The following is a 288,358-nucleotide window of genomic DNA, read 5'->3' on the forward strand; positions in this document are numbered from 1 at the left end:
GTTACATTGGTTCGATATCAGGCCTTTTTTTAAACAAATTATGAGGTTTGGTCAACCAAAAAAAACCCAATTATAGAAACATTTTAGAGTTGTATCTCCCTCCTCTCCACCACCACGTAAATAGGTAGTACATCATTTTTTTTTTCTAATGGCAGTACTTATTATTGACTAGTTTTATTTTTATCAACCATATTATGTTGCTGAAATCTTAAAAATTACTGAATTTTATATTTTTCGAATACACCGTATTATTTGTTGAAAATTGATATGTCCTATGACTTCATAGTAATGATGTCTAGAATGTTGCGTATATTATTGTTATAAAAAATATATAATATGATATATTCTTAAAACAACTCGTTGAAGTAGTGTCACTGGGCACCCTCTTCACTCACGTCATCAAGCCTTGTATAAAATAAAAACCATCAAAATTACTTATTGTATATTTTCTTTTCTAATAAAAAAAAACAACTGGTTCAGAAATACAGTCATGTTATTCTTCACTATAAATGACTTGTTTTGATTATTAGAATATTTATAATACGTGTTAAATATGTTTCAATTATTGTTCGTAGGTTCCTGAATATTAAACAAGATATAGGTAAATACATAATAATTGTATTTGTATAGTTTTGGGCGTAAGAGATTATAATTTTGTCACTTCCGCACATATTAAAATGTTTTAAAAACCGTACTGTTATTTTTAATCATTAGATCTATACATTTCAACATCTACCGTATTATTAATGTTTAATTACTTCTTGTTTCAAGGTGAAAACATGATGGACAAAGAATTTATGACCACTGATATTAACGAAACAAAATGCTTGTGTGTTCCTCATTGGTTTATGGCCGAAACGGAAAAACTTAAATGCTGGGAATTCGTAAAGTTGGATCTCAATCACATTATTCCATCCAAGGATCAAGTATTTTCAAAACTCTATCGGACGTAATTAAAATAGCATTATATACGAATGAATACAGTGATAAAAAATTATACAGTGCACGAATAATGGCCAATGAGTATAATTTTACTGTAACGCAACAATAAATTATTTTAGTGTCATCTTAAAACAAATCGAATTCATGTTTATAAATAATATACATATAATATAGCAATATTTTAAAAGGTTTTTTTCTGTATTTGTTCATTGAAACGACCTTAAGGTCTTAATAATGTCAATGCATATCACAAGTGTGTAGTAGGGAGATTACCTATGTGATCTATTTATTAATGTATATTTCACTATACCTTTTTTTTTTTTTTTTTTTTTTTTTTATTCAAAAACAATCTGTACAACAAGCACATTTAGTAATTTTTATATAGAATATATACATAGTTTATTTTAAAAAAAAACAACAACTTTTAAGGAAGTCACCCATTGGTAACACCTAAGAACTTATAGTCGGATTTAGATCACTTAAGGAGATCTCGATTCCAATTTTTTCCACTATACCTATACATGATACTACGACCCTTCTCCAAGAGGAGACATGTGACTCCCAGTGGAGTGGAACCTAGTTGGAAATCAGGCATAGCCCATTCGGCTCCCATTTTTTAAACGGCTCCCGTCGAAAAAAGTTTTACGATCAGGCCAATTACCAAACGGCTCCCGTTAAAAAAATTTTTTTTAAAGTAAATTATAAAAATTATATTCTGTGAATTAAATGTTAAAAAATTGACAAAAATCGTAAAAAAAATTTATGTTTAGGAATTAAAAAAAATTATAAAATATGTAAATTTTTTACGCACAATTTTTTTTATATAATCTATGCTTGTTATTTTATTTGGTGATAATTCTTGAATATTGTTTTACTGACCTTCAGCTGTTTGGAATTGACCTGTTCGTAATACCTTTTTCGACGGGAGTCATTTGGGAATAACCTAACAATGGACGGGAGCCGTTTGGGAAGCGACGTGGAAATCGAATAACCCAACCGGAAGACCAAAGTATATATAAGTATAAAAAAACAACTATGTGCGTATTATTTAAAATATATTAGTATAGGTACTAATCAAGAAACACACACACACACACACACACGAATTTTATTTGTTTTAAGATAATCCTAAAATAGGATATATATATATATAGGTACATATATATAGTGATATAGTTATTGATACTCACTGGTTCATTCACCACAAATATTTTTCACAATATTCATTCTTTTGTTGCTATTTTCTTTACAACTTTCTTTACAATAGGTTTTGAAAATATTAATATTGATTACATTTGTATAATTGTATATTATATGTTTTAATATTTTGTATGTATTTTATTTCATTTAAAAATTAAAAATTAAATCTTTTAACAGACAGTTATGGTTTTACTATTTTAAATTTCAGAAGGTATATAAGAAAATAGATGAATTTAATATTGAAATAGGTATAACATAATAGGTATCCAATAAAACTAATATTCACAAGGCTGATCAAGTCAATGATATTTTATAATTCAGATAAGTTAAGTTAATTATGCATATTTTTTCAATAAAATTAAAAATTAATATAAGACTTTGATTAAACGATATTAATATTTCAGGTGGGTATTTATTGTTTTAAAACAAAACGATTGTGAAATACATTTTTATTTGAGTCTATGTTATCATAAAATATTTTTTACTTCTATTCATATGAAGTATGAAATTTTTCCTTTAATATTCTGTTAGTCTTCCTTTTTAGAGCAACCAAAATAATTTGTTCAAAGTATCAGCTAAATGATTGAACTACTGATTTCAAAAGTTGCTACTGCACAAAACTTTTGAAGCAACACTCTAGCGTTAATAATAGTGTATAATGTACAAACAAAACCGAAAAACTTTCTAAAATCAATACATATATTCCCTTCTACATTCAGAATTTTAATTTTCAAAAGTCTTTTTCTAACTTGAACGAATCTAATGAAATCTTCAAGGAGCAAGAAATCAACAATGTTATAATGATTTTTGGATCTGAGCAGAATGACGAATGCATTGGTTTTACAATTACTTGTTTTTTTTTTGTGCCTGAAGACACAAATTATGGTAGGAAAAAAGGTCCGATCATAAATATTGGGAGGATAGTATCTGGTAGACAATTGGATCTGGTTGGTTTTTTGAGGTGCCATAAATAAGATTCCAAATACTTTTGAAAATAATTGGAAAAAAATAGAAATCCACTGACATTTTTAACAGTTATTGACATATTGAAATATTATTTTTATTGTTCTAAAATAAATAACTATAAACTTTAAATATTTGTCAAATATTTATATTAGCACTTTCTAGTTATGATTCCTAGAATAATATTCGATATATTTTTACCCATTTTGTAATATGACAGTTTAATTAGCTTACTTTTAATTAGTATTTTTTTTTTTCAATTTATGCACGATAAAATATATATTTAAGTTGTTCATACTCTAAGTGGAAAATAAAATAAAATCAGAGCAAGTCAATACATACTAACTTTACGTTCAAGCGTGGATTGTGCCCTCCTGCATCTGTAAGCAGTACACTTTTTTTTTTTACCCTGTTCAAAAACCAGGAACGGGTGGGAACTGTTCAACACAATACTGCCACCCGTCCTTGTATCGTTGATTCACCCAAATACACCCTATACCCTCTTCTAATACCTACTATTAAATATTTAGGTTTGACGATCGATAATAGATTAACTTAGAAACAGCACATACGGACAAGAAGATTAATCTTAAATGTTCGTTCTCACACACTTAAAAATATATTATCAAATAATAAATTTGCTCATATAAAACCCGAATTTTTAATTTATAAAACTTTATTAAAATCAATATGGACCTATGGATTACAACTTTGGGGCGTGGGTAAAAAATCAAATTTAAATAAACTCCAGGCCTATCAAAATATTACACTCCGTAAAAATAACGCACGCTCCTCTATACATATCCAACCAAATCCTACACAATGATATATCGACATGCGTATGAAAACAATCGAAAAAGAATCAGTATCTAGTTTGTTATAAACGATTCTTCACGCGCTTAGGCAAACACGAAAACCCACTCATCAGAAATTTACGCACCATATCACTGCTTGAAGTAGTTTATTTTGTAATTAAAAATTTAGAACTTAAACACTTCAGACAATGAATATAATGTGTAATACAAGGTGTAGAATATATTTTGTAACTTCGAGTCCATTTTTAAAGGGAGAGGGAAAATTGTTATGCGGACATTATTTTCCCTAACGTTCGGTGGTAATTGTGTACACTGTACAGTGTACACATTGTGCGTGGAATGGTTTTTTTTTTTAACATACATAACGTTTCAGTCCACTAGATAGCATTATGTATTCAATTTATTGTTTAGGTATAATACACAAATTGTAAAGACAGTGTGGTTCTAACAATGTTACGTTCCACTCTTTAGTCACATTTCTTATTATTACGTAATCGGTTGCTTGCATAAGTGGCATACCATTGCTCAATCAAGAAGAGTTTCATTTCATTCGATTATTAAACTGTGCTTTATATATTTATTTCACCTGTATAAAAAAAAAAAATCACCACAATTAGCGATTTTATATTTTTCGATATATTTTCTATGGATTAGTGTTAGCTCGTCGCAAGGAACCTAAAGATGAATGTGCTGTACTGAGCAAAAATTGGATTTAATTTTAATTTTTCATTCGTACCTATTACTTTACCAAGAAATACAATATTCATTGATGATGTGAAAAATAAATTTAATAAATAAGTTTGTATGATGATTATAAACGTAATCGCAAGTTTTTTCTCAGCTGGCATAGTTCATGTTAGGTGTACCCATTGGATTTGTAACTGCCTACCATGATGTAAAATTGTGTCATTGTTTGTGATACTGTGTCAAAAATAATTTTATTCATAATTCGTTTCTATTAACTATTACTTATCATGTTACGAAAATTTGAGAGTGGTTTTTCGAAAAGAAAATGAAAAACTTATGATTTATTGTATAAAATATCAAACGCATAGAAAAACTTTGTTTCCCCTCTTCACGAGATAAGTTGGTTAGAATGAAGAATTCAATAATTGTTAAATTATCATGTAAGTAAAATAAGTTTCAATATTTTAATATAAATATACATATTATTATGAGTTCAGTCTTCACTCTTCAGTAATATTAATACAAAGCAAATAATAAATTAAGGTAGTATTTTAAAACTCGAAACTCGATATTTGAAGACTGGTATTGGTACTAATATATTTATGAAATACTATATGAAATTATTTCAATTATAATATAATTTTTTTGAATGATGGAAAAATTATTGTTGAACTATGCTGTCTTTTATTATTATTTAACTAAAATTATTTTAGAATATAAACAAAAAAACTCGCTGTTAAACCATTTTAATACAAACTAATGATTATTGAACTAAATAATATGTATTTAATATTAATATGTTAATAGGTTTTTTTATTCGTCTAAAAATAATATAAGGTTTAATTAATTTTTAATAACCTATTTATTACTATTACGTAATTTCCTAACAAACAATGAATGTGGAATTGAAAATTTATTTTCAATCAGGTGATGATTCAAAAGTTCTTGTGCATATTAAATTATATATTATAATATTTAAGTACAGTTTTTTTTTTTTAGTTTTAATTTCAAAACATAGATAATATAAAGATTTGTTTGCATAAAAATAATATATTTAAAATAAATAAATAACAATGACTTTGTTTGTATATGTTTAATTATTTATATTATGAGGCTCTAAGAAATACTTCCCAGCAGGTCAAAAATTGACTATCCGCGTGTATATAGTGCGGGTATACGGTCTTATAAAAAATACATAATATTATTAACTATGCATAAAAAGTATACTGTTCTTTGAGTAATATTTGTTCCCCATTTTCATTTATTTACTTCACATGGATGTTCTTTTTTTTGGATTTTTTCCCTATTATGGATACCTACCAAGATTGGCAAACTAGCTATTGACCTAGTAGGTATAATATTTTAAACTGAAATTGCGCACACAAGACGACCGTCAATCTATATTCTACATAGCCAAATCGTATTTTTTGGCCGAATGTATAAACATGATGCTTTTACGTTTTTGGCTTGTGGACTAATATAACCCTACATAGCTGGCACATAGTTTGTTTAGTTTAACCATGATAGTGTTATGACCTATTGTGACTGTGCGACTTAAAAAAATGTATTATGTATTCCTACGAAATAGCTGTACGATTCATTTCGTTTCATATTTTATGTATAATCTTGGTAGGTAGGTACCTATACCTATAACCGGCCACTATTTATATTATAATATTATTATTATATTATACATGTGTACACATATAAACTGCAATACGGAACAGGATATATGAGTTTTCCAAACGATCGAAATGGTCTATATAATATATAATAAAAGCTCCATTTTGTAATTTATTTTGCTTCTTGTTTTTTGTTCTTTTCTCTTTCTCGCTTCTCTTAATAATCATGTAAAAAAACCATATAATATGTAACCTAATCAATTGTAAGTTAATAACCATGATGTTTATGCTGTACCAATAAAAAAAAAAAAAGCTCCATTCATGGGTTTCGTTATGTTATTATATTATAGTGTGTATTTATAGGTACATGCTCGTACTAACGATAATAATTCGAACATAAGTATAAATTTGTTGAGTTAATAATTGTTTGGGGACCATCGAAACGTCTCCCCCTCCCCTTCACCCAATATCATCTGACCACATTTTATTATGATAATATAATAATATTATATACAATGAGTAGCGGTGGCGTTTTTTGTATACATTTTGGGTTAGACTTATTCCTTTTCAGGAACGGGAAACTATCGATTCCGCCAATGTAGCATCGATTTCACCAGTATCGATTCCACCTGTCCAGGTATTTAAAAAGGAACCGCCAACGATAAAAAAAAAAATAAATAAATAAATAAAACAAATAAGAAAAACAAATAATTTCTTTACAGTCACAGAGCCACTAAAACGATAATTAATTTTCTATATATTTTTTTTTTAAATTTTTAATAAATACACTAAACTTTTTCCAGCATAATATCCATAATATACTTACGGTATAAATTGTTGTGTAGTTTTAAAGAGATTTATCTTATTTTTATTTATTATTAAAATATATATAATATACGAATACCTGAATAAAGACAGAAGTGTATTTTTCTTTTTCGGAATTATACACCGCTTATTCTCATATTTCACAGAGTTTATTGCCGACTCGAGACTCTCAAAACGTTAAAAGTTCAAATGACATGGCCACAGCTGGCGTTTTACGACGAACAGAGACTGAGCAATAACGATTCCTGTTGAATCATGACATATACAAGGATAAAAAAATATGATATGATAAATACCTATATTTTATACCATTCAAATTTTTTTTTTTTTGGTTTTAAATAATTTAATAATAGAAAATTGTAGTGTGTTATAATTTATAAATCATAATAATTAGTATAATATTTTCCATTGTCTGTCAAATAGCTCGTATATAAATAATCAAATCAATGTATGAATTAGTCAAAAAATTAATAATATGTACTATAATAGAGTATCGTATTAATATGAACTCAACCTAGGTATCTATTCGTCTTATAATAAGTTATGAAAATATATGGTATAATATTATTTGCGATATACATATTATACATATATCGAAATATATAGCTTATACAAGTGTATGCGGCTAGAAGAATTGGTAAGTATACTCGACAAAGTATTCAATTTAACCGCTTTATATCAATATATTATACATAATAAAGAATTAAAAAATGAGTATTTTATGAACGAGTAAAATCGCCTATTAAAATATATTATAACCTATGGTTTTTAAAATTGTATTTAATAATTACGAATTTATTAAAATTTATTTGTATTGAAAATGTAATACTTTTTTCGTATAGTATATAATAATGTTTGTCTATAAATAGTAATATCTCTATGCATTGAAATATAGATAAATGTTATTATAGATCATATTATTATTTACACATTTGATTTTAAAATATCAACTATAATATTATATATTATTTTGAAAATGTGTAATTAAAATAAAACTTAAATAACGACAGACAGCAATAGAAACATATTCCATTTCGGTACATCGTCGTTGTTTAGTCTTGGCAATCGATAGCGACCGGTCACGAATTTATCGACAGTTACGATCCACGAGTTGTCGATCGTCAAAATCAAAAGTGTGAGAAATGTGATAAAATTAAAATCACCAAATAATTCATAAAGTAAAATATAAAGCATTTAAGTCATTACCAAATATTAGTTAATTTCGTAAAAATAATAAATTATTCTAATCGCCGTACGTTAAATTTGATTAAAATAACAATAACCGTTCGGGCCGAACAGTCACATTTAGATGGATAATAATTAATAATTAGAGTATTTCTCAATTTTTGAGATGCATACAATAATATTTCACGTTATGTATGCTATTAAAGATTAAACCATAAACGATTCATTTACAGGGTGATTGATTTATCATAAAACACTCATTATTTCAAAAAGTATTGATTTTTTCAAAATATTGTTTTACATGGTGTCAAGTTGTTAAAAACCCAACGTTTTTATTAAAAAATTATATTTTTTAATATATTTTATCCTTATCATTTTTTAAGTTTTTACTTTTTTGAATGACAACATAAAGTTTTAATTTCATCTTCCAAAGCAGAATATTTTTCTAAGTATTTTGATACATAAAAATCGAATTTGGGGCTAGTAGTTTATGAGTTATAAGTATTTAAAGTTTGGAGAAGAAGAGTAGTGGACAAACATTTTGCGGGATAACCCCGTACCACACACTTTGCCAATCAAAACTTTAAATACTTATAACTCATAAACTACTAGCCCTAAATTCGATTTTTATATATCAAAATACTTAGAAAAATATTCTGCTTTGGAATATGAAATTAAAACTCTATGTTGTCATTCAAAAATGTAAAAAACATAAAAAATGATAGGGATAAAAAATATTTAAAAATATAATTTTTTAATAAAAACGTTGGTTTTTTAACAACTTGAACCCATGTAAAAAAATATTTTGAAAAAAATCAATATTTTTTGCAATAATGAGTGTTGTTTGATAAATCAATCATCCTGTATAGTTAACACAAAAATATTAAACGGAAGATGAAATAATTGACACACGGGCACACGGCAATTACTCCACAACTCAACAATAATAATTGTGTGTACTCCAATATTATAGTTTGTATGAATAATACAATTTCTATTTAGAGTACAGTCTTTATCTCATAGACGACGAGATATGTGTTGACGAGTCTGGAGCGACAACTGAGTAGCGATTTCAGTGGGAGTGATCGTAGAAAATCTATCCTGCTGTGTTTGGGGTGTACGACTTTGCCACTAGACCACTAGGGTGTTTGGCGTTGAAGTCATCGGCCACTATCAGACATTCATGTTATTGTGGGTTTTTACTATTCGCTAAGTCTAGGTCAGTAGGCTACTCATTTCTAGTTACGAAATTTAGAAGTGCAACTGTACTTAATATGTGACTGTTCTGGCCCGTACCTACTTTAACTTTTTGGTTGTAACCATGAAATGGGCTAGTACTTGGTTGGATTTGGCATGAGGAGTGACGAACAGCTGGAAAATATGAATGCACAAACAAACAAGTATACTTGACTGAACGACTACCATAAACAAACTATGAGATACTTTTTAAATGCAATGACTTTTTATGTCATATTTTGAGCTTTTCGGGTGGTATTTAACGTAGTGAGTTACCGACTTGCCAATTTTGATTTTGATAGTCTTATTATGTTTTATGTTTTTTCTATATTGTACGACTTTTGTAAATTTACTTTGGATGTAAATATTATCATTTGGTATATTTATTAATTATTATTTATGTTTAGGATTTAAGAAATTATTGTTTAAGTATAAAGTTTAACATATTTTATTAATGCAACGAATGGTTGTTTTGTTGGAAGTTAATAAAGAAATTCATAAAAAAAGTATAAAAACCTTCTATTTAAACAAATAATTAATTTTTGAAAAATTTAAAAAGAGCTAACCTCGGTGACCGGGTCGGTATTTAATATTATAATTAATATGACAATTACCTGCTTATTTTTGTCTATTACGTTTTCACAGCTTAAATGATGTTTAGAATGGAAAGAACTTTAATTTTTAGAAATTACATAGGCTACATTGTTAAAAACATGATATAATATTTTTTTAGTTTAACCCTTTTGGAGGGAGGAACTATATGTAATGCGATTGAAAGTAAAACTCGTGGATATATGTAAATTTTAATTTTGATGTGTTTGATGGTTTTATATTATGTAGATAATTAGCATCGTTTAAGAACAGCTTTTTGAAGATTAAATTCCTAAGGGATTAAATGGAGTACTTACTACATTTTGTTTTGGAAATACTGTTTTTATGGCTGAAACTTAGTATTAACGTGTACCAACGCAATAAATGAAAAAAAAACGCTTGTTTATTTATCGTAATAAAATTACTGATATGTGAATCAAGCCTGGGAAATAACTATTATACTAATAATAGAATCATCTCTTCTGATTTGAGTGGTTTAACCTACATTTTCAAACTTTTGGAACGAAGGGGAAGAACTTTCACATATTTTCTTCACCAAATTATTGCTCACACAGTTCTGTACTGAACATGCTCATTGAATCACCATGATGTACAGTGATGATTAATTACGGTCTACGATTATGTAATAACTGATTTATCGTTAATGATTATTGAGTCTCAGAATCCACTTGTAAATTGTTATTTATTTATTTTTATTTTACCATTTTAATTTCTTCATCATAAATTAATTTGTATGTAAATTATTTATGAGTTCACATTCAGGTCTTTAAAGTAGTATTAATATTTTATTATAAGTTTATAAATAATTCTAAAAGGTAGGTACTCAACACGAAGTTATGAATCAATAAATTAATTTTTTAGAATATTTTTTTAATTAAGATATCATCTGATAACTAAATTATGCAAGACTGGGCAAGTTAACTAATTATTTTAACTCGTTAAGTTAAGTTAATACAGAAAAATGTAAGTTAAGTTTAAAGTTAAAAGTTAGTTTTCTTATTTATTTAACTCACTAAAAGTTAAAAGTTAATTTGAAAAAAAAGTAACTTAACTTAGTAAAAATAAGTTAATTTTCTTTTTTCATGTACAATAAATTATCATACATGTTTATCAAAGCTTAACAAATAACACAATATAATGGAAGTCTAACTATTTTCAATAAACATATGTAATTGTATTAATTACAGTAGGTACTTAGTAAGTACTACTTATATACTTCAATCAATTATAAAATCTAACAAAACAAATAAATTATTTCAATGTATTTTATATAGGTAGATAGTTGTACTAGATATTTGTACACGTTATTCAAATATCTATTGAAATTTCAAATATAGAAATAATGCAAAACACTCACATTCATATCGTAAAGTATTTGGTTATTCCCACAATTATTATTTTTATATATATATATATATAATATCAATAAGTTATAAAAATCAAAATATAATTTTAAATATATGAAATTTATATTAGGACAAATTAATAAATTAACTCGTTAAGTTAGAGTTGTTTAAAAAAAATGAAACTCGTTAAGCTGGAAGTTACTTTTGAAAATAAAAGTAACTCGTTAAATAACTTAGTAAAGTAACTTAACTTTTTAACTTAACTTTAACTTTTTAACTCGTTAATGCCCAGCCTTGAAATTATGTAACAATTTTAAATTCTCCATAAAAATTCCGAACACTATAGTAACCATACAACCGAAATGTTTTTATGTTTTTAAAATCCCATATTTTTTTTTATTATAAAAAGTTCTTGCTATATTTTTTTGCATTTGTTTTGCCTCGTGAGTAGCCAGTAGGTACTGGTTATCAATTCAATTTTATTTACCTAAATTGGGCTAAATGTCATTATAAACAATCACGTAGCCAATAGTCATCGTAAATATTTACGATATTGCGATCCCAACATAAACATAGTTTTTTTTTTTATTGTTATTATCTGACAGAAAGTGCTGTGAAGTGCGCGAGTTTCTCAAATTTTTAACAGTGACTCTTTCTACGATAACTACATGATAACTACCATATTACTTTAACAGCTACACGCATGTGTCGCTTTTAAGGATTTCGGACAAACAACCTCTTCTTTATTTTATCACCTACTAACATCGTAAATATGTATCATACGAATAAATTAATATGTAACATAGGAAAAATATTATCAATAATTGTTGTGCTTTTTATAATTCATTAAACATATATAAATGAACAACAATAAATCCGAATAGGAGCGATTAAAATTAATAGTGTTTTGTGGTTCGTCGGATAAATTAGAGTTATTATAGGGGATGAGGGACATTTTATATTGTAAATAAAATATAATATATGAAATTAAATAATTCTATACTATTTCATGTACTTTCAACTAAAAATTAAAAAACCGAGTTGGGTACATTGAAAAGAACACTTTTTATTTAAGAACAATTAGTAAAAACAATTAAGTATGAATTGACCACACATTAATAGCAAAATATAATTTTCTTTAGGTTTTTGAAAACCTGTCCACGACTTTGGTGAAATTAGCTACGCTGATATTATGGTGAATATCTAAAAGAGAAAGTCCAGATGAACTGGTTATAAATATTCGTATTAGTGTGGTCAGTCGGAAAAAGTCTTCTCAGCACTTTTATTGCTCATTAAAAGAATTATCAAAATGGTAAAAAAAAAATGATAAACGCAAATATTTGTTCATCAGGTTAATTCGTCAAGGTCGTTTTGCAAGTATTTCCGTAACGACCGTAACACACATGAAATTTACCGATTTTTTTTCACGGTTTCATTTTCATTTCTATATAATATAAACTTACAATGTACCTAACAAAGTGAATACCATGAAGTGGTGATTTTTTGGACGTTAATGTAGCATATTGTGTTAGTTTAGAATCGGATGTAACATTTTCTAAAACCGATTTTTTTAGCAGTAAAAATATGAATTTATAGTTCTTTTTTATTAATTCTTCTGCAGTGATTATTGTGCCTATATGAATAGATAATTAAATGATTCACAATTTTAACTATCATAATTTTGTTCGAATATATTTTTGTATAAAATAAATGTTTGTTTGGAGAAATTTCCGTTGCTTATACTACCCAAACGAAAATAATTTATAATAATTTTATTGACAATATAGTTAAAATAACTACTTATCTATACTTGCGTATTATACATTATTACATTCATAGTTTATATTGTTATGAAAATATTTTGAATAATCAAGTTGTAAAATACAAATTTTATATATGCATATAATATATTCACCACTTACAATATATAATTAGAAATTTGTAAAGGAATTTTTTTTTTATAACTATTAAATGTTTGAATAAATATTTTATGAATTATAAATGTTATTAACATATCATAATCTTTCGTTGCATTGATTTATCTATAGGACTATCCTTAAATTGATAAATTATTATTCTAAAATGTGTCGGCGTGCGTGAAAAAATTTTGAGTGGTTCACATGCTCTTGACAATTTTAATAATTAATAATTAATACTAATGATATTTATAGTTTGTAAAAATACTAGATCTATTAGATTTACATAATATTTTATAAATATATTATTAATACAAATCATTTAAAAAGAATATAATTTTTTTATAACTGAGAAACTACTCGTTCTAATTTTGAATTAAACATGATAAAAACAAAGATATTTTGAAACAATAAAAATTTAATAAATTAAAAAAAAAATTTGAATTACTAGTACCAATACATTTGAAAAAAAAAACGTCAATTTTAATTAAAATATTCCTTATATAAACTTAAACTATTGTACGCGTGTATAAAAATATTACTTTTCATTTTGCCGGTAAACAGATATTTTGTATTATCTATAGTATCTAAATGTCTAACCATATTAGATTTTTATGCCAAAAAACTTTTGTTGACAATATTTAAAAGTTAATTTAGACAGTTTAAAAGCTTATAATTTAAATGCTAAATTGTTTAAAAACGGTTAAACGTTTTCGAAACGGTACTCAAAATAAAAACGGTTAAAGGAAAAAAACGTACGATTTCACGATTTCACGATTTTATAATATTAAATAATTACGGACGACGTTTTTTTTTCTGAAATTATGATAATGTAATTAATATAGTATAACATATCCTACACTGATAAACCGTCCCCACTCAAAATCGTTTTTCGTATACAATGATATTACATCATTGAATTCAAATTTAATACCATCCATTACAGTAACCCATTTGTAATACCTACTGTACTGCAGAGCGACATCCACTTACTTACCCTTTTTTTTTTTTTTAACATACAATTTGTTGTGAGATAATTTTCTATAAATAATATTTAATATGTATTTAAATTTACTATTTTATTTTATTAGATGTAGATTATGGAAGCAATGGATGTATTTGTTATACAATTATGTGTGTTTTTTCCAATAAAAAATATCAATACGCATTTTTATATTATATACAGTGTGTTATAGTTATTTACCTAACTATAATGTGAAATTAGTTTAAAAAATACGTAACATTGAAATTTTTTATTCTTATATTATATTATATGTATAGTACCAATTATACAAGTATATGTTATTATTAATCCAGAAAACAAAACATGAAATTATTGAAGTATCGCAAAATACATTTAATAATTATTTATCTAATTTTCAACCAAAAACTATCTCTTAAGTTGAAAATCTGAGAATTTTTCGGGAAAAAACAATAATTGAAATCACATAATATGGATCAGTTAAGAATTAGAAACATTTTTTGTTCTTTTTTAGTTTAATTTGTTTTAATCAATAGAACATTAAAATGTTAAGGTCCTATGTGTGTGTGTGTTATAGTAATGAACAATGGCTAACTATAAAAATAAAATAAAATAATTGCTTGTAATCTATAATGTAAAGTCTTTGAATTATGATATATGAGACAATCTATAATAGGTACCTATACTTATTGGTATTTGACATTTTTTTTTTTTTTTATAATAGTTTTGTAAAAATTTTATTTTAATACCTATCTGAATTGTGTACTGATTGTCCATAGTTTTAATTTTCTCTATATATGCAAATTTATGGAATGTAGAAATGTGAGGAGTGGGGTGAAATCCCATTGCGCCACTAATTTAAAATGTTCTATATACGTTTGTAACACATATTACTCGTAAAGCACAAGCGCTGAATTTATTTCAACTCGAGTGACAATGCAAAAGCGTTTTAAAATATTCAAATAACTAAATTCGAGTATTGCGTGTAAGTTGCATACTGAAAATTCTGTAGGTCTCCAAACACGATACATATTTCCACACTATTTGTTTCATTTGAATATCTCGACGAACGAATTATCCAAAAATACTATTCTAATAAACATAGCATTTTGACTTGTTAAACATGATAAACATTCAAATTAGAACATTTTTTAAAACCATTTTCAGGTAACTTTATTAATTTTAAGTGTATAAAACATAAATAAACTATACGAGATTTTAGTGGAAACTATGAGAAAAAAAATATTATATTGTGAAAATATACTGTTTGGATTTTGCTTAATTGGTTTTTAGATATTTTTCATACGTACCAAATTTCCATAGTTCTATATTATGCAAAAGATTCTAAACCATAACGTATTTTTCAATTTCCAATGGTAATCAAATATTATAAACAATACCTAACAACCATATCGAACTATAAATTATAATATAATAATTGAGACTCTCACTATGCAGTTTAACCCGAGCGAGAATGTTTAAAATAAATGGAGAATACATAAATATGTTAATTATTGTTAAATTAACAGCTACAATGAAAAATGTTGTTTTATTGTTGTTTTCTTTCGTCCTTGGTAACTATTCACCAATTTAGCAAGGTCAGCCATACTTGTCTTACTCCTTCATAACCATTTCTCATCTTTCAATGTTATTTTTCTGATTCTGAACTGTATTTTATTCAGTCTTCCTGTCATTTTCTATAGTCGCTCCATCTAAATAAAATGATCACAGAAAGTTGTTTGTAGAGAGTTTCATCACATCTAAAAAATAAAAAGTGTTCTATTAACTTATTTACGTAGGTATACAATATAATTCTCCACTTATAACTGGTTTATTTGTTTTTATGATTTTTAGAGTAGTGTCAAATACATAAAATTGAACTCATATTATGTTTGAAATCGATCATAGTCATCGTCATGACTATTATATTCATTATTTTAATCTTTTTTTTTCATTTTTTATCTAGATTTAATACAATCTGTACACAAAAAAAGTACAATAAGCATAAATGATGTTATTTTTTAAAATTATGTATATATATTAGCTTGAGTGTCTTGAGGGAAGAACCAACCAGCGAAGGCCTTTCGGATTTTAATCTTTCATTGGAAATCTTGAGCGAAACAAATTTACAGAGTAACGTTAATAAAAGTATTTATATGCCTATTATACCTAATTCGAAAATACAACAAAATGAAATTGAGAAATAACCACAAATCACAATTTACGCTGATACTGACTTGTACAACATTAATTTTGTATTATGTATATTGTTATTGCATATACCTACATCACGTATTGTACAGTTACACTGGATCAATAGTTATAGGAAGTCGACCTTTTTTTTTTTAAGTAAAACTTTGTGTGGTATACATACATATAGATAATTCTAAAGAACTTAATAATAAATAGTATAATTATAGTTTATAACAAAATTATAAAATATACTGTACAGAGATTTACGACCATTCATGCCAGGCTATGCATTGAAAAGTAAATACGATACGGCTTCTAATCTACGAGGACAGAAATAAAAATACCCAAAGTGTTAAGTAACTGTTCACTATCTTTTTTTAACACGCTCGTTCGATTTTACTTGGCATTATTTGGCATTATCCATATCGTTCACGTTATTATATGGTTCAGGCGTGGCCAACTTGAATAGACTTGTAATCGACCTCTGAGTTTTTTATAAGTTGTCACGATCGACAAAAAAAAAAAAGCTTGCCAATAAACAAAAAATATATTATACGTGCATGCGTGGTTCACTACTTTTATTACTTTTTATTTATGATATTAATAAGTATTATTAACGTTTAATTTCATAGTTTCACACAACATGTATTTTAATATTATTTGATTAAAAATTATCACTTTTAAATTATTACTACTATAACTATCGTTCTATCAATTTTATTATTATGTCTATTCAATAATTCAATGAAACAGAAAAAAAAATTAAGAAATTCAAGGAATATGAGAGAAGGTGTCGCGATCGACTTGAATTCATCTCAGAATCGACCTGTTGGCCATCCCTGATATAGTAATGGTTTTTCTCTGTATTTGTGCATCGAAACGACCTTGAGGTCTTTGTCAATGCGTATCACAAGTGGATGGTAGGGAGATCATGTGATCTATTCATCTATGTATATATCACTATATACGTGATACTACCTCTCTTCTCCGAGAGGATCATGTGAGGTCTTCACTCCCGGTGGAGTGGGACGTAGTTGGAAACCGGATGACGCGATCGGACGACCGCACGAGAAATTGGTGATCGCGTTCAAATCACGCGATTTTTTTCTGTTGCACTTCGCTATGAATCGAACCGATTACTGTGTGAGTCGCAATCAAATGCGTGAACACTGCGCCACTCCAGGCCTATATCGTAATGTATAATAACCAGAGTCGGTCTTAGGGAACTATGCGACCGTGGCAAAGAAAATTTATGCACCCTCTAGTTCAGGTTAAGTATTTCTTTAATCAGAAGTTTCAACTCTGGAGGCAGCGCCCGTGATATATCGGGGCCCAGGGTGGTCACCCACCAGCTCACCCACCTCCAAGACCTAACCAACAATATACTGTAATTGTTGGTCAGTTATCGGTTATGCGTTATTTTCCTGCAACGTATAGTGTATACCCAGGCACCGTTTATGTATTGTGCGTTTCTAAGTGTGATGGTAGTTGGTTTTCGTATAATCATTATTATTTAGCTCAGTCAAAATAAATACGCGATGAAAACGTCAAAAATTAAACCGCCGCTGTTCAGTGTCGATTGAGCGGTCGCGTTATAACAATAAATGTTGGTGTTTTTTTTTTTTTTAAATTTATCCCGTTGAATTTTCGGTGGTATTTTCGATCAGTTTTGGATATAGTTTTTAGGGTGTTTGAATCCGGGCCCTTGTCTAATAAAATGTGACATTCAAAGGGTTACAAGGGTGGTGGGAGTGGGGGGGGGGGTAAATAATACGATTTAATAATAATAATAATAATAGTATAAAGTTCGCGGTGTATGGGGTATACACGTTTCTTGGTCACGCACGTGCGTCCGCCGCTATTGTGTTCGGAATTCGTGAGACGTGCTAGCGGGTGGGTCGACGGTGCTTTGTGGAGGTGCTAGTGGAGGTGTGATTGGCGGGTGTTCGGTCGGTCGGTCGGTCGGTCGGTCGGAGCGGCTCGTCGACGGGGCGTGCGTGTTGCGAACGCCCCGGCGAGCAGCAGACGTAGCGCTTTATTCCGGGCGACGCGCGGCGCGCCGTCAAAAGTACGTAACACGCCGCGCGCGACTCATCAGTCAGTGTGTCGGCTGACGGCGGTACGGGTACACACCACGGTCCACGCCGACGCTGAAGTGGGAAAATCGTGTTCGTCCATCCATCGCCGGTCTGCCCGTCCGTCCACACGGCCAGCCCGCTCGCACGGCCGTCCGTCTGCCCACCCGTCCACCGCGCAAACACCCCGAACGGGCGACCCGCGTTCCAGCCGCACCGAGTACCGGCCACCGGCGGCCACGACGGCGGCTGGTGTCGACGGCCGCCGGGCCGGTCGTCGTCGTAAAAGTGGAGGCGGTGGTGCCGGTGCCGGTGTTGAGGCGGGCGAATCGCGCGTGACGCGGCGTCCACCGGCCGGCTGCAGGGCGGCGCACCATGCGACGCGATGCGGTCCGCCAGCTCCGAACTGTTGCTGGACACCAAGCAGCAGCAGCTCCGCAAGAAGAAGCTGCTGGAATTAGCGGCGGCCAAGAAGCAAAGTCGCGGCGCGCCCCGGACCCTCCGCGAGAAGGTGTGGTTCTACTCGACGCTGTCGTTCGCCATGATCGCCGTCGGATCAGGCTCGGCACTGCTGTTCCTGGTGCCGCTGTACGTGGACCCGGCCGTGTCAACGCTGCTGGCCGACTTCGTGCCGGAACCGGTGCAGTGCACCACGGTGCGCCGCGAACAGCTGGCCGGCCTGTACAACTGCACGTGGAGCTCGTGCCGGGAGGGTTGCACCAGCGACGTGTACAACTGCAGTCACATTTACGTGGCGTACAGGACGTCCGCCGGTGGAGTCAGTGGCGTCGGTGGCGGTGGCAGCGGCGGCGTACAAGTGGCGTCCGGTCGCGGCGGCGACGTGATCGTTACCGAGGCCGTGCTGCTGGTCAACATCAAGGGCTGCGGTTACCCGCCGGCCGTGGCCTGTTCCAATTTCACAAAGGCCTACGGCGTGCCGGGCGCCACATTCCCGTGCCACTATTCCCGGCAGAACTACACGCTGGCCGTGGTCGGCTACGACAAGCGGCAGCAGTACGCCGACATCGTCCACTACTTTGCCGTCCCGTTCGCCGTGTGCGTGGTCACGTCCATCGTGCTGTGCGTCATGCACTGCGACTGTCAGCAGTCAGCGGCCGGACAGCAAGCACTTCCGGAACCGTACAGGAGTTCCGCCGGACACTCGCACACAGAGGGCTACAGGTATTATTCTATATTATTCTCGCTTATAAAATTATCTCTACAATCATTTGAAAAGTCTCCCTCGACATAGCCATGTGTTCCTCGCACCTATACCCTCTAATATTATTATATTATGAAGTGACGATTTACCGCTGTTGATGATCGCCGATGTATTTAGAGTTGGGAATTAAGTTGTAAGTGTACAAGTCAGTGTAACGAAATTAATTTTTTAAGTTATACGACAGTAATTATTATTCGTTGCATTTTATAGTAAGTAATTTAAGTTAAATGTTCGCAGTAGGATTACTGAATTACTCGTTTATTTTTCAAATATATTTTAAAATCCAACTATTCTAATAATACTCGTATATGTGAATATTTTATCGGACACGATTTTCTGACAGTGTATACATTTTCGTAATATTAATTTGACAAAAAAAGTATTATTTTTGGGATGGAACATCCCATAAACGATTTTTTTTTATTGCGAAGTAATAATATTATTAATGTATGTTAATATTGATTGATTTTGTCATTAAATGATTAATAATGTATCAACATTATAATTATTATAAGCGCCAGTAAAAGTTTTGAACATGAATATTTAAAATAACCTTAATTATTATGAAGTTACTTTTATAACTAAAAAGTAACGTGACAGTGCCAAATAAAATAAAATTATTGCTTAAAAATAATTTAATATCAATTTTAAAGGTATTTGATCCATACGAATATCAAAAACGTACTTCCATAACACTGGCGATAATACGCTATATATAAATATGGATTTAAATTTGAAATCGATATATAATTTTTATTACATAATATACCTAATATTTATGTTGTTGTAGGCAAATTGTTTTAGACAATCGAAGGGATCTGCACAAAAACGTTACAACTTGTCGAAAATGGGTTTTTGGCCGTTTTCAATCAAAACGTATTTTATGAGTATATATGTGCAAGATCCAATATAGTAAACATAATTTAACTGGAAGCTCTCTGGTTTTTTCTTCGTTGAAAAATAGGATTGCTTCTGGGATATTTTTGTTTCTCAAAAAGTGTTGAAAAATAGGGTTGTCTCGTTTTTGCACGGACCCCTTGAATTTCGATGACCTATTATTGGCCAGTAATTCGTTTTAGCCCAACCATTCGAACAGTCGAGGTCTGACGAAATATTCTCGGCATATTAAAACCTATTTTGATATTCTTAATCGTATCGATTTCGGTTTATCGAATTGACGAACCGTGAAATATTCGAATTAGTCAAAACTAAAAATATTTAAATACTTCAATAATAATAATAGTAATGGTAATTGACGGCAGATACGCAAAACGCTACACCAAAACTAAAACATTCCATTCCGCAAACGTATAGGTACCTATTATATTATATACAGGGCACTCTATTCGAGATTCGAGATTAGTGTGTGACATGCCAACTCCAAAAAGTTGAACATCCGTTGGCGGTGCGGACAAAAGCGAGTTTAATAAACTCAAATGTAGTTTTGAGTTTGACGAGGACGTTGAAGAGACTGCATCAGTAGACCGTGAATAGAGATAGAGATAGTGTCTAGTCCATAGAGAAAGGACCCTAAAATTAACGATCTGTGACGGTACCTCGGTAAAATGCGAGTCAGTGGGTTCGCCTCACAGGACGATCGAGTCTTTAAGACGGTAACCTAGAAAACCTCAGTCCGACAGTCGAGATTTATAGGCTGGGAGTATTATTATGGCACTAGAAAAAACAGTAAAATTATAAGCGGTAATAACAATATATTATTATGCTCCAAAAATGTAATCATAATTCATATTTTGCGCTAAAAAAGTAAAATCGTAGAAATAACTGATATGAAAACTATAATTTTTCAAAAAGAAATGTGCATTTTTTTTTTTGTATTAGTATTTTCTGTTATTTTCTAAACATTTCATAATGATAAATAATAAACATCAGTATTTACCATGCGTCTTATACCTACATAATATTGCATATTATAGTCTATTATGAAAAAAAAATTCTGTCTGATGGATATTAATTAATCAATAGAATAAATAATAAATGTGTACAAATAACTTTTGATATCTACTGTCAAACTTTTAGAATTTTTATCTAATTTAATTCCTGATAAAAATATCATCACAATTTTGATTAGGTATAAGATTAACATGAAAATCGCTTAATTTTTTAAAATGTATGTACACATAGTACGAGTAAACGTAAAAATTAATAATTATTGTTAATGCTATATTATGTTACACGGAAGTGAACTATAATGTATAAATGGAATAGTTTCGAATCTAAAACGTATTCGTATATTATAGTACTAGGCAGCTATTATTATACCCGTCTACGTGGTTTTTTACAACATCCAACAAGGATTTGAAAAGTCCTGATCCTGAATCCAGCAGCGAGACCGCTGTATGTGATACTTGTGATCACTGCAGTTTTTGAAATGTTTATTTTTAATTTATATTTCAGTGTAAACTCACAAAAATTTAAAATATCAGAATTTGAATAAAATAGAATTCTTTAAAAATACAAACAAAATAATTGCATCAATCTTAGGACTCGCATGGTGAATCGTATATTGTATACCACGAAAACAAACATGCGCATTAATTGAAATGAAAAAAATCGTAAGTTTATTTACGACGATTGCGCATTGATGAAAAAAGTCTTTTGAAAATAATTCGTTGAATTTTTGACAAAAAAGGTTAGGACATATAGGTAACCACTCATGGTTATGCAAACACCGTATATTAATAAACGACTGAGGTGCCTATATAGTTTTGACGGTAAAAGTCATAAATTTACATAGGGAAATGTTGACGATCGTGTGCGATTTATCGTGTCTAACGTGAAAAGAATACGCAGTCGTCGTAAGATTTTTGGCTCTTTGCATAATATACTCGCGCTTAGTTACACCTAATTTTATCGACGATACACTCCGACTCTCGAGGTCCTTATCATTTGTCGGACATCTCTTCTTGTAATTTATAAACGTTTAGTATATTGTCTACAAAAAATATATATTCAAACACGCCAATATCGTTTGATATGTTCAAGTGTGATATGCGCATTTCGTTCATACCTACTGAAAAATGAAACTACGAAACGAAACAAACGATTTTTGTTGGTAAAATTAACCAGCTTTTGGCATTATTGATATTATTTTGAAAACGGTCATGATATAATATACGTGTTTTACATAATTTCCATAAAAAAACAACACTCATGTTATCATAACAGCTAGCAGGCTTTGTTATCTTGCTTGAATAATAATAACGATGGTATAAAAGAAGACGTCGCATATTTCTGGGTTTTAATTGGGACATTGTTTAAGAATTTTTAAGTAAGATGAGAAATGAAACCTGTTAATATAATGTTATACGTTAAAAAATAATAGTTTGAAAATTTCCTCGTGAAAATACCGAACTCTAATTGGTTTGTCGTGTATAATGGTTACGAATTTATAAATTAAAAAAGTTTTGCGGGAGCTTCGAACAACGCTATATCAAGGCACATACCTACTCATAATAATAATATTAATATAATGAACGAAATTATTTCATAAATAAACCTTCTCTTGTGCCGATGATGGTGAAGAGTTTTAATTTTTTTTTTTTAAATTCGAATCACAATAATTATATTCAAAAAACTTGAAAACAGACAAATTTATCATTATTGTGCTAACGAACAAAAACCTTATGCATAATACATGGACATTTAAACCCTCTTATAATTATGATGCAAATGTGCACTACCGACCAGTAAATTCATCCGAATAAAAAAGCTAAATATTCCACATATATGCATTTAAAGAGTAACTTACAATTATATAGGTATATATAAATCCCACACATGATATATTTTATTATTATTAGACATTATTCACACATTTTATTTCGAAAAATGCTCTTCAAAATGTTTTTCTGTGAAAATATTCAAAATCCGTAAAATTTATCTATTTTTTCTAAATTAATATTTCATTACAACGTCAAACGTGTACAAGTACTATAATATATATCATATCTGTTTTTTTTGGGTAGTAGAAATATATTGCTGTGTACACACAGAATTCTTCTATTTTCCCCCGATTTTGGTAAATGTACTTGTTATTAAATCGTGTAATCGTAACTTTTGACAGCTTACACCCCTAGAATTTTAGTATCGTCGTAAACAAACAAATATAAAAGTGGTAAACTCTGAATTAATATAAACTAGGTAAGTCACAACCCACTATTATTATTTTCGTTTTTCAAATCTTCCGGACAGTGAACAGAACATAATTATTTTACTCACTATCTCTTTCAGATTGTTTGACTGCAATTCGACGACTAAAACATTGTAACAATATTTGAAATCTGATTTACTACATATTTTATATATAATATGATATAATTTTGTAATCACTAAAATGGTTTTACGTTTCTGATTAATAATAATCGACAAATCATATTAATACGTAATGAACTATTCGTGAACAAAATAATTTGATCGAAATCTACATAAATAATCAGTGTAATCAATTTGTTAAAGTACAGAAAAGTGTAGGTACACATACAATATATAAATTGACTGCCTTTAAAATGTCGCATATAATTTTATTGACCTATATTTATTGTATTATTATTTATTGTAAGGTTTTCATAGGATAATATTGATGTATTTCGGATGTTTAAATTCATAAACATTTTTTTTTTACACTGTTAATACGTATTATATATTACAATAAATAATAATAATTGCACGTACTTTTCACCATTTACGAATCGACCGACCGTTTGAATTCGATTTGATCCGACCAAACTGAGAGACTATTTTTTTGTCTGCACCTTCAATACTAGTGCAAGATGAGTGGATGGAATCAGGAATTAGGAAAATGTTTTTGGATGTTGAATCACCTCCTTTTGACTGTATTTATGTAAATCATAATATACTTTACTTTATTATTCGTATGCTTCAGAACTCAAAAGTCTATAAAATATGTTGTCATATAGAGATCCATCAGATGATTCGTTTTATTCCTTGTTCGATGTTATTGATATTACGAAGATCAATTAATATGAATTATGTAGAGTGGTTAAATCTAAATTGGTGGTATTTTTAATGTTTATACAAATATAAATTGTGGTAGATTAAATATTTATATCTCTCTCCATTATTCACAGTCATCGATTTTCATAATATATTATTAATAAAACGAACCAGTTGACGGACCCCTGAAAAATTCAGGCTGTAGATCTGGACGCAAATAATATTGTCGGGTCTAACAATATGAACAATATTGATGCTCGCACACTCAAAGTATTCTTATATTTCAAGTTGATTTTTGTCCAGGTCAAAATCTCAAAGTTTTTTTCACAGGAAAAAGTTTTTAAATCATTGCAACTGACACATTTCCATAGTCTACATATATGGCGTAGTTTGTCGTTTTACTATTTGCTCTCACACGCCAAATATGATGAAAAAATGAGATGGATATGAGGTTCGACTATCGTTGAATTTTCCACCCGTAAAACAATAAAACACGTGATATAATAAATAGGTGACACATACTTAAGATAGGTGGTATCTTCAGAATCATACGACATTATCGTATTATAGTTTTAAATATAGAACTTAAGTATTTTCGAAAAATGGTTTGATGCTAAATAGAAATGAGAATAATATGAATTTAGAGAATAATAATAATAGCTTATTTCAACAAAAACAATTGTAACACGATTTATACATTTATAAAATTACAAGATTTGCAACTCTTCCTATAAGCGAAAGCTTGAATGCGGATGAGTTGAGATCGATTTAAATTATAACAAAAAATACAGCTAAAACTGTATACAATCATATAGTTATAAATAAAAATAATATTAAAATTAAAATAAATATGGAAAATATATAAAAACAAAAAAATCGAAAAACGGAAAAATTAAAAAACAAATACATTTTATTTTATATTATCATGATGTTATTATACGTTATACGTAGCCCCATATTTCATCAACATTTTAAATAATATTTTAATATATAATTTGGAGTTGATTGAAATAGTTAAACATGTGTATAATAATATCAACGCGATGTATGAGTTTTCTGCATCTGAAAACTGGGTTTTCAAAAATATGAGTTGTCCTTTTTCATGTGCATTATAGCAGCTATCACAGATGAACTTCGTATACCTATGCAGCATTATAAAATATAATATTAATAAAAATAATAATACCTACATATATACATATATGAATAATCGTTCAATTATTTCCAAAACAACGTGCCATTAGAATTCTAACGTTTGTTGAAGTATAAACTCGAAATAAGTTTTGTTATTAAAAGATAAAAACCACCCCACTAGGGTTATGGTAAGGATTTAGACGTATATGTCTGATTATCTAACAATTAAAGTGATGAACGTGCTCCAACTTAATTCCAACTTAGTGCAGTAATTATTTTTCCCAGGCTATTACCTCCGGGGGTGACGTGTTTTATTAATGAATTTCAAAACAAACACAAAAATGCCATATCCATTCATTCTGAGAAAACATGGTTTCTAGTGCGCGTTCACGAAAAACCGAACGGCAAACTTGAACTTGGTCTAAAAATTAATTACATTCTGTTGTTTTGAACTTAAATTTTAAAATCCCGTACACTTAACTACACGAAATTAATCATCTACATAACATATACATATTATAGTTAGAAGTTATATAGGTTTTCATTAAATAAAATGATGTATAGGTAGTGTTTAGTTAACACAAATTTTTAGGTGAAATATATTTTATGCTTAGAGTAGTGGTACTCAAACTGTGGTCCACGAAAGACTACATTGTGGTACGGGGAAGCCCTCATGGTGGTAAAATGAAAAATGAAAAATAAATATTAAATTCTGATCGTAGCGATCTCATTGAAAATGTGTTATTCAGTTCATTTATTAATTTTAGAACACTTTTACTAGAGTATAGTTAAACGTATAGTTACTATAAATATGTATCCATCACACGTCTATAATTTTGCATAATGCAGGTTTATAAAATTGTTTTCCATAAACTATAATATAATATAATATATAACACAAAAAAAGAGGTAACACTATTTATAACCTGCCACAACGTGACAGGGTTAAACGTGAAATTACGTGTTTACGTATTTTTTTTTTCCATTAAACTGTTAACATGGCGATTATTATTATATCATATACCTAAAATAATTTTCTTTTGCACCGACTATAATGTGATAAAATATGTAAAAAGTATGTTTATACGGAGTGAATAAGTGTTATGTTTATTCAACGTCAAGTCGGATATGTTATTATACTATTCTGACTTGATGATATACTTAAAACACATTATAATGTTGAAAAAAAAACACTTCCGGTGAACCATCCGCAGTTGAATGCTTGTTAAGAAAAAAAAAAGTTGATGGTCTATAAAATTGTTTGACCATCTCGTACACGTATGCCTTGAATTTTATTACATATAATATGTTAGATGATCATTATAACGGTGGAAGGGGTTTGTTTGGGAGTATAATGGATTGTATAGGAAAAATTATTTATACGTGAAAAAATCGGGTGGTTCCATTTTCCTCCACATTATTTTCGACTGAAGTTTTGTCTATTTTCCTCAAATATTTTTGTTGTAGTATTACGTTCCGTTTTAAAAAGATGGAGTAAAGCTAGGATCACGTTTTGCGCGCTTATTGGTTGATGATTAAATTTTGGTATCGGCCATCTATATCAGCTATCGATTAAGCCTAATAAAGATACTTACATTATAACGTACAGGCATACACGCATATTATACTTATATAGTATCTTAAATTGTGTATCAATTGTTAACGATTATTATGATTTGATCATTGAATGATACAGACACACGAATGCATAAGATATACTCGTATCAATAAGACTATACACATAAAAATAATGTAGGTGATTTAACTTCAAACTACAATGTTCAACACCCATTGTAGGCGAATCAACTGCATAGTCATTTATATTAACCACAATAATATGTTGGCTCGACGCATATTATAAGAAATTATAATAAGTCATAATAACACCCACAATTAGTTGAATTTAGGAAGTTGTAGGTATTCAATATAATCTAATACCGGTAGTTAAATTGACAAAATAGAGAATGTTGTTTTAAAACATGAGCTCGATTCATTACGAACTAATTTTGATGTTGTTTCTACTCCAAAATAGTGTTAAAATTAACCATTCAGTATGCTATTTTTACAACGCCGAAAAAACCCCAAAATACAACTAGAGTGTGCAGCTCAAATTGATTCTATTGTTGCTGAACAACACAACCGATTGTACATACAATATTCAGAAACTCCATTGAAACCAAAAATTTATATTTTTATTTTAACTCATTATGGTAGATTATTGTTGAAAAATTGACCGATAATTTTAACATCAGTAATTCGATTTGAAGCTAAACACGAAATTCTTAAATCTATTGCTAATTCAATACCATGTCAAATTAACCTTGGGTATACTTTATAGCATTTAAATTACAATTACAAACTATATGAATCGCTTGTTAACACTTTCAGGTTTACAGCTTGACTTAAAAGTTGGTCCAGGTAAAAGTGTAATTTCCAAAATAGAGTTAACTTATAATGTTTACAAAACTATACTTTCAGAGTTGGTTAATGAATCAAAGGTATCATGCTCTATAAAAGTATATAATATTATAATATTGGATTAATTTTGGTAATACAAACAAATCTTGACGGTCGCTTATTTGGAGAAATAGATAAAATACTTGTTGACAAGTCTAGAGTACCATATTTTATAATCAAACCATTAATATCAATAGGGTTTGACAGCCATTTTCATGCACACGAAGTAAATTTTGACCATTCAAATATTGATAAAATAGGGCAATATATCAATAAACTTGACTATCCATATCCTACTGCTGCTAAAACAATAGGTAATAATAAAACATATGTTTTATTAAGATAAATAGGTATATTATGTAGTTCAATACTGTAAGTAAATAAAATGTAAATAATACCTACCTATGTAAAACATTATAATGTGAACATATTGTGATGTTCTATAAATTGTATGTGTATTATTATATACCTAGAGTTCATTATAATTATTATTTTATTTACATCTAATATATGTTTTGATGTTTATAAAAATAAAAATAATTATTTATTAATACAATTGATTTTTCATTTATATAATGTATTATATTATATAATATATAGGTATGGGTATACCTAATAATCAATATAAATAATAATTATTATGTTGCATGCATAGGTACCTACCTACAATAGTGTGAAGTATACTGATTAATCTAGTTAAATAAAACTATACTCCAATTTTTATCCATATTTATTTTCTCCTAAAACAAGTATTCACAAGTATACAAAGAATGATAATTGTGAGCCTGCTTATGATGTGATGTTCTAAACTTATTAGTTTTAGTTTTAAATAGGTAAGAAAAAAAACCCCTCTCCCCAAAGAAAAAAATATTAATAATAAGTATTCCCCTGATCCCTAGCCGTATGCTTATAGTTCTTAAAAATTTTAATTCAAGATGGTTTTACTTTTCTCCACAAACAGTGGGTTAACTACTAAAGGCCTACATTAGCTTTCAACATTTCTTTGCCTAAATGGTATATTTTATCACTATTTGTACATAGTCTCGTTAGGTAGGTAGGTTTAGACGTCAGGTTAGAAAGTTGTATGAATCTAAGGGTGTCGGGTTTGAATCCTTCATGAGAGCCATTTATTTTTGTTTTTATAATTATTTCTAACACCATTTTTCCGTATCGTAGAGTTATTTTAACTACTGCAAAATCTAAGTATAAAACCATTTTAAAATCTTAATTTTTACCATTTCTCGGGGTAATTTCAAGTACAACGTTTTTTCAATTTGAAACGAATTTAAAAACTCAATTCACAACATCACGAAAGTTAATCTCACTACGTTATGATATTATTATAGCATAATAATGTAATTATCCTAACAATATAATATTTTTAGTCATTTTAATTATGTGGAATAGTAGTTAAATCAACACTTATCGAGTCCTAAGTCAAAATCGACGCTCAAATGTATTGGAAATTAACTATACATTTGGAGTTAAAACTACTAACGATTTTTATGTGTGATATATTTTTAGTAGCGAACTATACGTCGACTAGTGTCTATAGTGTTGGATGTGTTTATAGTTCTTATGTTTCTATCAAATTTTAATTTAAACATGTCTGAAAAAACGACATTTATTGATTTATTTGCATTAAACATAATACCTGACAAATACATTTTTTTTTGGCTATGAATAAATTATTTGTATTAACTATTTTGTTATTTTCTTTATTGGAGGAAAATGGTCAAGAATTATTATTTAATTTTTGGGAAGAAAATGGACAGTGGAGAAAAACGGTATCTCGTTTTTGGAGAAAAATGGCTACGGCCAAAAAATTAATGAACAACGTCTTTGGTATATTAACTGCCGGATTGACGGACTACTATTAATAACAAAAGAGAAAAATATCTCTAACGGACACACAATAGAGTGCTGGCCAACTAATGGGTATAATTAAGAATTTATAAAACAATATATGATGTATATGAATAATAGCAATGACAAATAATTTTATAATAACCGCGGTGCGGACGGCTTGTAGTCTTCACGATTAGGTAGACGGTAGATGTTGGTAGTAGACGGTAGGTGTTGACGTTAGATTCTGGTAATAGTTGGTGGGCGACACCAAACAAAATAAGAGACAACACGACAATACGACACCACAGGTTCGTCTTGTGACGCGACGCGAGAAGTACAGCGACGTAAAACGCGCCCAACACATCTGTACACGCAATCACAACAATTATTATTATACGTCATGACGGGAAACCGCGATTTACCGGATACAGGATCAATGGACGGGTTTTGAACGTTTGTTGTTGAAATTCGTTAAATTCGTTAGGTATAGTATGATTGGTATATACGACCTAGATCGCTAGTTTATGAATAATAAATTATGTTTTCGTCGTGGGTTTATCGATCTTTGGGGTGATTTCGTCGACGAAATAATAATGCGACCTAACGATTTCGTATATTAACGTTACCTACATTTTATTATTTAAAATAATTTATAATTTATTTATATACCTATATATAATCTAATATTCTCGCTATGTGTGCTGCAATGTCTGCAGAAGAGGAAAATATATGAAACGTATTGTACGTGCGCGCGTTTATCACAAGGTTGGTGTATATTATATACTATTACTATATGTAATATTATTGGCCCGGTAAACTGTTTAACCGAATCGATATCAATATGTATTATACGCGGAGTTGAAACTTTTTTACGCCCGTAAAAAAGTTATTCCGAACAATGGTTAATTTAATGGAAACCACATTTCACGTTACACTGCAAAACTAGTGTCGAAGTTTGCGCGATATGTACGTACGCATATACGTACCATTTTAAATTGCGTATTTTTGATTACAGTTTTTACCTTTGCTGCAATAATTACATTATTACAATATAATATATGTACACGTTCCACCCACCCACACGCACGCACACGCATATGATCTATATATTATACCCTGCGAGCATTGACGACATTTCATTTTCCTGTTTAAAAAATATAGAGTTAGGCAACGTTTCGTGCAACACATCACGACTGGTTGCTATTTTTATAACGTTTATTCATAATGAATTCGGAGAAACTATAATATAATATGACCATCCCGACCGTAATATAATATATACATCAAAATATAATATCGTGTCAAGTGCTCGAATATATTATGTTATTTGTAAGTACTAATTCTGAATTTTTTTTTTTTTTTTTTTTATCCCTATTACGTTAATTGGGTGAAATAATAATAACAATAATGGTAATGGTTGAGCAATCGATGTTCATATTACGTAAAATATCGGCCGAATACTGCAGAGTGATGTGTCTGCTCAGCTCGTATATGACATTGTTTCCCAATAAAGCAGCCAGCAAGTTATAGGTTTGATTGGCTAAACAATTTTCATTCGAAATAATGTATTAACTATGCAATTTTTTATAATTAATTATGTAAGAATTATTCAATAGTAGTGTAATATTATATTATGCATTTTATCAAATATAATGTATTTAAATTCGAGAAATCTTGTAAATTCTGTGTCAAAAATAATATGTTTATTTTTCATTTTTAAATCATTGGATTTCAGAAATACCAGATATTGTACCTTGGAATATTATCAAAAATTATTTTCTGAAATTTAATAAACGCACTAGAATGACTTTGACTTGGAACAACTACCTCACTTTTACATTTTTTTAAGACCTTAAACAATAATGGTCATATTATTTACTATTATATTACAACATTTGAGTGGTTTGAATAATTATTGCTCTTATGTTTCTTTAAATATACTTTAATTTTTGAAATACATACTTTATTATTTTTTGAAATTAGAATTCTGGAGTAATTTGACTTCATTATTATGTTCTTTTATTTACTTTACTAATTATTATTTGACTTTTTAAATATAAATAAACCACTTGGAAGATAGACTAGTATTAGAATAAATACTTTAATAATTATTTATACAGCTATATTAAATTAATAATGAATGTTAATATAGAATATATTATATTCTATAGAATTTGATTGCAATAAGAAAAAAAAATAAAGTTTCGTACTTTCGTTATTTATTTATTTTATTTTTTTTTTTTTTAAGAAAACATTGTATTATATTCTTTGTGGTTTGAAAACATTTTTGAAGTTTTCCCAAGCTATACTAATATACCACTATAATGGGTGTGTTATATTTACTCCGTTTTAAATATATTTACACACAAGAGAATACCACGAACGCTTAACGTTTTCCTGAACAAATAATACAACAATAATACCAGAGTATAATTATAGCAGCATTTAAAACGAACGAATTTCCCATTCATACATGTGTATAATGTACCATATTGATATGGATACAATAATTGAATCGTGGTTATTTTAATTAAAACATTTTGAATAAGGTATAACCACAAACAATTTTAATGAAAGTTTAAATAACTCAGTTTCATTTTTAACTAAAAGGTACTCAAAGATTTTGTTTTTAACTAAGTACGCAAAGTTTAAATGCACAAATTATTTTTTTTTATTTATAAAGGAGATGCCAATTATTTAGGAAATATAATAAATATTTTAGCTCGTATTCTTTAAAATACAAATTAATGTTACCGGTTGGTACTTCCAACTTGAATTGTTTTATGCCATCAAAAACGAGCGTTGTAAAATGTGAAGTACACAATTATATTATTCATCCCTTACTAATAAGGAATAAGTTTACTCATAAAAATAATGTATATTTTATTTAACGAATATCCAATTATTTTGGTCGTAAGAGTGAAATGCGAGTACTATACATCTATAATATGTGTGTATTATACTATTATATAATGTATTTGAAAAAGAAATTGTTTTAGTGACGAGAAAAATGATCGATGAAAATAGGAAAATTAAACGTACTTTCCATCATTGTAAACGACACTAGATAATTAACATAAATATGTCATTTTAAGAAGTTGCAAGAAACTTAAAAAATATATTTTCGTTTAGCACTGTTCAATATTTATGTATCCATTAAATTAGTAGGTACCTAAACACTTACCTAACTCTATAATGAATAATGATGATGTAAACGTCATCTAATGGAAACGTCAAAAATTTAACAGAACTTGGTTACGACTTACAGATAGAGACATACACCCCGTGGTCAAAAGACATGTACGTGTCGTAAACAAAATATGTCGGTGCTTAGCACACCGGATCACAATAATGTTATCGGTTTGGTTCCGGTAACTGTGACCTATGCAGACGACTGCTGCAGCGCTAGTTGACAGAATAATGTACCGGAGATAAAAAATAAAATAAAATAAGGTTCGATCCCGAATGCGTTTCGTCCTCATCGCGAGTCCGTCGGCGTTCCCGGAAAAACAGCGTTTGGCTTTTCATGTGCGATTCGTGAGGATGAAATAAATTGCACATTCAAAACGAAAACCATATTATCTAAAGTGTATCGCGCGTAATGTCGTATATATATATATATATAATATATATATATATATACGAGTAACGCGCCCACCCGCGTAATCGATATAAAGCACCAGCGGCGTGGCGTGCCGTTTTCTGAACACACACAGATCCATGTATATTGAAACATGTGTTTGGGCGGACGTCGTAGGATTTATGAGAAAATCTAGTGCCAAAAAATTAACACCGGGGGAGGGATAAAAATGTATATATGAAAGAAAAAAAAACAAACCGCGAGGAAATTTAAATAACACGAAATCCACAGGTGGAACAATAAGGGAAAGTAGTTTGGTGCGGAAAAAATGTATAACGTTTCGTAGCGGAATACCTCAAATTGCAGTATTTTACATAGCTATAGGTACAGAGTGCAACATAACTGCAGCTGACATCGGTTTCAATCCACTTATTATATATATATATATATATATATAGTTATATGTAATAACTTTTTTCTTGTTTATGTTATTTTTTTGCAAATACATATTATCACGATTAACAATTTAACATCATATTAATTTAATATCAAAGATTTAAAAACATATAAACGATAATAATAAATGTCATTACAAATTATATGTCAGTTCTTATTATAATATACTCATCTGTAGTTATATTATTATATTGAATTTATAATGTACTCTGACAACTGCTACACCAGTGTCGGCTACGCGATCCAAAATTGTTGTTCATTTTCAGTCATGTGAAACACACACACACACACACACGTGAATATATATTATTATTTGTATACATATTTTATTCGGCGTTGGTCCATAAATTTAAATATCGTGCTGTGTATACGTACTAATGTACTATATACATAATATACATATATACGATCACGAATGGCAAATCGCTTACATTTTATTTCGGCAATAATTTACAGACATTTATTATTTCGATATATATATATATATATATATATATATATATATATATACAAGACTTTATAATAAATAACAAAATGAACCTTCGAACGGATGAAGGGGACACGGGGCGGGAGGAGTAGGAGGAGAAGTATATACCGCGGGACATCTGACACTCCCCAATCGATAAAATGGGCTGTGTTGTTTGCATGCGGACATTTGGTTTAATAATATTTATGTTATAATGATTACATTTAATATTGTACTGCAAATAAATGTGTGATGCGTATACACGTCGCGTTATAAAAAATGCATTATAGACGAAAAACTGAATATCTGGAGGAAAAATTATCTCACTTGCGTCACCCCCACCCCGATAGGCGAGCGAACGTTGAATACCGTTTACGTAGCGCTATTTAAACTTGCAAACAATTATATCGATATCGCGTATGATAACAATGTAACATCGGTTAACCATAGACAGTTCGGTGATACGATAAGAATAATTTCTGGCGATTTATAAAAATCACAAAAATCAGATAGCATGAAAAAAATAACGTTATGGTAACTCATGGTAATTATGTTGTTTTTGTGTTTAAACTGAGTCTGAAGACGTTAACTTGAACTATCCGGTACAATCAGGATTGATTCGACAACTTAAAATTCTAACGAGAACAAATGCACACGACATAGCAAAAAAAGTGGGTCACTGTAGTAATGAATGTGGTCAAATTTTAATTCAATAATAGATAAGCATAATATTCATTGTATGCGAAAAACGATTCTGAGCGGAAACGGTCCGACAGTCAGCCGATAGTATGATTATATATTTAAATTATACAACAAGATACTTAAGATCGTAATTCTTCGTTTAAACATCAAATTTCACCCAAATTTAAATGAAAAATAACGAAAAAAAACTATTTTTATATTATAATATATTTTTAGACTTTTTGTCGATACAATGAACTACTCATTTTATATTTTCAATCCTAATAGCTAATGTATACATCGTACATTTTTTCATACAATAAATCTAAGCCATAAATAATATTAATCTTTACAGTGATGTAGGTAATAATATAATAGTAGGTATATGGACATAATGTAAATTGTAAAGGTTTTAATATGTGTTATATTTTATTTATTCGTTATTGTTTTTATATACAGATTATATTAAGCAGTTCACGTACAGCCATCTAGGCTGAAAATCTTTGTGACTGAAACTTTGTTTAACGAATATAAACAATTGAAAATAATAATAAACGTGATATTACTATAATATCAGAATATTGATATGTTTGGTTGCCGCTCCCGACGACATGCCGTTATATTATTATTATACTATCGTTGTTATTACGTTTTCGTGTTGAATAAATTACATTACATTAAAGTTTGGGTCCAACTCCCCTACTATATAATACACGGTTCATACTTTTGGAATATATATAATATATATATATGATATACATTATACACCTATGGTAAATGTGTTATAGTGATAATTACTTACTGTTAAGTGTATATTGATAATGGACTCCAACAGCATCGGTTAGGTTATATAGTGTTAGTGACGGAGGTGGTGCTGGTAGTGGTTGCATGATGGCGAGGTTGGTAAGTGTGGTAACTTGAAACAATAATATATATATATAATATATAATTTTGACCGTCGCGCGATTTATCGTTCCGGATCATTGCTGCAGGAAAACGTTGGTCTGAACGGTCGGTTTCCGGTGGTCGCGTTGTGATATCATCGGTTCTTCCGCGTCGGCCGGAACAACAAAGCAGTTTTAGTGCGCCGAAACATACCGTACTATATATAATATATACATATATATATTATAGTATACTCGTGCGATGTATGTCGTCATTAACGAAACCCCGGTGCGAGCTTTCGACCCTCAGACACGGGGCGTGTATTAAGCGAAAATACTCACACACACACACACACCTCTATCTCTCGACACACACGTATACTTGTTGTGTATAAAGAGCAGAGTTTTCTCCGTTCGCATACACCTCAAACATATTGTTGCCGTCAGCCGATTTACAACAAACTTCCCTAAAACACGAGATTAATAATAACAATTTCCATCGCCGCCACCCCCCTCCCCCCTCACTTTCGCCGTTCTAATCCCGACCGTTTCCCGGGGCAACCTCCGCCGCAGGACTAAAATCCTCCGCCTTGGCATCCCGCGATTTTAATCTTTCCGATTAAATCAGCGGCCACCACAGCATCTCACACACAACAGCACAATATAACGATTGCTGACGACGCGCATATACACATAATATCGCTGCGGGGTTCACCGAACCAGATGCCGACTGTACAGAAAGTAATTTGAGTTCACTCAAAACTAAATTTTTATCTCATTATATAGGTCCATTTTTTCTAAAATGTGTATAACTTTCGATCAGGTTATGTGGGGGAAGAGATAGTGGAGATATTGTGAGTGTGTCAAATATTTTTTTCCACACGCATTAACAATTGTTGACATATTTTCGTGAACTTGACGCGCGTGTTTCAAAACAATGAAAAGTCTAAAAAAAAAACCATGCATACAACAGTTTAAAATTGAGGTAATAGGAATAAGAAGGTATTTTTTTTTGAAACAATAAAAAACCCTTGCAGAGTTTAAGCCTAATTCAAATAATTAATTATAATATTATATTGCAATTAGTTTTAAGCCTCAACATGTACATAGTTAAATATTATATGGATAATAAAAAATATTTTTAATAAAAGCGGATTTAAAATTGAAAACCTGAACGCTTCTACTCAAATAAAAAATACACTTGTGATGCACACGAGATTGCAGGGATTTAAATTTGTCGTGTGCGCCGATGTGATGTGAAAATCACAGAACACGTGGATTTTCAGATTGTTAAAAAAAAACACACGTAATATCCTCAGGGAACAACGAGGATCGAGGCTTTTGATAATCACACACGTAGAAACCGTATTATCGTTTGAATAAGTCGATCGGCATGGTGCCATGCGCGTGATGCGATTGAAGTCAACGTTTTTAACCCTAGCGTGGTGCAGTATATTTTTTTAATGCTGTGTAATTTCTCGTCCGACAAAATTATCGTAAGAGAGCATTTCTGAAAGTGCGATTAGTCGGTACGAGGGTCGTATGCCAACACCATATCGCAGAGTCGATTTCGAAATCGCGTTGAGAGATGTTCGCAAGTTTGCATTAAGGAGAGAGAAAAATTATAAAAAAATACATCACGACACGGCGCTCTCGCTGGTGGTGTCGTCTGACAGTTTATTATCTATACCTACCTACCCATTAAACCACCTGGAAATGTCCGGAAAATTAATTCTATTAACGACATTTTAGATATTATTATTATTATTATTATTATTATAAAATCGTACTTGCTTTTAGTATAATGCCTTGCGCTGTGCATCGCGTGTTGCAGCGAAGGCGTGATCGCCGTACACGGATACATCATCGTATAATATATAATATATATTATTTTGCGTATAATATTATTATGATATGGTACCAATATCCGCCTTGTCGATGTCACGCGTGTTCGGTTTTAGAACTCTGAGTGCTTTTAAACGTGCACAACATAATGTTATATTGTAAACAAACTTTGACGTGGTCGAGTTTAATAATTGCGAAAACGCGATCAGAAAATGTATAGGTACGCGTTTTTTACATTATCGTAATTCATATTATGTACATAGATATATCGCCTTTACCGGTTGTAATAATATCATATCTAATAAACATTGAATGTCTGTGCACAAAGACAATATAATAATAATAATATGTATTATCTTATTATTATGTAAGAGCTGCCACGCCCGTTGACGTGTAAAACGTTTTATTTTTTTCTCCGTTTCGATATTATTTTTTTCTGTTTATTATGAATCCAAGACCCTAATATGTAACATTATAAGCGTATTCAATAAATAATTACACTTTTCGTTTTTCGTATTACATAAAGTACACGAATTATTATTTTATATGTTTAAAAAAAAAAAAAAAAATTATCTTTCAAAATGTAATGACAATAATAGAAGTATTATAATAAACTTATTAAACGTGATAACAATGAGTAATGAGCCTAAGTACGACATTTCCATAAATGTTAATAGATTTTTTTTTTAAATTTAATTTGAATATATTCTATCTGTTTACATAATAAAAACAATGAATAATATGGGTAACATATAATATGCTAATTAAAACAAAAACATAAATCACATTAAGAGGAGACCATTAATAAATTAACAGATTCTCAGAAAACTTTCCATCAATTACACGAATCATTCTTTTATTTTCTCGTGGTATAACCATATTTGTGATAAACCGTTCGCACAATATTTACAACCCCCCCCCCCCCAAAAAAAAAAAAAATAAGCCACGCCAAATTTTAAATAGAAATGATTACAACATATATCTTGGACATTTTTCGTGCGTTGTAAAAGAAAATAAATGAAGTGTTTGCAATTTCACGAGGTAAGAAGATAACATTATTACTGGTTTAGTTTCGCGAATACACGAGTCTTCCACACCATTGTAACGACGACGAGGACAATGAGTTTCGGCGAGGCCAGCACTGTATATAATAATATTATAATAGTAACAAGCGTATGTAATTCCCTATTAAATTATATATCGGACCGCAAGTGATCGCAGCTATATAGAATAACGTATATTAAATATTTAAACGTCCGGTTACGCACTCCGTCCCTGTTCAAATATGCATTTGTATTATATTACACAAGTTGGTTACGCGCGTTAACAATATTCCGTTGCAAAAACATGATGATAATAATAATAATAATAATAATATATTACCTGGTCTAAAACGCGTATATTATCGTATGATAATACCGCGTGTTTTATTATTGTTGGCAATGTAATACTGTAGTCCATCAGTGCGTTCTGCCACAGATTTATAGCAATGTGCGCTCCGTTATTATATATGTCTTATAAGAACATCGCGTTCGTCCTGGAAAATTGTTTAGTACCGTTTTATAATTCACGCGTAATAACTCCAAACGTCAAGTAACGCCGTAACGGCCTGTGATTTGCGTTACCCTAGTTTTTCAACCAAACTCGGAAAAGACGAACGGTTCGTCCAAGTTTAGTTATGAACTTTCTATTTGAATTTCACCGCTTTGAAATTGAAAATTCGTAATTCTTTGAATACTTGATAGGAGTTACTAATATATAACTCTGAAGTTATTTTTGTTTTAGGACTAGGGCTATAAAATAAATGTGGTCTTCAGGTCATTATCAGGTATACTACATTGCTAACAATATCTATTTTCTGAACTCAAGTTTAAAATTGCGTTCAGTTGTAATAAACAATATATAACAAATATAACAATTTATATCAATTGAGAAACCTGAAAAAATGCAGTTATAATAATATTGTTTAATCTATTATTTGAAAATCACATTTAAGAAAAATTATCATACTTCAGACATATCCATGTCACTCTGACAGCAGTGTACCTATTTTGCCTATCCAAGACGCCGTGTTATAATATTTGCAATTAATGCATAAACGATGTTTCTAAATCTTAAAAAAACCACGAGCTTATCAATTTACAGTAAAAAAAATATGATTGTTTCACTACATGGAATTTAAAAAAAAAATTTTAATTAAAGCAAATAATGGTTTTAAAAGTTCTAAATATTAAAATTTGAATAACTTTATACAAATGGGTGAACAATGAGTATGCTTAGTGAATCACAATATTATGTACTGCGCATGATTACAATAACAGCCGTACAGCCGTATTGTATATTTTCAACATCAGCCCTTCCGTCATCCAAACGCATACTCGTTGTAAAATAATTATCAAACCCATTAAAATTCTTTTTTTGTTGTTATTATTTGAATGATTAATCGCTGATAAAATTGATTAATAATTATATGATTATTGTGAAAACGGTTTACATCACATGACCTAAAACTTCAATAAACCGACAGTAAAACGTAATTTATCATTATTAGTACATAGTACATTCAATCAAAATCAGTTATATAATCACTGAAATTGGTGCATTTATAGAGGCTATTTGTCACTCGCTATACTCACAATATAATATCTACTTGTCATCAATTGAATAAACAAATATTAGAGCAGAAAGATATATATCGTTTTGATATCATTTTTACTATATATTCAAAAGTGTATAAAATAATTTAATCACTAATATATTTGGAATTTTTACAATTTCAACAACAAATTCAAATATTTGAAAAAAAAAAACCTTGGTATAGTTTTGGTGAAGGTTGTTATTAGTATTATATTGGCTCATCAGTAAATAATCGGTAAAGGTAATCTTATAAACTATTAAGAACGGTTTATTTTGCCTTTCAATTTATTTGTATTTTAATTTCAACGGCATAAATAAACGATATTTACGGCATTCTAATTTAATGACCATCATCGTTACCTGCTTTTATACTTAATAAATTGATCGTAAATTATAATATGTACCAAAATAACTTCTTTGATTTTTGTTTCATCATACTAATTATTTATCCAGGCACATAAAACAGGGGTAAGTATTGTGTAAGCGTTTCACCCCGTGTGGCGATACCACAAAGAAAAAAACACATAAAGCAATGTTGATAACTATTAATTTAATAACATATTTTCAATGACTACGGAAACAATATAATACAATGTTCTTGTAAAATAATTTTTTTAGTAAAAAAAATGTTCTTACCGTTTATTAATGGGGAGTCTAGGGAGAGACGGTCTGATATATTTTTTGTAATTGCATCACTACTTAAGTATTTTTAAATCGTAATTGTCTGTTCACTTTAGTAATCATACAATTTCGTATTGTTTAAATTTCGAGCGAGTCTTGTGTTATTTTACATTTTTTTGGATGATAATCGAGTCCATAATAAAATAAGATTGCCCGTTCAACACGAAATGCAGAGAAAAAACAAACATAAAAACATACATAATATTAAATTATCGAAGTTTAAACAACCAAAGAGCTTTATAAAGTCGTCGCTCTGAGAAAACGCGGTAAAAATTTATTGTTTTAAACAAAACACACAAGGAAAAATTATATTTCTATACAATTTAAAAATAATACTTTCCAATGTCGTCTCTTTCTCTCTCATTCGAACGGTTGGTGACCACAAACGAATATATTTTGTATGTACAATATTGTTATGTAAAATACATTAATATAGTCTGAGCATTTGTATTATAATATTATTAAATATTATTGTATTAATTGTATTAAATATTATTAGTATTGTCTTAAATTTTTCTGTTTTTAGTCATTTGAACTAAAGATGATTTTTAATGATTTTTATACAAGTAAATTTACAAAATGACATAGCACATTTCTTCAAATTATAACTCTTCTATCAAATGCCGTTTAGCATAAGTGCTGACTTGAAGAAGAAGTCCTCTTAAAACTTACACTGGAACATATTATAATAACACAATATAATACAATATTTGTTTGTACTTATTCACAAGGTGCATCGTTAAGCAACGTTTCAACCATCATGGATCAATATTATATACTTTATGTGAAATCATACACACTTACCAATAATGCTCATACATAATATAAACTTAAAACTACGTCATTATATTTTTCAAAGCACATAATATTAAATAATAATATATAGTATAATGTACAAAAAATATAACATATTCAATGCCATTACATGCGTAAGTAAATTGATTGTTTCGTTTTCGCTCACAATGAATAATTTATTAAGTGAATTAGTATTGTGTTTTCATACAATATTTACTTTTTTTTAATGTTACTTTTTTATTTCCCTCAATATCATACTGACAACAGTTGTAGGCAGCAGTTACGGTGGGGTCACACACATACCCCATATATTTTATAATTATGCGCGATAGCAGCGGTTCGCGAAAAATGCAATTGGAATTATTATTATTATAATTTTTAAACATTCTACCCACACATTTTAGTCACGCCCATGGTTAAATATTAATAACAGGGTGGGAGGTACCTACAAACACGTCCGAGCGAAACGGTCGCCGAGATGTGGATCTCGAAAGTTTTCAGGGACAAATTTTCGAGAGCCAACTGTATAATATAATATCCCTCATATAGGTTCTCGTATTATGTTTTAATATATTATTATTATTATATTAATTAGAGAAACCCGTTGAAATAGCATACTGCTGCAATACCTGTACACATGCGCAGTAAATTAAAAATAATTCCTTTTTCGATTTGTACATGCGTATATAATATGCATAATTACTTATTATGTAAATTGATACACTACCCACGCTGTATACTGCAATATACATCAATACATGATAGGTACTTATTATAATATTATTATATCGGACCGAAATGCACGCGATCACGCAAACTTATATGGGCACGAAATGGCCCAAAATAACGTGTCGTATATTGATGTAAAATTAAATGTCTATATAACAGTATTATAGGGATAGGTATAAGGTACAAATTTAAATTATCGAAGCAGCGCTCGTAGATTGTTTTATATCGACATGAATTATTTTCGGTGACATATTATATGTATACGTGGCATCATACAATTGTTTGCATAAAAAAAAAAATCAAGCAATCAATTTGAAATTATTTGGTAGCATTGTTTCGCATCCAAATGGTCGCTTATTTTGTACAGTCGAACCACAAATCATAAATCATGTACCTCAGTCGCGCGCAGCTGTCGGAGACGTAGTTTAAGCCGATAGCTGACATTCACTCAATCGAGTATAAAAATGACATTTTTATGATACAATTGAGCAAATCTGTTGGCGTTTCAGAGGATATAGAAATACAAAAGAAAACTTTCACGGTTGGGCACAAAAAATCCTGCGAGATGTTCATTTGCCACAATTTTGAACTACAGTACAAAAAAAGATTAACAAGTGGGTTCCGCTTTGATGTTTAGTCGGTATTGTGTGGGCCACTGCAATAGAAGTATTAAATTTAATTAAAGTCTATATTTCAATAAAAATTTTAAATTACTTAAAAATTCTTACTCACTACATTTTTAATTCAAATGTTTATAATAATCGTTATCCTTCGCGTTAAAATATCGAATTTTGTCCAAATTTATGATTAAGATATCCATTCAAAAAACTGTACTGAAATAATTTTTAATCTTTTTTGACACACATTTAAGAGAGTTGATTTAAATAAATGTATGGAGAAAATAGTAAATTTTACTCGAAATACTCAACAATTTATTTATTATATACAACAGAATATGAAGTACTCTAAACTAACCAAACCTAGTCTATGGTACATAATAGATATAATATATTGTGTCAATTCTTAATGAGGATTTGATTGTGAATAAATATGATTTCACATTAATTCAGAATTTAATCATTTGTTGAAAAATATGTGAATCATAAAAATACTTAAATAAAATATCTATAAATTTTATATGAAAAAAATATTCAATACATAACATTATGATTTACCAAGTATACTCAGTTCTCGCTCATATTTTTTCATTTCGACCTGAATTTATTCGATTTTTTTATAAACGTTTTGGAATTCGTATTAATATTACATAAAAAAGAAACCAATTAAATTGTTCGATAAAAAAATAAATTTGTGTTAGACATTAAAATGTACAGTACCTAATAACTAATTATTAGGCTTTTTTGTTTTTATATATGTCGCATCCATTTCGCGTTCTGACCCGTTTCGTGAAATGGATAGACAATTTGTCCAGTTCACGAAACGGAACTTATTTTTTTACAGATCGCGTAATTACACAATGTGGATAACTTTTCACGAAAAGGACACGGATTTTTAGTTATACGGAACTTGTTCCGTAATCTGTACATACAAATGACGAACCTAATACGTGAATGATTTTTATTAATAGAAACAACTTATCGTAATAACCGGTGGTAATAATTATAATAATTATTTCATTCTAGTAAACTTTGGATAATGTATATTGTAAATTATCAATAAAAAAAAAATATGAAAAATAATAATAATTATAATAATTATGGCATTCTAGTGAACTTTAGATAATATATTATATTGTAAATTATCATTGATAAAAATATATGAAAAATAATAATACATATTATACAATTTTAGGTAAATTTATATTGTAAACAATTCATGTATAAAATAAAAAAATATTATTATAATTTAATTTAAAAAGCATGCAGTATATTATTTGTTTGAACATGGGGTAGTATTATGACAACGGCTATTACATTTTAAGCTTGATTTAAAGCAAGCGCAATTTTTTGTTTCACATTTTCCCCTACAATTACAACTATGAAAACAACTCCTGTTGTTAGAGCCACTATTTATATAAATTACTTTATAACTAAAAATAATACAATTTTTAACACCAGAATCTTAAAAATGTTATAGGTACACGATTTATTTTAAAAAAAAATGACATTATCTTATATGTATTTTTTTATTGATAATTTACAATATACATTATCTAAAGTTTACTAAAATGACATAATTATCACCACAGGTTGTTACGAAAGTTGTTTCTATTAATAAAAATCATTCACGTATTAGTTTCGTAATTTGTATGTACAGATTACGGGATAAGTTCCGTATAACTAAAAATCCGTGTCCTTTTCGTCAAAAGTTATCCACATTGTGTAATTACGTGATCCGTAAAAAAATAAGTTCCGTTTCGCGAACTGGACAAATTTTCTATCCATTTCACGAAACGGGTCAGAACGCGAAATGGATGCGACATATACACTTGCAATCATCCAACCTACAACAATGATTTGACATTTTATTGAGCTTTGTCGATGTAGAAATATTTAAGATAATTGTTCAAAATATCAAAGAAAAATTAAATATAAAATACATTATTTGATTCATACCTATGTACATTGTATATTATACCCACACATGATTAATACTTAAAGTTCAATATTTTAATATTAGAGTATAATATTTTGACGTACATTTTACGTGTATTATTATATTATGACGTATAGCACACATTTTAGATTCTGAACGAAGTGATGAATGTATTGATATTACAATGATGTGTGTTTTTTTTGTGAAATTCTAATGTTGCTGGCCGATAAGAACGATTACCTATCGTACTCGCTGGCTAGTAACAAACGTTTTCGTCTAGGAGATTTTTAAATTTAAAAGTATCTGTGTTGAAACAGACGTTTTTAGTTCATTTGCAATTCTCAATTCGACCAGCGACTACATACACACACGCACATTTAAAAAATGGCTGCTTACCATCGCGAAATACAAGACTTTCAAGTCCAATTACTCCTGATACTGCATGAAATAGTTGCAGGTATCACAGATGGTTATTATGAGAAAACCGACGATATGCACAACTGGATCATAGCTCTTCTGCTTGCTATCGCTCAAGATACCATGTCAAGAAATGTCGATCTGTCTCAAGAATCGGAACCCATGGATGTGGATGATGTCTCCGAAGACAGAATGTTCGACACAGAAGGTGCCAAAGATACCGATGACGACCGGTTGTCATTTTCTGTAGCCAGTAGTGCATGGTCGAGTGGCGACGCGCCGTTCTTCGAGTCGGGGCCCGTCGAAACCACTCCGATTCCGAATGACGGCCCACTCGACGATGCAGAGAAGACGTGTGAAGCTGAAAACGGAATTGAGCCGGCTCAGGGCATTGAAGAGCCAGACAACGGTGAGGTCGTAGGTAGGCTGGACCCGCCAGCAACAACCGGAAAATCCGACCAGCCACGGAGGTACAAGACCTCGTGCTGGAAAGGCGTCAGGCGGATTTTCCGACGTCTGTGTTGCTGGCGAAGAGAAACCGTCCGCGACCCACGTTAGTCTGGCGGTCCCCTAAGGGCCGATGATGTCGTCAGGAAGACGGCGACGTTTAGGAGGGGAGGATACGGGAAAGAGCCCGGAAGGTGCACGGCGGTAAGTCACCCGAACGCGTTTCCCGACCACCCACGTAGCGACGGGTTCACGAGTGTAGCGCGCTCGGTCATCGTTGACGCGCGAGACCCTCTGGTGGCTCGGCGAGCGCCCGGCAGTTACCGTCGCGTGGATCGATGGACGACGATGTCGACGGCACGGTGGTTAGTTGAGGTAACGGCGTGGGCAACGATTCCGCCCCGACCGTACCTACGATGATGACGACGGCGATGGCGACTCGTTACGATGGCAGTGGCGGAAACTTTGGCTCGAGGTAAGTGGTATAGAGATTTATGTGTTAGGAACACGGATGTCAGCGGCAACGGACCCGAGGAAACTATGAACGTTTCAGGGTCCGGTGGCGTGCGACTTCGTGGTGACGGTCATTGCAGGACAAAGACGCGGCTGAAGGGTCAACGCCAGGGCGAAAATTACCGATTGTCAAGAATCGCTGCACGTCGTTCGTGCGGCGGTCCGATGGCTCTCGCCTTTTCGTCCCGCGGTAAACCCACATCGGCCGGGTCGCTTGTCCGTATATAGCGATCACCGTCCATTCTGCGGCATGCACCAAATCTCGATTCTCTCGCTTCGTGTCCAACGGTATCCGCTGCAAGTCTGTCGCTAGAGTCGTCTCACCGTCGACCATCAAAGCGCTAACATCGCGCACTAGCCGCCGTTGCTTGTCACCGTCGACCATCGATCCCGCGGCCGTCTCGGTCTGGCCTCGCCGGCTGGGCAAGGTCGTCACGCGTCCGAGCAAACTCGCCCGTGACACTCGTCTACCCGTGGGACCAGTCGTGGAACGTTGTGGAGGTGACCAGTGGCCAAAACTGTTACAAATCCGCACCCAATCGCCATCTCGTATCCTCCCCTCCTTGTTTTTGTGTCTCCTGACTGACGTATTTTTTTTTTTTTAATTTTATAACTTTTTTTTTTGTGTATAAATTGTTGTTGTTTATCTTCTTGTTTAATATTGTTGTCTCTTCCCCCCTTTTGGCTAAATCTTGTACTGCCAACATTTAAATTATAGTAATTTTGTTCTATTTTTTTTTAATGTTTTCATTTTTTTTTAAATGTTTCCCCTTTTTGTATTTAAACCATGTGTTTCGCCCAACCTCTTTTTTGTTTTTGAAAATCTTTAACTTGTAAAAATGTAATAATTTAGCCATTTTGTGCTAATTCATAAAAAATTATACATATTATACCTTCAAAAATGTTTTCCTTATGATAATTTCAATTTTGTAATTGATTATAAATTTGTTAAATTAATAAAAGATAATTTTTGTATACACAAGCAATTTTAGTTTCTTCTTTTTTTCGTATTGTTAAGTGTGTAAATCAAATGTTAATGACTGAAAAATCATTAAAAGGTATATTTTCAACAGAAACCTTGTTTGTTATTTATACAGAGTTTAGAGTTTATAAATCCGTCGACATTCAGTACAACTAAGGTTACCATTAGTACTCTTTTAAGAGTGCATGTACTCAGTGCCGCAACTTGGTACATATTGTTGGGTGTGCAACCAAATATATAGGGCCCATGTACAGTGGCGCAACAATGTGGGATGGCGGAGGTGGGAGCAAAGCTCCCGCTAATAAGATTCAGACCCCTGCCGTCACAATATGACAAAAATAAAAAATAATTCGAAAATATGATATAATTCATCCCTCTGTCATTCGAAATAATTATTTTCATTATTTTGATATAATTTTGGTTAGGTGTTAGGACTTTGTTTTATATTATTATAATTCTAAGGTATTCATTAGTTTCTATTTTTTGATAAAATAATAAGATAGTAAGATACCACTTTGTGAAAAACCTTAGTACTTAATAAAATATATTAAACACTATCTTAATGAAAACACATATTATATTAACACATAATATATGATGATTTATAAAATAACAAATAATAATAAAATTGATTTCATTAAATATAGGTAGTTTTAGATTCTGAACGAAGTGATGAATGTATTGATTTTACAATGATGTGTGTGTTTTTTTTTGTGTCTGTGTACAGCATAACTAGTTGAAATAATGCTTCGATTTCAAACTTTGTGGGTGGTTTCCGATGGAAAAGTGAATATTCTTGATGCATTAATGAGGTCAAAAGTAAAAATTCTCCAACAGTTTTCATAAAAATTAAGAAAAACAAAAAAAAAAGTGACAGAAAAACGGGAATTTTTACGCAAAACTAGTTTTTGACCAAATAGATTTATTTATATGGTTGTAATTCTAAAACTAATCACTGTAAATACTTGAAATTTTATCCAAATGTTTATGTTATTGTTATCTATTTACGGTTTAATTTTCAAAATGTTTGACTTGTTTTAGTTATTTATAGACAACTGAAATTTTCGATTTTTTTGAAGTGTCGGTAAAAAAATTTTGGATGACCAAAAACACTTGAAAATTTAATACAAGGTTCCTTATGAGTTTTTGTTATTGAAGCTAAAAAAAATTAAAAATCGTTGTTCACAATTTTTTTTTATAAGCGTTTATAATGTTTATTATTTTTACGAAATCTGTCGAAAACGAGAAAATTTGCAAATAATATTGAATTTCAAAAATCATAAAATTGTTTGTGTTTATATTTAAAGAATTAAAAATACAACACTAAGTTTTCCATAAGTTTTTCTTCAAGTAGCTAAGAGAAAACTCGAAGTATCATTATAGGAAAAATTTTAAGTGCGTTTGAATTTTAAATTTTTACGAAATAGCGTAACGATATCGATTTATCCTCAAACGATTTTAAACATTTGTTATTATTCAAAAAGTATAAGTCGTAGATACTTGAAAATTTTAACAGTTATTTGGATTGACATTTTCTTTACATAATTTAATTTTCAAAATATTTTGACTTTTTTGAGATATTTATAGATAAATGAATTTTTAAATTTTTCTGAAATTTATTTTTTTGAAGTGTCTATAAAATTTTTTTGGCCCTATCAAAATACTTGAAATTTTAATACAAAGTTCCTCATAAGTTATTCTTATAGTGATTAAAAAATTATAAGAATATATAAGCACAATTTTTTTTTATTAGCATTTGAAGTTCAAATATTGACTTAATACGTAAAAATTACGGCAATGTTCAAATTATATTAGATAGAAATTCATAAAAGTTTTTCTTTTTAGATCTAAGGTTTGAAAATTAAATACAAGGCTCCTATCATACTTTTACAATAGTAGTTGAAAAATAAAAGAAATATATTGGCACAATTTTTTTTTAAAAGCATTCAAAATTTGAATTTTACATACGTAAAAATCACGAAAATTCGCAAATTATTTTAAACTAGAAATTCATAAAATATTTTCCTTTTATTTTTAAAATTTAAAATTTAATACAAAGCTCCTAAAATATTTTTACAATAGCAGTTGAAAAATAAAAGAAATGCATAGTCACTTTTTTTTACAAGCATTTTAATTTTAATTTTGACAACATACGTAAAAATCACGATCATTCGCAAATTATTTTAAGCTAGAAATTCATAAAAAATTTTCTTTTTAAATCTAAAATTTGAAATTTTTTAATAATCTATAATATATCCTAGACAGATAAACCGTCTCCGTTCAGAATCGTTTTTCGTATACAATGATACCTATCATTGCATTCAAATTTAACCTACCCTAGTCAGAGGTCCACCTCACCCCCTAATGTACAGCAGAGCGACATCCACTTACCCGCTTTTTTATGTATATTTCTGTATGAAAAAATATTTAAATTCATGATATTAATTACCACAACGATATTAAACGTTGAATAAAATAAAGCGTTCACATTCTAACACAGTTTATATCCAAAATAGATATGTAAAATAAATAAGTAAATTAATAACATTTTTCTTGTAAGTACGATTTTTAATAACATAATATTATTGTGATTGAATTAATTAATTTATAAAAAATAATTTGTATACTATTTATATATCTATATGTTTAGGCCGGTTTGGTATGAATTGTATGAATGGCAACGTTAAATATTGTTTAATTTAATTTTTATACATTAGAGTGACCTTATTAACAAATCTAAAGGTTACAGCGTTGTGTGTATAGTTTTTTGGGGGTTATATTTTCTAAGTTTTATTTTTAAACGAATATAATAAGTATGTAAAATATAAACATTTAACAATTAAGCATTAACGTATTTCGAGATGAAACCGATTCTGCATATGTTTGTAAAGTTGCGTAGTGTTTTTATTTCCAATCATTCACCATACCTATTAATATGATATTGCTTTGTACCACTCCCGTCTCCCACGAATACATATAAACAAATATAATACTTCACGAAAAAATAAAAAAAAATAATAATACAAGAAAATAACTTTCGAAAATAATAGCGTATAATATATTTATATATTTACAAGTCCGTATGCTGTAGTGTGTGTTTGACACATAAAATTTAAAAAAAATACCTTACGAGTCGCTTGTGAATGTATGTGTGGGCGTGAGTAATAGTGAGTGTGCCAGCATTTGTGCACGCGTTTCTAACTGTCAGACGCGATGTCAAATATGCTTTTAACTCGCTCCCAAGAAATACATCGTATATACACACACGGCTGATGGCTGTCGCGTAGCCTTTTATTTTCTACATCTGCTGCTGCAGCTCTCTCTCTCTCTCTATCTCTCTCTCTATCTATCTCTCAAGTATGTTCCATTTGGGTCGCACACTTCACTTCAGTTTTTCGAAAAGCGTTACACGAGGTTAGATTTACCCTAAGCCCTGTTGTCGACAAGGGGTCGTATATATTATACCACTTCACCCCTGCAGTGTATATTATAAACTTTCAGTTGGGGGGGGGGGGGCTTGTAGCCGTTTTTGGTGGTCTGACAGGAATTCACGACGAGTGCGGCGTAACTCCAAAGTATATATTAATATCACTCCTGCAGTATACAACGCATAGGTAAGTAGGTAGGTATATTTTATATATAGCGATTATTTGCGGGCGGACGACGTGGAAAATCCTATTGAATCTACGGGAAATCGTGCGGTGTAGAAAAACTTTCGTCGAGGTACACCAGCTATTGCTCACCCACTCACCTACATATTATATATATATATATATATATATATATATATATATATATCGCACGAAAACCGAGAAAAGTAATACCGTTGACGTTTTTCTCTGGGGTAGAAGATGAGTGACCGGCAGCGGTAACTACTGTATTCGTGCCTATGGGGATCGGGCAAACGACCATCACCGTCGTGACCTTTGACGTTTTTTTTATTATTCCGTCGACCGTCACACGTGCTCGCGTATAATAATATTATTGCTATACTACCTACATACAATATTATGTTATATACGCGTAGCAGACACATTGCAGCAGCAGTCGGCCGTTCCATTAAATAAATTGACGTCTCGGCTCTCCAAAGTGCTCCGTATATTATTACGCGTGTACTGCAGATATTTTCATTCGTGGCCCGATAACGTAATCTATATACTATTATTATTACTATAAACGATAAAACGATATCCGGGCGTCGAAAACAAGGAGGGAACAAGAATAAGGCTCCGTCGACACCATCATTATCGTTATACTATCGTCGCTCGTCGTGTATATAAAACGACACCGGACGAGTTCCGGTCGTTACGGAGGAAAAAATAATAATATATAACAAGCGAAACAAAATATAATAATACGATGTACGGATAAATAAGCGTACTGTATAAATATTGTGCATAGGTATTTTTATTTATAGTGGTAATAATATTAAAGTGATGGTTTCGACGAGCGACGATATCAATTTTTCTCTTGACGGCAAACGGTAGTGGAATAGGCAGGGAGGAGAAGTTGTTTTCTTATTTTATTTCCGGCAGGACTGAGTTATTTACACCCGTCTGGGAATGTTACACGATATAATATTATTATGACCTACACAGCTGCACCCGTACCTATCTTTCTCTTATAATTATGATATTATCATATTATATTCCTCTTATAACGATATACCGAGAGGCTGAGGTTGTCGACGCTTTTGAATGAAACGCTAGGGACAAGTTAGATTAAGTTAATCCGTCAACAGTTTTGTGTGCGAGAGAGCCGATGAAAAAAGAGCTGGCAGGAATAAAAAAAAAGGCTTTAATAATAATAATAATGTACAAGGACGTTGTGTTTTTCGTACATATTTGTATATAACAGGCTACAAGCCACGGAGAAAAAGGCGAACGCAAAATATTATTCACCACCACCACCCTTCATCGCTATCGATCAAAACGTTGACGTTTTAAGATACTACTCCGCCGTGAAAACTTAATTCTTTGTTCAGTGAAGGGAAACGGGAGCAATCGTTGTCCAAATCCGCACGTCATCGGTATCGATGTCGTTGATTTTTCGGAGTAATTTTCGTTAAAAAAAAAAAAAATTATAATTACCATTTTGCAGCTGTGTAAAAACACGCAAGTCAATCATTTTACTTGTGTACCGAATTTAGTTTGAATCATCGACGATCAGGGGCGTATTTATGTGGGCAGCTGAGGGGGCTTCAGCCCCCCCCCCCGAAATCCAGGAATTGTTTATGAAGTCTGCTTATTATGTCCTATCAGATGTAAATTTTCTAACTCATATAGGCTGAATTGAGAATTTCAGTTGGAGAAAATACCACAGCCCCCCACCCTCAAAAAAAATATCTAAATACGCCTCTGTCGACGATTAAACAAAATATTAATCAAACGCAAAAACATACCGATAACATTGCTTACGATGCAATTGGAGTAATTGACATATTTTATGTATCTATGTAGTCATAAACTCGTTTTACGCCAAAAGGTTCGGTTAAAAACTAGGCATTTTGAAGTGTTGAACCACAAAGGTACCTCAATATTTTATAAGGCGAGAGAGATACAGTGAAACGAGAATTGAATGGAAACCATTGTGAAAATCTGTTAACAATAGACGCAATTATATGTGAATGATGTGTCGTAAACTCATCGAGTGGAGTCATTTTTTGCCCGTGACATAATGATTTGTTTTTCTGATGTGATTGATATCGTTCTCACAGAAATCAAGATTGTTCGCAACATCGTTAGCTGAATTAATCTAATCTATACCTTTTTGCCCGTTGGCAAAGTGTTTACGTGAAATTTGACCGCCTCTTTCTCATATTTATTTACACTTAATCATATTATCTGTTTAGACGCTGAACTTTGGTATAAATTACTAGCCCAACATACTTAGCCTCTTACTTATATGTATTTTATATTATGTAAATTCAAATAATTTGGAATGGTCGAGTATTAAAAAAAAAAAAAAAAATGACGATATTCTAAATCTAAATATTGTTTATAATCATAACAGAATAAGATTTTCTGACATTATTTTCGCTGCTTGCCTTGAACTGGCTTGTAAGTATTTAAATAAATTCATAGTACCTACACGTTTACAAACATCCAATATGATGATTGCAGGAAAACGTAATTTTGGTTTCAAAACTGCGATTAACATAATGTGAAGTTTATGTAGACTTTGATTTCAGTTAATCTCGCTGATAATAAAACAACAAATTTTTACTTCTTACTATTTTGATAGTCCGTAGATTGACAATAGTTTGAAATTATTTATATGTAATTTTATAAACTCAATCATACGCATGCATAAGTATATTATATTTATATATAAATTATATTGTTGGTAAACTTTAAAATAATTTCTTTCCGTGACTCAGGACTATGCCGAATTTATATATTGTTGGTAAACTTTACAAGCAAATAAAATACGTAAAATTAATATTATACAGTAAGTTTGCACAGAAACTCATTAAATCTACAAAATCACATTTTTGTAATAGCTCGCGCTCGTACAAACCATTATAATATAATATTTTCATTATTATAAAATACGATGACAAAAATGAAAAAAATAACATAAACTAGGTTTCTTATGTATAATAATATAATCACTATTCACTTACAGTAGGTATAGGTATACGATCTGCATATTATTTTACCTAATTGGTTCAGATCAAATATGAGTTTGTTGAGCTATCGAAAAACCAATCATCATAATAGCGTGAAGGAAATTTTTAAGGATACTCTTAATCTAACCTATTAAATATAAATTATGATATGAATCTATTAAACATGCAGTATGCTACTGGCACTACTGCAGTCATTCAGAACGATCGTTATTGTTATTATTATTATTATTATTTTTTTTTTTTGTAATTATCGCGTGGTCCGATGAACAAATGATTTCGTTTCGTATCCTTGTTTGTATACACAGCAGCACACTCTTACCACGGCGCCGGTTTCAATTAAACATATCAATTATGTTATATAAATATTTTACTGGATAAAATATGCGGAAACGGCGCATTGGTACAGCAGCCATCGAATCGTTGCCAAGAGAGAGAGAGAGATAAAGAGACATCCTTGTTTTTGTATAGCTTGAACATCCTCGATAACTCGATTTTTCCTTAACCTTTGAAGTGTTTTAAAGTAGTTGTTTTTAAAAATATATTATACACGAAAAATAAATAAGTCGAATTTATTTTCAATCCGCTTGCGATTTGAGTTAGGTACACCGAGAACTCAACTCTATAACATTATTATGATGTTACTCGGCTCATACGGTTTTGGATTGTTAGCCAAAAGCTCACCACGAGTGACGGCGGCTATTGATTTTTCCAGGCGTCAGTCGCATACATATTTCACGGGCGGTTGACGAACTCTGTACATTTCACGTATGGAATTCAAACTCTGCAGAGCTTTTCAGATGACGTTACGACGTTGAATCGTTTTTAATACGTTTAAACTCGGTCAAGCTGCTCATTATAGTATAATTATTATGTAGACGAGAAACGGTGTCACATTTTATAATTTCTACGCATTATACTTACTATATTGCGTGTTGTCCGACGAAAGAAGCTCTCTCGAACGTTAACAATATCGTGTTTCCCAATCAATTCCCACCCGCAAATCTAAAGAAAATGTTTTTTAAATGCAAAACGGATCGTTGTTTAAACGTGTGTGTGTGTGTGTGTGTGTGTCATGGCTCGGTGTGCTTGAAAACTGAAGAGTAAATCCAGAACCGGAACACGTCATCTCGATCATTGTCACGGGACCATTCCTCCTTGTTTAAGGACCGCGAATAATACTACTGCAATATGATGAGTGTCTGTCGCAGTGAAAAGGATTTATATTTACGTCGTAATTATGATTCGACTAAAATACTCACCACGCTTTATTAAAATGTGCATCATCAAAGGGTGAGTACAAATATTTACTTCCATCCTATTACGACGGGCTTAAGAAAATCCGCTACATAATCATATTATTATGTCGTCTTCATGTTACAAACGTACAACATAGTGAATTGGCGTATCAAAAAAATTAAGAGTTTCTATAAATATTATCCAAGACGCATCGTCAGATTCGATTGATATTTTAATTTTTAATTCTGCTGCAATCATTGTACTTTCCATGTAAAATATTTCTATTTTAAAATGCTCATATCGCGCATTGAAACATCAGCAGAAGCCAACAAGACTTGTAGTTTATATAGTGTTATCGCCTTAAAATATTTTGATAGTATAAGTCAATTAAACTTTGATATTAAAAATAAAACGACAGTGGTATGTTAGATCAAATGATATATGTGGTTGTTCGTTTATTGTGATTGACAACACGTGCTGCAGGTAGGTATAGCGTATGTAGGTACTCATCATCATATATGTACACTAATATAACTCAAATTGTCTACACTTGTTATTATTTCAATATAATATAATAAATACCAGGGGTCATCAAATGGTGACCACAGGCAACATGAGACACTTGAACAAATATTTTGTCCGGCCCGCAGACGAGAAAAAAAAGTAAAAACCGTGAATTTACCATTTTTGTTCATTGGTTTTTACCTAAAACTGCAATTTTGATGGTCCGCAAACAATTTTTAGATTCCTAATGTGATTCTTCAAACATATCAATTGATTACACGTTTTATCTTATATTTTATTACCTACAAGAAGCATTCTCTTTTAAAGATTTACAATATATCACAGATTGGTCAAAATTTCCAAACAATATAATGTAATAATATGTCTGTGAATAGGTAAGTAATAAAATACTGAACGAAATAATATTATGAACATAATTTCGTACACGCGCCGATCGCTTCCAACGTACACTTTGGAACAACAGAATAATTAAAATATAATATTTTATTACAGTTTTGTCCAGTAGTGCCACAGTGACTACATCAAGCGATCACCCCTGAATGACCCACATTTTTCAACTCACATGACTTATACAATATTATCGCTTAACCTAGTTTTTATTTTGTTGCATCTACTAAAACTTAATAATAAATCTTGGTACACATAACTTATATGTTTACTTAACCTATTTAATACTTTAATATGAATCGTGTTTATGTATTATGCATGATAATGGTAAAATATTTAAGAATATCCATTGACTTGAAAACATATAAAAATAAATACGTTTTTAAAATTTACGTAAAATTTTATTCGGAGATTATTTCCCGTGATAATTTTTAATCAGTATTAAAAAAATCTGCTTGTAAAAATAAATTGTGTCTATTTTTCAAAGCCCGTTCCCTAATTATAGACACGTATTATTCGATTGGTGAGGTCAAACTCCCTCCCCACACCTTAAAATGTATTATATATAATGTTTTTATGTATTACAACTTCGAACTTGTAATTTCAATCAATTATGATTGAAAATATCCATCGAATTTATTCCCCTTATAATATATAATATATTATTATTATCATATTTTAACTATTAATTATGATGTTATCCAGTGGCAATTATTTCTGTTTACGTTTTCGTGTGCGATATCAATCAAATTAGCACGGTCTGTGTGATCGGATCCACGAATACCTATAATAATAATTATCATTATTATTCCTGGACGAGACACATGGTATACCCAGCGCCAACCTGTATAATATCATGTGAATAATAATTACGCGCCAATCATCATATTTTAGCTGCTGGATAGGCTGCATTTAATAATATATATTATGCATTTTTACAATAGTAAGTACCTTCTATCTATACTCATAATATTTTTGGCCACATATACATATATATATGGTATCTAATACCTATATTGGCTACTCGTGTAAAAAAAACTCAAAATGTCCTCTTCGAAAATATTAAACGAGCATAGGTATATTATGTTATTATAATACAAATACTCAAATGTATATTATAGTACGTAGATACAATAAAGGTATTATTATTGCAATTCATGCATAAATAGTATGGTGTACATCGGTATGACGCGTTTACTGTATAATTAAAAATATTGTGAATGAATAAAAAAAAAATGCACATCTACAACACCTGATCGACACAAATGAGCTAGATGTTACTTATATATAGCCGATATGGGTAATACATACTATTTTTGAAAATAAAGCGTACTCTTTTAGGTTTCTTACTTGATAAAATTGTGTATCTAATGTTCTGTTACAAAGCAGAATGTCAAACGTCAAGTTCATACAAATTTAAAGTTTAGATGAAATGACGGAGTAATAACCCAACATTTTGCGGGTTGCCCCTACGTTCCTGTGCCACTCCACTCAACTCAACTCATCAAAACTTTTAATAAGTATTTATAACTCATTGACTGGAAACTCGTTTGATATTTGATTACAGTGTATCAAAATGCATAGAAAATGTTTTTGTTTTTGTAGGTATATTAAACTAAAATTATTATAGTACATTGTCAATCAGAAAAAAATTATATTTCGCATAAACGTAGTTTCGTATTGACTTCATATGTTGTAATAAAATATTTTCAAAAATCTAGGTACTTTTCAAAATAATGACAACTCTAGTAAAAAAAAAATCAAATCGTATAATATTCGTAAACGTCAACACCAGTGGTTTCATTATGAAAATATAAAAATAATAATAATAGATGTCTTTTGCAGAAAAATTCTTTATTATATTATAGGTATGTCGTATTATCATTGCTAGTATTGTGTAAATAAGAAAATCGTAAATGTTTAGTAAATGTGTATAAAGATTATATATGATATTTCGATATTTCGATGTTATAATAAGCTATAATATATTTCAACAATTACACTTTTATTAAATCTACCAATACCAATAAATTAGTTTGAAAAAATTGTAAAACATATGTAATATAGAAGTTAAATTAAACAACAAAATTTACTACGAAACAAATTGATGAAGTATTTAAAATGCAATTATTTTCCATACTTAATTATATCGTTCTAACATTAGTTTGTCAAAAGTTTATTTTGTATATATTCATAGCCTAAAATTAAAAAACCATTAATTTAACAAATAAATTTTTAAAAATATTAACAACCTTAGTTTTTTAGATTCTTTAGTACTTCAGAACGTGTTTTTTAACCTTAACCTATGTTACCAGATATGAAAAATCAAACTGATTACTATGCAATATAATATGGTCATTGGTTAGAACGTAACTTTATTTTATTATTTATTAAGGCTACAGCAGTATCGACTTTTGATTTTTTAGACAGTGACCGCGAACCAAACAACGCTATATTAACATACAATACATTTTCCAAATAATTTAATTTGGGTAATCGTGGTATTTTATTTCTACTAAATACTCGGTTTACACTTCTCTGTTATTTATATTTTATTATAATTGCATTAAACGATTAATTTCTAGGTACTTTTAAACGATATTGTGCACAAAATTAATACCTACGTATATACCTAATTTTAAGATAATAATAATAATATATATACAATTTACATGCCCCCTGTGTCGATAGTTAATTTATTATTAATGTTTGATGAAATAAGGAAAAAAACAGATAATTTTTATATACCCGTGGAATATGACAATAAAAAAATTATAGTCATAGTGTTTGTTCGAAATGATCGTCAAAAACTGAGAGGGGAATGAAGCTTAAAAAAACAAAGTAATAGAAAAACACACGACCTCCCGTGAACTCGAGACCTTAACTTATATATATATATTCAAACGTATAAATTATTGTTATTCAACCTGAACCAGTGTATGTATGTACACTAGAGGTAAAATCCAATGATAAATATCGCATAGGCGTGGTAGTTTTCAGTGACCTGTCAACCAACGTCCAAAGTGGCCAAAGTTCAAATACATACGAGTTCTTATTATACGACGTATTGCGCGCGCAATACCCAGTCCGTTACCTACTGTTTAATATTTCAACTATCCTCGGCTAAGAGATTATTTTTTAAATAAAATATTGCCGAGGACAAACCGGAACTTCCAAAGGTTTTGATAGTATATAGTATATGTTATAATAATAATAACAGTAATAATAGGTGTTATATGAATATAATATAGGTACTACATTATTACCTAACATGATATGGACGATTCTTTTTGCAATCATTATTATTGTTTAATTAATTGAGTCAATACAATTCCTAATATTGATACAATTTTTATAAATTTCTATCACTATTATTCCGTGATGATGTGTCTGTTTGAAGTTTTTTTTTCTGTTTGCAACTGTATGTTTGGCATTTTTTTAGTTGGCTTTAGTTTTTTTATAAGATCAACGTGTGTCTACTATAGACACTATGTGCATATGACCTATTCTGTTTGATAGAATTTCATCATTTCGTTTAAGAGACATTAGAACTACACTTTATTTATTCATGTCATCTTGTTAATAATAAAATAAACTGAAATCGATTATTGTATAAACCTTTTAAAGAATATGATCACTGTCAATATCTATTAAAAAAAAAAGATCAAGATTTGAAAAAAATCAGCTAGTTTTATCGTTGGTACAGCAGAACAGGTTTCTTGAAATTTTTAAATTTTAATAAAAACAACAGTGTGCCAAAAAGTTAAGAAAATACTTCTTTTTTTTTCATTTTTTCATAAGTGTATTTAATTGTTCCATAAGATTATTAAAAAAATAAAAACAAATAATGTACTCTGAATAGCATAATTTTATCGATTGATTGAATTTGATCGGCGGTAGAGTAGATCAAAAAATATTATATTGTGTTAATGTTAGGTCTGTATACCTATAGGTAGAAAGACGGAAACGGAAATGATAGCATTATTGTTAGTTATAACATACAACCATTGCGAAGGCAAAATAATTATCATCATATTTTGTCCGAGACGGAGACATCGTCGTTATCCTGTAATCGAAGTAAAAAATAACCCGATATAACTCTGTATAGGACATCCGTACCCATTACTATACAATAAGAGTATATATTTAATATCGCAATGTTTCGTATAAAAAGACACTAAAAACATGAAAATTCCGGTGTGATAAAAATGCACATATAAAAACCAGAAGAAAAACTTGAATACTTGATGACGACAACGATGTGAAAATAAAATCGAGTCGTTTAAGCTAGAGCAAAAAATGCAGAATTATAATATACAGGCAATGTTTTTTAGGCTTTGTTTGATATGATGCGTAACATATTTTAATTACATATCGGCTATAGGTGTTGATTATATTGTATTATTTTCATGTAGGTAATTTTATTTTTATGAACTTATCGATTATGGACGAGTGTTGCACGTAGAGTGATGAACATCGAAAATCACACTTACATAACTGATTATGGGTTTTGTGAGACTCATCAGTGATATTATATTATAGTGATGAATATAATAAATTATCGATTATACTATTGCAGTTATAATGTGCGGATGAATAATAAATTCTCATAGGTAGCACGAAAATAGCGATTGTAGTAGTAGCATAATTATTAATGTGGTGAGATGGATTGTAGGGATAGATCACTCCTTGAGGTTTATTTTTACTTTTACTAAAGATGTTAGAAAATATAAACATGTTCTGTTTAATACCTTTTTTTTTACTTCCATCGTTATTATTTTAATACATTTTATTAATACAAACACGTCAAACACACATATCACGCATACATATTAAGGTAAAACATTATATTTTTAATCGAATAGTTATTAATAATAAAATGTTGGCCCGAAATCGTAATAATTATTTAAAGCAACGTGCTGTGGTAATAACACTTAAAATCGTGATTATGTCTAATAAATAATAATGTTTTCATAGCGCTACATCTACACATTATATATTATAGTTTATATCATATAAACAATAAATTATGATGTAAAAAATGCTAAAATCATTTAAAAGTATTTATAGAGATTTATGTAATACGTATTATATTTTATAGTTATAATTTAATAGCATATACGAGTATTTGAGTATACTGTATATAATAAAATATATCAATTATTATATTTTGTTTTGAGTTAAAAAATAATAAATTTATAATTACTTATATTATTATTAGGTATTAACATATAATCTATAATGTGTATTTTGCATTAATAACATAATTCTAAAGACCTTGCAGGCATTGGGAATTTATTTTCATATTATTTAAAGAAAATTAAAGCATACACTGACTGGTACTATAGTGTGTGGTCACTTTTGGCTACTAGCCAACTAGATAGAAAAGTCATTCTGTGGACGGTTGTCAAACATGACTATAAGTACTTACTGTTAAAACATTGTGATTTAATAAATTATACACGTGACGCACCATGCGAAAAATATGACAACATTTTTTGGTTGACTTTCAGCTTAAAAAAATTATGACTGAATTGTTTATGCATTAAATATAGATAAATATGGCACTTTGTAATGCATTTTACGGTTTGATTTTACCCATAATCGTATATTAATATCAGTTTATCTCACAATACTGTCCAAACTGTGAAAAAAACAATTGTACTTGCAGAGCGTCGTTATTGCGATAAATACAGCGTCAGATATTTGTGACTTTAGTTTTTCGTCGTATTATTTGCGTATACCCGTTTCCAATTGTATATTATTATTTTGTGCAGATATAGTACCCAAGTGGCCAAGTGTACGTTTTATTCTTTTTTTGGACAAACGTTTCAATAATAAATTAAAAAAGTAAACCATTATTAAAAAATCATTTGGATGCTTAATATACCATTTCGAATTATAATTACGCAAAGACGTAAAATTATCATACAATTTTATTTATTGTATTAATTGTATAAAGAATGTAAATATTTTTTAATAAAAAAAAAAATAAATAAATAAAACTGTTTTATAAATATTTTCCTAACGGCATTCCTAATGACATTGCGTATAATAATTTACATTATTATCCAGGTAGAAAAATGTAGTGTTAACGAATCGATGGATATTAAGGGAGCGTATTTTTAGTTTGCGTTACGATCACCATGGTAAATATTTATAAAAGCAATAATAATGCCTACCTTTATCAGATAGTTAACGATTTGAATATAATGCTTATGTTTAGTTTTGAATTAAATTAATATTTTGAAAACAAAACTTAAAAGCAACTAATATTAAACATTATTATAGTTTATGCAATAATTAATTTCTACGGTATGCTGTTTTCAATTTAAAATGCAAGTGTTACGCTATAATATTATGTAATATTGTGTGACATAAAATTTGGTATCTGTAATTTATCTATAGGTATTCATTAATCATACTCCATTTTATAATTTATTTAAATTTGTGTTTCATTTTTTTTTTTTTTTGTATCATTAAATACCATAATTCATAATAATCCAGTGGCATCGAATACTTTGTAGTATACCAATTTACCATACTAAATAATAAAATTACGATTAATATGAAAAACTATGTATCATTTGAAATATTACTACATTTTCTTGATACAAATTTCTAACATAAAATATACGACCAAAGTACGCTCCGTCATACAATGGAATTTTTGTTTTATTTTTTGCCTTAAGTGCGTTGTTGTTTTTCTTTCAACAGAAAAATCCATTATGTTATTATTATAATGTACCTATATTGGACATTGAACATTGATTGATAACAGTCACCTGCAGTGTTGTACTGAATATGGGTTAACTTTAAAAACTCGAGAAAGGCCTTGCGCGAAGAACTCTTCAATTACCCTGTTTTATTCTAATATATATATTTTTTTAAATATAATACTATGACAGTTATAATCCATTAATCATTAATGTTATAATATTACATAATTACGCGAGAATAAAATAAGTAAAATTGATAGTTATTATCGTTTCTGATATTATAAATCGACGAGACCAATCGAGGCATATAATAGGAAATGGAAATCGTCGAGTTTAATAGGAATGTTTTGGATAGTAATATATTATAATAAAGTTTGAAAGTAAAAAAAATCAATAACATTTTTTCATTTCATAGTTTACCGGATTTGCGCGAGGGTATTCGACTTTTAAACATATACAAAGGTCACAATAACGTCAGTGCTTACCTACGTTCTACATATAGTCAACCACCCAGACATGATATAAAATGAAATTATGAATGTATACATGAGAAGGTTATCCTGAATTAATGCGAAAAGAAGTATTTTCAGGAAGCGATTGCGATTTAAATAAATCATGGAAAGGTTGCCATTATACACGCGTTTACAATAGCTGCGTTCAGGACATGCGCAATCGTTATAAATTCTATAGTAATGTCCTCTTACTCGGATACCGGAAATTCCTTTCCGTTTGGACTCTTGCAATATAGATTAATAACTATAAATAAATTTAACATTACATTCATCAATCGTTATTTTGGTGCATAGATATAAAAGTAAAAAACATCAAAATGCGTCAATATAATATTATATACATCTAGAAGTTCATAATTATACATTCTCAATAATACGATTACCTAACCTAACCTACTATAGTATAGTATCAAATAACATGATATTAAAACTTTATAATAAAAAATTGTTATTTTCCTTTTTAAATTCATATAATTTATGGTATTAGTATAATGTAAATCTACCTAAAATTTCCTATAACTTAATTTAAAATATCCACAGGCACATTAACAGTGAGGTTTGCCGATTGAAAATTTCTCGACATTTAACAATAAGATCAATGTTTTTAAATATCATAATTTTCATGAATGCCCACGGTTTGCTCCTGCACTTAAATGTCTATATATTATAATATATATATATACTCGTATACATTATGGTTATTTAATAATGATATCGTTATTATGAAATTATCAGTTTTTTTTTTGGCGCTTGAAGCTGTTTTCGTTGGCCACATTGCTCTTGCGTTTTATATTTATTATATTATTCAATTCGATTTTTATCTTTCGGTTTATTGAAACCGAATAGTTCAACTCGTCCACTAGATGATATTATATTGTCCGTCTTTAAACTTGTCTGGCTCCAGTATCATTCAATGGCAAACCATAATCCTTTAATGCCTACCCGCATTAGTTACAGTAATAATTAGAGATCGGATAATTAATGCGCTTTAAAATACCGAAAAAAATCCCTTTAAAAAAATGTAATATTTATTAAAACATGACTAAAAGCGTTAAAAAGTATCGCAGTATCGCTCGATAAAAAATGTTATTTGTTGTGTGCAATCAAATCGGCTAGTTGGATAGTGGATTTAAGACAAATTTCAGCCTTGAATGATTTAAAAACGGATTACCTAAAGTTGAGTTCGAAATGAAAATAATTCATTTTATTCATAGTACTATGTAGCAGTACTAATATTTCAACGAGATCAAGAAAGTCCTGAAAAATTAAAAAAATGCATTAAAAACTCAATAAATACCCTAAAAAATATTGAATCCGCTAAAATGCAATAAATTCGCAAAAAAAAAATTTGAATCGAATACAGAGTACTTGAAATACATTTGTAGCTTGGAAAACATTGTGTAAGATATTCCAAAACAAAAAATGCAAGTGCATTGAAATCCGAGCTCTAATAATAATGTATTCGTTATACCAAAGAGTTGTCTAGTTTATTTTAAACCTTTTTATTTCAAAGTTCTTGTCCTATTTTAAACCACTGACTTATTATTCATATAATATAGTATTAAATTTTTTTAAAACTCTATTAAAAACTCTTATTTGAATGAAAACTGCAAAGTAAACATAATATTATATCATACTTTTGTAAACAAAAGATGCACATTTTTAAACTCAAATATTACAATTATAGTTTACTTTGTAAATGTGAACAATAATAATAATATAAAATACCGGTACCTATATTAAAACAGTAAATGCTCAAACAACAAATGTCTTTACATTATTTATTTGTCTCACGAAGAATTTAATACATTGGATATTCGTGTAATTTGGTTAAAAAATGTATAGCTGTACTGGATTTTATTGTGTCCAAAACCAGACAATGCCGAGCTTACCTTTTCAGTCGAAATGCGATTTACCTTGATCGATGTAATTATAACCATATCAAAGCAAGCGACGATGACACTTTTGTGAACCCTACGCTCAATAATTTCCATTCGTGGCCCAATTTATTCATCATTTGGCAATGTGTACACATTATAGGCAATAACCTACTGCGCAACGAACACAACACATAATAACACAACAACATATTGTAGACTATTATCGACGCGAATTTCATTGTCACAGAAAGTTCAATTAACTATAAGGTCTTATACTTTTTTTTGAAAAAATAATAACAACGAATGCATAATAGAATATTGGTCCGCACGAAACCACGTTGGCTGTCAAGTGACGACGTCAGCGTCAGTGAAAAAAAGAAAAACGAACAAACGTAACTCGCGACGAGGAAAATATAAAATAAAACCACAGAAATTTATCGTAGAGATATAATAACTGCTCCTGCAATTATCTCTTAATATAGCACACACAAGATGATTATTTGAATAGTAAACAAACACACATAATTTCTCGAAAAGTATATATTGACATTTTTACCTATTTTTTCAATAGAAAAAAAACATTTTTTATCGTTTTAAATTTATCACATTTTTAAACCATCGATCAGTAGACATTTTTTAATTTCATATTCCTAAGCAAGGTCATTGTCCAAAACGTTTAAATCATTAATTCTAACAAATCATTTATTATTTTTAGGTTTTTAAAACTTTTATATTAAGTCGAGAAGAAAGGCACAAGGGGATTAGTAAAACGTAGTGCACTACTCGGCTCATGAATACTTTAATTACTATTATACATTTAGGACACATAATGTAAGTAGGTAGGTATAGCTAAACTTCTATACCATCCAAAATTTGTGTTTTACCAAACCTATTGAAATTCCCGAATCCGAATGCGAAATAATAAAATATGTATGCTGTCGTTCAAAAACGTTGAAAACTAATCATTTTTTTTCTCCAAAAACGTTGTTTCTTTTGATGACGTCACATTTTTTTGCAATACTTTTTGAGGTAATGAAGGTTACTACTTATTCCTGTAGAAAGAATGTATTGCCACTGTGGCATAATATTATAACACATATTATAAGCTATATATCATCGTTCGGCGTTCTTATTTTTTTTCCCCATAGGTAGGTGTACTTATTGTTTAACGTCACCGTAAATACAACGTATTTTTTTTTTCTTCGCCGAAACACCATTACACGTAAGTTTATTTGACTACTGTTATATCATACACTCGATCGATTCCATCGCCGCGCCGTTTCGGATGTAATATAATAATAATATGTAATATTAATATTATTCGTGTCGGGCGATTCGTGTTGGCGGCGGGTAATGATGCAGCGCAAGGTGCCACCGGTGAAGGAAGTACAATATATGTATTATAATTTATTATAAAATACAAATCGAATACATACACGCACACACACACACATAATACAGAATTACACACTCACAATAATAGTATAAGCAGCCGAAAGCCACGCGTATAGTATAACTTGAAGGCAGTCTCGAAAAACCACGCCCACGCGTCATGACCATTTGTATTTGAACCATTTTATTGATGTTTCTTCATAATGTTTTATATTATTTTGTCACGAAACAAAGCAGCCCGTTGTTTCACAACATTATCTCCATCTCTCTCTCACCTCCCAGAACTGAGAACACCTCACGAATGCACACACTGCCATGGGGAATATTATTTCGATCATCTTGTCATTCGAACGGCCACCTCTCATCTGTTTTTCTCTCTCCATTAATTATCCACATCTATCTACCATTCTTTCTCTCTCTTGTCGTATACAATATACATATATTACCTACGAAAAAACGTAAAACAATATAATTTAAAAAACTTAAATTTCAGTACTTATAATATCATACACGATAATATCGTATTATCATATTATGATCTTGTGATGCGGTGGTGCAGGCGGCTACGGTCGTCGCTCATTGCTATTCAGATCACGACGACACGTCGCTAATTAATTCGGTAACTAATTTGCATTTCTCGCGCCCTCTCGGAAAATTAATATTATAATATGATATACATATTTATAAACGTGACCTCATGCAATTGCAGTATTTATACTTTTACACTACAATCAGTTTTTCGAACGACACACGGTGGAGACAACGCCAAAATATCGAAATTTAAAACATATGATAATTATAATATAATATGTATTTATTACTTGGCACGTGTTGAATAATAGTATAATAATCAATTCAACGATGCTAATACGATACGGTATATTATATAAATTATGATATCGATTTTGGCGCAAAACAAAGAGGATTTGATTATTTGGGGTTTTATCGACTCCACCGTTTTAATATTAATTTCGCCACATATCGACTCCGCCGTGTATTAATTTATATTGATTCTGTTGACCGTTCACTAATAACAAATTAAAAATACATTTTTACACGAGATTCGCACAAGACAACAACTGTCACTAAATGTCGATTATTTGACCACAGGATATTGTGAACAATATTTAAAATCAATGATTGTGAATTATGATCGATAAGACTTGTTCATACTTTTATTTTTGATAAACCAATATAGATACGTGAATAGGTAATAAAATATGTCTTTTTCGATAACACTTGTACAGATTATATTAATTAAGATATGAAAACCAATGCGATAATACGTGATCCCCGCTGCAATAAATAGAGCTGCAGTGAGTAGTATTATTTTTATTAAAATAAACGATCGACAAATATTTAGGAGATTCATATAGTCAGCCCCCGACGAAGGCAGAATCAATATGTAAAAAAGTTCGGCGAAGTTTATCGCAGCGAAATCGATAGGTAGATTTTTTACGGGTGAAAAAGTAATTTCGGTATACGTCCGATTATTTTACAAGAGACCTAGCGGTGGTATTTGAAAATAGGGAAGGAAAAAATTTTTCAATATTTTCATTATCAATTCATAATGTATGTATAACTAATATATTTACCAAAAATCTCATTTATAGAATAGAATGAATAGATACAGGAACGACATGGTTATAGGTTAATTCTGATTCCTGTATCGTGTTTACTAAGATTTATGGTCCGGTAGGTATTTGTGATTGATGAATCACTTTTTAATACAAGATGTAAAAGAGTAAAACTTAAAAAACGAAAAATAAATAACGATACTATAATATTTAAACGTATGACAAAAATCAATAAAATTGTAATATAAATAATAAATAGCTTAAATTTTACTTGTGACGTTCATCAGTCGCAAAAAGAATATTTTTAAAAAGTTATTACGTTTCAAATTAGTTTATAAGAAAAAAAAGAATTAAAAATTAAACTACCTACTCATGACTCGTTTTGAATGATAAATTTTACCACCAACGTTTTTCTAAAATTCACATTTACTAAATGTGAATTACTTAACCATGATAAAATTTTCAAAAAAATAAAAATATAGATGTAATTAAAATATATAAATTTGTTAATATTTATAAATTGTGTAAAAAATGTAAAATCAAAATAACAACTTTTTCGATTTTTTCCACCAATTTGTAAAAAAATTATCACTGAACTTGTAACACAAGCGTCTGTAAATTATGTAAGCACCTAGATAAAATATTAAATAATAATAAAAAAGTAAAAATTCAATATTGATTAGAACAAAAGTTATTTCTTTTGTCAGGTCATTCTGTTACACCTTGTACCTGTATTACCAACTTCTGCGCGTATTATCAGCTACCTTTGTTATAATATTATCGTCGTGCGTGATTATGATTACAGTTAGTCGACAATATTTCGCCTCGGGAACACGCAAAACGCCGAACAACAAGCACTGCACGCGCTCGCTTGAAAAAAATTAAAACTCGAAATTCGCCGGCGAAACGGAATAATAATAATAATACGATTTAAACGGAAAATATTAAAATAATACAACAACTGGAGCCGTGATGGCCGCGTCATCCGGAGTCCACACATTTATAAATGTACCCATATAACATGTATATAGTATCTATAAACGCTTCAGCAGTAAAAACATTATACTACGCTCTCGGTTCTCTGAAGAAAAAAAACAACATACACCGAGCTACTACTGTTCGAGAGACGACGAAAACGGTCTTTGCAATGATATAATATACATATACCACGGTTAAAGTAGCTTATAGTTTATAGTATATTATATTTTGTTCAAAACTCGTGCATCACGTTATATTAAAATAATAAACAACTCTCCCTCCACAAAAGCGGAACTTATTAAACTTATTATTTGCGAGGGACCGAGTCTGTTTTCATAACAAACCTTTATTGTTTACATTGATAAAACAAATCCCATGTTAAAATAATAATAATAATAATAATTATTATTATCTGGATTGAAAATATAATACACGACAAGTGCCCATGATAATATATAAGTACCATAATAATTGCTGTGTGAGTTTTGAGGGTTAATTTGTTTTATTATATCCAATCGAAAAATACGACTACGATTAATTAATGAAAAAGCTCAAATCGAAAGCAATAAGTCATAATAAATATTCACATGCTATAATATAGTAAAGGTAAATACGCTGCAAACGATGCTGGATATGGAACTTATCAGCCTAGATTAATACGATATTCTAGCCGTTTCTCATTCTTTTTTTTAATCGTAAATCAGTAAGTCTGCCATCATTGGTGTTCGAGTTACGTTACGAATTAATATAGTCAACCGACTTAAGTATTTCTCTAAAACATTTTTCCTAAAAATGTAATAATTTTCGAACACGTTATAGTACCCAACATATTACATATGTACCCGCTATACATACCTAGACAGCCAGTTTAAATTATTATAGTATTATTATTACTATACAACCGGAAAATGATGACGTTTTAATAACTGCTGCAGGTACGTTAAGTTGTAAACTTTCAGCTGTAAAATTAAGAACGTCGTAAAACTTATATACCGAGTACTCTAACTTATTAATCAAGCAATTTTCAGCACCAAAACTCTAAACTTCTATCATTGTCTCGCCAAATCATATTGTTTAACTACCCGCTATAACGAGGACATAAATAAAAAAATAAAAAAATTACCCACCAGATCCTTTCGTGTAATGAAATCTTTTTGAAAACATCATATCTCTATACTAAAAAATTATAATATACGACCTCAAACAATATTTTAGCGTGCGAACTGTACACAATATATATACGATGTGCGTGGATTAATTTAAAATATTTTAAATGCATCGCTGCTCATAAGTAAAAACAAAAACAAACACAACCACAACAGTATACCTACCCACTGTGCAATGGAAGTTACATTACATTGATGCTATGTTGAATATAGGTTTCAAAAAAACATTACCAATTAACATCATAACGATATTCTATAACTATTTTATAAAAATAATGTTTTTTTTGTTAATAACTAATATTCTATAAACTTTTTTGATTCATCATTGACACGATATTACAATAAAACATGTATACGATATCATATAATTGTTACATAAAAATAATATTTATATGTCAACAACCAACATTCTTTAAATGTTTATGATTTATCAATGACACGATATTACAATTAAACATGTATACGATATTATATAATTGTTCCATAAAAATAATATTTATATGTCAACAACTAATATACTATAAACGTTTTTGATTCATCAATGACACGATATTACAATGAAACATGTATACGATATTATAAAGTTGTTTCATACTAATGTCAAAAAATTATATTATATAGTTGTGATGACTGCAGGTAGTTAGGTGAGGGAGGTCACGTGTGCCTCCCCGATTTTTATTTTTAGTGCAGGCTGTGGCTACACATTATTCAAAAATTGTATGTTTAAAACACTTCTACATTCCACCAAAGAATTCAGTCTAACTGTCTAAGTCTATTAGCTTATTATACTAGTTGTTTTCAATTTTTGATTGGTACCAATAACGTATTATCCACGTAGGTGCAAAAAGCCTAAATGGTTTTTGAATCCGGAAGCCCCACAAAGTTTACCTATTAGTGACAATGGTGTATCATGGCTAATAGGTGACATAGAGCTAAATTAAACTTGTGTATCCAATGTATCGATTGTGAGTTACTATTTATTATGATTCACCGGAGGAGAACCAGGTTTTAACAAAAAAAAAACCTATTAATTCTCTATCAAAAAAAGGGTTCAATAGCAGTCTTGTAAAAGATACTTTTAAAAAGTATTCAAGTACAGATACTGCAGATACTTTTTTCAAAAGTATTTAAAATACGTATTTGAATACTAGAAAAATAAAGTATTTAAGTACAAATACAAATACTTTTAAAAAGTATTTATAGATACTTTCAAATACTTTCAAATACTTTTTTTTTTTAAATATGTTTTACCTTTTTACCTTGGCCTAATGACCTTATAGATAAATTGAATTATTAGTCAGCTAAATTATTGTTTTATTTTAGCACTCTAGTTTTACTTAAATTAATTAGAATAAGAATAATTCAGGATTTTTTGGTCTTTATAGTGTATGTCCATCCAAGTTGACAACAATGTTATGTATTATAAATATAGTGTATTACTTATTAGTAATTTGTATGCAAATAACCCAAATAACTGTATACATTCAATTAAATGAATACACATTACCTAGTACTAGTATAGGCCACTAAAAATATTACAATATACTTACCAAAACACACCATGAACGATCTATAACTAAAAATCATCTACAATTTCAAATTTTTATTATTTTATTTAAATTTGGCAATTAAGTAAAAGGAAAAAAGTATTCAAAAATAGTATTTGATTTTAAATACAGATACTTTCAAAAAAGTATTCAAATACTATACCCAAGTACCTACTTTTTTCAAATGTATTTAGAATACGTATTTGAATACTTTTATACTCAAGTACTTTACAAGACTGTTCAATAGTAATGAACTTGTGTGTAGTTAATTGTAGCATGTAATTTGTTTTATATTATAAGTACTTAATATAATAGTGTGACCCGAAGTTTCGCTAAAATATCGGAAGTTTTGTAAGATTTGTTATGATGAGGAAGTTACTTAGTTATCTATATTTTTTTTTATTTTTTTTCTATCTACGTAGTTAGTTGAATTGCAATCAAATTATGTTTATTTATTTTTTTCGGGTTTTTTGGCACGGACACTTAGATTTTTGGCGCGGATAGCCGTTGAATATTATAGAGGACTTTTCCCCGGATCGATGGGTACCAAAATCGATGTTATCTGACTTTTGGTTCGGGAGTTATGATTTTTCGTATGTTCATTGAACTTAGAAAATTACGTAGTTCCGTGGACTTTTAGTTTTCGTTCCATCACTACAAAACTCGATATCCTGGTATTTTGGTATACGACGATCCAAAAAGGGTATATGTTAGAAATGCGTATGACCATTATTCCGCCCGTAATAGGGGTAGAAAAAAGTTGAAAAACGTATCAAGTGATTTTTTGTATAGGTACCTACCCAAACATTTCCTTATGGTATACGTTCATTTAACGTTTGACTTATTATATTATTTTTTACTTTTTTTTCGTATTTAGTTATTTAAAGTTTTGTCCTTAGGTCAATGCTGTTAGTTTGTTTGATTTTGTAGTACCAAGTCGTTTTTAAAATGTGAACATTTTGAATACGAGCATTTTGTTCGTGTTTTTTTTTATCATTATGTTATAGTTTATTTCGGTTTTTGGACGACCAGTGCTCGGGCACTTTTCGACTTATAAGTCTGGTTTTTTCTACTGTGGATAGCTAATTTAGTTAACTTTCCATAGATACTGGAACAACAGCTAACCTCACTATGGTAGGCGATTTTCTGTGCAAAAAACGCGTAAAAAGTGAAATTTTGAGTTCAAATACCTAGTCATTGTTTTTATTTTTTCGTGTTTATAGTTAGGTTATGGTTATCGAAAAATGTAAGGGTATGTAAGTGTCAAGTGAGCTTTGACACCAATGTATAAATGTGAACATTATTTTAAAAATGAAATTTTAATACATTGTTTAAGATTTTTTGGATTGCACTTATATGTTGAGAACTAGCACGTACCACCATCAACCTGCCACCTATATGTTCGTCATATATAATATACAGATCATATTTTATAAAACAATACAACAAAATAGAATCAAGTTATAAATATCATATAAAATAGGTACGTAATTCTCAAAGATCAGAATATGTCTGGAAAATGTCCCAGGAAATAATATGTCTAGGGGGGGGCTGGGCCCCGAGCCCCCCTTGATTCCGTCCCTGTCATATAATAATGAAACACATTATTATTTAATTTATTTTATTATTTTTATTATTATTAAAGCTATTGAAGAGTTATTATTCAACAAATAATATTGCTTTCGTGTATTTATAAAATGATTTACCCAGTCATATCACAAAGTAACACTAATGCAATGTTATTTCTGCGATGTCATATTTTATCATGGGTTTTTACGCCATCGCGTGACCATTATTGTTATCAGAAGTATGTTTATATTTATAAATTTAATAAATATTTATATTTATAAATATCACCCATCAATGATGAGCGGCGGCCAGCGACAACGATCGCCGACGAACGAGGAGCGACGACACACACAACGACACAACCTTGCTGCAGACTGACGACTGCAGTATTCACTTTTCACTTTTTCACTATTATATCTTTTGTATTAGCTTTTGCCGTTGGTGTTCTTTTACTTTATTGTGATCATTGTTCAGTGTAATAATACTTTGTTTTATTTAACCCTAAGAATTCTTGCCATCAAAAAATAATGGCGTTAATTAAACAGGTAAATATTTAAATTTGTACTAACGTTTTAGAGGACGCTATACGATATATGTGTTTTCTTTGTCTTACAAACGTACAGCGAGATACAGAAAATGTGCGTTAATCAAAATCGTAGTGTGTTGTGATTGTGAAATGTTTGAATATAAGAATACCTAAATTTATCTATCAACAAATTAAAAGGTACTAACATCATCTGCTCTTAAGCGTCGTGTTTCTTTTCGATTTTTAAATTTTTATGTGAGATGAGAATTTTTAATTAGTGATATTTCACACTTCTTTTTTTAAAAAATATTGAATAAAAGCCGACGCACAGATTATGTTCTTACCTTTAAGTTTGATAACATTTCAACCCATTCCAATATTAAAAGTAATATAACACAAAACACAATCGATTCTGATGAATGTAAATTTGCTAAATCGTTGCTACCTAGTACCTACCTACGTTATTGTAAGCAAGACAACACAATAATGTTTGGATAACGTCCTCTCAACTAGCCAATGGGAACTACAATAGATATTTGTTTTCTATTATTTTATTATATATATGTAGTGCTTACTGTAATAATTATAATGTATTTTCCTATATTTTTAGAGACGTGCATGGGTTATTGCTTTATTTGTTGAATCCCAAACATACAGTGTGATACCAACAACTTGGGTTTTCCAATTAACCGATGATTTTGGTAAGATAACAATATTTTGTAAATGGCCACCTGGATTGGATCAGGATGTTACAAGTGAAACCATAAAGAATACAACCGTCCCAACAGATGATTGGTCTTCATATAAAATTCGTATGTTGGATAATGGTAAAGAATACTGTAAGTATTGCAAAATAAAATATTTATCAAATTATTGTATACAAGTATCTAGGTATATAAACTGCTGTGGAGTGACCCTACCATGTAACCGGGGAATTGTCTGGTGGCTTGGTTTATTTAATCAAAGAGTAACCAGTTGTTCAGATCCAGATATTTTGTAAATTTTTATGGTGATAAATTGAGTGTTTTGTTTTGTAGTTGGTTGAAACTAAAAATAAATGTTAGACACATATAATTATATAAGACATAGTATGTTACATGTATAAGGTATTATACAAAATATACCTCCGAGCAGAATCATTTTTCATTTTTATCGTTGGATTCAAATTTAACGTATCCAATGCTCCATTACAGCAACTTACTCAATGACACTAGGTAGTAGGTACTTACTTCTATACAGCAAAATGACTTCTCCAGTTTTTCTTTTTGTCAGTAAGAATTAAAACTTATTAATAATATAATATAATTCATTAATATAATGTATAATATATTAATATATTAATATAATTAAAAATTATTGTTTAAACCAATGCTTAAATTGAACATTAAAATAAACAATAATAATAGGTACCTATAACATTTTAATTACTCATAATCGTATATCAATACCAACTAGTTAGGGTAAAATTGAAAAGTGGATTGTAATACCTATATGTTTGCTTGACATGCAATTTACATCCACTCTGCCACTGTAGCCATGTATATAAAATAAATAAATAAAAATACTTCTTAAAGGTATGTCTAACATAATTTATCTATATTATTTTAAATTATCATTTAGATAACTTCAGTAAAGCATGGCATAAGAAGATTGATTATGTTAAATCTGCAACTGAAAGTGAAGATGGTCCTACAAGTTCAAAAAAATCCAAAGTTAATTTTATACCAGACTCTGAAAGTGAAATTGAAGGCAAGTACTTTTTACTAAAATTAAAATTCTTATATATATTTATAGTATTTAAAATATAATATATGTATAAAAGTAAAATTCATATAGTATATATGAGCATATATGCTCTATAGGCGTGTGCAGAATTTTGTGTCAGGTGCAGCATACATTTTTAACTGGCCTTAAAGTACAATAAGCAGCCCACTTATTTTCTTTATATAGCCCTCCCCCCCCCCTGAATTCCGTTTAGCCCCACTGTATAAAAATGTAATATTTTAAACGTTCATTTAATCACTTGTGTACCCGAATCATTATTATAGGGTATAGCCCCCTCCCCCCATATAAATTCAACTCTCTACGAGTATGCCTATTATATTTTAATAACAAATATTGTAAATTGTAATTAAAAAATAATATTTTTATGTATTATAATATATTATTACTCTATACTTTAATAATTATATTAAACATCACTTAGGTAATAAAATAAAACTTATAAGCAGGGCCGTTTTGAGGTTTGTTGAAGCCCCTGGCGAATCAATGAATTTGCTACACCCACCCCCCCCTCCCCAAATTGGCAATTTGCATTAGTTTAAAATGAACATTTGAGATATATAAAATATGTATAAATTCATAGTAGATACCTATATACTAATATACTAAGTAATAACTAATAACCTTTAATAACTATTTGTATTTATGTTACTTAAATATATATAGAAAAAATTACTACATTATAAAAACAAGTAATTTTGTACTACGACGTAAAAATCAGTCAACACTCGGCATCAGTAGCAGTTTAACAGAAAATAAAATTGTCGTACTTAATATCTTTGCTATAGTAGACAATTATAATTTGTTGTATTTGAAGAAAGATAATAACGCGATAGCCAATAATACGAATGACCCGACATCACAAAATGATAATACTATTTTAAAATTGTATTTGTATTATTATAGGATTGCGCCCTGGCCATTCTGCTCTGAATACGGCCTTACTTATAACTAAGCATATATAGTACCTAATTAATAATACCTAGGCATTTATACATTAGTCGTAATATTGGAACTCCTAAAAGTTAGGTACGTAAAATAAAAATAAATAAATAGACTTACAATATAAGTCTGCGATTATTAGGTAGCAAATGTTTAAACTCATCAATTACATCATTAAAGTCAATACCAATTAAAAGTTCTTGTTCGACAGATCTCGATGGCATCCAATCTTTCTTGTGACATAGTATTTCTTAAATTTTTTTTATAATGCAGGGTTTTGAAAAACTACGTTCACAGCTACAACTAGAGTCACTGGAATTGTCACAAACATTATAAGACAATTAAAACAATTTTTAATGCTGTTTTAACCAATCGAGCATCATTCGCTGCACCCGTGAGCACGCCTATGTATATGAGTACAGAAAACAATGAATGTGTTGCAATTTATATGATGTGATTTTGACCATGATTTTGGTATTACCACTATTACCTATTTGAATACATTATAAATGTACCTGTGGACTGACATTATACTCAATAAAACTGATGGATATTATGGTACATTCACATGCCATAATTAATAAAAAATATTTAATTCAACTAATAGTTTTTTTTTTATCTTTGGAGAAATAAGATAAAATACCTAATAGTTAAAAATTTGCTGCTGTAGTATTTATAATGAAGTAGGTAAAAATTAAGTAGGTATTTACAATTTTACAAAAGTACTTGGTTATGCATGATATTGTAAAGGAAATTGTAATTCTTATATTTTAATATATTTCTTTTTGATTGGTGTACGCATACCTGTTTGACTATTTGTATCTATTTAAATAGGTAAATTTAATAATTATTTTTACAAGACCTGTTGATATATAATATATATTTTTTTTAGATGATGATACTTTCAATGTTATGCCAGCTGCAGCTACTAGTAACTTGGTAATTTATTAATCTATTATATATATAATATAATATATATTATATTAGGTATACATAAATTACTTATTTAATAATTATATAATCCTATTTGATCTAGGTGCCAGGTTTAATGTCCACAAGCAATAACACAAATGTGTACACAGAAATGGAAAATGTGTCAAATTCAAGTTACACTAACAACCAAAATGTATTTCCGCAAATGGTAAATATAAATCTTCAAACATTTTCAAAAAATTTAGCTACCTATAATATATTTACCTACTGAATTTAGCGGATCTGACCTAATATTTAATGTTTTTTTTAATACACCCCAAATAAATTGTTATAAAGATCAAAAATTAATTTATTAGTTAAAAAAAAAAAATAGTGCCAATCTGTCACTATGGTTGATTAAATAATTAATATTTTAGCGTTATGGATCAGCAGTTACTACTAGTAATTCCATTGGTGAGCCACAGTTAAGAACACATAATACTTCCGAACCAGTTTTTAATGGTAAACATAATTTGCTGTTTAATATTTTCTATTGATCAGTTTCAAATTCATATTTTAAAATAATTAACCATTTTCACTCCCTATTATTATTAGGAAATCAATCCAACCAAGAGCCACATTACACTTCCTCGCCAGTCTTTGATGGTAAACATGATTTGCTTTATAATAGTCACCATGTATCAGCTTAAAATTTATATTTCAAAATAATTAACCATTTTTACTTACTATTATTATTAGGAAATCAATCCAACCAAGAGCTACATTACACTTCCTCGCCAGTCTTTAATGGTAAACATGATTTGCTTTATAATAGTCACCATGTACCAGCTTAAAATTTATATTTCAAAATAATTAACCATTTTTACTTACTATTATTATTAGGAGTTACTATGTCTAGTATAATGGAAACATTAAACAATCTGGCTAGAGATCAAAATATAATCAAATTGACACAAGAAAGAATTTTATATAAAATAGAACTGTTGGAAATGAACTCTCAAACAGGAAGACAGAATTTGTCAGAACCTATATATCTGGATTCAAGTTTCTGTGACCATTTCCCTATGCAAAATGCTAATATGTTTTTAAAAGTTGAACAATTAATTACAAATGATAAATCATTTAAAGATAAACTGGTATGGACATTTATATATTATATACTTTAAGTATAGTTCTAAATTTTCCTTACGTGAACCATAACGTTAACTTATTTGTGTAGGAGTATTTTATAAAGAACATTGGAGGATGTAATTTGAAAAATTATGTAAAAAGAACATTAGGAAAACTGTTTACTGATAATTATGCAACTCAATGTACAATGACTGGAAGAGGCAAAGATGTTTTAACTAAAATTGGCGATTCTGAGGTTCTCAAAACCATAAAAAGTAAAAAAATCTATTTAACTAAGAGATGGTATATTGGTATGTAATTATTGCATTTTAAAATTTTATTTTATTAACAGAAGTAATTAAAGAAGTCATCTGCTCTATGATGAAAAGAGATGTAGTATCAGATTCAGAGGTTGAAACAATAGTGGCAGATTGGTTTAGATACTCAAACACAAGACTTTTGAGGTCATCAAAATCTACAAAATAGGGTTAATAACTAAAGCTAAATGTATTTTAAATTGTTTTTCTTTTAATCATATTATTATAAAATGTTCAGTGTTAGTACACAATTTATATACACCTGTGGTATTGGGTAGTAAATAGTATCTTTAATATATACATAAAATAATATTATGTATGATCATTTATATTATGCAGATTTTTGATATTTTTTAATAAAGTCAACAGTATTATAATTAATGTGCTTAACTTATTTTAGACAACTGCTCGAAAGAAGAAAAGTTTGGGAGTTATTACATCAAGGCATTTTAAAAAAATTCTCAATTTGGAAAAGAAGAAAACTCCTAAAATACAATTACAATTCAATTGTACTACAAATCTACCGAATATGCAAAGTAATGAAGAAATTAATCATACTGTAATAGATACTCAATTACCAACATTTCCTAATATTATTTTGCGTGAAGTGCAATGTAGCTCAAATGCATATTTTTCAACCTCAAATAGTAATTTAAATCCAAACATATCTGATGATATTCAATTACCACACTTAAAACAAAAGTCCAGCATTGATATAAAAGATAAACTGCGACACTGGGTTATAAAACATAAAATATCTCATAATGCTACTAACTCTATTCTTGGTATTTTAAAATGTGAAGGCTTAAATGTTCCAGTAGATGTGCGTACTTTAATGAAAACACCTACAATACCACAAGAAATAGTTATAATGGGTCATGGTTCATATATTCATTGTGGTATAAAAAATATGTTAGTTCCAGTACTGAACAAATATTTTAATATGATTGATTGTGAAGGAGATTTAAAGTTAGGTATTAATGTAGATGGTCTTCCAATTTCAAATAGTTCTAAAAGCCAACTTTGGCCTATTTTAATATCAGTTATTAATTGTCAACCAATAAATAAATATGTGCTCCCAGTAGGGATTTTTCATGGGACAACAAAACCAACATCCGTCCATGAATTCTTTCAACCATTTGTAGACGATCTCTGTGAAATATTACAAAATGGTTTGTTTGTGAAAAATAAATTATTTAAATTTAAAGTAGGACACATAATTTGTGATACTCCTGCCAAAAATTTTTTGTTGAATGTACGAGCACATAATGCTTATTTTGGGTGTTCGTCTTGTACTCAAGAAGGTGAATACATTCAACATAGAATGACTTATCCTGAAATTGACGCTCCTCTCAGAACAAATGACTCATTTCGCAATAAAGTTCATGAGGAATACCATAAGGGTGACAGTCCTCTTGAATTCTTACCAATAGATATTGTTAATGATGTATGCCTTGACTATATGCACCTTTTATGTATAGGAATTACAAAACGTCTAATTACTTTATGGGTTAAAGGAAAAAAGAATGTTAGACTTACTGAAGAACATATGTTAAATATTTCAAAAAACATTCTAGCTCTTAGACCCTATGTACCATCAGAGTTTAGCCGCAAACCACGGATATTAGAAGACATAGACTACTGGAAAGCTACTGAGTTAAGGTTTTTTTTACTTTACTCTGGTTCTGTAGTCTTAAAAGGAAAATTAAAAAAATCTTTCTATACTCATTTCATGTTATTAGTGTCTGGTGTTAAACTGTTAATAAGTAATGTTACATGCCAAACTCACAACGAATTAGCTGAAACACATTTTAAAAAATTTGTTACTCAATATTCAATTTTATATGGAGATCACTTAATTTCCTATAATGTACACAGTTTATTGCATCTCCCCATGTTTGTTAAAACTCATGGTCCACTTGACAGCTTCAGTTGTTTTAAGTACGAAAATTATTTACAGGAAATTAAATTCTCAATTAAATCTGCAAAATATTGTCTCCAAGAAGCTTTTAATAGGATTAGTGAAAAACAAAAATTGTTTTTGGTAAATCCACTAGAATTGCAGTATTCTGTATTATTTCAAAAAGAAATAGAAAATCGTACACCTTCAATACATTTCAATCTAACGGATAAGCTTTACAAAACAATTGTTTTAAATGATTTAGCCATGAAAATAAATATTATAAAAGAATGTGATAAATATATAACGTTAAAAAATAACTACATCGTCAAAGTGAAACATATAGTGCAATCAGACCTTAATAAATCCAATATCAAATTAATTGTGCAAAGATTTTTAAATTGTAGTTCATTTTATACGACCCCTCTCATTGATTCATCAGTTTTGGGTTCATTTATAATAGATTTAACAATTTCAGAATGTTTTTCAGTGCATCTTAATGAAATAAAAAATAAATGCTTAATGATTCCTGTTAGTACAGATAAAGCAGTTATTATGGAACTTACACATTCTTTTTTTGAAAATAACCACAATGAATAACTTTAAACAAGTTTATTTTTGTAATGTGAGCGTTTTTATTTCTATTTATTATATATCCAAATTAATATTTAAATTAGAAAGGTACTGCCTTTAATGGAAATAAAATAAGTTTATATGTTTTATTAATGTATTTGTTCATATTTAATTATATAATAATAAATAATGTAGTATTTATTTATTTACATTTCAAACAAATTAAAGATTTAAAAATTTGTATAAAAAGTGTTCATAGTTTTATAAATTGGTTTTAATATCAAAATATTATAATTATGTCTTGTGTGTATTTGTAACTTTATAAATATTATAAATTATATACCTAGGTATAGTATGTAAATGAATAACAAATCTAATTTAATTAAAACACATTATGGAAGTAGTCGTATAGATGAGTTTTAAAATGTTGTATACCTACATTTATTTTTATTATATTGTACTTATTATAAGTTTCCCTTCATATAAATATTATGGAAAATTTGTTTTATATGATGTATACCTAAACATATTTATTATTATATCGATTTTATATGTATTAATATTGTTATTGTTATTTATTAGTCTTACTTATATTATAGTTTATGTATGTAAATAAACAACAAAATATGATAATTCTTTAAGTTTTTAGTATTTTATTCAGTACCTATTTATGTGTTTATCTTTATAGGCGCAATTGGACCGACCTTCAACTTGTGGGGGGGGGGGGGGCGGTGGTCTTTGCGCCTATCCTATTGGATTTGAATACAAGTTACAAGTTGTTTTGAAACATTTATGCAACGTAATATTTCACAGTGGGATAATGTGTTAACATAACATTATATGTATGTGATTTTTGATGTTATATACACATTACATGAAAACAATAAATTTGCATCGCAGTGAAATAATGCATCTATGTAAAGTAAACATTATCTGTGATATTGCATGGTTGTTGAGTATGTAATATTCAATCAACAATTTACCTAAACATCTCCATTACATTCAATAAAATATAAAAGGAATGTATTTTTAAAATGTAACTAGGATATTTCTATCTAACGGATAAGCAATATTTTCTGAATGACAGCAGTAATGAGCATTAGCAATCGCATACATATTACAATTACGTGATTTCAACTTAAAATGCGATGTTCCATGTTATCATGAAACATCGCTTGAATATCTATGGAATATGACTTTGCACACTGGGTAGGTATCTAATATGATATTGTACGAGCATGGTATGAGGAAAAACCACGCAATTGTAACAGATTCTTTCGAAATGAAGTTTTTGAACGAACAGACCTGTGAACTATATTTTGCACGCATACGCCGACGATTTGTATACGTAAACCATTATACAACGACCATTAATACCAACCCCAAAGGATTGTCCTAACGTGCGAACTGCATCATAACCTTTGTGCGTGGATTAAATTTAGACACGTCGCTGCTCAAAAGTCAAAATCACAACTTTAATTTAATATAATATGTGTAACGCGTACAAACCACGTACGTATACACGATTGTATCATTACAAAAAGCAGAAGCGGCCAACAATAATAATTTTTTTTTTTTTTAATCGGGAGTTTGAAAATATTTACAAAAAATAAAAATTACATTTTTCGACCAAATTAAGTGAATGTTTTTTGCCATATGTATTAATGTTTTTTAACTAATATTTAAATTTATTATTTGGTAGGATTATCGATAGGTAACCGATATTTGACATCCCGAACGTTGACCTGACGATTTGACTAAACCTTGTTAATTTGTTTTCAATAACTTGTTGCCCATCTTTTATAATGTGTATCACAACTTGAACACAAATTTCTGTTCACGGCTTTTGATAAACCGATCGCTATATCATCCAAAGTTAGAGACAAGCGGCTAAACTAATAATATTATGCAATAAACTATGATTATACTGTCGTCTCGACGGAAAAATTGGCAAGTAGCTGACCACTCAATAACTATATAGTACATACCATTATGTTATTTTTATTATTAGTTCTATAGATACATTCAAAGTATAATATAAAAATGTTCAATTTATGACCAAGTCACGCTATATAATATAATAATACATATACACTTAAATATCAATACCCTGCAATGACCATAAACATGATAATATTATATTTTAACGATTTTTTTCGCTTTACCGTTTTTCTTCTCCGTGTTTGAGCGGCATTCAACGGCCGAGAATTATTTTCTTTGAACAACAATAAATTGAGGAAAAACAATTATAATTGATGCAATATGAAATCGCACAATGCAAATTAATTTGTCAAGTACTAATAAAACTTCTTAAACTATGAAAATTTGTTCTTTAATCGGTTATATTCGTAGTAGATACGCAATACGTATTATTTTAATGATTTTTTTTAAACTTTACTGCATTATAAATACAAAACTAAATCATAATCATAATGTAATGGCTAGAAACTTAGAATTAAAAACACAATATACACAATGCATATTTTGTATTGTACCCATTTATCGGCTATCCATTCTAGAGACAACTAAATTATATTATAAATATGATATAATATAAAACACATTATACTAGTATATGATAGTGTAACCATAATTATTTTATCCTAAAAGGGGACACTTTAAAAAAAGAGGTACGTAAAATGTAAATACCTACATAATAATAGCAAATACATTACATTTCATTTTATTTAAAATTATTTTTTATTGATAAACGAATCAGACAAACATTAGATACTACATATTTTAAAATTCTAAAGTTTTTACTTAAACAATTTTTAATTTACAATCACAATTACAGTTTTAATATTTATCCTTAGATAAAATTTTTTTATTATCAATTCATGATTGCAAGTCTGATACAACGTCCTATAGAGTGTAGAATCATGATGTACCACTTCAATTTTCATAAATTTGGGACCAAAGTGGGACATTTAGATATGCGGGACGCACCTCTGAAAAACGGGACAATCCCCCCTAACGGGGGACGTCTGGTCACACTAGTATATGAGCTATATGAATATAAATAATACGTACAACGATAAAATATAAAATATTTTTCATTTTTATAAATTTGTGTCTTATTAAAACCAAAGTCATTAAAATAATGTAAAAAAAAGTCTCTATATATTATATGATATAGGTATAATATACCTTATATACCTACCTATTATTATCGGCGTTAGTTTTCATATTATTTTTCAAAGGTAAAGGTTTTATACGTTATATATAAGATGAAAACAAATTCTAACTAACATACTCAGATACACCTATTATGGTCGGTAGGTTTTTTTTTTTTTTTTTTCCAAAAAACAAAATCAAATAATTTTTTTTCCGTGTGGTTATTATAATTAAAAACCACACAATCAAAAGTCGTGGCTCGGTAAATATTTATGCGTGAGCGGTAAATGGTCGGTGTGAAAGGCTGCGTGCGATTACCGTGGCGTGAAATGAAAACCGACTGGTGAGGGGAAAAAATGATTACTGTGATATTATATGTAGGCAAGATTCACGCGTGGTTAACGGCGAGAGACGAAAGAAAAACGGCCGCGAAATCTAACGTACGAATGCGATTTTATACTCTCATGAAGAGATTAGCTAGAACGGCTTCCTGTGATCTGTTTGCACAACGAAATTAAAAATAAAACGGAAAAAAAGTTTTAATACGTCGCTGGGCATAGGCACCTTGTATATTGTAGTCGGTAAAGCGGCAGACACTATCTAATATGCTCGTCCAATCTACATTTCTACATCACGCCGCCCGTACACGACGTCTATAGTGTGTAATCAGATTACACGAATCACTAAACTTTGATATAATTCTACGGAGACCAGATTATATTAAAAAGCAAAAGAAATTGTTGCTGAACGACGGAGGAGATCGTGCATTTTTCTTATAGTTTTTTTTTTTTTTTTACCAAGTCGTTACTTTGATTCAACGTCCCAGAAAACGTTCGCTCGCAAAAAAATTCAAATATGATTATCTAACACGATCGAAACACATTCCAAACAAAATATTAGGTAATATGATATCATCGCGTATAGGTATATGCAGTTATAACAATGCAATTTAATATTATTTTATTCGTTGCTAAAACTCTGTTAAAAACAAAACGTAAAAAATGGCTGGATGCCGTGGCCAAGGTCACATTGTAATCGAAGGTTGGTGCTTGGGGATATGACCTTCAAACAGTCCTGCGTAAATACGTAATATGCGTTAAAGCCAGCATAACAAAAACGGAATACGTGATTTTGTAATAAACTCTAATCTATAATATTATATTATTATAGGTGAATAAGTATAAATACATTTACAAAGTAAAAGCGCCAATTATGATATTTTAAATAAATTCTATTTTGTATTTTACAATTTTGACGAATTTTCTATATTACAATATAACGTATTTATAATGTAACGTAGGTTAGGTTAGGTTATGTCTGTCATCTAAAGTCATTATAATACAATATTATGTCCTACGTTATCTTCACGACGACGTAGAAATAGATAAACTTTCAGGACACAGTGGTTTTTTTTTTTGGTATGCGTATAATAAATAATAATAATAAAGTAGACCATTATGGTGTGTCATATTCGCGTGTCCCGCGTTTATTATAAATTTGTAAGCACACCCGTATATATTATTATTTTTCTTTCCCGTTATTAATTTTTTGCTCTATTATAATATTATGCATAATATAATATTAGTACCTATAGTCATCAGCCATGGTGTCTGATAGTAGAAACAATATTTACATTAAAATTGGCCGATTCTTGTAACTACAAAACCTCATTAGGCACTTCAAAAAGTATTAATGTTTTTGAAAACATTAATTTATTACATAATCAGAATACATTAAAAAATATTTTTTTAAGAAATATTTTACATTTTAGAATGACAATACTTACGATTGCGAGACGGATACAAGTACACAACACATGCGGATGATATCTTAAGATAATAATAAAAAAATTGTGTATATTAACAGAATTGTAAACATAATATACATTTTGCGATATTTAAATATATTGTCATTCAAAAACGTAAAAAATTAAATCGATATAAAGTTATAAATAAATTATTATTTTTTAAAACATTGGTTTTTCTAAATTATGTGAGATGTGAAATAAGATATCAAAATCGTTGCATAATACTTTTTGAACTAGTGTGTGGTTAAATTAAAAATCACTCTGTAAGCGACGTATACACTTCGATGTGTCGTCGCTACCTCCGCCCCCTCAATTATTTAATTTTATAAAATTTTCGAGGCCAATCTAATATTTATTAGAGTGCTGATTTAATGCTTAATGAAATAATGGAGATTATTTAGTATCGTTTCAATCCATCCAGGTCGAGTACACACTACAAAGAATTATTTACGATCAGAAATGTATCGGATTGGTAATGCAAGCTTTTAAAACATATAAAATTCATCAAATGCGCTCGTTCGTTTTCGCTGAAGAATTCGTTATTTAACGCGTGTACCGCGATGTTTTTAAATTGGCCAGCTACTTGGTAAAATTATTCGTTCCAAACCAAGTTCCGAAGTCTGCGAGAGGAAAAGCTATACTCTTGAGGAGAAATCGGCGTATTATTAGGCGCAGGCACGTAGACATAAATGTATAAATGAGCCTAACGAAGCCAACGAAAATTTGATGATTTAGAAACGTGCAATTCGATAAATTTGGACGAATAAACAGGTTAAGTCACAGCCTTGAGGATCGATAGGTATATGATCGATAATGTAAGCTCAGATGAACTCGATGAGAAACTCTAATGAACTGTTTCCAAAACCATTGGAAACCATAAAAAAAGAAGAGTCGTATTTTATAATGATCAGTCGAGGTTGTAAAGGACTCATTCCTGTCTAATCCCTCGTGACCGAGGGAGACGATCTCATGTTTCCAACTTGTAGAACTGCTTATTCATCAGTAAAACCTATCTCATTAAAATACTGTCGACACACCATCAGTGGCGGCTCGAAGGGAGTATATTTGAATCATGTGATTTACAAAAATATTAATGGGTGGGTGGGTGGGTCTTATGGTTGGAAAAGGTAGACTGGACCATTTTTGCAGGTTGGTAATTTAAGTATTAAATTATAAATAATACATGTAATATATAGCCGTAATGTGTACTCAGCAGATAATGTACAGTAATAAGTAATAAGTAATAACTAATAACTATATTTTAGGGTGGGTGGTGTAAAAATATTAAACGTGATTCGAGGGAAAAAAGTTTAATCCACCACTGCACACCATCATACCCCGTTCATTGTAACTTCCGGAAATCCTACAGGAAATACTACCTATAGCATCAACAATTGCAGGTACAATCAGAAAATTAAACTCTATTCATTTGTGAACACAGACAGCTAATTTAATCAAATCAAAGTTGTAAAAACTGAATAATATGTTTATAATTTTGGTATTAAAAAGATGACAAATATGGAATAATATATAACCTTGCAGTTGATGCCTTAAACTAATAACAAAATATATTAAACATAAACGGCACGTGACGCTATATAATCACGAGGGAATGTGATGGCGGGGTATATGCGAACCAAACGTTATTGTTTATTTAAGTTTATTATATTATCACGAGATACGCAATAAACGATATTGAGTTTTAGAAAAAAATATTCTGAGCCGAACACATATTTTAGTTTAAATATTATGGAGTCGACCGAGCGTGATAAAATATGTAAATACTGCGAGATTCATTAAAGCGTGCTCACCTCTTTATTCCCCTTAAATAATTAGTTTGTTCAAATTCAAATTTTTATGATTTTTAAATATTCTAAAGAACGTTTTTTCAACTATTTAGATTTTGATACAATTAAAAAACTGTGGTCGATAACAATTTATTTTATTTTCAAATTAAAACTAGCATTTTTACGGTAAATTTGTATATGACTTTTTTTTTTTTTTTTAATATTGATTTATTTGAATCATCATTCGAACGAGTTGTTTCTGAGTTACCAAAATACAATAAAATCGTCTATACAAATAACTTTGCAAAAACAAATGTTATATTGGATAATACACTATTTACAATAATTCTATATAGTTTGAATTTTAGTATATTTTGTAGGTATAAAACATTGAATATGAACATTTAAAAAAAGATCATATGATTGACAATTTAAATGTTATTTCCTTACTAATATTTACTATTATTTATTCATTTATAACTGAAAACTATATTATATTCGTCCAAAATTAGAATTTTAAGCAGCTAAGAACTATAAAAAGTATCTTTCTAAAAAAAATTTTGTTTTAAACAAAAACATGTAAGAAAACAATGAAAGTTTTTGAAATAATGAGTGTATCAATTTTAATGAATCGCCTGGTGTTTTTTATTTTAAATTTAAGTATCGGTGAAATCAGTAGCCAGCAAAGTCACTACAAAATCGGCAGAATTTATTTACTCTTGCACTTATGAACGTGTTAATGTACATAATAAGATTAGGTAGGTATATATCGTTTGTTTAATATTGTGATCAATATATGTGGTAATTTCTAACGTTTTGCTACAAAAATTGCAATAACTATAATACTTGGAAAATATTACGGTATTACGCGCATTAAATTATCCTGTGTATTGAATGAGTTAAGACAAAATTGTCCTTTCCGTACGATTAGTTTTCGAACTTAATAATCGAACGAAATAAACGATATACAATATTATATTATATCGTATAATAAATTATAATTATATAATATATACCTAACGAGCGTTGATGTTTCTATACTATGGTATGAAGTGGAAATTGCAAAGCTTCGGAAACTAAAAATGAATTATCAATAATAACAATAAAACGTCTTTACAAACAGCGGAGGCCGGAGGTCATCTTTTATGTATTCTCTGAGGATATTCTCTATTGATATTTGAACAATGATGAAAGACCTGAAAATTTGATTGGAATAAATTAATACTTCAACACTTTAATTATACAACGATATAGCTAGGTAGTCGCGAGATTCGATAATTATTGAGAATGGAATTATAAATAAACCGGGTAACTCTTAGAATAACAAAGAAATTTTTAATTTGGAAAATAATAATATTATATTATTTAATAATAAACCATCAGTTAGTGTATAAAATACGTCATGTGTTTTTTACTCTAGCCAAGTGATAGTGTGCACTTATCGCACTTGTATTTTAATTTAAAACAGAAGTTACACTGTACGAATCAAATGAGATTATCCAGTAATATGACTAACATGACTAATATGTTAATACCACAAGCTAAATGTATCAATAAAATAACAATAAGTTATAATCATACTTCAATGTTTGAAACATTTTCCTCTGAAAAACCGTTAAATCTAACAAACAATCTAATCAAAATAATAAAACCAGAACTATACAAGCTTAAAATCTAGCCTCTCTTACAAACAGATATTTCATACCCATCGCTGTTATTAGAACTACCACAATAGACAACGTTAAAGCAAAAAAGTTCACTAAAACTACTGCCAACGTAACATTTCCCAAAATGAACCAATAATCCTTTTAGTCCATACGCACTAATTTATTCCACGGTATTTAACAAATGATTTAATAATAATATGTTATTGCACTAGGAAATATAACCGAAGTCTCTCAAACTTAAAATATCCACAAAACGTCCACCCCACACGTTTCTAATAAAAGATAAAAAGATACCTTCATTCTCTTAAAACAAGTCAAAAAACAGTCAAGAGTCTGATTAATACACACTCGGCTATTTATTTCTACGCCGATAATGAAATAAAAACGTCGACACGCAAATTAACAAACACATAAAAAACGCAAAATCGTATCAAATTTATATCTAACTGTTTATCCAAAGACTACTTGAAAATCTTGAAGTGAAAAGAAACTACCTTCATCTACCACGTTGCAGATAGCTGTATTTCCATTATATATAAGTTGGCACACACAACATGCTTTATCAGATAACTATATTATAATATTATAAACCTCGAAGACTTCTCTAAACTTCCTGGATCGATTACAGTATCTCACGAAAGTACTACAGATATTTAATGTTTATTATGGACGAACCCGTAAATATGGACACATCAAACAACCAATCACCAAATAGTACGGGAGGCAACAACGAAATAATACATTATTAATTAATAAAGACACAGAACCAGAAACAACCACCTCAAAAGTCATAACAAGGGAAATAATTTAGTCCAATCTTCGAGCCCAACCTCTGACATATTAAATCAAAAATTTATGAAGCATACCTGTTCTTTGCTGATCACCGTTACCTCCATTATCACAAACTCCAATATTTAACCACGCTGATACAGGAAATTTGAAAACAAATAATATCATATAAAACTTCAATAATTGTATCTCCTTCTAATAAATTCGTATACCTACTAATCAAAGCATCAAATATCTGGTTCAAATATTAGAACCTTTTAATGATCTATCTATACATAATCTAAATGTACACATAAGTTTTTAGTCAAATAGTTAAAGAAGTCTTTTTATTACATAAATATAATATCAATAGTTAATAAATACATTTTTTCTAGCAAATTTTGATAATTTAAACGACTAGTTGTATAAAAAAATGCATCAATAATAATTTCTCTTGTATTTAATTTTGTTATTAATCTTTTATTTACTTTTTTATCATAAATTACATATTATACTTTGTATTTGTATTTTAATTTTTATGTGAATTAATTCGGGCGTTATTGAATAAGATACCTAGCAATTTGTTTATTGAATACTTTTCTCTGTATTGTATTTCTTGTTTATTAATATACCTTTAAACCATATTATGGTACAAATATATTAAATTTGATTTGTTAACTTATTTATCATTAATGCTTATCTGCTATACAAAATATACGCTACTACCACACGCAATCGGAACACAGGAAAGGTAAGAAGAAATCGTTTACCTGAGTCCAGAAAGCAATCGACAACTCCAGATCATACACGACCTACGGGCTTTCAGTAAGTTGAGATGAAAACGTTTCATGAAAAAAAGGTCGGAAATATTTTTGTGGTTTTAGATTGACGGATTATATTACATCTACCTATATGTTACATGTTAAATTGTTAACCGTTGAAAAGAACTTATATATTATATTAAAACGATCATGCGGCTTATAAGGTATTTATAACCCTCTACCTTACGGCTTTGTTGGGTCATTATTTTGACGATAAACTCTCGTTATCTGGAAAAGTTTCTTGAAAACATTTTCTTACACAGTTTAAATATCTTATAAACCATTATATTTTGATATATTTTATAGTTATAGTTTTTTTGTTTATAAGTTTTTACTATTTTGGACGACAAGATACATTTAACATTTTATATGCCGAAATATTCATAATTTTCTGAGAATGTCAAATATAAAAATTAATTTATGAACGAGTAATTAATTAGTTGTGTATAACTTATAAGTATTTAAAATTAAGATGATCGGATTAGTGAATTAAAATTTTTTGATACTTATCAACCGTGACAAAGTAATAGGTATGTCAGCAACATCGTGATACGCATACCTATACCCCACTTTTTACTGTGAGTTACGTTTTCCGTCTCTCATTGGCCGCATATATTAAAGCATGAAAATCGGAGAACCTAACACATAGGAAACAGTGGGGATGCGCAAAAAAGATTCAAATAGGTACGTATTGTTGATGACATACCTCTATATTTTGTCATGCTATTAACCTACCTGGAGCTTCCGTCTTAGCCTTAGGTATATTACTCAAACAATTTTAACTAGGTATCTGTTTGAAATTAAATTTTTATGTATTATTAAAAAAATATTTTGGTTTGGAGTATGAAATTTAAAATGTATTTTGATACTCAATAAGGTAAAATACTAAAAAAAAAAAAACTATAAATTGAGTTTGTACTTCGAAAATGTTAGGTCGTGAATCTAAATTGTGAAAAAATATATTATTTTCAAAAACGTTAATGCTTTTGATGATCATGAGTTTTCACTGCTAAAAAAAATCATACTGCAGTTTAACGAGAGAGAGATAATAATAATATTCTGTTTCCATTAAGAACATAAATTAGATGAGAAAAAAACCGAAACGAGAATTCGAAACGTTGTTTTAAAAATTCATGGCGTCACGCATCGCCGAATGATGAACGTCTTACAGTCCGTTTTTTTTTTTTTTTTTTTTTGAAATTCACAAACGACGAAAAAGTTTTCTGTCATAATAATTAATATACAATATGCTAATGTTTTATCCATTAAAAATTTTACTCTCTAAAAACTTACATATTTTCATACATTTTTACTTAATCTAGCTAGTAAATGTTTTTAATATTAATAATTTTATAATTATGCACGATAAAACAATAATTTTACGAAAAACAAATAAACGCTAAATAAATTATTTACAAATAGAAGCAGCCTGCCGTCACTCAGACGAAAAAATTGAGAAAATCATTATCCATGAGATGTGTGTGACAAATCGATTAGCCAAAGTAGCTGTTTAACAATACATCGACGCACACACACTGCAGGAAAAAAACCTAGGTTTGACTATACCTTTCTACCTATTTTGGTTTTATATTCTTTTTGGTCTGTCTGTCTAGACATTTTGTTGTAATATCCTAAAATACTCGACTTGCAAGACTATTATTTTTCACCCACTATATATTGTGCTGTCTAACTATTTTTAGTTTCTTAAGTAAACTGATATTTCTCCCTAATGACCTGCCACATTTTTCTTTTACTAAATAGAATCATGATTCATTCAGTTTTTAATTATTGTTCCTTCATGCCTATTGTTGGTAAACTTGCCCTGAATTTAAACTTTTTCACTCTTCTCAAAACACTTAATAATTTTATTTGCACCTCTGTTATAATGAAGAGCCTGATTTCTTTTTGAGTCAACCAGTATCTTATACAGTTTTGTAAAACGGGTTTAAATCATTTTTTCTGTGCACAAGATTAATTTTAGATCTTATTTTTCTTCTTTGTAATAATTTTGTGATAATTGTGCTGGTGTGCACTGCAAGCCTGTAAAAAGTTCATTACTATAATCTGGTAAATGAAGTTTTAAATTCTGTTTTTCACGAGATGATTTTTTAACTAGCATATTTGCTATCACAACTGCCTTTTCAACCAATCCATTACTTTTAAGATAATTTGGATTTGAGGTTATAATAGTAAAACCTCAGGCTGAAGTAATTTTTTTAAATTCAAGACTACCACAACTCACAAGGATTGTTATCAACTGTAATAAATTCAGGTATCCCAAATCTACTATACATTTTAAATTTTTTTTAATATATATATATATATGTATCAGATGATCATTAACTTTTTACTTATTCAGTATTTTTATAAATCTAAAATTTAGATTGAGACCCTTTACAAAAAAACTTTAATACTATTTATATTATAATATATATGTCATAATAATATAATAAACTGCATACTGCAGACTTTAAATTTCATGTTGTGTATGAGGTACAGATTGATTTGACTTTAACTCGTCATTCTGGTGGATTTTAACCTAACCATTTTATATGGGTTTAAATATCATTTAATAAACTACTTTTTTCCCCCAGTTTTTAACCAACGACGCCATGGGAAAATATAATAAACTACTTAACCAATCTATTGTGATAGTTTATGTTTTCGTCATTTAAGTCCCAGACAAATTTTGTCGCACATTTTTTATTTTATACCTCAAGCCAGCATATTCATGCATGAAAAAATAAATATCAATAATTATATTTATAAAGGTTAAATAAAACAAAATCCCTATAAAAGTTTATTTTAATTTTAGAAGTAAATAATATAATAAGTTAAAAATTAAAATATAACTTATTGAAAATGTAGTGGTATAATACTTCTATTAAAAAAATCTACTGCAAATCGAGAGCTTTCATAGCCTCATAGGTATGTGTTTAAACTGTTAAAAGAATTACAACGAAAGTATATATGGATTTTAAATCAAACAACGCACTGTGAATCACTTCAAAGTTTTCAAAACATATTCATAGTTGTACTGAAGTATAGTTTTTTTGGAAAATTGCACTATAAAAACACAAATAAAAATAACGGAAGAGAGCTAGGAGCAGTGGCGTGACGAAGGATTATATTTGAGGCACTTGCCTCAGTTTGAGGGGTAGTGGGTGTCCTCAAAGATCATCTGATGTGTTAAAAAAGCATTATTATATTGTGATCGGTGGATTGGGTGGTTGGTCTGACAATATAACTGTGCCTCATAACTTGATGAATTTCGCCACGCCACTGGCTAGGAGTGAAAATCAATTTTTACTTTTCAACGAGAAATCTTTATCGATTTAGAGTCAACTCTACACGGAAAATTGTTTGGAATTTAATATTATGATCGATTTAAATCTAGAATACCCCTCTAAAAATGCCAATAGTATCGCACCTTTAAATTGATTTTTATTATTATTTAATTTATTGTCTTTAATAAATATCATGTCTTAAATCACTACATATCATACATATAAATATAAGCGTGTAGCAAGTATTATTTAAAGGTGGGTGTTTTAATTCAATACAACTAAAGGCGAGGGATAGGGTGTTTTAATATCTAAAACACTGTCTTCCTCTAAATATGTACCTTCTATGTATTTTTAATTTGTTTATACTTACAGAACAATACTCGTTTTAATATTGTGTGTGATTTATTATTATTATCATTTTTTTTTTTTTGTGAAAACAATTTTTGTATCGTGCAAGGCGTCAGCAGGCAAATAAAATGACATGTAATCATATATTTTCTAAATATATGTTATGTACACATACAAATATGATAATAGTATACAAAATGGAAGAGAGGTCCTTCGTCCGAAGTCGTAGTGAGTTTTATTTTTATTTATAAGCTAATACCGGTAAACATATCACGTACTGCATACTATACCGACGGAAAATTCGATTTGGCATTTAAATTCGTTAGCGAGCGCAGTGCTGACGAAAATAGAGAACTTGTGAGAGAGTGAAAGAGAAAGAGAGAGATAGAGAGAGCGAGATAGTAGGCCACATCCGTGGCTGGTATTTCAGTGCGATAGGTCTACCTATATGCGTTTATATATTTGATATATTATATATTATTTAGGTTTGCATTTCGTAAATAGCCTACGTGGTACACGATGATTCCTTGATACATTTCAACGGAAAAATGGTATTACGGCGAGGTTATCCCGTAACCTAGATACGAAGAATAATAATTTATACTTCAGACGCGGTGTGTATATATACACACAACTCACCTACGATAACACTATATATACATCGTAGTAATATATACATATAATTCCGGTTTGAATATAATGTACGTACACACACATGACGCTGATATAGTGGAATACAACGAGAATGGAAGAAAATATATACCTGTATACCGACTCCCGAGTTCTCAATATAATACTACTACCCCGCAGTGATTGTTGTGAATCGACCCGCATTAAACGCAATCCTTGTACCTACAAAATAAATAAAATATATTTTATGATGTAAATATAAGATACTCGTATAAAAGAGCTGGTGAGTTGAATGTATTATTGTAAAGCGTGTCGATTGCAAAACGCAACTTACCGAGTCAGTTTGTGATTTTGGTCATCTACAATAAGACATTAAAATTTAAATCGATTTCTCGTAGCTATACGCTGTTAACTTAAACACGCAGTGATACTACAATATTTTTGTTTTTCGTTTCCAGTTTATCACACATAATTTTAATCGCAATAAAAAAACTTCTTTAAATAAATTTTTTTTTTTCAATCAACTCAGCCACACAATATAATATAATATACATTATTATAATAATATATATGGTGATCTTATATTATTTCTTAATTAATCTTTAATAATCCAAAAAAAATGTCTACTGCTTATTTTAAAAATGTATGAGATAAATACGCATTGAATAACGTTTTAAGTAAAATTGATTTTATTCTCTATACTAAACTTTTAGAGCTAAATCTATAGTTTTTTTTTTTTCACAAAATTAATTATAACCTAAGACGTGAACTTAATCAAACTTACCTGAAATAATTTTCTTTAACCATCCACTGTTGGGTCTACTGATATTATTGTATAGATAATGTAAAATATATATTATGATAGGTACGATAAGAAGATATAGGTTTATAAACATTTTTTTCAAATACACAATCTGAGTTTATTAAAATTTGAAAATAATTTAATTTGTCGTAAATTGCATCGAAGTTCTAACTAAAAACGAATTTTGAGTCGAAAGAGCCCAGGGTCGCAAAATTTGTTTTTATATTTTACGAAATCTATGTCCTATACAATGAATAAATTATTCTTGATAGTCATTATTTTTATTCATAAAATTATCTAATTTATAATTTTTGGAGTTACAGACCCCTGAACCTCACCACAAGTCTGCTGCAGTAGATATAATATATTAAAACTGTATTACATGCACATGATATCGAGTAGCCATGCTGTTTTTCTTTTGTACTTTTAAGACGGCGCACTAAGTATGCAAATCCGAGGCACGCAAGCGCTGAAACAAGTCGGTTGCCTAACTTTCGCTGTTTAATAATAATATAATTTATTATTTTCGAGATTGTGTTTTCAATTTAGGGTATCTGCTCGGGAATACAAGTTAAATTAGGTTGAAAACTTTAGCTTCTATTCCACACACAATAATAGATATATATTATATATATTGAAATCGAATCTTTGGTTTAACAAACACAACAATGGTACGCAGTACCTTATCGATTGCCGCTGAACGAATAGACGACACGGATACGGCTAAACTTCTGAAAAAAAATATATTATAAATATGACATTTTTATTTAATTGTTGAATTGTACTATTAGACATCCGTATCGTGACGATGCAATCATCAGATCATAATAATATACAATGGAAAGAGTCATTCGAAAAACCTGTAAAGCCAACATAACTATACATTATACTATATAGGACCACGGCTGTAGTATGCACATTCGCGTGACCTCGTGTCATTTATCATTTTATATCAATATCGAAAAGAATCAAAGATGATAAAAAAAAAAAAAACAGTTTTCTCCTGAAAACGGATTGATACAAGCAAGTGGCACGCATGCGCAGATACCATGAGATCCATGTATAATATTATAGTCATGTCGGCTTTGACTCGTTCTATACGAGCTGATCATACACAATTACCATCCGTTTTATATAACATTAGAGATCTACGATGTGATCGTCATAATAATATGATTGCGATAACGTGGCAGTGATCGAACGACTCACAGGCGCATGCGCAAATATTGTGTCTCAAGGATTAGAGCGGATGAGCGGATTACCGTGTGGCCGACGTTCATAAAATGCAAGCAAAACAATATACGGAAACGATGACGACGAAGTTATTGTAACGAAAACAGACGACAAGGATTCCGTGTAGAGTTTAAAAACGGAATAAATGGTTTTTTTTATGCGAACGCCGTTGAACGCATCATATAAATAAAAAGGGTTTCTTATCTCTATCACTCTCGTCTGTGTGTGTTCATACACAATGAATGTGTGTTGGCGTGTACATACATAAAAAGACACTTTGCTCGCAGTGGCTCGCAACACATAAAATATAAAATTCGTATTTTTATTTTTTTTATCTCGAAACTGTTATTATTTTTTCTACGAAGTAATTGTGATTTATAATACTTGTATAGAACACATTTTAATATAAATTTTTGGGTAAAAATTAATTTCGTATATTCTGTATTATGCGCTATTTTAGATATATTATGTGGTAGGTACTTTGATTTATCTAATGTAAATCGTTTTTGGATGACTTCGTGATTGTGTACACTCCAATGATACAAAACGTTGGATTGTTCATTATATTGTGTTTACATATGTGTGTTTTTTTTTTTTTAATTTGTTAGCTAACTTAATTTTAATATTACAAACAGAAAAATAGCTGTTTAAAAATATTGATATATTAATATACGTAGTAATAAATAATAAATATGAATTTTAAGTAGATGCGAATAAGTGGTGGTGAGTAGTAGATCACAACTTTTGCAGACCGCCCAACGTGTCAAGTTACCATTGATATTCATAATGTAATTAAATTAAAAACATTTTAGTGTTATAAAAAAAAAGACTATGCAAATTAGTGTACAGATTTCTACGTGCTAAATATACATATATACATATACATATATGTATAATACAAAAACAATAATTGTGATACTTTGCCAATAAAATAATATAATAATAATATAAAGATGAAGTTATCATAATCCGATCCGCAATAGGCTTCAAGGATCTCACCCACTCTTTCCTCAACTCCAAAGAACCTAACAAATGTGTTTGCGACACATGCGAGGATAGCCTTTCAATCGACCACATCGTTGCTAGAATAATTTCCAAGTAATAATCGAAGAACGGAAAATTTCTGCTAACCCAACACTTTCCGGTTCTCTTAGCCTTTCTTTTTCTGTGTTACAGCTGTAGGCTAATAATCCAAAATGTTGAAGAATTTATTTTAAATAAAAATAAAATAATAATCATAATATAATATTATCTCGTGTACAGACTCGGTTTGCTGGTTTTTAGCACTGCGACTCTATTACTTATATTATTCTACTTACTGGATGAAGCTGTCCGTAAGCGTTGAACGTGTTTCGACAAAAATTTATCGCTTTTAATATTTCATCTCCGAAGGAATTCCGTGCAGCAAAGACGTTTCTATTTTCTCGAGTCAAATATATTAGTTACCCCTCGTAAATTTATATATGTGTGTGTGTGAGTGTGTGTGTACGTATAATAATATATAAATTGTTTAGCGAAACATAAATTTAAAAACATTCCGGAGAAATAAACCGACGGCGCTATAAAGTTTTGTACGAAACTCGCGATTCTCAAATTAGGTTTTGCGGCAGGACAACATGACCAATTATAATATACATATTTTATGTACCTATTATATTTAACTTTAAACTTACAAAATGTTATATCATTCCTGCATAATATAGGTACCTAAAGACATGCGTACCTTGAAGCCAAAATTTTAAATTTTTGCATTTTATGGTGTGAGTGGTGGTGGTGGTGGGGGGGGGGGTAACGAAAAACGAATAAAATTCGGATTTTACAAGGTTTCCATTGGTCACATAAAACAAAATAACAGTTATTTATATGATTGGATATCATTTTGAACTTGTATTTTATACATAGTGAAAACCATCCTAATGAATGTGTCAAAAATATATGAAGTTTAAAACACGTTAAATCTACTGACATCATTTAATTTGTCTCGGACAATGCCGTGCAGGATCAGCTATAATTAATTCATATATCATCCAAATCAAAGGCCTAAACAGACGACCCTTATGTAAATCCAAAGTTTTTGACCGACTTTCATAATATGTTCGTCAACAGACTCATGCGAAATCCGTAGTATCATACCCAACTTTATATTAGTTTAAATTAAATACATACATTTTATCTAGTTAATAGTAGTCGACTTACGAAAAATCATATTAATATATTTTAACAATGTATACTGTTGCCATTAGTCATGGGAAATAAAATAGTTCTAATAATTGGATATAATTTCATACTCGGTATAGCCAATTAAAAATCTGTGCAGCTTATATTTAAAGGGTAAATCCAAAAGCATTCTATATTTCACAGGAATTTTTTCCATGCAAGATTGGATAGTAATTTATGTAAATACGCAAAGTTTATGTATAAACGTTTAAAACGCTTAAATTTTAAAGAATATGTCAATGGCCAATTTGATAGTATAATTAATAATTATGATTATAAATGCAGAGATTTTCGTTTGAATTGAGAATTTAACATGTGAGACAGGTCATTCCCGAAATAAAAAACAATTAATAGCCTCAGGCATATTATATTATATTTGTGTGTTAATTCACCAAACATACTAACTCCATACTAACTATGACACAGTGTTGCATTCTGAATGTTTGGCCAACACTGTTTTCTTACACACGTGACTCAATATCGTTTTTTTTTTTGACCGACGTCATCACTCATCTAGCGAAGCAAAATATAAATCGCGAGTCTGCAAACAATAATTATATAGACCAGCATAGGCGTGCGCAGGGGGTATGCAGTACTGTAAGCTAACCTGCTGTGAGGGGGCGAACATCGACTCTGGAAAATTGAAACATCCAGTTATCAACTACCAAGTATTTGCGAATTACATACGTCTTGTATTATGTAATGGTATTTATTACAATATTATTTTAATTAAACAGTAGGTTTTTCAATATTTGTGAATTGTGTATACATATTATCAGAATTTTATGAGCTTAAAATAACTTTCAGGCTGCGCTATTGTCAGCCTTCTGCGTATCCTGAAAAAGTGTCCTGCGCACGCCTATGTAGTTGGGGGTTGGAAAACGACAGTCATCGGCCACCACGACTGTTTTGTGTATTAACTACTGCACATTTATATTGATTATTACCTAGTATAAAATATAAAATATAATATATATAAAATTATATAATATTGAATTTCTACCAAATGTGGGCATCGATTCGACTATAACTGCAGGTCCAACCCCCCCCCCCCACAGTTCCAAAAACCAAAATCCTGTCCCGATCGTATAGTAATCAATTCGAAAATCACTAATAATCGGCCGTTGTTGTGTTTTATGTTACAGCGATCACTCGATAAGCACCCGGGTAGAACGGCTGGACGAAGCAATAATGGAAGCGTCCAGAGCACTGCAGGGCGAACCGAGCGGATTATGACAATACTCGGAGACGAGCTGCTGAGTACGTGTAATTCGGCGCCAACTGCATAATTTTATACAACGCATAATAATTATTATAATAATAGTATTGTATACTTATTATTATTACATATTACTACTGAAATTATTGTCGTTATATATTATTATACCGCGTGATCGTCATCCAGCGATGTGGTTGTGCCACGAGACGAGCAGACTTCCACGTACATTTACGAGCTCGGCAAATATGTCACGTCACGTACGAACTGCTCGAGTTACTTCGGTTCGAATCGAAACACTTGCAGTCATTACATTATACATCACATATTATTACAATACACGTGTACACACATTATATTTTTAAAATATATTATGTGTTTTGAAGTGTACGTTAGCAAAAAAAAATGTGTACAGTTATATTATTACGAGTTGTTAAGTTTTCATTTTTGAAACGCAGTAAAATTATATAATATTATACAATAAGAATTATTGAGTATTATTGATTTAGATTTATATGCGAATGCAATACTATTATTATTATTATTATTATTATTAATATTATAATAATAACATAAAATTGTACATGTGAACAATACATTTGAGCTTGCATATTTTGTACAATAATATTATTAATAACCTATATATTATATATGTATATATTATAATATATAACGCACACTTTAACGAATAAAAAAAAAAGTATAGAAACGCCGTTGATAATAAAAATAAAATAAACGATTTGTTTTACTTTATTGTTTTTTTATTACAATATAAACATAGTCACCATAAACGCAATATTTTCATTGCATTCATTTTATTATACGTTCTGTAGTAACTAGTAACTATATAGTAATACATATATTTTGATTCCACGTGGCGAGCACTGTATAGAACTATAGAAGACGTATGTTTTATAATATTGTTAACACGAATGCACACAGTCACGTACGTACTACCCAGAGCACTGAAAGGGTGTGCTAACAGACGTGAGTCTTGATCACTGTCCACTGACGACCACCCCGACCTACCCCTTCCAATTACTTCATGCTCATTTAAGTTAATACATAATATATAAGTACATACATGATACATACATATATTATTTAATTAAGGAAATATAAATTTTTTGTTTACTTAAGATCAAAAATAAGGTTATGATAATTATGTACTCAATATTATGTTTTGATAACGAACATTTATTTATAACTTATAATGTGTGGATATATATACCTATAGTATAGGTATATCAAAATAAATATTTAAATAAAAATTCACAATTCACAATTTACAATTCCATTTTTTGTAAGAAATTAATTACTTGGGTGACCGAGAACTTATATGAAATCTGAGGTTGCTACACAGCTTCAAGTAAACCTACCCTATACCCATGCAAATATGATATTTTATTAATATTTTACGACTTTCATGCGAATTAGTGAGTATATCCACCATTTAAGTATTAAGTATAGATCAAGTTAACAGAAACCGTGGTTTTGTCAAATATTGAATTATTTTTCTGTTTTAGTAGATATTTGATAAATTACGCTTTGCCCCATAAAATACGAAATTATGGCATAGTGTGCGATATACGCGGTAAGGTATAATAAAATATTGTCTTAAAAATATCGTAAAAGGATACTTTTTTGTAATTTAGTTTTGATGTCACATTAAAAAATTAAAAAAAAATGTATACAAGATTATTTCATATGCATAATATGGAAAAAAGTATTTAAAAAACAGATACACAGAAGAATATTGTTTAAATATAAAGCCAATAATTTTCCAATAGTTTAGTAACCGAATGGTAGTAGTATAATTAATTACCTGATAAATAATTGTCTATTTATCAATGACAATAAGATTAAGTCTGTTGAAATTAATTCTAACACCAATACATTAGAAGGTACATCACTACTACATTCCTATAAAATAATTGTGTTCAGTATCAACTTTAACGACTGTTAATTATAATTTAATACATTTATACGATCATGGATCATTGACTCACAAAACCTCACAATTGACTTTATTAACCAAGTAATGAGAATTTTTCGTTTGTAATTATTATTCAAGTACAATCATATTTAAAATGCTAAAAATATATTTATAATAATAATAATCACTCAAGTGCTTAACAAGACCGTATAACAATATAGTATGCAATAATAACGGTTTACTTTAAATTTTTATTAATAATTGTTAAAAATATGTTTGTCGGAGTGGGACTAAACATTTTAACACGCCAACGCATAATACTGTAGGTACAATCGTACTACAATCGTATTACTTCTAATTGTCCAATTGTTCAACAAAAATAATAATATATTACATCAGTATATACGTCATAGGTACCTACTACCTACAAATTCGTCAAATATCGCTCGAAATAATATTTTTAAAAACCCACTTACTGCGGGATCAATAATAATAATAATAATAATAATATACATATTTTATTGAGTTAAGGCTTCAACATCTGAGGTCATTAGCCTGAGTTAATTAATAGGGTTATTTATTACTGTGGGAGAGAGTACGGTTGATTTAGTACTCGTGTATATATTATGTGGTGACGATTTGTCACTAATAAAATCTGGATGGTCACCCATACGAGAACAAGTAACACCGACTGATGCTTGACTTCAAAAAATATTAGTGACTGAAACCTACGACCACGACACGTAAGGCCACATCTTAGTATTGTAAGGAATTATTTGATTTTTCTCGACATTTTGTTCGGGATATAAAATACAATAATTATAAATTATACGTTTATCACGTAGGTACTCGTATTTATCATAAATATTGCCATATTGAAGGAACCTATCGGTGTATGAGTATACGAATAAAAAGATTACGACATTATAACATAGAAACTATAGTCTATATTCCTATTCATTATTGATTTGTTTACAATCCCACCACATCTAACCTATATGAATGATACCAAGTGTAAAGTACGAAAAATAAAAATCGTCCCGACCGAAATCAAACCTATATTTAAACACTCTAATAATAACTACACGGAGTAGCGTTAAAATGGTCCGGCCAGACTGCAAATATCAATATAATAATGACTCGGACTTGGCAACGTTCCGTGACATTGCAGAGGAGGTAATTTTTTTATATAATGTATTATATTTTCAAACATGTAGCAATTTAGGAAACATTTTATATAATGACCGGATATATAATGGACCAAGCGATGGATATAAATATATAATACATTATTAGGGGTTGAATTTTGAAGTACTTGGCATTGTTTCCAAAGCTACACGACGCTCGTTTTATAAAATAAAAATACCGTTTCATGTTCTTTTCTATCAGAATAAGAAAGTTTTATTTTGCATTTTATTCATTTTTTAGATTCTTTTAGGGCCTTTGAGGCATTTAACACTAAAATCCGACTTTTTTTAAATACCTAATTTTGTTTCAATGTTTTCTACTCGTAACTTCGTAACGTGCCAACAAAGTTTTAACATAACTGATTATTATTATTTTCAATCGTAATTTTTCGAACAGATGCACTGATGTAAATATTGAGATCACGATAAACGACTGCAAATTAAATGGAAATAATTCTTTTTTGATATAAAGTTCGTATAGACAACTTCAAAATGTGCAGTAGTGATTATAGTTATCTAATAATTAAATATTTATAACTATGCAAACCATATTATACGCATTCCCTACATTAATTTTGATTTTAGGTTTTTGACGCGGCTCCCTTTGCCATCTCTCGTCGCGATACTGCTGGGAAACGTGACGTAAAGTTTGAATACCTCTGGTATACGACGGTATATACCATATTATATATTAAACTACCATAATATTACTGTTCGTGGGATTTTTCCAGTGGCGATGGATCGACGGTGGTTGTTAAACAATTGACCTTTATACACGCGACCGGACGACGTGTTTATTGCGAGGTGAAGAGAGGTAGTTAGTGATTGAGTGAAAAAAAACCCCGTTAACCTTTACACACCAACAGCATAATATAGCACGAAACATAATATAAATGTATATATATATTAAAATATACGAGTTCTGAACTATACAGTAAATAGCCCCACAGCAACCTTTACAGCGAATTTTAGTCGACCATTTTGCGTTCCCTACACGACGCGATTCGTCATTTATCATAGACACCGGTGCACAGCCATATAGCCGACGACAATAATGAAAATACGCAAAAAGTAATAATGCGAACAGGTCGTGAGCTAAATATATAAAACGTATATATACACGAACATATAACGCTGACTACAAATATATGTATTGACCCTTACCTTGGTATACCTAGCTACCTACAAGTATACAAGGTGATCTGTTCAAGTGTATTCAGACTCATTGTTTCGAAATTTTTCTAATTTTTGAAACTGCTATTTTCATAAGATTTCGTTTCATTTCAAAATGACATATCTGAAAATAAGTAAATATTTTTTAAGTTTTGAATTACACCATATATTTTTTATTTCATATTCCGAAGCAAAACAGAATTCGGAGTATTTCAATCTATCAAAATCAAATTTCAGAGAAAAATAATTCATTAGTTATGACTTATAAAGTTATAACTTTATAAGTACATATAATGTACAATTTTTATTAGCGAAGCATCATATTAGACAACATTTTGAGAGGTTAATAATAACGAAATGTTAACCTGTGGTAGTCCCTAAAAAGTTAAAATAACATAATTGAGTTTACTTGGAAAATTAAAAGGTTATAGTGACAATACATAACCAATAAGTGTCAAATTATAAAATTAAATTTAACTTTAAAATAATGGAGTTTAATTAACAAGCTATATATATATATAGACCATACGGCAAATTATAAGGGCTGCTCTGTCGCCAAAAAACTGAAACGACCCATTTCCAAAACAATCAACAACGGCGATTCAAAAATAAAATTATGTCCGGGTGCCCCGTCAGTCAAGGTCCCAATCACTCAACCTCCGCCCAAAAACAAATCATATGCTGAATCGACGAAAAACGAAGAAAAATTTCCTTTCACCAATATTTCCAATATCCTATCTAATTTCATTTCCAATCTTAATTCCATTATCAGCCCTCTAATCTCTCTTGCTAATTCTTTCCTTGCTAAGTCAACATAACACAGTATTTATGGTATATATATATATATGATTTAACGTAGATAATTACTAAACAGCTATCAATCTATTTTCATTTTGTAATAATATTCTTGTATAAATGTCTCACTATTTCATATTTAATTCACTATCTAATATTTTAATTTAATTGACTTTTGTTATCATGTATCAACTATTGTATCTTATCTTAAATTGTAACCTTTGCATCCTATATTATTAATTAATTGTTGAACTGTAATAGCTATTGCTGAAGGTTCTAAAATAAAATAAAATATATATATATATAATATATATGTATATGTATTTAATACTTAAGATAGAAAGGCAAAACCTACTGTAATTATAGAAGGAAATAAAGCTGAAAGTACCTAATAGTATGTGTATGGCAATAACAATATTATTGAAACATTAAAAAAAACAATAAAAATAAATGTTTTTGTAATTCAAAAGTTTTTGATTGAAAAATGTGTGTCTAATAATATAATAATATATTGTATGTAATTAAAAACGTTTTATCAGAAATTATTGATATTTTCATGTTTTATTAATTTTTTACTGAAATTCCATAATTTATTATGGAGGTTTTTTAAATAATCATTATCATTGAAAGGATGTACAATATTATAATTATTACTAAACTTTATTAATTATAGTATTATTATTTTTCACATTGAACATTGAAACGTTCATATTTAATATTTTAAAATATTAATACTCGAGTAGTCGAGTTTCGTAATGATCGTCGGGATGAATCATTTTAAATAAATATCACTTGCTTTTAATAGAGTTTCGTGGCCACTAAATGTAAGGATAGCATCTGCTGAATGTCTCTGATCTACCCTTATAAATTTCTAAACATATCACTAGTCGTCTCGTAAAATGTTCGTGCGGTCGATGGCATTGTATTACTGGTTGAAAATTTGAAATATCTCCCTCCCAGTAGAAGCACTGTTGAAGCAGTCACAATATATATACAATATGATATCCGCTTGGCTTATAATTTAATAAAAATATGATATCGCCACGTTTCTTAAAAATTGCATTACGCGGCTTATATCTCTCAGTCTGCAGTTGTTGTTATTATTTATTATTATCGCGCAGGGTTAGAAATAATACAAAACTTTTGCGATTAATCATATGATTCCGTTGAAAGGAAAAAAAAGTCGGTATGGCGATGATGTGTAATCATCGTTTTTCTATAAAATTATTCAAAAATAATCAGAAGAAAATCCAAAAATGTATTCCTTGTACACAGTTTTCGGATTGCCAATCGATAAAGTGGTCTAGCAAGGCGACTAGACGAGAAAATAGAAATCGGACTGGCGCTTTCTGAAAATGTACGTGCGATTTTATTTAAAACTTTATTGGATATTCGAGATTCAAGAACGCATATTTTTGAAATTCATACAGCTAGTAACTGTCAAAAAAAAACCCCGACTAGGTTTTACTATATTATACTCGTAAAAATATAATAAATATTATTAAAAATAAAGAACAGTACTCGCAGTGATTTCAATAAGATATATATGTTTCGGGTTAGGATAAATTTTGTGACACGACGTCATGTAATGCGATTTGCAGTCTCTCTATATTTATTGGTCACAGACGAGTCCGTGACGATCTGTCGACCACGGAGATAGCTGTGGAAATCGCTTCGCGCACGATAAATCTTTTCCACATTTTAGTATATTCCGCACGTCCATTGGTCGACTTATTTCGAAACGTTTTAGGCGATGACGTGACGGGCTCTGCCTGTTTCGTCACGTCATGCTCTATCCGACGCAGTAACACAAGACAACTACAGCTGCCGAGGACGAGCACTTTGACAGAAAAAAAACTCGCAACGTCAACGAAGATAATAGGATAGGATCCACGACCTATAGAGGACCTATACGAATATCCGGCAAGCTATCAAACTCGAGTACTGCGCACGACCGGATAAACGGTATTTAATCCAAAAATAATACGACGCGTACAGTATACCAACGTGACATGGTTGTACAAACGTCGGAGCAATATTAGAATGTTGTATTTCAGAATGTAATATATATATATATATATATAAATGTATGGATAATGTAACGTATATTATATGTATAGCAACGATGACAACGATAGTTATCAAATACCAAATAAACATAGTATATGTACATATGTAGATAGGTTCTTAAGACGATGTCAGGCATTTTAGCGCACTTTTTGTATTCTCACCCAAACACTCTAACCGAACAAAGCGTTAATCAGAATCAATCTTGTAAATATGTATACAATTATAATAAATTGCTAACAGCAAAATAATAAATTAAATTGACTTGCACTTATCAAACTGCTGTAGGTTGACAATTTAACAGTTTATGTGTGTTTTTACGCAAATAAAATTATTATTATGCAAGTAATATTAAAATTTAAAAGTGCTCATAAATCGTAAACAAATTATTGGTGAATCCTAAGTGTATGCCAAAAAAATAAACATAAATTGGTCAGAATTGTATGCTGTGTGTCCAAAAGTTTATTTATCATGCACTCATGTGTGCAACTTAAACTTTATTATTAAATTTTCTAATTTTTTTTTTTTTTTTTAAACGGATGAATAGAAACTGATTAATTTCTAGATTGAAATATTTTTATATCTGAGTAAATATTTTGCCAAAAAGGAGAAAGTGACATTGTGAATATTAAATATCAAATAAAACGATTGTAGTTTAGAGTAATCAAGTAAATGTATTTTACATTTTTACATGACATTTCAAATAAATAATAATATTATACAATTTGGTGGAGTTTTTTTGACAATATGCAATAATAAAAATAATAATACTGTGGTGTTATAAGTGATTACTTATTTACTGATAACACATTAGCACTGCCTGCTCGTGCCGCCGAGGCGATTATGATTATTCAGTTAGTTAGTCTTGTGCCGTGTGTGCGCGTGTGCCAGCGGAGTGTCCGGACTGCACACGCTCATGGGCACTAATAAGTTTGTTATTATTATGTTATTACATTGCGTTATATTGCTATATTCATGTTAATGTTAATATTATTAAAATATATAATATATATATATATAATCGTATTATAAGTTTATCGTGGCCCTACAATATAATGGTTCAATAGTTTATAATAATAATATTAAAATAATATTGTAATATTGTAATGCAATGTAGACCAATGGCCAGAGCCGCCGCGGTCTTTTGAGATTAATAAAAAAAAAAAAAAAAAAAAAATAATATTAAATATGGAAAATATTTAATAACAATAGTAAAATAATACACATCATCCATTTTCTTTTAATAATAAAATAGTAATAGCATTTTGTAAACCTATAGTTGATACAGTTAATAATTACGTTACAATGTAATAAATTAAGAAAATTGGTAAGGCAATATAGGCCAACTTTTCTACATATTTATTATTTAATTCTAATTAAATTCCATCATCACTGAACTTATATTTTATTTTTTCTAATATTTCCCGATGTCTGTAACTTAAACATTTGAACTACGCATTTTTACATGTATGTGTATATAAAATTGTATCTGTTCTAACAACCATTGTCATAAAGAACTTCTATATTCATACGTTTTCTTAAAAAATTAGAAAATTCAAAACTAAAGTTTAAGTCGTGCAAATAATTACATGATAAATAACCCTGTGGGTACACGGCATACCTCTCTAAGCGTGACGTACAATTAGAACAGACTCCTTTAAGACGTGGCATGCAATTCGGACAGACCCTTTTAAGATATGACATGCAATTCGGATGCAGACAAAATTATTTTGATATACAGCTCGTATATTTTATTTCATATTCCTAGAATTCTGCAGAATAATTTTTCGGAACATTTTAGTAGAATATATATAATATGAGAATCAAATTTCAATGTACAAAGGTACCTATCCCGTGTAATGTTGGTTCACATTTTCGACATATTACTACATAGAGTGTCTAAACTTAATTTTCGAGTGCAAGATGCATTTTATAAATCTGAAAAAGTACCATCTGTGTTCCATGTCCGTTAATTCAAAAGCTCTGTGAATTTTTTAATTTTTTTTATGCAAATCCAAAAACTGTTGGGCTGCATGACAAAAACACACATGCAGACTTTGTGTGAAACCAATATCTCCTGTCAGAATCAAAAATGACTCATAATAAGTCTAACCCTGTCAACAACACTCGCTCGTATAACAATATTGTTTCCAATCGATGCAAGATTATCAACAGACAAATCAGTGGGGTATACACACCCCTTCCACCCTTGAGCCGTATCCCGTATCATATACATTATTATAGTTGAAACTAAAAAAAAATGTATTCATTTTTTTTTTTTTTTTTGAACTAATCAAATCCTCTTTGCATGGCTGGGCATTGGGCAAGTTACCTAATTATTATAACTCTTTAAGTTAAGTTAATATAGAAAAATATAAGTTAAGTTTTAGGTTAAAAGTTACTTTTCTTGTTTCATGTACGATAAATTATCTTACATTTTTATTAAACCTTAACAAATAACATAATATAGTGGAAGTCTTACTATTGTTAGTAAATATAATATATAATTGTGTTAATAAATAATTACAGTAGGTGCTATTAGTAAGTAATACTTACATACTTCAATCAATTATAAAATCAAACAAAATAAATAAACTATTTCAATGTATTTTTCTACCTACAAGTCTTCTAAAATGATGGACAAACTTTAAACATTTTTTTATTGATACCCACTAAATTTGTAATTTGTAATTATTAAATTTGTATTTGGGTTTAATTAAATAAATTACACGCATATATATAGGATACAAATAAATTTATAATGTTAATACCTATTGAAATTTCAAATATAGAAATAATGCAAAACACTCACATAGGTACTATAACTGTCTATAACATAAACAATATTTTATTACTCCCACAATTATAATATATATATATATATATATATATATATATATAGGTAATATAAATAAGTTGTAAAAATCAATATTAAATGTATACGTTTATTAGGAAAAATAAATAAATTAACTCGTTAAGTAACTTAGTTAAAAGTAATTTAACTTTAACTTTTTAACGCTAATGCTCAGCCTTGCCTCTTCGTATTATCACTATTATCAACGCATAATTTTTTTTAAATATTTATTAAGGCTTCAACAACAAAGGTTTTTAGCCTCATAATTTTTATGTTTACGAAATTGGCTATACTTTATCACTTAAATTTTATTTAAAGTGGTTATGACTATTAAATATTAATTGATATCAAATAATAGATAGGCCATTTTGTGCTTACTGTTTATCCCCGGATAAAGATATCTAAATGTTTATCGTACGGTAACACGAAAACCTGAACGTTGCATTTATGACTAGAAAACATAACGGCTTGGAAAGTTTTTCCTATGGCCTTACTAATATTTATTAATCTTACAGTGTTATGATATTGGCATTAATAATGATAATATATGTGATCTATAGTTATTACAGTAATTACACGCGTTTCGAGATTATAATATAGTATATTATATATTATATATATATATACATACATAATACATATGTATGATAAAATATTCAACATTATACGATTTCTCGCTCGCTTCTTCCCATAATATACCACGCACACGCTCCAAGTGGAGGCAGACATTTCTCTCTCTGAAATAAATAAACCTGTTTGATTTGTGTATATGTGTTGCAGCAGCAGACGGTGGCGTGGACTGAAGCGATATCCGAGGGGTAGCGCAAGTGGCAGCATCAATGGTGCGGTGGTTGGTCGGGACTCGGGATGACACTGTACAAATACATATATACATATTATATGTGTGTGTGTACATGTGTGTGTGTGTGTGTGTGTGTGTGTGTGTACAGTGGAGGCAGGGGGAAAAAATAGTCTCCTCTGAGTCGGGCTCCGGTCCAAAAAGTTCTCGAGCACACTAAATCCTTGACAGCCCTGCTACCACCACTGCCGCCGTCGTTGTCGCCGCTTTCATAAAGTAGAAATCGAATTTTCACTATGACCTCCTTTTATGTGCGCGCCGCCGTTGCCGCCACCACCGCCGCAGCCCACCCACCGACAGCCGCGACGTACACTATTATTTTATACAGAAATTCGGCTCACGCGTTTATTATTACTCAAAAAAATAAATAATAATAATAATAACAGCGAAAATTAAATAGAAAAACTCCATTCAGTATTCGTCGTATAAAAATATTATGACATTAAAGATTTGGATGAGGAGAACCGAGAGGATACTATAATGCTGTTTATACGAAGACCGCGACGGTTCTTTTGTTACGAATCATTATCACTGCTGGATCGTCTTAAATGGAAATTAATTTAAAAAACAGGGTCAAACTGCAAATCTATTAATTATGCATAATCCGGATTCGTCGACTGTGGTAGCATTTATAATAAACATTTACGACACGCGCGTGATACTCTAAACGCTGTTGTAATTTTTTCCACAATTACTATTAATCACAATGTATTTGTTCTCTATTTTTCTTCCCTCGTTATTCGCACGTCTTCGGGATGTTTTTACACAATAATCTATGTGTTTTGTAGATGAAATTATCGCTGGTGAGTGAGACTTCTTTTCTGCGATAAAAAATAACATTGGAAATTAATAGCAAAGTCTAAATTAAAAAAAAACATATTAGCCACACGAGCTAAACCCACGATAGTAGCGAGACATGGACGTGACAAAATCTAGGTAATGGATAAGTTCCCCTTTCTCCTTCGCGTAATTAGGGAGCGGGGGCTAGATGAGGATCAGCCCCCAACCAACGTACGTTTGTAGCTCATCGTGGTTAAAATCCAAATCTTTGCGTACAAAAAGAAAAAATTGTCATGGGTTCTTTTTTGTGTAGAATAATTTATAATTGTAAATATATGCACATAATGTAATATCAATATTGAGGATGTGCCATGTACGAATTTATACATATAATATATACATCTGGTCGACATTACCTGAAAACAGATTTAATGATCTGGCTATAGTAAACAATATATAGAAAGAGAATTATTCAATAAAATTATCGATAATGATCTAAAAATGGGCGGATACAGTTATGAAAAGGGTTAATTATATAGTTAATATAGGTACTACACAGTCTTACGTTGTAATCGTACTAAAAGTTAATTATTACATGAATAAAAATAATTTTTTTTTTTAATAAACAGAAACATATATACCTACACAACTTGTATACATCTATTGCACAATAAGCATATAATATAAACGACTATACATAACATGACTTAATTGAATAAGAAGCCACCCAGCAGCAATAGTGACGCTTATACTTGGCTTGGTTTTTTATAGAGTCATTAAAAGAGATATTTTTAATTAAAATTTAAATTCAAATGTTCACGACACCGTTTTCTTTTAAGTCTACGTTGGGGATTTCCAGGGAGTATGATGGTAAGTAACTCTTTTATTAGTGACCGGTCGTGGTCGTGATCAATATCGTACGTTAAAAATTTTATTAAATCGAATTTTTTTTTGATTCCGATATGGCTAAATAAGTCCGTAAGACACGTACGACCTTTGATTGAAATCAAAAATGTTGATTCCATTTTGGAAAAAATTGGTGGAAAAATATTCAAAGTAGTTATTATTATCAAGATGAAAAATCAGAAAAGAGTGAATGTTAAAATGTGCTTTTAGATTTTACTAAGCTCAAATAAAGTATGTCGGTGTATTGTTGAAGATATCATGGCAGGAGATAAAATACAGACGATTTTAGATCACGTTTTTGAAACAGATTATATACCTACTGATCTTGCTGGTTTGTTTTCTACTAATGTTTGAACTGAGCTTCAGGCGAGAACAAACAGTTGCAAATCATTTCATTTGAAATTAAATGGAAAGTTTAAAATAAATTTTAATCCAAAAGTTCACAAATTTATTACTGTACTTATATAGGGCATACAAATAAATATATACATACAAAACAGATTGGGTACCAAAGAGGTAATTAAAATGAAAAAAAAATAACGAAAGATAAAAAGTTTACATATTGTGTTGAGTTTTCTATCAGCTACGATTAATCTGGTTAAATATTATTGCCGTAAAAGACGAAAAAGTAAAATAAAATTTCAAAATAGAACAATATAATATTGCAAGTGTGGGACAACAAAATAAAATAAAATATAACAAGTTTACAATTAAACTTGAAAAAAAATATGATGATTTTAAAAATTACCAATAACTTTACTTTATAGTTATTTTAAACATACACTAGGTATGTGTTTTCTGAATTATTATCATTGCCGAAAACATATAATTAACTATCACATAAATAAACAACTTCGTCGCCGAAAATATACAAACGGACCGGACGTCTACTTGCAGAGCGCGCTTACGAATATTTACGATTAGATTTTCATTTAATACGCGTTGACGTATCGTGTACAGGGAGATTCGCCGAGCATGACACCTTTTTTGTCTGGGAGTTATTCAAATTCTTGTGATTTTGTTGTTGATGAGTTTCCCATATATGGTGAAATAAACATATGTTTTTTTTTTTTAAATTATTTATTAAACCCACGCTTTTCTATACTGTAAACTATTTAGTAGATTATTTTCCCGAAAGCATGTATATAGGACATAGGTGCTATGAAAAGACTTAAAATATTTAAAACATACTCTTTACATACCTACGTATAGTTAGTATGTACTTATTTAATATGTCCATTAATGACAACATTTTAATAGATTATCGTTATTAAAATTATAAAATGGGGTGAGCGTGCGCGACGAATCATCACCCTGTACATATTATATAGGTGTAAAGACAAATAAATATATATATATATATTATACATATAGTTTTGAAAGACGCCGCGCCGAGTTTAATTTAATCGCCGAACGCACAAAAACGGCGAACGCCAACATTAAACAAGTTACTTTTCGAACAAACAATATATATAATATCGACGAGGACACTCGCTAAAAGGTCGACACCGTCACAATTGTTTCCCTTAAATCTATATGTATATATATTATATACATTTACACCTCTCCCGCACTAATGGTGCCGTTATTGGGGCACGCGCCAAAATCGAACAAAGTCGATCGTCGAAATAAACGCGTGATAATTCGTTTTACGCCCCACGCTGTGTCATATATCGTCATCAAATCCGAACGGGCGACGACACGACGACGGTTCGACACGATAAATAATAATAATAATAATAATAATAATGTACATTATATAGGTACCTAATATTGTTATTGTGTATAAGTCATGTTGTAGGCTGAATTTATTTAAGCGAGTGCAACGGTACCTACCTACACCGTGTCCCACCCGTCGGCGGTTTTAAAGGGGTGGAAATTTCGGTACGTCACCCCTCCCCCTCTTATTCCCCTCCCGCGACGTTTTTAATCAGGCGTGTAATTAGACCGAATCGCGTTATTGTTGCATTTTTTTTTTTTTATTCGGAAACGAAAGATACTACTAATAAAATATGAATATTCATTTAATCATTTTAACCTATCCTGAATATATATTCAAGTTATTCTACCACGGTATTATAATGGCATGTCAGTATTGACTTATACAAACATAAATTATTATTAAAATAATTAATAATATAATGTGTACCTATGCGATGTTTTTGGCAAAAAAAAATTGTTCAGCCTATAGTATAACTAGTTTAAAAATTAAATCAAAAGTTCCCAACAGTTGTCTAAAGCGTCAGGAAAAACAAACAAAAAATTATTTATTAACTAAGAGTTTGTACGGAAAATTAGTTTTCAAAAACTTCGATTTTGGTTTTTGGTATATTTATTTAATATAAATTACTGTTAATGCATGAAATTTTCGATGAATGTTTAAAATCGTATTTTTTATATTATGTCATGTAATTTTCAAAATATTTTGATTCGTATTGAAGTATATATAGGCAAATACAATTTTCGGTAATTATAAGTTGAAAAATTATATTAATTTTTTTAGTTAAAGATTTAAAATTTAATGCAAAGATTCTCATATAAGTTTATGCTGTAACCAAAAAATTTAAGAAATACATTAAACAATACAATATATTATTACTAAAAAAAATTACTCCAATAGATAATTTTATAAAATTTACTTATAGTAATATTAAATATTAATACATCGTCTTCGCTCAGAATCTATTTGCATGATTATTGAATTCAAATTCAATGTAACCGTTTCAATGACTCTATGAACACCTTATTCTACAGCATAACTTTACCCACTTATAAGCTTTTTTTCATTATTATTTTAAGTTTTCCTGTCAAAGTCATATAAGTTATATTGAACATATTTACAGATTTTTTTTCTATCAGATTAACAATTGACAATGTATAAAATTATTTACAAAGATTAACACAGGGTGATTGATTTATCATAAAACACTCATTATTTCAAAAAGTATTGAATTTTTTCAAAATATTTTTTTATATGGTTTCAAGTTGTTAAAAAACCAACGTTTTTATTAAAAAATTATATTTTTAAATATTTTTATCCTTATAATTTTTTATGTTTCTACTTTTTTGAATGAAAACATGGAGTTTTAATTTCATATTCCGGAGCAGAATATTTCTCTAAGTATTTTGATTCATAAAAATCGAATTTAGGACGAGTATAGTTTATGAATTACAAGTATTTAAAGTTTAGACAAGCGGAGTAGTGGACAAACATTTTGCGGGGTAACCCCGTACCACACCACTCTGCCAATCTAAACTTTAAATACCTTAAATACTTATAACAAACTCATAAACTACTAGCTCCAAATTCGATTTTTATATATCAAAATACTTAGAAAAATATTCTGCTTTGGAATATGAAATTAAAACTCTATGTTGTCATTCAAAAAGTAAAAAACATAAAAAATGATAAGGATAACAAATATTTAAAAATATAATTTTTTAAAAAAAACGTTGGTTTTTTAACAACTTGAAACCATGTAAAAAAATATTTTGAAAAAAGTCAATACTTTTTGAAATAATGAGTGTTGTTTGATAAATCAATCACCCTGTGCCTATAGGTAACGATACATATAGTAAACGATACATAGAATAGGATATAATATGAATAATAATAAATATATGGTAATAATTTTTTTTTTATCCATTAAGAATAGACTTGATCATAGGTGATTTACGTTGATCTACACATGATCTACGTTCACAACCGTTTTTAGTGTTTTCACATAAAAGAAATATTAATCATTGAATTAAAATATTAAACGCACCCATAATGGATGCCTATGCTCATTATTATAAGGTATATGCTCATAATCCACTATACAGCACAGAATGTTCCCCGGTTTTAATTTTCAATTTTGTCTTATTTATAAATATATAATAAAAAATATTTTGAGTTTAATTATTTCAGCGTCGATCGAAAGCGGCAACAGTCGCAATTCGGATATGAGTGGAAAATGTTTAGCTTGACGAGTTGAACGTCGTTGCTCATTACGATTTTCACCAACACGAACTAAAAATACCAAGGTTTCTAAAACACAAAAAATCCTATGGAGATTATCGTTCGACTCAAAAACATCAAAATCCAATTTAAAACGGCTCGCGTGTACACGATATTAATTATTATATTATTACTAAACATCACGTACGCGTATATTTTATTATTATAATATTATGTATACGAGTGACCGCTTAAAGTATAAAATAACGACGACTCGTCCGCCAGATTAACCACGATAACTCTGGTATACCGGGTAAAATTATTATAACAACCGCGGTATATACATATGATCGTCGAGGCGTAGACGAAATTACTGATAAAATATGTAACACCTAACGCATCTCTATTATTTTAATCATTACGTTTACATTTTCTCATTGCTTATATATTATAATAATTTATATGACATTATGCTAAAAAAAAAAAATTTAGTGCATTTTGTGGTTTTTAAGTAATTTTTTCCACATTCATTCTAAAAAAAATTAAAATACCTAAATATGTATTATGTTACGAAATTACGAAATTATTGTTGACACGTGTAGACACAAAATATATACATTCAAGTTACAACAGATTATTACCCACATTAAGGTAAAGATAAGAGATAAGATACGATAAACTATTTATCTAAAGTTAATTAATTAAGGTTGTATTGTATTTAAATATTTTTTATTAGATTTTTTATAATAATGTGTTTTTTTTATGTTTTAAATACAAAATTTTGTTTTTATTGAATATAAACCCATTTTTTAAGTTTTGTTAGGGCATTTTTTTAGTGCATTTTTGATGTTAAACCATTTTTTAAGGCATTAAATCGTATTTTTTTAAGGCATTTTTCTTGTTTTTTAGAGCATTTAAATCCGTTCCCTATATATCATAATCAGCTCTAACCGTAACACTCTGTATACTATGCGTTTTGTAAACGTATTCCATATTATACAATAGGAGGTGATTATAGAGTCGGGTACTCGGGTGGGACCGGTGGGCGGGTGGAGGGTTCGTTAGGGTTTACGGGGCGGGAATGGTTATACGCGAACATTTATTAAAGGCCCGAACATCGATGCCAAAATTCATGATACATCATATATATTGTACGCATAAATACGTTTGTTTGCGTGAGCGTTAAGGTCAGGTGTGCACGATATAACTTCTTGCGTTATTACACGGGTAAAAAATTACCGATAATCGTTTTACTAGTTTATACCATCGTCGCTTCGATTAGAAAATTCGACATTTTTATTTGACACTATTTTTCACAGAAGTTAAAAAATTAAATGCAATTTTCCACTTTTGACTTCCATCCCTCAAAAAAAGGAATCAGTTTCGTATCAGAAAAAATATTGAAGTTGAAAATCCTTAGATTTTTACTGCTCCAAAATGTGATGACAAACACAAAAAAAACCACGCACATCATTCTACAATCAATACGTTCATATGGCACTGCTCAAAAAATCTAAAATGATCAATAATTCTAAACGACTATCAGCTAACGAGTACCTATATAATATAATTATGTTATTCATAAAACAGATTTACTGAAAAATTCCTAACCGATTCCATTCATCACACTTATTTCACATTGGTCTTATTATAATATTATTGATACTATAGTCACATTTAGAGCATTATGAAAATTTATTTTGGACTCACTCATACTACATAGATTGGGCTAACAACATGTCAACATGTATAAAAGTTACTTAACTTCGACATATTTGTTTACTTTCGGCGATTAATCTGTTACATAATGTTCAAGTTAATTCAAAACGCAAATATTGTAACAATTTACGTTGTATCATATTAGTTTTCTTAAAAGATGTCTATGACATAATATTATAAAAGTTTCGGTTAAACAATTAATGTTATTTCATTTTTACTTAACAGTATTTATTATTTTTAGTATAGCGTAAAATTATGATCAGTATTCTCAACAAAAGATTTATACCTAATTGAAATTAATTTTTGTTTTGAATGTTTTATGGAAAGTTTTTAGTTAGGATTTTTGCAATAATACTAAATAATATTAATATATCATGTACCTATGTCATTTATAATATGGAATTAAATATTATTTACTGACTTCTTTATTTTGTACATATATTTATATTTATTTGTTTGTAACTAGAAACGTATAATGCAACTTAGTTACATAACTGTTGTAACCTAACAGTGGTGTATTTATGGGGGTAGGATATGTTTAATGCATTACTTATATACTTAGTATAAGATTACTTGATTATAAAATTTCCTATATTATGTTATAAATTATAATTACGGATATAATCCACCACGTCCATATCTGCAGGCTCTCAAATATATTTATCGCCCATATATGAGCATATATATATACAATATACATACATATATACATCCAATAAATTATATACCCCCCTCTAAAAAAAAATAATCATAACTGAACCCAATTACACTGAATAAATGTAACTGTGTGTAACACAATAACTTATAACTGGTTACTATTGTAGATAGGTGCCATAAATTAAAGTAACTAACTACCCTTATAACTTTAATCTAGTTATATTATTATATTGAAAAACCTATCCTATCCTAGTTGCTGAAATATGTAGCTTTTTAAACACGAGTGCCAAAATAATATTTTCACGGGTAACCATAGGGCAAGAATTTTTAGTTTTATTTTTTTAATGGTTGAAGGCCAACGCTGTTTTAAAATAGTAGGTACCTATTTTATACAACTCCATATAGTACGACCATAAGGTTTCTTAAACAGTACCTTTTTTTTTTTTTTTTTTCTGTTTTAACCGACGACGCCGCGGGATCTGCTTTCGCATTGCTTCCGCGGCGCCGCCATCGTTTATTGACATTATCAAATTCTTAAACAGTACCTATAAACTATTATTCTGACGCGCACATCATATTTGAAATATATTCGTATGCATATAATTATTTATTCTAATATTTTTTTTTTGGCTACTAAGATAAACGTCATACTCGCGTGAAATTAGTGCCCACTGCTGCAGGTTTTCGTTAAACAAATGATGACAATTTAAAATATGTATGTTATATTATACTATATAGGTATTTATAATACATATATTAAGCACGCGACAATATTTTAATATTATGCAAATCATAAATCGTTTTTTGCTCTTTATGGTAATTTAATATTTTTTTCATGCTTTTTTAAAATACGCTCAATAATTACGGTAGCACGATTAAAAAAAAAAAAAAACATTTACTTGTTTGTTTATACACATACAAATTAGCGTCGTGTTGTGAAAAGATTAATTTCGTAACGCCCATTTAAGTTTTAAACATATTTTTAGATTTCACTTTTATTCTTAGTTAACAATAAAACTGAGACGCCCCGCTGAATTGGAATGCAGTATTGTACATCCACCAAGGTCAAAAAGTTGACATATATATTACATACAGGATGATTCAATTTTTTCCTTGAACAATGAATTTATTAAAGTTTTCATCTTTAGAATTTTTAAATATAGGTGCTTAAAAAGTATTTCGACCTTATAGAGAGATTTTGTACTACTTGATGATTGCTCTAGGCGATACAACTTCTGTTTTTCAAATGAAAACCTCTCTCCTAACCGCGGACACAACTCAGACAAAATATCATTTAGGGACGCAATTCGAATGCGCCGATAGATTCATATTGATTACTAATAAATTCAATTCATCATAATATCTATATTATATTATCTTCCAAATCAATCATTATAATAGTGCGCCGAGTTATAACTACTGATTCAAATTTTAGTGTTGATATGTCAACATTTTCAGAAAAATTATTCGCAAAATAAAATAATATAAACAGTAGCAAAGGAGAGTTCTCATTTAAAATACAAAAGTTTATATCTCCACCGTACACTTTTTGATTCTTGAATGTTGAGTAGTAAAAAAATAGGGGATAAGCGTGCTTATATAGTGAATCATTCCGTAGAAAAAAAATTTATATGTTTTTGATCGACTTGATAGAAACCGTGTAGAACAGTTTTCGAGCATAAATCTTCATACGTATGCATATTTTCATATTACTTATACATTATAATATTATCTACGACCTACACAGGTCATACGATAAAACGATAATATTATACACGCGTACGTGTGTTATTCGAAGACATAATACATTATACGCCGTAGTCGTCGTTTCTTTTTAGTTTGGTGTATAATTTACACCTTGTTGCACGTCAATTTATTATAAATTATTAAATAGAATTCGATTCCATTCACCGTCGTTAAACCTAACCCGGCTAACCCCGCGTGGCCTAACCCGAAAAACTATACCTTCTATCCAAGAAAAAAATATATAAACAAGTGAATTTATTTTAACAACCAACATAATAAATTCAACGTATATTGATGAATTATGGGTGCATGATAAACCCCGATTTTTTACAAATTATTTATCTTTATACCAACGCAGTTTTGATTTTTCGATAACAGAATGTTTTTATGGAAAAATGTCCACTAAGAAATTCCAAGTACTAAACAACAGTTTTTATCTTTAAATCATTACAGTTTAAATGATGATTCTTCAATGAAATTGAACCTAACAATGTTTCGAACGACGATGGACAAATAATAAGTGCTGTGCTCTATATGACGCATTAAAATCTCAAATGCGTATTTAATATAAGCCTTTTTTTTTTAATATCCAATATTTATGAATCAAAGTTTTTTAAAAATTATTCTGTTTAGATAACGAAATCAAAATTTTGAATTTTCATTAAAGAAGATATAGTAAATTTTTTTTTCTTAAAAATGTAGCGGTTCACGGACTCAAAACACAACTTTAAAATATTTTATCTAAAAAACGTAAAAATTGTAGCCAGTCATCGTGTAAGGCATAATGCGTTTCTACGGTAGTGATAGCATGAGCAGCTGCTATTATATGAACCATACTCGTATATTATACGTATATAGAAGCAATAAGGTAAAAACGGTAAAAAATCTTGGCAAATTCGATAATAATATTATAGGCATCGTTCTCATAAATATTATATATTATTATATACTCGTATGTTCTAGGAATATATAGTCAAATCAGGAATTTAAATAAACGCCTGTTTCAATGGAAGACAAATAATAAAAATGAAACATTTTATATTATTTTAAAAATTTAATAATTTATTTTTTAATGTATTTTTTAATGCTATTCTTTTCATAAAAAAAAGTTTTTAATATTTATGATTATGAAAATACGTAGGTGTATATGAAATATTTTTAATTCATATCCATCAGAGCGAGTACAAAAATGAATAAAAAAGTTATATTATAATTACAAATTTTTGTTAATCTTAAGTCATTACTATTGTTGTTACGTGTTATTATTTGGTGGCATTTGCTGGAACATTTAACATTTATTGAACAAAATGTTTCATTTCTATTATTTGTCTGACTTGAAATAGGCATTTAATTAAATAAAAATGACAAGGTATTTAAATTAATTTATAGGCAGATAGTGAAATTGTATAAAAATTAAATTATTTGGCTACTATTTTCCTAGGCATTTAGTCAAATGCCTGATTTGACTAATATATGCTTACGACATATGCATACATCAAAACCATTGCTACCCTCGAAAATATATTATTATTTCTAAGCACTCTGCAGTTTTAGTTTGCATCCGTCGGGAAAGGACTTGACATACAATCAGGGCCGTATTTAGGGGGGGGGGGGTGCAATGGGGACATTTGCCCCGGGCGGCCAAATATTGATATATTTAGGGGGCGGCCGGGCACCACTGTAACTCGATGTAATATAATTGTATCAATAAATATTTTTTTTTTAAAGAATTTGTATTATGATACGGCCATAATTGTAGGTATGGCGTATTGGCGTCTAGTAATTTTATTTGTCAACACACATAAAGATAATAAACCGGATATCTAACTCGTGATAACAATTTATATTATTTATATTTGTTTGATACAATATACATATAACAATGCTACACTAAGTATATAGATATTATGTATAGTAGCAGCAACGCAGCACACACACATATAGTTCATAAAATACATTACAAGCGTACAAGCGCAAATTATAATTATGTTTTATGCATTATCGAGACCAAAACTCGGCGAGCGAAAGTATCGAAATTGAAAATACCCATCGTTTAACTCCACACTGTAAATTTAAAAACCATCACGAGGCGTTAATTTGGGGCCAAACGCTTACGCACAAAACTCGTTACAGATTGGAACAAACATACTGTTAACGCTGTAATGTTTACTGTGTATGTATATACGCACTATGTATAATTGTTAATCTATTTAAAAGGTTTTTTACCCGCGACGGCTGTCGTTCCCTTCATTGGACCATACAAGTATATATACATTATATTATGCGCGCTCGTGCATGCAAACTTTGCACTCTTATTGTGCCGTACGCGAATAATTCGCTTGATATATTTTATCGTCATCATGGTGAGAGGGGATGGGGAGAAAGGCGTCTGGTAAATTAGACGAACGTCGCAAAACTAATTATTCTTAATCGACATTTCGTACATCACGGCGGCGGTGGCGTTCGAATATAACAGCGGTTGGTACACACGATATTACATGTTTTATAATAGGTAAATAATAATATTTTAGACGTTATAGTTTAATGATGTGTCTTTTATTCTTAACGGTAATTTTAAAATTTATAATTGTTCCCGAAATATTAAAAGAAATAAGTTGGTTGGTTTAAGCCATTAACACCAGTTCTATAAGATTTGTACTGCAAGATTACTTTTTATGAGTCATTCCACACACACAATCTTATAGTCTTAATTAACCTAAAATTCGTGTATTGTGCTTCGGGATTGTAATATACTTGACAATTTCGACTTTAATTACGATTGTAAATCGTAAACTCCGGCATTTATACGAAATCCGTTTTATACTCTTAATTTTACTCACTTCAGTAGTTTAGTATCCGTGTCCTTATCCTTCCGATTTTTTGGATTGGTAGGAGTATATGTAGTAGATGGATCCAATAAAAGCGAATCCAACATAATATTATTCCCTTCCAGTATTCCTGTCATTACATTCTCCAATAAATCTCGAGGTACTTACTTTTGTCTTCTGTCCCACTCGCACTTTAAGACTGGATTCATCTTCGTAACATGTGTTGTTAACGTCGTTTCATAATTTAGTATTAATAGCACTATGGCGGGACCGTAACTTCACGTGGCTGTTTTGTTGTGCCACATCTACGCCAACCGTGAATCCATCAGCGTACAATTACCTTTTTATATACTAGGCTCTTGGCTTTGAGGTTAACGTGGCCGACTATTTACTTCATTACGAAGAACACTTGACCAAGTTTTCATTCTTCCAGCCTCAAAGAGACTTATCAGAAGTGGCGAAAGAACTTTTATATACAATATAGGTATCTTGATATTTTTTGGCCCTCACATTTCGCAGTCCAATAAAATGACACACTAATTCTGTTATAATCCCGACAGTGAATTTGCGACCATTGTCGGACTGCAGAACGTGATGGGCACCATACGTCAAAAATATGTGTATATATGTTTTTTCGACAGTTCCAAAATTTTTATACATTTCAGAGACCGGAAAAACAAAAATTTAGTCAACTGTTCTTTGCAAAAGGAAGAATAAATTTTAAATCGCCAACCGGTAAATCTTCAAGACCGGTAAGATCCACTTGCCCTCCTTTCATTTGAAAAAGAAGATGAGCTTAAAAAGACAAGGCCACCCAACAACACGTCGCGTACATTTTATATCCTGTATTTTTCCACCCACCTTTCACAATCATAGCAATATAATAGCCAACATAACATCCAATGCAATATTAGAGTGGTTTTCCATTATCTATTTGTGCGCTCTTCCACTGGCCGCATGCATGTCACGGATAATTTATACTATAGGGAAACTCTCAACTAGTGCCATAATAATACGCAATGATCATCATGCTCGAACACGTCGAACGGCACCTAACTGGAATAAATCTGATTTCTCACAAACATAATAAAATGGCCTATTTTTTTTTTATTTACAGAAGCGTCGTGTCAGTTAACATTTTAACAGCTTCGGAATCTCGTTACCATGTTATCCATTTATAGAGTCAACTGTTACTTGAAAATAATTAAAATGCCAATATCGCAATCGCAACGTAAGCACACTTATTGAACCGTTGGCGCATTTCACACACTATTAGCTGGTTCACTAGGCGAATTGAATGACACTGAACACGTTCGTAATATTTGTCGTAAGTGCATTGTTTTACTACAGCAACAATAATAAAAAGGCCTTACAGAATCAACATAAAATGTGCGTGTGGAGTCTATCACCGTTGATAATAAATATATATAACGGTTTATAAGTAATTCCAATGAACGCGCTTGCAGTTATAGTTTATTTATGTGCCACTTTTCGTGATTATTTCATAATAATGTGATGCCGACTTCATGTCATCGACAGCAAACATTTTGCGCTAATTCATAAAACCAGCAATAAAAATCCCGATTTCATGAATATGGTAGCCAAATTGTCGATTTCATCAGACACTATTTTTATGTGCATCGCGACACACAATGTGTAAGTGCGCACAACGATTTGAACGTGTGGGCGGTCTACAAACAAAAATTACATAATATGCTAGCTACTAGAAAACACAATGAGTATTTCCTGAATTTTGTTGTTTCATTTGATTGAATTGTTAAATTATTATACTTATATTTATATATATGTATATTATATATTATGTAATACATCTCTTTTTCTAGGATAGTAGTGCATACAATTTTTGTTTAAAGCAGTAAAATTAAGTGTGCAGTCCGAAATTTTATAAATAATAGGGCCTGGATTTCATGATATCAGCAATTTTTCAATCGATTTCATTAATTTGTCGTCATATTATATAATATTATAGTATACATATTATTATTATTGCATTATCATATTATATTTAGTAACTGCAGTATAAATATTTAAAAATATTGTAATTCCATTAGTTTAATATTGTTGTGTTTTATTTTATAGCATAATTAAACGTAATGTATGTCGGATTTACATCACGAGTAGGTAACTCATCTGTGTACACTCCTTTGCCCCCGGACCTTAATAAATAAACAAATTAAAGTACAAAACTGAATTTAGTATTAGGTATACGCCTGGTGAAAGTAATTTTCACGAATCCTGCTCGCATATAGGTCCAATGTAGCGTGAGTAAGTCATCAAGGAAACCGACATACCTACTGCATAATATTACATTATCACTGAGTAGTTGAAATGTGTAACAGGTATGTGGTACGATCGAAATTTGCGTTGTACGAAATTGGATTAAAAACGGCGGAAAAAACGATTTCGAGCGTATTATACAAAGCCCGAGTGGTTTTGTAAGCTCGACACGCCCGAACGATTTGTGCATAAAATAATACACAAAATACAATAAACGCAAGACAAGAGAAAAAAAAAATTCCGTACTTCCGAGATCCGCTACATAATATATTATTATAGAATACGCGTTGTCGTTCTAGTATGCGATCAGCAGAGAGCGGAACAATATTATAATATGCATCTTTTTTTTTTTGCACCAAAATTCCGAAGACGTGCACCGTGCATGCCTTAACACGTCGCTTGTTTCACTGGTATTTGGTTCAGCGATTAAACTCTAATAGTTTAATAACTATAATATTCTCTATTTGTCCTTAATACATACGTCATAATATATCTATTATACGTCAAGACAATATCAACGATTTAGGAATAAAATATACGCGAAGAAGAAGACAGATTAAAAATATATACGTTGTGATAGTATAATAAATGATAATAATTTACTAATGGCCTAGTTGTAGATGTATTTTGATCAATAAAAAAAAAAATTATAATAATACACGTGAGTGATAAAATATTATTATTATTATTATTATTTTAATTATCCCGCGGCAACTAAGGCCATAGGGAAGGGGGTAGTACTGTAGGTTTTTATGGAACTGTAGGTTGGTTTTACACGTGGGTGAGAGTTTTTGGCAGAATTGCTATTGGGGCACCCGTAGATTTCTGCCATGCCCCGGAGTGGGGGATGGCGGCACTTGTTCTCCGGACACCGTGACTTGCCCGGAGAAAAATGCCGCCCGATGGTCGAGGATCGAACCCGGTCCGGCTGAGCCACAGCCGACGCGGTAGACCACTCGGCCACCTCATCCCCCATTTATTATTTTTATTATTTATATACGACGGTGATTAACTGCATTATTATATTATTATTACTCGGTGAAGGAAAATGGGCGTTGATAGACAAGAGATGAACTGCCAACACCAGAATATCAAGATGATAAATACCTAATTGAAAAATTGTACTTCAAATATCTTCCTTTATAAAAATAAGCGTTTTAAGAAAAGAATGCATTAAAATAAAAAAATAAAATAAATAAGCGATTAAATCAACTTCAAAAATGATAATACCTCTCCCTCTTCAAATTCCAAAGTATAAAAAATAGAGGTTAATGCTCTAAACAAGGTCCATGTTTTTCTTCATACCTATACTTAATATAAAATAATAAGTATTAGTGCCTGATGTATTTTAAAACTATAAAAACCTATTAGCTTTTGGTAGAGATTACCGCCTACGTTATCTCCAAGTACAAAATTAGTATCTATAAAAAAAAAAATGCAAAATAAGTAGAAATAACTAGTTGAAAATTTAAATCCGACAGTAACATGATTTAAATGCACTTAAGATGTCACTCAGTCACTCGCCTAGATTTTATTTTAAACCAAAAAAAAAAACCATTTGCTCAAGTCCCGAATTCTGAAAGCCTACGTAAATAACGCGGGGTTGGTAAATTGAGTCCCAAAGACCCTAACTCGGTAAATTGAGTCCCGGGGAAAAATAGATAGTAGGTAATTTGAGTCCCAAGGGTAAACGATTTATATTGCATTTAAAATTTAAAAATATGCACTATAAAATTTTTATTTGTGATTTGTGGACATTCATTGAATGCTTGTATATGATTTTGAAAATAGCAACATGCATTTTTATTAATTATATAATTATTTTTTATGCAATAAAAATGCATGTTGCTATTTTCAAAATCATATACATCCAGTCAATGAATTGTCCACAAATCATAAATAAAAATTTTATAGTGCACATTTGTAAATTTTAAATGCATATAAATCGTTTTTCCTTGGGACTCAAATTACCTACTGCCTTATTTTTTCCGGAACTCAACTTACTTACTACCTATTTTTTCCCAGGACTCAATTTACTGCTTTCAAAATGTACCAAACTTATCTCGGACAAAATTTACCTAGCCCCAAATAACGTGTGGTCGTGGTTCTTATATATTAATACCAACCTTATATTAACCGGTGCTAAATCATCCCTCTTTCAGATGCCGCATTCTGGAATTCCGTCATGGGCATTTACTGGCATAGGTACCTTCCGTAGTTCCGTTTGTGTTCGTCAATCGATGATGGTCCAATATAATCTACTGAAAACCACTGACTCGAGTTTTTGGTGAAACGTGAAAAAAATACAATGAACGTTACCAATACGATTGTTTTTTTTTTTTTTTTTAATCTTTGGCACTCCGCTTGGCAGCATTCCGGTTTTATTTATTTTACTAAAAAAAATAAAAGTAAAAACAGTTATTAGTTTATTACATATGCGTACAATAAATCTGACACCCTCTAAACTATGATTCATTGAAAATGTATTTAATTAAATCATATTGTTATATAGGTAATTCGTCTCAAAAAAATTCACAAACCGTATATTAGGTACGATTTTGGAAACACTGATAAGACTGCTTTCAATTGCATCGCTTTAAATTTTAAACGCCCGCAGTAGATAAGCAACAGAACGAGATAAGTTTGTTCTTGTGCGATATTGCGTTAGAAAAATGGTAATATACGAAAACGCCAAATTCGAAAAGAAGAAACTCTGTAGGAACGACGGTTGTTGAAATGTTTCAACACTAAACACTTGCTGTCATCCGTCTCGCCAGTATTTTTCACTTGCTCTTTACAGAAACTATAAAGAAAATCAAAGATAACCTCTTTAAATCACCAGCCTGGAACAACCTACACTTAACATCCGGACTTTATAGAGGCGATATACATGAAACTTTTCAAAAACTTCTTACATCCTGTCTAAAATGTGCGTTAGTGTTGTGTAATCATTAAATTCCTGAATTGTGCGTCGTCGATAAATTATTATAGGACTGTTCAATTACTTTACTTTCCCACTGACTATTAATTTCACGTATTACTCGATTGTTTAAATGAACAAAAAATATTTTCAATGACTGATTTTATCAATATAACCGATTTATTGTCAGCAGGTTCTGAGTTATTGATTTATTATCTGTTAGGTACGACAAAATTCTTATACAACGAACGAACTATAAGTACTTAAACTAGTAAATCATCAACAGAAATAAAAATTACATTTAAACTTTTAAGCAATTAACCATTATCAGCCACGATTTTATTGATATATATTCGACTATTTAAATTAGGTAATCAATAAACTAATCGATTATCTTGCATTATTATGATTAATCGATGAAATTTAATAATAGACACAATAACTAATTGTTTGGTATAATCGATAAGACTTTGTCTGCAGTAACTTATTATACTTTCGCAGGTCCAATTTCAACTTTTACGCTCGCAAGACCACGGTATAACAGTGCAGGTGTTTGTTCAAGTTTTTTTTTCTTTTAATGCTAAACATGTAAGTACTTCTCGATTTATTGTCGGATAGTTTTCAAAGTGTATAGGATATTATTTTCACCGTGGTATTAATTGCGCTGCTGTTGTGAACTTGGCAACGCCAAGATTGAAATCGTCCCTGGTAAAAATTAACTCCAACAAATTTTTAAAATCGACAAACAGTGTCCAGTAGTTTATCGACAAATATGGGTTGGATCGATATTTGATAATGTCGGTGTGTTGCGCTGCCGAGTTTACAGAAGGGTTGAATCGTTTGAAACCATAAAGCTAAAATGATTTCCAAGCGGATGTCTTTGTAGAAGTTCGAAAAAAAAATTCCAGTTCAAGTGACTGAACCGATTACAGCTAGGTCGCAGCACGTGTAATATATGCATATTAGAATAATATATTATATTTTATTCTCGTGTGTTTGACGTGTCGACAAATGATTTGTTACACAATATGTTATACACTAAATTTTATATTATTACTATATTGCTAGTTGCCATCGGATACTCACCGTCGTGAAACTCGAAAGCCCGTGAGGGTGGATACCGGTGGGGTCAAAAGTGTCGAATTTGAGTGTCTAGAAATCTCACATGGCCCATAAAAATCGGCAATTAAACGATAGATACGATCCCCCGGCGTATGCCCGGTGCTGTTTTTTTAATGTAAAAAGTGATATGTCCGTACCTATATACCATATGTGCGTCTATGCTGTATCGCACATGACATAAATGTATAATAATGGTTATTACGTATTTCAAGCTGCTGAACAAAATAAAAACACAATAGTAACTTAGCCTCCCTCCACCCCCCCCCCCACCACCCCGATTTTCAGATTTTAAAATAAGAAATGAGAATTCATGAACATTATCACAGTTAAGATTTTTGTTTTTATTTTACTTTTTTTAAACTACGATACCTCAACAATTATAATATATGACAAGAAAATTGTACGGCCCATAGTTAAAGCATAACTTTGAAAAACATTATTATACCATTTAACTCATGATAACAAATTAATATAATACAATATTATCTATGAAATTTGAGGATCAATTATTCAATTAGCTTATATTGCTAATAAAACTGAATAAAAAAAATTGAAAAATTAATTGAAAATTGAAAAAAATAATTCTCTACCATGTATTTAGCAAGATGTTCAGTAGTGAAACTGACTATATAATTTTCTGACAAAATGTTTGTACCTATACATAGAAAACGAACGTTCTTCATCCACTGAAATGATCATCAAAATAGATAAAAAAAAATCAAAAATCAATTGGTTTATTTTGAATCAGAATGATGACATGAAACAAATGTAGGTATGTATAACAATTAGATTTTCATCTCATATTGATATAAAAAAAGCATTTGCTTTAAAACCTGAGCCTTATATATTAATATTTAAGAGTTCCTTCACGCGTAATATTCATCTTAGCAGCGCTTGCTTGACAGACTACTCAATTATTGTTGTGCATGGATAGATTTTCAAGATATTTAAAAATTTTAATTTTGTACATTGTTAATTTTGGTAGCCTTCAGTCTTCGAATTTTGTTTATTTTTTTCATACTTATAAATCGACAAATCGTAATATAAGCTAAACCAATAAGTCGTAAAATATCCAACTACCATGTTTTATCGATGATATTATGGCAGCATTATTCGTGCAGGTGGCGTTTACGACGATTGCGCTGAGTTTTTATTACGAAGTGGTATGTTAAAAACAACACTCGTGTTTAAGAACGCAGGAGTGTGTATGAGTGTAATACGGTTCAGTCTGCCATACACGTTTACCTACACACACACACGCATACACACTCACGCACATATATATATTGCACGCGAGGTGAAGTCGAAAAAGTAATTTTAAGAGCATCCCTCGGGCGCAGTTTATGATTTTTCACGACAGGTGGTCGGATGAGCTGTTGCGGGTGGACCGTATAGTGGGTTGGGAAAAGGGGACAAAGCTGAACGTAATTGCAACCCACTTAATACACTATGCACAGTCTACAAGAAGATTTAACTGTATAACATACTTGTATAAATACAACCATCATAACCGATACAATACTAGTATGATGATATTACTATGACTAATATATCCACCGTAAACTATTGCTACTATATTATATAATACTACTAGGTACTTCTTCTTTTACAACTATATACTTCAACAATAATACTACCAATATTTTGGTTGTCTAACAAACACGTCAAAAATGTTGTAAAGTAAAAACTTTCGAGCGTGCACTGAAATAATAAATAATTTACCTCGCGTATAACACCCAATTAAAATCGAATATCGTTCCACTGCAATACTATGTATTTAGTTTTTGGTACTTATTATAACTTATTAATAACATATAATATAAGGACCTATCTGCAAACAAAATAATATTGTTAAAATGGTACCATTAAATTCAATACGATAAGGGACGTTTACATAATATTACTATTTTATATAAGCGAAAACTAAAAATTGAATATTTCCGCCAAGTGAAGTTCAATTCGAATGAAATGATAACGATGACAGTAGAAGTAGCTGTCGTCTCATGACTCATGTTCAACGTCAATATGATTTATCCCAAATCCTATTTTATCAAACATATTTATCACTGATATATAGTATATATGTATATATACTGAAATCGTTCGACCGGTCGTACGAGCCCACACGTGGCGCGGCGTTTTACATGTTTGATAACACTAAGGTGTTAAAAAATTTGCAATTTTTCTCGAAACTAAAAAAATTAAAAATCATGAAATTAATGAAAATAACATTTTGAAAAGTCAACATTTTCAGAAAAATAAATTCTACAAAATGGCTATAGTCAATTTTTTTGGAAATAATTAAATAAAAAAATATATTTTTTAACTTTTTTACCAAAACATTAAAATTAAAAAATTAAATAATTGTAGTCCTTATGCCTGTGATTCTTATTACAAAACCAGAATTTTGATATCTCCATTATTTCGGGAGATATCACAATGGATAAATCCTCGTGGGATACCTGTATATATATATATATATATATATATATATATATATATTATAAAACTAGTATTATAGTTCTACATTTTTAATCGTATGAATATCGTTGATTTACCATTTACGTAAAATAAATAAAACGATTTTGCATAAAAACTACATTGCTTGTTGTTGTTCCTGTTTCGATTATTATCTATAAGTTGATATTACAAAAATAGGATATAAATGTAAATTTATTTCACTAGGCTTATATAGAAGCTCTATAATATAATAATAACGAGTAACGACTATATAATTGATTGTGTGTATACAGTCTATGGGGGGGGGGGATTGATCCCTTGATCCCCCCCCCCCCCGTAAATACGCCGCTGTGACTAGTGACCAACTTAGTGTTATGATCATATTGAATATGTTTGTTAACATAATACAATGGAAATATTGGAAATATAATTATTATTAACTCGTAATCATCAAATTAAAATAACAAATATTCAACAATGTTATAGATGCGTACACTGTACAGCAATGTATATGTATATGTAAAAATGCTGTAAGGTCTTGAACAAAATTACATAAAAACAAATAATACTACACTATATAATATATTTAAAAAATAAATACTAATCCGTCATAATATACTTCACTGTTTATAATAGATATTTATTTATATAAAATCGTTACAACCGATAGACAATTATTATTAATGGCGGGACCTTGAATCTGATTTGTATTTAACAATGTACACTATTTAATCCTAACCGATTTCGGCATGTAAAACAAATATCATCACATACAAATCAAAAACATAACCGGGACACACTGCAACTAAAATCTACTATTTTTATAACTAATATTTCCATTGTACATATTATATTGTAATATGTACCTACATATTATTATAAATTATAATATATTTCTCAGAAGTCCCTGCGTACAATATCTACTATACCTAAAATACTCATGTGTCGATGAAATTATACGCCAGTCGTATGTAATAATTTAGATATGACAGACATGAAGGTACCTACGCATTATATGGCGTCGCGCGCGTTGAAGTTTTTAACGACTTTTGATTTCACAAAACTATTCGAACAACGTGTTGAAGTGGACAGCGTACACCTACAACTACGCGTACCCGCTTGATATAAATATTTTGTGTAATTAAAATATATGTAATTGGCCACCCACCCGCCGAAAAAATGCAATGCACAAGTAGGTGATTGTGTATAATTATAATTCAGGTGCCTATACATAATATAATAATAATATCTCGTACTTATATGGTTATATATTATATATGATTTATTTATATATATATAAAGAAAATATAGAAACTTTTAATAGTAGAGTGTATATGGTTTATTATTTATACGACTGTGTTAGTTCGACTTCTTCGAAGTATTATATTTTTTATAGTATTAATGCACGATTAAGTACATCATCAACTATGTATAATATAACATATTTTGCAAATATATAACTATATTGCAGTCAATCTACTACCTTCGATATATAATATGATGTAGGTATATGAAAATATATTCATATCATAATTATTTCGTCGACGCCGTATATATACTATTGGCTATTGCCTTATTATAATATTTCTATTATGATTAGGTATTATTATTATTACTATTTCACGTTTTTCTTTAACAACTATTTCAATTTTAAAATATTGATTTATATTGTATCAGACGTGGGCCACATAAAATATCGTGGGAACAAACTAGATCGGTGCATTGAAATTGCATGCCAACAAAATACGATACTGCTGCAATGATTAGCATTATGGTCAACGGTCGTATCACGGATTTGATCGAATATCAGTCACTACGTTGTTCAATAAATTTAAAATCAAATTATTAGAAATTTAGTTTATCGTTGTTATAAAATAGTTTTAACTACATGATTTAATAAATATATTACAGGCTACAGTTTTATCTATGGGCAAGACTTGAATGATACTGCAGATACAAAGATTCCTGACAGCAAAACGCAAAAACCCTGTTTATACATACCATGCCAAAGGGACAAAGACAAGCAAAGAGCGACTTACAATTTTGTGTTGTGTCAGTATGGACTATTAAAATACGACATAAAATATTATTTATTTTCGTAGTAGCTACTTTTTTTTTAAAATTTTACATATTATTAATTTTTTTATTTCATAGTCAATAAAACCAATCGGTTATTAGGAACAATTGGTTAATTGACACACTTCACCTCGATCCAGAAGTGTTCATAATATAAGCAGCTCCTACTGTATGTGAATCCTGCACCTATATATGTATAGTATCATTAAACTTTTATTTTTTATTTATTTATTCTTTCGCATATAATTATTTACTCACATACATTTTCCTATTTATAGTACATAACCCTAACTCGCGTATATTATCATACTGCATAATATCAAGACACTTGAAATATTATGAGTATTCAGTATAAATAAATTATTACCTATCTAAATTCTAATCTGAGGATGGCAATTTTTTATAACTTAGGAAGGTACATAAATATATTATTAATAAGCCGCTTACGTTTCCTGAAGGTTAATAGTGGCAGCCCTCCACACTGAACAGTTATTTTTATTTTTCCATGGATAACACTTAAATATAATATATATGATACCTCTTTAGCTATAAATTGCGCCCAACTCGAAAATCCTATCTAGGTAGGTACTACTGTTTTGATAAGCAACGAGATTTTTAGATTTTTTAAATGATTTGAAATAATTTATGAATGTAATAAGTTTAATTTTAATTTTGACTTCGCTTGAGTTATAGGAACTGAGTGAAAAAGTTATCATTCAAGGGGTTGGTTGCTTAGTTAAAAGTGCTTAGTTTGTCGATTAAATTTACGGTTTTTCGTTAGGTGTAGGTATCTAATGTTTTTAATTTGTCTTAAACCAATGATTAGCTGATCGAGATTTTCAATGTTTATGAATTTGACATTCATTATAGTTATCTGGATAAAGCATATTTGATTGGTTTATTTCTATCTTTTATATACTGGAGTCAAGTCGTGATTTTTACCGCAATAAACTAACTATAGTGTGCTACTCAATAGTAGTTACAATAAGCTCGGGTATGACACTATAGCAGTGAATGGTACTTTTCCTGACAACGAGAACTTTGACAATGATTTTAAAGTGGCAAAATGGTGTTAATTTTTAACTAACATTTAGTAGTTACTTTCGGAAAGTTTCAGATTTGAAAAAAAAAACATTGATAAAATTGACTTATAAAAAAAAACGGAGCATCTATTATATAGCTGAGTCCCAATAAAAGGAAGTACTTACACACATTTTTCCCACTATAATACTGGTCAGGAAACTGAAATTACAAATTTGTTTTTTCGTTTTTACAGATTATCTATGTGTACCTATTTTATGGCGTCAGTTCTAGGCTCTGAAATTATGTGAAGTGATATAACTTTTTAAAACACTGCATTACTGAACACGTAATATTATAAGCAACGATAAACATAAATAGAATTTGTTAGTAATAATTTACATCCAGCTCGAAGTGAAAAACTACCGAAATTTAAAAATTGAAACAAAATAAGATAAAAAGATTTCTAATCTTAGGAAAGTTGTAATAAATAAAAAAAAAAAAAAAACCAAGTCCTAGGCTCTAGACAGCGGTAAGTCCCAGCCAAGTGTCACCAATGGGTGATTTCTTGATTCAAAATATTCATGCTACTATATTATAATATCATATATACTTATTGTGCTATGTTGTACAGATTGTGTATTTCAAATTGTAAAATTAAAAAAAAAAATCTTAGGATAATTAGATACTAAAAGTCTCTTAGGTAGGTATTTAAAAGTATAAGCCTAATATTTTTTAATGACATGTTAGATTCATTTATGATTTTATATGTATATTTCATATACATTAGTGACTTTCTTAATCAGATTTAACGTACCTATATGCATATATATATATTATTAGTTGTTACACCGTAATTTATCACATATTCCACTACCAAATTGTTATTTATTTAACTATTATTATAAATTATTTAAAAACAGGAATTGCATGTCGGATATTTTGCCGGACACAATTCGAGTATACAATATATTTTGCTGGATGCGAGTGATGTGCTCCCAGAAAAAACCCGCCCAAAATGTCGACTTCCTATCGATGGATTGCGCTAGTGTGGTCGTCGTATCTAGCTGGTTTATAATATTTGTTTGTCATTTCTGTACCGAAAGTTTAATTTTTAATACCTGTTAAAGCGTTCAAGACTATCTCTTTCCATAAAAAGTGGGAATTCTGTACGCGGTGGGTGGTAAAATTGAAATTTCAGAACGTATATGGGGTAGAAAAGTAAAAATTCCCGAAGGTTAAAAAGGTTACTGTCCAAATCAGATTAAAATACAATATATGCTGAATACTAACAGGTAAATGGTTACTCCTATGCTGTGCTATATAATATTTAACATAGGTATATATTATATATATAAAAACAGTATGTGTGGCTTGTGCGGGAGACAATTTAGATCTCCGTAGAGGGATGCTTTAATATAAGATAATTTTAATTACCTGCTTATAGTATCTAGATACAGATACAACTATATAAGTAACATTATTAAGCAAGTGTACATTTAACAAAATAAGCTATTTTATAAATTTAATAATATATATTTTTTTTTAAAGAGTTAGAGTATACTAAATTAAATAAACACAAATAATAATAATACACCTTTTAAAATATACAATAATTTATTTTAGGTGTACCTGGAAAATTCACCTTCTCGTTATATTTTTGTTAAATAACTATAGTAATAATTATATCTTAAAAGTATCTCAAATGCTTACTTTATATCTAAAGATAGAAATATCTTGTATCTTATACGGTTATACGGATGTATACAATATACTATATATATATATATTTAAAGAATATTTAGATACAATAATATACAAAAATGAAAAAATTATCTATATACAGGGTATCCCGCGAAGATTTACCCATTGCGATATCTCACGAAATAATGGAGATATCAAAATTCTGGTTTTATAATAAGATTTACAGGGATAAGAACTACAATTATTTCATTTTTAAATTTATTTTAATGTTTTTGTAAAAAATATATTTTTTTATTTAATTATTTCCGAAAATATTAAAGATAGACATTTTGTAGAGTTTATTTTTCTGAAAATATTGACGTTTCAACATTTTATTTTCATTAATTTCCTGATTTTTGATATTTTTTCTAGTTTTGAAGAAATAAAATATGATTATAATTTATAACTATTGGGTAGGAACACGGAAGGTATTCGGCCGGTCGTATGGGAATGCGCGCGGCGCTGCGGGTCACATGTTTGATAACATTACGGTGTTAAATAATTCGCAATTTTTCTCGAAACTAAAAAAAATATTAAAAATCAGGAAATTAATGAAAATAAAATTTTGAAACTTCAGTATCTTCAAAAAAATAAACTCTGCAAAATGGCAATCTTTAATTTTTTTGGAAATAATTAGATAAAAAAATGTATTTTTTAACTTTTTTACCAAAACATTAAAATCAATTAAAATATGAAATAATTGTAGTTCTTATCCCTGTGAGTCTTATTACAAAACTAGAATTTCGATATCACCATTATTTCGAGAGATATTGTAATGGGTATTGTAACCTAACCTCACGGGACACCCTGTATAGTGGCGAAATTCTCAGACTCTAAACCCCCACCCCTCTCACAATAGAACGTATAATATTATTAATTGTACGTATATAATATATATATATATAGAATATACCTGCAAATGCCAAATATTTTCTTTAGTCGCATGTGTCTCTGTGTTCAAAAAAATCTGACGAAAATTATTCCGTCTGTGACACTGTACATGTTACTAGACATTAGATACGTAATTATAATATTGAAACCTCGGCCACAAGCCCACAACTACTGTGATTGCTCACTTCCCGCCTTTGCCATACAATATTGAAATATTGAATATTATTATACTACGTATTACAGTATTATTACGCCGGGCGGCACGTGAAGAGACAATGATATGATGATGATCCTGTTATAACATTATTTCTATCATTATTATTTTTATTACTAGTGTTGATAACATATTTTATATTTTTGAGGTTAACTATTACAAAATAATGTGTTTTTCATATTTTTATATACTGTAAACAACTATTATAGGTAGGTACGTATTTATTATGAATAATAGTTTAAAATTAAAAAGTATCGTTTTGTAAACACAAATCTCACTGAACATGATTTCCATAATTTCCAATCGCAAACTGATCCATTGATACACATAAAATATTTATACAATCATTATATTAATTATCGCTCAAACAACATTATTTTAATATAATGCAACGCGTTTTCGGTGAACGAAATTATCAACAGATATAATATAATACCTAATGTTATAAAATTGGTACATGAAAGTAATTAGTAATTATTATGCAGGCAAAATATAATGTTAGTAATGCGTATTGCGCACACGTCCGTGAATTGTTATTAATACAATATTAATGTGGTACTCGCACACATAGCTTAAACGGTAGTTGTCAGTTAAGTATAATGTGTTGGACCATAGGTACCTAATTAATTTACGATTTCTACACAATATTGTCGTATCCCTGTTTATGTATATACCACCTACCTTGCGGATGATACACTCAATAAGAATAACAATTAATAATGTACACTATTTTAATATCTACCTATTTATTATTTAAAACAAAAATAAGGAAGCTGCCTCCGCTCATTTGCTTCGTTGGCCTATTAATATGAAATCGATATTGTCTTTATTTTTATAACTTAATTTAATTTGTGCGTGTGTGTGATGTGCAATAAACTGGTTGCGGCATACAACAATATCATGTAAAATATTATTATAACATCTATCGACCAATTCGACCATTTATATATATATATATTTAGATGTATATGTAAGTATTAATTTTGAATATATCATATGTTTCGACACAACAATAAAATATATAAATGTATGACCGGTCAGAAAGTACAGTAATTAATTGACGTTCTCTTCTGCTCGAGCCGTGAGACTGCGACATCCTTACTAAACTTTAACTATAGGCACCTATATATACACAATAATAATATTGCATTATAAAAACTCACCGTTAGAAGCTATCAGAGAAAATATCGGAAAAATCGTAATCATATCATTACCCGATTAGACGAGACGAGCTCTGTTAATTTAATAATATTATCATAAAAATAATTAATTGGCCATCCAGATAATCTCATTGACAAAATATACAATATTATAATGGCCCAACTCTGCATCATTGCTGATGATATTCATTATTCTCTTATCACGATGAAGTTGAGACATTTACCTACCTACTAATAAAAAATAAACATTTTTACATATTACGATAAAATAAATAATGTGTAATATTATAGCGATCACAAATAATAAGCCACATTAAATCTAACCATTCTAACCGTATAATAATACAGTAAACTAATAACCAACAATTGTGATTCGACCTCATCTATATTATAGTTCTATACAATTATATTCAATATTATAGGTATCAGCTACCAGCAATCCATATAGGTATTAGAACTAGAATGCCACACGTTATAATTTATAACGGATATCAATATTTTTGTTGAAAAAAATATTCTTCGATTCCCGCGAACAGTAGAGCCGCCAGTCATATTTTTTAAGTAAAATAACCCATCAACGAAATGAAACATATGCATAAAAAAAATCTAAGATAGGTATCTATAGTATGAAATTATTTATTGCGATATACTTTGTCCATTAAAGCGAGAAAAAACGTATTTCGCATTTATAGGTATTCTAAAAAGTAAGCCCCTCTACACCACCACCCGCACAATATTACCAGATTTCCTCCCGTGCTTTTTCCTGAACGTATACCATGATCGCAGCACTTCAAAACGTACCCAGCGCATGATATATATAACATCATAAATTAATAACAGTTGAAATTATGATTGGCGATCGCCATTCATGTGCATTGTCTTCTGAGTGTACGGTAGCAGGTGAAAAGAGCATGAGCGAAAGAGCGGTACAACAGTGTTGACGACGGGAGTGGTGAAGAGGGTGCGGCGAGGGTAGAAAAAAAGCACCGTCGCTAAGGTGAGGAAAAAAGGGATTCGATCAATTGACTCAAGGACGTTTGTGGCTGGTGTGACCCCCTTTTCCAGCCAGGCATTCATTTTAGACCAGACGACCCCAAGGCGTCTGTCAGACGTGGGGGGGCGGAGCGTGCGATCGTCGCGCGAGGATGCATTACACGAAGTGGTCAGTCGTCTAATTTCGTCGAATAAAATGTGCATAATATGTATAATATTCACCTTTCGGATGATAATCTAATGATGGTAAAAATACCATTATGGTATCCACGGTATCTCAATGAATTTATCCATCTTCGTCGCGGTCACCGCCACCGTCTTCTTCGCCGTTCGGTTTTTTTTCAGCCTTTTATCAAACGACAGTGGTTAGATTTTTACAACTAACAATATGATATAGAAAAAATTCTTCAGTTTCATCACGTAATTTTTCACCGGCCAAACACAACTAAAACATACAATTTCTCTACAATTATATCATAATATAATGAAAAAATAAGATACTTAAGTATATAATATTATGTAGATACTAGAAACCGCGAATAATAATAATGTATATTATCAAATACATCGATGATTTAATATTTACTTAAAATAAATAAAATTATTGTGCCATTGAACATGAAAACTACATAGCTTATTATTATCTACAAAAAAAAGTATATATATGTTATAGGTATATAAATTTATTTCACCTGGCTTATAGGAATTCATATATTAATACGTAATATTATGCTTTGTTTATAATAAATATCTTCAAAAAATATCATGACAAATCATGCTATCTGAACGCATTATGACAGCAGTGTACTAAAAATGCCTATCCAGAACGCCGTGTTAGATAATATTTTATAATTAGTAAATCTACATTAAAATTGTTTCAACTTTAAACTACATAATAATACATAATACTATGAAAATTATATTTGTTGTTACAAAATTAGATATCTATTTTAATATTAATGACAAATAATTACATTATCATTATATTACTCATGATTTTGGGAACACATACAGGGTTCCATTATAGGTGCATCTAGTCTGATTTAACGTATTTCGGTCAACATACTAGCTATAGAGGTGGATGATAGTCGGTGTTATTTACCAAGAGGCTGAAATCCACTAGGAATTAATTATTTTAGTAGTTTTACTATTTTACTTTTAAAGATAGTAGACCATATAAAATTTAAACAGTTGTATCTTTGATATTATTAATGATAAATAATTGTCTTTTTCATTTTGTGTGATTTAAAGTAAAAATTTAATTGAAGAAAGTCTGGAAAGGATATGGGTTAAGGGATGAATTATTAGTAATTACTATATGAGACAAAATTTACTTTGGTATCAAAGTATGGACTTTATTATACAGTATATTATATATACAGATTATATATATATATATATATATATATATATATTAATATTAATTAATAATTCATTTTCACAATTGTTTTAAATACCTTTGAGGCTAATAGAGTACAAATATGTGTGATTTACAGGTAAAATAATAGGTTAATTCGCATATATAGATATAACATATGAATTCAAATTGTATTCATATTTAAAAAAAATAAAATAGAACAATCTGAACTTAAACGGATGTACATATTTTTTTTTTGTTCCTGTTCAAATAAATTCGTTAGCCACAACATATTTTTGTAAATTGTTCAACTTAATTTCAATGCAATTGATGAAAGTTAGTATAATACAATTTATCAGTTAAATAGGGTAAAAACCTATATAAATTAAATCAAAACCTCTGTGAATAACTTGGGCCAGGACCATTGGGATTGACCTGAGAGTACATCATTTGCTGGTGTTGAGGCACATGATGGAAGTCTTGTTGGTGCTGTTGTTGTGGTTGTTGGTGTTGTTGTTGTGGTTGTGGTTGTGGTTGTTGGTGCTGTTGTTGTGGTTGTTGGTGCTGTGGTTGTGGTTGTTGTTGTTGTGGGTGTTGAGGTTGTTGCTGCTGTTGTTGTGGTTGTTGTTGTTGTTGTTGCTGCTGCTGTGGATGTTGAGATTGTTGTTGCTGCGCTTGTTGTTGTTGTTGCTGCTGCTGCTGTTGTGCTTGTTGTTGTTGTAGTTGTTGCTGCTGTTGCTGTTGCTGTTGTTGCTGTTGTTGTTGTTGCTGTTGCTGTTGCTGTTGCTGCTGCTGCTGTTGTTGTTGTTGTTGCTGTTGTTGAACGGTAGGTGGCATCACTGTTCCTGGATTAACACTCGGATGTTGGCCAAGCCCATTCATGCGCATACGTTTTTGATTAGCAGCATGTTGTTGCTGATGACTATGATGACTGCCTGACTGATCAGAATGTGCACCCTAGTTGTTACAATTTAATAATACAGTAAAATGATACAACAAATTGAATGTTTACACTTCAAAAACACAGCCAAATATTTTTAATAATACAGCCCACTGGGAGCTTGCTATACACTTGAATACTTTTAATAATTTATAAGAAATTTAAGCATGCCCTAAGATCTCAATAGTTAGAATTAATGAAATTATTTCACTGGTATATTAAATATAGAAGGTTAAGTACAGAAGTTATAAAAAACAACTTAAATTAAAATACCACTAATTCTTTTTTCTGATTAGTTAAATTACAAAAATGTCATGATAATATATGAATTTAATTTTAATACAAGTTGTAAATTTGAGAATTTTTTGATTAGTTTTATTTAATCTGATTTTAGTAATAATTAATTTATAGCCATAAATATATCTAAATCAACACCCATACAGATATTGAATATTTTAACCTAAGGAGAAAGATACCATAATTTGTTAAAATTTATAAGACTATGTAAAATAACCAACCATACGATAGAAAAAATACTGAATAATAAAAAATAATAATATGTACAATAGCATAATATTACACAATACTAAATGTTTAAAAGTAATAATAAACTGTCGAAATTGTGTCTACCTACTTCATGTAATAGTATTTTTTTTTTATAAAAATAAAAATTAAAGTCCATCTCAACTAGAAAAATATGTGAAGAATGGGTATTTTTATTTAAAAAAAATAATAATAAATAATCATCACTGTATACCAATAAATAATAAAATGATCAATAAAATCAATAAATACTACACAACAATAATACCAAAAATAACTATATAAGCATACATCTATTATAAAATATTGTAAATCAAGTAAGTATAGTAATTATATGCAAAAAATATAACAGTTTTAAAACCCATAAATATTAAAAACTTAAATTTGAAAGTGCATTACCTCTAGCGTAGTGTAACTTAAGCCATGCCATTTGTGCAAACCATTAACATAAGCATTGTTGGTTAAGCTAATATGATGGTCCTGGGTAATACTGTCAAATCTAGACGTGATACTATTGTTCTTATTATAAATACGAGTATTAGAATTATCGATTAAGTAACGTCCACGATCATATGCAAAAATCTATCAAAATAATATTTAAGTCATAAAATAATAGAAGAGCATGCAGTTAATATAATATATTAATATGGTAATTTTTAAATATGTATTTGTTAAAAGATGTATAGTTTGTAAAGCAATAGAAAAATCATAGCATTTTATTTATGCATTTAAAATCACTTAAATTGAAAAAAAAAATTGTAATCAAACAACATAATGCGTTTTATAATAATAAAACATATTATGTATTAATAAAAAAAATCAATGATGTCTATCTTGAAGTTGAGGTAATACTCAAAAATCCCTTTCAAAACAACTTAATTATTTTCTTAAAAAATTGTGATATTTTGATAGATGTGGTGGTGAACTATTTCATGTTATTTTAAATTAAAAGGAAATCACATTTTTAAAATTACTTTTTACTTATTACACATAGTAAACCAAATAAATGCAATTTAGAAATAGCATATGTTGTAGTTTTATTTAGCATACATATTATAGTTATGTATAACTGCTTTCTGTACAACTAAACGCGTTAAATACTCGTATATGTATTTATTTGACTATAAATATTATTATTTATATGTACCACAGTATACTTTATATAAACAACACAAAAATCCACAAATCACCTGTTAGTTAAACCTAACTAAGATAAAATTACTTTATATTGTTTTGTGGTTTATAAGTATCAAATTTCTGGAATTTTTAATTACAAATTTGATAATTATTATTTTATTTAATTAACCTTGCTATAGAATTTGAATGCTCGATTCTCAACATGAACTTACTGAAAAAGAAGAAAATTAATTAAACTTATATCTCCCATAATATTTGATGATTTTTTGGTTGAATTAAAACTGTGGCAAACTAAGATATAACAATCTGAAAGATACTAAAAACTAGACTCTAGGCACTAGATCAGGGATTGGTAACTAGTTTTTAAGGAATCCCTGATGATTTTTAAAAAAAAATCTTAGGTCCAGAAATCTTTTTTGTTTAACAAATTGAACTGGATCTACAAAGAAAATTAATTTTAAAAAAATCAGCATTAAAGTAAAATATTTACTATAGTATACTACATAAATCTACTTTAAACAAAGCTTTTATCTTAGCACTGTTTTTCAAAAAATGTTAAAAAAGTTAAAGTTAAAAAAAAATATGAACCAAACTACTAAAAATAAATTTAAAATCTAAGTAATTTTACTAACAAATCACAGATTGCATTGCAATTATATTGTTTGTTATAGTAGATTGTGTAATTATAATGTTTTTATGTAATAAAAACTAGTGAAGTACAGAGAACAGTTTTACTTTACTACAAACTAAATGTTAGAAAGATAATGACAATCCATTTCACTATTACATCCCATAGTTGAATTACTTTATAACATAATCGACACCTACAATATTGTTATTTTTTATTTTGGAGATAAAAACATCTGTTTTTCTCGTAATTTATTAAAAAATTTTTCAAGTTAATACTTTTATACTATATATTGACTTAATTTGTACATTTCATAGTAGGACACCATACTCTCATACTGATAATGATATTATTTTGAATGTATATTAACAATGCTATACTTATACATATGTAAGTCGGAGACAACAAATATGTGTAGAACATTCATTTAAGAATTATAAGTTATAATGGCAAAGTACAGTTTCTAATTTAATATGTAATGATAAAGTATATCCTTGGAAAATATTTTCCAGTTTATTTGTGTGGCTTTTAACTAATAAATTGATAAATTGAATTTCCAATTAATATAAACTGTATTATTTTTGGAATGAAATGTTAGGATCATTAAATTACTTCTTAAATAGGTATTAGATACTAATTGCAATTATGCTTAGATACAAAAAACATCAAACAAAAATGTACTATTATAGTATGATCTAAAAAAATTAAAATAAAACATACATTTGTAGCTTGCTGTCGCTTGTCTTTGTCGTCTTGATCATCATCAGTTAAAAACTCTCGTTTAGGATATGGTATAGGACATCCAGCGAAAACACTAAGAAAAAAACATATGTAGGATACATTTTTAGTTAATTTTCATAAAAATAAATACTCTGAGGTGGGTGTAGGATCTTCTTGAAAATAAGAATCTTGTTTAGCCTGTTCTGAAGTAATTCTTTTGTTAGGATCCATCAGCAACAATTTCTGTAGCTAAAATAAAATCAACATGGAAACATTTTTTTTTTTTGGTAATCATCAAATGTAAAAAGTATCATTTTTACTTACCAAATGAAATGCTTTACTATCCGGTTTTATTTTATGCCGGTCCATATATTTTACCAGAGAACAATTAGAATAACTAAAAATAGTTTAAAATAATAAGTTATTTAATATGACTGAAATTAAACGTTTTATACTAAATTATTATTGATAACTTATATGTATAGTTACTTAGATCGTTTGAAATCTTTCATTAAAGTTTGATGTTCTGGCATCTTCTTTATGTCTTCCCAATCTTTCTCTTGAGGAAAGCCCATCACATTAAAAATTCTAAAACACAGCATTGGTATTCAGATAAAGTTGATATAATAATTTTAGTATCAAATAAACTGCTGGTGTAAAAATGGTATAGAACATTATGATACAGATATAGATAATAATTAAAACACTATTAAAATCTTTATAAAATTATATATTTTATTATTTTAATAAAATACTGGTATGTGCTCAGAGTTGAAAAACATAGCAGATTAGTTGAATTTTCTAAGACTTTAAACTGATTCATAAAATTACTCATCTAGTGCTTACCATAATACTTTCAATGATATATTATGTACTTTTTGAAATGGGTTTTAAGCAAATTCGTATAAATTTAAGATGAAATTGCAACATTTTCTAATAAAGAATAATATAAATAACACTTTATTTTTTTGCAAATCACAAAATATAATATTAATTATTAATATCATTTAATATCATTTTTATTTGTACTACAAACTGCACATTAATTAAAATATGTAAATCATAATATCAAAATACAATGAATTTGTACTAACTTTTTAATCCAATGTAATTTGTATAGATTGAAATATTAATTATAAGTTATAAATAAATTATGAAAGTTAATTGGTAAATAATGAACCAAATATTTTGTTCACATTTATTTCTTTTTACATTACACACAAAATGAATATAATTGAGCAGTTTTTAACTTTTAACTTACCTATCTAATTGATCATGGTGGTATGGATTACTTGTTTTGATATCTTCTTGGCGACAATGAAAAATGGGCTCAGATGTTAATAACTCAGCAAATATACAGCCAATTGCCCAAATATCTAAATTACATTTAACAAATAAAATTATTATCAGTAATTAACTATCATTAACTATCACTATATTTTATTTCAATAATAAATTCTTGATTTTAATAAATTACTATAATTAATAATCATGTAGTTAATATAACAATAACTTGAAAATAGTAACAGTTGTTATAATTATATATATTATAATTAACTATAATATTTGTTTATAGTTGCTATTGACACTGCCAAAATTTTTTATAAAAATATATTGTTCAGAACTATGAAATAAAAATAATTTAATATTGGTAAAATAAAGAAAAAAATCTAAAATTAGAAGTAATAAAAATAAGGAATTAATGCAAAACTATAATGTTGATTCAGAATATATTAATATGCTTGTTTTAATTTTATGAATAATGTATATATACCTATAGCTTTAGTGTAATGTCTTGCACCTAATAGAAGTTCAGGAGCACGATACCAAAAAGTAACTACAACTGGATCAAGATCAGCAAGTGGTTTTAATGGGGCATTGAAAAGCCGAGCGAATCCCATATCAGCTATTTTAACTCGTCCTCTTTCAGGGCCCTCACCCATTACTAAAATATTAGCTGGTTTCTAAAAATAAAAACAATTATTAAAAGTTCTAAGAAAAGTTACAAATATAATTTACCAAATCTCTATGTAAAACCCAATTTGAATGTAAATAGTGAATTCCATCAAGGATTTGAAACAGTAAAGATTTAACCATTCCTTTGGGAACCATTACTGGTTTTTTATTTGCTTTTGCTGCTCTATGAAACTTAATTATATGCTAAAATACAATAAAATGTTTAACTTTTAATTAAATGCAACTGTTAAAATATTACTGAATATAATTTATATATTTTTAATATATATACATATAATTTAATCATTCATTAAATGTTTTTAAAAATTCTTTCTAAAAAAATGTCAAATTTTATGTATATATTGAACAATGTTAATATCTGTTAATGAATAATAGTTTACAGAAATTATGCATCATCTTATTGTTATTTATTTTTAAAATATTTTCTTACATACCTACATGCATTTATATTGTTTGATTGAATTCACTATATTTATATAAATAATACACTTTTATCAGTGATACATTTTTTTATGTACCTAATTGTAAATTGAATGATCTACATGTGTCAATAACATTGTTATTTAATAGTACTAGTTCATAAACTAACTATACTACATCTTCTTCCTTTTTTTTCTTTCACTTTCTCTACCAACTATTTGGGATTGGCCATCCTGGTCCTCAATTTCCACTTACTACATCCTTAACATCCTCCTCACAAACACCAGTCATTCTCATATTATACTCTAAAACTTCAAACAACATGCACCATATTACCTCACCTTATATAATTTTGTAATTTTGTCTATTACTAAAGAAAACAAGTAATGACTCAATGCTGAACCTTGGTGCACTCTAACTCCAACCCTAAACTCCTCAGTTTCGCCAACAAGGCTTTTAACTCTTATGTTCATTCCTTCATCCATGTCTTCAATTATATTTACATACGCCTTTAGCAACATTTTCTTCATCAATGCCCATTTCAAAACCTCTCTAGGAATTCTGTCGTAGGCTTTCTCTAGATCAATAAAAATTATTCATAACTTCCTTTTTTTCACTATACTTTTCCATTACTTATCTTACACAAAATATCGGCTCTATTGTCGACTTGCCAGACATAAAACCAAACTGATTTTTTGAAACAGATGTCTCACCTCTAATCCTTAAATTAATTACCTTTTCCCAAATCTTCATAGTGTAACTAAATAAGTTGTATTCCTCTACAGTTACTACATTCCTGTATATCTCCTTTTCTTTTGAAAATTGGTATTACATAACTCTTTCTCCAAGCGTTTGGAACTATATTACATACTTTAATTTATTCAGCTTATAAATTATAACCAAATATATGGGACCTTTTGTGCTTCTATCATTTTTAATATCGAGATACATAGATTAAATAATTTATATTAACTAATTATTAACAACTTATCACATAATTAAAATCAATAAAGATTTAAATACAAACTGATGTCTATACCTATAGTGTGAACAATACATAAGAAACAAATACAATACATTATAATTTATAACGTTTTCAAATTATGTACTATTTGAGAATTGTAACAATTCTTACCCAAAGATCATGTTCTGCATAATCAAAGAGCAGCCAAACTTTTCTATCATTATGTGATAAGAATACTCTAATTAAATTTATTACATTTGGATGCTTCAATTCGCGCAGCAACTAGAATAAAAAAAAAATTGTTGGATTATTTAAGCAATGACAGATCAGTAAACAAAAATAAAAATTTGAATACAAACAGCAATTTCACGACATGCTGACATTGATAATCCAGTGCCTTCAATTTGCTTCAAAGCAAAGTCTTTACTGTTGTCCCTAAAAAAGTTAGCATATTCAATAACTTTTTAAGATAGCCCAAATGAAAAAATAAAAAGCGACTTCAAATTCCAAAATACATACTCCTATTTTCTGTTGTGTAGATTACCAATATAATATTATTTATCTACCAAATATTATAAAACTAAAATTCATATATTACACCTAATATTTCCTATTATACTTTAATATTTTTAAAGTAAATAAACAATAGTTAAATAACTACTTATTTTTGAGACCAAGTGGATATTAACACTAAATTTACAAATAAAAATTTTTTCCAACATCGATCATAAGATAGGAGAGTAAATCACTTAGCCACTATAAAATATTAAAATAATAACTTAAATCATCATAAGTTGTAACCTAAAACTTAATAACTGTCATTAGTATTTTTAAATAATCAAACAGATATAAACCATATCATCACGTTTCTCTTGAGTAAAACATATTAATGTATTTAACACTAATAATGAAAATAATATTATTGATCAATGTTCTGTGATAATTGAACCTTTTATCATTGCAAAAATATGTTCTAATTATATAATAGTTTATTTGACATTTACATAATATGTAACGTACCCATCTTTTCTTCTGGCCTTGTAGACATGACCATAAGTACCTCTTCCAACTTTACACCCTTCATAGTCAAACAGCTCCTCCACTTTAGCTCTTTCATTGCCTGTTTTAATTTTGAACTCATAATCCATTGAACTACAATCTTCCAATGAACCAAAACACAATGTTTATGTTAAGGCAAATTCGTGAGACAAATTATTAAGCTGTTCACCTACAACATAAACATTAAATTGTGCTTAACTATATATTAATATTATATTTAAGACATACAAGTCCATTTATTTATTTTTTCCAATTATTATTTAAACACGCCTACACAGAACACTCATAATTGTTGCAACAGTCAACTCAACAGCGACAATAAAGAACTATCCAGTAATGAGTCAATAGTCAATGGTGCAGAGGAATTATCGAAGTAGTTTTCAATTTAAAAAAAAACGATCACAATATTACAAACGTTTAAACAGCCAATATGAAAATCATTATGATTTTAGAATTTTAGATTTATGAATTATTATTATGTCTATCGTCTGATGATTGTTTTCTTTTAAATTTTATGAATTTTTAACAACAATGAAACATACACAAACTTTATGCTGATAACAGAGGCCGGATCGGTGCAGCCAACGTAACGAACCTAACAGGATATATAAGACGTGATAAAAGGTTAGGTAATTAAAATTCGTGCCCACGGGCCACGATTAGCACAATATGAATAATTAAATAGAATATAAAATCGTGATAAACCTTAAAATCCTAAGGACATAATTTAAAATTGTATATTATGCAATAATAATTAATGTATAATTTAGCGTATATTATCTAAGTAATAATCTAATAAGACTTAATAGGACGTCACATACTCACATCTGCATGTGTTGCTCAGTAGATCACGTTTATCTCCGTTAGTTTAAAATTTAGATGAGTGAATTGACCAAAAATTAAAGGCAAGATTATTATGTAGGGCATCTCATGGGCTTTTTAATATATTTTAATTTTAAAGCGAGTAATGAGTATTTTTAGGTACCTATACAAACAATTTTGAATTTTAAAATATTCAGAACTCGCATTAAAATAAAAATATAATAAAAAGCCCATAAGATGCCCTAAATAATAATCTTACCCTTAATTTTTATAATGAGTTTATTCACACTAAATTTTAAACTAATGGAGATAACGTGATCTGCTGAGCGTAAAATTTGCAATGTTACGCACTTGTACGACGGAGACAACACAAGTGGGTGTGGCGTCCTCTGAATATAAAATTATATAAATACTTTAAATATTTTAAATCTTGGTAAAACAAAGGAAATGCCCAATTTTAGTTAAAATTATTCTGATTCGAAACTAAATCAATAATACTTTTAATATATTATAATTATAAATTACTAATTAAACTTCGTTTTGTATAGGTACGAGCTTTAATTTTTAAAATTAAATATCTTATCAACTTTTTATTAAATTAAAATAATAATAATTTACAAACGTACTTGATTTTAACGATTTCTACAATAATAACTAAGTAGTCAAAATTAAAGTTAAAATCTGAACGCTTGAAAAATTGTGCAAATTTTTAAGCTTTTTGCCAACTCTATACATTTTTTACAGCGAATGACGGACAATTTCCCCCCGACTGTTTTTGGCGTAGTCGGATATTTTTCCCCCATTATATTTTCGATGCGGACATTTTCCCCCCAATTTTTTTTTTAAGTTTATTATTGAATAATATAATATTATTTATTATTTAATTAGAAATTATTTTTTTTAATAAAATATTATTTTTTTCATAAATATAATCAATTATACTATAATTAACTTTATAAATTTATACTATAAATCTTTTAAATATAATATTAGTATTATTTTATTGTTTCAAGTAGTTGAATTGATCAAAAATATACATCTACTATAATAGGTAATTATAGTATAATTGATTATATTTATAAAAAAAAATAATTTCTTATTAAATAATAAATAATATTATATTATTCAATAATAAACTTAAAAAAAAAAATGGGGGGAAAATGTCCTACTACGCCAAAAACAGTCGGGGGGAAATTGTCCGGATTCCTTTTACAGCACCAAAAATAAACGAAAATATTTCTTTATGTTTCCACTATTTACAATTAAATTGTTTATTCACATCTTAAACATCTAAATATAAAAATATTATTTTTTGTGAGTGAGTGGAGCACTGAGGCACCTACCGATACTGAAAAATCAATAATTTCAATCTCGTTATAACATGGAATTCAAACGCTCAAAAAATGCTACTGTGGATATAAGCTCAAATTTTAGTTTATTGGAATAGTTAACCTTTTTGACTGACCATACACTTAAATTGATATTTACCAATAAAAAAAGTCGAAAATAGGTGGGCAATGTGAGACTCTGCTAGTCTGGTGTACTGTTTATTATCTAGATGTCAAGCACATCATTTTAATGAATGCTTTATTTGAATACAATGATAAATCATTATTGCATAAACGGAAAACGATTCTGAGCTGAGCTGAAACGACGAGTCATTTTAACATACTTGTATAACAAGTTAATTAAAAACCCAAAATATCTGATGGCTATAAATAGTGTATAACTTTCAATCAGATGAACTCAATTTTTTTTTTTTAAGGTTGTGGAGAATCTTCTATTAAAATTAGGTAGGTATGAAGGTTATATTATGTAAAAGAATAGTTTCCAATTTTTATTTTTTCTACCTAATTATTTCATCAGACAGTTAACTAGGTAGTTAAATTTTTTAAATATTAGGAAACCGTCTCTTTTTAGATAGGCACTTAATTTTTGTAACAATTTATTATTTCTGGGAAAATCAGTTTAAAATTTAAATAAAATACCTATTGCATAGTTGTATAATAATAAGTATTAAGTATATGATTGTCATTTGTCAGACTATGTGATAAGAACATCTCATTGACATACCAAAATTAACAATATGATTGTTGGTACCTAGGTCAAGGCAAAATGTGTTGAAACGTGAGTTCAAAATGTTCGAATAATGATTCATATAGGAGTTTAATTATTTTTGGTTTTGTCTTCAGTTATCTCCATAACTGTTTTTTTTATTGAGTTTAGGTCTCCTAGGAGTATTGTTGGCTAATAATCGAATAGTACTTTTTTGGATTTTTTATTGAGTCAATTATATTATTTGTCCATACTCCATATTATCTCATTGACCAAGTGCAAAGGACAAATTACGAATTTTTAACGTAGGTACCTATATTGAGCATATTGATAATAAAGACTATGGTACAGTGGTTCCCAATAAGCATTGAGCCACGGACCCCTAGCTTAAACTTAAATTGGATGAGGGACCTCTTATTTGTGATCACTTTAAAATTTTGTTTAATTATAAAAATGAAAAAAAAAATTATATATAATACATTAATTGTCGACCCTTTTAGCGATAGTCGAGTTTCAATAGTGATTGCGCAAAATACCTGGAACTTCAAACCAATACGTGTTTAAAAATTTTACTAAAATAAAATAAAAATATCACTTCAGTACAACATAACACGGACCCCCTAACACTCGGTTCACCAATTGGGAACCACTACTATAGTATGTACTAAGTACAAAATATGTACAATGTATATTTATAATTACTAGAACGAATATTAAAACCATAAATTGAGTAAACTATAACAGTGTCAGTGTTAAAATAAAATTCGTGATTAAAAATATTAATTTTAATATTACATTTATTACAAGTCTATATTAATAATTTCGTACAGAGTTACTTTTCGAAAAATATACTTTTCATTTTTATAATATGCAATTATTGCGTAGTTGCAATACACATATATCAATAATATTGTGAAACGATAATGCGATGTATATTATATAATCGATTCGAAGCTCTTGGACAATATAAAAATATAAATACATGGGCAATCAGTATGGCGTAGCCACAAGTATCTACTTACATTCAAACACATACTTTATACTTATTAGATAAAGCATTTAAAGTATTAGATTGAATTACTAAACAAGAAATCATGCAAACACAATGAAATAAACAAAATATCAATGATGATTATACTTACAAGTCACAAGGTTATATTAAGGGTTTAGATTTGGTCAATATAGGTAGTACCTAGTACCCAACATCTTTTTATTGCCAGTTTTGTAACAAACTTCCATATTGACTGGCGGAGTGGCGGCAGCTCATGAATTCAAGACACATTGCAAATTACATCAAATTCATCAAAATCATCGTTTTTTCTGTGCACCTCAATGATGTCAGACCGACAGACGTCAAGTATAAGTCGTTGACTCAGCTTCGTTATTTTTCTGAGCCACGACTAAAGACTGATCAAACGTTGAAACGTTGGGAGTATTCGCCAGCATTATAATTCATAGATTAAACCATTTTACATTGAATTTACTAATTAATAAATAAATAATAATGAATATGATTGTCACACTGCTATACTGTATGAAAACACTTCAATGATATGCCAAAATTTGCAAAATTATGAACTGTAGGTTAAAATTTTAAATACTTTGGAGAAAAAACTATGTAATCAAGGACTTGATTAAAAATATGTTTGACTAAATAAATGGGCTTGGTCTTGGAAAAATAATAATATATACTAACATATATTACAATGTAATATAATATGTATAATAGAAAAAAATAACAAATATAGGTAACTGAAATACATAGATAACTACTAACAATTTTAATTAACAATATTTATTTTAAAACACTCAATTGTTAGGTTAGAGCATGAAGGCACATATTTTAGTAATGAAAAAGGTAAAAAATGCTCTTTAATCTATAGTTTATCCACATCGCCCAATTGGTCTGACTTTAAATCAAAACATTTTTCAGGATTAGGAAATTCCAATTGAACAGTCACTGGCCCATCATTCACTATTTCAACTTCCATCTGTTCCCCGAATACTCCATCTAAAACCATTAAAACATATTATTAGTTATTAGTTTATTACTATTATTATCATAAACCCATCAATACAAAACATAGATAAATAAATAGTAGTGATATTGTAAGAAAAGTATCAATACTTTTACTTGGTATTAAATTGAACTAAAATACTGATATTGAATGAAAAATCTTGATATATTTTAGAACAAAACATTAAACTAACATTAAACTAAAAGTAGTTATGAAGCACACATACAAATCCTGTCCAAAAACAATTTTTAAATTTATCCACCAGAGGCAACTTCTCCCTATACAGTGATGAATACACCTATGAGTATACCTTGCTCAAATGTATTCTTATAAAATAAAAATCATAAAATACAAACAAAATTCATATTTATGATAGATAATTCCAAACAAGTAGGTACTTGAAAAAAACAATAAAAATAAAAATAAATCTGCAATACAAAATACAAATTACATAATATTTTTTACCATTATTCAAAAATTATTTATAACTGAAAACCATGAATCTTTAGGTAGATCTACTAAAGCTAAGAGTAATATTTTTTTCTAAACGACAACTTGTTTGACAATTTCTTATTTTTGTCATAATTTCTCCAGGTTAGGTTATTAAATTATATATTCAATAAATTTTTCTTTACCTTTAATTTTACTAGAGCTGTAATGTTTACCCAAAGTCTCCAAAAAATATTGATAATTTTGCCTTGCGAGATTTCCTGGCATAGCCATATGAAAATCTAATTTGTTTCCTTTAAGTTTATAGCAGAGAGTAAACTGACTAATTGACAATATTTCATAACTCATGTCCATTACATTGCAATGCCATTTCTTTTCATCTTGATCGAAAAGACGTAGCTTCAATATCTTCTGCACCCTGTAATGATAAATATATTAATATTAGATAAAAGTTAGGTTAGGTCAAAAGTAATAACATTTTGTAGTAAACATTTTATAATTTAAAAACTATTCATGATAAAAAAGAAAAATATTGTACAGCTCAATAAATGCTATTAAAAATTGACAAATATTTTGTAATTTAAAAATTTAAAAATTTCATATTATATAGAAAAACAAAACATATAGGTGATTAAATAATGAGTTATTTCAAATATTAAAAATTTAAACTCAACATTATCTTACATGGCATCAATATCATTTTTTTCATCAGTTTTCTGCAAACCCACCAACAAACATAAGCCTTTAGTGATTGAATTTACCTCATGTCCACCAACTAAAAAACAACAACAAATTTGAACACAATTAAAATAATTAAAACTTATACCAAAACCTTACCTACATATTAATATGTAAACTATTGTTTCATCTATAGTTAAGAATTTCTCGTCGAAAATAAAATTGAGGAAGATACTAAGGAATATCATCAAGGTCGATTATTTTCTGATAGTAAAGTTGCATATTGGAACATGCTTAATGAAAAAATTAATAATCACAACAAAAATTTTCATTTTTAAAATCAAAACAGGACCATTCTTTTACTATTAATAAAATAAAATAAATGGCTAGTATTCAGTTAGTATAATAGAATTATAATAATATTGCACATTCAATAATATTAATAATATTATAGTCACAAAGAAAATGCTTTTATTTTATATCTATACTGTGTCTCAAAGGAAAATTATTGTCATAATACATCATTAGTTTAACATATAATTTTAGAATATACAAGAAATTTATGAGTTTAGATTATTTAAATTTTAATATTTTTGTTTCTTTATATCTTACTTAATTTAACATGTATATTAATAACAATTGGTGATTTTTTGTTTATTCAATGAGCTTTATATAAGCAATTTATAAAACCTAAAAGAAAAAAGGATGTTTTTGGAACTTTTCACATATGATGGCTACTACTTAAGAATACCTGCACTCATGCAAAAAATATCATGCAATTGATAGATGTCTTATTTAATATTTTCAATAGCATTTTGTTTGACGATTCCAAAATATTATAGTATACCATACTACTGGTTCGATTCATAGGATTTGACTTGAAGTTGCCTACAAAATTAAAAAAAATATATAATAAACTGATGAATAAAAGACAAAAACTGTCGACTTCACAAACATTTTAAGTTAAAAAAAAATGTTTTTATGAATTTTGTATGTACCAATATAATTTTTACTTAAATATTCTAATAACATAATATATTCTTTAAAATGCATTCAATAATGTAAATTAATTATTGGTATACAGAAGCAATGTTAAATGAGATGCAACCAAATATTACAAAATTGTGAAAAAAAACAACAAAATTAAATCAAAAAGACATTTAAAGAACTAATTGTTTTTAATTTTAACTACATTTTTTATAAGTTATAACTCATTTTATGGTTTGAAGAGTGACATTGTAACATATTGAAGTATTTTACAAATAATACTGTAAATATTTACCTGAAATCTTGGCTCTTGAAACACGTTGAACGACTACCTTCATAATGTCATATATTTGCAAAACAGTATTAGTAAAATCGAACGAAACTAAAAAAGTTCGAGTGTAGTAATACTAAAGAGTTCAGAAACGACCATAGAGTAATACTCTATGGACACCTGGACACGACAGACAGTTTCAGGGTAAAGACGTCATTCTAAAATTCTGATCATTTGGATCGCATCGAAAACATTTGAATTTCACAAGTTTTAAAAGATAATGATAACATAGTATGTCGGCTGATAAGAGATAAATTATCTCAGATAATGAATAATAATAATATACTCCAATCATAGAATTATAAATATATATTTTCTTCGTAGATCTATGATTTATGATTACAATGAACTCTATATTTTTAATTTTACCCATTGACTATAGATTGTAGTTGTAGACTGTGCATTCATAGACAATGTTACACATAATGTGTTGAGACTTGTCTAGATAAATAATTTATCTAGATGTAAATTTCATTATCTATTATATTATCTAGATTAAAATCTACTGGTCATCTATTTTTTTATCTAAGATAATAGTTGGCATCTATTACAGTACATCAGCCAAAATCAAAAATTAAAATAACATAGAGGCAATATAAATTTGTGGTGATTAAACGATAAGTATACAAAAGGTATTAATTTGAAAATAATGATTGTGATTTTGAATTCGGGTTAAGGAGAGACGGTATTCTTAGATAGCAGGGCCGGATTGGTTAGGCGAGCTACCGAGAAAATCTCGGTGGGCCGCTTAAAGTTAGGGCCGGTAGTGTCAGAGTGTGGGTGAAAATAAATACATGTTAGGATAAGTAAATAAGTTCGTAACGATTTTAGACGTAATAAACCAATAAAAAATAATAGACCCAAATTCTGGGCCAGTGAATATGTAAATGGGCCGCTTAGAAGTGAAAATCTCGATGGGCTAATATATACCAATCCGGCCCTGTTAGATAGTAATGAGTTTAAGAGTGTGGATAAAAATTAAAAATGAAATTAATGGGGTAATGAGGGAATTTAATTGTGTAACAAATTATAAAATATTTGATATAGATTCATTATTAGAATTGTTTTGCTTGAAGTTGCTTCTGTGTATGTCTCTGGATTTTTCTTTGTATCTGGTGTACGTGGACTGTGGCTCTGCTGTGACTGGCAAGATCACCCCTGAGTGCACTAATGGTATGGTATTGAGGTGGCCATACTTATGATAGGTGTTCAAAAATTTCTTTAACGAAGGACAATTAATGACAACCTTTATAGATCGCGGTATGTGCGCCAGAACATGTATGTAATATATATTATAACGCACAATTCGCAGGCAGTTCCGAAGATTTTACACAGTCAATGGTGTAATGGTTGTTGCCGCATTTGACACAACGTAGTGATTCACTACAGTAAGGGCGAGTGTGACCGTATCGCTGGCATTGTTTGCATTGAGAAGGGATAACAGTTTTTCGACGATTATTTTGGAGTAGAGGAGGAAGGATAATTGGAAGATGCTACGGTTAACATCCATAGTTTCTAGGACAACGGTGAATAATGGTGTATAGCCTGTTTGCTAATTCGGCGGCGGACGTTTAGCTCACTTATGATCGAGAAGCCCAAATCCCGGAGGGCGCTCTCTTTATCTTCAACAGGAATAGTATGACGCAGAATGCGGATAAAAGGATAAACACTTTGAAAGGGTGATGGATATGACGAGGTGCCCACATATATGGCGTTCTAAATCCGAGTCGTTGCAATATTCGACAAGGTTATTTGTAACCATCAAAATTACGAGGTTTGATAATTAGAGAGGAACTTTTGGCGGTAACCGTAAAGCCATCGGTACCAACCAGAGATATAAAATCTGCTTCAACGAGGAGTAGTGAGTAACATTACTTATAGCAATTGGCGGTGCTGGCATGCTCGTAACCTCGACTTTTCCATCACTGGGATTGTCACTGATGGTGGCGTACTAGGTTCATGCCGAGCCGAAAGAGAGACTGTGACGGTAGGGAAGGGGGACTAAAAACCTCGGGGAGGTTGTCAACCACGGAGAGGGGAGCGAACCGATTTGACGCCACATAAGACTTGCTTTTCTTTAGGGCTAGTTGTAGGTACCATCTCTGATTAAAGTTAACCGGAGTTTAATCAGCCGAATTTGCACGGTCAAATATCTGTTATCAAATATCAGCTGATTAAGCATAATCGAAGTTTAACCGTAGACGGTACATCTTGCCCTTAGACTTGTATCGAGATTTGACGAAGAGGAGGACGACAAATTCCGTTTGGTCGACTTCTGAATAGTAGCGCGGGACATGACAGATGGGTCTGCCGGTCTGCGTATTACCTATCGTGTTAAACACGTGAACATAATTATATAATAAAACTGATAGTAATTGCGTGTGCGACGTAGTAACGTGCGTGCTCGACAGCGGACGGTATATACACAACTTAAAACTTCATTTATCTATCTATACCAATTCAACTGGATAATTTTATGATATATTTTATGTTATGATATTATAAATTTTGTATTCAAAAATCATAATAATGAAGAAATTTAGTACTTTTAAATAGTATATCAATACAAACCAATTATTACAAAATATATAATATAAATATATAAAATATTATATAATAGATAAATAAGTTTCTTGATCGTCAGCTAGTATTCCATAATTCACTTTTGGCTGTTTTATTATTTTTATTTTCCATTTATTAACTTCACGTAGGTACGTGGTAATTTCTGAATGTGGTGGCAGAAAAATAACGCAAAGAAAAAAAAATGATCAAATGGCCGAATTTATAGCCATATTTAAATTAAGTGTTTTAAGTCTAACAGGACATCACCTGAAATGAAATTTTATTATTTTAAATTTGTAAGGACAGAATATATACTTAATTAGAAGAAAAATTTTTAGATGTTATCTTTTTCAGATCCTTTCACTCCTATTAGGTAGACTTAAAACAGATCATTTAAATGTAAGACTATAAATTCGATCATTTAATACTCCGTTAACCGTATAGTTATGTTATTATTTCATTATCTTTATTAGTTGATTATATAAAACTCTGTGCGGTAGGTATAATTACTACCTAATTAGTCATGTTTTTAAATGATTTAAAATAGCTGTCACCACTGTGTGGTGTTCTCATACAAAATGTACATGTCACACAGCTGTTTTTTTAGTCGGTGACTCAAACGTAAAAAATGAGTGAAAATCACAAAAACGATTAAAAACGATTGAATCCATAATTTTGAAATATAAATAAATAATTGTTATTACTGTTATCAAATCGTATTTATATAATCAATTATAGTTTTATGTACTAAAATTTTATTATAATAAAATTGTCCTTTTTTTGAAAATAATTAACCTAAAACCATATCATCGGCCAATAGACGACGGTCTGGTAGTTTGTAAACTATGTTGATCTAATTAATTTATTGAATTTAATCTGATTTCAAAAAATATTTTCGCATCATCCACATATAAAAGTAATTGATGGAAGGTTCGAGAACTAGTGGCAAATCATTTATAATTTATAAATATTAAAAATAATAAAGGTCTCAAACGGTGCAACACGATTGCGCAATTTTTCCTTTTTTGACCCGACTAATTACACCACGATTGCGCAAAAAATTTAAAAACAACAAAATATCAATGAATGACTATTTTCAATCAATGGGGCCATGTTTTTGTGCTAGTCACCAAATGTAATTTTTATAATTTTATTATTAAATGTATAACGGATTATTTTTATATGAACAAAAAAAATATCGACTATTGACTATTTTTAAATAGGTTTCAGTTTGAATACCTAATAATATGTTTATTACTTGGAAAGTAGATGGATGCGAGGTATAAAACTACGAATTAGTCATTAGAGTACATACCTATGAAAAGATTAAAAATAAAAACCAATGAAGTAAAAAGTTGTTACTCATTTAATTTGATATAATATATAATATAATATCGAAAAACAAATAATATTGGGTAGGTATTGACTTTAATATAATTTATAATATATAAGGAAAATTGGGAATTAATTATTTATTTTTTATTTAATTGATTAATTATTTTATGTTCTACATAAATTATTATACATAGCATATACTATGATATATACTATATAGTATATATGGTACTATATTATTTTAATATATACACGTATCATTTGGTGCGCAATGGTATTGTGATTTTAACAGGTAAAAAAGGATCGGGGCACAATCGTGGTATAATTAGTCGGGTCAAAAAAAGAAAAATTGCGCACTCGTGTCTCAAATGAGACCATTGTAGGACAACTGATAATGCGGGATTATCAGTAGAAATAAAAAAAGATATTTTAACAGCTTGAGTTCTATGACTAAGAAAGGAAAAGTAAGTAAGGGAATTTCCTCCTATTCCAAACACTTCTAATTTATGATACAATAGTAAATGATGTACTTTATCGAAAGCTTTTTCAAAGTCAGCGTAAATAATAAATAGAATCGACTTGGTAACCTTAATTTAATGAGGTTATTAAGTAATTATGATAAGTTATTAGATTAGTAAAAATTGAATGCATAGCTAAAACTCCATGTTGTGTGGAGCTAATATAATTGGTTAGTAAAGTTGATATTTTTTTGATATATCTAATAGCCTCAAACATCTTGGGAATAATCAAGATTTTGGCAATTGATCGATAATTTCTTACATTATTTATATCGCCAGATTTATGAATAGGAGTGATAAAAGATTTTTGCCAAATATTTGGAAATATACCAGTGGATAAAGATAAATTAAATATATGATTTAGGGATTTAACAAGGAAAAAACAACATTTTTTCTCAAGACTGAGATAGGAATATTGTCTTCATCAATAATAAAACATAATAATATTATATTATATAATGCATTAATGGATACCACATATTATTTATCATAAACATATTTAAAATTGACTACATAGGTACATCACATTTACATTTTATCACAATAAAAATATTTTTTGACATCATATAATACAGTTCTTAGGTCGGTTATCTGCAGTTAAGCAAAGAACCCCACGACTCGTGTATTTGACAAATATTTGCTATTCGTGTATACTCGCCGAGTAGTACCTACTTGTACGAATATTTGCTATCCGATATTCGTTATTCGTAATTCACCAACTCCCTGCGCATTGTCGGTAACTTATTGCCGATTATTCGAGTATTCGTGGATATTCGTCAAATACCTACACACGAGTCGTGGGATCCCGGCTTTATAATCAATCACATCCAGTGGCGCCAACATGTTACCAATTAATAAAAATTATGAAATAATAGAAAAATTACGGTTAAATGAGTTTTAAATTATCAAATATCGAATTTATAGACATAGATAGATAAAACCAAGCTATAAAAATTCAATCACTTGAAATTGTTAATCTAAAAACATATAATTTAAATGTAAGACTATAAATTCAATCGTTTAAAACTGTTAATCGTAGTTCTTTTATTATTTCATTATTTTTATTAGTTGATAATATAACACAATGTATATAATATAAAAATTTTATAATATAAAAATTTTATAATATAAAATTTTAAATAAATATTATAAAAAATGTATAATATAAAACAAAGAACTACAATTAACAGTTTTAAATGATTGAATTTATAGCCTTACATTTAAATTATAATATGTTTTTAGTCTATAACAGTACTTACGTTACCTGAAAAAGATATAACATTTATATTTTACAATTTACATTTACTTATAAATTTGAAATTTTGTCATTTTCAGGCGATATAAAGTCCTCTTAGACTCAAAACACTTAATTTGAATATATCTATGGCTATAAATTCGATATTTGATCATTTAAAACTCATTTAACCGTAATTTTTTCTATTATTTCATAATTTTTATTAATTGGTAACATGTTGGCGCCATTGGATGTGATTGATTATAAAGCCGGGATCCCACGACTCGTGTGTAGGTATTTCACGAATATCCACGAATACTCGAATAATCGGCAATAAGTTACTGACAATCCACAGGGAGTTGGTGAATTACGAATAACGAATACCGAATATCAAATATTCGTACAAGTACTACTCGACGAGTATACACGAATAGTAAATATTTGTCAAATACACGAGTCGTGGGATCCCAGCTTAATTGTAGATAACCGACCTAAGAACTATATAATATGAGGTTAAAAAATATTATTATTGCGATAAACTGTAAATGGGATTTACCTATGTTGTCAATTTTAAATATATTTATGATAAAAACATGTTGTATCCATCAATGCATTATATTATGATATTATTATGTTTTATTATTGATGAAAACATGAAAAGTTCAGTTTTATTTCATCAAGAAAGTCATAACAGAATCTCTCTATATAATTGGAAGGAATAAAATAATTTTGTTAATTCAATTTTTTAATTTAAAATATAAAAAAATAATATAATTATTTAACACTTGTATTATTGATTTTTTTTTAAAAACATAAATATAAATTCTGAACCATGAGACCATGATCATATAATGGAGTGTGTATTACTGTACCAAAGAAGATAATTTAAGTGCTTTTTGAATTTTATCTAGTTGAATGTTGCCATTGATTAATTGCTTCAATAATCTTTTATCTGGACAAGTCTTCATAACCTAAATTAATATTACACATTTTGTATTAATAACTTTAATAAATAATCTTAAAAATAATTTTTTTTTAATAAACAATGTATAATATATACATTTAGTTTATAAACACAACAAGCTTGTGAGAATTGGTGAGGATTGACACGGAGGAGTTAATTAAGCTGTCGTTAATTAGCAAGCATTTATCTTTATTTATTTATTTATTTATATTATTATTTAATGTTGAAATCGATTATTTGGGAAATAATACTTTTATATTATAAGCTAAAGTAGGTTACTTCTCACGACACAATTTCCTTTTTAACCTTCGTTGAGGTTTCTCTAGAAGTTTTATAAGAGGGTCAGGAATACTCTGGATGATTTTGAAGTAGCTTGCGAAAAAGCGTAAGTGTGCAAGTGCTTCTTCATTGATAGTTTTCATATTAAAATCGTTAAATATTATTAGTGTTTGCCGTTTGTTGGAGATATGGTTGGGTTGCTTTGGAGATATGCCGAAGAGTTATATTTTGGAAAATTTTTAATTTAAAAACAAATTATTGTACTTCCATAAATTATTATGATTATCTATCAACTTTGAACTTATACCAAGTAAATATCGCTTACTGCTCAGAATAGTGAGATGCAAGTGAATGGCCAGTCATGGCATAAATAGCTTAAAATTAATCTAAATATTTGTAACTGATCATGAAAAATTTTTCGGTTATGTATTTCAAACATTTTTAAATTCGTATATTCGTATTCGTGTATAACTACTTTTAAAATACCATAAAATACGATTAAAATGTTCTTTCATTTACAGGACACTTTTAGTTTAGTGTAGTTATATATAGTAAGGTACCTATAACTATCGGGTTAGTCCATTAGTCGTAGGTATATTATGATCAATGACTATAATTTTCATAGCAAACTAATGAACTCGTACATGGTTGTTACTTTCTATAGGCGCTTAGTTGAAAAAATTCAAATTATATATTATTGAGTTACTTAGTAAGGTAATGGTCAGAATTGGTTGGTATGGATACTAGTAGTATGGTATACTTATACCTTGTACATGCTACATAATATAGTAGGATAATAAATTAATAGGTAGGTACCTACCTATATTTATTTATAAACTCTTACCCAAGGTTTATTCAAAGCGATTTTCATTATTCGTTCCCGTATCCGTTCAACTAAGTTGAGCTTTTTATTTTCCACAGATAACTGATCTTTAATGTTAGGATCATCAAATATCGGTTTTAAATACATCCATGTCCTAATAATTATTTGTTTTCAATTAAAATAAATACATTTGTTATAATCAAGACAAATAATTTATTTAAAATATTTATCTATGACAGGATATAAGTAGTTGTAGGTATATACCTACTTAAGGGCAGCCTTACGTATATATGGTTAGGTACTATTTTTTTTATCGTATAGGTATTATATTCTTTTTTAAAAAATTCAGTTGAAGACGTGAAATCATAAGAATGAAAATTATTTTAAAACAAAATGTATATATATTGTTATGGTTAGGTAGGTAAGAATTTAATTTAAACTCAAAGAAGTACTTAAAAATTTGATAAGATTAATTATTGTCAACAAATCATTTAAAATGTTTAATTTTTAGTTATGTTAAACAATTTGATTTAATTAAATGTATCTATACGCCTGCCTTATTGAGTAGATACCTACTAAGAATTTTATCTTTATATCAATTTGGTACCTATACTATCATCTATCGAGTAATCAAATAGGTATCATACTTTTGAAATTCGATCCATTCTTTAATTACATCGTTTGTAAGTTTTAATTCATCCTCCCATTTAGTTAATGGTTCTTCAAATATTCCTTTGTACGAGCTTAATGATAGTTGATTAGTAATCAAAATATGCTCATCAAGCATTTGTAGTTCTTTATCTGATATTGTTAAAATGTACATATCTTTATCATTATAAGGCATCAATTGTAACTTTACACCTTTCCATTCGTCTATCATTTTATTCAAAGCTATTTCAATTGTATATTCTTTAGAAGCATTGTCTGCCATTTGTTTGACCTCTTCTATATAGTTTTGAATACCCAATGCCAAACATTTTTTAAAATTCAGAGTTGGTGATAATATAATTTTTACTCCTATAAAAAATATTGATTGTATTATTTAATTTAATATTTCTAAATATATATTATATGAATATACTATACATATATAGGTATTTAAGTTTAGGTAGATATAGATAAGTATAAATACTGAAAATACGCGTATATTGTACCATACTATGCTATTATAGGTAATTATAATAATAATTAATCACCAGTTTTATCAAAAAATGCATCCCAATGCCTTTGCTGAATCCCTTGAGTTAATATCCCTTTTAATAAATTTATTATTGGTGTAAACTCTTCAATTTGTGTTCTTATTTCTTTGGCTACACTCAAAGTACCTGCAATCATAAAAAAAAAAAATGTTTTAACAATGTATTAGTATTATTAAAAAATAATCAAAGTTTATTTATTATTATTACCAGGTATTTCAGCGAATTGTTCAATAGATTTTGTGGCAATGTTTAGTAAATTGTTTAACAAAGGTTCTAGAGTAGATTTATCTATATTTGTTAAGGGATTTTGCATACACGCATTTTTCAATTTATAAAACTCTGAAGCACTTAGCCATAATGTTTTATATGGTTCAAATTCGTCCAGCAATCGATTGATATTATCAAAAGGTGTCACCTGTAATATTATACAATTTAAGAGTAGATTAGTGGTGTCATTTAAGATTTTAATTGAGGGGTCAAATTGTTTTGACTAATCTTATAGGTGCCTACCTAACTTTAAAATAAGCCACTCGCAAGCATATCTCTACTTAAATTTTTATCAAATTACAATTACCATTTATTATTTTACTATAAGCTTTACAAAATTACACCTAGGTGCAACGAAACCATTTTCCATATCGTAATTTACAAAATATATACCTAATCAGCAGATATTTTATAATATCAATTATTAATAATTTTAGATTTTAGAAATTAAACTGTTTCACACAACCTACTCACCAACATTCGTGCACATGCATCCCCAAGCGTCTAACATAAATATATTCTAACTTATTAATTAGGTAAGAATTTATCATTTTAACAATAATTTCCTAGGAAGTCCAGCATATAGTATTATTTATAAAAACTAAAAATAAACAATATAAGCATACTTTTTTCACAAATTAATAATAATCGTCAAATACTTTGGTGTGGAGTAGTGGTTGAAATCAATTGTGAAACACAATCTGAGAGTAAGCATCGGCCGGTGCCACTATAGTTCCCAAATGGATGACCAGCGGGTTCTTAGTGGAAAATCCTATTGTCACACATACACATACGACGAGACTAAAACTAACCGTACCCCTCTTCTCCCACAGTAACAAATATATATACTATACCAACTCCCCCACAAAAAAAAAAAATCAAATACCTAGTCATAATTACCATGCTCAAGTTCAATAAAAAAAATTTAAAATAATGGTTGAACAACAACATCAGCCTGCTTTTATAATAGGAAAAAATTCTGAAATACCTAACTCACTCCTCCTCCTACCCAAATGATGGCACTGAAGTAAATTATTATTTGTTAAAAATCTATTAATCTCAATAAATAAAATAATAATAAAACAAAATGTATTGTATATAATTGAACTGACCGTATGACCAAAAAGTTGTTGTCTTCGGTTTAAAGTTTGACCAGTTAATTTAAGGTCTTTAATTAGTTTCCAATTTTTGTTTACTTCTACCGCAATCTCATTTACTTTTGACAAATTATTTTCAATATTTAACTTTAAAATAACACTAGTTAAATATTCCAAATTATCTTGTAATAATAATTCATCTTCGAATTGAATTTTCTCAAATCGTTCAATATATGTTTCTATATTTTGTAATGACTCTCTTATTCTTAGCTGGATCTTATAAGGCCAAATTTGGGAGACATATTTTAGTTTTAACTGTTCATCATCTAATATCCATAAAAATGTATCCAATATTTCCATATCCTATAAATAATTGATTGACATATTGTATTGGTATAATACATTTGTGATTGGTATAAATATAATATAATATTACCTCAAATAATTGCCTTACGATTTCAGACTGTTTACTTATTAAAAGTGGTGAGGTATCTATCCATTCTTTTATTTCAAACACTTGTTCTATTGATGTTGGAATTTCAATAAGCCTCTGATACATTCGATTGTATGTTGCGCAACATACCTCTATTTTCTCGGTTATTAAACTCGCATGTGTTTTCATAATTAAGTCTGCTAAATCGATTCGTTTTCTTACCAATACATGTTTCAATAATTCAATATTTATAGCAAATAGGCCAATAGTAATAGTCTCTGGAAATGTTTTCTCTAGTTGTAACTTCATTGTTATTTGCATTGACATTTCTTCTTTTATTCTACTTGGTGATGGATTACCATCAAAGAATTTCCTATTAAATACAATCATATTAAATTGCATTATTAATATTTATTTCAGGTAGCAAATTCATTTATACTAACTTTACATACGACTCGACTTCCGTATTAAACAAACACGAATGGGTATGAAATTCTTTACAGTATGCTTTTAATAGAATAATAGATGAGCGAATACTATTTACAATGGCAGATTTTAGCTCGGTAATTTTGGTTTCAAGTAATCCTATTGATGTTAAATATGGTTTTTCGGCAAATTTCAGGTTAGTGAGTAAATATGGATGAATAGCTGGTATCTCGTGACTTTCAAGTATCACACGTTCAAATAAACTCACAATAACAGGCTAAAAAATGCATAACCTAATTGTAGTACGTTCTAATAATAGATATATTCATACTAAGATAGGTACTCTACATTGCATCTATTACTTATATTATGAATGAGTAAATTTTATGGTATTAATATAAACAGATATTTTACTTATCATTTTCAAAAGATGACAATTAATTAATAGTACCTATAACTAAATATTATAATATATCATAAAAATAATTAGATTGAAAATGAAGGGTTGAAGATTATAATCTTGTATATTGAACTGACTATACAAGTTTAAGTAAATATGATATGATTGAATATATTATAATATTATTGCCTATAATCTATATGTAAAATAGGCCCATGTGTTGGGTAAGTAACACTATGTTTTGGTGATAAACTTACAGTATTATAAATTACACTTAAAAGTCGTAATTAAATTACATATTCTAGATTTTTAGTTCAGACAAGTTAAATTACTTTTTTATTTTTATTTTAAAAAATATCACAGCAGTAGAGAGCTAAAATAATTAAGTCGTTGATACATTAACTAAGTAATGCCAATCAACAATATGAAATTATAAACAATCTTTTTTGAGAACTAAAGAAAACAATTATATCATATTATGTCTCAACACATTAATCTTTATAACTTTTTAAAAAAATAATAAATTCTCTAAATTAAAACTTATGAAGTTATGAGGATTAAAACTTAGATGTCATTTGTCAAATGAAAATTGTTGGCTTAACAAAAATGTTACTGTCAGAAAATTGTACTCTAATGATTCATAGATACTATTATATTATGATGTAGTGAATCAATTATTAAATTAAGTTAAACAGTAATTAACTAAGTACGATTAATTTTCTTACCAACAATAAAATGTAATAATTAAATTTCTTAAAAAAAAAAAAAAATGCGACAATAAATTGTAACCAAAATTAAGTTAATTCCCAATACCCCAACATTTCCAACAGCTTACATTGAAGATACCTATATAATATAATTATAATTTTTTATTGCCTTATAATAGCGTTTCTCAAACTGTGATATAGATGGCCACGCATGTATACAGAAGGGACTGGGCTGCGAATAATTAATATTTATTATTGTTAGATTAGGTTATTTTTATTTCGGTCTCTGCAATCATTTTTACTATCCTCTAAGGAGTTTGGAGGAGGAAAATATTTAGAAACGCTGCTTTATATAACTCTATAAAATATCAAATGTATTGTGTACACCTTATAATAAATAAATATTAAGTCATACTTAAATAAAATAAAAATATATATTATATTATATGTCTATGTCTACAGCTACAAATATTATAATTTATACTTCTATGTGTAAAATAAAAATAATTTTTGTTTTTTAATTGGAAGTAATTTGTATAGATCCACATTAAATCAGTGTTTATACAGCTATACGCCTATATACGCTATACATACAACATACTTCAAACTTATCCAGATCAATAGAGTAATATGCTCCATTTTCGTTCATATTGAGTATTATAGAAAATAATGGAGGTGCGCATTCTTCAAATGGTGATTTATTCAAATCACTGCCCCACACAAAATCATCAGTAATACCTTTCATTGCGATGCAAGGTTGTTCGATTAGTGTAGTATATCTTTTTGCTGAATTTATCACTATTGATCTTAGACGTTCCTATACAGGTGAATAACTATTAACTATACAGTAGTATACATTTAGATAGTGTAGATAAATTATAAAAATACACAATTTCTTACTTCCATCATATACTTAATAAGTGTCATTAATTTTCGTAATTTGTTTATTGATGATTCATAAGTCTTAATATTACTTGTTCCAATATCAAACCAACAGTTTTTTAAACTCTTTAAAGCTTCATAACATTTGAATGTTATTTCTTTTATCCAATAGTTCTTAAGCAAGCTAAAAGTCTAAAAACATATGCCATTTGTTAATATCTCTCTACATAAAAATGAATCCCTATTTTCCTTGGTGAAATCATCATGCTAATCATTGCGTTAATTATAGATAACGTGGAAATCGATTACAGTTCATACCAAGTTGCTATTGGACTAATGAACGTCGGGTGCTCGATATTATAATACTTTATTAATATCATTGTTACCTAACTATGCACTTCATAGTCAGTATAAATTTACCTCTTGAATTATGTCTCCCAAAAAAAGTTCAATCAGTAGTTTACGCCTTAAGCACGAAAGAAAATGACAGTACGAGCTTCAGAAACAATCAAACAAAAAAAATGCAAGATTAGAAACCGACACACAACTTCACGCACTATCGCATTCATCCGAAATAACTGAGCAACGAAATGCAAGATAGGAAACAAACAGACAACTTTATGCTCGATAGGGACGAATCACTCACATAGATTTGAATCTCAGTGCATTCCATTACGATTTTAATTTTAACGACAGCACTCATTCAACTGTGATTATTGAAAAAATGGATAAATTATGCATATATAAATTGTAGAGCATTCAAATTTAAGAATGAGGCTTCAGGTATGCGCTGTGCTAGTGGAAAAGTAAAATTGCCAGAATTACATACCATTCCAAGTGCTTGACTGATTGCGACAAAATTTGGTACTGAGATATATTAGACCTATGTACAGAAGATAGGATAAATTAAATGCGAATATGCGATAGGCACAAATATCATTCAATCGAATATTCGAATTATCAGAATGTTCTCGATAAAACGAATAAAATTACACAATGATAAACTAAATCGAATATGAAAATGTAAGATTATTACTTAGTATATTTTAACCATTATCTACCTATTATTAAATGTTATTAAAAGTATGCTGCTAGCAAAATCACAGAAAATGAATTTAACACAAAGTTTGAGACATATAAGAGTTAGATTTTTTAACGGGCTACGAAGTGCACCGGTTCAGCTAGTATTTTATGCATATTTGTAAAAAAAATAATCACAAAAACAATTACATACTTCAGAAATATTTTTGATCTGTATCGTTTCAAATTCTTTAAGTGTTACAACGACTGGAAAAACAGTAAATAACAAACTTGTATCTTTTATAAGCCTGTTTTCTGCATTGGTCTCACAGAGAGCTGTAAAAACTTCAGATAATTCTAATAGTTTTTTTCTATTGAAATCTTTTATTGAATTTATAAATGCTTGATTTGATCCCATTAATGTTTTACTTAATCGTGCTGTTAAATATGATGAAACAATTAATATACAGTTAATTAATGCATTAAACTATTACTAATTCTTACAAGGATGTTTTGTGAAGAGTTCAAAACTAAAATTTGGTATTTTCAGGGTGTTGTGATGGTCTTCTGTCTTAGATTTTAATAATTGAAGCCTATTTGATAGGCACGATTCTCGATAAATGTTATTAATTTGTTGAACAATCTATATAAAATAAAATATAATTGATAAGATTTAAATAAGTATAATAATAATATGTACTATATACTATATATTTTAAAAAATTACTAGAAGGATAGGGAGAAAAACGAATTCATTTTATCTTATGCGCTATTTTGATAGGTATGCGGAAAGAAAACATTAAAGTTAGTGACTTTATTATTATGTATTTATTTTATTACAATGATTCTTTTATATATATAATTTTTATTCCATATTATTAGCTTAGAATTGTTTTTCGGATGAAATGAATAATGATATAACATTAAATTAAAACTTAACGTCTTCCATTACAGTGACCTATATCATGACACCTAATTGATCTTTACTTATAAGTTATAAGTTATAGACAATATGATTAGATGAAAAAAATTTGGAAACCATTAAATGTTTTTGCAACCACCCCAGTACGGTCCTGCAGTGACGCTTATAATATATTATGATTGTGGTAGGATCAATTATTCGATTTCGATTAGTTATATAATCTAAAACATGTCTCAGAAAAACCGTTGCTGTATTTTAAGAATTCGTAGGTACTTTGAAGTTAGAACAATGGAACCCACATTGTATTATTATTTTTATATTTTTATATAATCCTTACGATATTTTTATCTTTGTTCATTTTATTGATTTTTTGATTGTTGAATATTAGACGCAATATTTGTTTAATTCTGTCATCTGGTAATGCGTCTGAAATATACTTGGAATTTTTAGCAATTATAACTTTATTAAGGTAAACAGACCACCTGCAAAAATAATATTTTCACAACTTTTTATCATGTTTACTAGGTACTAGAATAGTCTGGAAATAAACGAAAGTGAGCACTAGGGGCATGTTCTGTTGTCCCCCATGATTTTAGTTAACACAGGCCTTTTATTACTATAAGTGATTTCAAGTTTTGTAAAAACAATAAACTTAGACTTATGACTTCGACTACCCCCCTATATATCTGCGGGTACCCTTGAAAAACGAAGGCTATTTACACTCGCATAATGCAGCAAAAAGTCTATAAAAATAGGTTGGTATTATAGTAATTCAAATTGTATTGTAGTTGTTGTACTATTAAAACATTTAAAACTTAAAAACAATGTGTTATTTTTTTTAAAATAAAATTAAGCATTATTGTTTTAAATAGATTTGCTATAATATCGTAAACTTATGGGTTTGTTTAAAAAAGTTAAAATACAAAAACTTTAATTATTTTAAAACTGTAAGTCTGTATGTATAATATTCATATCTATTTATTAAATACCTATGAAATATTATACACTCGTAAGATATTTCATTAATGAAACATTCGTCACCTCAGAAATTTAAATGGACATATTATATAAGTATATAAACAGACGAATATTATGTGATAAAATTATTGAAGTATATTACTTATACATATCTTCACAATTTTTCCGTCTTAAAATCGCATATTTGATCCTCTTTACAAATTCTCTTGGATCTTCTCCTTTAAAATGTATTTGTATTCTAGGTATTTCAGTATATACTTTGTTTGAATTGTTATTCAATGTAACAACTGAATACATTTTCAGTTTTGAATTATAATCAATTACATTCGCATTCATCCAATCGTAAGTTTCAGAGAACGCTTCATTTGAATTGGTAGGCAAGTAAACAATTGCAGGTACCGGAAAATTAATTCCATTTGTATCTTTTTTTAACCATTCATCAGGATTTCTGCTATCGAAATCGGTGTTATCGTAGTACCATAATGGTGTAAAATGATCTTTATTTGTAATTAGAACATTAGGATCATCAGGCAGAGGCACTAATTCATCATCTTCGATGCCATATTCTTCTAATAGTTGAGCAAGTGAAAATGTTGCGTATAACTTTTTCAAACGTTCTAGATTAACGACCCTCAACATAATGTCTGAAAATTTTTTGGTTTTATGATTGATATTTATTTATATAAATTTTAGGTATGTAGTTTTATGACAGACTAAAAATTAAAATATATTTATGACTTAAAAACTAAATAGTAATAATTACAAGTGCTCAAAGAAGTAAGTAAATAGCTAAGTAATAAAAAGGAATTATAAAAATATAAGCTAAATAAATACTTACGGGATATAATATGGTCCTGGAAATGTTTAAATTATGATTATATATAATAAAATAAAATAAACCCTATGTACCTGCTTTTTATTCACAGCCACAAACAAAAATAATTAAATGATAAATGCACAACTAACAATAAAGTTGATTATTATTAAAATTAAAATAAACAATTTTAGGATTTGATCAATTGCCAGATTTCTCCTAAGAGATAAATATTATTTTCAAGCCAGATAATAAATATTATTATTGCTGATTTTTTACAATTCTTTTTTCTTATACTATAAAAGCAAGTCCTGACCTTTTGTAACGACTTGACTCCGAAACGGCTAGACCGATATGGATGATTTTTTTTTTGGTGTGTTCGTCGTTGTCAGGACAAGGTTTAGATGAAATAAAATTTTAGAAAAATCCACCGGAAAAGTAGGAAACTTGGATGTCAAAAATACAATAGCGGTGCCATCTGTCCAGAAATATATTAATTAAATAATCATTTTTTATTTGTTTATTGTAATGTTGCTATTGGTAGCTGTCGCCCCCGGAGATTCAGACTTTAAATAATAGGAAAACAAGACCACAATCAGATGATCAAATTTCGATTGTATATTGTTCTATGCAAAGTGGATTGATTGGTTCAATAGTGTTACGATCTGCCCTACGGTATCCTCTCAATTGTAATCGTAGTTTGTCGTATATATCGTTTATCAACATGCCATCCAGAAAAAGGCCTTTTATTGGCCGTGACACAAATGATTCAAGAAAACAGAAAAGACATCGTCTAGATAAATGCAACGAAGAACAATAATTGCAGCGATGCCAACGAGGGGTTATTAATCTGGAGTTAGTAGCTCTACATTATGAACCAGACGTCGGTTATCTATCACTTATACTTTAAGGTTTTAATTGGAGATATGACCATTTTGTCCATTTTGTTTTGCGTTGAAATTCCAATTAGAAACTCCTTCAATGTGTTGCTCTAATGGCAAAATAAAATTAACACCTCTCAAGAATCCACCCGAACCGTTATCGTTGTTACTCCAGAATCAAAACTCTTTCTACAATAAAACATTCGAAAATACAACAACTGCTTCCAAATGACGTCGTTTGGAGCAAAATAAATCAGAGGAGGTAGTTTTATGAAAACGTTCAAGATTCAAGGACAAATAAAGCTGAGTCCCTGCTTTTATAATATAGATTTTTTGTTTTGGAAATGAATTCAACACACAGTTTAAGACATATAAGAGTTAGGATTTTTAACGGGCTACGAAGTGCACCGGTTCAGCTAGTATTTTATGCCTATTTGTTGAAACAATAATCACAAAAACAATTACATACTTCAGAAATATGTTTGATCTGTATCGTTTCAAATTATTTTAGAATTACAACGACTGGAAAAACAGTAAATATATAACAAACTTGTATCTTTTATAAGCCTGTTTTCTGCATTGGTCTCACAGAGAGCTGTAAAACTTCAGATAATTCAAATATTTTTTTTCTATTGAAGTCTTTTATTGAATTTATAAATGCTTGATTTAATCCCATTAATGTTTTACTTAATCGTGCTGTCAAATATGATATGACAATTAATACACAGTTAATTAATGCATTAAACTATTACTAATTCTTACAAGGATTTTTTGTGAAGAGTTCAAAACTAAAATTTGGTATTTTCAGGGTGTTGTGATGGTCTTCTGTCTTAGATTTTAATAATTGAAGCCTATAAGATAGGCAAGATTCTTGATAAATTTTATTAATTTGTTTAGCAATCTATACCTATATTGATTTATTTTTGTTTAATCTGTCTGTTAATACACAACAAACACCCTAGTTTGTAATGGGCCGGTTTCGTCGTCACCTTGCACGACTTGTATTCGTTTATGATTTATTTTTTTCTATTTCTTGGCGAATTCTGATTTTTTTAGTGATTGAGAAGTCACCACTGGTTTGTGACTGATAGCTAGTGCTATTATCTTATTATTGGGTAAGTTCAGCACTATTTTTCGGTTGTTCGTACCGCTCTTATTACAAATTTTACCTTAAAATATATATTTGTGTAAATATAATTTGTGTTATTGAATATGAATATAACTTATGTTTTTTTGTACAAAAAATTAAATAAATATATTATTATTTATGTATAGTTTTGTATGTGATTTAATTCACCTTTTCATGCACAAGATTTTAGATTTTCAAAAAAACAAACTCATATTATAAAAATGAGCTGAAAAAATGATAAAAAGTATACCTACTTGAGAGGAGACCATTATGGGAGATCACCCCACCCCCTTTAAATTTGTTGGATGGTTACAAAAAAATGTAATATTAAGATTTTATATTTAAATAGCTCTCACATCTTGTGACCATATAGAATAATAACAATAGTTTTACAATTACTAAATTAATTAACTAAACATAAACATCATTATAATTTCCACATTAACAACAAAAAAGTGAAAAAAGTAAAAACCAAGTTAACATTATACCATGTATAAAATTAAAATAATACTTTGTATGCCTTCAGCATTGTGAATGTAATATAACTAATATATTTTAATATAATTTATTTTTGTAATATATTTAGGATTATCATATTTTCCTATTTGAAGCATTGTCCAAACAATGGATGCTTTAAATTCAATAAGTCATGAAAATTTTCTTTATATATTATCCAAGAATTAATTAAGCTAATATTCCTTTTTATCATAACGTGATGTAGTGTCTTCAGGATGGGACAGCATTCAAATATTGTTTCATTGAACTCCTTTCTTTGAAAGAAATCATAATTTCATCAATTGCTATATGATGACTAGGTTTGGAAATGTGGAAAAAGTTATTACCACTCAACGCACTGGGAAATAGATGCATAAATGATCCTCTAGTATTTATGACCGATGATTCTACAGCAGAAAGAAATGCATTGCAAGAATGTTTTCCACAAACAACACTGCTATTATGCATTTTTCATGTGCTTCAAGCAGCTTGGAGATACCTTTGGGACTCTAGTCATGGAGTTCCCTTAAAACACCGTCCGATGCTTTTTTGTGGAATAAAGAAATGGTATATTAAAAAAATCCGGATGATTTAAATAACTTGTACAATAAAATATTGACAAATTCTTTGACTAATGAATATCCACGATTCAAATTCAACCTCTCGAACATATAACGCCATAAGAAAAAAAAACAAATATTATAATGAATCATTAACATATAATATACTTATTTACTTATTAAAAATTATTATATTATATGTACATGCAGTAGGTACATAACCTCAAAATCCCGACTAATTAAATATATAAATAATTTGTTTTTAGTTGAAAAAAATGTTTGTAGTCAAAAGTCAACACTAAGCAATGGCATGCTACTATTCTTAAATTTCTATATTCAACCTAGTAATATCAGTAAAATTGGATGCCACACACTCTTTGCTCTCATGAATTTAAATGTATCATATAGCAATACCAATACCATTTCATACTCTTATGTCACCGGCAAATTATTATGAAAATTCTTCAATAATAACACATAAGTCAATATTATTATTATATATCATATACATAGCCATTAATTATGATCCCAGTTTTACACTCTGAAATTTGTAATATTAGTTAACCTAATACACTGTATTAATCAACTGTACACATATACCTAATTGTTTTTTAGGGTCGTCATGAAATTACGAATTAAATAAATAATTAATACAAAATATGTATAATAGACATAGTAAATATATATTTAAGCTTTTATTCTTTTTGTCTATTGTATTACCATACAAAAAAAAATAAATAATACAATCAATATACATACTTAGTATAAATTGTATGTATTTTGAAGTATGCTCCCTCATATCTGACAGAGACTTAATAAACTCAACCAAATTCAAGTACATGGATGAATGCATGAATGGCAAAACCTCTGGGCGAAATGTGATAACAATAAACTAAGAGAAATAAAACATTCGATACTACCATGGCCCAAATCATTTGAGATGTTCAGAAGAGACGAGGTAATTCTTGTCCGCCTACGAATAGGCCACACCCGCATGACTCACGGATATCTCATGGTCAAAGAAGACCCTCTATCATGCCTGACGTGCGGAAAAATCATTACAGTCAAGCATATACTGACAGAATGTCGTAAATTCAGTGAAAGGCGCATTGAACTAAAACTACCTGAGACACTATACGAGATGCTATCACCCACTCCCGAGACGACCAAAAAACTCCTCAATTTCGTCAACTCAACAGAACTGCGTCAACCGTTTTGAATATTCTAATTTAGAATAAAATTTAAATCTGTAAATATAGGTAATAAGTAGAAATTATGCAAGTATGTAAGAAATTAATGTAAATTAAATATGTAACACCGGCTAATAACCATGCAGTTGATGCCCCAAACAATAAAAAATTTAAAAAAGCGGGTAAGTCGTGGATGTCGCTCTGCTGTACAGTAGTTTACTGTAATGGATGGGATTAAATTTGAATGCAATGATAGGTATCATTGTATACGAAAAACGATTCTGAACGGAGATGATTTGTCAGTCTAGGATATATTATATTTAAATATTGTCATATATTCTATTTTGAAACAAATATTTTATTTTTCAATTAAGACGCATTTTGCATGGTTAATCAATTAGTGTAGTTATCATGTAGTTATCATAATTCATAATACCTTATATTATCATAGATAAATCGTTATCATTACGCGATTTCATAAAAATTTAAAACTCAAACGCTCAAAACATTTTTCCTAAAATGACACTTCAAATTTTATCTATAACTATTTGAAGCAAAACTTATGGAAAACTTGGTGTTAAATTTTATATACCTTAGATATAAATACAAACAATATTATGAATTTTGAACTACAAAATAATTTGCAAATATTCATGGTTTTGACAAATTTTTGTCAATATTTGAAATTCAAAAGCTAATAAAAATTTAATTTGAATTTCTGGTGGACATTTTTTTTGTGATAAAGATTGAAAAATTTGTAAGGAATCTTGTATTAAATTTTCAAATCTTAGATTTAAAAAGAAAATGTTTTATGAATTTCTAGCTTATAATAATTTGCGAATTTTCGTGATTCTTACGTATGTTATAAAAATGAAAATTTAAATGCTTGTAAAAAAAAAATGTGACTATACATTTCTTGTATTTTTCAACTGCTATTGTAAAAATATTTTAGGAGCCTTGTATTAAATTTTCAAATCTTAGAATTAAAAAGAAAAACTTTTATAAATTTCGATCTAAGATAATTTGAACATTGTCGTAATTTTTATGTATTTAGTCAAAATTTGAACTGTAAATGCTTATAAAAAAAATATGTGACTATATATTTATTTTATTTTTCAAATGCTACTGTAAAAATATTTTAGGAGCCTTGTATAACATTTTCAAATCTTAGGTATAAAAAGAAAAACTTTTATGAATTTCTAGGATAAAATAATTTACGAATTTTTGTGATTTTTACGTATGTTGTCAAAATTAAAATTTGAATACATGTGAAAAAAAAATTGTGGCTATACATTTATTTTATTTTTCAACTGCTATTGTAAAAATATATTATGAGCCTTGTATTAAATTCTCAAATCTTAGAATTAAAAAGAAAATTTTTATGAATTTCGATCTAAGATAATTTTAAAATTGCCGTAATTTTTACGTATTAAGTCAATATTTGAACTTCAAATGCTAATAAAAAAAAATCGTGCCTATGTATTTTTATAATTTTTTAATCACTATAAGGATAAATTATGAGGAACTTTGTATTAAATTTTCAAGTATTTTGATAGGGCCATAAAAATTTTATCGACACTTCAAAAAAAATTTCAGAAAAATTGTCTATAAATACCTCAAAAAAAGTCAAAATATTATGAAAATTAAATCATGTAAAGAAAATGCCAATCTAAATAACTGGAAAAAATTTCAAGTATCTATGACTTATACTTTTTGAATAATAACAAATGATTATAATCGTTTGAGGATAAATCATCGTTATCGTTACGCTATTTCGTAAAAATTTAAAATTCAAACGCACTTAAAATTTTTCCTATAGTGATGCTTCGAGTTTTCTCTATAGCTACTTGAAGGAAAACTTATGGAAAACTTAGTTTTGTATTTTTAATCCTTATAGTTATAAACGAAAAAATTTTTATGATTTTTCAACTTAAAACTAATTTACAAATATTCATGGTTTTGACGAATTTTTGCCAATATTTGAACTTCAAATGCTAATAAAAAAAATTGTGCTTGTGTATTCTTATAATTTTTTAATCACTATAAGAATAACTTATGAGGAACTTTGTATTAAATTTTCAAGTATTTTGATAGGGCCAAAAAATTTTTATCGACACTTCAAAAAAAATTTTTCAGACAAATTGAAAATTTCAGTCCTCTATAAATATCTCAAAAAAGTCAAAATATGTAGAAAATTAAATAATGTAAAGAAAATGCCAATCTAAATAACTGATAAAATTTTCAAGTATCTACGACTTATACTTTTTGAATAATAACAAATATCGTTTATTTATATGTATTTTAATTTTTATGATTTAATTTTATGAAATTTTTATATTTTTTAAATTAAACTTTATTTTATATGTTTGATAATTATATTATAATCTAATAATAGTATAATAATATGATATTTTATAATATCTTCCTGGCACAATAGATATATATTATGTATACCAAATTAATTTGTGATAAATTTATTTGCGCAAAAGACGTATAAATTTCAGGTAGTCCTGAAAAATCGGCGCAATTGGCAAACACTGAGTAAAACGGTGTAGGTGAGTTGATTCCAGAGACCTATTTTATGTATTAGTTGATTCCCGGGTCATTAAGAGGTATGTACGAGTTGATTCCCGGGTCATTAAGAGGGACGTAGAAGTTGATTCCCTATTGTTGTATATTAATTATCAATAGATTGCACAAGTAAAGATTTATAACAGTAAAGAGTTCGACCGTCACACACAACTCGCTCTTGTCCACCGAGACCAGATTTTATTAGACTTGAAGAGTTTATGGACTATGTATTTGATAATTATATTTCCCCAGAAGCAAGTTTTCCACCAAGTATAAATAGAACTACTAACAGCTGCGAGAGTTTTCATTCTAAACTCAACAGTTGTTTTTATAGTGGGCACCCAAATATTTACGTATTTATAGATGAGCTGTTAGATGTACAATCAGAAACATACATAAAATGCAGGAGTAATGGAACTAAGAAATCTAAAAAACACCAAGAAAAACAAATTTTTTTAAGAGAAGTGATGTCACGGTATACTGGTAATCTCATTACCAGATACCAATTTATAAAAACAGTGAGTTACAAATTTTTACCAAATTACTAAATTTTTTTATATTTTTTTACCTATAATTACTTAATGTTTTTAATAATAATTTTTTTAAAAAATAATAAATATAATAAAAATAATAAATAAAAATTGAATGATTTTAAAAATATGAAAAAACTAAATTTTTATTTAAAAATATTTTACTAAATATTAAATAAAACACATAATGATTCGGGAATCAACTCATACGTACTTCTTAATGACCCGGGAATTAACTAAACGGTATTGGTGCAGGTAAACAGGTACCCGGGAATCAACTCGTATGCAGCCGAGTAAAATATCACTGAACTTACCCAATAACAAAAATAAACGAAAACAAAGCGTGAAAGGTGACAACGAAACCAGCACCTCACGAACGAGGGTTTTTGTTGTGTATTAACAGACAGACGAAATAAAAATGAATTAATCGGGAAAATTGTATGATGGTAAAAGGATTGATAATTAATGTCAAACTTCAGTATTGTTGTTTTAGTCATTTAAATTAAGTCATTCATGCGAGGTGCTTTATAATTATTTCAACCAATATTGCAAAAAGTATTCAATTTTATATGATTTATTACCAAAGTGAAAGTATATTATAAATATTATAATCAATTTTTTTTATTATAATATATTTATTGAATAAAATTGTGTAATAAATGAATTGTATTATACTATTATATGTAGAACTAGCCGAATCCGTACATTTCGTAACCCATTAAAAATCTTACTTCTTATATGTCTCAAACCACAGGCGTGTCCACGGGTTTTTTTGATTGGCAGTTTCCCCATCCCCTAGATATGCCACTGTTGTGCATGACCTGCGAATGAGGTCTGGACATGCCTATGTCTCAAACTGTGTGTTAAATTCCTTACTTGTGAGGGGTAGCATGCTAGCAGTATATTTTTATACATATAGATATAAAATAATAGATCGATAACGGTTAAAACATACTAAGTAATAATCATACAACGATATTCAATTTAGTTTATCATTATGTAAATTTTTTCGCTTGATCGAGAAAAGTCTGAAAATTCAAATATTCAAGTGAATGATATTTAGGTCTGTCACCTTTTAACTTAGCCTAACGTTTACAAAATTTGGTACAGATATATTACATACATAATATGTATATTACTACACATAGGCCTGATATAATTATTATATCTGTACCAAATTTTGTAGAAGCTAGGCTAAGTTAAAAAGTGACAGACCTAAATATCATTCACTTGAATATTTGAATTTTCAGACTTTTCTCGATAAAACGAATAAATTTACATAATGATAAACTAAGTTGAATATTGTTGTATGATTATTACTTAGTATGTTTTAACCGTTATCGATCTATTATTTTATATCTATATGTATAAAAATATATTGCTAGCATGCTACCCCTCACAAGTAAGGAATTTAACACACAGTTTGAGACATATAAGAAGTAGGATTTTTACCGGTTATTATTTTTATTTTTGAATCAGCTAGTTCTACATATAATACATTTATTACACAATTTTATTCAAATAATAATAAAAATTTTAAGATAAAAAATATGTTTATAATAAACTTTGGCAATAAATCATATAAAATTAAACACTTTTTGCAATATTGGCCAAAATAATTTTAAAGCACCTCCCATGAAAGACTAATTTAAATTACCGAAACGACGAGACTGAAGCTTTAACGTTTTTCAACCGTTTTACCATCAAACAATTTTCACGTTTGATTTCCTTTTGTTTCATCTGCCTGTTAATACTCAACAATGACAGTCGTTCGTGAAGTGCCGGTTTCGTCGTCACCTTGCACGTCTTGTAATCGTCTGTGATTTGTTTCTTTTTATTCGTTGGCGAATTCTCAGTTGAAACTGGTTTGTTATTGATAGCTAGTCCTTTTATCTTGTTATTGGGTAAGTTCGGAGCTGTTTTGTAGTTCGTACTCCTCTTTAATTTCGATTTATTAGCATCAGTAAGCCCCATAGGTTTCCTTTTTTTTGTATCTCCGTTAAGATTTGCCGAACATTGTACCTAAGTAATGTGGATTTCACAGGTAAAAATCTAATTTACTATATTACAATTTTATCTCTATGCGTACCTGTTTCAGCTTTTTACTATTCTTTAGAGTTGAATCCTCGCTTTTGAATATCTCAACATCGCTCTTCAAAGTTGGAATTTGAGCACCTTGTAAATTATCATAAGGTAATAACGTATGCGATGGATTTTGAATGTCAGTAGATTGTGAATTTAGATGATCATTGTTTTTGTGGTCTCCAGAGGAATTTGGTCTTCCGCCATCTGGTGATTCATTTAGCCAAGGTTTTTCTCTCATCATTTTTCTCATAACGAAATACATCTCATCGTAATGTATGTTTTCAAAACCACAAATATTGTAAACCATTATTACGTACGTTTGACTTAAATAAATTAAATTTGATTTCAAATATACACACTAATACAGTATAGAAATACTAAAGTATTTTTTTAACGAGAAATGAAAAATATAATAATATAATTTAAAACTATACAAATATGAAACCATGCCAACAAATATGTACTCATATCTATTTATATAAAATAATAGTTTATTGATTTTCAAACAAATAATTTTAACAAAAACAATTCTGCATATTAGATAACAAACCTTCTTCTAAACCAAAATAAAGATTTTTTCCTCAAATCTAGTACTCATTGATGGAATTATTTTTATTTCCAGCCTGTTATTATCAAGTTACATATTAACAGCTCGTCGTGTAATAATACATAATATATAGGTATCATGGGCGTAGGTAGGAAATATTTTCGAAGGGGGTTTTTGTCTAAATCTATATTAATATGATAAAATTAAGAATCATTTATTTGTATGTATTAAATAATGTATTAAATAATATAATAATTATTATAATTATTTATAATATAAATACAATATTTTGTCCATATAATTTACAAATTTAAAAATATAAAAAAAATTATAGGATAAAACTTTGTTTTCTTGGTTAGATTAGATTGTTTCATTTAATTTCGGGGGGTGTTTAAACACCAGACCACCCCCCCCTTACCACGCCAATGATAGGTATATATAATAATAATACATAAAGCAAAAAAACAATTTGGACAACATTTTATATTTAAATAAGAAACTTTTTAAATTGGATTAAATAAATACTTACAATCTTATAGTACATACAACAAATGCAATAATAATTAATAAATAACTTAACGTATTAAATTTTATACTATATAATGGATTATTTACCATGCCAGATCGTAATTCAATTTTTTTCACGTTAAACTCTGCTGGTTTGATAATAGCAATGTACAATGAATTTCTGATGGTTACAAGTCTAGAGTTTCGTATATTATAAAATATGAACCAGCTGAAGTTACGCAAAATTATTGCGATACTGTTGTGTGGAGAAGTCGTGTCACCAAACCTTTTGAAGGATTTAAGAGCAATCGCTGAAAACGTAAGTAACACAATGACAAAAAAGTATTACGTTATTAAATTATATTATATAGTCTTTATAAAATAAATATATACTTATCTTGAATAGACTTTGTTAAATTTATTCAACAATAAGAGAATTGGGGGACGAGGTGGCCGAGCGGTCTAACGTGTCGGCTGTGACTTAGCCGGACCGTGTTCGATCCTCGATCATCGGGCGATATTTTTCTCAGGGCAAGTCACGGTGTCCGTAGAACAAGTGCCGCCATCCCCCACTCCAGGGCATGACAGAAACCTACGGGTGCCACAATAGAAATTCTGCCAAAACTCTTACCCACGTGTAACCAACCTACCGATCCATAAAACCTACAGTACTACCCCCTTCCCAATGGCCTTAGTTGCCACGGGATAGTTAAAAAAAAAAAAAAAAAAAAAATAAGAGAATTTTTTCAAGAACTGTTCAAATGGCATCGTAATGACTATAGTAATGTGCAGGCGGGCAGTAAAGACTTGGTCGTTTCCTTATAAACATAAATAACATGTCAGGAGTCAGGACAGATGAAAAACCGTTCAATATTGACATTTCCTTATGGCTATGACAACATTACTACTGCTTTAAAAGCTACTGAAATGAGGTACCAATTTCCTTTTCAAAAATAATTTTATCAAATTTATTACAATGTGATTTCAGTAGAAAATGTTTTTAAGTGTTACATGTGATATGTTTCACTATATTTTTTATATACTAGCTTTATTCTAGACGATATAATTTTTTTAAAATGTAGGAAAGTAGGTGTGCCCTGCTGTACAATAAAAGACAATTTATAGTGGATCATTACCTACGGTAATTGTTAAATTTGTATACAAATAATAAGATTATTATTTATTAAACTTGTACAAAAAACGACTGAATTAACGATGGTTAAACATCGAATAACAATTTAAGTACCTAATAGTCCAAAAAATATTATTTGTAGGGATTTGGGGATTTTCGATAAAACCGATATTACCTATCATAATAAATTTATCATTGAATTAAAATTAATTATATATCTTACTGCTGTAATGATATACTCACGTAATATGTTTATAAGTTATTTAAATATTCAATAAAATAAATAACGGTCAAGTTGTCGCACGCAGATAACCACTAAAACCCAATAAATACTATAATTAACCAATGATGAAAGGAACGATTTGTTTATGTCTGATCACGAAGAAACTCATACGTAGTTGTGACAATATGGTGCTGCAAGTGCGATTTATTTAATGTACCGCCGGAGATAAGGGGTAGTCCAATCTCTGCCATCAAAGATAACCGTAAAAATTTTTGAAACGCAGAGGCCTTTGATGGAGTAGTGACTCTGGCTGGCTTGACCACGTCGTCGTCTCCTCTCATCAGTGGATGTGCCATGTGCACCATTCACGAATGCATGAACACCAGCCATTATTACTGCAACAACCCATCACGAGTGTAAGAGCGCCAGCCAAATCAACCAAATCGGATCCTGCGAGCGACAACTGACTTTTTCCATTTATGACGAAAATGTATCATTGTTGTATTTATTACGATTTGAGTGTTTAAAACTTTTTTAACCTTATTAAGTCATCTGCATAAATCAAATACAGCTGCGAATAAAGTAAGGTGCATGAGCATTATAATATTATATATATATATACATTTTTATAATTAATTTATAAATGTTTTATTACTACGGTGTATTGATTATATTCTCGAATTACGGCTTCGAGAGTCCTCCGACGATCAGGAGGAAGGTTACAGCTCAAATTTAGATATTTTATGATACATATATATCTGGTAACATATTCTCCTGCGCTTATAAGAGTAGAGAACGACACAAATCCCATTAACATCAACTCTCACCGGGTGAGACTCACCCCTTATTTATAAATTAATTTTAATATAACTATTGGCAGGTTTTATTAATTAATTAATTAATTAAACATGTCAATAATAATTTAATTCACCATAATTAATTTTATTTTTATTTTATTTCTTTACTTTTTTTTACTTTTGAGTTATTATACCATTGTAACTTACTGCAGAATAACGAAATAATATGTTTGTGCGATAGGCTGCACACGAAGTCAGCGGACGAATGTACGTGTGTGTGCGCGCACTGCTTTGCTTTTCTTTGGGGGGGGGGGGGATGGCTATGCCGTTAACTATATCAGGCTTGCGCCTCTACTAGTGGATGGAAGATTGAAGATGGTTAGGTTTATTGGTTAGTCCAAGTAAATGGGTAAGGTTTGGGTTGTTTTTTGGTAGTAGGACGAGTGTGAATTTTACCTAGAAGTCGAATGTGGTCATGATCTGAAAAGGAATTTTTGTAGAACATTGATTTGGATTGGCACTGAATAAGAGGTTTGAATAGATTTGAAGTTTGAAGATTTAAGAAGAACCGAGTTTTTAACGATAGTGGGCATACCCATTAATGTACGTATACCGATATTTTGGACGGATACGCCTCCAATCTGAAGGACCGATGAAAGGTGCCCAAGAGGGGCCAGCATATGTAAGAATGGGGGAGATATATAGTTTAAGTATGCTAAGTTTGGTTGTTAGTGGGATGGGACATATTCGGTTAAGTATAGGTTAGAGTAAACCACGAGTGCGGGTGGCCTTTTTGGTAATGTTTTGGACGTGCTGTCCGAAGTTGGGTTTGCGCCCTATTGTAACGCCAAGATTTAGCTTGTTTGTGTGCGCGCACGGACGGCGGCTGACACACAAATACTTACGTCACTTGCAGGGCAACGATGAGAAATGATTGGTGATTGGTGATTGGTGATTGGTGATTGGTGAATGGCCAGGCATGCGACACTTACACCGATGTCGAGCAGCACAAATGACCGGTAGGCGACAACGTCGACGTAGGTACTCACAGACCACCCCATGGTTCTTGTAATAATGTTTTAAGTTTTCTTAATCGTTTACCACATAATGAACGTCGTAAATGCTGTTACTATAGTACCTACTTAAATTTCTCCATAAATTATTACAAGGTTTCATTGATTGTACTCAATTACTGCCAAAAATGTATTTAAAAATAAATTGCTTCAATAACTGTAGAAATCTAAAACCATTTTTTTTATCCACTGCTTTCAAATAACGATAATATTTTTAATTCCCCAGCTAAGCTCTTTATTGTAACTGATAATAATTTTTTTTTTTTTTTAACTTTTATAATATTTTCATGACTTCATTGAATATTATATTATTTGTAGTTGTTCTCATTAAATTAATTTTATTATTAATTGTAAATACTAAATCGTTAAATTTTTATTGTAATAGTTTCTTTCAGTTCACTAATATTGTTTTTATTTTCTGCACACATTGTTAAATTATGGAGTAATATATTATATATACCTATATTTAAATAAATAAATATATATATAAGCAATGCAATGAATATATAGTATAATGTTTATATATACCTATAATATGTAGGTAGTATCCAGTAGGTACACTACACACATTACATACTCACATACATACATACATCCACACATACATACATACAAAAATACATATATACATACGCAATACATTAACTAGGTTACTATGAAATATATATATGTGTACAGAGCGCTACATTATTATATATATTATGTACCTAATTCGTATCATATTATTCTCTGCGGGCTACGGAACACCGCAGTGTTAGGATTTTTCTCATGGGTATAATTAAATTTTCCGTTATTGGACTACCACCATACGATCTAATTTATAAAAATATACAAAGGACACGCTGGCATACTATACCTATAACCTATTTGGAAAATAAATTGCAGGGCAAAATAATAATTTATTCGAACGGTGTTTTTTAAAAACATAAAACATAAATTATACCTATATTAAAACAGTGTAATATAAGTTTAATCCCCGATTTACAGATTATATACCGGTTATTTGTTATTTTATTTGTGTCTCTTGGGTGCATTGTACATAAACAAACATAGCGAAACGCCCTACCTACTTTATATATATATATATATGTATATTAAATACACATATTACAGACACAATAATATACGATATATGTTATTCAATATCTAAAATTCATGATGCAGTATAGTCAGTAATATATATATATAATATATCCTCCTTGCCCATTGGCGACGGTTTTTTGTAATATTTTAAATGTATCATGTTGATTTATGTATGACACAATATCATTTAAATAATATAATATTATTGCGGTTTACATAACTGAATATAGTCGCTTACTCAATCTCACGCATTCCCACTGCCCACTGTTGTAAGTGTCTCATTAAAACGCATTTAAGTGAGATTTTAAGCTCTATACATATTTTCGAAAATTTAGTTTTTACGACTATATTATAGCATATTTAGCCGCACCATTATCGAAAATGCACGATGTAGAGAAGATCTCTTTTTTTTCATAATATTTTATTTTAGTTGTGTAAAATATGAATTATGATTTATGACATACGATCGCACACTCAATTTTTTCCGCGTTTTTTTCTTATCGTGAGAAAAACAGAAAGTGGCTATTAACGTCATTATTAAGCCGGTCACTGTAACGAATGTATTACATTTGAATTTAATGATAAACCATTACATAAAAATACGATATATATATATTTTACTTGTTCAAAATATTATTTTTTTTCAATATAGTTATTCATTTATTGGGATTTAATGTCATCAGAGTATACGCTGCAGTCTCCATCTTCTACTATTACAGAGGAAATTTGAATTAAATTAAATTATTTATTTTCAAAATTAATTTTTCTATGGGTGCCCCAAAGGGATTAGAGCTATACAAATTGGTATTAAAAATTGTATTGTTAAAAGGGCATGCACGTAGTGGACTGTTTTTTTTTCAAAATCATACCTTATATTATATAGCTATAGAATATAGGTACAGGAAAATAGACGCCCTGCAGTGATATTATGATTTCGTTAATTTTAATTTTTTTTTTTTTTTGTAGAGAAAGACTTATCACAGTAAACAATTGACTTCAGTATTAAAAATTATATTTATAAAACAGATTATAATACGATTTTGAATATGACCAATTTTCACAATTTTTTTTAAGCAATGTAGTCAAGAATCGAAGGCTAATTATTATTCTCTGTCAATAATCATAATTTTTGGAAAAACAATGTATTTAACCAGTACACTATAGTATACGAGAGACGTGAAAGTTTTGAGCAAAAAATCACGTTTTTTATTTTTCCACCTGCAGTTCATGCGTAAATACCTATCCCGGTACCTGTATACAATACAACCACACTTTTACTACCTATAATTATCACGTTTTATTCATTTACGACCAACGCAAAGGCCCGCGGGCGATGGCGACGAAAATTGCATATTGCCTAAATTTGTCACCTTATTAAATATAGGCACGATAAGGGCCCTCTTAATAAAGTTATTATGAAATATTTAAGCATAACTATAATAATAAAGTATTATGCTATATGTCATCATATATTAATATGTATGAATAAGAATGAATAACAAATCATAAAATGTTTAATAATTCACATCGCCAGCTAAAATTTTAAGTAGTAAACTAATAACTGATACGACCGCAGAGCAATCGTTTGAACGAGTGGTTCTTTTCTTCGTTTTATTTTTTTTCTTTAGATATGATGCATTACCTGCTGCCGGGTTGTACATTGTGTATTCGTATATTTAAATACAAAATAAAATAGGCATTATTTTTTCATCTGTGTAATTTTTATACATATACACCAACGCCATCTAAAAAAGTAAAATGATATATTGTAAATTAATTATAAGTCAAACGGTGCCTCAGTGGTATATGTATCGTAGGCAATAGGCATATGGTCAAATACTCAAATCAGAAAAAAATCAGATTTTACCTAATTCTCAGGCAAATAGTCAATGAATTTAATTTTTATGCGATTTCACCATCTATCACCTAGACATTTAGTTAAATTCTTATTTCAAGTCAGACAAATAATAAAAAAGAAAATTTTTTTTATTATTTTAAAAATTTAACTAGGTATATTTTCTACTAATTATTTATTACTATTTTATATAGAAATATTATACCTATTATTTATGATTATGAAAAATACGTAAGTATATGAAATATTTCTGATTTCGTGTCCATCGGTGCGAGTATAAAAATGAATAAAAAAAATGATGTTATATAATTACAAATTTTTGTTAATTTTTAGTCAATACTTGTTGTTACATGTTATTGTTTAGTGGCATTTGCTAGAATATTAAACACTTGTTGAACAAAATGTTTAATTTCTATTATTTGTCTGACTTGAAATAGGCATTTAGTTATAAATGCCTGATTTGACTATTAATATGCCTATACGGCTACGATATATTATGCAAATTGATTCGTATGTCCATACCATGTGCAGCCTAAATATAGGCTATATATAGCCTATAGGTACACAGCTGGATGCCTGCAGCCTGCAAAAGTATTATATTATATAATAGGTATATATAGTTACACCGTCGCAGATCTATAGTGATGAGCACTGTTATGGGCAAGGTTGTGAAAGGGGCATTTATGTCTTGTCTTCGGCCGCCGTGATCTTTTTCATTATCCTCGCTTTAGAGTGATGGGACTGATGGGAGTCACTGGTATAGAATGCCATTACTGGAGCAGACTTAAATACAATATACATATTATACTTGTTGCCATTAAAACAGTTACCTACCTATACTACCTATAATATATTAATTATTATTATTATATCTACCCCGAGGGCTACAGCGCGCTGCTATAATTTCGAAAATCGTCGAGAACTTTATTTATCACGGGAAGAAGGAAAATAAAATAGCGTTTTAGTAAAATAAATAGCGTTTTTTGCCACCGTCAGTCACCGGGCGCGTTTCTCGTCGGGGGGCGTCGCGGTCGGAGCTCGGTCACCGTCGCCGCCGAATTTTCCGACGGGGTCCGTAATAGTAATAATAATAATAATAATACACTGTACGTCGCATACGCCGAACGCCACGCACCCACATCGCCGACGGTCGCGCCTATTGATCCACCGCACACACGACTTGCCCCCCCCCCCCCGCCGACGCGTCGTCTACCTGTGGAACACGGAGTGGACACACATATATGCGGGTCATATCGTCGAAAAAGGTAATTTAAATAACGGCGATACGGACGACAAGCAATAACATGTTAATGTCAATAATAATAATTAAAATTAAAATACAACGATAATTCGTAGGTTCCTTAATACGCGCTTCACGGGACGAGCGGTGTCTATCCGTTGTGCGCGATGATCCGCGATAGCATTAATAATGTTTTTGAAATGTGATGGTTATAATAGTAATTATTATCAACGATCTACGGACGCGATTTTCTCGAAAATATGTATCAAAACAACGACGTCGTACGCGGTTTTTTGATACGATAAAAATATTATAATTTAGTGCCGCAACAGACGCGTCGCGGGGCACGGCCGTAACGGGGTCGTTTCCAAGTTCTACGGTACCTAAGATAACAATAATATATAAACAATATAGGTAATGATTATAATATATCATATTATTGTAATACGTTAATCGACGTTAAGTTGTCACGACGATATGTTTTCCATTCGACTTAGAGATTATTGTATTCGTACCATAATAATTTATCGTGACACACGTGTAACGTGACGCGATTATTGCAGTTCGTGGTTGCAAAGGTGTTCAAATAATATTATCATAATATTTTATGACGTTGTGCAGAATAGGTAGGTACCTACTGCAGCGCGTCGTGAGTGCATTTCCCCGGTCGGTGTGGGCAGGAACATCATCAGTTGCTGCACATATTATCCAGCTGCGGGCGCCCGCGATCTGTTTTTCAACGGTAACAGTATGTTTGTATAGTACGAATATTATAGGAACATCGATATTGCAATATTACGAACTCGGGGAGGTTTATCAATATTATAATTATTGATTTTGCACGACCGACGAAATGTTTTCTAATCGCGTGCATACGTAGGTATAGTAACGAACGGAAGTAACCGTCGCGGGCAGGACGATCGAGAAAATTCCGGAGAAAAACACTCAAATCCAAAATCACCACCGCGGCGCGCCTTACTCGCGAGTCCTCGTCGCTTCGTCGATATACACACATACACACACACATATATATACATTTATATTCCCACACATTTATATATTAAATATACATTGTAACATCATCCTCGTCATACACTGCAGTACGCCCGCTCGCAGCGTACGCGTGCACTAACCTATAATATACGTAACATCTGTCAGTTTTCATCTTCGTTTCCATCCGTTTTCCAGGCATACGAGAAGCTCCATCATTATGGCGACGAACGTTATCATACTGTGCATTGCTTTGGCGCCCGCTTATGTAATCGCGTTTGGCAAGTACTCGGCAAATATAAAAGTGAGTATAATACGACTGTGTGCATATTACTGATATTATATTATGTTTATGATAATGTCTTGTTGTATAATAATTAATAATATGCGTTAGGTACGTTTTTTATGTAATGTTTATAAATTGATTCAAGCACGTGATTTAGAGGTATTCCACATCATCGCGTGTACTCGAGTAACATCGGTAGAGTGATGAGATGTAGAGGGATTTGTAGGATTTTGGTTGTAGTGTTTATGTTTTTTTTTTTTTTTTTAGATTTTGACCCTTCGTGAAACGTTTGTTCGCATATGGACGTTATGTCCATCGTGTGTGCAATAGCACAGGATACCGACTCCGTAGTTATTAAAATAATAAGCATTGAGCAGTTGATAAACGCGCAGTATTTTCAGTAGGGCCGGTTTTATAAACACAAAGAAACTATGTTTTGGGTCTAAAAATTACAAACTTATCCTGTTGTTTGACCAAAATGATTAATGAAATAACTAATGGGTGACATCCAATAATAGATACACTTTGACAGGTGTTAACTGTTAAGTATTAAGTGAAATCCACAGTAGAAATATAAATAGAAGTCGAATACTACTTAGATTTATACACAACGAATGACTTCATGACATCATGATATCTGGATATCATCACAGGCATACTCAACCTGTATACAATTTTGTACTTCTTAAAATCAATATTTTCATTTAAGAAGATAATTTTTTTTGTTTTAAATATATATCGAGTTCTAAAATTAAGCTTTCACATATTTTAGACCAAGGGGCCCCTAGAATCCGAGTGGTTATTTTTTACTCTGGTTTTTAGCAATTATATTATATAAATTATAAATATAAATCTCTTTTGTTATTGTGACTATATAATATATGGAGCCTAAAATTGATACTAAAAAATGAATACTCGTAGGTCGTATGCACCTAAAATTTTTTGCAATCCTTGTCATAGTTACACTTATTTTTAAATATTAAAATAGGTACATAATACTCTATATAGTAGATACCTAATAGCAGTGAACAGCCTGTTTAATAAATATGTGTATGGGTACGCCTATAATATACTAACATATTGTGTAGTATAAAGAACATTTGTGCGTGTTTAATAACTATAATATGATAAAAAAGCAATCGGATTATGATTTTTCACGTATCCGGTATCCACCCATCAAACGCAGTCTCGATGATTAGTTGCACCTACCTAACTGCGATCACTAGTCGTTTTACGTGTTTTTTTCAACTAATAAATATCGTTATACGCACATTACTGCCTAGATAATTCATAATTAGTAGTACCTATTGTATAGGTAGGTAACTGCATGGCATTGAGGTGGTATAAACTATAAATTTTTGTTTATGTAATTGTCCGCCGGCCGGTACTCCGGTATAGTTATTGACTAATGACGTATTGACACGTGGACGTTGACCCTACTAGTGCGGCATCATCCTCCGAACAACAGATTATTATATTAAAGCACTAGACTCAATGCCATATAGACAATATATAATATATATATATATATATATAAAGGGTTATTTATTATATATAATAAATATGTAAAGGTTTATATGAAAGTAATATTGTACTATTATAATTATGAATTATGATTATTTGTTAAAAGTTCACGAGGAAATTCTATCCAAGTATCATTTCGCCATTGGCTACAAAAAAAAAAATTTCACGAAACACCTTTTACAAATTCAACGGTACCTGCGCCTATGCGTTGAAGATGTTAGAATATAATATATTATATACCCATTGCCTATTTGCCTATTACAGTGCCATACATTTATTATATACACATCATAATTATTCATAATATTATGGCATATTACATTGTGAAATAAACTTTTAAGATTATAAAATATTATTATTAGACATCAGTTATGTTATGTTTATAAGCTCATTGCATCACGGCTTAAATTTAAAAATTAAAAATGTGTACATTTTGTTGTTGTAGTTTTAACTATCATTGTTTATTACAACGCAATTCGTATACATTCCAATATTTCATAGTAGGTATAACTACTTAATCTGAAAGTCAAAAAATTGTTATTCATATTTATACATAATTTTAAAAAAAAATGGTAGGTACCTAAATATTATAGAGTTATATATAAACATCAAAAAAATATGACGCCGATCATATATTAAGTATGGTATGGGTTTTTAATGTCTAAAGATTAAGGTATTTTAGAATATTATTTGTACTGCAATAATAATTATACCTAATAAATATTATAGATGTATTTCTTCGATCATAAAAATTAAATTAAATGTGTGTAGGTACTAGGCATACATCTACAACGTACGTCCATTTCGTCGAAGACGGCTAAACTGTAGTTTAAGTATACAACATTTCCCAAAGCACGTAGTGCTGTTATATTTTATTTATTAATTTATTGAAAAACAGATAACATTTAAATGTAAAAAGTATACCTATAAATATAATTTATGTTTTCCAAAATGTATTAGGTATGAGGTATGTTATAGCCTTATATAGGTATCTTATAAAATAGTGTTTTATTTACGGTTTAATTTTGTAAAAAAACAGACATTAAAAAAATTCCATTATTTACTTGTCAACCTTTTGTCAAAATAAAGTCTGTTTTTCCGACAATAAAATATATCGAGGACATTTTGTGGTGTAAGAGCAGTCATACCATATATCATTATGACTTTATATATGAATAATTACATTTTTTTAATGGATTTTTCCCAACTGTAATTTTTATATAATATAACTTGAGAGTTGGACACACAACCTAAACATCGTGATAATTTTCATTAATTATGACAGTTTATAGTGTTTATACCATTATAATACATTATATCTATACTAAATACTTTTTTTATCATGCTATAATTTCGACATGACTGATTAATTTATGCATTTTGTTTATTTAAAATGATTTATTTCGGGTCCAAACGCTTGAAAACAGTTTGATTGCTGGTGCCTGGTACCTACATATTTATGGTGGTAAGTTTTTAAATACCAATGGTAAACACTAAACACTAAACAATTAGTTAATCTAAAACAACTAGCCAAGAACCATTGAACCCATGTGGCCATGCCCAAAATAGATATAATATAATTTATCAATTTACATACAAATTCCATAACCTTAATTACTCAAATAGGCAAATTTCAAATATAGGTGTCGCATTAACGCATAATGATGAAACCTAAACTAATGTCACACAATTCACGCATGACAGGATTATAAAGTTACTTTATTTACAGGTTTTAATTACTAAGTAACATCGCTGACATGTATTTTTTCCTATTTTTGAAAATAATCCCAATAGATTTACCAAATTGTACTGTATCGATTGGTTATCAGCGCAAACAACAAAGAAAATCTTTAAATTTCTTAGCAGTAGGTACTAGGTACTTAGTATCAAACTTACATTTTAATATTTCATCATACAAACATAAACATTGATGTGTATCCTTGGGTCCCGGGCGCTAAAATTTTGAGAACATTTTGATATTACAATACGATGCCTATAGGTCATTTGGATGATAAAAAAAGTAATGGCAATACTAATAAACTATCATGTTTTTTTTACAAATATACCCATTGTTAAAAAAATTTAAGCTGGAAGAGGGCTTTTTTTTTCAACTGGGGTGCATAATTCATAAATACGTCTCTGAATATTATTATCTTTATACCTAGCTAATCATGAAAACATGTTTATGTGTCTAGCATTTGTTGAGATGATGATGGCAGTAGAGTATAATTTTTACATAGGTACATTATGTAAAATCATATACACGTAATTTGAAGAGGGTTTAGCCCTCTTATATTTAAATCCCACTTTATAATAATATGTATACAACTATAGTTAAAGAATAATTCATATCATCCATTGATTACCTAACCTATATAAAAGGTATATAAAGTAAACGTTGTTTGATGAAATTATTGACACTATTACCTAGTTTATAAAGTTTAAACAACAATTTATTATTGATGTGTTTTCCATAGTAGACGTTGAAAGCTATATATTAACTACAGTGAAAACTCTTTATAAAGAAACACGTTATAACGAATAACTCTATATTATACGTAAATAACATTAAGTTAACTTATAATGGTTGGTTTGATTTAAAACCTATTAATTACTCTCTATTACAAAAACTCTCAATAACGAAATAAATCACATATGGTCCCTTCAGATTCGTTATAAAGAGTTTTCACTGTATTTAACAATCACTTAATATTTATCGAATCAATTACCCACTAATGTCTAATAATCCCTTATTATAAAGTTAAAAATATCCAAGTGGCATTAGGTATTATATATATGATTGGTCTTTAAATTTGATTGAATCATTAAATTAATAATCTCTTCATGCAACCAGGAATAATAATGTTTTAAATGTAGAAGGAAGTTTCTCAGATAAAAATGATGAATATCTATACTATGCCATATTATAATATTATACAAAGTGATATACCTATATCACCAAACCACAGTCACTCACGTGTCTGTTCCATATTTAAGTTTGTTATTAAACCGTTTTTTTTCGCGACGATCCCGCAGGACTCTGAGTACGTCCGGAGCAAACTGCTGCAGAACGTTATCGACCAACTGGAAAAGGACATCGTCAAGTCGGAGATGGACGGTGGCAAGTACGACGCGGCGGCGAGATATGGTCCGCGGATGAAGACCACCGAACATGAACCTACCGGGGCCGACTACGATGACGCTGCCTCGGATGGCCCTAACGCTGTACCGTCGATCCGGGACAACGAGTACGTGCAGCACGGCACTCTGTGGGGAGCGCAGTACGTGAGCGGTACGTGCAATGTTCGTTTTCTGTACGGTAGGTTAGGTTATAGGTTTGGTTTGGTCAGATTAGGAATTGGTTCCCAACAAATTTCGTAGAAATCGATTTTAGGTACATTTTCACAATGTCTGAGAAAGTTCATAAACATAATATCATATCTAATAGATCGCTGAAAATGGAACATTTTGCGATGAAAGTATTCAACAATTGAATTACGGCCAAATTTTAGGTTGCATTCGTCAAAAGTTGTAAATTCATACCACGTTGTTTAAAATTTTTTTTTAATATTCGTTATTGTAAACAACCGATTTATGATGACATCATTTTATTATTGATATAATTATTCTCTTATTATTAGCATTACCTAATAAATACGTATAGATACGTATATATATATATATATATATATATATATATAGTATATTATATATGTACCCTGACAATAACAACACACTAAACATATCCGAGTATTTTGACAGTCCTAGGTCAGTGTAAAACGGAAAGTAAATAGTTGGTTAAGTTAGGTTAGGTTTATTAGAAATATATTATTATAGTAATTATTTGAAATGTTAATTTAACATAGTTGTATTATGATTATTAAAGTTCATCGGAACTAATACGTATTTTACCTGTATACACAACCAGGAACCGGAAGCCAATTCGGTATTATTTGAGGGCCAACTATTTAATATAGATTTTATGAAAATGATTAAAACCGTTTGTATAATGACGAGGAAAGCTTAGTTTGAACCGCGTTAGTTTAAACCAAGTGCTTTATCTAATCCACCGACCACTACATGCGTATAATTAGTTCACAAAGCAAGGTAAACCACCGTAAATTTTACCGTAAACTGAGGTAGGTAAACGAAAACCAACATAATACACTTATTAAACAATTTAGCGCTATATTTTATATTTTTTCATTTTTTTACGGGTAATGTCGGGTTGATTTCGTTTAATAACCTAAGTCAAATATTAATTGCATGCAACTTTATAATTACAAATATTACATTCATGTATATACAATTAATACATTTTTTATAAAAATTAATCATATTTTGTAAAAAAAAATGCATCCAAATCATCCTATATTTAATTGCCGAATATTTTATAGTTGTAAATTATTTAATTATGATTATTTTAATTTAAAATAAGTTTGTTTAAGTAGGTACCTAATCTACAAGCTACAACATGAGGAAATAAAAACAACGAATTAGGAAATTAGTTTATTAAGTTAAAGTTATAAGTATGTTTAAACTGTATTTCAACCAAACGATTATTTTTTAGTTACTGTAAAATATAGTTAAGTTATTATAACGGTTAGGTACTATCTAAGCTACTTCAGCTAGATATTTAAGTTTATCAGAAAATTAACTAATTAGCTAGTTAAAAAGTTTTAAAAAAATTAACTTTTTAATTTAGTTGTGCCTTATGCTCACTTCGTCTATAGCAATATAATATAATATATTTTCGATTTTCTTGGCTGTGTATGTTGCAGGCGGTGCCGGCGAAGGGGTACAGACTCTGAACCCAGACAGTCCGACGAGAAATAAAAATGAGGTGAAAACCGATGCAGCGCTGCCGGCCTACTGCAACCCGCCCAACCCATGTCCGGTGGGATACACGGGTAAATGAACCTTTCTATAGTTTATTATTATTAGGTAGTTGTAATTAAACTAATAGTTAAAAAATAAGAAAAACGTTATTTAGTATGAAACAATCAATACAGATATTATAATCTTATTATTTATTAATATAGTTATTGTCATGTTTTATTCCATTTGGCCAAATAAAGTGAAGTGCTCTATCAAAAGTTTAGAAATAGTGCTAGTTGCTGGTTGACTTTTTCTTGAAAATTAGTATGCATAAAGAATCGTTTTTCTGTATAATTTAATTCCAATGCCTCTATGACAACATTTGCAACATAATGCCCTTTTGCGTCTGTAGAATCGTCAATAGACACCCAAATGTTTTTGATATCCAGCAAATGTTCTAATATTATGTTGAACAGTTACTTCATAGCATTCATGAACGTAACCTTTTTTTAGCGTTGATTCATCGGAAAAACTTTTATTTGTGTATTTTTCCAAAAAAAGTTTAAATACATCATTTTGTAATTTTTGTAGAGGAATATTCGCAGATATTAAAGCATGGCATAAATCATAATTAAAAGATGACTTCTTAAATGCGTCAGTAATCAAAGTTTGAATTTTGCTCTTCATTTATTTTATTTTTTTCAGTCCATTAATATATTTAATGCGAGACAAGTGTTATTCAACAGTACATTTTCTGTTTGCAACAATTTTAACTTCCCAAATTTTACTATAAACAACACAAAAAATATCTTTTCCATATTCATCAATAGATGGTAGTAAACGTGATCTAGTTATTTGATGATTTAATTTTAAGTATTTTTAATTTACGTTTAAAATTAATAAAAATTACACAACACAGAACCTTACACTTTAGACTTGTACCTACAGTAGACACTATCGAACTCAAATTAAATGAGAAACGGAAACTTGAAATTTTATCAAACACGAGTTTATGTCGATTGCGTCGATTGCGATAACCGATTTTAAACACACGGATGTCCCGGGCCTAATACAGTATCTGCTTATAGCTTATAATATATTATGTTAAATAGTCGTTGATCGCGACAACCAAAAAAAAAAGATAATGAACGTTGATAATCGACAAGCTAATGGAAACTTGAAATTCAAATATAAAATATAATATTAAATATAATAAATTAAATATAATAAAATTCAAATATATATAAAAAAAAAGTACAAAAATGAATAAAGTGCACCAAAATTGCTAAAAAGTCACCGTAAACCATAAAATTCCCTAAAAATACAAAAATGCATAATAAAAATTGTACCTAGGTACCATTAAATTCTATACTTCATGAATAAAATTTATGTATATACAAGCCTTGAATGTAAGAATTAGAAAAAACGATGCAAAATTGAAAATATGCATCAAGTTCCGGGCCCTAATTATTATGTGAAACCAATTTATAGTTAATTTTGAAAATCATTATTAGAAAAATGTTATTTGTACGTATAACTTATATCCTAGTTCATAAACTAAGAAACATTTAAAATAAAAACTATAAAATTACGAGTTAATTAGATACTACCTAATTTATAATATTGAATCCAATTATTTTAAGATTACCTTGAACACCATTTCGATTTATGTATTATAGTCTATATTATAATTGTATTACAAAAATATAAAAAATACCTACTTGCCTATATTGGCGTAAGTAATACATTAATAGTTCATACAGTTTAAGCTGTTATTAAAATTAAATAGATTTTTTGTGTAATCTAGTTGTGAAATACAAATTTTGTATACCTACTTAAAACACCATCGGTTATAAATTAATAAATTATAGTAATTATTATCAATGATCAATAATACTCACAACTAGGTATTAAATATGTAGGTATATTAGTTTTTTTCGTCATTTTCAAATGTTTGATTAATTTATTTTTGGAATTATCTATACTAGGTTCATTTTAAACAATACAGTAAGCACATTTACACTCAAATTAAAATTTAAATGAACTCATCGTTAATTATTATGAATACAGTTCTAAAATGATATACATAGCTCTACAGGTTATAAGTTACATAGGTACATAAAAATATACCTATTGGCTATTATCAATTATCATTGAATAGGTACCTATCACTTATTTTAATATCTTTTCAAAGCATTTTTTTTTTTTTTTTTAATTCACTTTGTGATGTATTCAACATTTCTTAAAACTCGACTTTTAATTAATTTGAAAAAAAAATACTTAACTTATAGCTCGACTGGGTTAAAATATATTATTCACTTGCCCAGCCTTGCTGTAGGTAGGTATCAATAACATACACATATACTTTAAAGGTTTCCTGAAAACATCCTGGAATACAGTGCAATGCATAAAAGTTCACAAAAATCTGTCAATTGCATTGCTATTCTAAGATGATACATTTTTTAAATTGAACTATAGGTTTACAACATTTCATGACCATCCACTAGAACCAGTTAGACTAGCAAAGTAGCAAGGGCACAATACAAAACAATTACAGTAGTGCAATGCTTCATACACTATAACCATAACATATTAAGCTAAAATCAACACAGATCCTTTTTTAAAATGGCCACCACTTTCTCGGTAGGACATAAAGGAGTCTATCAAAGGATATTGATACACAAATTAATGGTCGTATCATTGTATCTTTGCACATTTTAATTAATCACCCCATAAAATCAAAAATATTAAATATCAACAAGTTAAAATAAAGAACTTGAAAAAAAAAGTATCAAAGAACCGGTACTCTTACACTTTCAGATGAAGATGGTTGTATAATGGATTTTGAAAATACAGCAGCATTCAGTCGAGACTACCAGGAATCCCAAGAATGTATGTGTGATTCTGAACACATGTTTGACTGTGCAAGGTCAAACACTGGCACCAAACACAATGTTGATGTGGACGAACTCGTAAGAACATTTCAGGTGCATATTTTGAATTTTATTCAATACCTTATCCTTATGTTTATGTTCTCAATATGTTACGATTGTATTCAATCCTTACAGGTAGATGACGAACATAAGAGTTTGGTAGCCAAAAAATTCCATGTTAAAAAGGTTAGTATTTGTTTTTTGTTTCCTAGTTAATTTTCAAGATATGCCAAAAATGCTATTCGTGCATAGACATAACAAATATTATTTACACAATACAGGATGTATAACAGTAATGTAAAATAACTTGTGTTTTAATCAATATTTATAAATTTTTTTTTATAAATCAGTTAGTGATACTTGCGCTACACATAACATAACATTTTTAGTTTTTATTCTTTAATCCTTAAGCCTGGTACATGTTTATTTTTTTTAAATAATCAATTTGTAAATCTGGTGTTTAGAAAAATAATTACTTACATATTTAAAATCTCATTATTTTTGTTAATTATAGTTGATCCAATTATAAAAACATTTTAAATTAAAAAAAGTATTAGCTTTTTTAAAATATATAGTATGATAATTTTTAAGAAGGCACTTATGGTTAAAATTTTAATTTTTGAAGTTATTGATTATAATCAAAAGCTTTCTAAAAACCAGATTTATGATATAAATTATTTAAAAATTTTCATTTTCAATGTTATAAAATAAAAATAGAAAATTTTATATTATTTACATGTAACTCAAAATTCATTAAGTTGTATATTATACAACAATTTTAAATTTTTATTAAAATAAAAGTTATTTAATTTGTTAGGTCTTCCTGTCATACCCTATAATATAACTTTTGTTTTTACAGGCATTTAATCCATATTTACAAGGAGAATTTCTGCCCATAGCAGCAAAAAAGGGAATTAACATCGGATTGTAACATATCTTAATCCAAAATGACCAATTATTTATTCATTCTATATTAGACTATTCAAACAATGTTATAAAGCAAAAAGAAAAAAAAACATATATATTTATTTCAACCAGTTTATAAGTAAAAAAAAAAAAAAATGTTACCTGATAGATAATATTTAATTATAATGTCATTCAAAATTACATGTTAAAAATATGACCAAGAGATACAAATTATACAATTAATTAATAAATTATAGACTAAACTAATAATTTTTAAAGACTAGAAAAATATTTTTTTAATTCGTTTAAAATATCTCTAGAATTGTAATGATTAGGATAAATTGATAGTGACTTCTTTACCATAGCATAACTTGTTTGGTGATCACCCTCCTAGAAAAAGAAAATATTATCAATTAACTATTTAGTATTATAATTGTTATAAATTATTTAATATTTACAATATATATCTTATTTAATTTAAATATTTCTTTGATATAATACAAAAGATATATTATATTCATATGATTTAATGTTTTGTTTTGTATAAACGAGCTTTTATTAAAGAAAAGTTCAACAATCCAATCTGTTTTATAAAAAATGTTTCATTTTTATTCTAAGATTAGTTCATCTTTTTAATATTGATTAAAAATAATAAATTTAGTTAAAGTATAATATTATACAAATAAGTTGTGAGTATTGTATTATGAAATTTAAAACTGTTTTTAATTGCTCTACTTCTTTGTATTCAAATTTAATTTAAAACAAAAAAATGTAAACTGTTCAAATTTTTATTCAAAGACTTATTCGAGATTTTAAAATTTAACTTAACACAAATTATTTAAGTAGTTTAAAAACCAAGTATTTACTTCTTGAGCTAGTAAAGCTCTGTTATAATGTGGTTCATAAAGGTGATCTTCAGCTGCTATTGCAGAGTTCAACAAAGATTCTGCCCGGGACACATGGTTTTTACGCCACAGTAATACAGCCAAGTTATTTAGAGCTGCACCATGAGAACTATTCAAAGACAATGTTAAATGCAAACTGTGCTCAGCTATATCCAAATCTCCAAAACCCTGCAGAATGCACAATATTAAAAACCAATCTTATTAAGAAACAAATAATATCAAAATAGATACGTACAATTGCCACATGACTGATATTGTACCAAACATCAGCTGCGTTATCATCCAATGCCAATCTTAATGCGTTTTCAAAACATGCTGTAACTACATCAAACTGCTGGGCATAGAATGAACACAGTCCTAGATTATTAAAAAGCTCAGCATTGTATAAGCCCATTTGTAGCAGTCTCCTGTATGAAAAAACAATATTATTTTAATTTTAATTCAAACACAAAAGGAAATATTGAACAAAATTCTTAAAATTAAATACTTACCTATAATATCTTAAGGCTACTTCGGGCTGATCAGAATAAAAATGATGCAATCCAATACATGCAATTGACTCCATATCTGTTGCATCTAATTCAAGTATGTCTCTATAGTATTTAACTGACATTGGTATATTATTTAGACCTTCAAATATTCTGAAAAAAAGACATGAAATACAATTTTTATAATTAGCATAAACGTGCAAATTTATAACTAATTTGTGTAATTGAATATAAAGCAGAAATATAAAGACACACATTTAATCGATTTCCACAATAACCGGGCCTCTCTGTGCAAAATTTAAATTTTAAGTCATCTGAATTGCATTCATGTTTGAAACTGTGTATTAATGTGAAAAAAAAATCTATACTACATTATAAAAATAAAGTGCTATAATTTTTTACATGGAAATTGATGAAATCACATGTGCTAGGGGGGAAGGGGGAGACAAAAAATTAAACTACATTTAGTTATACCTAGCCATTTCAATGAGTAATGTAACTTCATGTGGAAACCAAGACATGGCTTCTTGGCATATGTCTAATGAACTTAAAGGCTGGTCAAGGCGAATGAATAATCGTGAAAGACGTAAAAACACTTCAATATTAGGTCCATGTTGTAAAGCAGATCTAAACTGAGCTTCCCCGTCTCGAAGTAATCCTAACATTACGTAACATTTTCCTAACTGCACTTTCCACCAAGGGTCCTCAAATCTGCAACATTTAGTTGCTTCCACTGCAAAGTCTAATGCCTGAATTAAGTATTAAAAATAATTTCAAATATATTTTGATATTTATAACTAATATTTAACTTATATTTAAATTAATACACACTCACATTTCTAATGTCGTTTTGTTGATAATATATGTAGTTGAACAACAACTTTGAAAGTTGTTTATCAGATGCATATTTAGGAAAATTTAAACGGGATATATTAATAAAAGGACCATCAATTTGGGAGACCATTGATGCAGTACCAAGGCGTATATTTCTAGCTGATTGAGATGTTAAAGGTCTTGAGGAACCGGTAGTGCGTGGTGTTTTTAAAGCCATTTGTAAATTATTGCCTCCAGCAGATGAAGTTGATGGACGAATTATACCACTTAAGGGCCTACCGCCAACTGTTCGAGGCCTAAAAATAAATAACAGATAATTTTTCAGTTCTAATTTATTTTGTATTTTTATCATAAAATAATATGAATTAACTTGGTATTTTAAAATAAAATTGATGCACTGTTTTACCTTTGATTACTAGTGTCTTGAGCTGTTCTTAATGATGTACCTACTCTAGCATTTTCAGCTATAGCATCAGAGTTAAAATAAGAATCAGCAATGCCTTCTTCTTCTGCTTCAATATCATCAATAGACAGTTGTTCGGTTAATGCACGCATTTTTAGAGCCCATGCAGCCTTAAATAATTACACACATTAGATTCAATTATTATCATATTAATCAGAAATTCAGTACTTAAATTACTAATTTTTATTATCAGTAGTAAGTTAATAAAAGTAATTACCATTTACCTGATCATAAGGATTTTTCGATAAGATTATTGTACAGCTCTCAATGCATTTGTCGTAGTTGTGTTTTCTTAAATCCATGCATGCAGAGTAGAAAGTATCTAGTGAGGAAATCACTTTAGTGTCCTCCATCATCAGGAATAATTATCAATCGTTTTGAGTGCCCAGCCAGAAGGTTGTATCTTGAAAATTTTTAATTTTTAGTCCGTTTTATTGATGAAGTATCGAACAAAAAGCATAAATGGTACAACACAATCTTGATATTTATCTTAAGATCTAGATAAGTAATAATAATGAATAAAATAAATTGAATTATTTTTATATAATTTTTCTTTATAGACCTTTATATTTGTATGCTTAATAAGTTATAAATCAAGTAATAAGTCTTTGTTTTATATATTATGGTAGAAAAATTAAAATCTATAAATATAGTTTTAGCAGATTTAGGTAAGCAATAATATAAGTAAGCATCTACCTATGTTTAGTATATTATTTAGTATAAAATTGAAAGACTGGGCATTAGGAGTTAAAAAGGAAAGTTAAGTTAATTTTTTTTCTAAAACTACAGATTTAAAATATATTTAAAGATATATAAAATTTTTTTTAATTGTTTAAAATAATAATACTAATTGGAAGTATCAATATAATAATTTATTATATTCATAGTTATCAACAGTTACAATGACTTAGTATCAAATGAATAGAATGCAAAACTACCTCTGGTATTAATTTTAATATGGATTCAACATTTTTAGGTGGATGCAATTATATTGATAATTATGAAAAAAAAAATGTTCCTTTAGGCAACTTACCTACGAAGATCCAAATAATTTTTAATACTGTAATATTGGTTACAGCGACAGTTTTATTTATAAATACTTTTAAGAGGTTTTCACAAATAATGATGTCAACAATGATAATGCAATAAACTGCAACAACATTTGAAAACTTGCAGCTGAAGAGATCAAAGATCGATACGAAAGTTATATGATTAAGATCAGTTTGGTATTTTTTCTAAGATTTAATGATCAAAAAATTGGTAAATGATGATAACAAACTATTACAATTTTATAAAATAAAAATAAATAAAAAATACATTAATTTTAGAAATAACCCAACTTGAACTTGTAACTAACCATAGAAACATTTAAAACCATTTGCATTGTCTGGATAATTAAATAATTTTGTGGGCTATGGTCAAGTATATATTAGGTACCTATCATACATCATTAAACAAGAGAAAACAATATTAACCGCTTACACGTTGTGATAGTTAAGTAATCTTATTAGTTTTAGATTAAAGTATAAAATACGATTAAACACAAACATCCGATGGTTAATGTGATAAAATTGTATGTTCTCTCACTTTTCACGACCCAAGCTGTTTAAATTTTAAGTTAAAATGTACAATGTACATTCTGTAATCTAAGATAACTAAACTAATCTTTACTCTATATATATGATAATGATAATCGGACTTATTAGTTGTTTTACAGAATGTAATACAGATACCATATAAAAGTAAATAATATTAAGTTCGCAGTTTCATACCGACTAATAACGATTCACGTTAGGTTGCTTGAAAAATAAATGAAGGTGGATTCACATTGAATAGTTGAATTATACATCACGATTTAAGATATTTCAAATATGTAGTTGAATCGTGTAATACATTATATTATTATAATTTATAATTTTACATCATAGAGGCACGGAAATGACGGAATAAAACAGTACGATCACAGATGACCCATATCATGATTCTGTCAATTCTGTGGGTAAGATAAATTATTCTGTGATTATAGACTTTCGTATCACACGGAATGATAACGGAGATAACAGTATTTTAAAGTTCAAAATGGCGATCGATCATTCACATTAAAAATCGAATACTTAAATAGTATTCATTATTTTAATCTCATTAATCGTTATTGGTTTTTTCATTTTCATTTGATTCAATACAATTTTTTTTATGTTTAATTTAATTTTGTTTTCCGCTAAATTGCGATTTGTGTGTTTTCGTCATAGATAATCAGGATATTTATTTTTTATTTTATTATCTCTCGTGAGTGGTGGCGAGTACAATTGGTGACGTTAGCGGATACTGGATACAGTGTAATTTCGCCACGAAACTTTTCGCAGAACCGTAGCCGCTCGACACGTCCTAACGTCACAACAGTCAACAATATAATAATATAGTGATTATCGAAACTATAATAATAACTACACTGACCACTGACTGATTGACGAGTGACAAACTGACAACGCGCGCACCGAAGATTGTACAGCCACAACAACATTGATAAGCCGATAATAATAATAATAATAATAACACCGCCGTGAACCACCAACATTATAATATAATATTAATATATGTGTTGCAGTCAGAATAATAATTATATTACATTCAACAGCAATAATAATAATAATAATAATAATAAAAAAAAATATATCGTACCCGTGCGACGACGACACGAATGACGAATCGCGCGATCGGCGGCGCCCGAGAATGATGTCAAAGGCCGTCCGACAGGACCATTGCAGTGACGCTGTAGAAATCAGGTAGCAGCCGTAACGAATGCCTCCGGAATCGTCGTCCATGGAACACCTAGGCCCAGGTTTCGGAAGTCCCAACTTGCGCAATCCCTACTCGCCGTCCCGGACCACAAAGTTTCACGGCCCTAACGCCGCATACCCGAACACCTCCACCTCGTCCTCGTACTACAAGAATAAATACGTCACCCAGCATCAGCACCAGGCGCCCGCCGCCAACCTGCCGCTGTGGACTGCCATATACAACTATGATGCACAGGGCGAAGACGAGCTCAGCCTTAAGAGGGGCGACATTGTTGAGGTGCTGTCCACTGATGCCAAGATATCTGGCGATGAGGGTTGGTGGACGGGTAAGCTCGGCGACAAGGTGGGCATATTCCCAGCCAACTTTGTCACTGAGAACAACATTTTGGAGAATGTGACTACAGTGGTGGGCAATGCGCACATCACCGAAATCGATTTTGGAGAGCTCGAGTTAGAAGAGGTCATTGGTGTCGGCGGTTTTGGCAAGGTTTACCGTGGCTATTGGAACAACAGGGAGGTGGCTGTCAAAGCTGCACGCCAGGACCCTGATGAAGACATCAGTGAGACGGTGAAGAATGTTAAACAAGAGGCCAACCTGTTTTGGCTGTTGGACAATGAGAACATTGTGTCCATGTTGGGCGTTTGTTTGCAAATTCCAAATCTGTGCCTTATTATGGAGTATGCTCGAGGGGGTTCACTTAATCGTGTACTGATGGGAAGGAAAATACGACCAGATGTACTTGTCGATTGGGCCATTCAAATTGCCAGGGGCATGAACTATTTGCACAATGGTGCACCAATATCGTTGATTCACAGAGACTTAAAATCATCAAATGGTGAGTTAGCAATATTATTTATTACTGGGTTAATAGGACATTTCACTCTCATTTTTCATTTTTATTTGTCAATTAGGCATACCTATTAGTATACTACATAACAGTTGGTTTGATATAGGTACTTAAAATATTGGTACCCATCTAAATAAATTTCTAAAATGTTAGTTTATTATTAGGTCGAATATTTCAACCAATATTTTGTTACATAAAATATTGATGAGTTACTTTTATCTATTTCATAGTTACCTACCTATATTATGTTTTTAGTTATGGTTCAAAATTATATCCAATATTTAAACAATTCATTTAATTACTATTTTTTTAAACTCTTATTGGCTATAACTTTGAGTAATTTGTTAAATAATTATGTAGGTAAATTAGTTATTCTAAAGTTTTACTAGGTACATAGAGATATGAGTGGTGTGTAAAACGTGAATTATATACTGTCTTTTAGATATGTTAAGGTGAGTATGGTAATAAAATATAATATAGGTAGGTATATTATGTTTATAAGATATTTTGTATATCGGTATTGTTAATTTTAATTTAATGTGAAAATGCATCATGGTCTTAACACAAAATATTAACATATTACTAACAATTACTGTTTAAAACCATACATATTAAAAATATCTAAGTTTTGTTTCTCCAAAATTTGATAATTAACCTTCAGTTACATTTTACATGGAGCCAATGAAATAGATTCTTGATATTTTAGTCAAAATTATGGTTGTATGATGTTGTTAAATGTTGAGCAGTACTATCCAGAAATCGGAAATATGTGATGTAGACAATTGTTATTAATGCACTATGCTAAATAAATATTATTTGAAATATTGTGAATAGTGGATATTAATTATGTTTCTTCAGAAGTTCTAAGTTTTTGGGGAATAGGTACTTTAACATTTGTTTTGTTTGTTAGTTTCAACATAATAAAATAATAACTATCAATGTATTTTAAATATATTGCAATACCTAAATCATATAAATAATTCATAGTTTTTTAATTCTTATACTATTTATACATATTTAGTTATAATGATGTAATTTTTTTTTATCGTATTTTTATCCTTAAAACAATATAAAAAAGTTTGAAAATAAAATTATTTGTTTTAATAAAAGAAACTATTATTATTAAGAATGAGATAGTGGAATTGCTACAATGCCACTAGTCGACTTGGCATAAATTATCTTCAACATTAATGAATAATATTTTCATGAAAGCCGTCCTTATAATATAATATATTATATTATATGAGAGAAATTATCAATTATTATTTTAACTACTTCTATTTTTTGCCCAACCAGATAAGACTATATAAATTGAAACAAAATTATGAAAATTAGTTAATTTGAGTTAGAAATTCATAAAAAAGTTTGTATTTGAAAATGTAATACAAGATTCCCCATAAGTTTTCCTACATCCTTCATTTTTTATAAGGATTTAAATTGTGGATATTTACCCTTAAATTAACATATTCAGATACATCTATTTTATTATTTTGTTATGATTCAAAAACTAAATACCTACTGTAAGTATTTTAAATGTTCAAAAAATGTTCATATTTCATTTTATTTTTTATAAATGTTTAATAACATATTTCTTTGGGTTGAAATGCTTGAGGTTCCTGATAAGTTGTGATGGCTTATAATACCAGTTGAGAAGTATAAAATATCCACACGTACATTTTTTTCATGAGAATTTCAAAATTTGGCAGAGTTCACCAAAATCTTGAAAATTTGCAAACTAATATTTAGTTAAAAATGAATATGCTTTTATTTTTTATACATAGATTGAAAGTTTAACACAAGAATTCTTATAGAGATATTAAGTTTAAATTTAGACTAAATTAAATATATACAAAGACAGACATTTTTAGTTTGTGGTAATTCAAAAATATTTTTAATGCTTTTAAAATATATTAATACATTATTATATTTTATATCCACAATGAAATTTTTTAAATAAAATTGTTTTGGAAAAAATTAATTTAATCTAGGTTCTGTAGTACTAATGCCTGATAGTAAAATAAATAACTTTACAATAACAAATTTAGTAATATTATAGGTTGATAAATCATCTTCGCTCATAATTGTTTATTTATACCTACAATGATTTTATATCTGAGTTTAAATTAAACACATCCATTACAGTTACTTATCTAGACATGTAACGTACAGCAAAATATTACTCACTAGTCTGCTTTTTAATAATAATATCTAGTGTTATAGTCTCAAAACAAAAACTGAGATATAATTGTGAAATTTATTTTAATATTCCAAAAAGTTGTAGTATAGAAAAGAGATTAAGTTGTATGTACATTGGACATGGACAAATTAGTTAAAAAATAGGACATTCCTGTATGAAATATAACACATCTAGCATGTCTAACTTAAAAATATATTTAAATTCTTGTAATAATATAAAAAAATAATATTATGCAAGATGCAACTATAGTAATCTGTCGTACTTCAAAGATTGAAGTCAAAAACATTTTAAAATACAAAGTCAAATACTTCTAACTTTTTATATAATAATTATTCACACACATAGGCAGATGATTGAAGTAATGAAGTATAAAAAATTTGTATGTTCTATGTAAAATAAAAAATTAATAATTAGGCACAAAGATATTGATTACAATTAATGAAAATTATAATAGTCTACCTTTACAATTTTTTGATCCACAGTAGCACTGAAGGACTTTGTTCTTCACGCTTCCAATAATGTAATTATAATCCCATACTAGTTCGGTTCCTGCTGTTATATTTGATAGTGCAAAGTATGCCACCCATGGAAATCTAAGGTCATGTGTATCGATAAAAACATTTTGAATAAATATGTTTGGGTCACAGGAATGATTAAAATACCGACCTATATTTCCATTAACCTTAGCATCCAATGTGTAGGAGTCATAATCGTTATATAAGCGTCTTAGCAAAGATTTGTGTTTACTTTCAACTCCTTGCTGAGTATTTAACTTAGACAGTTCATGTTTTCCATCAATTTTTGTATTTGTATCTTGTAAATTCTTTCTTAATGACATTCTAGATTCAAACATACTCATTTTACGCTTGATTGCCCAACTAGGATTAAATTCTTCATCGCCAGATGAACTAGAATAATTTTCACTTTCGTCTTCAGACTGGATCACATCACTTTCATATCCATCTTTGAAATCTTCAGCTGTTTCAAGAAAATCCAAGTCTGCTAGATATTCACCCCAATTTATAGCACTATCATTTTCAGTATCTTTTTCAGTACGAACCTCTCCAAGATATGTACAAACAAAACTGCCTTTGGGAATATCAGCAAGCGTTCTGACCCCCCAGCCTTTTTTTTCAGTTAAAAACAATTGTAGTGAAGTCTTTAGTGGTTCCTGAACAACACGATTTAAACAAGTTTTCTCACATTTACAACTAGCATTACATTCAAAAATACCCGTGAGTACGCGGTTGTATAGCCGTTTGAAAATGTAGCCAATATCAGGGTCTTTGAAACTATTGGGATAATTTTTTGAAGCTTCATAGGTAAGTTGCCAACAGGAACATTTATTTTTGTCTTCACAATTATCTATACAATCACATCCACATAAAAATTTTGAGTCTAGATTCAAATCAACGCTGGGGGTAGTTTTGCGTTCAGTTATATACTTTATGTGTTTTGGTACCAAGTCATTTAAACTGTTGAAAACACTTATTGTTTTAAATTCCATCTCGTAAGATATGTCCTGTATACAAATAAACTCTTTTGGTACACTAAATGAAGACAATGGATCCACCATACAATCAAAATTAAATAAATCTATAGTCATTTGACTATTACCATATGCTGTCACTTTCAAATAATTGTACATTCTGTCTTCATTAGCTATTTTACACCCACAAGGAGTGGTATAAACTACTTTTTTTAATTTTGATTTTTCATCTGTTATTATAGACCTCATAAATCCATAATGTAATGGAATACTTAAAACATTCATATGCTTTGTTTGACTGTAGTCGTAGTGAACCCATAACATACACAAATGAGAACACTGATGGTGCTTGTATGGAAGTGGTTTTGGGCAGTTTGCTGGTATTTCAATTAATTTAATTATACCATTATTTTCATGAGGTTTCTGCATTTTTCGAGTGTCATCACTGTTAACAATATCAACACTTTTTTCATTTTCAGTCTTTTCATTTTCTAATTCAATATATGGCCGATTTAATAACTTATTAACATCAGTCAATACCGTACCACGTACACGCTTATCTTTATTGTTACTACTTAATTGATTGTATATTGGACTTAATCTATTTGAGCCTCGATACATCCATTCTGTGTGTTCATTCTTGAGATCAAGGAATTTTAACTGGACTAGTGAAGCATCTAAATTTTTCACTTTGGCTAAACACCATATATTGTTTAGTTCTGTGCGTACTACTTGGTTTTTATTAAACTTTACCATAAACCGTTCTGGATAATTTTGTAGATACTCCTTGACAAATTCTCGAACATTTTCATGCACATCGTCACTCACATTCGGCGACTCACCACACACAAGGCGAATATTCTTATGGTATACATACTGTGTATATCCATCATCAAAGAATATCATGTATCTAAGACAAATTAACAGATTTTTTACGTAAGATGTGATAAATATATAGGTTATTTATTTGAGAAAATTGTTAGGTAATCTGCTCTTTGTTTGTTTTTAAACAGTTTGAAAATGGTTTTTAAAAATGAGAGCTGTATAATTAGTTGCTACTATACTATTTTATTTAAATACAGTAGAACCTCGATTATCCGTCCTCCGATTAATTGTCTTCCTCAATTAACCGTCAGGCACCACACATGCATGGACAACTTGCGCATTGTAGTAAAATCTTATCATCTTGTGTATGAGTAGTCATATCCGAAACTTTAATAATACATTTTTTTAAATAAATTAATAAATAATAGTAGTAATGTACCAATGAGTAATAGAACCTAATTTTATCACATATGCATGTCATAATGATTAAAAAAAAAAAAAAAAAATAATATATAATATGTATATGTTTAAAAAATGTTTGTTAATCATTTAACTGTCTTTTTGATGGTCCGTCAAAGCTCTGGTCCTGAGATTGACGGTTAATTGAGGTTCTACTGTACAGGTTAAATAAGTTAATACCTAATATTTAACTTATTTTCAAAACCATGATTTGTTAAATATCTTAAATATTTTCTTAGTAATTTGTTGAGGTCTTCATTAAAATGAATTATACCTATGTTTTATTCAATTTAGGTTTAGGTATTACCTTGGTAATTTTATTAATGTCATGATAGACATCATCCCTGATATCATTATGGATACATATCCAATATTGAACCAATATAAACCTATTACATATATTAAATAACAACAAGGACTACAATTCATGACTTCCTTATAAATACCTACCTACATAGACAGATATTTTATTAAATTTTAATTATGATAAAATACTCGTATGTATCTATATAATTTAATAAGCAAATTTTAAAATGGTGTACATAACTTGGATAACATATAGACGAGCATATAGATAAATTCACCTAGTTATTAAAACATTTGAAAAAAGATCTGATCAAGGTACAAAATTTTTTTGTTTAAAGTTATGTTTGGCTATTATCAAGTTTAATAATCAGTCTGTAATTTTAATATGTTGCTTATCAACTGATTCTTTTTAATCTCAATAATATTGTGTATCAATACATTTTATTTTTAAATAATAGATAAGCTTATAGCCACTTACTACTTAGACCTATACTGTTGTTTTAAATATCCTAAAAAATACATTCAAATAAATCGCTATCAATGAGGAAAAAACTATAGTGTATTTTATTTAAAGATACCTATACTAAAATTAATTGTATTTTATAAGTAGATGGTAGATACTTAGCTAATTATTTCTAACAAAAATTAAATGATATAATGTCTTGTAAATATAATAATTAACTAAATAAAATGTATTAAACGTACCTGAAATTGTTGAGACATTTTGGCGGTTCTGCTATTACTCCAACATAGAATTTGTCCGTTAATTGAATGTTCATATCTTGGAATTTGGCGATCACTCTACTGCCTACTGGATACTGTGCTTGGCTTGTAGTATTTATGTATGCTAAATTTTTATAATTTAAAACTTTTTCTTCTCCATCGTCAAATGTAATATTATAATATGTATCACTAACTGCTGATTTAATAGTTGCCTCAACCCACGGCTGCAGTTGTGAAAATTTCATCGCATACACTTTGTCACCTTGTTTTAATAAGTACCTTAGTAGTTTGCCTTCTACAGGTAAATCATTCTGCAAATCAGGTAACTGTTTATGTGTTATAATGGCTATATCGTTATTATCTATAATATTTATCTCTTTGTCTAATTTAAACATAATTTGACTATCAAACTTATACATATTTTTGTATAGACGTGTGAGTCCTTTATCTGCTGTCAGCATTAAATTATTTAATAGTTCATTTCCAGTAGCCATTTTGGATTTTTTAGAAATCAAATGGCTATCGCATAATTCTTCTTGTTTAGCGATCAATGGTTTGACAGTAGTGTTCAAGGCTGTGATCAATGATGTCGTCACCTTAGCTTTTTGCGGGTTTGGTTTTTCAGTTGTTGGATTATCGTCGTCAGAGTCTGATAACTCAATAACACTACTGATGCTTCTTTTTGGAAGTCTGTCTTCAAGTATACATTCTAGGTTTTGTATCCGCTTACCGATCTTCTCAAAATATATCATACTTTTCTGCAAACAGGCCCCACATACCTGGCTATATGACTTGAACTGAACATTATAATAATTGCACACGGATTGTTGGGCAGCTAACAGCTTGCTTTTAGGTTTTGATTGGCAATTATAATTGATGCACTGATCGGTCATGTTACTATTACAACAAAAACTAAATGTTCTAATGATTTTTGTCAAGAACACATTAAAAAAAAATCAAAATAAAACGACACTCGGGACTCGGCACGTCGTTAGTGGTATTTGACTGTTGTCGAATATCAAAAACAAGTAAATATTCAAACGGCGTCTATCCAGAAATAATTGAAAAACACTCATATAAGAATAACTTTGTAGTTTTGTACTCGGCACGTCGTTACTCGTCAACTCTTCATTGATTGTTGTCGTTGTTAGTTTGTTACTAATTGTCGATTGTTGAGTGTAGTTGTGAAATAACAAAAATTTAAATATTATTATTCAAATGGCATTTGTTGGGTTTTTCCAGGAATCATTAAAAATAAACTCATAAGAATATATCAGCATGTCGTCGATTGATGTGAGTAAGTCGTGGTCACAATTGAGATTTTGAGATATAAAATATCTTAAATCATGGTCAATGATTGTTGATCGTGATCGTTATCATAAATCCAAAATACAAAATTTGTCTCCTTATCACGAACAAAGAAATTATCATATTATCAATGTATAATATATTATTATCAGATGTGTTGACGAAGCAACACCGTCTTACATTTTGGTCGTATTGAGTTAACAACACTGTTGTATTCAAAATTTCGCGCGGGATCAACAAGCGTCTTTAGATGTATGATGAAAGTCGATGACAATAACGGCCTAAACGAAAAAAAATACAGCACAGCTTAATAGCATCTAAAATCTTGACCTATCTCTGTATAGATTGCTTTGTGCCAGAAATCTGCTACATGAAATAATGCAAGCTTTTATAAAAATGAGTGTTTTATCGTAATATTTTTAGTTTTATTCATCAATAATTATATAATAAACTTATAATCAATTTCATATTTCGTACATCGAAATTTATTAAAGAATAAGATGTTTAAATAATATGCTGAGATAGATTATGTTGTATTATCGAGTCGTCCATCTCTCCATTTTTACAAAAAATTATATTTAAAAAACAAAATTTTTATGAGAATATTATTCTTAATATTGTGTGAAATGTTTTTACTTTTCATGAAAAATAATTTTTTTTTAATATACATTTTCAGTGCTTTTGAGTGAAACAATTGAAAACAATGACCTACAATTCAAGACATTAAAAATTACAGACTTTGGTCTTGCCAGGGAAGTCTACAAGACTACTAGAATGTCTGCTGCTGGAACCTATGCTTGGATGGCACCAGAGGTTATAAAAAAATCAATATTCTCAAAAGCTAGCGACGTTTGGAGGTTTGGATAAATTAATATTAAAATATGTACTTAAATATGAATTATTAGAACTGAATATATAATTATTATATATGCAGTTTTGGGTAAAATACTTTTTAAAAGTATTTGGGATAAATACTCAAATATTCATGAAAAATAGTATTCCGAATATGTATTAGAATACATCATAAAAATAGTATTCTGAATAAAGTATTTAGAATACTATCAAAATATTTAAAATATATTTTGCTATAGATATAAAATAATAACTGCTTTTAGGAAACTATAGCCAATGTTTAAATATGTAATATATTGTTTGTAAATTAAAATTATAATATAATATAGTATAACTATTTATGATTTACAATATTATATTATAATAATTTTTTATAATATTTATTAATAATTATCTGCAATTATTATCTTCTATGAATAATATTAATAATATTATTAAAGCATAAAATCTTTTACCAGGACAAGCACAGTCCAAAACAATACATACTAAATAAGGAATGTAAAAAGTATTTATTTAAACAAAATAACCAGGAAATCGCAAAATATTAATTTTTTTCCGATAGAATATCATCATATTTTTGTTTGAATGATGTGATAGATGGCAATAAGTAACCAAAATACCTATGTTTTTCCCCTTGTAATACATCTAGACACACACACACACAGAGGCTCCATTACTAGTAAATACTTGTCCAAAAATTATATATCGGCTTCGGCTTTAGAAAAACGGTTAATTGTAACAGCATCACACATCTTATAAATTTAGATGAGCTCATTTTAAAATGAATAATAAGAAATTTCATAGCATCAAACCAGGGATTCTAACAGGTATCATTAGGAGTTTTTAAGTATACATCCAAATTGGTTTTAACTTTGTCGGCCATTTGACTAGAACGGTTCTGTTTGTTCCAAATAACTTGACATTTTGCAAATGTAAATGCTAAAATACTAAAATCCTAAAAAAAATATATTGTTATACTATTAAAGTATTTGGAATATAGTATTTGGAATACTTTCAAACATAGGCGCCAGGTTTTCAAAAAGCTATTGGGTGCTCTTACCAATGTAAAACAACAGTGGCGCAAGCATTGGCGGGGAGGGAGTAATGGGTTGTACCCACCCCCAATTTTTTTTTTCTAATTTTGACTTCCGAGGTTTTGCCACAGAATTATAGATGAAATAGATTTTTATATCCTGTAGTTTTTCTTTGTAGCCACTGATATCATACAATGAACGTGGTGATAACGGTTTACCTATTTTAATTATATTGGGTGCTCCGCACTCAATGAATATTTTCAATGGGTGCTCGAGCACCCGAGCACCCATGTACTTGGCGCCTATGCTTTCAAAGGTATTTTGAATACTGCATAAAATACTTTTAGGAAAAGTATTTTCAAACGTATTTTGAATACCTAAATAGTATTCCGAATACTACCCAAAACTGTATAATATAATATGTATATGGTATATCTCATGTCATTGTATACATTGTTTTTTTAATTTATTATGGTGTTTAAAATAGTAAAAACACATTTTTCTTTATTTTTAACAGACAATTTTATTACATCTATATTTATCTGTAAAGTTATGTTGTTAATATATAATAATCTATTAAATACTATACAGTATACATAAAACACACATCTCTTGAATTTAGTAACTGTAATCTCTATTATTTAAAATATTTTTAATATTATAAAAAGTTCAAATTTTAACTTATGATTTATTTTTATTATAGCTATGGTGTTTTACTTTGGGAACTACTGACCGGGGAAATGCCATACAAAGGAATTGATGTTCTTGCTGTTGCTTATGGAGTGGCAGTGAACAAACTTACTTTACCAATACCTTCAACTTGTCCACAACCATTCAGAGAACTCATGGAGGGTATTCACATAGATTTATTAATATTGACTATCTTCATAGTGTATTTTGATTTTTAATTAATTTTATCATTAGCTTGTTGGCATTCTGATTCTCACATGAGGCCTAGTTTCGAAGATATACTAACATCATTGGATGATATTGTACATTCTGCTTTTACTCAAACACCTCACGAATCTTTTCATACTTTACAAGACGTCTGGAAAGTAGAAATTGAACAAGTACTTGATGGACTACGAATGAAAGAAAAAGTAAGATAATTACTAGATAAAAATTATACTTAATAAAATATGATACATTATACTATTTTCTTTCCAATGCTTACTTAAGGCTTTTAAATCTAAAGAAGAAGTAAGTAAGAAGTTTGATGTATGCTGAATTAAAATTTTATTTATTTAACATCAAATTATTTTGTTCTTAGGAATTAAGGTGTCGTGAAGAAGAATTAAGCCGAGCTCAGGTACAACAACAGATTGCTGAAAAACACTTAAAACAAAGAGAACGTGATTTAGAAGCACGTGAAATGGAATTGCTCAAATGGGAACTAAATATCATAATGCAACAGCAACAAGCATCGCCTGCAATACCAACTCCCAATAAACGTCGTGGACACTTTAAAAAGTCCAACATTTTGAAGATGTTAAAAAAAGAACCAAACCAGTTGCCTATTAGTTCTCCATCTGGTAATATATTTTATTGCATTGAAAATTAAGTTTGGATGCTAATTCAAAATTTGTTTGTTTCCCGAAGATTTTCGACACACAATAACTGTACAGCACACCAGCGACAGAAAAAATCGTGATGCATCTGGTCCAAACAGTCCTCCTGGTTCCCCAAATATTCCTAGACTGAGAGCTATTGCACGTGAGTATAAAAATCTGCGTTTGTGTTTCTATGACTATATAGTAGTTACAGTATTGCTTGTATATATAAATGTTAGATTATGTGCCTATATATAAAGTGTGTTTAGACTCAAAAGATTTTGCAAAAAATCTTTACTATATTGTATTTATAGTTGCCTAACTTGGTAGGTTCTAGGCAATATATTTTCTTCAATAATATCAATAAAATGTTGATTTTTTTTTAAATATTTGAATGAATTTTCCTAAAATTAAATAAACACAAACTATTTGTATGCGTCTATTCTTATTTATTTTTAGTTATTAGATGTGTTTCATCATTAAAATATTACAAACTGGTAATTTTAAAAATAATTAATCCTCTCTTATAGGTACAAGGTTAAAAGTAAAAAACACAATTGAAAAATTTAATGCTGACTATATTGAACATATTTTTTTTTTTAGTTTAATTTCATATTTAGTTGGTTTTTAATATCTTTGCCATACTTTTTATGTACTTTTTTTATCGTCCATTCAGTACTGTATGCTTACAAATATTAAGTTGAGTTGATTTTGAGCTTTTCTCGGAAATGCTGAGAGGTTTTGTGTTTAAGCCCCAAAGGAAATAAGAAGTTTAATTTAAAAAATGAATATTTGTATACTTTGATACAATAACTGATGCATTAGATGTATTTAAAGTAACAAATTTAATATTATATCGGAATATATGTGTTTATAAATTACGCTATTGCAGGGAAGCTGAAATTGTGCAAATGAAGGTGTCACGCGTTTATTTGCATTTATTATAAATGTTCAAAACTTGGTTTTATCACAGATATTATGAGATCAATTTGTACATGTCTAAAAGCTGATGAATACTCTGAATAGATTCTTTGATTTTGAAGACACAAATATACATCTAGTAAAATACCAAAAAGAAATTTTTCTCAATTCTATAACGAGGTATGTCATGACTACTTGTGGATGTTCATCAATGTTTTTGGTTGTTTTGTGATTACCCAGTGTTGGTCAATAAATTTGAATTGATTTTATGTGGCAAATTTTAATTTAAATGTAAATTGTATTTATCTGTAGTTTTATGAAAAATGTATTCTTAGCTTTTTTTCATTCATAATTTCTAGAAACTAAAGTAGAAATGTAGAATTTAAATAATAATAAATGTTTTGAATAGTAATATAATTTACTTTTAATTCAATTGTGGAACAAGTGGCAAATTTATTATGTTCTGCATACAAATTTCATTTGTTATTTTGTTCTAAACATTTTAAGGATTTGATTTTTATGTCTGTGTTTCTTTGGAAAAATTTTTCAGTGTTAAGGAATTTTGTTAGATATTAGATGTTTTGTGTACTTTAAATTTATACTGTTCTGCATACAAATTTCATTTGCTATTTTGTTCTAAACATTTTAAGGGTTTGATATTTATGTCTGTGTTTCCTTAAAATCATATTTCAGTGTAAAGGAATTTTGTTAGATATTAGATGTTTTATGTACTTAAGCAAAAAATGATAAAATTATACATGCTAATTGCTTAAAATTAAAAATTAAAACTACCACATTGTTTTGTTTCAAAGATTTTAAAAGATGTAGAAAATTTTCTGGAAAAATATTTGTGTGTATGGTAAAAAATGTCATATGATGAGTTGTTTTGAGATATATTTAAGTTTAAACATAAGTGAATACTGTCTACTATTGATTTATATTGTATACGGCCAGTCCACCATGCTCGTATTCCTCTATATAAATGATTTCAGTGCCAGCAGATGGAGTCAAGGGCAAAACGTGGGGCCCAAGTACGTTTCATCAACGCGAGCGCGTACAGATTATCTGTGGGAGTCCATCATATCCATCATCACCAGCCACAACATCATTTAAAGGATGGTCTCGATCAGCACCCAACCTAGAGAAACAACAGTTGTCGGTTCGCTCAAACTTTGCGGCTTTACAAGAAATAGGTACCCGTGACAAGGATGATGATGATGATGATGATGCCGAGACCATAAGTCTATAATTTTCATTTTTGCATCCCCTACATACTATAATAACCCTTTAACCCCTTTACACAAATCATTTCTTGGTGGTGGAATACAGTAAAAATAAAATAATATAATATATATTATATTCACTTATTATATAATATATATTTATATTTATAAATGATCAAAAACACAACGGTTCTGGTTCTTAGGTCTTTTTTTTTATATAAAATTGTTGTTAATTTGTTACAAATTTATTATTATTATTAATTTTATTTAAAAATGAAGCTTATAATATTATTGTGCTTTAAGCACTGCTTGACTGTTGAATTGTTTATTTTTATTATTTAAACTTCATATCTCATGAAGATATAAAGAGCACACATTCCAGTTTGCACATCACAAAAATGTATTCTGTATATCTTTAGACTTAAGCCAATGGCTGTTATTATTATTATTATTTATTATTATTATAATTATTTTTATTATTATTATTATTTTAATTTGTACCTATTGCCCGAGATATTAGGCACATATACACACACTTTATCCCACCAAAAAATTTTTGCTCCTCCAATTTACTTAGAGTTGTTTATTTTTAACCTTTATCGTAGTGATTTTTTTTTTTAAATTAGTTTTAAGAAATTTATTTTTTGACAAATTTTCAAAATTTATCATTGATATTTTTATAAATAATTATTTAGATTACTATTTATGTATAATATTTATACTGGGAATATGCAAAATGAATTAATAAAAAATGTTCAGTGAAACAAGTCTTAGCAAGTAATTATTTCAAACTTTTGTCAAAATGAATTAGGTTATTATGATAATATTGTTATGTTTATACACCTATTATTATACAGGGTAAGTATAAACGACACTATTATTGTTACCGACTTAAATTATTGTTTAGCCTTGTTCTTCCATTCAGATTAGATAATATTATAAATTATAATGTATTCTAATTAGATTGATATGCGCAATAGTTTAGAGCATTGTTTGTAGATTGTGCATGTTGCATTTTGTTGATAATTAGTTGCTACAGTTTATTTGGTAAGCATGTGAGAACATATTACCTATATAGGTACTTTAAAATCAATAATCTTAATTTATCTTAACAAATGTCTAACAAAATACAAATATTAATACAATTGTTTTTCCCCGAGCGAGCCCAACATCAAATAGTAATAGGTATAAGAATAGCATAATATTTTAGATATACCACTTTGTTGAAAATATTAAAGAGAAATCTCATAAATCTTGTACTAATACTTTTACTCTGTGCTTTACCCAGACAATTTTGGATGGTGAACTTAATTTTTTCTCTAATTTTTGTAGAACTACATACTTATCACCTTTTGCTTTATTTATTTCATTTTTGTATTTAAAGCATTCCTGACAAATTCATCTATCTTAATGATATTTATAGTATTATTTATTAGCCTGTTACTTTAAGACAAAATTGTGTTTATTAAAAAAATTTCCAGATGGGTCACTAGCCCACAGGTCCCAGTGCCTCCCCTATCTACAACGCTGATCTAAACATATCTTTGATTTCAAATTTTACTGTCGACTGTAAGACATATTCTTATCGACGTACCCATCCACTACCACTAATCACAAGATATTATGAGATCATTTAATAGTTTAGAGTCGATTCGTTGTGTTTTTAATTTCCAAAAAATCATCGATGATCTAGAAAATATTATTCGATGATATGGTATTTTTGTGATTTTTCAATAGAACTGTTAAAAAAAAATTTCCCGCGTGCGATGACCTCGGCTAACGGCTTTGTGTACCTACTAATTTCCATAACCAATATCATTAATATTCCAAAAACAATAATAACATTCACATACAAAACGAACATTATTGCTAACGGAAATATTATTTAACCATCAGTATAACGCATCGTTCGACACCCGACGATCACCACAAACCATAAGTCATATAACTATATTATTATTATTATTTTACTTGATTAATGTATCGTTCGAATTAAAACATTTTTTTTTTGTCATTCTCCCCTCGTAGACTACGGCGGCCCACCAATGTCTGCGGCTTACTACTGGCCAGACGGCGACGAAGACGACGAAGATCTGTTACGGACTCGACGACCTCGGTCATCCGATCGGCATCGGACGAGGAACACCTCTGGCGACGGTGGTGGATCGGCGCCGACCGCATCGAAACCCTCGCCATCGTCGTCGTCGTCGTCGACGGCTGCTGCGGCAGCGACCAATCACAAGACAACGCCGCTGTTGGAGAGTGTCCTACGTGCGGCCGCGTCCATGTTGGCGGGTTTTGCGTTGGGCGGCGCGGACGTCAGGACGTGCATCTCTTCTGGGTAAGATTTTTATAATGCAACGCATATTATAGTTACCTACCAACTTGCGCTAAGCAAATATTAGAGCTGCACTGTTTTTGAGAAGTGAAAAACTTTGACGCTCGCCTCGCTGCTATGTAATGTATAATACATTTGGTACTATCATAAATATTAAATTATATTATACGTATTATACGTCATTATGTATATAGATATTAATAATTTAAATAACAAATCCCTTTAATCTAATTTTAAAATCATTTCTTTTTCTTATTTGTGACAACCTCTTCATCATCATTATCACTAATGTTCAAATTGATGATGTTTGTTTGTAACATATTCTGGAAACACATCATTGAAATAATTTACCATGACGACAGGGGCGTCATTTCAACTTTTTTAATTGTTGGTGCCAAAATTTTTGCAGGCCATTCAAATCATTGCCAGGCCACATGGAGATTTTTTTGTGGCTAAAGAGGGGGGGAGGTTTAAGTGATGACAAAAACTTTATTTAATATGTCACCTATACTAGTAATGATCTCTTTCAGAATTCAGCCGAATTTAATGCTGGAGGATTCGAACGATGTTGTTGTTGTTTAACAATCCTAGGAAGATTGATTTCTGCTCCTATATTCTTAGCTGCTATGTTTGCAGCAGTTAATTATTCTTGAATTTCTGTGTCAGCGTGTTCGCGGTGATCTTTCACTATGACTACTATTTTTTTTTTATAAAATTTGAGCATTAGCAAATCCAGATTTTTTTATTGTAAAGCATTCACGACAGGCTCTAATAATTTAGAGTATTTTGCTATGAGGATAACACTCATTATAAAAATACTTTTATTTGCTACAGCATACAATTGAAAAGCAACTTTTCTTGTTGCAGTGTTCCCATCTTTTGACAATTTATCTAAAGCATGTACAATTATCTCAAAATTTTATTTGAAAATTGAAATACTTCTATATTTTTGAGACCATCGTGTTTCACAGAATGCTGGTATGTTCGGGATACATTTTCTTCGTAAAACAGATTCGCGAAAAAAGTTTATGATATCCTTTACCGTTGAAATTGTGTTACGTATTTCTGGATCACCAAGTTTAATTTATGACTTGCACAGTGAAATAATAGAGCATGTGGATATTTTTCTCGTAAAATTGTTTGCACTCCATTGATTTTCCCTGCTGTAGTTGCGCAACCATCATAGCCTTGTCCAACAAGCTTCGTTCCATCGATACCTTCGTATTGAACAAAATTATCTATTGCACTAGCTATGTTAACAGCATCCATGGCATGTAGTTCAATGAAGCCTAAAAATTCTTCTATGATAGCCCTTTTCTCATCATCAAAAAATCTAATCCCAATAGACAATTGCTCTGTTCCTGAGATATCAGCGGTCTCGTCTGCCATCATACTGAAAGCTACAGCTTTTTTAACATCATTAATAATACAATCTTTGATTACTGTTCCACTTATATTGATGATTTCTTTCTGAATTTGCGGAGATGTGTAGATGGTATTTTGCTTGCCCTTTTCGATATGGTTTTGGAGATACTGATCACCAGCTTCAATTCGCATTTGAATTAAATCATAGAAAACTCCTACATCAAAAAATTATAAAAAATATATTATTTAAATAATCCAATATTTTATAAATTTAACGATTTTATTCAATTACCTTCATTTTGAGCTTTTCCTTTAAAGGGTAGATCATGGGTTCCGCAAAATAGTACATTTGAAATTATAAACGAAATAATTTTTCGATTTTGTTCTACTACTGTTTGGTGTCCGGATACCATCATAATATTTATAGGTACTTCTTCCATAAAACTTTTAGCGGCTTCGGTTGCTCCTTGGTGCCAATTATTGGAAATATGGTTTCTACAGTCCTCGTGAACGTCTTTGTATCGTGTAAAAGGTTTGATGATAAATGAACCTAAAACACCTTGGACTTTTTTCGGTGGAAACAGAACACAGTACAAACAAAGAGCTCCTTTCAGTATTTTTGAATACGCAAGCCAAAAAGCATAGGCCTGTAACCAACTATGGTTAAATTTTCTTTTTGATCCAACAGCAATAGCATCCTCACTAAAGTTGTAATTTTCTGGTGGCGTCCAACAACGTTTCAAGATATCCATTTTTGAGATGTTGTTAAATGATTAGACCGTCCCACCCATTTACCTATGTCATTTTCAAAACTTTCTTCATTTGTAAGCTTTTTAGAAGTTGAAGGATCTGCATTTCTGGTATTGGGATCATAAGAAGTGGAAGGTTCGTTGGAGGATTTGGGAATTTCATCTATTCCTTCATGTTCATCACTTCCTTCATCACTTATTTCTGGCAATTTTCTCTTTCCTCGAGCTAAAAAAATACGAAGACTTATGAAATAATTATGTAAGTGATAATCAGGGCTCGGAACTTAATGCATTAAAAATTTGTTTGTTGTTGATAATTTATTAATAATAAATTATAAACATAAAATATGCGTTGATATGCTTAAAATTTTTATAAAAAAATATTTATTTATTTAATATTAATAATTTTTATTTATTTATTAATTTTATTTAAATTTTTATATATTTTTTTAAATTTAGTAAAATATTCAACATAAATTTTTGTATTTCAATTGTATTATGGATTATGAAACGAATTTGTATCGAATCAGATTTTGAATGATATGCAAAGTTCCGAGCCCTGGTGATAATATTAATTGTTAGTGTATCTGTGTAACTAATTCTCAATATTATTTTGTGGCATTTATTATACATTAATATATCATTGTTGCGGCAAGCGGCGGTCACAATACAATAATACATAATATGTAAATACTTTATACTTGAACTATTTATAATTCTAAAACAAGATATGTACTTACCACCAAAAAACTTTCTTATGTCCATCGTGTAAAATAATATTACCTAAATGTAAACGTTATTCGTTACTTACGCGAACACAGAACGGCACGTATTGCTGTCTGCTGCACTTGATTATTGACACTATCGCTGTTGATATTAATGTATAAAGCACATAACGATTAGCGTTTAACTCATAATTCAAATAATCTTTAGATAGACTAATACTAATCGATAAAATATAAAACAATTACACTAAACTATTTTTAGACTTCATTTACTTATATCATATTTAATATTTCAATTTTAACGTAAAACTTACACGTGTGGTATAAGAAATACAATTTAGTTTGTAGTGCAGGGGGGGACTTGCCCTCCCCTGCACCACACTCGCTACGCCCATGTAGCTAAACCTGAAATTTGTTTTATGAGTTACCTAGTTCAAAATGACACAAAAAAATAAAAATAAAATATATATAATATATTAATACATAACACTTAGACATATCGGCGCATATATTTATTGTTGGCAGGCTAAAGAAAGTTTATAAAAAATGTTGGTGCAATTGTACACCCTGCCCCCTCCTCCAAATGACGCCCATGATAGTCGGTAAGATAAGGAGCGCCCGACCATGGTAGGTAATAAAATGTACACACGTCCTGATAATTCCGGAAAACAAAATTGTATGAACTGCACATTTTGTGCTCAACTGTACATTAGCGCAAGCTCTGTTAGTTACCGGTGGTAAAATTTCGAGTCGACGATAACACTGATCAATAACGAAATTTATTGGAATGTTGAAAGCTCGCAAGTGTAGTATAGAAGAATTTTATAGAGATAAAAAATGCTGTTAACGTACTTATAATATTAAAAATAATTGATGACATGCAGAAGAAGCAGTCGCTAAGTACGCGTAAATTAGAGAAGTACGTCATATATTCTTGATATTATTTAATACATATCAATATGTTTTGTGTCTTAAAAACAATTAAAATGAAACGAAATTGAATTTGTGGAGTTACTTATACAAAAAAAAAAATCTTTAAAAGACAAATCAAAGATAATATTAGTGTTAGTTTTATGAGACGGGTGTGAATCAGGAGAATCTTGCTGTCCTGCAGAAGCGGAAAAAAATTTCATATGTGTCTGTTGATCGCTAGTTTTTTACTATCGGTTACGTTTATAAATTGTAAATTTGTTTTACTTTTCAGTCGTAATGCAGCGCTTACGCCCGGTATGCAACACACTTCCACCGACACCGCCAACACCACAACCTCCACGTCGGACTTAAATTTCTGCCAACACAATTCTTCCAGCCGCTGTGAGTATGATGATTTTGATAAATTACAAAAAGTAAATGAGCGCGTCGACTTCTGCAGAGTTTATCTCAAAATTCAAGGTTACGCCGTCGGTGTCCTTTATTGCGTAGCAATGGTAATCGTTTGGTCAATGCTTATTGCTTATATAATTCATGTCAAGTTATAATGATCGAAAAAACTTGTACTTTATATACCTAAATCAAATCAATACTATATAGCTTATATCTTTTCTTATAGAATAATATATTCATATAATACGATAATATTTAAAAAATCTGAAGAGTGATTATTTATTTTTCACTCAGTTAGTTGAATTTATTTTTTGTAACACTTAAATACAACTTATACTTATTCTATTGGGCTTAAAATGCGCACTATTTTACTATGGCTATTCAATATGTTAATTTTTTTAACTATTATTTTTCTCCTCATAAAAATTCTCAATATATTTTATAGAATCTAGGTAGGTATACTGTCTTTTGATAAAATGTATAAAATATAATAACTTATTACTTGTCGACCTTTAATACATTTCTCAATTAATTCAAAAATAAGGTCTTAACTTACTGCCTTTAATAAATTCCAAATTGTTTAAAACTCAAATCTCAACAAGATATTTATTTTATTTAATTCCTAAATTATCTTAGATTCTGAGCGGAGCTAGGAATGCATTGGTTTTACAATGATGTTTATTTATTTAATTTTTTTGTTCTTTAAATACTTTTTCCCTCTAAACTTGCTCAAAAGTATCAAATGTAGCATCTTTTCTGAAAGGTAATATTCTTGAGTTGCTGGTATCTTAGAGATGTCATTTTTCGATTTTCGAAACGGTAATACGAAATATTAAAGCGGTTAAAGGAAAAAAAGTACGATTTCACGATTTTATAATATTAAATAATTACGGACGACGTTTTTTTGTTGAAATTATAACAATATAATTAATATAGTATAACATATTATATCCTAGACCGATAAACCGTCTCCACTCAGAATCGTTTTTCGTGTACAATGATCATTGAATTCAAATCTAATAGGTACTGCAATCAATTACAGTAACTCAATTGTGACCTATAATGTACTTCAGAGCGACATTCAGTTATCCGCTTTTTTCACTTTTATTCTTCTAAGTGTTATTTATTGTTTTTCAACACACATATAATATGTGTAAAAAGGTCTTATTTCTGCCTTAATAGTATTATTATATTTCAATCTTCAAACTATTATTTTCTTAATATTTTTTTAAAAATGTATTATCAACACGGGTACATTAAGGTCTCATTTAATATGCCTAGGTATAAATATATAATTTCAGCTTTATCATCATCTATTATTTCAACATTTTTCTTTCAAACTAAAATTCAATTTACATATTATCCTCTAATATTATTAGTTATGGGAACAATATACGTATACCTACACATTTACTAAAATGTTATCGAATTTAATAAAATAAAAAAAAAACAATATATATATTATACAAATAACATACTAACAATTCCGAAGAAACGACGAATCAGAACTTCCACAAAAAAAATAAATACATCTTATAAAACGACGGTTTCAGTTCTTATTGATTCCATGTTGTTGTTTTAGACCAGATGTGGCTAACATGAATACATCCACGAGCCATATGGATAAATACAATGGTCTCAAGAGCTATAGTGTTTATAAATATATCTTATAATTTTTAAAATTTTATCGTATTTCATCGTTAATAAGTAAATATTGTTGTTTTTTTTTTTTTTAATAAGACGCGAGCCGCATACGACTATGACATGAGCTGCAAGTTGACCATCTCTATTCTAGACTGATAGTCAGCTGTCTATATAGTGGTTTCACGTTATGTACGGTTCTTTCTTGAACTTGTTGATAAATTATTAGGGCAATAAATTCTCAATGGTGATCGGTTGAAATGTATTTCGATTTATGGTTTTGATATCTTGTTTCCAGCGCACAAACATAATACATATCACGGTCTGTCGTCGAAACATTTTCGCGTGCCGTTGCCGCAGAGTTCAGACGTTAAACCTTTGCGGTTCACTGACAGCCCGCAACACCGATTGAGCCGTTCCCGACGGAAATCAAGACCACCGCCTCGGAGGAAGTCGAGCAGCGTGACTGGTTGCACCGACGAGAAAAGCCACGTGAGTGTGTACTATTGATGTCCCTCAATCCGAGGTTCTATATGATTAGCAACTTAGACGTTTTTGATTTTCACCGGGGTGTTAAAGTCTCTGAGAACGATTTCATATTAATATAAATACATATTTTATTTTAATAATATTCTTCTATAATGATATTCAGCAAAAGTATTTATTATATCATCAACCACTAACAATTTAGCTTCAGACTTTTCTATCGCGATTATGCATATAAATTATAAATATTATAAATATATATGCATATATATAGGTTGTTGTGAATTATAGAATTTCAGAAGTGTATTTATCTATTTGGTTTAGCTTACAAAACATATGGTGCAGATACTAAAGATTCAAAATTAATTATTAATAATTAATAAAAAAATAAGTAATACAATTCAATTCTAATAAAATAATTTTTAATTTTCATCAGTTTTATTGCAATATAACAAAGTATGAACTATTGAAAGAACTTTTTTATGTATGAAAAGAACAACAATATGTAGTTTTCAGCAGCCGGAAGGATAATGATAAAAATGTTTAAATCACTCTTTTCAACAAACAATTATTCTAGTACCTCAACTAGTTAACTTCTATAATTTTTACTAAATAATTGTTAAAATATGTAATTTATAGAAATATTTCGGTGATATTAAAATAAAAACATAGCTTAAACTATTATACACGTAAGTTTAAGTATATAACGCTGTTGTATCATATACTAGAATATACATATTTTAATTTATTCGTAATCTCAGTTTTAGTTTATTTTTGCTACGTAATTGTATCTAACCGGGTTTTCGTGTTTTCCTTAGCATTCTTTTTACGGCACGACATCTAGCGATTACTACCAGCAAACGGACTTAGCGTGTCACACCGGTAAGTAATCTAAAACAATGTATTATTAGCTTAACAATGATAATATATTTTAATAACATTTTTCTTTGGTATTCGATCATATGCATATTACATAATAATATTAACACCAAATTTATAAAAATCACCGTGACCATAACGTTTAAAATAATACAATATTACATATTAGCTTGTCTATATAAAATGTCAACAATTTTATGAGGGTTAAAAACAGACTATAAATAATGATGTTACGCTTATATTAATAATATTATATATTTTGTTTTATATTGGGTAACTTTAAATGTTCGATTAGATTTTCAAGTGTATATTTTGTACTTATTTAGTTGTTTCTCATTACGCGAGAGTCAATACTCCGGTCGAATGTGCTCTTCGACGACAGACCGTTGTCTTTTATGGTTATATTAATATAGTATTATGTATTATAAGCTATATTTAATTTATTATATTGTACTATTGTATAAACTATATTGTACAGGATACCGTCAGTTATCCAACGACCGTGGTGGATACCGCCAGCTGTCTAACGACCGGTGTGGAGTTACCAGTGCGGGGTACGAGTACGAAAACGGTGGTTTGTACGCATACGACAATCCGACTGCTAACCACAATGACGTGGTAGGTGGTGTCGACGATCCGCAGTCTTTCAGCCGAAGTCGATACCGGTGTGGGGGCGGAAATCCGACGTTCACCATGGAGCCCGTCGAAACTTTGTCGGCGATTTCGCATCACACGCAGAGGGTGTCGTCGACTTCACCGTCGCTCCCATACCTACACCAAAGGCGGGCTGGCGACTATTCCAATTATTTTACGAGCGACGAACGACTACCGCAACCGCACTCGGCCGAGATCCCAAATCGACCTACCACGTTGGAAGTGCGTACTTATAATTATCAGTATCTTACGTTTCACACCCACTATTGTAATGGCCATCTAATATTTTATATAATTTAAATGCAGTGCCGCAGGGACTTCTTTTACGCTGAGGGAAGGTGATAAAAAAGTTCCATCTATACTTCCTCATTCATACATAATTTTGCATCACGCTTCATGCTTTTTTTTAAATGTGAAAAAAATATTATAATGGCTTATATAAAAAATCTTTTTTTTACGTTATTGTGATTGGGAAGGGACTACGCGGGCATTTCTACCCCCAAGATGTATTTTGATATAACATGACACATAATAGGGTAACCTCAGGTGATGGAGGTGACTAATTTGGTCAGACAACACTCCACGATTAAATTGGTTTTTGTCAGTTCTTGTTTTCGACAATCGGCCACAGTCAAACAGTTGTTTTATTATGTTAATCTTGGAATATGAAAGATTTAGGTGGTTGTCGTAACGATAAAGTAACTACCTCGTAGATGGCTTAAAATTTGGCGTGCATAAGTCTCTTACTCCTTGTCGCCTAAGGTTACTGTTATATTATGAGTCAGAGATTAGGTACTCGACTATTTAATGTTGTCCGTGCATAACCATATCGTTGATATTTTATTTAAAGCCCAGTACGCCGTCAAGACTGCGGTCCAGCCTGAAGAAATCTGTGTATGGCAGTCGGCAAACGGCAGTTGGTTCGTCAAGTCCGGGAGGTAAGAATATTAACAACAAACTTAAATTTCACATATTCTGGTATTAAAAACACAGTGAAAATCTTTTCCTAGCATCCTAGCTCTGCTATTTTTCTTGTCATTTGGTAACAACACACAAGTTCTAGAACCACAGTTATTATACAAGATATACCATTAGCGTGGAAGGGTGTCCTATTTTTTTCGCGGTTAAATTCCGGTTTGGTTGTGCCCCCATACTTGTGCGGGTTTGGTGTCAACAGACAAATGGTTGGCGTCGAGTTTTCACACAGCTTACTGTCGTCGTGATAATATAATAAATTATGTCATAGTCATATTTATGCTTGATCAAATTACAAATTATAGCATAACTATTTGCCATCGCATTTATTCGAAGTTATAATTTCCATTATTATATAATGTTAAATGACACTCATTTTTAGAACTTCGGATGTTGAGTAATTATTTTTTACCTAGTGTACACTATTTACTCGTCCAGCAAAATAATACTCCGTGGTATGATATAAATCGGTTATTCTGCACGACACCCATCAAGACTGGTTCCACTTAGGTAGGGTTTCACGTAGAAATTTGCAGAATCGATTAGGTTAGGACATCATCAATGGTTGTTAATCATAGTTACTATATAGGGGTGGCCCATAACCTCAATTTTGGGAGCTGAAATTATAGAAGCTAATTCGAAGCGAACCACACTGTTAAGATATTTGTGATATGAAGACACGTTTTTCATTTTATAAAAAATTAAAGAACATTTATTTTTTACACTACATAAATCATTACTTTTTAGGATCACATCAAAGAATGAGATTTTTTTAGAAGTACTTTTTATGTTATATTAATTAATTTAATTCTAAACTTTGTGGTAAGAGCCACATGAAGCTGGCCTCCTTTGTGGCCACCCCTGGAGTATAATGTTTAAAATATTTACTTTAATAACATATATTTGTTTTAATAAAATATTGCTTTCAATAAATTTAATTTTACTCCTCAATTATAATTAATAAAAATATTTACATATAATATACTGGTTTGAGCAAATATTTATACATTTACCTATAAATTGCGTGGTGTTAAGGTTAATTTTTTTCACTATTAATAATATTTCAACTGTAAAACAAAACATTAGATTTTTTTCCACGGTCTAAAGGTATAATATTATTTTCGCTACTGTATATTGGACACGTGTTTAATCGCTCTGTATAATTATCAATAAAATCTCTTCTGCTTGGAATAAACATTTTCTCAAAAATTAAAATAGGTGGGGGAGGGATTGTAGAAGTGGTTTAGTGAGTGTTGTATGGTGAAACCTTCATTTTTCCCTCTTTCCGTACTAGTGTATGCTCCCACCGGTTAGGTGATGAAATATAACTACCTAACATATTATATCACTTACGCAAAATAACGATTCACCCGCATATCCCCGCAGTGTCGCCGACCAATCCAACGCCACCAGACAGCCTGACCAGCGACGACAGCAGTTACATGTCGGCTAGGGACAGCTCAGCGACGTCCATGTCCACGGCTCGAGTCCGATTTTCGCCCGTCACGCTGCTGGACTTGCCCACCCACGGGCAACACCAGGATTCAACGGTTCCCCTGCAGGCAGCTGCGACTACGTCGTCGGCTCCCAATTCCAGACGATCGTCCTCGGTTTCGGAGTTCATTGCGTGACCGCAACAGAAACAATAAAAGTCATGATCGTTATGTTGTAGTGATTTTAACGTTTTAAAATAATCGTTTACAATTTATTACATTATGACGTGATCCAGTCAGCCGCAGTATTTTATCCACTCTTGTGTGAACGTTTATTTTTTTTTTTTTTATACGTATCTAAGATTATATTATACTTTTTTAAAAACCATAATTTTTGTTTTTATTTTATACAAGCTATTATATAATATTCTATTTTATTCAATATTATTAAGTTTTCATACAACGTGTTCGTTTCGACTTCCGGACTTTCCCGTCTTATATAGGTACCTACATATTATATTATATATATTATAGTCAACTCGTTTTCCATCATTATATAATAGTAAGTACGGATGATAACGATTTTACTTTATGATATTAAAATATTATTATATATTACATTGTGACTTTTCACGAGTTCAATATTATTTTTATACATACCTAGTGAATTAAGATTTGTGTCAGATCTTCGGTTCTATGTAACGGCCATCGTGATGGTTTATTTTTTTGTAATCGACCTTTCGAACCAAGTTGATTTTTGTTAAAGATTTGTTTGTACATTTTTTGGCCTCACGACCGATATTTTTTATTTTTTTATATAATTTTATGTTTATTATAAATATTATAATTTATGTGTTTTTGCGTAATATATACACTGGAACAAATTTAAATGCAATTTTTTTTAGTCATTATTATGTTATTATAGATAATCGTGAAATCTGTTAGATGCATTTTTTATTTTTTATTATATATTATCGACGATATCAGTGTTAACATTTTCCGCAGACCACAGTTAGTTTTTCTATTATTATAATTATTATTGTATTAGGTAATAAACATTGATAATATTATCAATATTGACAGTGCCTACTAAAATAAATTATTTTCAACCCCCCCCCCCCCACCCATGACTATAAAAATTGTATTATTCATTTTTGATCTATTACCTATTTGAATATTTTATAATTTTATTTGTAATAACGCATAAAATAATATAGTACAATACTACAATATAATATAGTGTTATATTCACTATTTGCTAATTATTGATGTATCTTTTTTTAAATTTTTTTTTTCAAAACACCCCCCTCCCACTCACCATTATGAAATCCTGCAAACGGGCTGATATAGTTAGTCGTATCCGAGGATGGAGCATATCCATGATTAACATAAAATTAAAAATGTATGGCATTTTAAAAGTTTAGTCCCGTTAAGAATTTTATAAAATCGAAAAAGTGCTTAGACCTCTGCAAAGTAGTCTCGTTTATACATTCCTAAAATCTTAATATTTTTTTTAATTTAACTTAAATATTTGTTCTTTATATTTAGGATAGCTATTTCACATTCGTAAATTGGGTTTGAATATTTTCATCTAATGGCTTAAATGATAATATGTGCCTGCATCTGCGTTATATGAAAGACACTGGGAAATTGGTTGGATGTATACTCGCTGAGTAAGAGTAATTACCATTTACTCACTGTTAACAGTGATCACAAGGAACTAAAATATTGACTAGGCACAACTCTTATATATTATGAGTTTACTGCAGGGACCTAAAAATAAATGTAAGGTTAGGCTAGGTTGTAGGTTATACTTAAAATTGTAACATCTATGCCTTATATTATTTACTAATTAAAATTCTGTACTGCTTATAATATGTGTTTACTGGGATGATATAAACCAGTGATTCCCAACGTGGGCGCTACCCTCTTGTGGGCATTTTTTATTTTGAAGGGGGCGCTCATCTATCATTTAATTTTTTTTGTTTATAACTGATTGTAATGAAATGTATAGCTGCGTAGAATAAAATACCTAATGTAATTCACAGAATTATGTAGGTATAATATTTATAGACACTTAAATAATATCAAAATAATTATCTTGACAGGTGCTTGACGTTAGGTTAGGTTTTAAATTTAAAATTAAAATTAACTAAATTGTAGCGTTAAAATGTTAAATGATATTTTTTCTTAAATTAAATAGCTTATTAAAAAATAAAACGTTTATCATTTAAAAAAATTGATTGGGGGGGAGGGCGGTGTGAGATTTTTAAAATCTAAAAGGGACGTTGAGTAAAAAAAGTTTGGGAAACACTGAGATAAACATTGATGTCAGTATGTTGATATAAAATAATTATAAGAGTATAAAAAAAAAAAAAAAACAAAAATCTAATTTCATTTTAGAAATAATAAATTATTTTAATTAATTAATTAACAATATTTAATTGATAATTATCAATATTTAATTAAAAATGAACAATTATATTCAAAGCGAAACAAAATAATCAACTTGATTTAATATTTTTGTGTATCGTCTGGGCGTAAAATTAAGTTAAAATAAAATAGGGTAAAGTTGCCAATATTGGACCGGCTCTTTAATTGAACCACCTAAGTTAATCAGCTGTCAAACATAACTAATTATAACATTCATACATTTAATTAAGATCGTTTTAAAACGTCTTTGGAGTTATCACATATTGTTATAAATCATCGTTATATTACTTAATACAAAAACGGTCATTTTCATGCTATTTTTTAAAAAAATATTTCGTAAAGTTATACAACAAAAAAGGTAAGTAAACTATACTTAACTTATAAACGGTGTAATTGACAATTTTGTATAGAAACATTTTTATTATTATTATTTTGTATAGTTCAATACTTATTATTTTAAATTGTCAGGTAGCTGTAATACTCCTAAATATCCAAAGTGGTCCAATCTTAGTAACTCTCCCCAAATTGTTATGGACGCATAATACAATAAAATTATTATTTGAGTATATACAGAGCGATCCGAAGGTCTTCATCTGATCACGAATAGGGTATAATCGAATATAACCTATTATAAGCCATGATAAGAATAAGACTTCCCCAAATTTATCCTATGAAAGCATTATAGTCAATTTTATCAAAAAGATGTTCATCCGCATAAACGTATCCACCGCGAAGGAGATCTTCATCGATGACAACCTCATCAGTTCCTTCAAGGTTTACTGCGTCGCTGGTTCCGTTGACTCTGCCACTTCCATCACCACCTCCAAATACGTAAGTACCAGCCATCAAAGAATTACAGTAGTTGCGGTTCGAATTAGTGGTCGAATGGTAACGCAACGGTGGAACTTCCGGTATCCGGAATTGGTAATCAGATTGACTAGTATTGAAATACTGGCCCGCAGCAGCAGACGTTGTAGTCGATGTGACTGTTGCAGTCAAAGTGACAGTTGAAGTCGATGCGCTTGTTGAAGCCGATGCGAATGTTGAAGCCGATGGGATTGTTGAAGCCGATGCGATTGTTGAAGTCGATGTGAATGTTACAGTCAATGCGATTGTTGAAGTCGATGCGAATGTTGAAGCCGATGCGAATGTTAAAACCGATGCAATTGTTGAAGCCGATGCGAATGTTGAAACCGATGCGATTGTTGAACCCGATGAGATTGTTGAAGCCGATGCAAATGTTGCAGTCGATGCGATTGTTGAAGCCGATGCGATTATTGAAGCCGATGCGATTGGTGAAGCCGATGAGATTGTTGAAGCCGATGTGAATGTTGAAGCCGATGCGAATGTTGCAGTCGATGCGATTGTTGAAGCCGATGCGATTAGAGAAGTCGATGCGAATGTTGCAGTCAATGCGATTGTTGAAGTCGATGTGAATGTTGAAGTCGATGTGAATGTTGAAGCCGATGTGAATGTTAAAACCGATGCAATTGTTGAAGCCGATGCGAATGTTGAAACCGATGCGATTGTTGAACCCGATGAGATTGTTGAAGCCGATGCAAATGTTGCAGTCGATGCGATTGTTGAAGCCGATGCGATTGGTGAAGCCGATGCGATTGGTGAAGCCGATGCGATTATTGAAGCCGATGCGATTGGTGAAGCCGATGCGAATGTTGAAGCCGATTCATCTGCTACAGTCGATACGACTGTTGAAGTTGATGTAGTTGTTGAAGTCGAAACGTCGGCTGCAGTCGATGCGATTGTTGCAGTTGTACCATCACCTGTATGAATAATGTGAAAACTATTAATATTTTGCATCGACTATTGTGCAAACTTCATTATTATTAATGTTATCTGTAGGTTATATGGTGATTTACATAAATATACAATTATATTGTTTTATAACTTAATAATTATTGTTATGTTCATATCTGGATATGAAAGAGGTAATAGTTAAAAGAGAAAATAGAGCATTTGATGTTAGAATGGAATATTATTCTAAAGAATGTTTGGTCAAAAATGCATACACTATCTGTGTCCAAAAAATACAACTTAATGCCAGTAAATATAAAAAGGAAAATATTCTATACAGAAGGGAATCGTATAACTACAGGAATGAAAAATATTCAGATATGGCTATTTTCGATACTTGAATAAATAATAAATAATTATATTTAACTTTTGTTATTTAATGTTATAGTGATAGTATTCTAATATTTCTAATCTGATTATATGGTATTATAATACGGACTATAGACATTTATCCAAAAATAAAAAGCGAAAAAAAATTGATGCTTAAATTAAAGCTTTGCGATAACTTTGCATATTACGCACTGCTCAGAATTGAAGCTTCCCAAATGTTATAGTATATAATATTTAAGCAATGAAATATTATTTTGTCTGTAAAACAATGAATATAACGGTTTAGTAAGGGCTAGAAATATGGGTTCAATATGTGGAATGCGTTGTATTGAACGCGTTAACACTACCAATAGGTACGTTCAATATCTTTATATACGGCCTTTACAAAAAGATACAAATTAATATTTACGTATAATAATTCAGAAAGTTTACGAAGGCCATCAAAATCGTATGTATTTATACGTTCAATCATAGAAAGAAAAGACACAATAAAAATATTAAATTAAAAAACCAAAAATAAAATCATCATAAAAAATAAATTTATTGTTAATGGACCAGATAAATTTCGTCAAATTTTGCGACCTCTCTACCCTTTATGTTTACATTATGTTTCAGAGACTTTAACATAGTATGATTATTATCAATTCTGAAGTCTTGTTAACAAAATTAAAGTAAATTACTTAATAGTTAATTTAAATTTACCTTTAAAGTCGCGTCCTATGTATGTAGTGAAAGTTGCATTATAAGCTTGGATATTGCTTATAATTTATAATTATTATTTTTTGTAAATTTCAAGTGTTTTTTTTTAATTGTATTAAGGTCACCATTATTTTTGTTTTTTTTTTTTTATATATAGGAAAAAAATTATTTATATAAATACTCCGGACAAGTTCCTAATAAGTAAAGGTGTTTAAATAAATTTTAAAATAAATTTTAAATTTTGAAAGATGTAGGTATTTAAAAATAATGTCTATCCGAGTACTTAAATATAGGTATACATTTTAAAGTTTTAAACACATATCAAACAAGTATTTATAACTGTATATATGACTAATATTAATACGAAAAACTTGGGATCTGATAAATAAAAATATCAAAAGTATAACAAACAAGGCTTTGGTATGATATTATGTTTTATTAGAAAAAAATTAATTTGAGAAAGCCATTGCATATCAGCACTCAACTCAATATTTAGTTCAACTTAAGAAACATAGTCGACGGCTGACTTGTGCACAGGGACGTGACAATACTACACGGCAGGTATACATACAATTGACTGCTTGGTGGGGGTGTGGGTGACAAGGGGATGTAAAATTGCGAGTGACAGTAATTGAAGTTACCAACTTGAAGTCGAACAAAATGAAATCGGACGCGTTCTCCACAGAGGTGTGGACTATGCGACGCCAGCGATGATCTTTAGTTTAAACATATCACGTACGACCACTTATAAAATGGTCCACTCACAATGTAGGGTCATAATATAGAAAAATAGCTTCTATCTATTACCTAACCTTGATTTTAATAATTTAGCATCACATTGGTATCTCACACGAGAATATTTACGTTTTAAGTCTACACACAGCTTGTTGATTTTGATGCTATATACGTTATGGGGTAGGTAGGTCATCAAATCAAATCGATGGGTGATTATGTAAATATTGAATACGGCACAGTGTAGGTACCATCAATGTACAAACAGTAAACAGTTAATTGCAGATAACGTGGTTGATTGTGTGGTGGGTACAAAGTACACTCCGAATGTGCATAATTTCCCAATAATTACCTATATTGCTATTTATTCATCAAGCACGTTGATATAGTACCTATAGTACATATATATTTATATATATAAAAAACATCTTTAGTTACCTAGCTTTGAACTGTACCATAATATTATATAACATCACTGATGACTCAGTTAATCGCCAATAAGTAGTTATTATTCGGTATTTAGCTATTGAACAATTGAGAACGTTAAACTTTTTTAGATGACCGATTGAGAACACTTAAAATTTACAATGAACTTACACCGTTATTGACCCCAAAATATCCCAAAAAAGTATACGATTGGATTTACGAGCAACATTGCCATACAATTTATTTAGTAATTGAAAGATTAATTATTGTATATTATAAACATAAAATACTTGTTGATAAAAGAAGTGTGGGAGACGGAAATTTTACCGAAAGACTGGGGAGTAGCATACATATGCCCAATACACAAAAAAGGCGACAAGCAAGTCTGTAGTAACTATAGAGGAATAGCGTTGCTAGATACAACATATAAGGTATTATCATATTGCATCCTGCATAGAATCAAACCTTTGGCCGAACAAGTGGTGGAGGACTATCAATGTGGATTCAGGCAAAATAGGTCAACGACAGATCAGATATTTATAATCAGGCAGTTATTCCAGAAAAGCTGGGAATATAATAAGGAACTCCATGTTATCTTCGTTGATTTTCAAAAGGCGTATGACAGTATAGATAGAACTAGCATAACCGAAATTCTGAAACATTTTCATTTCCCAAGGAAAATAGTACAATTAGTGGAAGCTAGTATAAGACAAACTAAAGTCAAAGTCAAAGTAGGAAACGCGACATCGAGGATGGTGGAGGTAAGAACAGGACTTAGACAGGGGGATGCCTTGTCACCAGTACTTTTTAATTTAGTATTAGAGAAGGTGGTCCGAGAAATAAATATTGGAAGAGATGAAGGAGTAAGAATGGATAGAACTTGCTTCAGTCTGCTCGCCTATGTAGACGATATAGTCTTGCTAGGAGAAGACGAACAAAAAGTGGTAGGTTTATGCGGCAGGTTAATAGAATCGGCAAAGAAGGTAGGGCTACATCTCAACATAGAGAAAACGCAGTACATGAAAGTTAGTAGGGAACTAGATAACCTTCAGGAAATCGAAACCATAACAGTTGGCCAGTACGAGTTCAAAAGAGTAGAAGATTTTAAATACCTGGGCACAATTGTGACGCAGAAGAATGAATGTCAAATTGAAATTCAACAAAGAATAAAAATGGGAAATAAATGCTTCTCTGCACTAGGCAAACTACTAAGCTCGAAAGTCCTGTCAAAAGAGGTTAAAACTCAGCTGTATTTGACAATCATACGACCAATAGTCATGTATGGTTCACAATGTTGGACGTTACGAAATACTGAGGAGGAAAGATTAGCAGTTTTTGAGCGGAAGGTACTTCGTAAAATATATGGACCTATATATGATCAAGAGCTTCAAGGATGGAGAAAAAGACATAATCAAGAACTGACGGAGCATTTCAATAGACCAAATATTAAAAACGAGATCAAACGGAGTAAGTTGGAATGGGTAGGACACGCAGTTAGGAAGTAAGATTCAATGGTTCAAAGGGTACTCCAAGAAAACCCAAAGAGAAAAAGACCAATGGGTAGACCAAGGCTACGCTGGGAAGATGGAATTAAAAAAAATTTCCTAAGTTTTGGCGGAGCGGAATATGATCACATGGACTGGAAGGAAGTAACGGAGAATAGAGAAGAATGGGAAAGGATTTGTTCTATGGCAAGATGGTCTCAAAGGCCTTAAATAAAAAAAAAAAATAAAAAAAAAATAAACATAAAATAAATAATCATGAAAAGAGTCATTAATTTATAATTTTAATCTTATACAAATATATGGGTACCTATTGGGTATCTAATATGTAATATATTTGTATGAAAATGTAATTAATATGTGATGGCAAATGAGTTCCCGATATAATATCCGTTTTGATAAAATAGCGTAAGGCACCATACTCTTAATATTTTAATAAGTAACTAGAATTTTTATTTCTCATATATCAAATATATTTATCATGAATATTAAGTATTTTATCCTTTTGTTTTACAGGCATTTAAATGTCAGACTAATTCTATAAAAGTCGGATAAATATCGACATATTTTTTTAAGACTCGTTTGATGGAACTGATAGGGACGGGGGGATATTATTAAATACCCCACTTTAAGTAGGTACCTAATATTCCTACTGATGCACTATCTATTCATCTAGTTATTAAGACATTAAACAAGTATTTATATTCGTTGCATTAGTATTTCTAATAGTAATTAAATGTATTACTACGTATTTTACTAATTTAAACATAATCTCACTTTGATGATTCTTAAAAATAGGTGTCAAAGAATGATTGCTCAGAATTAAATTTTGGTATTCCATGAAGGTATAATCATAAAAGAAGTCATCGCAAGGAAACATTGAAACACCTGGAAGAATAACATGTGTTAATTTTTCCAATAAATCATATTATTGCATTTTTTTTTATCATTATTATAAGCATTAAACAATCATTCAAAATATAATATCGAGTTAATATTGGTACTAATAATCTTAAATAGAATCATATTTTTGTAAGTATATTATTCAATCATATAGTCCATGAATTGTAAAACGAGTTGATTATGTTTTATTTTCTTTATTAACTGTACACATTTTATTGATTATTGTGTCTTTTATAAGGTGTACCCATGAGTTAAATCTACAGTATATAATTATGATGAACGAACAATTTTCCTCAAAAAAATTTTGCGAGAAACAAATGGCAATAGGTACCATACTAGTAACCTCCCATTAATACGAATTTCATACTATCTTTATCACTAAGTTAAAGGTCGATATTCATAATCAGGCGGTAGATTATAATTACGGGAACCTATCGATAACGCCATAGCATTATATTTTTAAAAAAGGACGTTTTTGGGTATTGATTCAACTGATTGTTCTTCAAAAAGGCGATACTCGTTTGCATATAACATTTTTACCGGAATATTGGCGAATCGTTTGTGTATAACGAAAAACGTGAAAAGCCGCTGATGACCAGCAAACTGATAATTCGTGAAAAAATCTACAATGTTGACTAGTATACATATAATATAATTTATGATCTTAAATATTTCTATAAGGTATCAGAAGATAGTAATAAGTTTGAAATATTGCAATAATTTAAATTTAAATTAAGGTTAAAGAAAAAATAACTATTCTTTCAAGAAGGAAAACGTTTTAAACTGTTTATGGCGTTTATGCCACCTTATTGAATTCACAAATTTATTTTTTAAATAGTTTACGAATACGAATGGCAAGAATACAGTTGACATAATTTTAAACATATCAGCCTATAATATTATGAAGAATATAATATTATTAATCAACTAAAATATTTATAGATACATAAAAATAATTGAAATATTATTATAATTATTGATGGACTTAAATGAGTTCTACGTTTGGATCGTTTAAGCGCAGATATTTCCATGTATGCAATCGAGCTGTACTTTTGTGAGTAAATGAGTCGCAAAAAAAATGTATCTACCAAAGTACCAAAACGAATAATGTTCATTTATATTATCGGTTATGCCGAGGATTACATTTATACAAATGGTAGAAGGTCGTATGTTTTAAACTGCTTATATGTTTTAGTGAAATTTTATTAAAACAATCCTTTTCACAATGTTAAATAAATTAATGCATTATAATTTTATGATTATTTTTGAAAACCTGCATGTGCAACGTGCTGCAACATGGCAATTTTAACATGATTTTTTGTTTACAATCTCATTGACATCATTGATCGTATTTATTATACCTAAAATCACGTTATAGAAGAGATAAATAAACCTACAAACCTATAGTACAAAGAAAGGGTGGTCCTCGTTTTTAAAAATTATATAGCATAAAAAATTGTGCGTTTCCATCTTTAATAACATTCTAACTCATTGAACGTGTTATACAACTTGACTGCCACGCTTCTTTTCGTTAACTTGTCAAGATTTACATGAGACCCAATTGTGGGTCTCAAATTAAAATATTTTCCGATAGACTCCGTTCTGGGTCTCAATATTCTGTGTTTTCTCGTCAGATTGATACAGTGTTGCTACTAATTTTAGTAAGCGTAACAAGCTTGCAAACAACTTTTTTTCCACAGTATAGTGAACTTATGAAAATATGTCGTGGTATTAAAGAGAAGTAAATCTCATAAAAGGAAGTGAAGTTGTTAAAAAAAATTCGTTGAATATAAAATAACTATAAATAAATTGGTTTACCATCAGTTACTTGAAGGCTGCTGGGAGTTGATGGAGGAGAAATTGTAGGCTGTTTTCCAATTATATTCATATTTGAACAAGCCGTTTCTGATTCTATTGCTGGAGATCGTCTCGGAGTATTATTTCCAGTTTCTAAAATATAAAGCATAAGCATGAATATATATTAAAATGTTTAATACATATATTTAGTTTCATATAATATTTAAACTTGGTGAACAATATTATAGCATCATTGCATTATTTAATAATCGATAAATATGTTTTCCATCTGTGGCGTATCATCAAGAGTGACGGGGAGGGGTTTTTGGAATGCTGGAGAATGGAGATTTAAAAAAAATTATTAAAAATGATTTCTATGATCTATAAAAGTTACAACAGATAAAAATTTGTGATAAAATGCCTCAATATCAGTATATTAAGCTTTATGTGAAACCCTAGTTGAACAAAATATAGATAGATAAACGAATTATCAGCCTCCCCCTATCCTTAAAGGAAAATCCATCATGCGCCATTGTTTTCTAAGTATAATTAATAATATATATGAACTTACAGAAAATGATGTGTGAGTTTTTTAGACTCAAAATATCTACAACGCTTTGTAAGTTTTTACAATAATGTCATAACTACGGTCCTGGTTCAAAGGGTTTATTATGTACATTGTTATTAAAAATTCTCGAGATATAAAAATTAAGTAAATGAGCACCCATGTCATTAAGTTCTGGTTGTTTTCAGAGAATTCGATGCTAAATGCAGTCATACAGGAAAACAATAAACAGTTAGCTATAAATAAAATATAGGTACTTAAATAATTTGTCATAAATCTATCTTGGATGATTTTGGTTGAATAAATATATATTTGTGGTGTACTGACGAGCTGAGAGAAAGCCCAAAGAGTATGGACCCTTTCATCAAATTTTTATATCCGTTTTGATGAAATAGCGTAAGGCACCATACTCTTAATATTTTAATAAGTAACTAGAATTTTTATTTCTCATATATCAAATATATTTATCATGAATATTAAGTATTTTATCCTTTTGTTTTACAGGCATTTAAATGTCAGACTAATTCTATAAAAGTCGGATAAATATCGACATATTTTTTTAAGACTCGTTTGATGGAACAGATAGGGACGGGGGGGGGGATATTATTAAATACCTCACTTTGAAACAATTAAAAATCTAAAAGCAAATATATATGAATTATGCTAGAAAAAACTTCTTGGATACGGTGGAAAAGGGGTAAATCTCCATGTCATACCTTCAGGTAACAGTGACTTACCCAGACAGTACAAACATTCCTGGGTAGTATTACTTTTGTTTATTTAATCAAATAATATATAAGTTCTACCAATACAGTAAAAAATATTTTAAATATCGTGACGAATATAACTTATAAACATATACAGGTACAAATAAGTTTCGTTTCAGTAACAATAATGATTATAATAAGCTAGGTTTGATCGTTAATTGGATATTAAGTGATGGAGCGAGTGACGCCGACGAATTCGAACATTTTTGTAGAAATCTCAAGTTAACATAAATTGGTCTCGATAAATAGTAAATGTGAATGAGAAAACCCCTAATTCTAGGATAGTTTTAATTTTTTAAGATTTTTAGGCCATTGAAATTCTAACCCTAGTCATTATGAACGACAAATTATTTTTAAGATATAAAATAATTATTAATTAAGTTGATTAAACCCTGTTGTAATTATAATTAGTGATGTTTAAGAGTAGTAGGAGTGCTACGAAAGTTTTGTTTTATAGCATGTTAGGTAAGAAATTCGGACTCCAAGTAATGACATCTCTATTTTAACTAATGCAAATGATATACCTATTGACCACGTTTTGCAGGGGTCCTTACCAATTTACCATGCACACGCATTAGAATAATTGATTAAGATACCCAACTAATTTCATCTGTTTGTCAAATGCTAAACAATGATATTGTTGATTTTATGATTAAATTTAAAAATAATTTAAATAATTTCTTGCATTTTATTTCTATATTTGTTGAAAGATTTTGATGTTTATGCTTTGTTTTCAGAGATTTAAGTTTACAAGCATCAAATATTAATCTTAAATAATATGTAATATTAGAAATTAATCAATTCTTAAATAAAGTTATATCTTCAATACATTTTTAAACAACCCAATTGTTTACATCTGACTCAGTACTGAGAATTAATATCAAACAATTTCCTCTTGTTTTATTATGAAGGAGAGGGTAATAAGAATCCTAAATTTGAAATCTATATGTATATATTGTGTTATTTTATTGATATTAATAATCATTCAACTATGTTATTCTTACTATATTGTAAAACTAATTAATTGTTCAGGTAGTCATACAGAATAATGTATAATAATAATAATATTATAATCGTCATTATTTGATATTCAACATTTGATTTCAACATTTAATTACTTATATTTAAAGTTGTGAAATTGAGCATTTAAGAGTTGTATTTATTATTTGATTTTTAATTTTAAATGTTAATATAACAGAAATATTATTTATATTTGTTCATAAAATTTATGAGCATTATGTATTCATTTTTTGTTAATTTATTATAATATAAATCTAAATTATATTTTCAGCTTTAAGCTTAGCTTAAAGAAATAAAATCTTCAAAAAAAATGTATCTACCAAAGTACCAAAACGAATAATGTTCATTTATATTATCGGTTATGCCGAGGATTACATTTATACAAATGGTAGAAGGTCGTATGTTTTAAACTGCTTATATGTTTTAGTGAAATTTTATTAAAACAATCCTTTTCACAATGTTAAATAAATTAATGCATTATAATTTTATGATTATTTTTGAAAACCTGCATGTGCAACGTGCTGCAACATGGCAATTTTAACATGATTTTTTGTTTACAATCTCATTGACATCATTGATCGTATTTATTATACCTAAAATCACGTTATAGAAGAGATAAATAAACCTACAAACCTATAGTACAAAGAAAGGGTGGTCCTCGTTTTTAAAAATTATATAGCATAAAAAATTGTGCGTTTCCATCTTTAATAACATTCTAACTCATTGAACGTGTTATACAACTTGACTGGCACGCTTCTTTTCGTTAACTTGTCAAGATTTACATGAGACCCAATTGTGGGTCTCAAATTAAAATATTTTCCGATAGACCCCGTTCTGGGTCTCAATATTCTGTGTTTTCTCGTCAGATTGATACAGTGTTGCTACTAATTTTAGTAAGCGTAACAAGCTTGCAAACAACTTTTTTTCCACAGTATAGTGAACTTATGAAAATATGTCGTGGTATTAAAGAGAAGTAAATCTCATAAAAGGAAGTGAAGTTGTTAAAAAAAATTCGTTGAATATAAAATAACTATAAATAAATTGGTTTACCATCAGTTACTTGAAGGCTGCTGGGAGTTGATGGAGGAGAAATTGTAGGCTGTTTTCCCATTATATTCATATTTGAACAAGCCGTTTCTGATTCTATTGCTGGAGGTCGTCTCGGAGTATTATTTCCAGTTTCTAAAATATAAAGCATAAGCATGAATATATATTAAAATGTTTAATACATATATTTAGTTTCATATAATATTTAAACTTGGTGAACAATATTATAGCATCATTGCATTATTTAATAATCGATAAATATGTTTTCCATCTGTGGCGTATCATCAAGAGTGATGGGGAGGGGTTTTTGGAATGCTGGAGAATGGAGATTTAAAAAAAATTATTAAAAATGATTTCTATGATCTATAAAAGTTACAACAGATAAAAATTTGTGATAAAATGCCTCAATATCAGTATATTAAGCTTTATGTGAAACCCTAGTTGAACAAAATATAGATAGATAAACGAATTATCAGCCTCCCCCTATCCTTAAAGGAAAATCCATCATGCGCCATTGTTTTCTAAGTATAATTAATAATATATATGAACTTACAGAAAATGATGTGTGAGTTTTTTAGACTCAAAATATCTACAACGCTTTGTAAGTTTTTACAATAATGTCATAACTACGGTCCTGGTTCAAAGGGTTTATTATGTACATTGTTATTAAAAATTCTCGAGATATAAAAATTAAGTAAATGAGCACCCATGTCATTAAGTTCTGGTTGTTTTCAGAGAATTCGATGCTAAATGCAGTCATACAGGAAAACAATAAACAGTTAGCTATAAATAAAATATAGGTACTTAAATAATTTGTCATAAATCTATCTTGGATGATTTTGGTTGAATAAATATATATTTGTGGTGTACTGACGAGCTGAGAGAAAGCCCAAAGAGTATGGACCCTTTCATCAAATTTTTATATCCGTTTTGATGAAATAGCGTAAGGCACCATACTCTTAATATTTTAATAAGTAACTAGAATTTTTATTTCTCATATATCAAATATATTTATCATGAATATTAAGTATTTTATCCTTTTGTTTTACAGGCATTTAAATGTCAGACTAATTCTATAAAAGTCGGATAAATATCGACATATTTTTTTAAGACTCGTTTGATGGAACAGATAGGGACGGGGGGGGGGGGATATTATTAAATACCTCACTTTGAAACAATTAAAAATCTAAAAGCAAATATATATGAATTATGCTAGAAAAAACTTCTTGGATACGGTGGAAAAGGGGTAAATCTCCATGTCATACCTTCAGGTAACAGTGACTTACCCAGACAGTACAAACATTCCTGGGTAGTATTACTTTTGTTTATTTAATCAAATAATATATAAGTTCTACCAATACAGTAAAAAATATTTTAAATATCGTGACGAATATAACTTATAAACATATACAGGTACAAATAAGTTTCGTTTCAGTAACAATAATGATTATAATAAGCTAGGTTTGATCGTTAATTGGATATTAAGTGATGGAGCGAGTGACGCCGACGAATTCGAACATTTTTGTAGAAATCTCAAGTTAACATAAATTGGTCTCGATAAATAGTAAATGTGAATGAGAAAACCCCTAATTCTAGGATAGTTTTAATTTTTTAAGATTTTTAGGCCATTGAAATTCTAACCCTAGTCATTATGAACGACAAATTATTTTTAAGATATAAAATAATTATTAATTAAGTTGATTAAACCCTGTTGTAATTATAATTAGTGATGTTTAAGAGTAGTAGGAGTGCTACGAAAGTTTTGTTTTATAGCATGTTAGGTAAGAAATTCGGACTCCAAGTAATGACATCTCTATTTTAACTAATGCAAATGATATACCTATTGACCACGTTTTGCAGGGGTCCTTACCAATTTACCATGCACACGCATTAGAATAATTGATTAAGATACCCAACTAATTTCATCTGTTTGTCAAATGCTAAACAATGATATTGTTGATTTTATGATTAAATTTAAAAATAATTTAAATAATTTCTTGCATTTTATTTCTATATTTGTTGAAAGATTTTGATGTTTATGCTTTGTTTTCAGAGATTTAAGTTTACAAGCATCAAATATTAATCTTAAATAATATGTAATATTAGAAATTAATCAATTCTTAAATAAAGTTATATCTTCAATACATTTTTAAACAACCCAATTGTTTACATCTGACTCAGTACTGAGAATTAATATCAAACAATTTCCTCTTGTTTTATTATGAAGGAGAGGGTAATAAGAATCCTAAATTTGAAATCTATATGTATATATTGTGTTATTTTATTGATATTAATAATCATTCAACTATGTTATTCTTACTATATTGTAAAACTAATTAATTGTTCAGGTAGTCATACAGAATAATGTATAATAATAATAATATTATAATCGTCATTATTTGATATTCAACATTTGATTTCAACATTTAATTACTTATATTTAAAGTTGTGAAATTGAGCATTTAAGAGTTGTATTTATTATTTGATTTTTAATTTTAAATGTTAATATAACAGAAATATTATTTATATTTGTTCATAAAATTTATGAGCATTATGTATTCATTTTTTGTTAATTTATTATAATATAAATCTAAATTATATTTTCAGCTTTAAGCTTAGCTTAAAGAAATAAAATCTTCAAAAAAAATGTATCTACCAAAGTACCAAAACGAATAATGTTCATTTATATTATCGGTTATGCCGAGGATTACATTTATACAAATGGTAGAAGGTCGTATGTTTTAAACTGCTTATATGTTTTAGTGAAATTTTATTAAAACAATCCTTTTCACAATGTTAAATAAATTAATGCATTATAATTTTATGATTATTTTTGAAAACCTGCATGTGCAACGTGCTGCAACATGGCAATTTTAACATGATTTATTGTTTACAATCTCATTGACATCATTGATCGTATTTATTATACCTAAAATCACGTTATAGAAGAGATAAATAAACCTACAAACCTATAGTACAAAGAAAGGGTGGTCCTCGTTTTTAAAAATTATATAGCATAAAAATTGTGCGTTTCCATCTTTAATAACATTCTAACTCATTGAACGTGTTATACAACTTGACTGGCACGCTTCTTTTCGTTAACTTGTCAAGATTTACATGAGACCCAATTGTGGGTCTCAAATTAAAATATTTTCCGATAGACCCCGTTCTGGGTCTCAATATTCTGTGTTTTCTCGTCAGATTGATACAGTGTTGCTACTAATTTTAGTAAGCGTAACAAGCTTGCAAACAACTTTTTTTCCACAGTATAGTGAACTTATGAAAATATGTCGTGGTATTAAAGAGAAGTAAATCTCATAAAAGGAAGTGAAGTTGTTAAAAAAAATTCGTTGAATATAAAATAACTATAAATAAATTGGTTTACCATCAGTTACTTGAAGGCTGCTGGGAGTTGATGGAGGAGAAATTGTAGGCTGTTTTCCCATTATATTCATATTTGAACAAGCCGTTTCTGATTCTATTGCTGGAGGTCGTCTCGGAGTATTATTTCCAGTTTCTAAAATATAAAGCATAAGCATGAATATATATTAAAATGTTTAATACATATATTTAGTTTCATATAATATTTAAACTTGGTGAACAATATTATAGCATCATTGCATTATTTAATAATCGATAAATATGTTTTCCATCTGTGGCGTATCATCAAGAGTGACGGGGAGGGGTTTTTGGAATGCTGGAGAATGGAGATTTAAAAAAAATTATTAAAAATGATTTCTATGATCTATAAAAGTTACAACAGATAAAAATTTGTGATAAAATGCCTCAATATCAGTATATTAAGCTTTATGTGAAACCCTAGTTGAACAAAATATAGATAGATAAACGAATTATCAGCCTCCCCCTATCCTTAAAGGAAAATCCATCATGCGCCATTGTTTTCTAAGTATAATTAATAATATATATGAACTTACAGAAAATGATGTGTGAGTTTTTTAGACTCAAAATATCTACAACGGTTTGTAAGTTTTTACAATAATGTCATAACTACGGTCCTGGTTCAAAGGGTTTATTATGTACATTGTTATTAAAAATTCTCGAGATACAAAAATTAAGTAAATGAGCACCCATGTCATTAAGTTCTGGTTGTTTTCAGAGAATTCGATGCTAAATGCAGTCATACAGGAAAACAATAAACAGTTAGCTATAAATAAAATATAGGTACTTAAATAATTTGTCATAAATCTATCTTGGATGATTTTGGTTGAATAAATATATATTTGTGGTGTACTGACGAGCTGAGAGAAAGCCCAAAGAGTATGGACCCTTTCATCAAATTTTTATATCCGTTTTGATGAAATAGCGTAAGGCACCATACTCTTAATATTTTAATAAGTAACTAGAATTTTTATTTCTCATATATCAAATATATTTATCATGAATATTAAGTATTTTATCCTTTTGTTTTACAGGCATTTAAATGTCAGACTAATTCTATAAAAGTCGGATAAATATCGACATATTTTTTTAAGACTCGTTTGATGGAACAGATAGGGACGGGGGGGGGGGATATTATTAAATACCTCACTTTGAAACAATTAAAAATCTAAAAGCAAATATATATGAATTATGCTAGAAAAAACTTCTTGGATACGGTGGAAAAGGGGTAAATCTCCATGTCATACCTTCAGGTAACAGTGACTTACCCAGACAGTACAAACATTCCTGGGTAGTATTACTTTTGTTTATTTAATCAAATAATATATAAGTTCTACCAATACAGTAAAAAATATTTTAAATATCGTGACGAATATAACTTATAAACATATACAGGTACAAATAAGTTTCGTTTCAGTAACAATAATGATTATAATAAGCTAGGTTTGATCGTTAGTTGGATATTAAGTGATGGAGCGAGTGACGCCGACGAATTCGAACATTTTTGTAGAAATCTCAAGTTAACATAAATTGGTCTCGATAAATAGTAAATGTGAATGAGAAAACCCCTAATTCTAGGATAGTTTTAATTTAATTTTTTAAGATTTTTAGGCCATTGAAATTCTAACCCTAGTCATTATGAACGACAAATTATTTTTAAGATATAAAATAATTATTAATTAAGTTGATTAAACCCTGTTGTAATTATAATTAGTGATGTTTAAGAGTAGTAGGAGTGCTACGAAAGTTTTGTTTTATAGCATGTTAGGTAAGAAATTCGGACTCCAAGTAATGACATCTCTATTTTAACTAATGCAAATGATATACCTATTGACCACGTTTTGCAGGGGTCCTTACCAATTTACCATGCACACGCATTAGAATAATTGATTAAGATACCCAACTAATTTCATCTGTTTGTCAAATGCTAAACAATGATATTGTTGATTTTATGATTAAATTTAAAAATAATTTAAATAATTTCTTGCATTTTATTTCTATATTTGTTGAAAGATTTTGATGTTTATGCTTTGTTTTCAGAGATTTAAGTTTACAAGCATCAAATATTAATCTTAAATAATATGTAATATTAGAAATTAATCAATTCTTAAATAAAGTTATATCTTCAATACATTTTTAAACAACACAATTGTTTACATCTGACTCAGTACTGAGAATTAATATCAAAAAATTTCCTCTTGTTTTATTATGAAGGAAAGGGTAATAAGAATCCTAAATTTGAAATCTATATGTATATATTGTGTTATTTTATTGATATTAATAATCATTCATTGTATCTTATATCACTAATGTATTTTTTTTTTTAATTGTTATTTTTTTTCTAAATGTTAAAAAAAATAATGTTATTAACAGTAAGTTAAGATGACATTCGTCAGTAAAACTTTATGAATAAAAAAAAAAAAAAAAAAAAAAATAATCATTCAACTATGTTATTCTTACTATATTGTAAAACTAATTAATTGTTCAGGTAGTCATACAGAATAATGTATAATAATAATAATATTATAATCGTCATTATTTGATATTCAACATTTGATTTCAACATTTAATTACTTATATTTAAAGTTGTGAATTTGAGCATTTAAGAGTTGTATTTATTATTTGATTTTTAATTTTAAATGTTAATATAACAGAAATATTATTTATATTTGTTCATAAAATTTATGAGCATTATGTATTCATTTTTTGTTAATTTATTATAATATAAATCTAAATTATATTTTCAGCTTTAAGCTTAGCTTAAAGAAATAAAATCTTCACAATTGTGTGTATATACATATATATTTCACATACAAGCAACTCTTACATTTTTATTTTTTATTTCCAATCTTTCCAGTCTTTAAAATGGGTTCAACATTATTCAAAACATATGTGTAAGTAGGTACCTAATATTCCTACTGATGCACTATCTATTCATCTAGGTATTAAGACATTAAACAAGTATTTATATTCGTTGCATTAGTATTTCTAATAGTAATTAAATGTATTACTATGTATTTTACTAATTTAAACATAATCTCACTTTGATGATTCTTAAAAATAGGTGTCAAAGAATGATTGCTCAGAATTAAATTTTGGTATTCCATGAAGGTATAATCGTAAAAGAAGTCATCGCAAGGAAACATTGAAACACCTGGAAGAATAACATGTGTTAATTTTTCCAATAAATCATATTATTGCATTTTTTTTTATCATTATTATAAGCATTAAACAATCATTCAAAATATAATATCGAGTTAATATTGGTACTAATAATCTTAAATAGAATCATATTTTTGTAAGTATATTATTCAATCATATAGTCCATGAATTGTAAAACGAGTTGATTATGTTTTATTTTCTTTATTAACTGTACACATTTTATTGATTATTGTGTCTTTTATAAGGTGTACCCATGAGTTAAATCTACAGTATATAATTATGATGAACGAACAATTTTCCTCAAAAAAATTTTGCGAGAAACAAATGGCAATAGGTACCATACTAGTAACCTCCCATTAATACGAATTTCATACTATCTTTATCACTAAGTTAAAGGTCGATATTCATAATCAGGCGGTAGATTATAATTACGGGAACCTATCGATAACGCCATAGCATTATATTTTTAAAAAAGGACGTTTTTGGGTATTGATTCAACTGATTGTTCTTCAAAAAGGCGATACTCGTTTGCATATAACATTTTTACCGGAATATTGGCGAATCGTTTGTGTATAACGAAAAACGTGAAAAGCCGCTGATGACCAGCAAACTGATAATTCGTGAAAAAATCTACAATGTTGACTAGTATACATATAATATAATTTATGATCTTAAATATTTCTATAAGGTATCAGAAGATAGTAATAAGTTTGAAATATTGCAATAATTTAAATTTAAATTAAGGTTAAAGAAAAAATAACTTCTATTCTTTCAAGAAGGAAAACGTTTTAAACTGTTTATGGCGTTTATGCCACCTTATTGAATTCACAAATTTATTTTTTAAATAGTTTACGAATACGAATGGCAAGAATACAGTTGACATAATTTTAAACATATCAGCCTATAATATTATGAAGAATATAATATTATTAATCAACTAAAATATTTATAGATACATAAAAATAATTGAAATATTATTATAATTATTGATGGACTTAAATGAGTTCTACGTTTGGATCGTTTAAGCGCAGATATTTCCATGTATGCAATCGAGCTGTACTTTTGTGAGTAAATGAGTCGCAAAAAAAATGTATCTACCAAAGTACCAAAACGAATAATGTTCATTTATATTATCGGTTATGCCGAGGATTACATTTATACAAATGGTAGAAGGTCGTATGTTTTAAACTGCTTATATGTTTTAGTGAAATTTTATTAAAACAATCCTTTTCACAATGTTAAATAAATTAATGCATTATAATTTTATGATTATTTTTGAAAACCTGCATGTGCAACGTGCTGCAACATGGCAATTTTAACATGATTTATTGTTTACAATCTCATTGACATCATTGATCGTATTTATTATACCTAAAATCACGTTATAGAAGAGATAAATAAACCTACAAACCTATAGTACAAAGAAAGGGTGGTCCTCGTTTTTAAAAATTATATAGCATAAAAATTGTGCGTTTCCATCTTTAATAACATTCTAACTCATTGAACGTGTTATACAACTTGACTGCCACGCTTCTTTTCGTTAACTTGTCAAGATTTACATGAGACCCAATTGTGGGTCTCAAATTAAAATATTTTCCGATAGACCCCGTTCTGGGTCTCAATATTCTGTGTTTTCTCGTCAGATTGATACAGTGTTGCTACTAATTTTAGTAAGCGTAACAAGCTTGCAAACAACTTTTTTTCCACAGTATAGTGAACTTATGAAAATATGTCGTGGTATTAAAGAGAAGTAAATCTCATAAAAGGAAGTGAAGTTGTTAAAAAAAATTCGTTGAATATAAAATAACTATAAATAAATTGGTTTACCATCAGTTACTTGAAGGCTGCTGGGAGTTGATGGAGGAGAAATTGTAGGCTGTTTTCCCATTATATTCATATTTGAACAAGCCGTTTCTGATTCTATTGCTGGAGGTCGTCTCGGAGTATTATTTCCAGTTTCTAAAATATAAAGCATAAGCATGAATATATATTAAAATGTTTAATACATATATTTAGTTTCATATAATATTTAAACTTGGTGAACAATATTATAGCATCATTGCATTATTTAATAATCGATAAATATGTTTTCCATCTGTGGCGTATCATCAAGAGTGACGGGGAGGGGTTCTTGGAATGCTGGAGAATGGAGATTTAAAAAAAATTATTAAAAATGATTTCTATGATCTATAAAAGTTACAACAGATAAAAATTTGTGATAAAATGCCTCCCATAACAAGTTATATAAAGGGACAGAGAATACAATGGTTCGGACACGCAATGAGACGAGAAGAAACAAATGAAGTCAGAGCAGCTATTGAATACAAGCCAGCAGGCAAAAGACCCAGAGGCAGACCAAAGAAACGATGGATGGATGGAGTGCAACAAGATCCAGAGAGGTTAGAAGTAACAGAGTGGGAGGAGAGGATACAGGATCGTGATTATTGGAGAACAGTGACGGTGGCAGCCAAAACTCTTACAGAGTTGTGAAGGCACAGAAGAAGAAGAAGATAAAATGCCTCAATATCAGTATACTAAGCTTTATGTGAAACCCTAGTTGAACAAAATATAGATAGATAAACGAATTATCAGCCTCCCCCTATCCTTAAAGGAAAATCCATCATGCGCCATTGTTTTCTAAGTATAATTAATAATATATATGAACTTACAGAAAATGATGTGTGAGTTTTTTGGACTCGAAATATCTACAACGCTTTGTAAGTTTTTACAATAATGTCATAACTACGGTCCTGGTTCAAAGGGTTTATTATGTACATTGTTATTAAAAATTCTCGAGATACAAAAATTAAGTAAATGAGCACCCATGTCATTAAGTTCTGGTTGTTTTCAGAGAATTCGATGCTAAATGCAGTCATACAGGAAAACAATAAACAGTTAGCTATAAATAAAATATAGGTACTTAAATAATTTGTCATAAATCTATCTTGGATGATTTTGGTTGAGTAAATATATATTTGTGGTGTACTGACGAGCTGAGAAAAAGCCCAAAGAGTATGGACCCTTTCATCAAGTTTTTTTTATGGGATTATAAAAAATTATTTTAATTGTAAAGCACATCTCCGTGTGAACATTATGTATTATGTACTCTCTATGTAACAATGGTAGCTTTTATGTTTGGTATGCACCCCGTTTACGCCTCCACGTAGTGCAATATGTTAACGATTGATAATATACCATTTTCTTGCTTAACAAAAGCAGAAGTTTTCTGCGTTGTGATGATTAATACCGAGAAAAATGCGGGTTTATCTCTCGCTCCTCAATATATGTTATGAAATATTGGAAAAACTGATCCTTAACTAAATTAGGTCTACTGTTGACTAGGTAATTTCTATCTACCTGGTAGGATTTAGTCAATTTATATCAAACGCACAGAACAAATGCTGGCTTTAATTTTGTTTACTGCAGAAAATGGATTCCAGCGAAATATGAAAACAAAGCTGTAACACCATATTTCTTACAGTAAAAACAATTTGAATAGAAATAATAACAGGTATAGTGAGTGGTACCTTTGTAAAGATAAAAAATGTTCTTGAAAAAATTTGATAATATAAAAATAGGTACATTTTAAAAATCAATTGATACCTAACCTAAACAATTATAATACATGTAATAGAAGAAAATAATTGTAAGTTATTATATTTCGTTATTCAAATACACATCATAGGTAACTCAAAAGGCAATGTCCGTATCGATTTTTTTTTAGATAATTGGTAAACTTAAAAACTTAAGTACGAAATACCGATTGTTTTTTCTTTGTAGAATATCCATTTTAATAAAATGAGAAGAAGCACAAACTCAGATACTAATTTAGGTTTGCGATAATAATTTAAAACAATTTTCGTATTTGAATTTCGACCAATGGAGGATACTAGTCAATAGTCAATAACCGTTAAAACACGACGATTTCAATTACGTATTATAAATGCATGGATGTCCATTACTTATCATTTACATTTTATTATATTCGATAGAATGGAAATCGTCTGTAACCTAATTTTGGTAAGTATAATATTCTATGCTGTCCCATGTCAATCCAAATATTAATAATTAATATTAATTAATATAACACATTAGTCACAACATCTCTAATCATAGGTGATTTTTATTCATTGAATGTTACTATTCATGTGATTTTTTCTTTTGCTGTGAAAAATGTAAAAACTAAACGCTTTTTGGTATCCTACCGAATTAACGTTGTAGAACAATGAAATGAATACGTATATATATTATATATATTATGTTAATGAGTTAGTGGCGCACGCTGAAAGAATTCGGTGACTATATAGGACCTATTTTAAATTATATTTCCATTGTAATTTTGTCTTCTAAAATGTTGTATTATAAAGAATATTTTATACTCAAATAGCAATTTATAAATCAATTACAATTTAACGGTGATCATGTTTGCATTTAATCGTAGTTTTTAATAACACACGATTAGACTTGACAATCGAAACTCTGCTGTTGGCGACATTTTGGTATCTCTATAATAGCATATAAAACATTTAGGTGAAGAGGTATGTGGCAACATTACAGCCAAACTAAGACAGGTCTTCCGGTATAAATGTGACAATTATTGTTATTCAGACTAAACTATCGGTAATTAAATGAACATTAAAGGGATACTACATATCAATGTGATTACAGTTTAAACGTAGCTATCGAATTACAAATTTCTATTGTAACACAAAATATTTGTACAGACAACGCCCAAATACATCTGGTTGTTAAAATTATATACTTTTTTTATTATTACAATCTATACACATATTTTGTGCAGTTACCTTGTAATTTTTTTAGAAATGAAAAATAATGGTGATTTGTATTCGTTAATTTCCATAGATTTAGAAGAAAATAAATAAATTAATGAATGTCATCACTTATAGCAAAGCTGGGCATTAAACTTAAATAGTTAATGTTAAGTTACTTAATTATAAGTAACTAGGTATATACTATACCTACTAGTAAAATTTTTCTCTAGGCTCTGTAATAATTTGTGAGTTAATTAATTTGATTTTGACCATCACAAATTAAAAATATATTTTGTTTTGTACATATTTTTATTTATAACAAAAAATAATAATTGAAAATACCAAATATTATTCATAAATAACTAATAAATTATAATATTATATCTTATATTTATTCTAAATAATGTACTGTTGAAATGTTTGTTACTATATCTAGATTATAGACACTATAATAACGATAAAATAAAATATATCATCACAAATTTATACAAAAAATATGTGAAAAAAGTAAATAATGATAAATAATAAATAATAATAGTGTAAATACATATTCACAAATTAAAATACAAATAATATAGATAATGGAGATAATGGATATTAATAAAAATACAGTTACTCGGCTAACCATTATTAATAAAAGAAAAGGAAACTAAAACTATAATTTACCCAGTATGTTCCATAAACGCTTAGTATACAATAAACATTGTTAATATACCTACTAATTATGAATTAATAATAATTATTGTACTTTTCTGATAATTAGTTTTAATTAATTAATTTTAAAAAAGCAGATAACTCATTGATGACATTTTTTTCTAACTTTAAAAAAGTTAACTTTAACTCTAAACTTAACTTCTACTTGCTCATGTTAACTTAACTAAATGAGTTAAATAAAAAAAGTAACTTGTCTAGCCACGATTAGAAGTAAATATTATCAGTACGTTGGTGCCATCAGTAGCAAGCCATTACAACTCAGTGGTTGGCGGCGGCCATGTTGTAGATCAACGTGACCTGTGCATTGTAGGTATTAATTCGAATTAACATATTGTATTCTACTACCCGTTTTTTATATACCTATTACCTACATATCTATTTGGGCCTTAATTATACACTTGAAAGCATATGCGTAACTATGGTCGATTGAGGGTGTTAAGCCCCCTAATTCTTATTCAAGCCTTCCATGTCATAATTTTTATATGCTCACCATCGTTAGTTGCATTTTTGAATTTTGATTTAAAATATCGTTTTATTTTTTTTTACAAATATCTAGGAATTTTTTTTACGGTTTGTCAAACTATACAGGTATTACTGCATGTGATGAGTGATGAGACCTCATGTATGACGTAGTACTTAGTTTTTACTACACACTACATAGAAGTTGTCAATAAAGTAAACACAAAAATAGTCTTCGCCTAGAAGAGTAAATTTTTCAAATTTTCTAAATAAATAATACATAAAAAAAAAATACAATACTGAACAGAGGATTGAACTGTAACGACTAATGGATTATAAGTATGAAACCTATATAAATTCCTTAACATTTATTTTAAGAAAATTAAAAACTTGAATTTGTAATTAGAAAAATATATTTTAAGAATTTAATGATTATCTCTTCATGCACTTTTATATAATTCGTATCATATTATGCACTTACTATAATAATAGAATAAAATATTAATTGTAAATTTACTAACATATTATTATTATGCTACGTGTTCTGGGAGAGTGGGAGGCATAGCCCAAAATGTAATTTAATTATTAAAAAAATGCTTTTCTCCCTAATTTAATGTCTAGTTATGAATTTTCTCGGGAGGTGTTATTGAAATCTTTAATATTTGAAACAACTGAACATTGTTTTTTAATATGTTAAATTTATTAAATTTTAAATTTTGATTATTTTAAAATTAAATAAAATATTTTAAAATATGTCATGATCAATCCTAAGTTGACATATAAAAGAAATAAAACTAGTTTTTAGAAGACTTATCGTGAAAACTAGTCTATTAGTAGGATTAACAAAAACTACATACGAATGATAAGTACATACATTATTATTGTTTGAGTGCAATACTGAATATATGACATATGGTAAACGGACACTTTGTACGGTGTAAATTATTTAATATATTTTAGATAAGATAAAAATTTTCTCAAAAGTCAAAACTTGCGCGATTGGCTGATGGCGTTTGGTGACAGTGGTGACACAGTAGATCAGTAGAACATAAACTATATCTAGTACTCTAAAATACAACATGAACCAAAACTAAATTACAAAACTAAATCCAAAACATTTTAAAGGTATAACTATGCCATTTTGAGAATAAATAAATCTAATATTCTTTGGAAGTATTCAAAATTGACTTGTATGAGTAAAGTTACAACTAACCATTATGAACCGATGGGTTATAAGTCATAATTTTTATAATTACCATACTATTTAAAATATTTTTATTTATGTCTTACTATGAACTATTTACAAAATGGGCTGATTATAACTACGACTCGAGTGATAAAATTTTAAAGCTGAAAAACCTTGCATTAACCAATATGAAAAGCTGAGCTATTCATTGTATATAATTAAAATTTCATGAAGCCTGTAAATAGCACGAATTTATTGTAATAAACATTTTTGTTTTTGTTTTTTGCCTGTTAACTACCAATGTTTTGACAAAACAGTTTTGTAATAACAAATGATGTGATATTCATAATTTTTTTTCTTCCTGAAACAGTACAAAATTTCTGTGGTCTTAATTATTTATAGGTCACCGTACAAAGTGTCCTACAACCATGACGTATGCAAGATTGTGTGTGAGTATTTCACCTTTTTTTCACTTAATTCATACCCTAATGGAAAATAATTTACGCAAAATTGCAAATGGAAAGTTTTGAAGGAGTACAAATTGAACATTAGTGTGTATGATTCAAAACAAAATTAGAGGAGTGCTCCTGCGTTCTCAGTTTCTCACGCAGAAGTTACCGCCTCAGCGTTGCGCGCAAACAGTAAACAATGTATCATTCGTAAGTACTTTTTATCAATCCTACCAATGGACCTGATTACGTGACAAGACTACTGAAAATTTTTTTTAATCTGTTAATATGTCTAATTGAGATTGTTCGGGTAACATATTAAGATATTTAAATTAATATTCAAATAATCAACATTTAAAATGTGATTTATTTTAAATAGTCAAACTAAATTTACAGGAGTTAAGAAGTTGTGTTCTTAATACACAGATATTTTTTAAGTTTGATATTATAGATCAATTCACTATAATATTAGCTTGCAACATGAAATGTTGAACACCAAGGTACCAATTTACCATGTTTTTCTTACGTTATAAGACTTCTTAAATTTAGAAATAAATTTCAATAAAAATTTAAAATAAATAATGATTAGCAATAACAAAAATTTCAACGTTACTAGTTTCATATTTTACGTAATTAAACGTGCTAATATTTTTATGAAACAAAATTAGTTCCTAACTACAATAGTTGGATGTACTGCCAGCTAGTATTCGCTGCTTCCTATAGTTAAAGTAAGTGGCAACTGACTAGTGCCTACCAACCGTTTGTTTAATTATAGTAGCGGTAATACGTTTTGATTTAGTTTTCTCATTCTCTTATATATCTGGGTATAGTTTTTTACATCGTACTAGTATTGATTAGCGTTAAATAGTAAAACATTAAGTGAAAAGTTTTAAAATCGTTTACATTTCATACATATAATTACAATATTCATGATAGTCACTTAAAATTAAAACACACCACATTGAGAAAATTTCGATAGATGGCATATCTAACAAGAGCCTTATTATTATTTAATATGAAATATCTAATTATAATATAATATGATATTATGATGTACTTACGACGTTTAACAACTTTTTTGACAACAACCGGTTGACCGTTTGCATCTAGTGCATGAAAATTTAGCATATGACCATTCAATCCAGACCTCAAATTATACGTACGATTACACAAGTAACACTCAAACGTATCTGAAAAAAAAATTATAATGACGCCTAAAAACGTAACGGCTCTAATTCTACGTGCATTAAATATTGTAATTTATTATGCATCAATATTAATATTATAAAATACCTGGTGGCGTATATAAATCTCGTAGTTCATTCATGATTGATACTAAAATATTATTATATTGGTTGACGATACGGAGGAAGTGCTGCGTGCAAATGAACTGAACTGGATTCGGCTATCGATACGAATGAGAAATGTGGTGTCTAGATATGCGACGACAAATAGTTAGGTATAACATTAAAAACTCGTAAAGACGCCCTTGCCCCTCCTATCACTTCCATTGATAATATGCTGTTACCTAGATTGTGTTAAAGAGTGTTTTGGGCGTATAAAATTTCAAAGAAACAGTAAGTAGTTTCTTCCACTGTGTCCACAATATGGACCAATATGGATTCTGTTGTCCTTCATTGACACGTTTAAACCATTCATTCGTTCCTTATAATTCGTGTTATAGAACAATGCTTATCCGGGATGATATTTTCGTGTGCTATAAACATTATCTGTCGTATTATTCTTATTTCCCTCTCGTGTAACAAAAAATAACTTCGATATATATCTATACGATCGGCGCCGTGATTGTTTGATTACTTGTAGTTTCAAATGGTCTCGATAAAAATATACCCCGTGGTTAGGCCGACGCCACTCCAATGGTATTTAACCATAAGGTCATCCCTTTTACACAAAGTCACGCCAGCTAAACGTACAATGGGATTATATTATCGGTCCGAACCGGTGGTACGCACTACATATTATAATGTTCACTAACACACCCTCGTATAATATTTATTGTAATTTTGACATGGATAGCGATATTGTTCTCCACGTATATATGGGACCCGAACCCGGATTTCCAACTGTCTAGCAGGTCAAGTTGATATTTCACATCGGTTAACTATAATACCATTGTTATAATCATGTGAGATGTTTTTATGATTTTAAATCTATTTTTGGAAGTAAAACTAAATATACATTACATTTTTTTCTAAATTGTAGTCAACCCTATTTATTATTTATTTTTCTTTACATGTTTAGAGCTTGTGAGATAATTTAACACATCGTATATTTTGGTATTATATGTATCAAAAGATTTATGATGGCCTAAGATTTTGAATATTATAATATGAAATAAATAATACAATTTATATTTCACACATTCAAAAATGTACGGTTATATTATGTATGAAATTGAAGATATCGTTCCATTTCTTGTTTAGACTGTAAGTTCTAACTCAAGGAACGATGTGGGTACTTCAAAATATATTGGGTTTGCCGGAATTGACCAAAAAGAGTTTTCACAAAAAAGTGGTTTTAATTTAAATTTCTATGTCAATTTCCATGTACAAACCGTTAGGCAAAATGGTTAGAAATAATAGTTATAAATATAGTATAGTATAGTATATATAGTATAGTATTATTAGTAATAATAGTTATAATAGTCAAAAACTTTAAACAGTTTAAACTATATTTATGATCTTTAAATCAAGGAAATACTGGAATATTTACATTAAAAAAATAATTTTTGACAAATTAATTTTATGTTTTAATGTAACTCCTTTTTCTGAGCTGTCTATAGACGTTTAAATTTTGTTTCTTTAAATTTTAGTAAATAATTATTTACTTGGTCTAAAACATTGAAAATTTAATAAATTCAATAACATAGGTAACTTAGATTATTCTTAAAGAAAATATTATGCATTTACTTGTGTAAAATAAACCTACTTGTATAAATTATAAAGTTCAGATTTATTTTCATCTTACTTGAGTACTTAAGTAATCTATTTGATAATGTATTTATTTTATTTTATTTTGCACTAATTTCAGCCATACATTTTTTGGTATACCACTGTATTAGGTATATGTTTATATGTAAGAAAATTATTTGAATTAATACGTCATGTTTCTGTAGATGAAATTCATAAAGAACCTTTTCAAATTATTAGTAATAAACTAGATTTTTATTCTGCGAACAGGGCAAATGGACGTGACCGGTTAGACGCAGCCATTATAGGACGCGAAGTCATTTAGACGCAGCCGTTTGGGCGCGAAGACATTAAAACGCGAGGTCTGTCTGTCTGTCTGACAAGCAAAATGCCATAGAATATAATATTATGTATTGAAAAATAAAGATAGACTAGCCGTTCATTTTTTTTTTGTATTTACTATCGGCATACGATCATATGAAATTATTAATTAATATAAATAATAAATAATGTTCATGATAATTGACAACTGATATAATATGTATGGTGTTATAATGCTTGGTGATACACAACATAAATTAAAATGAAACTTAATGTTTATACACTCGTGTTATTATAAAATGGTATACATATTTTTTTTTTTTTAATTAGTTATTTTATTTCTACGATAAGATATCTGTAGTTTATTTAGATAAAATATTTATATTTTTATGTTTTTGTTAAATGAATTTGATGTGTTTAACTTTAATCCGTATTTTAGATAAAATTTAATGTTGTTATTTTTTTTAGTCATCTGTTCTTAACACTCTTGAAAAATATAGTTCTTCAATTCTTTTACTTTTACATATAGGTACCTATAAAAATGTTGACGTTATCGAAATTGGCGTTATCGTATAGGCATGAAGTCATTTAAATCAGTAATATATTAATTCAATTTCGTTAAATTGTTTAGCAATGTTTTTTTATTTAAGCACACGTGTGATCTAATTATTACATTTTTAATAATTATATTTTTATCAATGTTTTTGTAGCAAATATTTGAATAAAATGCATACTTATAAACTATAATTATAATAGAATAATTATAATTTTGTCTTAGCATCCAAATGTACTCGCGCCCAATTGGCTGCTTCCAAATGACTTCAGGTCCAAATGGTTGCGTCAATTTTACCTAGATCGTTTAAAATTTGATATTTGAATATTTTGTTTTGAAATTGGATGATTGCTGTCAAAAAATATATGATTGAAATATTGATACCACAGATTAATAAATAAATAAATAAACAGATAAATAAATTAGTTTGATTTAATTTTTCCTGATATTAACAACGAATCCAACAAACACTAATCTTTAAATGACGAATCTTATTGTCTCTATTTCAGTATTTTAAAATGTTATTTCCATTTCAAATTGATTCATATAATAATAAATCTGATAAAAAATGGTCTAAAAAAGCAAGCAATTATTTTTAGCTAAAATCTATTTAAAAAAAATTTCTTGGCATGAAATGAAATATTAATATATAGTTAAAGTATTGTATGGTAAATTAATCGACTAAAAAGTAATTCAATCTGGTTGCATTGTTCACTATTACACTCCTTGGCTTAGATAATTCGGTGGGTGGTATAATTTTGAACAACTTAAATGTTCCAATAAAATTATTAGAAATTAAATGAAGAAGTAGCAAAAATGTAACTTAGTTAATCAAGAAATTTAATTATGTGATTGAAAATTCATATAATCAGCTGGTTAATTTTCTTTAAATAAAAATATATGCATTATTATGCACCAGTTAAATTAGGACTCGGCATGTTAAACATAGAAATTAGTGATTTTATAATAGATAATATCTTAATTCAAAAGTATATTATTCTAAATATAAAATCTGATACCTATTGATTATGATTAATGTAGGAAAACATTAAGCGCTTTAAAAATTAAACTAAATTTATGAAATTTGTCATGCAAATTCATGGAATTCGGTAAGGTACACGTCATACCTATACTTACAATAATTTTGTTTTTCATTATTTATGATTCAGTGTTTTTAATATGATTTCATTGAAATATTAATAACATGAAACTGTGAGTTATTATAACAAAATGTTGTATTAGTATAAATGTATAATACAAAAAAAAATAAAAAAATTTACATAAAAGTAGGTAGATACAATAGGTAAGGTATAGGAATAGCTAAATTCATAGGTACAATCTAATGTAAAATTTAAATGAATAGAGTTCGCTTACCAAACCACCAAGTTATTATTAAAATTATTTAGGAATGTTATCATTAGCAAAAATTGGCGATCTTTGATAGGAAATAGGTACGTCTATATGATAGTAATAATATCATAAGCTAAGTAATTTATCATGCTGCCAAATAAACTTATTTTATAGTATTTAATAATCGTTGTGGAGCTAAATAATTCTTTTAATGTATGTTTACATACAGAGATAAGAATTATTAGTCACGCGGATATTAGCAATGCTTTTATTATCAGAGTAATGTATGAGATTTAGAAAAATAGTATTCTTTAGGAATAGTTGCCAGGCCCGAAATTATTTAAATATTTTTAACATAGGTACATAAGTCATATAATTAAAATACTATGATCCACCATCATTGCATCAGAACTATTAATTTTTTGTATCAATCAACTTTGTTCAAAATACTCTTATGCAATGCTCTAAAAAGTCTATACCACCATTCAAATGATATATAAAACTAATAAGCCCGCATTTTTATGATTTCAAATATTCATGGCTTTACTCGGAATATAAAATATAAAAACAAATTTTCTAAAAATGCTAACGGTTTAAAATTAAATTGAACAACTTTTTTGTAGGCACTACTGTTGAGCCAAAATTACATCAAAAATTATGATACATGTATACGACAACGAACAACGTAGACACGCAGTTAAATATTATCAAATTAATTTTACACATCGACTCATTAATTCAAGGATCGGCCCACTCTGAAATTTCTCGGTATCTGGTGACCCAGTCTACCACTACCTGTAGGTATGTAATATCATGTAAAACCCAATGACCCATAGTAAATTTTTGATGGGATGTAGTGTGATTTATTTACTGATATGTACAATATTATACAAAAACATTTTACATTCCACAGTTTTGCCCATTTATCGGCACCAGACCGTTTCCAACGACCCGAATTAAGATCTAACAAAAGAACATCAATATTGTTATTTATGTTGCAAATGTCCCTTTATACGCGTAGAATTACCTGTTTTCATTTCTAAGAATATCAAAAAAAACCCCGTACATCGTTTTGTATTATTACTACCTTTGTTATAATTTAACCTGCGGAGTATACATTTAATATATATTATAATATGTATAAATAGTATAATATAATATAGCATACATATACATATAAAAATCAATTTTTGTTTAGCTATAGTTTTTTTCCCTCATTTTAATTTTATGCACAGTATAGTTGGTTATAAAAACAACTTAAGAGTATAATATAATAAACTCGTTTATACAAATTCTCAGTGGTGCCATGAATTTTGAATTGATTTTACAGTGATATTATTATATTAAATTTTATTTCATTACTACTATTATTACTATTAAATAAATGTGTGCTTTAAAATGTCGAACATATTATGCCGAAAAGATGAAATATAATATTATACAATGCAAGTTGAAAAAAAAACAATAATAACTAAAAAATTTAACAAAAACAAAAAAGCCATCAGAGAAGACGTGGTGTTGTGGGTGGTACGTAATGGTGATAATTGCAGAAGATGCTAATAAATATATGGCTACTGGTCACCTCTACAACGTTATTCGATCAGTCCTGCGAGGCGTTTTAGAATCGCTGGCGCGTTTGCCCGGGGTGCGAAGACGACAATTGTAGCGGACGGAGCCCGACAACGACGGTTGCGAGACGAATGACGATTGACGACAAGCGGCTAGTTGTGATGTCGCGATGTTGTGCGCTTGATGATACTGCAGGTGCTTAATACGATGACCATTGTGCCGGCAACACCGGTTCCCTAGGCTCGCGGATCGAGCGACGAAGACTACAAAATATGATGGGCACTACGGAATCGGCCGTGACCTAACCTAGGCGTCGTGACTAGGCCGACAGTGTCAGACCACTGGGTGAAAAGAGGAGAGAATCGGTAGTGAGGCTCTCCGTGATTTTCGCCCTGGCCACATCCGTTGGCACCGTGCAGTCTGCCGCGGCCAATGGTCCCGCCGTGGAGTCGCGCACCGCCGTAACTCTGAAACATTTTTTTTCATCGAGTCCAGTGCTATACTGACATCCGTTTTCCTAGTAATTGTTGGAAGTCCTTCAGGCTTTAGGTAAACGATTGATTCGCATTAATATTTTAATTTACATGTACGTGTTAATTTTTGTTTTAATTTTTTTGGTACTTCGATTGATGGTATTGTCGAAAAGGAGCAGTAATAGGAATGGTGTCAAATAGCTGAAATAACATAGACAAATATATAAACTAATCTTCGTCGATTAGAATATTAATTCTATGAAAATAAAGTCATTGATAAGAAAATCATTACTGAATGACTAGGTGAAACTTGATACTTACCTCCGGATATTATTCCACTCGTAATGATGAAGACCGGTTTTTGGACGAAATCTTACATAAATCTTGGGACCACTTGGGACCATAACCTTAATTTATTTTGTTTTTAGGAACAGTAAAATCGAAACCGGTTTCGATGTAGAGGTTTTTTCGGATCCGAATTCCAAGAGATATTTTATCTAATGAGTAGTATCTAGTAATAAGTAATTATTGATAAATAATAATAATATATTTGCAAACAAACAATTTTCATAAATATAACATAGCAAAGTTTGCTCATCACCTTTAAGCAGAAGCGAGATGCTTATTAGACGAGAGAGAGGTTCTTAAATTAGGCAATATATTATAAAATATATTAACCTGTACAAGTATTATACCGATAATTAGAATATTATTTCTTTTGTTTTAACATTTAGTATAATGTGTTCTTTACATTCGTATAATATATAGTTTGTGCATGATATTTGGTCACAATTTATGGCTTATAAAACAAAATAATATAAATTCCATTAAATTTCTATGTAATAATAATACCTACTGGCAGTATGTTCCTAATACTTATTATCATAGCTATATAAATATAGATTCCAGATAAAATGTTTCGGAGATGCCAGTAACATAACATACTATATTTCTATAAAATATTGTCATTATTATTTTCAGAAATAATAACAATTCTTTATTATGATATTTTGTACTGGAAATCGTTGAAGTCATTGCTTAAATATAATTTATACTGTTCAATATTTTGAGACATTTATCTATTAGATCTTTTTTTCCGTTCAGGAAACTTAAGTTAGGATCGAAGTAATTTTTTTTTTTGGTTGAAATATCTCTTATCACATTATAGACTACAGATGTTACGTATTATCCATATACTTAAAATTAGAAGCAGTTAATATATTATTATATATATATAGGTATTATTTACAATTAATATATTGTACCTATAAAAAAAAAATCCTCAAGAGTAAATCATCACAAATGCATATTTTGTACATGAAAATGATGCTAAATTTATAACATATCGTATTTATAATCAATAAATCTAATTAAAATATTATTCATGCATTATGCATTTTGCGTACCCGTCTTCTTAATAAATTCAAATGTATATGTAGTATAAACTACAAATTACAAATGAATAATATAATTGATTATTATTGACTCTCTTTAAGCTGTCATTGATGTTTTAGACTTCAAATATTTGATTGTAAATGGGTACATATCCAATAACCTTGTACATTTCAACCATGATTAAAATTAGATATATGAGTATCTATAATATGTACTGTATATTTTATATTGGTTGAATTATTATTAAAATTTAAAAAAATGTATTTTTTTATATATTACTATTTGGATTTTGATAATCATATGATTATAAAATATAATATTATTTTAAATTTATTTTTTCAATGTTAAGAATTTATTTGTACATCAAAACTACCAAAAATAGTCACATGATCGTTGAATATAATAGTACCTATATTTTTTAATAGATTAAGTGATAATAATTTTATTGTTATTATTTAATTATGTAACCTAAATTCTGAAAAGCACTTATTACCAAAAAATAGGTGTCAATTGCCATTATATAAACTAAAAGACGTTCTTATTTTAATTTTATTGAACAATACTTAATTCTTAAAAATTACCTAAATAAAAAGCAAGTCTTATAGTAAATGAGGCTTCAAACAGGTATTAACCAAAACTTTATATTTATTTATTTTAACGAAACCGAAACCGGAATTGACACTTTATATTATGTTTTAAATTTTAAAATTGAAGCCCAAACCTAAATCAATAAAAACATAAAGTTTACAGTTCCTGTGCAGAGTCCTTATGCAATAGTGCGATATGATGGAAAACGCTATAACTGTGATATTTTGATATCTCTAAATTGTGATAATAGGCGAAAACTGGACGCCATTTTAATTAAAGCATGCGTATCATGACAATTGTTGACATACCTATCTTATTTTTCATGACCTAAACCTTCTATATTAAAATCAACAAGTATGAATCTATACTAAATCCTTGTATTTTAATACTTTTTAATAACAGCTATACTGTGAATAGAACCGTTATGATAAAATATTTTATTTATTCAATCATACTATTAAAATATTTATGATGATTTTAAGTCTCTAGTTGAACGTATTTCTAGTTAATTGCCTATTTTGGATATTATTAATGCTAATAATACTAATGGATAAAAACAATGTATACTAACAATGTATATTAACAATCGTAACAATGTTTTATTTTTTAATGTTCTGATAAAAATCAGACAGACGACAAGATGATATAAGCAAGAAAGGGAGGATGCACCCGTGCAAGAGTGTATGTTCAATTGGAGAGAGGAGATAAGCCATGCTCTCCAACCATCATCACTGACGATACACGCAATAATATTATTATACCTAGCCACCTAGATACTTATTATATTTTCTACCTACAGTCGTTGCCAGATAAATTGAGACAGGGGCGGCGGCGCGATAACGGAAAACCAGTGGTTCTCCGTTTTTCCATATTATTACCAAAAATAAATTAACCAACAATTGTTACAAAAATTATTTTACAATATTAATTTAAAATCAAATATTTTGATAATAATCTTTTATTTAAGAATAAAAAGCAGAAAATTTAAAATATTATAAATTCCATAATGTCTATATCTATTAATAATTAATATTATTATTAGTCAGCTGAGTCATTTATTTTTATACATTTATAATAAACAAATTGTTCGAAGCACACCGGGTTAGGTTAGTTGTTTATAGCAGTGTAGTGCGACCAGAACGACGTAGTGGGAGAGAGGGTACAGAAAATTCTGCAGAATTTTTTTTGCAGTGAGTCAGGTTCGAACTGGTGACTGCACGCGTCGTAGTCAACCGTGTGACCTTTGCACTCCCACTGCCAGCGACTAGTTTGGGATACACTTGTTGAAAAGCGCCGCCGCCGTCTCAATTTATCTGGTAACGACTGTAAATAATTTAACGTTTCGTTTAGAAATATTTTATATTTTATATTTTAAGATCTATATGGTGATAGAAATTATAAATAATAATGCAGAAACAATAGTACAAAGCCACTCTATAAATTATAAATAATCTAAATTATTCAAAGTCAAATTTGAAATGCATTAAATTTAATACATAATATTATTATGGATGAATTATAAGATAATGATTACCATTTATATATATATATATATATATATATATATATATCACTATGATGTAACAACAATTATTTTCACAGCATCGATTTTGGCAAACTTAACGATATATTTCAATAATCAATTTTATACTTTGCAGTAGTTGTCCATATACAAACTAATCAACAAAATTCATTTTTTTTAAACTAGGTTTTAATTTAAATTTAAAAAAAAAACTAAAAACACGTCTACAGACATGTTTTTTATTTGTATTTAAAAATATCAACATAATATTTATAACTTATAACGATCCTATTGTTTTGCAGGTAAAAATATTAATAGGTACCTTTTATAATTCAATTTATGAACATAAATTATATAATTTGTATTGTACAAAAAGCCAAAAGGTACCGTTATAAAACTATATACATTATACCAAATGCATTTATAGAAAAAGATACAAGGCAAAATAATTATTTATTTATAATTGAAGTAAATAATTAAAATACATTTAATGGTCTTACCTGCGATTATAAATAATGTATATAATATGATATAAGTGATAATTGATATTATCAGTCTTTCGTTTTGATAAATGATATAGAATATCCAATAGCGTAATTAAACTATTTATGTTAAAAAAAAAAAATTATCTTCACGTGTAGTGAAGTAATAGCTCAATCAGAATTTGTAGGGATCGCAAATTTAATGAGGCATGTGATGTGAAATGAGAATGCTTTGACTTTTTAACAGGCCGTTGTTCTCACGTGTGTTTGAATTAACTAAAATTAAAATAATATAATAGTACATTAGTACTTAATACGGGAGATGGTATTATGCGCCACTTTTATTACTTGTAATTTGCGCCACGAATAGGTACATTTAAGTACGTATGTAATTTGCGCCAAAATATAAAAATATAACATGCATTTTGCGCCACATATACTAATTAATTTTGGTATTTTGCGCCACTAAAGAAAACAAAATGGAATATGTAATTTGCGCCATGCTTTCAACTTTAATAGCAGTTGGAATTTACCAGCAGCTAAATTTAGCGATATCGCATAGGATAATATACAATAATACGTTCTGATGCGTCCGACGCGTGTCACATATCGTATCAATATCGTCGAATTATTTATAATATTATGACTGATTTTTATATTTTTTATTAATTAACGACAATTTAGATGTTTAATATGCATGGAGTTTGATTTTTATATACATTTATTTATAATTACGAGTTTAATATGACTGATTTTTATAATATGTTTAACGATAATTTACATATTTAATATATATGGAGTTATTTATATTATTATAATATAAGTGGCGCAAATTACAATTTTAGTACCTAGGTACTCTAGGGCACAGATTACATAATTCCTTTTTATTTAATTTTATTTGGTGCAAATTACCAAAATACATTTTTAGATGTGGCACAAATTACGTATATATTTTTTTTATTTGGGTTGATTTTGGCGCAAATTACATACGCCCCCTAATACAAGTTCTTATTGTATAAAAATGTAATTTTAGTGATACGTTACATTGAGTTTGTTTGAATATTTGCTCCTTAATTTATTTTGACTTTTTATCTTTATTTTCATTTGATTTAAATCAATTAAATGATATTCCACATACTATAAAAAGTTATAACTCGTTTTACCAACACAACAATAGTTATTCAAGTTTGATTAGCTTATTCGGTTCTTTTCGACGTAAAAAAAGTTAATGATGTGCTTAAATTTGTAAGACATCATCTTAATAATAATAACTAATTAAAACTAATCTTCAATCATACTCACAAGTGTGGTGCAATTTTTTTTCAGTAAACCGGTATTCACCATTTCAACCAGAAACCAGTAACAGAAACTTTTCAAAGTGGTTATCGTTTTTTAACCGGTAACTTGTACCCATGGCTGGATAGGCCATTTTTGACCTACCGGAAAATTTTAAAAGGGGCCCCCGCATGAAAAAAATTTTTAATAATACATGATATTAAAGGGCCCCATTACCGAAATACGAAGGGGCCCACCGGGAAATGCCCGGTAGCCCAGTAGGCCTATCCGCCCATGCTTGTACCTATACTACCTAATCTTTAATATATTATATTATTATGTACTACTTATACCGGTTATATTGGTTACTGCGCGTTGACAGGCTGACGACAGGACAGGTTTAAAACCAGTAACTGATATTCGAACTCGACAATTACGTTAGTTAATGTTTTCAAACCCATCAGCCTATAATATTAATCAGTTTGTGTGTGCGTGTGTCGTCATGGAGGTATGTTTACGCAATTTATATTTTTCTTATGACTCATATTATTCGATATTTTCATCATTTATAAATGGACAAAATTGAAATACATGCAATTTAATTAAATTAAAACACAACAAGTAAATGTTTCAAATGTATTTATTATTAAATGCGTTCGAGAATGTGTGCACTAAAAACTGTACTGAATATCTATGAGTCCAAAATAAAATGGTTTGTAATAAAAATGGAAGTAATAAAATACTGATGTTACTGATGTTTAACACAAAATGCATTTCACCCCCTCACCAAGTACCCATATAATATATATATATATATATATATATATAATATTAATAACACATTATATATTGGCCAGTGGGGATTCAATCATGTAGCTCCTAGGAAATAATAATAAATCGTCTGCCAGAATAAATTAAGGAAGGTCGAAATTAATATAATATAGATGCCATTTCGAGTTCTCACCCACAGACTATTATGTCAAAGTTACATTTTTGAGAATTGAGAGTAATTATAATACAAATGCCTGACTAACCAGTTTTCAAATAGTTTTTATACAGATTAGTTTTCCTACGATCAGCAGGTACACGTGATTATAAATTAATATTCTCAAATGTCTACCATATAATATTATAAAAAATGATTCAATTATAGATATTGACATATTATTCATTATGCGTTTCAGAATGACACGAAACTGGTAGATACAGGTGCGCAAACAAAATATTGAAATCGTATAATAAATTATATTATTTTTAGCTTTATACCGATCGCACCGCAGTAAGTATTGCATGTCCAAGACATTGGTTTTCGATATGAAAATAATTTTGTAGCTCTATATTTTACTCGTTTTGTCATCGTGCCTTGTGCGGTTTGTCTTTTTTATAGCCTCTGCAGATGTCTACTCTCGGCAATTATTGTCCGGACAATAAAAACGAATACACCCGTAAAACACATTTGATCTTTTTGGTGGGCACGAAACCGCATACCCACGTAGATACCTTTGCTCTCAACGCCGAGAAACGTGTTCCGAATAAAAACGTTAGAGAAGTTTGAATTTGACACAATAAAAAAAAGAGTATTATGCACATGAATAATGAAACGACGCCGTGCTAAGACTGATAAAATAAATGAAAGACTCTTTTTATTTTTTTGTGATCTAAACGTTGTAATGATTGTGTTCTAAATTATTCAACCAGCACGATGTATTTCGAGTAGATTTAAATAAAACGAGAATTTCAAAAAAGAAATTCCACGGAACTAAAATATGCTGTTTGGTCACTACACATAATACCCATAATAGTATTGGCTTAAAACTCAAACAGCTATATCTCAGATAGTTATCATATTCAATGATTTTTTTTATACTTATTAAACTTCAAGAGTTTATTATTCGTGTGACAACATTATTTATGTAGGTATATACGACTCAAAATGACATTATAAATTTTAATGATGAATTGACAACTTGACAACTTGACATTTTAGCCATAATAATAATAATAAGAAGTAAAAGTGTATTTATGGTGTTTATATAATATATTATGGACTAGCTAGAATTTAAACCTATTGTTTGAAATATAGAATACGATGTACCTAAAAATCTTTTAAAGACCGTTAAACATTTTTAGGTATACAGTAGACTCTGAATGAGACACGTGTAGATCGGGGACAATCGATTGTGTCCCAGACTCAGGTAAACGAGTATCCTACCTTTTTTGTGTTCGGATCGCGTCCTATTGTGTGCGGTGTAGGTAAGCGTTAAATACACTTAATACATTTGGCCCATATGGTGTGCACGTACAGTAAACACGAATTTGTTTTTACTTAATAATTTTAGGAACATTTAATTTCATGGCCGGTACACTTATTATCGAATAAAATCATTACAATCATTACTACAGCAGTTTAATTTACAACCACAATAATATTACGATGATAATTTTAAATGTACCTTTTAGCACAATATTCTTTTAAGTTTAGTACATCTAATGAAGTACAAAATATTACATACAGCAGGATAAAAAAAAAAAATGCAAAGTAGAGTTTAAACACCTCATCCTTAGTATGGTATATCATTATTATATTCCCATTGCCTTTATTTTTTTTTTGTCGAACAGTAAACAATAGGTATTGTGTTTAGATGTAAATGGTACACCGTTTGGGTATACGTCACGAGTATCATTAGAAAATATTAATATAAACTAAATTTACATTTATATTTAATAAGATTTAATTTTAAATATTAATAGGTATAACTTTGAATAATTCTAAAAAAAAATAAATACTTAAATTATATTAGAATAATAATATTTTGTTTAATTCATTTTTAATTTTTAGAGCCTAGACACCACAAGGAAATTGTATTATATATCAGTGTTTTTAAATTGTACCTACTCAAGTACTGATAAAAATTAAATCATACATGTAAGCTAGCTCGGCATTTGTGCAACTCGTTTTTGTACGAATTCTTTATCTGCAACTGTACCGTGACTCGTTCGCGAGTATGACAAGTAACAACTCGTTTGTGCAAATTTAAAATGTTGAGTTATTTTAAACTAATTTTTTTTATTGTTCTGATATAAGGAAGTCTCTCGATATAAATAAATCAATAATCTCTAAATCTCTTTATACTCTATTCGGAAAGAGATCGTACCTCGGCGGCGACCAAATTTCGTCCACAACGGTCAGACGCATCCCCCTAGTCAAACAACGGAGACTAGCACTGCGGAACGAAGCCACGCCCTTGCGCAGAAGTCAGCCGCCGAGGTACGATCTTATTCCGAATAGAGTATAAAGAGATTTAGAGATTATTGATTTATTTATATCGAGAGACTTCCTTATATCAGAACAATAAAAAAAAAATTAGTTTAAAATAATTCAACATTTTAAATTTGCACAAACGAGTTGTTACTTGTCATACTTGCGAACGAGTCACGGTACAGTTGCAGATAAAGAATTCGTACAAAAACGAGTTGCACACATGCCGAGCTAGCTTACAGTCTTGTAAAAGATACTTTTAATACTTTTAAAAAGTATTCAAGTACAGATACAGATACTTTCAAATACTTTTTTTTTTTTAAATATGTTTTATCTTTTTTCCTTGGCCTAATGACCTTATAGATAAAATGAATTATTATTTATTAATCAACTAAATTATTTTTTTATTTTAGAACTCTAATTTTACTTAAATTAATTAGAATAAGAATAATTAAGTTAGAATAATTAAAAAGTAAGACGAAAAAATTATTTAAAAATTGTATTTGATTTTAAATACAGATACCTTCAAAAAAGTATTCAAATACTATACCCAAGTACTTTTTTCAAATGTATTTAGAATACGTATTTGAGTACTTAAAAAGTATTTGAATACTTTTACTCAAGTACTTTACAAGTCTGGTATAGTATCACTTACGAGTATTATGATACTCATATATTATTATAAGCATATTATGTCACTTAAATAAGTTGTTATTAAATGTTATTAAATCTAAAATATGTTTTTGATCGTTTTGTCGATGCAATTATTGAATTTAAATAATATTATGCTTATAGCAAAATTATTAAATGTCATTATTACGTTGTAGTGAATCACGGTAATAGTTTTTGAGGTCCATGATTTTAATTGGTTGGTCCCAAAAAATATCCCCGGCAGTTACCACTCGGTGCAAATAACTTTTGAATGGATTTAGCATAAACCAGCACAGACGAAAGCCCCTGGGCTTAACTCGAAATTTTAATTGGATGGTGCCAGGGACACGGTACCTCAGTTTTTAGTTATTGATAGTTGATAATAATTATTGCTAGAATATAGTATCGATAAACTTGAACTAAAATTTATATACATAGGGATATAAACATTATAGATAACGATTATATCAACTTTTTTAACTATATTCATTTTAAATTAATTTATAATATAACTCGAATATAAGAGCTACTTACCGATTTGTTTGATATTATTTTAGTATAATATGATTTGAATTATTGTTTTTTTTTTTTTTAGAACACAGTTACTTATGTTGTATATTATTTATTTATATTATGCGAAGTTTTACAATTATATTTTTTATAATTATAGCAGGTTTATAAAAAAACGGTAGTGGTGGATATTATTATTCAAAACTAATATCAGTTGTGCCCCCTCCCCCACATTTTTAGGTGCAAATTTCTTCGAAGTATAAAATTACACAATACTAAAATACCTTTAGAGAACGGTATATAGTGGTCCAAACCATTCAGAAAATTATAAAAACTATATAAAAGTATAAAAAAAATCCGTATGTATAAACGTATCAAATATGTGTAGTAAATTATTTAAAAAAAAAAAAAAATGGTTTTTAGTCACATCCTTTAGGTATCTGTATTTGATATTGTCTATCTTATGTCGCCGTTGTTTTATATAATAATTACATGACTAGAGTGTAAGTTAAGTTTGAATATAAAACAGTGGTCATGTACGTATTATAAGTTTACAATAATATTATATTAAACTACCAACTGACATAATATTTATGTTCACCGAATTTTAAGCTTGAAACGTACACGAGAAATAAAGCCAACATAATTTCAAATTATACGTCGAATAAAAATGTTATTTTTTTTTTGTTTCCCTATCATAATATACATTTATGATATAAAATTTTACGCGCAAATAAACATTGAACGAATCCGTGCATTTAAAAAATAAATAAAAATATGATAATAATACTTCGCGTTACCCATAGGCGTCCGCACGGAGGGGGAGGGACTGGGTGGGCCCTGGCCCCCTGTGGTTTCTGGCTTATTCTTAAATAAATGCATTGATAATCTATACTATACTAGATAGGGAAAATGTTTAAACTTTAAATGAAGCCATTTTCCCATAAAGGGAAACTATATTTTGTAATGTTATTAAAGTATTGAAATAATTTATGGTTATACCAATATCGAGCTGTTCTTGCGAGCGGTCATTTTCCAAGTTCAGTATTGTGAAAACCAAGTTACGCAGTAGGTACCATGGCACAGTATCAAGTGGATGGCCTGCTTACTATATTCATTAACCAAGAACTTGCTTATAATATAAAAATTAATGATGCAATTGACACATTCAAAAACCCTATTCCCATGGACAGAAGGATGGAGTTGTAAATAGCTATGTAAGTTAGGATTTCTTAAATATAAATATTGTGTATGTCATAATGATGTTTTTATATGTTTTATTATGCTGTTTTAAATTATTATTATTATTCATTTTTATTATAATTATTATTTATATTATAATTTTGAAGAGCCCCCCCCCCCCTACGGACAAAGTCTACGCACGCCTATGGCGTTTCATAAACATACAGCACGATTCACTCATCGAAAATCAAGTAATAATTTCTTAGGAATATGACGATAAGTAATTTTTCCTAATTCATAATTTTTCACCAATTATACTAAAATTACAGGTAGGCACCTAATTATATTTTTAAGATTTTGTCATTCGGTGGTGTCTAAAAATTGTCTCAGAAAATGTACAACCATAAAAGTCGATTTACACATTTGAAATTGTCAAAACGTCAACAAATATTATTTTTTATAATTTCACTATAACATAATAATAAACTAATGAAAATGGCTTTAGGCACTTATGCTCTGAATTATCTATGTTGATAGTATTAATTATTAATATTATTAGTTTCAAGTTAGGATTTATATTTTTTAAAAAATTACAAAACATGCTGAGATGTTGTAAAATTATCAAATATATGGTAATATCTATATTGTTATGTATGTATTTTACACAAAAAAAATTTAATATGCATTTATAAAAACCATAACATATAAAATTTTATAGCGATTAGTTGAAAGACAATAACTTAAGCATTAAACAAAACCTAAAATTTTCATTGATAAAAATAAATCTAAGAACGAAAAAATAAGCAAAGAAAATTTGTGTATTAAGACATTTTATATATTATCTCAACAAGATCTAAAATATGCAGTGATCATTAACATTTTCGAAACATGTAATTTGAAGTTGTTCAAAAACATATAACTAAAATATAATTTTTTAATCGTTATCAGTTGTTAATGTTTTAACTTTTTTTAATGACAACGTGCATCTTTAATTCATTAACCAAAGCATAATATTTTTTGGAGTACTCCGACTTTAAAAAAATTGAATTTTGGACGAGCAGCTTATGAGTTATGACTTAACTTAAGTAATAAGTAGTATTATCATAACTTACAAGTATTTAAAGTTTTGATTAGTGTATAGTGTATAGTAGAAAATCTGCTTCTCCGCTCACCTAAACTTTAAATAATTATAATTCAGCATAAATACTCGTCTGAAATGTATAAATGTTATTTTATAGTTCGAAATACTCTTAAGTACTGTTACGTCTTAGGAATGAGGAATTAAAATGTGTCTTTATTAAAAAAAATAAAAAAAAAAAAAAAAATTATACTATCACGACTAAACTATGTAAAAGAAATAATTTAAAAAAACGTTTTTAAGGATTACCCTGTATAAAATATAATAATAATATGGACATGGTGGTTCTTTTGGATATTATTATACACATTGGCCGTTTATACAGTTGTATTAACATTATAATACCTAACCATATAGAGGTCGGACAAGTCATTAGAAAAACAGAATATTTAATTATGACGGTAAAACATCGATGAGTTCTTGGAAACGAAAGGGACTACTTTTATCCCCATTGCCTCTCATCACTCTCGCGCGCAGAAGATGTTTTCGGAAATAATATTATTGTTATAATATCGACGCGAACTTCGTGGCGGGTCTTCGTCGTTCGTCGCTCGGATTATCTAATATAATACGAATTGTTATATAGATTAATATTCTAATAAACAACAGTAAAATAAATATTATGTTTGAGCACGACACACTGCCCGAGTTTTTTTTTTTGTTTCCATAATCTTGCGACGCCACAGTGACGGAATCCGCGAAAACGCACGCCGAAGGACGGGGGCGCGGCTTAAAGTGTTTCCTAATTAAATGCAAGGTTTTAATCTTTCCGGCCGGTTATCGACTTATATCATATTATATATTATATATATTTTCGGTATTACTTCGACGCTGGATTAATCGTGTCGCGCTGGAAGTTCACGCATTTGCATACCGCGTTGGATTGTTGACTTTCGTGCCTTGGCTGTAAGTCGTCAGCCGTGCATAATGTATAGGTGCCGCCGCCGCCGGATGTGACCGCCGAAACTTTTCGCGAAATCTCGACGCACGCGCGCCCGCATAATAAACACGATGGTAAATAATATCGTTGTGTACACTGTATTAGGTATTATACGCACACACCGTATAATATATACCACCGCAGGTATTGTGGGCACAGCGTGTCGTTTGCGGCGTGTAACGATTACAACGATGTTCCGTTATACACGTCACGACGGGGTGGTGGGTAGGTAGCACCGAACCATAAGCTATTGTTGATTATGTGAAGGGCGCCGAATATCCTCCGAAATAAGGGCCGAAAAATCTGTCCCCCGCTCGTGAACTGTGTTAATAAGCTACCCCTTCCCGCACCACCACTAATATGATCGCTATAGAGCTTAGTGGCCACAATGACTATAATAGTTAGTCTTGAAAAATTAAAATCGAAAATGACCAATTGAGTAAAAGTACCCCATCGTTCCATCGTTAAAAAAAAAGTAAACGCATTAAAATGATTATATAATATATAATTATTTTATAATATCATAATATACTCATATAACATTTGGTTGAACGTTTTTTACAATAATATATTTATCATTATTGTGAGCCATATTAGAGAATTATCTTTCTACATAACCCAACCGCAGATGTTATGTGAGTGACGCGATGTGTCGTTTGCTATGTGTACAGTGTTCTACACGTCAAGATGGGGTGGAGAAAAGTACAACACGACCGCGCCGAACTCTAAATTTTTGTTGATAAATGAAGCGCTCCGAAAACTTACAAATCAGTCCCTTTCCCCCACTTCCTTTGATGTGGCGAGTGACGACTGGGTTAACGACCATGATATACATATGACATATGTAGTCATTATTGTGGGGTTAAAGTACTAGGGAAAGTTCAAAATAACTGGTGGGCTGTTAATAAGTAACACCTCCCCCCCCCCCCGCAACAATCCAGCTAGCACGAGCATCACTGTAGTTGAGTAAAAGTGAGCCTCTCTAATCGTTGAAAATAAAATGTAAACGCAATGAATTGAGAGTATAATATAAAATTATTTTATAATAATTGCAAAATACACCCATGTTTGGACTTACATGTTTATAAAGTATTATTTTTCACTATATCAATGCCCATATTTTCTTCCTATATTACTGTCTACACTCAATCTGCAGTTTTTCAAGGCCGTAGTAGATTTAACGTATGTGAATAGTAGCGAGGGTGTTCTACGAAGGACCAGTCGACTTAGGTCGACGTTGAAACGTTCGAGGTGCCCCTAGACGTGTTGGTCGATAGGCAACTCAATGTATACGGTTGGCTTACGCCTGATTCAAAAGAGATAGGCAACCGAATGTGCCCTCGACGAATTCGCGCGGCGACAGCGAGTGGAGGTAACAAATATACACAGGAAACAAATTATACAAATCAAGGATGGTGCAGCTTAAGTATGGGGCCGGGGTCCCTATGATCGGATCGTTCTGATGCAATGACCACTGGAAGCAGTTTACAATTCAGCGGAACTTAAGAGTACTTAAATCTACGGCAGGTGAAGGTCCGGTCCGGTGGGTGATGCAATCCGACGACCTGGGTGGCCACTCACAAAACGCATTGGGTTGCTAGTGGACTTACGTATGCAGCTCTGGCACTAATCTCGATCTCCAACGTGGAAGATGATGGTTGCTGGAACTCACGATGACCTGGCGGCCTCTCACACTGACGATTGATTTTATAGCTGGTGGACTTACGTTTGGAACCTCCTGGACGAAGTACTGGTTACCTGATTGTCGTTGAGAAGATGGGCTGGAACAAGTGGCTGTATCGGCACAAGATAATGACCTCTTCGCAACGATTCCGTTCCACAATGACGACGAACAATGGAACATGAAAACGATAAGCTTGAGGCTGTAATGGCGAAAATAAAAGATTGTTGAATAATAAACCAGAGTTTTGTCTATTGAGAAAAATTAATAATAATAACAGGGCTTCACGTGTTTATACGAAGACAGCGAGAGCAACAACAACAAATCAATAATATGATATCAATGTATACAAAGACACGTAATTTAAATAATGATACGTCAAAGATGGATAGGAGTAATACATTAATGGCGCACGCACGGGAAGAAGGACAGATAAGAAACCTAACCTAACTGCACGGACGCGTGGAGCTTACGGTGGTTCAGTCGTGGACCTTTGGTTGTGGTGACCTGGACAATAATATGATTTACGATGTGTCGTAACAGTATGTTTTGACACTGTGTACAGTAACCTCGTAAATAGTATATCCCAAAGTTGAACACTAACCTTAATTTTGGGAACTAAAAATTATAGAACCTAATTCGAAGCGAGCCACATTGTTAAGGTCTGTTTATAAAATTGACACATTTTTCATTTTATGTAAAATTAAATTAACGTTTATTTTTACACTACAAAAATCATTATTATTCAGGTTCACATCAAGCAATGGGATTTTTCTCTTAACTTTTTATCAAGAGTCGCACAAGACTGACTCAAGAGCCACATGCGGCTCGCGAGCCTCGTTGTGGCCACCCCTGGTGTATTTATAGACCACAATATAATATTTATATATTATACACTGTGTAGGTAAGTACATTGTACATAATATATAATTATTAAATATCTTACACACTGAACTTATGAACTCATTACAGTTGTTTTAATGCATTATTATTGTGAGTTTTTTGCCAATAGAGGCTAAAGAGTAAAAACTATAAATGTCAATGAGTGGCTAAGCCCACGTGTAGTAACTCCCTATAGTTACGCCGATACTTGAGTCCCTGCAGTATCAGACTTTGAAATATCG

The 288,358-nt window shown here is 29.3% G+C and overlaps 12 protein-coding genes, 1 long non-coding RNA gene and 1 pseudogene across 34 annotated transcripts in view; 5 read left to right on the forward strand and 9 right to left on the reverse strand.

Moving 5' to 3' along the window:
- Positions 1–1,040, forward strand: part of LOC149055589 (uncharacterized) — a 4,885-nt gene extending 3,845 nt beyond the window's left edge. Inside the window, exon 7 of the mRNA XM_089228023.1 lies at positions 772–1,040. Coding sequence (XP_089084149.1) covers positions 772–953 — 182 coding nt within the window. The 3' untranslated portion in view covers positions 954–1,040. The remainder of the gene's footprint in view (positions 1–771) is intronic.
- A 17,532-nt stretch (positions 1,041–18,572) lies between these two features.
- Teh1 (tipE homolog 1 phospholipid transfer protein) lies at positions 18,573–136,359 on the forward strand. Of its 3 annotated transcripts, none has more exons than XM_089227425.1 (2): positions 18,573–19,781; positions 135,964–136,359. In XM_089227425.1, the coding sequence occupies exons 1-2, from the start codon at positions 18,985–18,987 to the stop codon at positions 135,995–135,997; spliced, it is 831 nt and encodes a 276-aa protein (XP_089083551.1). In that variant the 5' UTR covers positions 18,573–18,984; the 3' UTR covers positions 135,998–136,359. The 3 variants fall into 3 exon arrangements, with proteins under 3 accessions (XP_089083551.1, XP_089083552.1, XP_015374617.1); XM_089227426.1 differs by lacking the exon at positions 135,964–136,359 and adding an exon at positions 45,996–46,121; XM_015519131.2 differs by lacking the exon at positions 135,964–136,359 and adding an exon at positions 101,735–102,554 and having other exon boundaries at positions 18,577–19,781.
- On the forward strand, positions 72,252–82,211 carry LOC107172522 (uncharacterized). 2 transcript variants are annotated; one of them, XM_089227492.1, is made up of 11 exons: positions 72,591–74,567; positions 75,159–75,387; positions 76,169–76,297; positions 78,165–78,211; positions 78,309–78,413; positions 78,622–78,706; positions 78,800–78,850; positions 78,944–78,994; positions 79,088–79,341; positions 79,425–79,590; positions 79,668–80,016. In XM_089227492.1, the coding sequence occupies exons 1-11, from the start codon at positions 74,550–74,552 to the stop codon at positions 79,799–79,801; spliced, it is 1,269 nt and encodes a 422-aa protein (XP_089083618.1). In that variant the 5' UTR covers positions 72,591–74,549; the 3' UTR covers positions 79,802–80,016. The 2 variants fall into 2 exon arrangements, with proteins under 2 accessions (XP_089083617.1, XP_089083618.1); XM_089227491.1 differs by lacking the exons at positions 78,622–78,706; positions 78,800–78,850; positions 78,944–78,994; ... (1 more) ...; positions 79,425–79,590; positions 79,668–80,016 and adding an exon at positions 80,033–82,211 and having other exon boundaries at positions 72,252–74,567.
- Positions 136,360–143,468: 7,109 nt separating the features above from the next.
- On the reverse strand, positions 143,469–156,307 carry Cdk8 (cyclin-dependent kinase 8). 5 transcript variants are annotated; one of them, XM_089227430.1, is made up of 13 exons: positions 155,914–156,307; positions 151,856–152,063; positions 151,195–151,270; positions 151,007–151,117; positions 149,494–149,634; positions 149,249–149,438; positions 148,736–148,850; positions 147,964–148,062; positions 147,799–147,871; positions 147,626–147,723; positions 147,475–147,568; positions 145,389–145,571; positions 143,469–144,463 (listed from the first exon to the last, which is right to left on the reverse strand). In XM_089227430.1, exons 2-13 carry the CDS (start codon positions 151,981–151,983, stop codon positions 143,897–143,899), a joined length of 1,875 nt encoding a protein of 624 aa, XP_089083556.1. In that variant the 5' UTR covers positions 151,984–152,063; positions 155,914–156,307; the 3' UTR covers positions 143,469–143,896. The 5 variants fall into 5 exon arrangements, with proteins under 5 accessions (XP_089083556.1, XP_089083557.1, XP_089083555.1 ...); XM_089227431.1 differs by lacking the exon at positions 155,914–156,307 and adding an exon at positions 152,123–152,419 and having other exon boundaries at positions 151,195–151,261; XM_089227429.1 differs by lacking the exon at positions 155,914–156,307 and adding an exon at positions 152,169–152,418.
- Positions 156,308–156,550: 243 nt separating this feature from the next.
- Dtd (D-aminoacyl-tRNA deacylase) lies at positions 156,551–159,452 on the reverse strand. 4 transcript variants are annotated; one of them, XM_089227433.1, is made up of 6 exons: positions 159,200–159,452; positions 158,669–158,805; positions 158,081–158,210; positions 157,924–158,014; positions 157,425–157,657; positions 156,551–156,782 (listed from the first exon to the last, which is right to left on the reverse strand). In XM_089227433.1, exons 3-6 carry the CDS (start codon positions 158,163–158,165, stop codon positions 156,649–156,651), a joined length of 543 nt encoding a protein of 180 aa, XP_089083559.1. In that variant the 5' UTR covers positions 158,166–158,210; positions 158,669–158,805; positions 159,200–159,452; the 3' UTR covers positions 156,551–156,648. The 4 variants fall into 4 exon arrangements, with proteins under 4 accessions (XP_089083559.1, XP_089083562.1, XP_089083561.1 ...); XM_089227436.1 differs by lacking the exon at positions 158,081–158,210 and having other exon boundaries at positions 159,200–159,450; XM_089227435.1 differs by lacking the exons at positions 158,081–158,210; positions 158,669–158,805 and having other exon boundaries at positions 159,200–159,450.
- Positions 159,453–165,702: 6,250 nt separating this feature from the next.
- On the reverse strand, positions 165,703–174,010 carry LOC107167315 (sterile affecting ciliogenesis). Its single transcript, XM_089226754.1, has 12 exons — positions 173,886–174,010; positions 173,596–173,819; positions 172,380–172,553; positions 172,081–172,296; positions 170,390–170,649; positions 169,950–170,319; positions 169,529–169,876; positions 168,357–168,564; positions 168,147–168,275; positions 167,598–167,967; positions 166,972–167,104; positions 165,703–165,855 (listed from the first exon to the last, which is right to left on the reverse strand). Exons 2-12 carry the CDS (start codon positions 173,797–173,799, stop codon positions 165,748–165,750), a joined length of 2,520 nt encoding a protein of 839 aa, XP_089082880.1. The 5' UTR covers positions 173,800–173,819; positions 173,886–174,010; the 3' UTR covers positions 165,703–165,747.
- Positions 174,011–174,625: 615 nt separating this feature from the next.
- Positions 174,626–175,922, reverse strand: LOC149055590 (dynein axonemal heavy chain 1-like). Its single transcript, XM_089225799.1, has 2 exons — positions 175,424–175,922; positions 174,626–174,785 (listed from the first exon to the last, which is right to left on the reverse strand). Exons 1-2 carry the CDS (start codon positions 175,918–175,920, stop codon positions 174,626–174,628), a joined length of 657 nt encoding a protein of 218 aa, XP_089081925.1. The 5' UTR covers positions 175,921–175,922.
- A 9,182-nt stretch (positions 175,923–185,104) lies between these two features.
- On the reverse strand, positions 185,105–185,786 carry LOC149055591 (uncharacterized). Its single transcript, XM_089225800.1, has 2 exons — positions 185,541–185,786; positions 185,105–185,473 (listed from the first exon to the last, which is right to left on the reverse strand). Exons 1-2 carry the CDS (start codon positions 185,784–185,786, stop codon positions 185,105–185,107), a joined length of 615 nt encoding a protein of 204 aa, XP_089081926.1.
- A 6,601-nt stretch (positions 185,787–192,387) lies between these two features.
- Positions 192,388–194,645, reverse strand: LOC149055592 (uncharacterized). Its single transcript, XR_016191580.1, has 3 exons — positions 194,509–194,645; positions 193,276–193,336; positions 192,388–192,643 (listed from the first exon to the last, which is right to left on the reverse strand). It is a non-coding gene; the product is annotated as an uncharacterized LOC149055592 (long non-coding RNA).
- On the forward strand, positions 193,869–205,972 carry 7B2 (Secretogranin_V domain-containing protein 7B2). Of its 4 annotated transcripts, none has more exons than XM_089226824.1 (7): positions 193,869–194,018; positions 195,182–195,287; positions 199,830–200,085; positions 201,575–201,703; positions 204,432–204,598; positions 204,680–204,730; positions 205,404–205,972. In XM_089226824.1, exons 2-7 carry the CDS (start codon positions 195,204–195,206, stop codon positions 205,473–205,475), a joined length of 759 nt encoding a protein of 252 aa, XP_089082950.1. In that variant the 5' UTR covers positions 193,869–194,018; positions 195,182–195,203; the 3' UTR covers positions 205,476–205,972. The 4 variants fall into 4 exon arrangements, with proteins under 4 accessions (XP_089082950.1, XP_089082949.1, XP_089082947.1 ...); XM_089226823.1 differs by having other exon boundaries at positions 193,885–194,018; positions 204,438–204,598; XM_089226821.1 differs by lacking the exon at positions 193,869–194,018 and adding an exon at positions 194,039–194,407.
- On the reverse strand, positions 205,482–210,080 carry BBS8 (tetratricopeptide repeat protein 8). Of its 6 annotated transcripts, none has more exons than XM_015516324.2 (9): positions 209,913–210,080; positions 208,365–208,543; positions 208,084–208,250; positions 207,679–207,973; positions 207,318–207,592; positions 206,847–206,996; positions 206,591–206,762; positions 206,317–206,523; positions 205,482–205,840 (listed from the first exon to the last, which is right to left on the reverse strand). In XM_015516324.2, exons 2-9 carry the CDS (start codon positions 208,494–208,496, stop codon positions 205,724–205,726), a joined length of 1,515 nt encoding a protein of 504 aa, XP_015371810.2. In that variant the 5' UTR covers positions 208,497–208,543; positions 209,913–210,080; the 3' UTR covers positions 205,482–205,723. The 6 variants fall into 6 exon arrangements, with proteins under 6 accessions (XP_015371810.2, XP_015371808.2, XP_089082945.1 ...); XM_015516322.2 differs by having other exon boundaries at positions 208,365–208,637; positions 209,913–210,079; XM_089226819.1 differs by lacking the exon at positions 209,913–210,080 and adding an exon at positions 209,498–209,894.
- Positions 210,081–210,370: 290 nt separating this feature from the next.
- Positions 210,371–238,131, forward strand: slpr (mitogen-activated protein kinase kinase kinase slipper). 3 transcript variants are annotated; one of them, XM_015516318.2, is made up of 15 exons: positions 210,410–211,774; positions 219,770–219,950; positions 221,683–221,831; positions 221,904–222,079; positions 222,159–222,179; positions 222,250–222,511; positions 222,579–222,692; positions 224,443–224,643; positions 226,702–227,014; positions 231,055–231,164; positions 233,113–233,306; positions 234,119–234,182; positions 234,658–235,055; positions 235,684–235,771; positions 237,195–238,131. In XM_015516318.2, exons 1-15 carry the CDS (start codon positions 210,940–210,942, stop codon positions 237,437–237,439), a joined length of 3,351 nt encoding a protein of 1,116 aa, XP_015371804.2. In that variant the 5' UTR covers positions 210,410–210,939; the 3' UTR covers positions 237,440–238,131. The 3 variants fall into 3 exon arrangements, with proteins under 3 accessions (XP_015371806.2, XP_015371804.2, XP_015371805.2); XM_015516320.2 differs by lacking the exon at positions 224,443–224,643 and having other exon boundaries at positions 210,371–211,774; XM_015516319.2 differs by lacking the exon at positions 222,159–222,179 and having other exon boundaries at positions 210,699–211,774.
- Positions 214,264–219,118, reverse strand: LOC107167319 (histone-lysine N-methyltransferase eggless-like). Of its 2 annotated transcripts, XM_089226818.1 has the most exons (3): positions 217,768–219,118; positions 214,650–216,382; positions 214,264–214,576 (listed from the first exon to the last, which is right to left on the reverse strand). In XM_089226818.1, exons 1-3 carry the CDS (start codon positions 218,676–218,678, stop codon positions 214,539–214,541), a joined length of 2,682 nt encoding a protein of 893 aa, XP_089082944.1. In that variant the 5' UTR covers positions 218,679–219,118; the 3' UTR covers positions 214,264–214,538. The 2 variants fall into 2 exon arrangements, with proteins under 2 accessions (XP_089082944.1, XP_015371807.2); XM_015516321.2 differs by having other exon boundaries at positions 214,264–216,382; positions 217,768–219,114.
- On the reverse strand, positions 227,517–228,418 carry LOC149055593 (zinc finger MYM-type protein 1-like; annotated as a pseudogene).
- Positions 238,132–288,358: the final 50,227 nt, after the last annotated feature.

Source organism: Diuraphis noxia, unplaced genomic scaffold (genome assembly GCF_037042655.1).
Source record: "Diuraphis noxia isolate RWA-SAM2 unplaced genomic scaffold, SU_Dnox_SAM2 contig0004, whole genome shotgun sequence".
Taxonomy (NCBI): Eukaryota; Metazoa; Arthropoda; class Insecta; order Hemiptera; family Aphididae; genus Diuraphis; species Diuraphis noxia.

Coding starts and splice junctions, on each gene's coding strand:
- Teh1 (XM_015519131.2), top strand. CDS start 18,985: ATGCGGTCCGCCAGCTCCGAACTGTTGCTGGACACCAAGCAGCAGCAG. Junction 19,782..101,734: donor TCGCACACAGAGGGCTACAG/GTATTATTCTAT, acceptor TTTATGTTACAG/CGATCACTCGATAAGCACCC.
- LOC107172522 (XM_089227491.1), top strand. Junction 75,388..76,168: donor GGATAATGGTAAAGAATACT/GTAAGTATTGCA, acceptor ATTATCATTTAG/ATAACTTCAGTAAAGCATGG. Junction 78,212..78,308: donor CTGCAGCTACTAGTAACTTG/GTAATTTATTAA, acceptor TATTTGATCTAG/GTGCCAGGTTTAATGTCCAC.
- Cdk8 (XM_089227430.1), bottom strand. CDS start 151,983: ATGGATTATGAGTTCAAAATTAAAACAGGCAATGAAAGAGCTAAAGTG. Junction 149,635..151,006: donor ATGCAGAACATGATCTTTGG/GTAAGAATTGTT, acceptor ATTGTATTTTAG/CATATAATTAAGTTTCATAG. Junction 144,464..145,388: donor TAAGTTACACTACGCTAGAG/GTAATGCACTTT, acceptor TGTAACAACTAG/GGTGCACATTCTGATCAGTC.
- Dtd (XM_089227433.1), bottom strand. CDS start 158,165: ATGATATTCCTTAGTATCTTCCTCAATTTTATTTTCGACGAGAAATTC. Junction 157,658..157,923: donor AAAAATGATATTGATGCCAT/GTAAGATAATGT, acceptor TTATCATTACAG/GGTGCAGAAGATATTGAAGC. Junction 156,783..157,424: donor CAGCTCTAGTAAAATTAAAG/GTAAAGAAAAAT, acceptor TAATGGTTTTAG/ATGGAGTATTCGGGGAACAG.
- LOC107167315 (XM_089226754.1), bottom strand. CDS start 173,799: ATGGGATCAAATCAAGCATTTATAAATTCAATAAAAGATTTCAATAGA. Junction 170,320..170,389: donor GAAGTCGAGTCGTATGTAAA/GTTAGTATAAAT, acceptor TGTATTTAATAG/GAAATTCTTTGATGGTAATC. Junction 169,877..169,949: donor TCGTAAGGCAATTATTTGAG/GTAATATTATAT, acceptor AATTATTTATAG/GATATGGAAATATTGGATAC.
- LOC149055590 (XM_089225799.1), bottom strand. CDS start 175,920: ATGTTGAGGGTCGTTAATCTAGAACGTTTGAAAAAGTTATACGCAACA. Junction 174,786..175,423: donor AATTGTGAAGATATGTATAA/GTAATATACTTC, acceptor TTATTTTTGCAG/GTGGTCTGTTTACCTTAATA.
- LOC149055591 (XM_089225800.1), bottom strand. CDS start 185,786: ATGAGAAAAATGATGAGAGAAAAACCTTGGCTAAATGAATCACCAGAT. Junction 185,474..185,540: donor ATAGTAAAAAGCTGAAACAG/GTACGCATAGAG, acceptor CACATTACTTAG/GTACAATGTTCGGCAAATCT.
- 7B2 (XM_089226824.1), top strand. CDS start 195,204: ATGGCGACGAACGTTATCATACTGTGCATTGCTTTGGCGCCCGCTTAT. Junction 200,086..201,574: donor GGGAGCGCAGTACGTGAGCG/GTACGTGCAATG, acceptor TGTATGTTGCAG/GCGGTGCCGGCGAAGGGGTA. Junction 204,731..205,403: donor AAAAATTCCATGTTAAAAAG/GTTAGTATTTGT, acceptor TTGTTTTTACAG/GCATTTAATCCATATTTACA.
- BBS8 (XM_015516324.2), bottom strand. CDS start 208,496: ATGATGGAGGACACTAAAGTGATTTCCTCACTAGATACTTTCTACTCT. Junction 208,251..208,364: donor CGAAAAATCCTTATGATCAG/GTAAATGGTAAT, acceptor TAATTATTTAAG/GCTGCATGGGCTCTAAAAAT. Junction 206,997..207,317: donor TTACTCATTGAAATGGCTAG/GTATAACTAAAT, acceptor TCTTTTTTTCAG/AATATTTGAAGGTCTAAATA.
- slpr (XM_015516318.2), top strand. CDS start 210,940: ATGCCTCCGGAATCGTCGTCCATGGAACACCTAGGCCCAGGTTTCGGA. Junction 211,775..219,769: donor AGACTTAAAATCATCAAATG/GTGAGTTAGCAA, acceptor ATACATTTTCAG/TGCTTTTGAGTGAAACAATT. Junction 222,693..224,442: donor TAGACTGAGAGCTATTGCAC/GTGAGTATAAAA, acceptor AAATGATTTCAG/TGCCAGCAGATGGAGTCAAG.
- LOC107167319 (XM_015516321.2), bottom strand. CDS start 218,678: ATGACCGATCAGTGCATCAATTATAATTGCCAATCAAAACCTAAAAGC. Junction 216,383..217,767: donor AAATGTCTCAACAATTTCAG/GTACGTTTAATA, acceptor AATTTGTCTTAG/ATACATGATATTCTTTGATG.